Below are 225,693 nucleotides of genomic sequence, written 5' to 3' on the forward strand. Positions count from 1 at the left end.
ACATTAGGTATTAATCTGGACACAGAACAAAAACTGACATTTATTTCTGACAGTCATTAGAGAAGACAAGCCAGACGCCCACACAAGGTTGCACAAATATTTAAAATCTTCCCATGTTCTTAAGCTGTTAAACTATCTTAACGAACAGCACATGGCGCACCAACTCCAACAAGCCAATCCACTGCCTGTGGCAAGGATGGGATTGGGAGGACACAATGACGATGCAGGTTAAAACCTGTAGTACACCCACACGGAGGAGATCAAATGAACATGTGTATGCCACGCAACATCTACACAAATCTCTTTCAGGATTTAAATTTCATCTCCCACGCCGAAATGTGACTCGGTTCCAGGTTCCAATCACTCAGTGGTAACGTATTTATCCAAAGTTGCATAAGCGTATATCATTAGTACGACCGCTCTTCTTGAAAACATGCACTCACTCTGCTGCGCCCCAAAACGAAATCGGCGCTAGTGCCAAATCGGTTTCCTGTTTATCATCATCAAAGCGAAAGTACGACCTGCAATTAAAGAAATATTGTTTGAAACGGACGTTTTGATGTGGGGTTTACATTATCCATTATTTGTATATATAACTTTGAACGTTGAAAGAACACGAACTTATACAAGGAACAGGAGCACGAAAGACAAGAGAGTGGGTCACACAAGCATGTGATTCGTGCGTCTGGGTCAAGCTGACCCTGGTGTCCGTTGTATGGTGATTAGGCCATCCGTACTTAGTATTTGTTTCTCATCTCCAAACTCAACCAGCAAAAGAGGGGACAGGCGAAGAAAATATAAAATGTATTTTCATTCATCATGTAAAGTATTTTATTGAATTTTAAAATCAAACTGACTTGGAGGTAGTTTAACAATGAATTTTTGATGAACCTCGAGTCGATTTGCGATTTTTATAAAAGTAGATGAAAATAGATCAAGCTGTCTTGTTTTTTATGAGTGTTCAAGGGAAGAGTAATCTTCTTCATCACACCAGGACATAACGTTTCACAGCGACGGGGAAAATTAAGATAAAAACACTTTTAATATTTAACGTGGGAGTGAATGTTCATTGCAGGCGGGAGATGAGGAAAACGTACGGGTTGCCTTAATACAATATGCTTAAATTGTGGTTGCTGTAAGTTGTGAATCATAGTATTTCTTGAATGTTCGGTGGTGTCATGTATACAATGTTAAGAGTTAGTGTCGTGTGCCACCTGTGTCGACAGTTATGCCGATTTTTGGGAACACCTGGTGTAATCATTATTTGATAGTGACTCATAAACACATGGTGTCATCACTATTTGACAGTGACTCATAAACACATGATGTCATCACTATTTGACAGTGACTCATGTACACCTGCTGTCATCACTATTTGATAGTGACTCATAAACACATGGTGTCATCACTATTTGATAGTGACTCATGTACACCTGCTGTCATCACTATTTGATAGTGACTCATAAACACCTGCTGTCATCACTATTTGATAGTGACTCATAAACACCTGCTGTCATCACTATTTGATAGTGACTCATATACACCTGCTGTCATCACTATTTGATAGTGACTCATATACACCTGCTGTCATCACTATTTGATAGTGACTCATGTACACCTGCTGTCATCACTATTTGATAGTGACTCATAAACACATGGTGTCATCACTATTTGATAGTGACCCATAAACACATGGTGTCATCACTATTTGATAGTGACCCATAAACACATGGTGTCATTACTATTTGACAGTGACTCATAAACACATGATGTCATCACTATTTGACAGTGACTCATGTACACCTGCTGTCATCACTATTTGATAGTGACTCATATACACCTGCTGTCATCACTATTTGACAGTGACTCATGTACACCTGCTGTCATCACTATTTGATAGTGACTCATAAATACATGGTGTCATACTAATAGTGACTGCTGTGTCATCACTATTTGATAGTGACTCATATACACCTGCTGTCATCACTATTTGATAGTGACTCATATACACCTGCTGTCATCACTATTTGATAGTGACTCATAAACACCTGCTGTCATCACTATTTGATAGTGACTCATATACACCTGCTGTCATCACTATTTGATAGTGACTCATAAACACATGGTGTCATCACTATTTGATAGTGACCCATAAACACATGGTGTCATCACTATTTGATAGTGACTCATAAACACCTGCTCTCATCACTATTTGACAGTGACTCATAAACACATGATCAAGTTGTAGTCGGAATCATACAATTAACTCCGCTATTGAAAACAATTCTTTATGAATATGGAACATTTTTGTCGTATTTATTTATTTGGTTTTAAAAACAAACAAAACGGTATTACTGTATGTCCCAACAAATTAAACTACAGAGACTTGGTTTCAATCACGACGAGGAATCTTTAAATTTTACAACTAGCTCTGATTTTATCAGAGATTTCTTACGATTATGCAAAGGAAGTGTTGCTTTTATTTAACTGTTTAAGCACATCCAGCATTTATGTCATTTTAAAGTTTAAAAAGTTGAAAGTATAACTGTCAGGATACCACTAATTATTTCACATATTATTTTGGGATACGCCCAGGTCACAAGTGGTTTTAAGTACTTTTCCACAAATACAATATTTTTTGGTCATATATAGCATTAATGTTGGAATAAAGTAGGTCAAGTTAGCTTGGCCTTTATGTCCGACATCACTTCAGTACCAAGTAGTTCAATCTTGGGTTGCGATCTGAAATCAGATTAGAAATTGTCACGGATCAAATAGCCCGTAGCCTAAACATCAACTTAACGACTTAATTGAGAAACTAAATATCTGGAAAAGAAATTTCAAATTTAGCCTTGACATTCGGAGATTTCCGTGACTTTCCGCCTCAAGGCCACGATCGTTGTCGTGAAAAACACATCCGTTATGCGTGACAACGTTGAGGTGTTTCCGGTCTCTTCGTGTCAATGTGTTCCCAACCTGTTTTCAGTCGAGTTAACTCGACTACAGCAGTATACTGACTGTATTAATATGACATAGTCAGCACATACGCCTGTCAATTAACTGTACATTAAGGCGTGCTCGCCAAAGCATTTGCCAGAGGCACCGTTACGTTCCTCACTTTACAGTCAGAGAATCTTCAGAGATTTTTTAAACTTCGTGGCATAAAACAGTTTTACCTGTTATGTCCGTGTTCGGGTTTCGAGCAAATTAACCAGTGTGAGGGTCAGTGACGCTGGTTCAAAATTACTCTAAATGAACTCGAAATTAACCCAGGTCCTTTAGTTGAATGGCTAACCGGATATGTATGTCAACGCTGTTGCAGGTTCACACACACACACACGCACACACACGCGCGCGCTCGCACACACGCACACACACACATTGTTATGTAATCCCATCCGCTACAGCGTCGCAGGGACGGTCATAAACCTCTGCCATTATGACTACAATCTAACACATGAGAATCAATCACATTATTGAGTAAGCAAATTGACTATCATTATTTTACGAAGGTGTACATTCTTCCGATGATTACTGTAACACAATATGCTGACATTCCAGTCCAACCATTGCCAATGCATTAAGTGAGCTGTTTCAAGCTCCATCGGTCAAATCAAATACGTCTTCCACTCGATGTATTGCCTCTTGGTTTCTACTTTTGTGGAGCCAATTACACAGAAAATACTACTTGCCAATTTCTGAGAGTAGGGTGTAGGAATGGATCGATGTTTTCCTGGCTCATGTCAGCCATATCGAAGGGAAGCAGAGTAGGCAGGTCGGTTTGATACTGAGATAGGCATCTATAGCGTTCTGTTCTTTAAAGGCTCTGTCTTCAGAATATCGTGTAATAGATGCATATATTCAACTGCATGTGTTTGATACTGCAGCGAGGACGCACGTACGGCGTCTCTCGCTATTTCTATCACTGGGTTGGTACATTTTTAAAGAAAAACGTTCGATCTGAGAGTTTGGTTGGGGACAGGAATCATTTCAGGGATTTCAGAATGCAATGGAATTTTGTGATGTCCATGCAAGTTGCTTTGTGGAGTTGCATTTCTCAGGCATGGAAGATTCATGTGATCTTAGGATTCAATGAAATTCTTTGATATTAGTACCCGACTTGTAAGCAACATATATACTGATGCTTGTTGATTTCACCAGTGATAAACGTTTGAGACCTGCATTACTTGGGGCTTTCCTCACTCACTCACTCACTCACACTGAATACATGAGACGATGCTTCTTGACGGTATAACCTCAGCTGATAAAGCTACTTGTGTCCGTTAAGGATAAATGTGAGGATGGGCTGGCTAACAGAGCAAAACAAGTAGGACATGTTCCCAAGTGACGAGCACAGTTCGTTGCCTTGACCCCAGTATTGATTGGTAAGGTTCGATGTTTGTGACGCTAAGATATTTCCCAAACCGACACACATAAGCTTTTCATGAATTAAGAATGTACTGTTTTGCCATTGCTTAGAGTTTACATTTTCCGGTCACCAATGCAAACTGTGAGACAAAAGAAAGTAATCGTTCATGATGGCTGAAAAGTATTTGTGGTGAATTTAATATGGTTATCGTTGTTGCGTGTTGGCAGTGGATGTTTGAACTGATTTGGCAACTGTTTTCAGCCTAGATTTGGATAACCTTTGTAAGCTATTGGGTCAAATCCGATTTTTCATTTGTCCCCTCTGTGAATGTTCGCGCTGGGCTAAACAAACTAGTGAGTGAAAGCATGAGCACAAAAAGCAATCCCCGAGAACACGTCATTAAGGCTGGCCACCTGATGCTCCTTAGTCGGCTGTCACGAGAAGCATGACGTACTTGGTGCCTCTGTATTTATGTTGGTGACCGGTGCTGCTATTTCTCAATTTCCAGATTTTCCCCCATAGTGCAGTATTTGTTTTGATTTATTTGTTGTTTTAGCCGCACTCAGCAATATTTCAGCTAAATGCACACTAAAGAATCCCATATAGTTCCCGAGCGAGAGCGAGGAATATACCGATATTTAGGCACGAGTGTCGTAAACATAGTATGATATGGGCACGAATATGAAATCTGTTTATTACCGAAGTCGTAAAATTGAGGAAAATGAACCCAAATCAAACACAGGCTGACTACCCGCCGTCGCCGCATGTAGAACGCAACGTCACAGAAGAAACGTGACGTCATAGCATAGTTCATGACGTCATGTCACCATGACAAAGTGATATTTTGCCCTAGGGCATCGTATGAAAAATATGAACCCCGATATGTTCGCCCTCGTAGGTAATAAAAATACTTAGTAGGGCAGATAATGGAAAAATCGTTCACTTTGTGATACAAGCAACATAATTGGCATACATGTTCACTTTAGTACACTTACTGAAAAAATAACGTTGGCCACTCAAAATTCCAAGATGGCCGCAATTGTTTCAAGATGGCCGCCATTTATAGTACACTATCTTTGTTTCAGCTCCTAAAACAGAATTTCTCTGAGATTTTCAACGTATTTGTGTCTCAGTATGTTAATTAAGACATTGTTTATGCTATGTAACAAATTATGATTGCTTCCAAAATCGAAGATGGCCGCCAATTTTCCAAAAACAGCAAAGTTTTTAAAATATCTCTTGCAATTTTGAACTCAAAACAAGACAGAATCAAAAGTAATCTCCAAATTTGCCTTTCATCATAACATCTCTAGATTGGATGATGTAATAGGCCAGAAAACATATTCATTTTGCTGAAGGACATCCAAGATGGCCGCCATAATATATTATAAGCAAATGTCAAATGAGGCAAAAATACGACAATTTTCAACCAGGTTTCGACTTTTTTGTCTCAGATATGGTTGGTGGTATTCATGTTGATCAAACAATAAGGCTGGCTACGCCAAGAGAAGAGAGATAATATTTCAAAGGCAAAATAATACCAAATTAAGATTTCATTCCACAACTTTGATTATCAGATCATGGTCACTTAATACAAGAAGATGATTTAGAAGACAATGAATGTTCAATGATAGTTTTTATAGCTTTCCAAAGAACAAAATTATTGTAAGGAAGTATGGACATCAAAATCATCTATATTGTAACTGTTTACTTTGGCCCATTTGTTTTATTTATAATTGCCTCTCTAAATGATCTCATCAGCGTTAGGATCAAGAGTTCCATGTCTAGTGCCAGATTAAAATAGTGGAATTGAGGGCTTTATTTCTCTGTTTTCAGAAAAGTGTAAGCGGGGTGACTTTGGAATAGGCTATGCTTGATGCAGCTATGATGTACTTTAAATTTCATCACATATTTCTTAGAATTTGTATAACGCAACTTGCTTTTGTTTACTAAAATCTGATTTTAGCATAGTGAACAATTTTACTTACCAGGAGATAAGATATCAATGTTTCAATATATTTTCGGAAAACATATTGTTTATACCATTTACATATTTACATCAAGTTTGATAACTATGAAAAAATATTTTTAAAAACAAAGATAAAGTTTGTTTGGGTCCAATGTTATCTAATTTTGAATCTATACTACTCAGAAAAAGAAACGCATAGATGAAAATAGTCATATATTTAAGCATGTAAGTTTAAGTGGTACAGGACAGTGATAGAGAAAACACTGTTGAACATGTATTATCCAGTGGAAGTAGAGGTGGGACGTAACAAATGACATTGCAGAAAGATCGAAGTCACCGAGCAGTCAATATCTTATGGGAACGCCATTAGCAACAATGGTTCCCTGGCATTGGCGTCCCATAGATTGAATCAGATTCCGGATGAACTGTCTAGGAATGACCAGATATTCTTCGTGCAAAATCCGAAACAAAGCAGCTAAGGGCTGCAGCTGAGGATCACACTGTCTCACACGTCGATCCAGTTCGTTCCACAAATGTTCAATTGGGTTCAGATCTGGTGATCGGAGGGTCATGCAAGAATCTGAACGTTGTGCTGAATCTTCCTGTATGTGGTCAAGTATTGTCATGTTGGAAAATGACGTTCTGAGATCATGGAATGACATGGGGCCTGATGATTTTATGGAACAGTAACGTGGAGATGTAAGATTACTTTGGACGTGAATAACAGCGGGTCTTCCACTGCCTGCCCATCCATAACACTCTCGCCACCGAATTTGTCCACTTCCTGTACGCAATTGGGAGCAAACCGTTCATGACGCCATCTGCACACAATGCTCTTTCGTCAGGCTGAGCATATACCAGCCCACGACTCATCACTGAACACGACGGTTCTCCACTTTGTAATGGTCACTGGAGATGGTTTCGACACCACTGTCTACGTTGTTGCCGATGATGTCGTGTAAGGATAGGTCCTAGCAAAGGTCTCCTAGGACGAATATCAGCCAAATGAAGGCGGTTCCTGCCAGTTTGGTCCGAGATTGTTCGGAGTCCTGGCACTACAGATGTTGTAGAGGATGCGGTCGTCAACCTGTTCCGTAAGTGTCGAAGCTTAAAACCTGTCCTGGGCGGATGTGGTCACCTGGGATCATCCTGACCGAGGACGATCACGTGTCGTTCCATGCTGCTGGTGCTGATGCCAAAACCTTCCTATGATACTCTTGGCCACATAAAAGTGCCTTGCAACCGTTGACTACGACTCACCAGCTTCCAAATGACCGATTGCATTATTGAGCTGAGCTTCGGTAAGTCTAGGCATGACTTCACTTTAAGATTTACGTTTGTCTGCCGCTAAAACAATCAGACACCCCAGATTTTGGTCTGTAATCCGCCCTACTATTATTGAATTAGTGCTTTTATCACCATCTTTGAACATACGCCAGACACAACAGTTGCATATACACAGCATGATATAAGCAGCATGATATACACGACATAATATACACAGCATGATATACACAACAGATCAGTGCTGTCATTTTGTCCTATCCAGTAACTACGATTTAGGACAATTCAAAGTGTCACTGCTGTCTATGGTCTTAAGGGGTAACTGAAACTATGAAATCCCTTTACATGGCGCCTAATGTTTACTACTCGAGAGCGCTATTTTTGAACTCAAGCTTACCTCCTCTGGTAAATGCAAAATTCTATCTCTAACTTTATAAACTTTTCAAACCAGACCCCCATAAACTTCACACGGAGGTAAGACGTAGTAGGCACTGGAAATGAGACCAGAATAATGTTATATTTGGAACACGTAAACATCTCTCACTGTTCTGTTTGCATAAATCCTAAAAATACATGCCGTCCTTTCTATTCTAGACGGCGATTCCTGAGAGGCAATTATATAAGAGGTTCCCCCTTACTGAGACACCGCCACCGGGACGCGTGTCTAGTCTCACGGGAACATCTGTTGACCCTGTAGGCATCATAGCACGCCCCCAGTTTGGTAAACGTTGACGAGAAACGTGCAAGTACGAGCATTAGCGGATTACGGTGTCTAATGTGATTGTCTCACTCTTAAGATACACCTGCTAGTTTTCACTGGTTAAAAAACTGAAGTTTGCAGTGATGGTTTAACTGATGAGGCCTGGCACATCACTTTCATGAGTGTCAGGCTGGTCATAAGCGTTCACTGCCGCTTACGTCAGGATAGGTCAAGGGGTCAAGGTCGTCGATAAACGCAGACGTTGGTAGACATGCACCGAAATGACTGACTCAGTACAAGGTTACCGACGTAAACAAGCCCTGAATTTGTATCGTTTTATGGGGATGTTAGGTTCCGCCATAATTACATGTTTACGTTTGTGTACATGGTATACCTGTGCTGGATGAAACCCGTGAAGATCCGGGTTAGAATTGGTCTTCAGCAAACCACGTTAGTCGTAAGAGGCGACTAACGGGATCGGGTGGTCAGGCTCGCTGACTTGGTTGACACATGTCATCGTATCCCAATTGCGTAGATCGATGCTCATGTTATGATCACTGGATTGTCTGGTCCAGATTCAATTATTAACAGACCGTCACCGTATAGCTGGAACATGCTGAGTGTGGCGTTAAACAACAAACCAACCAAGGAACCAACTGTGTTTGATGATTTCAGATGCCAAAGACATTGTTGACGCCGTTGTCCAAATACGTGTAGTTTAGACTTACGTCAAACATACGGTACAACGTCAACGGAAGGTTAGCCAAGTGGTTAAAGTGTTCGCTAGTCTGGTTTGCTTCCCTCACACTGTATGATGCCTTTTCCTCACTTTCATGGTGCGGTCCCAGTGCCGACCTGACGCTACTCGACCTTCTCGACCTGAAGGTCGAGTTGGGGGTCGAGTTGGTCGAGTTTCAGAACGAGTTAGGTCGAGTCAGGTCGAGTCAGATCGAATCAGGTCTACCAAGTTTTTGAAGATTTTTTGACATGTCAAAAATTTTCCCCGACTTCCTCCTCGACCTTCGGTCCGAGATGGGGTCGAGACCAGGTCGAAATAAGGTCGAGGTTAGGTCGACATTAGGTCGAGTTGGTCGAGTTGAAGGTCGAGGTGGCCTGACATGCCGATCTGTGTTCGTCTTAGAGTCGACCTGTACTCGGCCTCGACTCGACCTTGACTCGACCTTGAGTCGACCAACTCGAACTGGACTCGACTTGGACTCAACCTGGAGTCGACCGATTCGACCTGAAGTCAACCTATCTCGACCTCAACTCGACCTAATTGACTCCGCGCCGACCGAATAAATGGTCGCCATCTTCCCAGATGCTTCATAAAAGCTAAACGGCAGCCAGTGGTAGCACATCATCTCCACACCAACCTGCTGCCACCCAGAGGTCCACCCTGAGCACACCACCCTCTGTAACACGCCGGAAAGCAGCGGATCTGGCTGGTATCTTCCCCAACTTTGACTCCAGCGCTGCAGCAGGTATATCTCTGTACCTGCCAAGCGGTCTCTTGGACCCTACACACACCTCAGAGGATCAGTCACATGTTCAGGACTCTCAGCAAGGACAGTGAAACTGAGAAGTAGAACTTGATACTCATATATTGTCATTAGCACTTTATACTGATGTGAAATGTTACCTTCAGATTATTTAAATGAGTTTCCAATACAAGATTTATAAGCATTTTTATCTGATATTTTTTTGTAGTTTCCATCCATTGCTAGGTGTAAATGTAAATACATCTTGTACGATTGTAATAAAGTTTGTTTTATTCATCATGTATATAGTTAGTTTTCATTGTGTGGGTTTTTTTTTGCATTTACCAATTGTAAATAGTGTAAATAAAAAAACAAACAAGAGTTCCTTTGTAAATGAAGTAGTCCTAAATAATACACTTTAAAGTCATTTGGATATCATTTTCTCTTGCCAATGAACAGCTCCTGGGCCCATGAAATAGTCCTTCAAATAGTTTCTTTGGTTGGCGCCATCTAGTGGGGTAACGTTCCTCGCACCCCGGTTATCCCCATCAAGCAGCTGTGTGCAGGAGCGCCAGTCGCCAGGGGTGAGTGAACAGTCCTCATTCCCCTGGTCTATGAGGTTCATCTGACTGTTCCGGTTCCTCGTTCTCAGCATGTTGTGTAAAGTGACGCAGGCCTGGGTTATCTGTTCAGCTCTGTCTGCAGTGCTATTTAGGGAGCCGAGGAAGATCTGGAACCTCATAGCCAGAATCCCGAAGGTATTCTCCACCACTCGTCTGGCCCGAGACAGTCTGCAAAAGTCACAAATTAAACATGTTTAAGGCAAATGCATTCAAAATTCAAAACCTTTGATATAATATTGCATACACCCAAAGATACTAAGTTATAATTTGATTTAGGTATTTATGGAAAAGAATAATTACCTGCAGTTGAAGATCTGCTGATCGGGGTCCATCTGATGCATTGAAAAGGACTTCATCCAGGGGCGGAGTGGAAAGGCATCGTCGCCGATGATGAAGTATGGCACACCATACGGGGAATACAAGGTCATCGCCCTCGTGATCAGATCTCGTGAATGGTTGAAGACCATCAGCATCTGATACTGATACCTTGGCCCCGACGTTGACCCACGGGAACTTGTAGTCGGCATCCGCAAGTGCCAGCAAGACGATAGAGAAGAAGTTCTTGTAGTGGTAGAAGAGGGACCCGCTTTTGGGAGGCTTCTTGATGCGTATGTGCTTGCCATCAAACGCACCGGTGCAATATGGAAATTGCCACCTTTCCTTGAAAGCACGGGCTACAGTATTCCATCTACTCTGATCCCACTCATCTGACCGATACTCAGCTTTGAAGGCGTCAAGGATAGGATTGATGTGCTTACGGCTGAGGCTTTGGCTTTGGAGGAGGGTTGGCATTCTCCAGGTCATCCATCCGTTCAAGCAGGTGCCAGGCTATCTGCACCCAAAGGGTAAGCAGTCTTCGCTTCTCGGGGCTCACCAGGTTTACGTCAAGGTTCCTGATGGTGATGTTACTACTTTGCAGTCCTCTAACTGAATGGGTACCTGGTGAAAATGCACCCTGTAATTTATACAATTTGGAAACCAAGGGTTTAATCGGCAGAAAAATGGAATTTCCGTCGAGAACCAGTCGCTCCGGTTGAACACAGGTCGCGGTGGGGTCGGGCCGGTCGACTTAGGACAAAAATAATTCGAAATTAGGTCGATATACAGGTCTAGCTGGTCGAGCATAGGTCTTCTCAACTTAGCCGACCTAAGTCGAGATAGGTCGACTGAAGTCGAACTAAAATCGAACTAAGGTCGTAAAGGTCGTTACGAGGTCGTTATGAGGTCCTTACGAGGTCGTTGTGAGGTCGAGATACCTCCCAGGTCGAGACCGGTCGAGTAGTTTGCGAGGTCGAGTCGGTCGAGCTCCCGAGGTCGCCACTGGGACCGCACCATCATATCTTGATATATTAACATGTTTTGACACCCAACTGTCAGAAGGTGTGTAGATAGTTCTTTCGTGGGGAAGTCTACCTGCTAAAGCCTTCGCGCTGTACGTCGAAGTCCCTGGTTCGATTCTCCGCTTGAGTACACTGTGTGAAGTCCATTTTTGGTATACTGTGCTGTGACATTGCTGGAGTATTGTATTTATACGATCAGCAGCAAACTCCTAGTTGACGTCTGGTTAACTGGAACGATGTATAGTAGTACATAACACTGTGTTGACCCGTGAAGATCCGGGGTAGAACAGGTCTTCAGCAACCCATGTGCTTGCCATAAAAGGCGACTATGCTTGTCGTAAGAGGCGACTAACGGGATCGACTGGTCAGTTTCGCTGACTTGCTTGACACATGTCATCGGTTCCCAATTGCGCAGATCGATGCTCATGCTGTTGATCAGTGGATTGTCTGGTCCAGACTCGATTATTTACAGACCGCCGCCATATAGCTGGGATATTGCGGAGTGCGGCGTAAAACTAAACTCACTCACTCACTCACATAACACTGTTAGAATGTGTCAGACTGTTTATTAATGAGTCGGACACTGAGTCTGTGCCTGCATTTGAATACCGATAATAATAATAATAATAAAAATAGTTCATTTATAAAGCGCATATTTCCATGCACAATGCATGCTCAAAGCGCTGACGTCAGGACGGAAAGGCTTTTTGGAAAAGGTTGGTCTTTAGCGATGTTCGTAAGGTTGAAAGTTCTGTCATTTCTCTCAAATATTGTGGGAGATGATTCCATTCTGAGGCTACAGCATAAGAGAAAGTTCTTTGACCAAATTTAACTGTTCTGACTTTAGGAATACACAGAAGATTATGTTTCTCGGAGCGGAGGGATCTTGTTGGTTTGTATGGAGAAAGGAGGTCGGACAGATATTGAGGTGCACTTCCAGAGAGACATCTGAAGGCGAGAATGCAGAGTTTAAAAGTGATACACTATCCTAACATGTTACCTTGATATCTGGATCTAATACAAGACTTGCTTACACACAAATATTTCAAAACATTTCTCACACTCAACTAACCAACGTATCACATCTATCTTTGTAGTGCAACTATACGTCCAACCATTCCCATTTCCTGCAGCTGGAGATAGGGGCTGGACAAGACGCATCGTTGTGAACACCCCAGACCCCGTTGGTATAAACTGTCCGTGATAGCATCTCTTCTGTCCTGATAGTGCAATTATTTGTGCACGGTCCTGTACCATTAATGTGGGTCCACTAGATTTGGAAGCAAGTCGGAATACATATACAAGTGTGACAAGTCCCGACTCCCTAGGGATACACGTGATAGTATCGCTTGAGTCCTGATAGTGAACTTATTTGTGCACGGTACTGTACTTTCCATGAGGATCCACTAGATGTGGAAGCAAGTCGGAATACATATACCATCGCGACAAGCCCCGAATCCTTAGGGATACACGTGATCCTAACAGTGAAAACTACATGTGCACGGTACTGTACCACCCATGTGGATGTACCAGATTTGGAAACAACTTGGAATAGCATCATTGCGACCTCTGACTCCGGACGCAGTTGGATGGTAACAGCTGCAACATGAACGTATATATTTTTCATTCATGCAGCGCCCACCGTCTGCACATGGCGCAGTATGCACGTGGATCCTCACTAACCCGACACGGAGGTTGAGGACGTCTCGTGATCTTCCACACACCCTGCTTCTCTTCTTCCACCCCTCTCCTCGCTTTCACCCCAAAGTCATCAACATTATCTACACATATCGCGGATCAGTTTCCCAGTCTTATAACCCTACGTTCGAAGGAAGGGTTTACTGCATGGAATGACTGACATTTACATATTGACGCTGTGCAGGCATTTAATTGCTTCCACAGGGACTGATATTAAGAAAGTTATAATTTTTGAATGTAGATATAATTTCCGTTCCTATAAATAAGCACATGCAGCATAATGAATTAAAGGGATTCTGGCACCTTGTAGACTGATACTGCATAAACACCTCAATCTGGTTATGTTGCGCAATGGTTCTACTTGGACTATAGCAATATGGCTAAATAACAGCCCCAACCTGTCCCAACGTACGGATAACTCGACGTATAAGTTGGTCCCTGGGTGAGTGAGAGTGAGTGAGTGATACCCTGTCCCAAAAGCTTTCTGTAAACAAGGTTTAGTTGTATTTCAAGTTTTCTCGATTTTCACCTTTCAACTTTGTACAAACAAGCTTATATTCTGTTTTGTGGAAGCGTCGGCTCACAGATGACCAGGGCTCAGTTGCTCAAAGCGACCGTAGCTCTACGATGATCATAACTCACATACACATACATTAGTGCTAAGACATCTTTGTGCATAGATGAGGCACTGCTAGCCGGACTAAAGATAGCCTGTGCCTCCCGTGACCAAGATGGTCCCAGGTCGACTGTAGACGGGACTTGAAGATTAGCCAAGTCCCAAGTTTCGTATCAACAAGCACTGATCGAAACTAACTGTGGGGAAATGAAATTAACAGCTCAAACTGGTACAGAGACCATTACAAGTAATGAGGTCACATCCGGGCATCCCGGAACAGTTGTCGTCTGCTGGGACGAACTTCACGACTCTGTATGGAGGTAGATCAATAATGTACATTGACATGGTTAAAAGACAGATATTATGGTTGACAGTCCATTTACCAGGGAGCAGTACACGTATCTTGACGGTTAACAATATATTTAAATGCCTTTGCCATTTAACCAGATACATGTATAGATAATTACATATATTCATTTTTCCATCTTCACATACGCTTGTATCCTAACGTTTCAACATTTATGATTTTATTGAAATGACTTTGTCATTTAACCAGATTCATGTATATGTCATTGTATATATTCATTGCTCTGTTTTAACATATGCAGCGAGACTTACGTTTGAAAACGTGACCCTTTGTCTACAACAGACAGTTTGGTTAATATGAGGAAATACTTACATTGCATGCAATTTAAACGAAAGAAAACTGTTAGATGCGGTTGTATCATATTTACTGGTCATAACATCCGTGAGTATGTCGAGTATCTGTGATATATCTCCAGGAGACTGGAATTGAATCACAGAAATAGACAGCAACGTCAATTATAGCGGTAGTTTTGCAATCTGTCGCCTTTGCATCACTTCATCGTGTGATGCAATACCAGTATGGATTAAATTTTTATACTCGGTTACGCAATTTCACAAAATCAACTCAATTAATAATACAAACCCTTCCAGAAATTATTTTGTAATCAATAACCAAAAGTAAGAATAACTCCATTTCGTTCGCTTGGAAGAACCGGAAATCAAAACGAATGCGTGGTACTTGATACCGACATAAGAGTTACAAAAGGATTCTGACTCTTTTAGGAATAATGATTGTGGTGAAGCGTCAATAATTTTCCTCTTCAAATTCAAAACGACATGCTTTAGAGAGAGGATGTATTCTCTGATATTGGCGTGCGCTGTACATAATGGATTGTTGACAGTATTATAGCACAGACTTAAGTTCTACTCTCAATCTTTGTACAATTAACAGCGTGGATTATTCTATTCTAGATTGAAATTTGACGCTGTTGTTACCTTCAGCCCCAGACTTGCCTCGAGTGTTAATAACTTCCAGTACAACCCTTCAGGCATCGACTGGGTTTTGTCTATGTTCGCGAAGCCGGTACAATTTGAATATCATTGGCGTTGTATGAAGTCTGTTTTTGGTTCCTGATTAGGATTATTGGACTGTTTTTCGTTCATGGTCGGGATTATTGGTCTGCTTTTCGTTCATGGTCTGGATTATTGGTCTGCTTTTCGTTCATGATCAGGATTATTGGTCTGTTGGTTTTTCATGATCAGGATTATTGATCTGCTTTTGTTTCATGATCAGGATTATTGGTCTGTTGGTTTTTCATGATCAGGATTATTGATCTGCTTTCCGTTCATGATTAGGTTAATTGGTCTTTTTGTTTACGATTAGGATTATTAATCTGTTTTTCGTTCATAAATAGGATCATTGGTCGGATGACTGTATGATCTTTATGAAAATATATTTTATATAAAAACGGTATTTCGTGAAAAACAACCCACTGATGTTTTACAAAATTATTTAGGTTGACAGTTCATCATTTTAGAATATTGTTCACGGTGATATCACAGTACGAGTAAGGTTATGTTCTTTTGTCGGTACATTGGAGTTATCAAGGAGCCGTCTGAATGGCTGCCAGCAATCGGTTCCAGTCGTTTGGAACACTTTGATATCAAACAACAAAATGAAACTGATTTTCATTTTTCTATAAACTCATACATGGAAAGGTGAGATGGAATGGGTTCTTCCATTATATAGCGACGTGTGTTTGAGTGCGTGCGTGTGTGCGTTTGTGTGTGGCTGTTGGTTTCAAAGTGCCAGACAGCTGAGACACCAGGCCGCAGTTTAACATGGATACCCAACTTAAACACAGTACATCGACTCTGAGATGACCAGTTGTTGCTTTCCTTCCATAATTTATGGCTTAGGGGGTGATGATGATTTTTGTGGAGAAGCATGTACAATGTGAATGGCAATGCCCCCTAAAAATAAATGTACAAAAATAAGTGACCCCCACCCCCTACCCCCACCCACCAGTGCATGTCATGTACAAAATCAATGACAAAAATCCCTGTATCACTGTCACTGTCAGCGATATATGACTCTTCACCAGATTCATTAGTTGGCAGGATAGCACTGGCTTCCGATCGCCTTCAATTACAGTTTCGTGTTTGAGATTATTTAAAGGCGAAACTGACATTTCGCCTGTTTCTTGATTAATAAAAACTGGGCGTAAGGCTGTCGAACAAACTGCAGGGATTATCCGCAGAAGAGGAAGCGCAATGAAACTTCACGTCGTTCTAATCAAAATGGCAGACCATTCTAGGTTCCGGGTGTAAACTTAGGAAATTGTTCCATATAAGGCATGACTTCGGGACTCCATAACTCGACTACTCTGTGTATGAAAGTATATGTGTTCAAAGCCAGAGAATAACCAGTCTCGATTATTTGTCTATTCGACGTAAAAGGCACAACAGTGATGTAAAATATATGAATGGATCACAGACAATCAATGCTGACACCAGGTGTTCGGGAAAATGGTAACCATATTCTGTTCTCCCGGCACCTCGCCGCTCCAATTGTTGCCTGATGTACTATAATTCCTATGCATGCCCACTGTGCATGCCCATGGCTCCATTTCCGGGTGTCATGTTAACGTTTGCTGGAATATATCATACGATGTATATAAATATCAAGAGGTTAAGCTACTGAGGGTTCGAACCCGGATCTTCGGCGCACTTGGCCACCCCGCCGATAGGATTCACAGTAAACATTGTCACGTGAGGTCAATGCATATAGTTCGTATGATACGACCGCGTTGGTTGTTTTGTTATTCTGTGCTAGTGAATGAGTGAGTTTAGTTTTACGCCGCACTCATTCCACTCGCCGCATTATTCCAGCTATATGGCGGCGGTCTGTAAATGATTGAGTCTAGACCAGACAATCCAGTGATCAATATTTCTGTAGCGTTAAACACTAACCAACCAACCAATCATAGCTATGACACACATATATGTTAGACGTTTCGCCCAGTAACCAAGACAAACTGATATATAATGCCACATCAAAAGTAGTACATTTGATGCAAATTGTAAAACGTGATACTGAAAACTGAGAACAAAAGAGTTGGCTGTGTTATGTTGAGATACCGGATCCTTTATCAAAGAGCTACTGGAAGACGGATGTCTCTTGTGACAAATAGCACTTTAATGATAGGAAGGCCATTAGCAACACACTATGATCGTCACCACATACAGGCGGAATTGCTTTGAAAAAGAACCACATATGTCCTCTACATGTCAACCGCATTTATGGGAGTGTAGCTACAGTTTTATAGTCGGTTTCAACTTTTTTACAGATTTATTAATTAAAGGTTTTAGTACCAGGAATCATGTTCAGTCTACATGGTTCATAGTGTTCATTTTACTTCCAGGGACCGTATCATGATTTTCTGAGAGATAAATGATGATTTATCTGTTATTTATCTGTTAATATTTCTGGAAAAGTAACCACATACAAAATGCTTAAACCAAGTATCCAAAAATAGAAAGCAACATGATCTATCACGAAGAATCAGAGATCGTTTTTACTTTGAAAGATCTTATTTCAAAATCAAATCGGTCATGAAGGCGATGACGTACAGAACAACATCAGATTGGTTGACTTTGTCGCGTGGGTGGGCGCGTGTCGTGTGTCAGAAGGAGGGGTGGTAAAGGAACAGCCACGTGATGAATGGTCTCTACCAATGACAATGATAATTAAACAGTCGAGGCTGTCACTCCTCCAGGGCACACATTCATCACAAAACGATGGGGGACTGTTGTACAATGTGACGTACGTTGCTGAGTGGGACAGGGGCTTACGGAAATGACGTCAGCTCAGAACGAGATCCGCATCAGCCAGCTGGCAGGGACAGGTTTAGAAATATATTGTGTAATTTATAGATTATGATGCGGAAGAAAAGATCAAACGTCACACATCACTCTGAAATCACCAGATGGGGAAGTAATTAACGAAATGTATGAAAAGTATGGATTATATGAACAGTCCAAATGTCACATTTTCAGGTGGTCGAAGATCCAAGAAGGAACCGGCTCATCTCCGAGGAATTCTCGCCATATGCTTCTACACTATCTGATCGATCATACCAATCCTTGTCCAATATAATATAACCCATGTAAACGGAACTATGTCCAAATTTCCTATCAAATGAAAACTGCAGAAATCGATCAGTAAAATTTCAACCGCATCAGGTATACATGCACAAGGTTCATATGGGAAGGTTATCATTGGCAAAGTTAGCTTATCCGGAAGTGTAAACATCCTTAAATACAAGCGTTATCTGTCATTCAAATGTACTGATTTTACAACGGATGTACGTGCAGGACTATCCTGTAGTGATTTCGCAATATGTGCACAGACCAATAAAGATACACATTGTATACCGCCCAGAAGTACTTGAATAAACCACATACAAACCTGATTTCCTCTCACTGACTGACCACGTCCATCAACCGGGCGGGTCACTGTCTGGGAGTTTCCACGCGCCACACGCACGAGTTGATGACATAGAAGAGCGAGTTCAACTTGTTTGGGCGCTATATATTAAGACGGATTAGTGTGTCTAAACACACATCTTTAAGGGAGTGACATTTACCTTCAACCTGCAGTTGACCTTTGAAAGCTACGCGTGAGGTTAAGGGCGGAAGTTTTGGATGCGTATACCCACCCTTATTTACTTCCGGTGTGACACGGCTGGTTTGGTTGGTTGGAGGTGTAGGGTGGACGCTGTCATGTTTACTGTTACGGTTTATAGTGTGGGCCCTCCTAACTGTTCTCAAAATCATGGAGTATTTACATTGTTCTATTTCGTAAATAGGTCGCGCTGTCTTATCACGTTAGGAATACAACCGTATAATGACTGCACTTGAGAGAAAGTGCGAGAGAGAGTATGTACGTCTTGTGAGTTTAGTTTTACGCCGCTTTTAGCAATATTCCAGCAATATCGCTGTGGGGGGCACCAGAAATGGGCTTCACACATTGTATCCATGTGGGAATCGCACCCATGTCTTCGGCGTGACGAGCGAACGCTTTAGCCAATAGGCTATCCCATCGTCCCCTTATGAGAGAGAGGTGCTGATTAACACCGCACAAAGCAATATCCTTTTATGGTGGTCTGGAAAACATCGAGTCTGAACCAGGCAATGGGCAATTTGGATGCGATGGCACCCGATCCCAACAGACTCCTCTTCCGACAAGCCTTCAGGGGCGGACACAGCTTTGCGAGGAGGTGTGGGTGGAGGTGGGCGTGAGCGGGGATAGTAGTTACAGTTGTTATAATTGTCCTAGTATATATGCGACAAAAGTACGTATGCTGAAGTTTGGGTGGCAAATAAGGTAATGATAGCTGTCCCCACTCTCCCATCTAAATCCACCAGGGAGTATTGGATGCTGTAGATGCACCCTTACCCGAGTATCCACGACTAATATGCATGTCGGCATTGTCCACTTTAGTGAAATTAACAAGCATGGGTATGGTGCTGACAAATCAACAATCATAATCAAAATAGAGATTCGAACTCATGATCGTATTTTAGACGCTGGATCGACGAGGCCACGAAAGATGACAATGTAATATACTGACTGACTGACTGAGTTTGGTTTTACGCCGCTTTTAGCAATATTCCAGCAATATCACGGCGGGGGACACCAGAAATGGGCTTCACTCATTGTACCCATGTGGGGATTCGAACCCGGGTCTTCGGCGTGACGAGCCAACGCTTTAACCACTAGACTACCCCACCGCCCCGCAATGTAATATTCATGTATGTGAGGTCAAAGAGGTCAGTGATGACTGTCAAGATTCCTCCATTCTAGAATGGTTCATACCCTGGACCTGGGATTCTGGGTGAGAATATAAACCCAGCAACCCATGCTTGACCTAACGCTACCAAATGGAGCCGAAGGTCAGACTTTGTGACTGGGTAGATTGGCATTGATCTATGTTTATTGCGTCAATCACTTGATTGTCTGTCTCGGGTTCGATAATGTACACACCGCCGCCGTATAGCTGTAGCATTCCTGAGTGCGGCACCAAACAACATGCAGTCACACACCAGGGCTCCGTTTCACAAAGGTCTCGTAAGCCTAAGATCTCGTAACTTTTCTCGTAGCATTCGTACCTCCTACACTGTAACATAGGAGGTACGAAGGCTATGAGAAAAGTTACGAGATCTTAGGTTTGCGAGAGCTTTGTGAAACGGGCCTCTGATCAGTTGCCATCAATTTTGTGACAGAGGGTTTTTTTTCTCGCTCGTAAGATTTGAGATGTTACTAAGCAGTCCAGTGAATGTGTTAGACGAATTCCTCACTATAGGCTGGGGATATATTAGGATGGCCCTCGGAATACGCAGCAGTCGTCGTTATCTCCCGATTCATTTGTAAATCGCCTTTTCGGAAGAAGTTTAGAAACAGCGACTTATGTTATAATACACAAACACACTACCGGGCAAAATATACTTACCAAAACGCCAGGCCAGAAACAGACACCGAAACACTGCTATTATACCCTTATTTACAGTGAGTGAGTGAATGAGTTTAGCTTTACGCCGCTTTTAGCAATATTCCATGCAGCAACATCACGACACTCCAGCCAGATATGGGCTTCACATATTGTAACCATATGGGGAGTCGAACCCGGGTCTTCGGCGTGACGAGCGAACGCTTTAATCACAAGGCTACCCCACCGCCACCGTATTTAAAGGCATTAACATTCAATAACTATTTCATTGGGGACAAGTGTTCCTTTATTTATTTCCAGATTTTCACCCACAATGCAATATAAAGCATTAACAAAAAAACCGGAAAAGAGTAAAGGAACATTTGCACTTTCGTGAGTTCCTTTATTTATTTCCATGAGTATATATATGAAAGGAGGAGCCCAGAGACTTTCCTCATTTTGAGAAGCCGTGATAATCTAGACTTGCTATATATTCTAGACTTTCATGGGTTGCATTGCATTTGAGGTCACTTTGCAATGTTTAATCGCAACGTTGTCTCCAGGCTGACATTTGACATACAATACCAAATCTGTTTAACTCATATTAATGTAGTGTGATTGAATTTATGTGAGTGAATTTGAACTAATTCAAATACCAAACATCTACTCTACTAGCTTAAGAGTGGAACTGCTGTCGAGTCACATAATCAGCCTGAGATTGACCTTTAACGGTATACTCTTGGAGTACGGTAACTACACATCATGGCAATGTGTTTATCCACACTTCCCAGCTGGAGTGTCGCAACATACTGGCTGACTTAGGTATTGATGCGGTCGACGCAATTAATTTTATAATTATGTCAATAAATAAATAATAGTTCAAATCACAATTAAACGTTTTTGGCATGCTTTTAGGCCGCCGTTTCAAAATCATGTATTACAAAACTAAAAGAACTTCAAAGTCATTTGTCCCATTCAGCGTAAAACTTCTAACTCTTCTTCCAAAATTGTAATAGTGACATCAATGATGTGGCACGAGTGATTATTATATTATGTTCTTTGATTATGATTCATCATTATATTGTGATTAGCTTGACGTTGTGCATATATATATATATATATATATATACACATACTTTAAATTATTTGTTGTAATATGCTTTGTATTGGCTCTTTGAATGCAAGAGAAATTTCCCTTGCGGGACAATAAGTTTATCTTATCTTATCTTATCTAAATAATCCCAAAAATCTATGGCTAGCTGTCTTTAAACGACTAATGCTAATTTCATTCAGACGTACATTCAACATTACAGATATAAAATAGCAATAGTTTACACCTTGTTATTAAATATCCCCTGCGTCTTTTTATAGTATCTATGCATAGGGACGCACAGACAGACGCACAGGCAGGTAGATAGATTTGCATTCAAAAGGTTTTATCTGCCAAATATTAAAAGACAACAACCGCTGGTACAGAAAGGAGGTCAGGAAACAGGATACAAACTTGCCCGTTTTGACACACAAAACCATGTTAATACAACTTCGCCTAGAGTCGGGTTGGACTGACAAAATTATACTATTCTCCTGGGTGATGTCGTGTGCTGCTATCGACCTCCTCATTGACGACACTCCAACCCAACATCCTACTCAGGCGTTGACCACTCTCTTGACCAATAAAAACAACCAGAAACTGTTTGGACATTTTCAAAGCTCACAACACAAAGTTGTTATAGTAACATGAAACTAATTCCATTCCCTGTTCTGGATTGAAACCTTTACAATCCAATTTTGTCAGTAAAAGAATTAACCGAATGGATTGAAATACAACTGAGCTGAATATTTATATAATCATTTATATTAATCTTTCGTTATATATTTCTCTTGTTGTATAGTTGTGGTTGTTGTTGTTGTTGATGATGATGATGATGATGATGATGATGATGATGAAGAGGAGGAGGAGGACGACGACGTTCTTGTTCAGCCCAGTATAAAAGAACTCTTGACTGAAGGATGAGGACAGTTTTAATGGATATAACTCTTGCCTGGCTGCCCATTAACCAGACTCGCATGTCCAGCTGCTTGGCTGAATGTAATCTGAACCACAAACACTGTGTTCACACATATCGTTATGCCTCTTAACACCTTAGGTAAAGTCTAGGCTAGGTGCAGTCCCTCGATGGTTTACGCATTGTTTGGTTTTGTGTAGGAGGTTCGCATTCCTCACTCTGATCATGACGTGGCGTTGTGGCGTGTACCAATATTACAGTTTAAATAACCCACCATAAGTCACCGACTGAAACTGACAAGCAATGGGTCCGACACAGAGATATTTCAGAAGCTCAACACTAACATCGACTTTAAAGAATTCCAATGAAATACTATAAGATTCATGGTCAAATCTATGCAGTTTTATCTGACAATTTTCTTCAACAACATTGACATACTAGTGCGGTTATAACGAACGTAAAACCAATGCTCCCTTTCAGTTCGTTTTAACCGTAGTAGTTAATTGTACTTTGGTGATGTAAGGTATTTGCAGCTGAAAATGAACATGTGATAAAATCATCTGGCAGATACAGTTTCTTAGAGCCTAAGCATAGTTTGCATTATGATGTTTTTGTAGTATCGGTGGCAGTGTTGAAGTAAATCTCAAATCGGGACATGTGGGCGGTTGTGGGCCGTTATGTACTCGCAGATACAAACTGGTCCAAGCACGTGGAGAGCGGTCTATCCCTATGTTAAATATGTCAAACGGGCTGATTATTATCATTATAGATTATGGCTGTCAATCATGATCTTTTGTCAATATCCCCTGACGCCATTATATGAGATTAACAATGCATGCGGGAGTTCTCGCCTTAACCAGCTGAACGTTTCCTGTGTTCTTTAGCAAACGAATCTCGCTGTAACAAATCTTTTTTATTCAAGATAAGTTTTCAAGGGAGGGGTTGGGGTTTATTTTAAAATGAACTGGTTCTGCAACTCCCTAACATGTTCTGGCTAGCTATTCTCGAAACTTCGTAAGTCCTACGAACTTCTTAAGCCCATTCTTAACACATTGGCTACGATCAAAGTTAAGAATTCTTAGGGCTACGAACGTTTCGAGAATAAGGGCCCAGGTTCGCCGGTCGCGGGTTCGAATCCGGACTCTATCATTTTACGAACAGGTAATCCACAGGCGTTCATGTGCTTCACCAAAGTGGACAGCGTCTTAGACGTGCGTGACGCCGGGCACTTAGTAACCCGTGAAGGTCCGGGTTAGAATTGATTTTCAGCAACCCATGTTTGTCGTAAGACGCGACTAACGGGATCGGGTGGTCAGTCTCGCTGACTTGGTTGACACATGTCATCGTATCCCAATTGCGCAGATCGATGTTGATCACTGGATTGTCTGATCCAGACTCGATTACTTACAGATCTCCGCCATATACCTAGAATACTATGCGGCGTTAAACAACAAACAAACACGATACAAGCCAAAATAAGTAGCTACACCAAATAAAATGTCTTCCCTGATGCATCATATTTGAAATTATCCTCCTCGTGTCTGCCATAAAACGTTTCAAACCCTTAATTGATGTAATCTGGATAAAACTTCCTCATCAAAGGCCTGCAGTAGCGAGAAGCACTTGTGATGTTGTCATGTGTACAAACTTGAAGTAAAGTCACTACAATAATATGTAATGTATTTACCACACATTTGAGTTTGAAAAAGACACTGGTATCTGCAGACAATTAAACCAATTAGCAAATATGTTATAGTATTTCACTGTTGACTGTAATTATGTTGTTTATCATTGTCTTTTGAAACAACTTATAGTGTTGCATCACGGCTATTGATGTTTCAATTCGTTGTCGTTGTGGTTGCATGGGCAGAACCACGATAATTGGTATAATAATATGATAATTGGTATGATAATATGATAATTGATATGTTAATTGGAGATGATGGTTGAAATGAAAATAAGATAAATGATTTGACAAGATGATAATTGATCAATCATTACACTTTCACCCGTGAAGATCCTGGTCTGAATTGGTCTTCAGGAACCAACATGAAGAAGCTGAGTTGTGTTTATGCTTTTCAATGTATGATTACGGTTAGGGAAGAATAGTAACCTGCCAGTCAAGCTCACAATAGAAGTCCCAAGTTCAATTTTCCGTATCAATACAATAATGTAAATTGTGAGTGTGAATATTGCCAAAATAAACCTTTAATCACTCTCTTACACTCTCTCAAGAACATATAAGAGAACTTGATTAAAGCTGACACTGTCCTCATTCTCCGTTAAGATCCGGCCGGTTAGAATCGGTGTTCAGTAACCCATGCTTGTCGTAAGAGGTGAAACGGGATCGGATGGTCAGGTTCGCTGACTTGGTTGACACATGTCATCGTATCCCAATTGCGTGGATCGATGCTCATGCCATTGATCACTGGAGTCGATTGTTTACAAACAACAACCATCCAATCAACATTTAATTATTTATAGTTTTTAATACAATCACCGACATAAAAATTTTACTTTACATTCAAGCGTAGAGATGAAGTCCATCATCCCTTTACGTTTCTTAATCCAAAATAACAAAATAATCTGAGACAGAATAGCATGTGTTTACAGTTTATCTGCGCCTTGACCCCCTGGTCCTGTACCAGGTGTGCATACGTGTCCTCTTAAGCGCCGGTGAGCCCCGGGTCAGTCACGTGATGCTGATTACACCACTGTCTGTCACGATACATGCCGCAGGCGAGGAAGTTGTCGTCGTTAGCAGGGACGAAGAGAGAACTGCACTGTACCTCGTGCAAATCGCCTCGACGGTGAATACTGTTGTAAGCGTTTTTAAGAAAATCACGAGTGTCACTGAAGATTATCTTAAATCTCCTGATAAGCAGTTTAAAAAACGAGTTGACGCTATGGGCGATATATAACATAGTATTTTATCATGGTGAACCTATCCCGCGCTTTTCACTGGATGCGTGGGTGGTCGAAACCATTATGTTTAAAGATTCATTCACGTCCGTTCACTGTGAAATAGTTTAAACGCCAACGTAAGAGAATTAAGAGTGTCGATAATCGGGGAAAACAGATTCCAATGGGCCTAAAAGGCAATGTTTAGATCCTTAATTACTAGACATAATGATGAATTGTTATTTAAGTTAGTTCTTTTTGAGAAAAAAATGTTTTAGTTTACAAATTCTATAAACCGCTAAGCGATCTGTTAATTGGTGTCATTATAAATGTTATGACCTCTCAACTATTGGTTGCATGCCCAACCATATCTAATAAACTCTGTTCTGTTCTGTTCTGTTCTGTAAAAGGCAGAAGAGTGACACAAGTTATGTAAATTTATTGGTGACAATCAGTAATGACACAAGTTCGCGAATGAGGTATTTCGATCACGATAGCAAGTTTACTTTAAGGCAATATTTTGTTTGTTTGTTTGTTTGTCGTTTAAGACCGCACAATGTTCCAGCTATATGGCGGCGGTCTGTAAATAATAGAGTCTGGACCAAACAATCTAGTGATTGTGCAAGTGGACCTTTCCTGTACAATCCTGTGTTTCCCGGATGTTGGAGGTGTAACTGAATGTGTAAAATGGGTGTTTGCTAACGTGGCAAAGGCATAGTGTCGTCTTATGTACGGCACATACACTAGCCACAAAATTAAGGGACCTGGTGAAATGGTATTAAAGACGTAATAACGATATGTGTCTGTTAAAGTATCTAGTGTGTACATCAATCAATATGCCTCTCGGAGCTACGTCACTATCAAGGTTTTCTGCCATCTGAGAAACGGATGAAAACATCTATTTACCTGTAAACAAGGTGTAACGCTAATGTCGGACTGCTGTCCCGGATGTGCCATAGCACATCTCCCCAGTAACACCCTTCACAGGACGTGTTCATTAGGGCTGTGCAGAGCTGACGAGGCATAAACCTTATCTACAAGTCTCTTGTTGATCTATTTGACACCAAAACAAACGTGATATATTCTAAATATGTTGGATGAGTTAGTTTAATTTAATTAGTTAATTTAATACGACTGTTTATCGACTTGTTTAATTTGTTACTACCTGAAAAGTAATTACGACCTTACTTTTTTTCAAATGAAAACGTTTTATTTTTGAAATGTTTATATTCTCAGTTCAAAAATAATCATATATTAATACTTTCTTGTAACATGTATTCTTACCAATGTGCTTATTTATCACTAAATCATGGGGCTATGCATTATATACAAGTACTTCACACAATCTATGTTGCCAGCCATACAGCCATAATCTGCTATATTGAAATTCGCTTTTCTGTTTTTGTCCGGAATTCTCTATGAATGATAGACAACAGGATTTGAATTTATAGCAATTGATGTAATGGGGCAATCTTGTGTGTTTGTGTTGCTACACGGACACAACTATACCCTACATAATAACCTCCAACTCGAAACTGAACCATCACGTCATGGAGACGACTTTCTCGACAATGTGTAACCCCAACTCGTAAACTGAACCATCACGTCATGGAGACGACTTTCTCGACAATATGTAACCTCAACTCGTAAACTGAACCATCACGTCATGGAGACGACTTTCTCGACAGTATGTAACCTCAACTCGTAAACTGAACCATCACGTCATGGAGACGACTTTCTCGACAATCGTAAACTGAACCATGTGTAACCTCAACTCGTAAACTGAACCATCACGTCATGGAGACGACTTTCTCGACAATATGTAACCTCAACTCGTAAACTGAACCATCACGTCATGGAGACGACTTTCTCGACAATATGTAACTTAAACTCGTAGTCTGACCAGACCTTTTGAAAACGAGGGAGCTCCTTCTGTTATCGGCGTACCAAGCATCAAAATGTAAAAACTGCACCAAATACATTCAGTGAGTGAGTGATTTGGGTTTTACGCCGCTTGTAGCAAAATTCAAGCAATATCACGGCGGGGAACATCAGAGATGGGCTTCACACATTGTACCCATTTGGGGAATCGAACCCGGGTCTTCGGCGTGACGAGCGAACGCTTTAACCACTGGGCTACCCCACCGACCCCTCATTTTAGAGATAGAGATAACACTGACTGAAAGTCAAAACAGATCCCCAATTGTTGCCAGACACAATTTACAGGGATTTACAGGACGTGAATTCCTGCATCCTGTACCCATAAAGCTGACAATGGACGCAACGAAAATTATTAGCTCGTCCACAGGGACTCAGATAAAGGCCAAATACATTTTTTGTAAAAAATCCAATCAAGTGACAATAAGTTATCACTGAGTTTGCTACTAGCTGGGTTATAGTATTATTTGCAATTAAATTACTTTAACAATGTGATGATCATGATACACAATACAATAACAGTGTTAATAATATTTAAGTGTCTCGGCCCCCATTTTGTTTTCCATGACCCCTGAAAATTATGAGTATGAGTCCCAGGGACCCTCAAATACAAGACTCCATGTAAACCCCTGCACACATAACTTGGGGTTCGTCTCAAAATACTTCATGTATTGATGGAAAATCTTCACATGAAATATCTATGCTTTAAAACTCGTACGGATATCCACAGGTGTTGAATCGTGCATCTACACGTGTGATTGTTTAAATGCAAATTTTCGCCATGCCGTTCGTGAAGCACGTGCAGGTGACGTCCCAGTACGACGACATGCATGTCTAATCGATTACGTCTTGGTCGTCCACGCACGTTCCATACACAGACACCTAATCCTCCAGGCAATCTCAGCTAATTTCAAGATGAAAGGGGATGTGTTATGCTGAGTGATGGTGCATAAAGCCATTTGTTTCAGACTGTTTATCGCGGAATGGTGTTAAGCCAGGTCGTGACTTGACCGGTCAGAAGGGAGGATACATCAGCGAATCTTAGTAAACTCATGTCAATACGTTCTTTAAGCTCAGACAAACCAGGTCCTTGAGGAACACAAGTTAGTAAAGTTATCTCCCCTTAGACGGCCTCTGTAAGGTTCAGTGACCTTTTGAACGTTTTTTCCCCATAACGTTAGTCTTTGAATGACATTCTCTAACCCTGCTGTAGATTTTCTTATAACAATGTAATTTCGCGCGATGTCCCTTACTAATGTGTTATGTTCATGAAGCTACACTTTCAGGCAAGAGACCAAACACGTGACAGCTGGATTTGACCAAAAGATATCAACGCCGTTATAGCGTTAATAGGCTGAAAACAGTCGCCAAAATACGGCAAAGTTCAGGTCTAAAACAGAACTGCCCATATAACATTAATCACCATTGAACAATCTTTTCTTCTTTATTTCGGTTTCATTCAGCATCTTGCAAAACGTTGTTTTGTTTTTGTTTTAATTTTGTATTTGTTGTTGTTTTGTTTTTTTTATGTTTGTTGTTGCTTTCGTCTTTTAGGTTTTTGGTTTTTGTTTTTTGTTGAAGTTGTTTGTTTTATTTCTTTTAGTTTTATTTATTTTATGTTTTGTTTCGTTTTGTTTTGGTTTTGTTTGTTTTTCGTTGTTTTTGTTTTGTATTGTTTTTGGGGATTTGTTTGTTTTGTTTTTGTTTTTGTTGGTTCTTTTGGGGGGTGAGGGTGGAGGGGGAGTATAATATGTAACCAGTGGATAGCTGAGTGGGTCGGTGAGCAGAGGGCTAGCCTCTGGATAGGTGGGTTATAAGATCAATTCGTGTTAGGTTAATGTAGGTGTAGCAGGTCCTCCACTACACTGAAAACAAACAAAAGAATGATAATTATTATCTTGGGATTCGAACCCACTTCCACTGGATTCTAGGTCAAATTCCGAGCTCAATTTAATACCTGGATCACCTCCGCCACTCTACTCACACCTTGGCGACGAACACAACTTTATTCTATGCATAGATGTGGTGAAGTGGGAAAGTATGCTACACTAATCCACAACCCAATCTCCTCGCCCACAACCAATGTCCCTAAGCACCCAACCCAGTCTTCACGCTACATTTTCAGCGTACGTTAGCGTGTTCAGCGAACGTGTATCAAGATCATTACCCTAGTCAACAGGAACAAGTTCCTCGGCAAGGTTAAACTCAAGAGTGAGCACGCCTGCACAATACATGTCTACTGGAATGTCACCAGTTAGTCTTACATAATTAAACAGGCCAATAATAGACATGCTATTACTATACCAAGGACACAGGAGGTATTCATACACGATTTCCTGTAAAATGAATCCCGCCTCCATCCTTCAATAGAATTTCCACAAGCAGCATCTGGCGTGTACAAAACGCTGACTCAAGGATTCAATCATCGTAGCATTTCTTTGGACAATCAAAGTGTATAATGTACGCAGAACCGACCTCTACTGCCAGATGATCCATGGTCTATGTTATACTGCTGGGGTTTCTCCACAAATCTGCAGTCTCAAAAGAGGATTCCTGTTGCTATGGTAATTCAGAAACGAAGATTATTTTTGTGAGCTAATATTATGTATCGTTTACATTGTTTCGAAAGCGGAAAGTCCAATTTCGTGCGTTTGTATTTAACATCTACCGGTAGGATGAATCGAAACGAAAACAAAAGAAAATGCAAAAATAGGTCAGGTAGGTCTCCACTTTCAACGTCTATAAACCAATATGGCGTCGTTATATTATCATAATGCATTAAACACAAGTACTACACACAAGACTGTTGATGGCAGATTTGTCTCCATCTGATAGTCTGGATGTGGTAAAACACGGTGAATCATCCATCTAGATTTACCATTCAAGGCAACGATGGCTCATCACTTCCTCTTGTTTACTTCAACTAATATATAATTTGATGATAGGTAGGAAGTGTAGAATAGACAACAAATCTCCAGATCAGTGTTCCAAACATGTAAAACATCCATCCAGATTTAGATTCGGCTGTTATTGTGACAAACCGATAGTCGTTTAAACGTATCTTGCAAAACAAGCCCAAGATACAAGCGCTGTCTTTAGGTTGTAAAGGTGGGGAGTCGAACCTAAGAAAAAGGAAACAAAAGGACTGACTGCCTGAGTTTGGTTTTACGCCGCTTTTAGCAATATTCCAGCTATATCACGGCGGGGGACACCAGAAATGGGCTTCACTCATTGTGCCCATGTGGGGATTCGAACCCGGGTCTTCGGCGTGACGATCCAACGCTTTAACCACTAGACTACCCCACCGCCCCATAAAACAAAAGGAACACATTGTACAAAAAAATCCGGAATTGCATCAGACATGCGTCAAATTTGCAATTGCGTCCGCATGACAACTATATTTGTCTATATCTGAAAGTTTTACCGAGGCCTTTTATAATCCCGTTCAAATAATGTTTGAGCAAGAGGTGTGTGACGCCGTTTGAAATTCAGGTAGAAAATTCATAGTCGATTGTAGTGTATCAGTTTTGAAACGAAGACATCAAAGAATTGAGATGCTGGAATATTGTTATAATGTGAAGTGCCGGTCAATAACATTGCATGTGTCAGTCTAGAGCTTTGTTCTGGCAGAAATAGAATAGAATCAGGGGATTCAAACATGGGATCACCCATAGGATTCCATTATACTTAAGAGACAGACAATTAAAGTTCAGGTTTGGTTTCAGGGATGACGTCTTGCGAGCTTCACATCTCAGTGGTTAAGGGGCGGTTGGGTAGCCTAGTGGTTAAAGCGTCGGCTCGTCACGCTGACGATCCGGGTTCGAATCCCCACATGGGCACAATGTGTGAAGCCCATTTATGGTGTCCCCCGCCGTGATATTGCTGGAATATTGCTAAAAGCGGCGTAAAACCCAACTCACTCACTCACTCACTCTCAGTGGTTAAAATATTGATTGAACGTTCCATTTGCATTAACACGTTTCTTAAAAGCGTCTTCTATCAGACACAAAACTCCATATGCACTTAATTCCAGAAATGCAACTGAACCAAACTGTAAAAGTCAAGCTATTATTGTAATTGAAATGAACAAATCGATTTTGAATTCAACATTCTTTCCGATATTGTTTGAGAATTGATTTTGGAAAGTTGTCAATAATTTTAACTACATCAGAAAGAATGCATCCCTTTTACCAAGATTATTGTAAACATGGTACAATAGTACATTCAGCTGTCTCACTCTATTGGACGGCCACCTGCAATAACCTGTGTGTCACCGACAGTTGTCTGAGACGCCAACCCCATTAGTGCCAAGGCATTCTGTAGCCATCTCATGGATTACCAAAGACCCATAGTTTGCCGATCACTGTCAGTCTAAATCCGTTCCAGCATAAACATGATTTTGTTGGTCTGAACACGTTGACAAAGACGGAAGTGAAGACGTTGTGGGCGGAGGTTACGTGCGTCACGTGAGATAAGAGTGGTCGCATCTTGGGTCTCTGCTGCTAATCCTGCGACGAATATTTCAGTTCAAGAACGCAGTGGCTCATAACGTCTCTTTGTCCTAGGTATCAATAGTACTGAGCTCCAGTAAGCGGCAGGGTGATCGAACCCGCCTTTCACCACCTCATCGATATGGTAATCAAACTGACGATTGGTCTGTTTTGTAATTTATCGACCGATAATTGTTAGGCAGGTGCTTTCAAAAGAAGAACGCAATTAGATTACGTGAATATGTTCGTTCGATCATCTATTGAAGGCGGCCCTTTGATACTTGACTTGCTATTTCTCATTCTTCAGCAAGGTATTCTGTATCGTCTTAATCTTTAAATGTATCACATACACTCATGTTTATTACATTCATATCAGCGTCTAAATGCGAGTCCACCTGATACAAAGTTCGGGTTAATATTACAGAAATACAGTACACATCAGAAGAATTGGGTTTGTCATGAATCATTTCTAGCAAGAGCAATGAAGGAAGTTCAAACCACAATAATCCCTAATAGGTATGATATTTCAAACCGCTGACTTATTGGTAAGAACTCCAAAGCAAAATTCAAAATTAGTATTGATTTTCAGAAATAAATGACCACAAAAACTTGACATTATTACTTAAAACGATTCTATCCATTATGTGTGTGTGGTGTGTGTTATTATTTCTTTGTTACTTCCAAATTATTTCTTTGATGGGCATTTTAGAAGTTGAGGTGATGACGACAGATGATAATTTTATGGCTATACAACTTCTTTATCCTGTGAAAGACGACGTTTCCAGTATATTCTAATGTCGTTGCCATGTAGCGTAACCACCGCCAACAACGTCTTCACTTCCGTCTCTGTCAACGTGTTACAACGACATTAGAATATATGTCGAAACGTCGCCTTTCACAGAATAAAGAAGTAGTATAGCCATAAAATTATCATTATTCTTCCAAATTATTCTGCCAGTACATAATAATGACGATTTCCAGGATCAGCATCATTTAAAGATTAAAATAAATACATGCAACAAACATGGTTCGGGTGACGGTTCAGGCTGGTCAAGCCAATCGTGAGCTCAGGGCCTTGCCCCTTCTACACCCTGCCCATACAACGAATGTGACTTCTAGCGCGGCCTAGTCGAACCACAAACACATTTAGGAAAAATTGTATGCTGCCAAACACTACAAGCTACTGTATTACCAAGAGTGTCAGAAGGGCTGTGTTCCTGGCAGCCAACCCCGGTACTCTCCCAATGTCAGTCCAGAGATTAGGAGGTGCAGTACCTAAGACCACCTAAAGAATGCGCAGTTCCAAATTGTTGTTTGTTTTTTTGTGTGGTTTTTTTTGGCAGTTCCAAATTGGTTCCTAGGATGTAAGCGTCATATTTCGTCATCGAGGTCTGCATACTTACTATGTTTTGCTTGAATCTTGTCAATCACATTTGAGTCAAAAGGGAGAGAAAACTCTATGCTGAAAATAATTTCACTTTAAAAGGTCATGTTTCTTGGTTTTAATTGTTCCGAGGCTGGCATATTTCAAAGTATCTCATTTTCTATAACGCCCTGTAGATATTCTGCTACATTATTATTCATATTTGTACATAGCTGCATGATTAACTGCTGGTCCACCATCAACATCTCTATCGAGCCCTCATGAGTCAAATTGATTTTCTTAGCCATGGGTGGGGTTTCAATAGTATATCTCTTGTGGTCCTAACGCCGCCAATTGAATAGTCTGTAATTCATATTTATGACTTGGTGAAGGGGACTAAATGTCACTGGAATGTGTCTATGATATGAAGGAAAGGAAATGAGGAACCTCATTTCATTTAAGTCTACAATATCCTTCATTTGTTCATGTGATGTCCCCGGGAATGCCTGTACCATTGTTGACGCGACGTTCTACAATATTCACTCACTGTTAAACTGATGGAAGAGAGGATCTTTTAACTATATCAGTTCTCGCGTCCCAATACAAGAGAATATCGGCAAACATATCGTCAGCTTATGTCTCAATAGTTGTATTTATGGCCGACATAAACATTTCATTTCAAAACAGTAATTAAATAAAAAAACACATTTTTTCACGAATCCATTTCTGTTAGATTGTGATGCATAAAAAACATGTTCATGATAAGAATCAGTTTCGTCCAGTCTACTCTATTTTTAACAGAGATTTCTTGCGAATGTGGAAAGGGCAGTATGGCTTTGATATATTTAAAGAAACGTGTCAGATCTTGTATTCTATGATGTTGTTGTATTCTATGATGCTGTTGTATTCTATGATGTTGTTGTATTCTATGATGTTGTTGTATTCTATGATGTTCTTAAAACTGTCGCGAATGGAACAAACGCAGTGAGTCCATCGCTATGACTGATGTAGACATTTCTTTCAGTATTTACATACAGTTGATTTATGGGCGTTATTTCAGCTTCGTAAGGGTTATTGTCATCTCGGTTGTAACACTAACGTCCTTTGCATGTATGAAAGGGACATAAAAGGTACAGTACAATCAGAGTAATGTTTGCCCTATTCCCAGATAAGATACTCACTCATATATTGACGTATTTGAAAGCTTGATAATGCTTCTGAAACTCAACACTTTTCCAAGTTCCAGAAATTTCATTCAGTTTGAAAACTGTATTACGTGAAATGATTTGAACGAGTGTGAACAAGTTTTCTCATCTTTTTAAGAAGAGTCGAAAGATGAAAAACAAGAGCGATGTTATGTTTTCAAACTCTTCTTTCACAAAGATGACAGCGATGCTAATCATCCGGTCTTTCCAAATTGCCTAGACCCGTGAAGATCCGGCTTAGAATTGGTCTTCAGCAACCCATGCTTGTCGTAAGAGGCGACTATCGGGACCAGTTCATCGTATCCCAATTACGTAGATCGATGCTCATGATGATAACTGGATTGTCTGGTCCAAACTCGATATTTACAGATCGCCGCCATATAGTTGGAATATTGCTGGGTGTGGCTTTAAACAACAAACAAACAAACAAACTTCAAATTGTCTAACAAAAGAATTACACAAACTGCATCACCTTTGGCCATTTGTACTTGTGCAGCCAAGAGATTTTGGGTACAAGACGATAAATGTCAAAAGCAAACTTTTGTTGCAGCGTATACCGTCTTTATGTCTCCGGTTGCTCCGAAAGCCCATTAAGCTGAGGCTTTATACTATTGAAGGCCATTGATAGCTTTCTTAAATATTTGATTATAAAAGGTCCCCGTTGATTGTGTCTTGGCGTAAGGGACGAATATAGTAAGATGCCCCACTAAGTCTCAAACAAGGTGATAATTGTCCTACATGGTCACCTTTTTTCTTCAAAGACGGTGCCGGTCAGCTTGCAGTTCAATCATGGAGACACCTAGTCACATGACTATATACCAACAGTAAATGGAGATCGCTGTTTGGCTACCTCACAATGCGCGAACATTCGGATCAATGCGACGGATAGATTCACGGAAACTGTCGATGATTGATGACTCCACGTAAGAGTATATTCTTCATAAATAACTGAACGCACTCTGCAACGTGTGTCAATGTGTTCTTTAAAATAAGTAGACTGTTGTAGATTCATTGACAATATTGACTTAACGAGGTGGTAGGGTTTGACCAAAGGATGGAGAAGTTTCTTCTCGATTTATCAATGAATGTTTTGGAGGCTCTTGTTGACCTTATTGAACGGTTGAACGCTGAAAGATGGCACGGTGGAATCTCCGAGTATTGATACAGTGTATATAAGCCTGTTGTATCAGCGAGCACACGTTGCAAGGTCGTGGTTGAACTTATGGAAGTGAGTGAGTGAAATTAGTTTTACGCCGCTTTTGCAATATTCCTGCAATATCACGGCAGGGACACCGTAAATGGGCTTCACACATTGTACTCATGTGGGGAATCGAACCCGGGTCTTCAGCGTGACGAGCGAACACATTAACCACTAGGTAGGCTACGCCCGACCGCCCCTGACATTACTGCGATGACGATGAATGCTAACTGAGTCCAACAACATCGAGCTCTGTTAGCATCCTTTGTTTTACACGCACGACGATAAACCCAATTTCACCTCACCTCACCTCACCTCACCTTTGTTTTACACATAACCCTCAAATGGTAGAATGGAAATAGTATTAAGGTCACGTGTTATTTTCGGGGCTCGGGTCGTTGGGTGTCGATGGTTCCTTTAAGGATGTCTGATGCAACCGATGGATCACGTCAAGGTCGCCAAGACCGATAACTGCACCTTGTAGACCGAATCGTGTCAGACGCGCCCGAACGCTTTTCCTCGGGATTTCAGTCGTAAAGGGGTGATTTTATCAGGATATTTGTCTTCCTGAATATTTCTTCCTTACCTTCTGTAAAAGAAACGAAACAAAGGGTATAATATACCTCAATTATCTAGTAGTCGTGGTAGGATCCGCTTATAATGGTTTGAATCTTGATTGGCCTTCCTGAGGAAAATGTTACTAAACAACTGAAGAAATAATGATTTCGCCTGTCCCCGTCGGGATACCATTTTTCACAGTCTACCAGGTTTTCGTCACCATATCTGTTCTTAGAACATGGGTATCTGCAACAGAATACCAACGGGTTGATAATTTCGAACTGAAGATTAAGTAACATCGTTTCAGAAGGTGTTTCCTGTAATACCTCTGCTGTCCTATAACTCTATGCATTCCAGAGCGTGTGAGAGGGTAGGCGCTGGACGCGAGGTGCACAACGAACCGCCCAAACCATCTTAAAGCATACTTAACAGTTTCAAACATTCGGTTCTTGTGAACAAACTGTACAACATTACGACTTCCATTTGGTCATGACATGTTCACGGTAGGACAGTAGCCTAGTTGATTAAGTGTTTGCTCGTCACCCTGAAGACCCTGGTTCGATTCCCTTCGTGGGCACAATGTGTGAAGCCCATGCTAGTGTCCCCAGAGGTAATTTTGCTTGAACAATGCTAAAATGCTTTTGTGGAAGCCCGATGGCTGAGTGGGTTAGACGTTTGACTTTATGTGCTGGGGATAAGGTGCCTGAGAGTCTGGGTTCGAATCCCGCATGGGGACTCCACCCAAGAAAAGTACTAGAATGTGTGCTTCATTTAGAAAGTGTAATCCCAAATATAACAGGTGTTACAATGCTAAAAAAAGGCGGAAAACCACACAAAAATCACTCTTTCCTTCACACTCAGTAACTGTAGTGTAAAAAAAGTACTCTTTCACAGAAATGATCATAAAATACATCCATGCTTGGACAGAGTACTGTGTCCCTGCTTGTGTCAAAAATTCAGAGACCGTCTCCGTGGTGTAGTGGTTAGAGCGTCCGCTCGGAGAGCGGAAGGTCGCGGGTTCGATCCCCGATCGCGTCAAACCAAAAGACGTTAAAATATGGTACTTGTTGGTTCCTGCCTGGCGCTCGGCATTAATTGGTACATCAAGGACTGGTCGGCTCGGAGTCAGTATAATGTGTCTGAGCGGGGTATCCATGCTTCACTGCCGCATGGTATCTCAGTGGGCTAGCACTATAAAACCAGCTTCAGTCTGGGTTAGTACAAGCAGCCGCACATACACATACACATGCATGCACGTCGTCATATGAGTGAAATATTCTCAAGCACGAGGTTAAACCCAATTTCACCTCACCTCACCTCAAAAATGCAGATCGTGTTTCCTTACATATTGCGTATAATCTACCGTTTTAATCATTCCGGGGAATGTCGGTAAATAAAGTGTATGCTGTCAGTCTAGAGGATTATTGTATCTACTGGTAGTTATTTTACCAATAATCGTAAGATTTATGTGATATATTCATTTCATACTTGCCGCAAGTAGAGAGCATATCGAGTGTCGTCTGCTTCATAGCTTTGTGATGCCTCGTAACTTCCACAAATCTTACTTACATGTATTATTCAGTCCACTGTTCCTGGTTTCAACTCTGATGACCTCGCCAATGCTGATGGGTCGTCGCTACTTGTATTGTATGTGTATAGTTCACCCTTAAGCAGATTTTGATTTAATCCATCAGATTAACTGTAAGACAAATCAACTCCACAACAGCTCATCGTGTTCTGTTGTGTATTTCGCAATTTCAACATTGAGAACTACGCATTAAGAAATATGGACTGCATAAAAATTCGGGATATGTGAGCACTGAATTGAAGAAATTAAAGCCAATAAAATCAGGTCCCGGTGAATATACAAGAATGGTTTGAAAGATGTATTGTCGGAAACCATTAGATCTTGAATAAAATCAATAAATGGTAGCTCCGAGATATGTTTGCCTTGCGCGGTGTAGCGCAGCTTGTGGTTGGTGTGTCCTGCCCGACATTCAACGGAGAGGCAACTGCCATCCTGAACGACTACGTCAGCCTGTCACGTCGTCGGTGATGTTTACTGGTCACCAAACCAGTCCACGTGTCGACCGAGAACCGTGTCAGTTGGAACTCTTTTGAATACCAGTTGTCAGGAATGTAGCATTGTGGAAGCGGGAATACTTCATTACAATGGGCGACAGTTCGAGTGGAATTGACGATATACGTATTGAGGTTCTCGATCCACGTAAGTGTTGTGTTCTTCGCTGATGCACATATTTGTTAAACATGACTAGACGTTAAACCGTCGCTTGATTCCCGAACCGGTGTTGATATCACGTTTAAAAGTCAGATGTCGTTTGTGGTCGATCAGAAAGGTGGGAAGTTTAAAAAAAAGAATGTTGTTAGCTGGCATTCAAGCAGCTTCCATTGTAATAAATGTTTTCTAAATATTTATGTTAACACTTGACAGATTCTTTATAGAACTGAAAAAAATTAAATGTTTAAGGGAGTCATGAAAGTAATGCTAGTAATATAGGCGGATTCAGAGGGGGAGTGCAGGGGTGCGCACCCCACCCCACCCTTTTTGTGCTGAAAGTTTGTTAAATGACCATTGAAACTCGGGTGAAAATGAAATGTGCACCCCTCCTTTTCTCAGTAGTAGTGCACCCCTCCTTTCTAAAAATGCTGTATCCGCCCCTGAGTAAAACAACAGTCAAATGATGTCGAATGTTCCTTTTATGTGCTGATCGAAAATTGAAAAACTCTATATTTCTGTTAATTACATATAATTGACATTCTAATCCTATTACGGTATCGTTTCTGGTATTTAAGAGAATAAATAAAACACTTGCAAAATTCACCCCATGGTATTAGTAAACGATGCATTTGTTCTTTAAACATGATGTTGCAATACTTAAGTACTTAACGGAGTTGGCTGTTCTAAGCACAGGTATCGATCGCCATGTCTATGATGTTCAAATCGCAGAATGCCGTCAAGTAGTTATTCAAATGCACTGCAGACTGCTAGCCACTTAATGACATTAAGCAATCTTTACAAGCTGCCAATATCCCAATAACAGTCGACAACATGTGCTTTTGAGATTGCATGTGCATGTATGTTTCTTTTGCGCCAACAACTCCCATAGTTTCAAAATGTTTCACTTACTGATTGAAACATACATTTCCTTCAGTTTCCACATTGTTTGTTTGGTTTTTAACAGAATTGTGTATTATCCCAAACTGGCATTCAAATGAGATATCGCTTGGATGAGATCACGTGATCTCTCCTAATATATATGTCAGCCTCAAAATGTTTTGTTGTGACGCCATCGTGACGTCATCATTATCAAATGACATCACTATTGTGTCTGCGGCTGAAGCTGTATAGCAGTACGTTTAAAGTTTAAACTGGTTTCCTGTCTAGTCCCAAATCAAAGATAATAATACTGATATCAATCACGTGAAAAAAAAGTTCGTGAAAGTACGAAGAAGCATAAGAACAGAAAATGTAAGCAGCAGGACGGATTGGTCGTGTGTATTTTCATTCATAACCTCGCCTCAATGAAAATACCAAATATGTATAACAATGTTGACGTCCGTATGACATCACTATCGGGAAGCGACTTTTGCAAAATGGCGTGTTCACTGACACGAGTTTTCAAAGGACCTTTTCGTTGTTTCAGAAGCAACGTATATGCATAAATGTGACATGTAAGTAGTCCGAAACTTCTGACAGTCTGCTGGTTGTTATTTTCTTTTTGTTTTCATTGTGACCAAGGGAAATAGTCAGAAATTAAGAGAAGTACCGTCATCGTTGTGCGTGAGTTTGCGTCAGTTATGGCGTCATGCTTTCAAAAAATATTAATATGTTTTGATGAATCTAGAAAATCATTGGCATACACCTATTTTATTTAACTATCGCTTGCTACGATACCTTTCCCATGCATGTTCTAAAACTAATGAGCAATTGTATGCAACAAGTAGGCGAACGGATACACAGTGTAAAATCTGAGATTGGCTTTGTATACATTTCAAACAAGTATTCTTTCACAGCGCGGCAACTCATATCTTCGATATATTTCGTTAGATTTCACTGAAACACTTCGTATTGGTGACAAAGTCCATTTGTCAGTTTATTTTTAACTGTATGAGAATTCAGGGATTCATGTAAGGAAGATGGTGTTGAATTTTACGGACGAAACGTAACCGACATACATGTGACGTGATTTTATAAACACTATGTAATATGGCTGAAACTTCACTTTGACGTTTGCGTATTTTCCAAAACATTCTCAGCGATTCTCGGTTCATTGATAATGTTTCAGAACGAGCATTGGTGATTCGATCATACAACAACAAAACTACTGCTGATCACAATGATACATCTTTTTCTTTTAAATTGCGCTAATTTGAGAAATAGTGAGTGAGTGAGTGAGTGTGTGAGTGAGTATTGTTTCCATTTAGCAATATTCCAGCAATACCACAGCGGAGGACACATGAAATGGGCTTCACACGTTATAGACCCGTGAAGATCCGGGTAGAATAGGTCTTCAGCAACTCATGCTTGCCACAAAAGGCGACTATGCTTGTCGTAAGAGCGACGAACGGGATCGCTTGGCTCGTAGTGAGAGGCGACTAACGTCACATCGGCATCAGCCATATCGGGTCAGGCTCGCTAACTTGGTTGACATATGTATGTATATAGCTAGAATATTGCTGAGTGCGGCGTAAAACTAAAGTCACTCACTCACACATTATATCCATGTGGGGAATCGAACTGGGGTCTTCTGCGTGACGAGCGAACGCTTTAACCACAAGGCTGTTGAGAAAAAGACGGCGAGGGTAGTTATCTATATATTTCTAAAAAACCTTACTTGGAGAATGCAGCTGCACCTCGAGTGGGTTATTCTCTGTGTAGGGGGGCGGTGGGGTAGCGTAGTGGTTAAAGCGTTCGTTCGTCACGCCGAACCCGGGTTCGATTCCCCACATGGGTACAATATGTGAAGCTCATTTCTGGTGTCCCACGCCGTGATATTGCTGGAATATTGCTAAAAGCGGCGTAAAACTAAACTCATTCACTCACTCACTCTGTGTAGGTTGCATTGTACGTTAAACAACTACCACGTGTACAGGGTTCTTCTCATATGAGATATCAACGTTATGCACGGCGTCTACATGGTGTTAATAAATTCGCTGGCCGTTAATAAATATTTACTCGCTTTTAATAACGACGACCTTTGAAAACAATCCGATCTCGGCAATGCCGAAAAAGTCCGGTTTCTGAACATTATTAATTTTTTGTTTCCTGAATATTCTCGGTTACATCAAACATTGAAACATCTGATATGGCTATAATATTCTTCGCTCACTCACTGGTCCTAAACCCGTAAGATTTAAAACCCGGTTAGAATTGGTCCCCAGTAACCCATGCTTGTCGTAAAAGGCGACTAACGGGATCGGGTGGTCAGGTTCGCTGACTTGGTTGACACATGTCATCGTATCCCAATTTCTTAGATCGATGCTCATGATGTTGATCACTAGATTGTCTGGTCCAGACTCGGTTATTTACAGACCGCCGCCATATACCTGGAATATTGCGGTGTAAAACAAAAACTCACTCACTCACTCTTGTCTCATGCTAACATGTTAATTTCCATATCACCAATATTGATTCGTCTGAAGTAAATCACAATTTTCAAATTCTTTCAATCAAGAGAGTAAGTTTTAATCAACAATGTAGCTCAGTATTTGCAAACAGCCGAATCTGATATTTAGATTCCAGGGTCTTTGTTGTCTGGTATTTTATTGATACAATATCACAGACATAGTCTATCCTCCTCAGCGACATCAAATGCCTTTTAAATACTCTCCAGAATAAATAATGTACAGAAAGAAATCACCTTCTAAAAACAATCAATCGTTGATTTGCTTAAGGGGAAGCGTGCAATTTAAACAATTTGTGATCGTTGAAGTTAATTGATTTAAGCTCTGTGTCCGGTTTTTGACACAGAGCATATGTCGTTTACGACATGCCCTCGGGGTGTATCAAATATCAATACAAATCTGTTAACTTTGAGAGAAAATGAAATAAATTCATTTTCACAATTGCATGTTAGATGCCATGAATGAACCGGTGTGGTCGAGCTGTTAAGACAGAGAAAGAGACATGATTTCCTTAAGTCAGGAAACTATGGTCACTCGGTAGATTGTCAGCCGATGTACCATCATCTCGCGCCATATATGGATAGAACAAGGAAGACATTCTGGGAGGAATTCTGACTCTAATATTATCAGGGATATCGATGAAACCGACAGTCAGATCCACATACGACAGTGGTAGCCATATGTTTAGAAGACACGCATCGTTTAACACAAGAAACAAATGGTGATTTTACAAAAAATAATACAATTTGTAAATATCACATTTACAAAATTGCAAAAATATCTTGTAAACTTCATCTTTACAAAAATGTAAATGTCTTGTAAATCTCATCTTTACAAGAGATTTACAAGCCTTTTTTTGCAGTGTAACTGTGGGAAACGAACAGGGACACTTACAGACACAAACAGACAGAGAATGTTAAACGGAGGATCCAGGGGCATTGAGCTACTGATAGGCAGTTGACAGACACCAGCAGACTAATCTGCAAAGTTACACGAAGAACATCTTATTTGACAGAGTTTAAACCGTTCAGGAAAAATCATGGCGAAACGTTCTGCGTCTCATTCTGCCGAAAGGTGAATGTTGTTCTTTAAAGATAAGCTACGCTTTTAAATTCCGTATTTCCTGACGAATTTATTACCTGTAAGACGCTTAAGATCTTTCATTACCCTTAAGATCTTTTGACTTAGCTTATCTTTAAACAACAACATTCAATTATCGGCAGAAAGAGACGCAAAACGTTTCGCCATGATTTTTTCCCGAACTGTCAGAAAGGGAGATAACTCGGGATTGCTTAGTTTATGATAAAAATTATCGAATTTGAGGTTTTGTTAAACCACAAGTGAAATACAGAAACATTTTATATTTTAATATATTTATTGACACAAACAAATAAGTAATTATGACAACAATTATATTATTCTGTTTATACTCATAATTGTATACGCCAACTCTGGCAAATCCTACATGGTTTGGTATGCTTTGGCTATCGACAAATCAGAAATTTTTATCTTAAAGGTAATAAAGTCCCGTACACCCTTTCAAAACACCAAGTAACTAATAGCATTAATTTTGAGGCCCTGACTCTGACACAGACGGTCTGACAGACACAAGCCAATATACAATATCACATGGATGACATTTACAGTAGGGTCTTGACACAGACACAGACAGTTTTACTGACACAAGCTGCTGTATGATATAGTGAATAAGCGAGTTTAGTTTTACGCCACCCTCAGCAATAATCCAGCTGTATCACGGGGGTCTGTAAATAATCGAGTCTGGACCAGACAATTCAGTGATCAACAGCATGAGCATCGATCTAAGCAATTGGGATACGACGACATGTGTCAACCAGGTCAGCGAACCTGACCACCCGATCCCGTTAGTCGCCTTTTACGACAACCAGGGGTTGCTGAAGATCATTTGTAACCTTGATCTTCACGGGACAATGTACTATAGCATATAACAAGGGAGACATATAGTTCATAATTCATAGTTATCGATTTTGTGTCTCAACACCTTTTGTCGATGCAAGTCACACTGATGTTATAACAGTGAACACCATTAGCATGTTTCCATTCCACCAACACTGACATGTAGCCCCCGACTTGATGAATTGTTTTAATCTATGGATCATCCTCATGTGCGAAGTACCGTCATCTCGCGGTCTCTTCTTGAGAAATCATTATCGTCGTCACAGAACACCACATTAGCCGAAGTCGTTAAAGCCACCGCGATTTCAACACGTCAACAACGCCTTAATGATTGTCAATACATAAATATATTCCAATTAATTTCACGAACACTCTCCATCACGTATGTCTTGGAAACCTCGTTTGATGAAATATCTTGTCAATAATATTGCCCCTCGTTAAGACTGGCTAATCTCCACCTGATGGCTGTGAGATGTCTGGCTGTGAGAATATACGTGTGGCATATAGACCTAGTGCTGTCGCACCGACATTGAATGTCCAAACACTAACTTATCAGGCGAAGATGTTGCTCGGTAGATGTAGTAGCAGCATCATGAGTGATGTTAGTGTCGGCAATATTGTGGAGGACGCCGAGTCTCCACAAGCAAATGCGATTGTGCGTACACGAATATATACGAATGTTATGCTTCTAGTGCATATCACACTGCTTCGTGAAGGTAATACCTACTTTAATGCTTCTAGTGCATATCACACTGCTTCGTGAAGGTAATACCTACTTTAATGCTTCTAGTGCATATCACACTGCCTCGTGAAGGTAATACCTACTTTAATGCTTCTAATGCATCCCACACTGCCTCGTGAAGGTAATACCTACTTTAATGCTTCTAGTGCATATCACACTGCCTCGTGAAGGTAATACCTACTTTAATGCTTCTAATGCATCTTAAACTGCCTCGTGAAGGTAATACCTAGTTTAATGCTTCTAATGCATCCCACACTGCCTCGTGAAGGTAATACCTAGTTTAATGCTTCTAATGCATCCCACACTGCCTCGTGAAGGTATTACCAAATTCAATGCCCCTAATGCATCCCACACTGCCTCGTGAAGGTATTACCGACTTCAATGCCCCTAATGTTATACATCCAACACTGTCTCTTGGAGGTAATAACGACTCTTATGAAGGCATTAACGCTGCAGCTAATGCCCCTTCATGCATCAACCGCTCTCAACACCCTCATAGAGGTAATAACGACTTTATGCTTTCACCGCTCTCACTACTGCCTCATGGGCGTAATAACGACTTTTATACGTTCGCCGCTCTCAACACTGCTGCATGGAGGTAATAACGACTTTATACGTTCGCCGCTCTCAACACTGCCTCATGGAGGTAATAACGACTTTATACGTTCGCCGCATCCAACACTGTCTCATGGAGGTAATAACGACTCTTATGCTTGTATCGCACTTAACGCTGCAGTTAATGCAGAATTATTGCGTCAACCGCTCTCAACACTGCCTCATAGAGGTAATAACGACTTTTATACTTTCACCGCTCTCACTACTGCATCATGGGCGTTATAACGACTTTTATACGTTCGCCGCTCTCAACACTGCTGCATGGAGGTAATAACGACTTTTATACGTTCGCCGCTCTCAACACTGCCGCATGGAGGTGATAACGACTTTTATACGTTCGCCGCTCTCACTACTGCCGCATGGAGGTGATAACGACTTTTATACGTTCGCCGCTCTCAACACTGCTGCATGGAGGTGATAACGACTTTTATACGTTCGCCGCTCTCAACACTGCCGCATGCTTCCATAGCTCTCAACACTGCCTCATGGAGGAAAAAACGACTTTTACACTTCCACCGCTTCACTACTGCCTCATGGAGGTAATATCGACTGTAGTACTTCCACCACTCTCGCCACTGCTTTCAGAAAGCTTTCAAAAGGACACTCGGTGTATATTTACTGGGGCGTGCGTTACTGTAATATGTCTTCTACATAATACATAACGAACCCAGTGCCAAGATAGGTGAGGTGAGGTGAAATCGGGTTTAACGTCGTGCTCGAGAATATTTCGCTCATATGACGACGTGCATGCGTGTGTATGTGTATGTGCAGCTGCTTGTACTAGCCCAGACTTAAGCTGGTTTTATAGTGCTAGCCCACTGAGATACCATGCCGCAGTGAAGCATGAATATCCCACTCAGCCACATTATACTGACTCCGAGCCGACCAGTCCTTGTTGTACCCATGAATGCCAAGCGCCAGGCAGGGACCAACAAGTACCATATTTTAACGTCTTTTGGTATGACGCGGTCGGGGATTGAACCCGCGACCTTCCGCTCTCCGGGCGGACGCTCTAACCACTACACCACGGAGGCGGTCAGTGCCAAGGTAGACAGGACGTTGTTACAATATTCCTGAAAGAGCTTATTGGTGAAACAACAGAACTAATATGAAGTTTAAACATTTCCACATTTCCACATTTGTAAGAGTGTAGGATACACACACGCGCGCGCAAATGACACAGGTAAGTAATCCATACGTATGCCGAATTGGGGCCCTTGTAATGTATGGGGAATTTATAGTAATACTATACTAGTATTACTAGCAATACCATATAGCTAACTATACATCACAAGGGCCCCAATTGGTGGAAGCATATGTAAATGAAGCAGACATAGAAAATGGCTAATGTAGTGTATGACAGCTTGGGAGCTCCGATTGTACTTCTTTCGGTTAAACGGTTCTTGGTTTCAATGCAAATATACCGACTCTCCTGGGTGCCTTGTATCCCAACTGTTGTATGTGCTGATCTATTGACGGTGGTGTGTATGTTCAGGTGTGAAGAAACGGCAATTCAGCAAACCGGTTCTCACACAGACTGTCAGCGTAAGCTACGGGAGTATGGCGTTAATCATTAATGGGAACCTTATTGATTTTGTACTTGATTTGAGTACTTGGAGGGAAATGTTTGCAGCCTCACATGTGAATGAAAACTAAAACCAATCGAAACCACTGTACCTGCAAAACACATACACACCTGGACAAAATGACAACCATAGTTTATCATACACTACCGGTCAAAAGAAAGTGTCCATGTTTGATGGTCCCTAAAAATGAAACAACCTGACTGACTGGTTTTACGCCGCTTTAGCAATATCCCAGCAATATCACGGCGGGCTTCACACATTGTACCCATGTTGGGAATCAAACCGGGGCCTTCGGCTTGACGAGCGAACGCTTTAACCACTAGGCTACCCCACCGCCCCACAAATGACACAAAGAGGATATGGTTAGATGTATATGTAATATGTAAACACAGTTGTGTTTTTATCTTAATCAAGCATGGTAACGTGTGTGCATCTGATTCAGGTTTATAGTGGATGTTTTCTTTTGCACGGCGTTTCATATTGAAATAACCAACAGAAGACACCTACTGATATGGATTACTTCGTGACAAGGCCATATCACGGAAACAGAGATCGATAACATTCAGATTCGTAAGTGTGCCTTGACAGTATGTATCTGACAACCCTATTGACAACTACCTCTGGACCTGTCTTTCACATGAAACGACCTTCAACTTGCAACCACCTGGAAAAACATGCTGTGTCCTTGTAAGACTTTTACAGAGGGAACCGTGGGATGTGTCTCTTAACTCTAAATGAGGCTTATGTTGTAGGTAGACATTTCAAGTGAGGTGCTTATATACTACCCATCATAAGCTTAGATGCACTTAAAGCATTCACTATATGTTATGCATATATATGGTTACATAGAAGATGAATTCTCCACTAACTTGGGGGAACCAACTACAAACTTTATTCTGATGTACTGCAAGAGGATCATGCATCAAATTGCTGAAAGCATGTGCAAATATCGTGCATGTGAACAGCTGCGTTTTTGTGTAATGCTTTGTTAATAATTCGCCAATTTTCACTCAAGTTCATCATTTAATGAACTCATGACAGTAATCTTTTCAACGTTACGAATTTGTTTTACAATACATCAGTTCATGTGTAAACAGTATGGAATATTTTGCAAAATCTAGCTAGCTTAAAACAATTGACAAAAGTAAGTGGCTACATTTACACTAGTGAGTCTAAACTTTTGATGGGCAGTTTATACATATACTATGTATCTGTTTAGAATCACTGTTATCAAGCAAATGACACATCTCTGATGCAAGTCTCACTTTACTGCTTTGGTGAAAACCACCAGCTGAAAAACATAGTAACAAAAATCGCTTCGAACCTGCGAACACACAATCGGAAGTTTCTGGCCTGCACAAGGGACGTAACTCTGCACAGCTAATTGCGCCGCCATTGATGACTGAACCACCCGTCCCCGTATTTCCATGTATAGAGGGCACAAGGGACGTAGCTCTGCACAGCTAATTGCGCCGCCTTTGCTGATTGAACTATCCGTCCCCGCTATTTCCATGTATAGGAATACCTTTTCTGGCTGGGTTGGTGGTGGGTGGGCATAATTTGATATGATTGAAACCCTCGTGAAATTCACTTCACCCACTTGCCTTTCAACAATGGACCCGTGAAGATCCGGATTAGAATTGGTCTTCAGTAGTTGAGTTGAGTTGGGTTTTGCGTCACATCGGCATTATTCCAGCCATATAGTGACGAGAACAAGTTTGCATTAATAAACATTGTAAGTACATACTCGGAATGAGTTTTATTTCAAAAACATATATTCATTACATTGTCATTTAAAAGCAGAAAAGTCATAGCATCAAATTTAAAGGCAGGCAATTTGTTTGTCACATTTCACAGTTACAATTTATGATAGTTACATTTCACAGTTATAATTTATGATACAGATCAACTTCTCTCAGGTAGTTCACTATCAGATGAGCGCTCACGCGGGAGAACAGATCTTTTAGGTTTGTTGCATCATAATGTGAGTCCCTTGCAGACGATAAGTCCACGCATTCAAGCAGAATATGCTTGATGGTGAAAACCTCATCGCAAGAGACACACATTGGGGGTCCATCCCCAACCGTTTTCAGCAGATAGTCATGAGTAAATCGACTGTGGCCAATACGACATCGTCGCAGAATTACCTCATCACGTCTTGACTGACAACCCAAGAAGGTATAACCAATTGTTGGTTTCAATTCATACAGTTTATTCTTCTTACTTGAGTGTCCCATCGTTTTGGTCTTCAGTAACTCATGCTTGTAAAATACGACTAACGGGATCGGGTGGTCAGGCTCGCTGACTTGGTTATCACATATACCGATCGATGCTCATGCTGTTGATCACTGGATTGGCTGGTCCTGATTATTTACAGACCGCCGCCATATAACTGGAATATTGCTGAGTGCGGCGTCAATCAACCAACCAACCAACAAACCAACCAACCAACCTTTCAACAATACTGTAGCTCGTGTGAAGTCGAAACAAAGAAGTGCGTTTCGTATGGATCCATGGTATATATTGGACCACGTGGGTAATATACGGGTATATATAATAGTGTATAATACCTCCAGGATACAGTGAGACATTCCCCAGTATCCGGGTAGTAACGATGCAGATATCAATCCCCCAAGTTACAACCTACGTATACCTCACGCCTCAGCAGTTTGTTTGACCCTGGATTATCCATTCACAGCGCGACATTCCGTGGCAAGCCAACTATTGTGGGGGTGGTCTATTTTTTGACAGAATTTATACAATGTCATTTGAACCCATGTTTTCGTGCATACGCTACATGTAGATGTGCCTACGCATAAAGCAGAATTATACATGAATGACAATAGGTTAAAAATAGACTGCATTCCTTCCTGTCCGGTTAACCATAAATATTTTTGTGGGCGATCTTTTTTCGGGACAAAGGTTTAAAAATGCAAATCTGAACTTAACTGAAAGGAATTCAGGGTGGGGTTTTTGTCATTGAAACTAAAAATACACATTATCTCCTCAGAACTGCTAAAATCAGCTCATAACATGCACGGAAATACCTCCGTGTGTGTCGGTCACTCCTGTACGTATACAATACAATTAGCACATATCTCTTTAATGCAATCGGACCTTTAATCTGACAGTCCTTGTCACTGCTTAGTTTTTTGTTCTAAAACTAGAATGCTTGGTATGTCAAATGTATGTTAAGAGCGCGAGCCGTGGTCACAGCTGAGATCGACCATCACGTGACTAGGTGGGGTGCTGTGTTGCAAGGTGAGCGCGCCTGTGACGTCATTGTTCATCGTGTCTGGTTGAAAGATCCGGTCAGCATTAGACGTCATAACTAGGCGATATGCAATGTACATTACCATGCGTAAATGTTAATTAATTATTATGTATATAATGTGTTCTGACAAATGTGTTACTACCTTGTGTGTTGTGTTAAACTTCCGCCTTCCTGAATCTATGTCAGAAGATGAATTTCTTTGGAGTGAGTGAGTGAGCCTGACCACCCGATCCCGTTAGTCGCCTTTTACGACAAGCATAGTCGCCTTTTATGACAAGAATGGGTTGCTGAAGACCTGTTCTACCCCGGATCTTCACGGGTCTCTTTGGAAGATTTGTATGACTGAAAACTGATGACATGAGGTCTTTGCATGCAATCCAAATATACAGCAGCATCATTAAACCGACATTTTGAAAGTTTCAAACGTTTTACCACTTTATCCTTGCTAGGATTGTATGTTCGTTTTAACGGTACATGCAACGTTATTCCTGCAAGGGGAAATGGGGTAGCCTAGTGGGCAAAGCGTTCGGTCGTCATGCCGAAGTCCCAGGTTTGATTCCCCACCTGGGTACAACGTGAAGCCCGTTTCTGGTGTGCCCCTCTGTGATATTACTGGAATATTGCTAAAAGCGGCGTAAAATTAAACTCACTCACTCACTCATAATTCCTGCTATATGTATGTGACCTCGGTCTGCAAGTAATCGACACTTGATCAGACAATCTAGTGATAGATATCATGAGCATCGATATACTTCTTCCTTGAAGAAGAAGACCGCCTCCGTGGTGTAGTGGTTAGAGCGTCCGCCCGGAGAGCGGAAGGTCGCGGGTTCGATCCCCGACCGCGTCATACCAAAAGACGTTAAAATATGGTACTTGTTGGTCCCTGCCTGGCGCTCGGCATTAATGGGTACAACAAGGACTGGTCGGCATGCACGTCGTCATATGAGCGAAATATTCTCAAGCACGACGTTAAACCCTATTTCACCTCACCTCACCTCATTGAAGAAGAAAACCTTCCGGGTGTGCTTTGGGTTTATAAAAAACCTACAAGTTACCTATGTGTTATAAATGATATTTTCACTACGAATTAAACTTGTAGCTGATGTTGAACGCTGAAATGTTTAAACAGCGTATAACCAAACTCACAAAGTCCCATAATATGCCTTAAGGAGTTGCGAAATACAAGAAACATGTTGAATTCGGATGAATCACCGATTATGGAATCTCTTCTCAAATGCCAATCAAAAGAAAATGTAAACTTAGATTTGACCAGACTATTACAAACGTTATCAAAATATCAGTACCCTGAAAATAGATGTCCACACATTAAGTTTCAGGTCCAACACACAACTATGAAATCCACATATAAACATCATCGAAAAACATTTCGTTTTTGTTTCATTTCCATCAACCAGCATGTATGAATAGTTTCACAGAAGAAACATTTCCATTTTATCGTATTTGTTTCCGTTGTATTTTGTTATTCTCATCAAACGTTCCATCATTTTAACTTTTACAGTGTTATCAAACTGGTACATTTATATATACTCTCATATTCCTTATGTAGATCAATGTGTTTCTTTTAGAACAAAGCAGGCTGTCACTGGCTACAAATATAACCACAAATTGTTAAGTATAGCTTGTGTTGTACGTCAAGCACTGTAACCTGAATGTCTTGTAACGGAAGCAACTAACGCTAGTGTCTTGTAGATTATTGCTGGGGAATCGCACCGCGGGAAGCCGTTGAAATAATTGAAATTTGAACTAATTTGATTTCGGAAAACTGATACGAATAACCTTCAGTCTGGAAAAAGAAATTGGACGGAATGAATCATCAGTTCTGGCTGTGTGGGGCTCCTGTGACAAGAAGACATCGCTTCCTCTCACTTTTCTTTAGCTCGCCACAGGGTAGCTTCAAACCGCTGCCTGCTAGTACAGTGAAGGAAAACTGATGAGAAAACGTATTTATTTATTTATTTATTTATTCGTGGGGTGGGGGAGCATAGGCGGATCCATGCACACACATGCATCCCTCCTTTTCTCCTTTTCTCAATAGTGTGACCACCCCGTCCCCCTTCTCAAAAAGCTGTATCCGCCCCTGGGTAGGTAGGTAGGTACCTACTTATTTATGGTTCATACCGTTTGGGAAGTCAACCTTTTTGCACTGTAGGATTAACTGTATCACTGTATCATTCACCAAGACTTTAGTATTGAAAGTGAACTTTGAATAAGGGCTCTCTGGAAGACAAAACTCGAAACGAAATATTATATGGCGAGCGCCACAGATGTATTTTCCATCTGATATCCACATTGAAAGTTGAATTTGGACGTGATATATGCCACAACCTGACCGTACGTTTTCTATGTTCAGTTTAAGAATTTGAGAATGAGTGTTGCTTTACGCCGCTGCGCACAAAATCGCAGCAATATCGAGGCTAGGGACAGGTATGTGCTGGGTCAGCTACCTACATGTAGGCCTACTTCCGACCCAACACAGGCTAAACGATGGCGCTAATTATTGCACTTGTATATACACTTGCGTGACTGACTTCTTGAACTGCAGTAGTTCACTGAGCTAGCCCACTGAGATCCCACGCCGCAGATTAACACTCAGACACAGTATACTAAATTCGAGAGGATCAGTCCGTGTTTATCCCCTAGTGCTGGACGCCAGACAGGGCAACAACAAGTACCACTTTTTAACGTCTTTTGGTCGAACCATGGCCTTCCTCCTTCCTATCTGACACATTATCCACAAGGCCACTAAGTCTAACGCCATGAATATACTGTAAATACAATGATAACAGATCCAACATGTTCACCAATCGTGGCCCATGACTTAAAACAATGGCGGGCTTCTAATCTGCGATAGTTTGTTTAATTTTTATATAATATACGGTATAATAAAGATGCCATAAGCCATTACGATAAACCTGGTACCACCATGCAATAAACATGCTTATGAGCTTCCCTGGCACGTACTTTATAATAAGCTGCTTACATCAATGTGATGACTATTTGTTCTACACACCGTTGCACGGAGTGTTGGTATTAGCTTAGACGTTGTTTCTCGATTAGACTAACATCTAGTCTCTGAAATGAACATATTTTACAGAAAAAAACTGTTCATAAAAAATATCATAAAATATAATGAAAAGGAGCCCAGAGACTTTCTTCGTTTTCAGAAACTGTGGTAATCAAGACGTGCCACATTTTCTAGACTTGCATGGGCTTTCTTGGATATAACTGTTTTTTCCTGATGTGTGGGTGAACAAACGTATCTGCAAACACTGCACTACGTCATAAACAGGTGGTTGCTATTAATTATTGCGATTCCGAAAGATAATTCATTGAATGACAACACCTACAAACTTTGTTTTAAGAATGCATTATTTGACCTGACATATAAAAGAATAATATCTCTGAGTGTATAAATATATCGAAAATGCCACCAGGAATAAAAATAAATGTCATTTTCGCCATAGGCCTGAAATAACCTCGGCTACATGACGTCACTCCCGCTATGACGTCATGTAAAGCGATACTGTCGATATTTCCATACGGTTCATTATTATTTCATTTTTTACCACCCGGTGTCACTGTGGTCCGGTTATACATCGTATTTGATGTAATGATTGTGGTGTTTGATGTGTGTTATTCATAGCAACTGTGGGCGTGCATTAGGAAGACCAATGAAAAGTATTTTAAGTCTCATTACCCTGTGCCACTGTCATCCTTCTGTCTATCATCGAGAACCATAAACATCATCAGTCTCATTAAATCTGCTACATACAGGTAAATAATTGATGACCTGTCAATTCAGGACAATCGGACAGGCAATGCTGAAAGGTCACTTCATGCCTGAATGAATTTTTAATGGATTAACAGTTTTGCGTCTTGCCAGTTCTCTACAATGTTCAAACAGTGACATTTGAGAGGTCTAAAGGACAAATATTATTTCTAACTTTTTTCCTCAGTTCCAATGTCTGTTACTTCGAACAACTAATTTAAAGAAAAAAATACAACACAACATATTTATTGATTACTTCTTAAGCTTTCAGGATACAATTCAGTGGAGTGATAAATTAAACAATTTTTAACAGCCAAACCTTATCCCAAATGCAATATATATCCAGTGTGTGAGTGAGTGAGTGAATTGGGTTGAATACTATTCCAGTTATATCAAGGGTGTCAGCTTCATGGCAGGTGATCTAGAAGAGATGCGGGTCTATAAAACGTTTACCAGTAGCAGGTGCAGATCCTTGCGTGTCTAAGGGACGTTACTGCATGCCCAAGAACCCGCGAAATAAAAAAAATGTATTCTTAATCTTCTCATACATGAAAACCATTTTGTAGACGTAGTAAATAATTTATGCGTGTCTATTTTGGTTGTTCGTTTTATAAACCATTTCGATTGTTTGCTTCTTATAATCCTTACACAGGTACATTCATTCATTCGTACAGCCAAACTGACAATTTGTCGCTAGTACTATTTGACCTAGTCTGTCTCGCAGTCCCTGAACCACATTATTTTCCTTACTGCCAAGCCCTATTTGCAGTGCAAAAGCCCTAAATAAAGCAAGTCTAGATTTCCTCTGAATCTCTGGTCTCCCCTGGGGCTCCTTTTCAATTTATAATAGGTTTGTTTGTTACTATCAAAATTATATATTATCTATTCAGAGACTAAGCATTAGTCTACATTTGACCTTGAGATAAACTCTACATGTTAGATATGACAGCTGGATTATTTAAATCTAGTTTTAAATATTACAGAAGTGGAGGCTTCCACACGGGCATGTTTGTTTGGTCTAAGTCTGTATAAATGTGCCCACATACAACAGGGCTGCAAGGTGCTCGTTCGAGTCGCCCAACGTGCCTGGGGTTTGACCCTAAGAGATGGCGTAACCTGGATTTTAGAAATTTATTGGGGTGAAGATCCTATCAAGTTTTCAGCCGGCTCTAAATAGATAGTGTTTATGTTCTTTTTCAGCTTATTTTAATTGCCGATTTGTTTCCAAGATTTAAACCCGACACAGCCAGCGTTACTTTATTTATACCTGGAGAGTCGAAATAATGAATGGACCGCAGGTATTCCGTAATCTATTAAGGTGCTTAATAGATCCATTACAAACGTACTTGTCTATCTACCCCTGGGGAACAAGGTATGGGTTAGTGCTGAGCTATTCTATCCAGGAATACACACGGTGAGATAAGTATTGGGCAGTTGAGAGCTGTTTTGTGCTGAAGTATGAATGGGGAAAGTCGAGGTTCAATGAATCCCAGGTAACAACCTCCTCTCTCTCTCTCTCTCTCTCTCTCTCTCTCTCTCTCTCTCTCTCTCTCTCTCTCTCTCTCTCTCTCTCTCTCTCTCTCTCTCTCTCTCTCTCTCTCACACACACACACACACACACACACACACACACACCACCGCCGACAGTCACCCACGTTTTCAGACTATAGGGTGAGTTTAGTTTTACGCCGCTTTTAGCAATATTTCAGCGTACCCATGTGGGGAATCGAACCCGGGTCTTCGGCGTGACGAGCGAACGCTTTGACCACTATGCTACCCCACCACCCCTATGAGTATGAATGTAGATGTTCTCTGATAGACTCGTCCAGAAGGAGAGGTGTCAGACTGAAAGAGTCCGGCCTCACAAGGTTTTTGCTGTATGGAAGCTCATATCAAGATTAGCTTACTGTTTGGCTTTTGAACATCGACCGGGTGAAATGCACTCTCTGTTCATATTACAAAATGACATTGACCCAAGGGAGACAACTTAGACCAATGAACTTAACCAAAATGTTTTGATTACTGACAAAATGTAAACAAACATGTTCGTATTCTCGTCCTCTTAAGACCTCCCACAGATTTAAGTAGGCTGTATGTTGTATGTAAATATATGTTGTATAAATATGAAAGAGGAGCTCTTTAACAAAACAAAACATTTCCTAGAATATTAGAACCTGAAAAACCTAACAATATCGGGTATTGAAACATGGTTTCCTGTCTTGAGGGTACAAGATATTTCAAAGAGTGCTCCAGAAAACCCTGAAAACGCAGCCCCTAGCGGATCTGGGTTGAAATAGGTCTTCAACGAGCCATGTTTGTCTCCCATGCAGAGTCGGTTAGAATTGTCCTTTCATAACCCACATTTCTCCACTATGAAGATCCTGGTTGGAACTGGCCTGAAGCCACCCATGCTTGTCACCAGTGAAGTTCGGGGTTAGAATCGTTTAGAATCGCCAACAACCCACGTTTCTCCTCTATGAAGATCCTGGTTGGAACTGGCCTGAAGCCACCCATGCTTGTCCCCAGTGAAGTTCGGGGTTAGAATCGTTCGCCAACAACCCACGTTTCTTCTCTATGAAGATCCTGGTTGGAACTGGCCTTAAGCCACCCATGCTTGTCACCAGTGAAGTTCGGGGTTAGAATCGTTCGCCAACAACCCACGTTTCTTCTCTATGAAGATCCTGGTTGGAACTGGCCTTAAGCCACCCATGCTTGTCACCAGTGAAGTTCGGGGTTAGAATCGTTCGCCAAACAACCCACGTTTTTACTCTATGAAGATCCTGGTTGGAACTGGCCTTAAGCCACCCATGCTTGTCACCAGTGAAGTTCGGGGTTAGAATCGTTCGCCAACAACCCACATTTCTCTACTATGAAGATCCTGGTTGGAACTGGCCTGAAGCCACCCATGCTTGTCACCAGTGAAGTTCGGGGTTAGAATCGTTCGCCAACAACCCACGTTTCTTCTCTATGAAGATCCTGGTCAGAACTGACCTTCAGCAGTCCATGCTTGTCGACTAACGTGATCGGTTGGTCAAGCTCACTTACTTGGTTGATGAATGTCTACGTATCCTAATTGCACAGATGGATGCTCATAATATCAATCACTAGATCATCCAGTCCAGACTCGAGTATACACCCACCGTCGTGACATAGCTGGAGCACTGAGGCAGGCTGTTAACAACTGACATTGTGTGACCTGCAATGCTAAACCAGCACCACTCCACAAAGGCACCAACCATAAAAGCCGCGATCCTTCTGTCATAGACACAATTTAAAACACCACAGCCAAAAAGGTTCGTGTTCAGCCTTGGTCCCTAATTATAGAGTTTCTATTCCGGCTTACAATTAACACGTTGTCCGGATCCGTCAACGGCAACATCAATTCAAGTCGCGTTGACTTACACTCGGTCTTCCTTTGAGGCCGTCATTTGGGCGGGATGCTTGTTATTTTCACTAACTATACATAGACCGTACGTCCAAGGTTTATCGTGGAGATGTGTCGCCCTTCGGTTCATGTGTTTATTTGTTGAGGAAATGTGGTTTTAGCGTTACAAAGTGTAAACTACTTCGTGCGTGGGTATTTATTTCCTTTTGATGACTTCATGATAATTAACAGTTAATGATCGCATGTGTTTGTAGGTTTCTTTTAAGCCATTTATTTTAGTGTATAGGTAGCTCTTGTAAATAGCCTAATTAGTCCCACAGTTTTATAACGAATTTGTTTGTCTAAGTACATTTATATGAGCTTTTAAGGATTAAAAACCAGTAAATTGATTTCGTGAATGGTCGCAATTTTTCCCGGGGCTTATTTTGGCAGTAATTTTTCCGGGGATTCCACTTATTACAATTTCGTAATACCTATATCATTGGGGTGGCCTATTCGTTGTTATCACTTATGTCTTTGACAAAGAAGTCGACATTGCGTCCTCTGTTGAACCAGAGATAACGATAGACCTTTTTCATCTCTGAATAATTTAGCTGAAGACAGTTTATTCAAGGTCGAGATGAACAGTAGTTTTAGTTTTATCACCTCGTGGCAGCGTAATGGTGAACGGAGGTGAAACAGACAAATGAAGGGTAAACTTTCATGATATAAACCGGAAGGGTATGTTCGATATAAACCGTATGTTCACAGGTAATAAACCGGAAGGACGATATCTTGGAAGGGTATGTTCGATATAAAACCGGAAGGTATGTTCGATATAAACCGTTCTATAAAACCGGAAGGGTATGTTCACCAACTAAACGGGACGTCTTGATACGTTGGCTGTTCTATAATATACCAACTCGAGTCGTGAGTTGGTAATAGTACGTTTATGAATAGTTAATAAAATCGATTTGCACTTTTGTCAAGACATTGACACATTGATATCAAATATTGTACCGGTACCTATTTTCATTTATTCATACAACAGCGGCATTGAAGACTGCCTAGGGGCTTGCAGTAGAATGTCATGAGGTATAGCGGCATTGGTACAGATGATAAACGTACTATCATGTTATATCAGTAGGTCAATGGTTAAATTATTGTGTTTGTTTGTTGTTTAAAGCAACGTTCAGCAACATTAATGCTGTTTGACGCCGACCTGTAAATCGCCGACCAGACAGACCAGTTATATATATTAAGTGCATTACATCTCGCAATCTACCAGTTAAGATCCAGGTTAGAATTTGGTCTTCAGCAACCCATGCTTGTAAGAGGCGACTAACGGGATTTATCAAGATTGCGTAGATCGATGTTTATGATGTTAATCACTGGAATGTCTGGTCCAGACTAGATTATTCACAGACCGCCCTCATATAACTGGAAAACTGCCGAGTTAAGCAACAGCGACATACCATCAAATACCGACTGGCCGACTGTGACCATTTTCTCCAACTGGAAGCCCCATATTCTGACCCGGAATCGTCACTGGAGCAACTATTCAAAGCAGTGGAAAGCACAGGCCCTCGTGTCTTTCCGAGGATTAATGATTTAAAAAATATTGTTTTTGAGATGACCCCCGACTCGAAATGCTTCTCAGTACTATACATAATGTATTATACAGTGAAGCATTTCGAGTCGTGGGCCATCTCAAATTTTTGTATATATTTAAAAAAATCTCTAATCCTCGCAAAGACACGAGGGCCTGTGGTGGAAAGGGGGTATGATGACGCAATCAACCACAGGTCTGACCATTACACTGTCTGGCAACGACCAGCATGATTGCTAGAAACCCCGGTTAAAGTACCGCGCCTCTAGTAGCGTATTTTGTTAATTTGTTGTTTAACGCCGCTCTCGACAATGTTTCAGTCATATGTAAGCGGTCGATTTATGAAATACAACTCACGCAGTGACTTTACAACAGAACTGATACGCACTGGGGCCATGTCCAATCACTGTCGGTCAATTCGGCTAAATATAAAATCACGTATCGTGCTATTTTGATTAAAAACAGGATAATAATGATGTTTAGAGAAAGCTGAGTTTTACCATTACCTAATCCCTCATTATCTACTGTTTTATGAGTTCAATCTTTATGAAAAATACTGGAATGGGGAGTGTGAGGTATCGGCTATTTGATGATGCCGCGTTTCATTGTGAGTACCTGTATTGAGGTGAGGTGAAGTGAAATTGGGTTTAACGTCGTGCTTGAGAATATTTCGCTCATATGACGAAGTGCATGCGTGTGTATGTGTATGTGCGGCTGCTTGTACTAGCCCAGACTTAAGCTGGTTTTATAGTGCCAGCTCACTGAGATACCATGCCGCAGTGAAGCATGAATACCCCACTCAGACACAGTATACTGACTCCGAGCCGACCAGTCCTTGTTGTACCCATTAATGCCGAGCGCCAGGCAGGGACCAACAAGTACCATATTTTACCGTCTTTTGGTATGACGCGGTCGGGGATGGAACCTGCGACCTTCCGCTCTCTGGGCGGACGCTCTAACCACTACACCACGGAGGCGGTCGAGTACCTGTATTGAGAGATGTAGATCGTTCAGTTCTCTCGGTGCGTTAAATCTGGCCTGTACCATTAGGTTGATAGACAGGTAGGTGAGAGATCGGGTTCAAGGTCTCAAACCCATTGGTTTTATAGGAGAGGAAACCCGATGTGAATAATCTTTGATTGTTTTACCACCAAACTAACGATCTGATAGACTAAGGGTCATGAACTGGGTAAGCCTCAGTGTCGAATCCAGGATAAGCGTTTCCTTGTTTAGCTAAGGGACGTTACTCTTCATGACGAACGATGCCTGAAGAATTATGAAAGGACGTCGTTGGACCTGTGGTCACTTCCCTTGAACAGACCGAAAGCTCGGCAACAATTTTTCTTTTGGATTTCTTACATGAAAATCTCTGATACTAAGGAGCGGGTTTCGTATCAGAGTAAACTATGTATTTTAATGAACTTGCTGGTTTGAAAAATAATGTCAGCATGTTTAGATCGCAGTATCAAGAACCAATCACAGGCATGGTTAAAACAACGGAACGTTTGTAGAACAGAAATACACTCCGAGAAGTTAGGACACTTCTTTGTCGCTATGGCTAACTGGTAATCAATTCATAACACATTTTTCGTCCGTTCAAACGATTTATCAAGAAGGACCTTCAAAGATAGTACTGACACAAAGAGTGCTGTTTGACATGTGGAGAGATAGTGTGTCATTTTTATTGTTTACCAGGACCGATCACAACAAATTCGCGCAGATAACACCTCCATTTGTTGTGACATCTACAGTATGCTAGATATTGATCAGCGCGTGACATATATTGACAGCAATCAATCATCGTTATTGATCCGGTCGCAACGACTGGGTCAAGGGAGATAACTCTGTTGGAGATAGTACCTGTTCAGGTCTTCTCAGTATGGTGACATTGAGTTGACATTTTCAGTTTGAGTTAGGAGCTTTGTGTGAAGTGTTTACCCCGCTGGTGAGAATGCATTGCTGTACACAGTCTTATGTGGATTGAAAGAGTTGAGCAGCCTTTAAAAGGACTTGCTGTTGGGTCACAAAAACGCAATGTATTTAATTGTGAGTACAATGTACATGCCGTCGGGGAGCTAGAGAATTCCAGCCCTGGCTTCACCTATCCTCGGATATTCTTAATGCAAAAACGTTTTTATAAATTTCAGTTTATGTAAATAAACTTTGATTACTCTTTGAAAAACTATCAACATTGTGACTTTCCTCACACTAATCAGGTTATATTTCTGTTTAAAGTATTCAATTCTGGAGACAGGCGATTATAGTTTTAAGATGTTAAGCAGTAATAATCCTCCACAGTGTTGAATCTGTAGTAATCTCTTAGGCGATCCACCACCCTGAAATGTGGTCATTTGGATGGGTGGTAGTTAGATCTCGTCGACTTGGTTGCATGTCGTCACATCCCCATTGACGTAGATCGATGCTCATGACATCAATCACTAGTTTGTCAGATCCAGATTTGATTATTTACAGATCGATGTCACATGGCTGGAGAAAAGCTAGGGTGTGGCGTATAACAGCAAATCCAGTAAAATAGCAAGACAGTGAGGGTGTTTAAATTGAAATAAACGTCATGTATCCATGTGACACATGTTAAACGGGGCGGGGCTTATAGAACGTCGGGGCAATGGGGTAGCTTAGTGGCTAAAGCGTTCGCTTGTCACGCCGAGGACCCGGGTTCGATTACGCCCATGGGTGCAATGTGTGGTGTCCATTCCTGGCGTCACCCGCCGTGATATGGCCGGAATATTGCGAAAAGCGGCGTAAAACTAAACTCACTCATTCACAGCACGTTCTCGTCATATCATTGATCATTGCTCATGCTTCAGAAACAGGTTTAACTTATTTCTGGCTGGCGTCAACCAAAGAAAAGCACCTAGAATACGAACGCCACTGCGGTTTGATTAATTTCATGGTAAGAAAAAAAAAGTTAGATCAAACTTCCATTCTCGTCGATAAAGCAATGGCTGAAATTATGCAAGATTCCTGATCTCGTCCTTTCACAAGAGACTTGGGGAACTGATTCATTCACGTCGCAGATAAGTCCTCATTCATGCGTTCATGTACACGAACAGACAGCATGTCTTACCATTGCTGAATGGACTTTCAAATGTAGGTCAGGGATAGGATATTAAATGTGCACCGCCTACTGATGTAAGGGATTTAGTGTGGACTGTTGTATGTATGTAACGTATATGGGAACACGGACAAATATTACTGTTACTAAAATTTCAGGATTGAATTTCATTCTCAGCTGCAGCTAGCTTTGAGAGGAACGAGTGAGTGAATGTAATTTTACGTCAACACCAGTAATATAACTATCAGGTTTGCTGGGTGCTGTTGTTCGGGCTTGTAAACTTGTGGTTGATAGCCTAAGCGACATCACATGCGTTCGGGTCACAGGATTAGCTATGGCGTTCATTTCAACCACCCTGTTCCAATGTTTAATGGACCCCTGCATCCTACTGGGGGCGGTGGGTAGTCTGGTGGTTAAACCGGGTTCGATCCCCACGTGGGTTCAGTGTCTGAAGCCCATTTCTGGCGTCCCTCGTCGTGATATTGATGGAATATTGCTTAAGGCGGCGTAAAACTAAACTCACTCACTCTTCCGTAATACTGTCGTGTAAGTTATCGTCGTGGTATTGCACCTATCTTGGCTGCCTGTACGAGTTCGGACGAATGCTGGGTGAATATTGCTAGCCCACCTATCTTCTCATTTGAATATGGACAGCCCATTCAGGCACATTATACATACTCCGGGTTGACCAGTGCTTGTTTTATCCGTTTTGTGTCGAACGCCAGGCAGGGCAACATCAAATAGCACGCAGTAACGTATTTTGGTCTGACGCGGCCGGGCATCGAACCATCGACATTCCGCTCTCCCGGTAGACGATCTGTGCGTTGTTCCTTCACCTTCGATCTTGTTGCAGACAACTACCTCATTTTATAGATTAAAAATGGATATGAATATAAATCCATATGACGGAGTGCGAATAAAGTTAATGATTTGTAAGTAATATCGGCTTAATAAAAATAGTTTATTAAATTAATAGTTAATGCACCGACAAATATAGCGCAGTTAATGAACGGCAACTTACCTTCACATCTACACCGTTGATTTAAACATGGCTGTGTCGGCAGCTGAATATAGGGACCGTGTCAAATATATTGCCATGTTGCCCGGACGGCAGTGCGCATGCCCGAAATTGACTGAAGCGCCTATCAAGAAAATTGTCTGCGAGGAGATATTACAAGCGGTTCTTGGTGTCCTCAGCGATGACAGTAATTCGCTGCTAAACAGGCCATACTAATGCTGAGTCTGCGAGATTCCCCAGTGTAATGCGGAGACAGATGCAAGGTACAATCTATAATGACCGGCGGGTTGTAGCTCAACATGATACAGGGGGAATTTTCGACTTATAAAACATGGGAGTGGGCGATACGGCGGTCATTGACGATCTGGTGATACGACGTATAAGGAACTAATGGTTACATATCTGAATGATATGAATTACAATGTAATAAGAGCATGCATTTAAAATGTATGTCCACGTAAGAATTTAGTATTGGTAAAATGGTTACAATAATGATCCTTGGTAAAATGGACGTCTTGCTTCTGGAGATATTCAGTCAAGAGATTGATGATGGCCCATGTGAATACGTGTTTGCAAATCCCGCCGGAGACGCTAGATCGATTCCTAATATGGTACAATTATTAGAATTGTTGCATAATTGTGAGAATGAAGCAAAATTACATACATCGAAGAGCGAAATTCATCCATCCATTCAAACTATCGTCACATATTCATCAACCTCGACGTATAAGAAGAGCTGTGGGGTAGCCTAGTGGTTAAAGCGTTCGCCAAAGACCCATGTTCGATTCCCCAGATCGGTACAATGTGTGAAGGGCATGTCTGGTGTCCTCAGCCCTGATATTGCTGGAATATTGCTAAAAGCGGCGTATAATTGAACTCACTCATTCGACGTATTAGACTGTCATAGATCCGGTCCATTAATTGAGTGTCATTGGTCATACAATTGTAAGTTGAATTTACACCTCAGTCTTATTCGGTCGTAGGTGTTCATTTCTAAATAGACGTCAATAAAATAGCGTGAAATTCACACCACCAGTTAATTCAGCAAAGTACTCGATGAATGATTATCGTTTAATTGAAAAGCAAATCTCGCTTTGAAATTTATAACTTATTCAAATGTTTACAAATCCATTTCTTTAACAATGTGCCGGGGTTCTTGAATGACTGATCACGGCAGAACCTCCGAGACTTAACAGTAATGATTTTACAACTAGAAAACGATCGTTTGAAAATCAACATATTTAATTGACATAACTTGTATAGTCGTAAAGCCAGCACTGAGTATAAAATCAATTACGTTTAATTATGTATTGGCACGAGATATACCATTATAGTGTTGCAACGTACTCCCACGGAAAATGTCAGGTTTTTTCATCGGAAAGTGACTCTCATGAAATGAATGACTGATTTCCTCCAACTGTAGTGATGTTTCGGTCTAATAATAGTCTAGCACGGTGCGCGCGTGCTCAACACGCATCACGTCAAGGGAGAATCTCGTGCTGAATGCGTTTAGCATTGATTCTGAATCAGCTGGAGAAGTTTATCGTGGTTGCCAAGAGGCTGGTTTGGGGCTATGAGAGACGTGTTCTGATTGGTCAATTTTAGTTATAGTCTCATCTAAATATCGCAGCAGATACGCTTCCGGGATTTCCACATTTACTTGCGTATTTGACTTGGTGCTGATCACCTGTGAATATGTGTGATCCTGTTATGACGCGCTGCCTGTTTACGGTAAAGACTGTTGAAGTACGTTGTTGTCATTGAGGAGCGTAACTGATTGTGAAGGAGTTTGGGGATTGATAGTCTTTAAAATGAACAAAGGCCTTTTACTGGTCTTCAACAATAAGAGCACCGTTTCATGCAATGACATAACAGACCTTGAGGATATGTAGGGTTGTCGTTTACTTCGAACGGGTATACGTTTGGAATGGCAAAACGCATTCAGGACCGTCTTGTTCTGGCTTCATATTCAAAGCATATAAGCCAACTTATTTCATAAAAGCGGGTTCATTTGAGTAAGTGAGTTTAGTTTTACGCCGCACTCAGCAATATTACAGCTATATGGCGTCGGTCTGTAAATAACCGAGTCTGGACCATACAATCTAGTGATCAACAGCATGAGCATCGATCTGCGCAATTGGAAACCGATGACATGTGTCAACCAAGTCAGCGAGCATGACCACCCGATCCCGTTAGTTGCCTCTTAGACAAGCATGGGTTACTGAAGATCAATTCTAACCCGGATCTTCACGGGTGGGTTCATTTGAGACCCGGTATAACCGGAGTTGCGCACCTTACCTGTGTCAGAATCCGCTTTGGGGTTCTAATCTAAAATTTGAACTATTATTCTTAGGCAACCTGTTCCTTGTTACTATGGGTTCAAGTGAATGGTGAAGCCTACCGCTGGCGTCATGTCGATTGGACTTTACCCCACATTTGACTGAGACGCTGTGATATATAATAGTCCTACTGATATTAAAAACCAACGGAATCAGTTCTAGTAATCTATCAATTTCACTGTGTTGTCTTCATAAGGTGACGGGTGGGGTGGGGTGTGTGTGTGGTTTGTGACGACCATTATTGGCATGAGTATATAAGAATTTAAATATCTTGTTTTTCCCAAGTGACCTAAAAAGAACAGAAACCCGGGTCTTGTCTGTGGGACTAGCAACGGTTTTATTAGGCTCCCGTCTAAACAGTTTAGACCTCCTCGCCACTATGTTTACAATAGGGTTGTTTATTTGGTATTGATGTAAACAAAGATGGTAGTTTTGGGTCATGGTCATAGTGATCCGTAATCTGGACTAACGTTGCTAGAAATTTCGTAAATATTTATGCGCCATTTTCAATATTTAGCAGCCATATTTATACGGTTACGTTTAACTGATCATAGTTTGTGCATATGGTCCCCAGTGATATCTGGAACATAAAATAAACCTAATAATTTGCACGCATGGGGAAATTATCATGTATTAATTATGAATACATAAAGGTTGCAACAGGGTCGCGCATATATATACATTACATGTATATGTAATTATCTATACATGTATCTGGTTAAATGGCAAATGCATTTCGATAACATTATAACGGTTAACTGATCACTTTACCATCCGCGCCAAAAACCTTTAAAATTGTCATCTCGTTAATCCAAACAGTTTGAAAATATGGACAACACAGTCACCATAGAGACGCTTCTCAGGCAATGCATGGCTGATAGCATATTGTCAGGGTTAATTTTCATCAAGATAAGATATCCATAGTAACGCTGAGTCCGTTGGGAAACTATTGAACGGATTCATTCATATTGGTACATACTTATCTGACCCTGACAGTCATGTTTGTTTGTTGTTAAAATCAGCAGTATTCCAGCTATCTGACGGTTTTCTGTAAATAATCGAGTCTGAACCCGACAACCCAGTGATTGACATCCGGAGCATCCATCTACGTACAGATGTGTATCAACTAAGTCAGCGAGCCTGACCACCCGATCCCGTTAGCCTGGACCAGACAACCCAGTGATGACATCCGGCATCCTGAGCTTCCATCTACGTACCACCCGATCCCGTTAGCCTGGGCCAGACAACCCAGTGACTGGCACCCTGAGCTTCCATCTAGGTACAGATATGCATCAACTAAGAGCCTGACCACCCGATCCCGTTAGTCACCTGTTACAAGCGTGCGTTGCTAAAGACCGGTTCTAACCCGTATGATAATCCTAATGATAAGTAGAACATGGGTATATTCCCACTGTTGTTACGTAAATAACCCGTTCACCCAAATACAACCGGCAAACAAGAGTGTATGACGAAAGTAACACTAACATCTCCCTACTCTCAACCCCAACCTTATATTTCCTGGTTGTATTGTTGCTACAAACTTGATATAATCGTCCTGATATTCAGATTGACAGGCCTGATATGTACCTGTCAAGTTTAAACTGTTACCAAACAGCGATTTTTCTAAAACCCAACCTCGTTAGTCCACGCTCACTGAGGTAATCCCATTCTAAATCGACACATGCTCGGCTCGACAAGATGAGATTAAGAGTCGCTCGGCGAACGCTACCGGTATGCCATCCTGCCTGTCTGTACGTCGATGGCTTTCCGTCAGGCCTGTAGGGGAGGGATCATTCACGTCCATGGTCGGTCAACATCTTCGGAAGTCACGAAAGGGAGGCGCACATTTATGAAACGCACTATAGTCGAAGCCGGTTTCTGAGCGAGTGGCTCTACAACCGTACGCAAGTGGTCCAGTTGACTATCGTACAGGAACATGTGAGCAACAGTGTAGGGGACCGTGTTGTGTGCGTCTTGTGTATTTGACAAGATGAGGCGAATTTTGAGTCGTCTGATCACTTTAGGTTTACTGTTGTGTGTGGTCCATGTTTGGTCCGAACGGACTTGTGGAACGGAATTCACAGACCCAGGATCAAGTGCATTGTTAGCGGATATTATTGTGGAGGGTCGTGTGCGAAGAGTACCCGGAGGATCAGACCGGTACAATGTGACAATCAATGTTCGCAAGCTCAAGAAAGGTGAAACATTACTGAACGGTGGAAAGAAGCCCAAGTCCATCAGTATAGGGCCATTTGGGAAAGAAAATAAACAAGATTGTGTCGGTCAGGTTGTTCAGAAGAAAATATATTTATTTTTCCTAAGGAAACCTCCCAACGGTGGAAAATATTTGGAAATATCAGCCTTGCCAGTTAAAGCTAAAAAAAGGACTACGAGACTTATCCAGAAAATAATATGCCAGGATTGTGGTGAGTAAGAAAATTAGCATTTACATCAGTTCAGTGTCATATACCTGACACACCTGAGTCTGATTGCCGAGGTGGCCTACCTGTAATGTACCTGTTGTCAAGACAGGTGTATGTCCTTGTCATGTATAATCAGTGGTGAAGTTGTGTAACGTACCTACCTGCCCGTTGGACGAGCAGCCTCTAAGTGACATACTGCACATGGTGTTAATTGTCATACATTGTTCTTGATTGCGTCTCGTACGTTATTGCAACGGGTTTCAACGTTGGGACCTGGGTGTATTGATTTCTCTTCTTCGAGTCATCTCGTATATAAAAATAGGCCAGTTTAAATAGCTCACGCATTTACACCCACATCCACCTCTATTTCGAGCCTGTCACTATAACGGTAAATCAATTTTGTCACCAAGGCGGAATGGACAGTGTTTTAGATAGTCCAGATGGCTTAGTCCGATGAAATGTATACACCGCTGAAATTGATCTCCGACAGGTTGTTCTTCCACTGTGTGACATTGACCTTCACTCAGTCTCACTGAGAGAGCGTTTTCTTGCGTTATAGTAACTCCCAAACACGGTAATGCTGTAAGATGTAGATTAACCGTAAGAGGTTGGAGTGTACCATGGAGTTAAGGTACCGTGAACGCCTGTCGGTTTCAATGAGCCATAATCGCCTTTCGGGCAAGTTGTTACCTAATCCAAGCTTTAACCCCATTCGGTTGTTCTTTACAGCTGGTGTGGGTGGTGTGTGTAACTGACAATCTATTATGTGTGGGTAACTACCCAGTGCCAAGTCAAACATATTGTCACCAACAAATGATTGTTAGAGGTAAGGTGTTACCTAACCTAAGATCTTAACCCTTTTCGGTTGTTCTATATATTTAGTGTAGGCGTGGGGATCTTATTTGAGAAAATTCTGGTTGATTAAGTTCTTGATAACAAGTCAAATATATTATCATTATAACATTTGGTTCTTTATAGAACTTGATCCGCTGTTGAAAACGTATTATTTGTAATTTGAGAGGTGGTTGAAAATAGTAAGGAAGGCACTCGACTTGAATGTGACACTGGTCTAATAGGTTTCAATGCTATGTTGTGCCAAGCTTGCTCATATATGACAGTGATTTTTGGACAGTTGCTAAAATGTATTAATGAATAGTGAGTGAGTGAGTTTAGTTTTATGCCACTTTTAGCAATATTCCAGCATTATCACGGAGGGGACACCAGAAATGGGCTTCACACATTGTACCCATGGGGGCAATCGAACCAGTATGTCATAATGGTTTTTTTATCTTTAAATAATGAACTGTATTGTACTTATGGAAGACGCACCTAAGGCTGAACAGCCAGCCTGCAGTGTCCCAGGATGTCGGATGTTTCATTGGGTTTTAAGCCAAGGAGTCACAGCTAAAGCTGTCAGTGTGGGTGTATTGAGTGAGACGAAACCATGACACCTAAAGGGGAAATATCATTGGTGCTTGATAAACGGGTGGAATTCTAGAAATCTAATTCATACTCCCACACAACCTGGGGTCTCAGTCTAACATGGGTAAGGCCCTGGTCTAAACCTGCTTTCAGGATTACCTAAATCAACACTGTGATTTTAAGCAAATATGCTCACACATTCATTAGATTCACACAGGGTTCGAGAGTTTAACACAAAACAGATATTTCTGGAAAACGCATACCATCGATGCGGCCATCGTATGTTTTATTGATAGTCATGAATTTCTGACTGACATTTTTATGACTGTATTATGGGGCTTGCATTAGATTTCCATACTAAAAGTGACACATCAGGGAAATATCATAACAAGGCACTGAAAAATGTGTAATGTTATGAGAAAATGTACTAACCTTAAATGAGTCACTATATTGTTATTTCATGAACTTGTTAGATACCTGATGTCCACAATGGCCAGGTAGCATACAATTGACACCAGCCAGGTAGCATGACATTAACACTGACCAGGTAGCATGACATTAACACTGACCAGGTAGCATGACATTAACACTGACCAGGTAGTGTTACATTAACACTGACCAGGTAGCATGACATTAACACTGACCAGGTAGGTAGCACCAGGTAGCATGACATTAACACTGACCAGGTAGCATGACATTAACACTGACCAGGTAGCATGACATTAACACTGACCAGGTAGCATTACATTAACACTGACCAGGTAGCATGACATTAACACTGACCAGGTAGCATGACATTAACACTGACCAGGTAGCATGACATTAACACTGACCAGGTAGCATGACATTAACATTGACCAGGTAGCATGACATTACATTAACATTAACATTGACCAGGTAGCATGACATTAACACTGACCAGGTAGTGTTACATTAACACTGACCAGGTAGCATGACATTAACAGTGTCCAGGTAGCATGACATTAACACTGACCAGGTAGCATGACATTAACACATGACATTAACATTGACCAGGTAGCATGACATTAACACTGACCAGGTAGCATGACATTAACACATGACATTAACATTGACCAGGTAGCATGACATTAACACTGACCAGGTAGCATGACATTAACACATGACATTAACATTGACCAGGTAGCATGACATTAACACTGACCAGGTAGCATGACATTAACACTGACCAGGTAGTGTTACATTAACACTGTTATATTGCTTAACTCACTAAAACTAAACTCACTCACTCACTCAGTGTCGGCTGTGTACCATGACACTAACACTGGCCATTGAGCATGAATCTAGTTTCATATACTCATGTCATGAAATTAAGGTACCAGTGCTTTCATCTCTGAATGCATATTTCATAAGAAGGCTACATCCTATGCATTGATTTCAAGACATATTACTTTATTCAATACCTGGTGCAGAATATCATAATCAACTCCAATTAGCCGTTACAGCATGTTTCAAACCACTGCTCTTATTGATTCTAACCTGTAGGTGGCTCATGCTGGAAGCTGTGCCTTCAGTTTAGACCATTTATGGCATCGCAGACTGTGATTACATTTCAATAATGGCAGATGTCTTTTCACAAAGAATCCAGGAACCCATAGAAGTTAGAGATTTAAGGTTACTTCGCGACAGGGCTGCTTCTTAGGCTTTGTCGGTACCACATGTGCCACAGTTTGGCAAATTGCGAATGGGAATTTTGTCGGCAGACGGCAATTCCCCATGTCTTTGATGTCTGTGAGTGGTTCCATGGCGGTGTGATTGTTTGTTCTCTAAGTGATAGGTAATTATGTATAGACTATTCATGCTCAGACTCTTATGTAGGACGGTTTGCATCCACTTACAAAAAACATCATCGCAGGTACTTACTCTCTTGTTAAGATATTTAAAGGTGCAGTGCTCATTTAGGATGAAACAAGAAAAACATATTATTTAATTTTTCAGTCGTTTAGATTTTAGTGTGTCTTGTCATGAAGCAGAAATTATGATTTAAAAGTTCCACTTAACTGCATCAAACTAATGTTAACGCAGCAGAGAGTGGTACAGGAGTGAAATGCCCATTGTCCATGGTTAGATCCTGGTGTAGGAAAACCGTCCTTGAAAGAGATTATATTTGCGATGAACTGCAGACAAGAAGACCACATGGCTGAAATTATGAACCTCTTAATGTTGCCACCAAATATGCTTTCATAACGGGTCCTTAAGCGTCCTCATAGTACCAGTGATGTTATTGGTCAGGATAAGTTCCAAGCGGAGTGTGCTTGTCTTCAGAGGCAACTCTATGGATCAGATGTTTGTGTCATCACAGCGGTCAGGGTTGAAATTTGGCCATAATATCAACCACTGGTTTAGCCTGTATGGACTTGATTATCTCAAGAAAGAAAACTGTAGCACCTAGAACAGTTCTCAGATTAACAACATATATACATATTTACATCGTATTGACAGTATTTCATGTTTTCTGGTATTTCAATCAATGAATGAGTCCTAATGTTAAAAGGGTTTTGTAGTCTAGTGGTTAAAGTGTCACTTGTCATATGAGAAGGCACAGGTTTGACTCCCCACATGGGTACAGCGTGTGATGACCGTTTGGTTTCCCTGTGTAACGTTGCTGGAATGCTGCTAGAAACGGTGTAAAACAATACTCACTCACTTAATGCTGACTCAGACTCGGTGTATTTGTAAACGTATTAAAAAAGTGAAACCAGACTTATTATCATGCCATATTTCTAAAGTTTATCGGGTAGTCACTCCTGCTTCTGACCTAACCACCTGCAGGTGCTTGAAGGCGGTATGGTCTACTGAAGCCGATAGCCTCTTTATCTGAACACCGTCACGTTTCATCAGTCTTACAGGCGAAGGCAAAAATGAAACTTCCTCCTGTCTGACTTAAACATGTTCACAGATTGAATTCAGATTATTTTGTACACTAATTCAAGTTGAACATTCCTGGTTTGTTTTGAGGAGGAAGGGTATTTATGCAGGAAAAGATTTATTAGATTACATACTTGTTTGACTAAGGCTATGGCTTTGTTGAATAGGTTGTGTGTAAGATAGGTTGTGTGTAAGATGGGTTGTGTGTAAGACAGGTTGTGTGTATAGGTTGTGTGAAAGATGGGTTGTGTGTAAGATGGGTTGTGTGTAAGATAGGTTGTGTGTATATAGGTTGTGTGTAAGGATAGGTTGTGTGTAAAGATGGGTTGTGTGTAAGATGGGTTGTGTAGTATAGGTTGTGTGTAAGATGGGTTGTGTGTAGGATAGGTTGTGTGTAGGATCGGTTGTGTTAGTAAGATGGGTTGTGTGTAAGATAGGTTGTGTGTAAGATGGGTTGTGTGTAAGATCGGTTGTGTGTAAGATGGGTTGTGTGTAGGATAGGTTGTGTGTAAGATGGGTTGTGTGTAAGATGGGTTGTGGGTTGTGTGTAAGATGGGTTGTGTGTAGGATGGGGTTGTGTGTAAGATGGGTTGTGTAGGATAGGTTGTGTGTAAGATGGGTTGTGTGTAGGATGGGTTGTGTGTAGGATAGGTTGTGTGCAAGATGGGTTGTGTGTAAGATGGGTTGTGTGTAGGATAGGTTGTGTGTAAGATGGGTTGTGCAGGATGGGTTGTGTGTAAGATGGGTTGTGTGTAGATCCCGGTTGTGTGTAAGATAGGTTGTGTGTAAGATGGGTTGTGTGTATAGGTTATGTGTAAGATGGGTTGTGTGTAAGATATTCGGATCCGTCATTTGTATGTTTGCATATTAATATGATATGATATGCATTTAATATGATAACCTATCGCTTAATTTTGCTTTTACGCAAACAGTTCTTGTTAAGAGTAAGTGAGTAAGTCGAGTTTTACACGCTTTTAGCACTATTCCAGCAACATCACGGCAGGGGACATCTGAAAAGGACTTCACACAATGAACCCATGTGGGGAAGTCCTCGGTGTGACAAGAGAACGTCTTGTTAGAAATGTCCAGTAGCAGCTGTGCAAGAGTTGTCTCAATGGATGGGTGGTTTGGCTGATGACTGGTCAGTTCAACCATGGACAAATATGTTTACTCTTTTCCCTCCTCAAATGGTGATATTTTGTGTGACATACTGTAAGGCATACAGTTACGTAACTTTGGAAACGTGTGACAATTACCGCCATAGCATTATATTGGTAATTTATGCTATTGTATTGTGTACAATGAAACCTTGTTAATCTGGACACAACCATGCTCCATGATGGACAGATTTCAAGATTAACAGATCATGGATATATTTTTTAGACTAGAAAGGAATTGTTAACAAGTTTATTTGGGTGGAAGTTTCCTTAGTAACATGGTGTCACTGTGTACAACAGAATGTCATCTTTAGCATCTAGCTTCATCATCAGTTACAATAGAATCATCATAGTCACCATGACATCAAGCATCTGACAGAGCAGTAGTCATCTTGTGGGTGAGTTCAATGAGTTTTGATACTGCCTTGGCCAGTTGTTCAGTATAATTTGTCAGCTGAAAATGGATGGAGAGGTTTAGCAATGAAGTTCTTGGCAGTTTTCCACTTTGGTGAAACCACAAGCATGGCTATAGTGCTGACAAACATGACTGGGACAAACATGGATTGGAACCCACAATCATAGGATTCTGGTATGCCAAAGGGAGGTAACTATACACACATTTGCACCACATTAGACAATGGGCCATCTGTCCGGGGCACAGTTTCACAAAGAGTGTTTGCTTTCCACACCCTTTATCATGCTCTCCAGATTCATGATAAGGTTAGCTACAGTTCATCAGCCCAGTGTGTGTTCAGCTCTTGATGGTCATACGTTCGTTTACCACAAGACGAAGAAATAAAGCCCTTTATTTTATTACAGCAGCCAAACTGCTCCACTTATGTGGTAAAATGAATATGATTAATCACTGGTAGGTTATGGGCAATCTGTTAATTGAAATAATTCTGTTCATAGCATAGTTGTATTTACACGCGGGACCAGATTATGGAACCGCTAGAGGTCACAGGGCCGTTATCTGTAATTATGCAGGTAGGTATATTACAGGTTGTGTGCAGTTGTTGATGAGGCTAGGGGTCCCTCGGCTACTTTGTACAACCAACACGGCGGAAGTTGTGACAGTGGTGATCGGGCGGACGCTCTAACCACTACACCACAGAGGTGGTCCTTAGGTTTATTGAAAAAGCTTTTTACAGTGAAGACAACTGAAGTTGTGACAGTTTAAGATGTGTCAGATATGGCATAATCAAATCTAATTTTTTCGAGGTGTTTAATTTGCATCAAATTTTTCAGATAACTTTGTACCTGTAAAAATTGTGACAGTGTAAAGTGTCAAGAAGTTTGCCATATTGTTCATCATTTCTTTGTGCTGTCTTGTAATATTTGTTCAAGATAACTTTGTAAAAGCTGTTGGTGCTAAAAATTATTATTTATTTAGAATACATATATTAACAAAGAAACGCTAAAATGGTCAACCAATGAAGATCCTGGTTAGAATTGGTCTTCAGTAACCCATGCTTGTCGTAAGAGACAATAGGGTGGTCAGGCTCACTAACTTGGTTGACATGTCATCGTATCCCAGTTGCGTAGATCGATGCTCATGCTGTTGATCACTGTATTGTCAGGTCCAGCGTCAATTATTTACAGACTGCCGCCATATAGCTGGAATATTTCTAAGTGAGGCGTTAAATAACAAACCAACCAACCATCTAGAATGGTCACCTATCCAAACTGTGCAACCAGCAGCCAACAGAAGCTAGTATTCCAAGATGGTTGCCCTTCCAAGCACTTTCCACTCAAAAGGCATTTTGTCCACTCAATACCCATTTTGTGCCCTTTCAATAAACAAGGAAGGGATCAACTCTGCTCAGAAGTCTCTAGATTTCCAACGCCTCCACCTGTCTGTCTTCATCCGTTTAGCGTTGCATGAGCAAAGGTGGAAATAATCAAGATATTATTTTGGTACCATAATTCCACTAAACCCAGCTTCCTGTGCGGCTACTACAGAACACGTCTTTGAAGTATTAGCAATAACACTCGTTAAGTGTAAGCAGAGGTATTATGGCTATTGCTGAGGTCAGAAGGACTTATGGCCAGACTTTCATGACGACTGACCACTATGAAAATAGCTCTACTTGTCTCTTCTTGACAGCCGTGTAAACTGATTTCGGGCTCGATATTGGGTGGCAAAGAGACCCTGTTGAATGATTTGGTTGGATATTTACAAGATGAAACGTTATCATGGTAATTAAAAAAATTTTATTCATACTTTATTATACAGTTGACCCTGCACAGAAGTTAAATGAATTTTGTTTTTTATTTAAGTAATTGTTTATGGGGCCTTTTATATCTTTGATTATTGATCATCTCACCAAACAAACCCATGAAGATCAGGTTAGGATTGATCTTCAGCAAGTTTGTCATAAGATGCGACAAATGGGCTAGGATTGATCTAAGGGGGGGGTTAGGGTAGCCTAGTGGTTAAAGTGGCCACTTGCCGAAGACCCGGTGTAACAGGCCAAAATATTCCCCTGGCTAAACCTTCCACGGGTAAACTTTGGCCTAGGACAAACTTTTCCCAGGTAAACTTTGGCCGAGGACCAACTTTTCCCAGGTAAGAATATCCTAGGACAAAACTTCCCCAGGGAAAGTTTAGCCTAGAAATGGCCTGCTACACCGGTTTAAGATTTCCCACATGGGTACATTGTGTGAAGCCCATTTCTGGTGTCCCCTGCCGTGATATTGTTGGAATATTGCTATAAGCTGTGTAAAACGAAATTTACTCACTCACTCACTCTTCATAAATCTGCTTGTCATAAGAAAAAGGAACAACCAGGTTGTGAGACCGACTGACTTGGTTGGTGCATGCCATTGTATTAATGCTTGTGATGTCAATCACGGGATTGTCTCATTCAGATTCAGAGTCAATTACTTAGTGGCAGTCATCATATAGCTGGAATATTGCTGAATGCAGTATTGAACAACAAACAAATGATACTGACTAACCATTTCATAGATGTTGAATGAATGTCTATTTTTGGTGGAAATTGGTTTTAATTAAAATCAAAATGATGATGCTAATTTATTATTGTGTTTAACAGATGAGCTTAACCCAATTTTCAAATAAGTAAAACTAAAAACCTCGGAAAACGCTGATTGAAAGAATCTAACAAGTATTTTAAACAAGATAGTTATTTGCTGAAAGAATTACACATGACAGTACTTTTGGCTTAACTAAAGAACAGAGAAACAAAACATGTGCCCCTATAATCACCAGGAAATCTGATGTTATCTATGGAACTGCCTGCAGTCATTCATGACGAGTTTTATGCCTGCAGTATGACCGGCGTGCAGATAATCTATACAGTTAGGAAAATAGATTGGCCTGTGCTAAACCCTAAATCACTAAGTTGAAAAAATACTGTAAAATGCTCACTCACTCACTCACTCACTCACTCACTCACTCACTCACTTTTAATTTCTAATCCAGCTTTACTGTTTCTTTGAAGGAACTTACCTCTCAAGCATGGAGATATATTGCATGTGTGATAAGGTTTGGCTGTTAACAAATTATTTAATTTGTCTCTCCAATGAATTGTATCCTGAAAAGGTAAGAGGTAATTGAGAAATATGTTCTGTTGTAGTTTTTATCCTTTAAATTAGTTGATCGAAGTAACAGACATTGGAACTGAAGAACAAAGTTAGAAATAATATTTGTCCTTTAAACCTCACAAATATCACTGTTTGAACATTGTAGAGAACTGGCAAGACGCAAAACTGTTAATCCATTAAAAATTCAGTCAGGCATGAAGTGACCTTTCAGCATTGCCTGTCCGATTGTCCTGAATTGACAGGTCATCAATTAATTACATGTATGTAACAGATTTAATGAGACTGAAGATGTTTATGGTTCCCGATGATAGACAGAAGCAGTGTTGCGCTGTGGCTGTCAACGGTGGAGTGTCTTTATCTAAGTGATGTGATTGGAATACTGGGACTGAAATGGCTGACAGATGGGGAAATAGCATTGTCAGCGTATTGATGGTGCTTGTTGTACAACTGATTGCAGTAGTGGAAAGTTTGATCTGCTTTGAAACAACAAGAAATGATTATTATTTCATGCAACCTGCTCTTCTGTACTTTAGATGCCTCATTTAGAGAAGTAGGATATCAGGTAGAATAATAGATACTTTAGAAAGTGTTTTTATGTTTTTTTTAAGAACTGTGGGTTGGTGTACCATGGGAAACAAGGCAGTATAAAGTTCACAAATAATTATTGTTGTGTGGAACATTTCATACTAGAAACAGTTCCAACAGACAATACTGTTTCTCAGTCAGTTACAAGCACTCACTCACTCACTCAAGCACTCAAGCACTCGCTTGCTCACTCACTCACTCACTCACTCACTCACTCAGGAAGTAGACTATGTTTTGATAAGTGTAAAGATAGCAGCTCTGATTTAGGAATACCAGATTAAGGTTGCAGATATGGCTTGATAGCAAGGGTGAATGTCAGCTGTTTGTGGCTATTGGTTAGAATGGAATGGGACAATTCATGAATTTTCAGATCTTCAGAGGTATGTCTTTGATGTTAAAGACAAGTGACAGTAGGAGTGTTTCAAATGTGAAAATCACCCACATCATTGATTATAACGAGAGCCAGGAAAGGTATCAGAAAATGTGCTTCCTCCAGTTTCCACATATAGGATTGGGATCCTCTCCTTCAACAGAGAGGAAGAGCTGCTTAGCACTCTTTGAACTGAAAATGAGGAAAACCCGAAAGACACTGTCCCCAAAGAGAGACATATGTATCAAAGACACTCCTAGCTTATCTGTAGCATATCAAGTGATCATTTGAAAAAATACTAAGTGTTTGTTAAATGAGGTTCTTATACAAGAAGATTATTCTTATTTCCATACATTTCGGCTGATGACTTAAAACTGATTTAATTAATCTGAGGCCATATAGTTTTTGTAACTAAACGATTGGCCTATGCCATGCCTGTTACCACTAATGAGGGTATTTTTGACGGGCTATCTTACTTGTTGATTAACATACTGTGCGCCTTTGGTTTGTTTTCCTTTGATGTTGATGATGAAATGTACGATATGTTTTATGGGCGGTTCCAGACTCCTCGCTTTTGTAATAGGCTGCATGGATTCACATGTGAAAATTTGTGGTTCAACTTTATCGCTCTTTTCGTAAGAATAGTTGATTGATGATACTGATACTCAAATGATGAATTCTGTATCAGATCCGTGAAAGTGATACCTTTTCATAATGTATTCAAACAGCAGTGTGAATGCTCTGATGTTATTGTGTATTTTTGAAACGCGTTTTCTGTTCTCTGTGAAAGTGTACCTTACTACTATAGAAGTCTGTTCAAATACTGGTATTTCATACTTTTTACATTTGGATAATGCAAGTGTTCCAATGTCTCATGGAGTGAGAGATATATTCCTACCAAAAATAACTATCTTAAGGTTCAAAAGAGAAATCACGGAAATTAATCTGAACAGTGAGTGAGTGAGTTGGGTTTTACACAGTGAGTTGCTTTTCGCAATATTCCATCAGTATTAACAGGGACACCAGGGAAAGAAACCTTTCAAATTTTCCCACAAGACCACACTACCAGTGAGTGGCCAATAAGTAGTGGTCCTGTCTGTACTTCACTGGTCCAAAATAACAATCAATAAATAATCAATACAAAATTCACTGGCCACCAGGACCATTGCAAACTTATCATTTAGTGGTCCTGATGAATTTTTACTAGCCAGAGACCACAGGACCAGCGTACATTTTGCACACTGGACACCAGAAAAGGCCTTCACACATAATACATGTGGGGACTCGAACCTGAGTCTTCGCTTTGACTGCAATATTCCAGCAACATCATGGCGGGGGACACCAGAAATGTGCTACACACATTGTACCCATGTGGGGAATCGAACCCAGGCCTTCAGCGTGACAGGCAAACACTTTAACCACTAGGCTACCCCACCATCCCCTTTAACTGTCAGGCTACCCTACTGCCTCTAGTCCAGACATAAAAATGATACAATTTATTAACTAGTTTCTACAGTGTTAAACAAGTGGTTAAAGTGTTGGCTTGTCACACAGAAGGTCCAGGTTCACCATTTCTGATGATCCCATGCAATCCCTACATCCCCAACTGAGATTCCCCAGTTATTCACTGGTTAGCTTGTGTTTTGATGACCGATACCAGAGCTGGAGGATCGTCTTTCGCAGAGATTCGTTGGTGTTATGTTGTCAGACAATAGCATACATAAGTGATCCCAATTCAGTGGTATGTTATTGTACTCTGTGGGGGCTAGACGGTGGATACCATCTCACCATGACTCACTCGATTTCACCCATGAATGATTTCCTGGGGGTCATCTCAAAACGATGTTTGGATAGTTTATATACACCTCGTTTTCTAATCATGTATTTTACAAATATTGCCTGAAACAACCCCATGACTTAACTTTTACTCAGCTGAGATATATATGACAGTGTATAAATTTGTATGCTTATTTATCCTCAAGAAGTCATGAAATGTTTGAGCTGGTTTGAATGATGACAAAATCCATTAACCAGTTAACCATCTGCAGGGTATACTTAGCAATCTATTTGTGATTTGTGTAGTGTACAGTTTCTTTTCAGTGTGTGAGAAACTAGTTTTTATTGGTGACATAGGCTACTTACGATACTGTAGAGTCCCAAATAGTTTCAAGAAAAATGAAACATAGAATGACTATCATCTCATAATAGCCTCTTTGACTATTTTGAATAGTTGCCAGGAAAGTAGTACACTCCTCTTTCAAAAAATATCTTGACTTCCTGCTCCCTAACAGGAGTGTGAACATCTTTGTTTTAAATATCAGTAACGTGTGACTCTATTAATAGGTTAAGTACAATCCACGATAAGGAAATATAATAATGAGTTGGAAAAAATGTTCAGTATTTTGAGCAATGGTTAATCAACTACGGCGTCAGCCACACAACCTCTTAATAAGTGTTCAAGGAGGAAAAATTGACCTGACACTGTCCTTGTTGTAACTTTATAATTAAAAAGGGATTTAGGAATTTCTAACCCCAAAATCCCGATTACTGAACCCCCTATGGTGATTCAGGGTGAGCAGAGACTTCAGACACCCCATGCTTATTATCAGAGAGAGATGAAGATCTCCATGTGTGACTTATTGATTGTGTGTCATGTCGTGGTTGGAATGGTTGCCCATGTGCTTGTTGTTTGTTTAATTCCGCATTCAGCAATATCTCAGATAAATAATGACAGTCTGTAAATAATGGTGTCTGGACCACACAATGCAGTGATTAATATTATGAGGATCATTTGGATCATTTAGACAGTATGGCATGCAGAGAAGTAAGTCACCAAGCCTGACCACCTGATTGACTTTCTTGCCTTAAGGTTGTGTATTCATATTTAGATTGCCACAAGATTGTGTCATTGTTTTTCCTAAGTTTGTCTGCATCCTCAATTATTTACAAAATGAAGTGATATAAATGAGAATATTGCAAACAGTTGAAACACTCATTCATGCACTGAAACAACATCACTTTCTTACAAATTTAAACCCTTTCCCAAAACTCAAACAACCCAATCCCTCAATCTCTCAGTCTCTCACCACAAACCCTATTCTCCAACGTCCCTGTCTTAAACCCTCAATAATTACCCCCCAGTGCCCCAAACAGTCACCTACATTCCCCAACCCACATCCCCTAACAAACCCCCAAACAACATCCCCGGCTCACATGTCCATCCCTCTCCACCCCCAACCCCCAACCCCAACCCACCTTCTCTCAAACACTGCTCTTCCCACCCACATCAACCAACCCACATTCCAACTCAGATCCCATTAACCCTTGCCTTCACAAACCATCCCCTGCAACCTACATCCTAACTCTTGTCCAACAACCCACATTATCCCAAACCTTGCCTCACCACCAACACACACACTGTCCCCTACCCAAGTTCCCCAAACCCTTGCCTCACCACCACCCCCTCCCTAGGACACCCCTAAACTTGTCCCCAACCCAAGTTCGTTCCCAAACCCTTGCCTCACCACCAACACACACACACCCCTAACACATGTCCCCAACCCAAGTTCCCCCAAACCCTTGCCTCACCACCACCCCCAGGGAAACCCCTAACACTTGTCCCCAACCCAAGTTCCCCCAAACCCTTGCCTCACCACCACCCCCAGGGAAACCCAGTGTGATACATAAAGTTGACACAGTACACAATAGGTGCCTGGATTTGAGATGGTAAAGATTAAATCCTCCTAATCACTTTATAATGCCCTATTACATACATTTTGAACATGTCAGTGAGTAAGTTATGACTGATATTCTCGTGATGCCACCTCGTGACGTGCCATTGATTACAATAACCATCATCTCCCATGATGACGCAGCCTCATCATTTAGGTCAGGGGGACTATTATCTTCATATGATTTTCTTCTCATTATAAGTCTAAATGTCAAGTTCTGTGTGTCAAACAAACCCCATCAACATCCAGGTTTGGATCTGTATTCAGCAACCATGATTGTCCTAATGAATCGGGTGTTCCAAAGGCTCACTGACTTGGTTGAGGCTCATGATGTCAATCACTGGATTGTTGGGTCCAAGCTCTGCTGTCTTAGCTGACTACCACTGAGTGCGGCATTAACAAACAAAAAATGGATGAGGCATGTTTTAAAAAGTCTAAGCCTCTATCCCCCGGAGACCACCCAGCAGTTTTACATGTTGGTGGATATTTACAATTATGTATAAACTTTTCATCAGTTTGACACCATGCTGGGATGAAATGTTTGGGAGATTGTAGGATATTTTCCTGGAATTGCTAGCTTTTTCAGTGCAATCGTTTGTGCTTGAATAAATTCTAGGTCAGTATTTATGAATTTTTTTGTAAACATATGTGATGTTCTGTATCATTATCATATCAGTAGGTTTTTTTCCAAAGGTATGCAACAATACGGAAAAAAATTATCTGTAAATGCCAACCCTGACAGTTCACAAACCCTGTAAACACAGACCCTGAGAGTTAACAAGCCATGGTAATTCATGACGTGAGAGTCCACACTCCCTATTAATACAGACTCTTGAAATCAACAAACCCATTTATTAAAGTCTGTGGGAGCCCAGAAACCTTGATAATACACACCTTGAGAGTCCAGAAACCTTGTAAATACAGACCCTGCTGGCCCAGAAACCAAGTTATTATAGACTCCTAGTAACCACAAGCATTGTCAGTAGCTTGAGAGTCCATAAACCCAAACAAAGATTCTGAAAGTCTTCAAACCCCAACAGTCCATAAGCCCTGTTAATACAGACCCCAATAATCCACAAACTTTGTTAATACAAGTCTCAATAGTCCACAAACCTTGTTAATACAGACTCTTAAAATTCAGAAACGCTACTTTCTTGAAACATACTCTTCAATACTTTTCCCCTGATAGTTTTATTTAAGTTTCAGTAATGTCAGTGTAAGCCTAGTACAGGTCCATACCGAAGTTTCCAATGGCTGGTTCCCAGTCAGCCAAGTGTGAGTCTGAGTACACGGTATCCGCTTCAGAACCATGTGTAGTCCCAGAGTTGCTCCTCTCTCCTGGAACCTGTTGATTCTGACTCAGTCCACTGACTATTTCAAGCATGGGGAACAGTGGGTCTGGTTTACCCATTACCGGTCTTGGTGGCCATGACTGCTGAACACTCTGGTTCTCCATGTACTATACTCCAAGCAATCGTCTCCCAGAGAGCTGTACCAGCAGCAGCAGAGCTCGTATTGCCGCCACCTAAAGACTTGATAAGCATTGGGACCGCTGAAGTTAGTAAAAGATTTGGTGGGTGACACTTTAAGATTTAAGCTTTGGAACTGCCGAAGTTAATAAAACATTTGGAGGGTGAAACAGATTTTTTAAAATCAGGGGGCATAATTGTAATGTAACTGTGTACCTTGGTGTATTTCAACAAAGTAAATGTGTACTTAGGATACCACTCAACTTGGATAGAGACATACTCTAGAGGCATACTTTCGTATGCAGATATCCTTATTAAATGGTGTGTAGTATGAACTCAACACAACTCTCATAATTCATTACAACACATGTCATGTTCACCTTCAGCAACTTTGCTGCTACATTTACAGTTGATCAAATTTCTCTCTCCTACTTTCGATTTTATTTTTTTATGATCCTGACCATCGAAAGGGAAACAACTGGCTCAGGGATAAAGTTTGATTGTAATATCATCAGATGAACATCTATGAATGGAAACGTTGACCAAAATGCTGAAAGGCTGATCTTATCGGTCAAGAGACCTAAAAACATAAAATGCAAATTGTTACAAATATTCCCAGTTGGGCTTGATGGCCTATGATATGATTCAGAATTGATAAGTCTGTGAGATGCTGTATTCTGAACCTAGTATGGCTTGGTGGCCTGGAGGCCGTTATATTGCAGTGTTTACGACCAAAGCATGGATTGCTAATCTTAAGCACTCCGTATAGCTCAAATTATCCCACAAAAGCCATCACCCTTGAAGCTGGCGTCTAGTAGGGAATATAGAAGTTTGGTAATAACAGAACGTCTGGAATCAGTTCCACTGCCAATTGATACTCTCTTCGTGTTATTACTTTAATTATCATTCATGAATGGTATTTTGTGAGGAGTAATATACACTTGTGATAAATGTGAGAAATTGTCAGTATGTTTAAAGAAGCAGAACTGAACAGATGTGCAGAGTGAATTCCATATTTTGCAGTTGCATGATTAATGAAGTGTTTCTGTACAAATGATGTCTAGAGGGGAGAGGATCAATAGCTTAGGTTTGGGGGTTTTATTTTTTTTTATTCTAGCAATATAATAGAACGCTAAAATTGTGCTGGAGATATTACATGTTACTAGTTGAGTGCAACGACCCTTAGTGTGGATGGGCAACCATCAGGGATGGATGGACAATCAGCTGTTGGCTGGGTATGGATAACAGATGGATGGGTGACCATTTGGAGTTCATCCTGATTTTGCAGCGGTCTGCAGACAGTGCTTGGATGGGTGACCATCTTGGATACAACCTGCTTTTGGCTGTGGAGGGTGGACAGTGCTTGGGTGACCATCTCGGATCTTGGAGTACAACCTGCTTTTGACAGTACTTGGATGGGTGATCATCTTGGATACAACCTGATTTTGCCCGCAGTGCTGTTTGACAGTCTTGGAGTACAACCTGCTCTTGGCTGCAGGGTGTGGACAGTGCTTGGATGGGTGACCATCTTGGAGTATAACTCATCAAACACTCAAAACTGTTGAGCTGATAGGACTACAGGGAGTTATGTTTGCAATGTATCATGGTATTTTAGCAATAAATGGGAGTGTGAGGTTATCACCAGCACCTGGTATCACCACTGTTTGATACTGATTCATAAACATATGCTCACGATATTGAGTCCGAATCATAAGACTGCCTCAACTTTTATCAGTTTATTTTTTAATAAATAGGCTTTTTAGGGCTTTTTCATTGTTATTATCACTATCACCATAGATACGACAAATTTTGATCAGAAAATGTTGATTTGATATGCATTTAGTTATTTGTTAATCTTTCAGAACAGTTGGATGTGCTTGCTGATTGAGTCATCTGACTAAGAAAGGCAGTGTTTACTCATGTACTATCTATGCACAACTTTGTTAAGGACTAAAACACAATTGCCATGTTTGTAGGTATGTTTGTATATACCGGTAGTTGTGTGGAAAATGTATTTCGACACTGACATGATGTAATTTTGTGGCATAGATCTAAAATTAGATGCCAATGATATTGGTTCATTGAACTACCGTATATGACCGACTATAAGTCGGAAATTTGATACCAGAAAATGAAGGTAAAAAATCAGACCCGACTTATACTTGAGTTCATTAATCTACCCAAAAAAATCCCGAGGTCAGGTGTGTTAATCTGCCAGCCCTGCGAACTCAACTGGCAATGTTTACACCGGAAGCAGGACGCATATACGTACTGACAACGTTTCCAAAGGTAAATGACATCGTTGGACAAATAAAACATAAAATATAAAACTTTTTTGTTTGTCTTTTGTAAAATAAATTTCATAGTATAAACAATAAATTAAATTTAATCAGATATTTTTATCACAGCTATGCACTTACCGGTACTTTGTTATCGCGCGATAAAGTTGGGCCACGTGACACGACTTGTTTCACGTAAAGTAAACTCATTTGTATTCTGTGGCAGTTTTGTGTGGTGGTTTTGAAAAATACTGTTAATGATGAAAATGCAAGTTTACATTTATATCCAGATAAACCACGAAAGAAGCAAAAACTAGAGCGATTTTTTTCCATTTGTGACATGTCATAAAATGCCCGTGACCTCTTCTTTTATATTTTCATTTTTACGTGATCAGAAAATTATTATAAAAAGATTTCTTAAATAATATGTATGGTCGCCTATTTCCCGATATCAGTGGCTTTTCGCTCGGTAACATGACACAACAACGGAAAATACCTCCGTTTTCGAAGCTTCGTATGAATAACATGCGAGGCGAATCGTTTGATGTCGAAAGCATCGCTCGAAAGCTCTGAACATCAACAATATCACTGTACCCTTGCCGAGAGTATTTTTCACACTTGTAAGAAGCAATTTTATTGGATAAAAATTGGTTTCTAATGACGCTTTTTCGCCAGTCTGCTATAAGGGTCGTGATTGGTCAAAACCAGACACGTGACCTAAGGCAGCCAATCATATTACGGCAATGGATACCGTCCTCGTAAACGAAAACTTAAGATGTAGACGAAAGTTTTGGGTAAAATAATGCTATTCTGAACATATTAAGCAAGAAATCGCTACCTATACGTAAATTATGGGATTTATTTGACGTATCGTGCTCGGTTATGACCTGTGACAAAAATGATTCATGCATATATTTTCGCATTAAACATCGTGTCCGAGCGTGAAGATTGAGGCGGCGATACCGATTCGTACGGGGAAAGTGACCGACTTATACTTGAGTTACATGGTTTTGGCAAGAATTTAGAGGGTTGAGAAAGAGGCCCGACTTATAGTCGGATCCGACTTATAGTCGGTCATATACGGTAACTAGTTTTTTATTTGCAGTCCAAATGTTTTTGTCATATCTGTAAGTAGTTGTGTGGAAAATGTATTTCAACACTTATAATCAATTGGGAATTAAGGTAATTTACTGACATGATTCTAAATCAATAGATGCTTATGATATGATGTGAACAAAATGGCTTCTTGAAAACTCAGAAAGTTGTTATCAGCGTGGGTGTTGTCAAGGACAGATTTAACTGAAACATGGGGCTGAAGATTGGTGCATGTTTATTCCATCCCGTTTTCTGCATATTAAATCTTTAAAAATTGTTGAATAATAAATCTGCAATAGAAGAAACTCCTGCGATGACTTGCAGGCAATCATATACCTTTACAGATAAGCAGATTGAATACCACAGAAATGTTTTTGATGTAACAGTAGTAATAAAGATATGTTTAGCGACAGCTAACAGGTGTTCGAGTGAGAGAGTTTTCAAAGAAACCATGAAAATGCCTACGTGTCTGTTCATTGAATCAGAAGATACATCAACAGATTCATTTCTGAAAACTTGGCTTCAAAATGCAACTTCAGGGCCTCATTCAACTTAGAGATCTTAGCTCTACGATGACCGTAACACCCGTACTCTAACATAGACTTAAGATAGCGGTAGTGCTAAGACAGCATTGTGGAAGTGGGCCCACGTCTGTTGGTCAATACGTCAACAGTATAGTTCGTAAAAACGTGTCTGCCATCTCCACGGTCCCACTGCAGGCCAAAACACTGTAGCATCATCGTCATATCACTTATGTTCTCTAGGCAGAAGTCTCCTGCCTTCGCTTAGCAGTGGGTGTATAATCACCTATGCCGCCAAATCTTGTGTACATTACTCTTTCAAAATGCCTTTGAAATCACTTTCAGAAATATTCACGCTTCATCATTCTTGGGTTTACTGACTCTGCGATGAAAAGAATGATTGTCTTCTTGCAGGTTGTATGTGGAGATACAATCTTTTACAGTAAATATGGCAACACAGTCTACAATCATTTGAAGACATCAATCTTCTGTGACATGAAGGAAGTCAGTGATGTCTAAGTCCATATATTAGTACGCAGACATGATGTCATGTTGCTAAGGCCCATAGTGTCAGCAGTAAAGGAAATATACAAATTGTCAAGATGCGGCCATTAATCAAGAGCAAAAGCTTTGTTTCTCCATGAATAGTTTCCACTCAGGAGTCCCAGTGGGATATATATGGCTCGTAGATTCAGCTGCAGGAAATTAATATTCTTGATATGCTTAAAACATTGTCAGACTTTTAAAGGTCAAGTGGATACGTTCTGTTAAAGAGAGCCCAAGAAGAATTTTATTGCCAATAGTCATTGATAATTCATACTTTTTCTGGTAACTTCTGCTCCATTATCGTGCCACTGAGGAGATGCATTTTTGCATCTGAAGCAGGAACTGGTCATGGTGTGTCAACCGCGATAGCGATAGTCTATTGCAAAGATACTATTGTGATAGCGATAGTCTATTGTGACCAACAATTGCAATACTATTGCAATAGTTTATTTCTCCTTGAATTGTGTCATTTGAAGTCATCTCCCAAATGAATGTGTAGTTTATATGAAATAAAAACAAGTTAAAGTAGCTTCAGTCTCTTTAATAACTGACAAGAAACTTGAAACCCAGATAAAGTAAACAGTTAAAACATAAACTCAATGAAGCTGCATGTCTGCAACCAAACATCCTGTATTTTGTGCTGGCACTTATCAACGGAAGTCAATTACTAAACTATTGATGCATTGATAGTTTTTCGTTTCTACTATCGATAATTGTTATTGGAGATTCAACAACTGCAATCCATTGATAGTCCGTGCATCGTTTAAGCCCTATCAGCTGGTGTGTCAGCTGTAAAGCAAGACCCCAGTTTAGGTGAAGCTTCATCATTTGATCTGTCAGATTGTCAATCTCAATGTAGAGTCGTAAAGGGGTTGTTGCCATATATAGGTACTTAGCATATATGCCCCTAAGTCACTTCCATGTACCCTTGCACTGTATCCTTGGATGTGCTGATTCTTCATTGTGTGATTACGAAGTCTAAGAACTGCAAATCTGCAGAAGAAAATGTTTGCATTGTAGGAAAGACCCACCATGGCCCATGTGCCCTACACGGCTAAGGCGTGATCTAATATTCACATTTTGCGGAGTGTACATTTGTGTTGTACCTTGACTACTACAACCATAGGCTGATGTTCAGTCTCTGAAAATAAATGTCTTTGACAGAAACAAGCAACTATATATGTATTGAAAAGGTGCCTGGTGAGATGGGAGATTCTGAATTGGTGGAACATTTTAATTGCTGCATTTGAGTTATCACATTATAGTTAAGTGATAAGGGAATATAGTGTGGTTCAGGGACTGTGAGACACACTGCTTCTCCTTCAGCCATTGTACCCCTGGTCATAGATCTACATCATAGACAATGTTATTTCTTGGTTTTAATCCAGGATTTGTTCTGATTCACCCACTAACACCTTTATCGCTCTTGATGAAAGATGACAAAATGGCTGCCGAGTGTGAATAATCCTTCGATCAGTGACCATAGCAATTACTTAGTTGATTGAATATCATTGTATACTGATGGTGAAATCATGCCCACTGTCACTGTCCATTGTGTTGACTGCTCTGAGGTGAAGTGACACATCATATTGCTGATTATTAGACACCAATGTAGTTCCGTAGGAACGTTGACAAGGCTTAGTTTCTCTGCCAAAGCAGACGCCAACCACCACTTACTTATCAATGGAAGCGTAAACCTTTGCCATTCTGCCAGCTAACACATATTCCTGGAATTGATCAATAGTACTGAGAGCATGTGTGACTTAAACACACTATCACGGCTTGTCATGCGTGAAAATATTGCAGTATCAGCCATTGTATACTTGTTGAATTATTTATGTAAAAAGACCTATTGGAGAATGAAAAGCAATGTTGATATGTTTTGTCGATCATTTCAATGTAATGGTGATGCATAGTTTTGAACCTGCCGTTGTCATTGGAATAAATAATAAATTTCATCTGTTTTCTCTTACTGCATGATGGTGAATGTCAGAGGTCCGCTGCATCTGGTAATGGTAGTTTATGGCTTAAGCAGTGCCTCATACCTCTGCTTCCCTGTACTTATTGATTCCATCAATGTTCTAGTTGTTGTGGGCTGGTAGAGACATGTCTCTTTGATGTGGGCTCATCTGTTGTAAGGGGTGGTTGGGTAGGCAGTGGTTAAAGCATTGACTCTTCATGCAAAATTCAAGGTGTTTCTTTAACAGGGTCAGTGGTAGCAGAGTCGTCTTAGGTGCCACAGTTCATTGTGCAGAGATACCTTAGGAACACCGACCGCCTCCATGGCATAGTGGTTAGAGCGTCCCCACCGAGAGTGGAAGGTCGCAGGTTCGATCCCCGACCGCATCATACCAAAAGACGTTAAAATATGGTACTTGTTGGTCCCTGCCTGGCACTTTCGGCATTAATGGGTACATCAAGGACTGGTCGGCTCGAGTCAGTATAATGTGTCTGAGTGGGGTATTCATACTTTACTTGGGATAATGATGACATGTCAACCACATCCACAAACCTGACCACCTGTCAATTAGTCACCTTCTACGACAAGCATGACTTGCTGAAGACCAATTCTAACCTGGATCTTCACGGGTATTGTGGTTTGGATCCACACTGCACTGATTTGTTTATGGGTTTGGCACCACCATGCCACTGCTCATGGGTTTAATCAGCGGTAAATCTCTAAAACCTCAGCATCACTTCAGGATTTCCTCCCATTAGAAGGTGAAACTGTGGTATAAGTGGACTGCTGTTAAGAGCGGCATCAAACTCACTTGCTCAAAGAACCTGCAGTGTGAGCTGTTTTCCACTTTTCACACATTTTGTATGATAAATCCTTAAACATTATACAATGCAGAAATAGTTTCAGTTTGAAAGACATAATAAAATCTTTCATTTACCAATATTCTAGCGTAACTGTTTTGTAGGTGACATTTTGATGTACAAGTATTCTTGGTTTGGTTCATATCTCATTCTTGCAGGGGAGGGAGGGGGCAGTAGGGTAGCCTGATGGTTAAAGCGTTCGCACGTCACACTGAAGACCCGGGTTCGATTCCCCACATGGGTACAATGTGTGAAGCCCATTTCTGGTGTCACCCGCCGTCATATTGCTGGAATATTGCTAAAAGCGGCGTTGAAGCTCACTCACTCACTCATTCACTCACTCTTGCAGGGTAAAAAAGTGGTAATCCACAATTGTATTTGTACCAAAGACTGTATACAAGGGGTGTAATAAGTCCTTCATATTGCCTGTTTGTCATACCGGATTAAAAACCTGAGATTCAGGTGGCTACAACGTGTAAATAATTGACAGCATGACAATATATTATGATGCAGTGCTGTGACATTGTGGGTTAATGGCGACACCATCAACCACTGTTTAGTCTGGTGAGAATCTGACTGCTTACAATTCCAATCTCTTAACTGCTATGTATCTGACTATGGCCTAAAACTACATTCACACGGTGTGTGCCATCAGATAATAGCTTTAAAACCTTTTAGACTTCGTTTGCAGATATTTCCTGCTTTAGATTAACTCCTAAAAACCAAAATAGGGTTACAGATATGGAAACAAGATAAGAAAAATGGCAACTAAATGGAACTTATTGACAATTAATGCAATGCAAGCATTTAAAAATGCTACTCATTCTAAAATATAAATGGCAATGTGAGTTTTATTTGTTTTAGTTCATTATTATGAATTTATTAATTTTTTGTGATTGAATAAAAAATTTAAATTAAAAGTATTAACTTTTGACATTTCCGGCTATAAAATCTAATTAAAAAGCTTAGCCACGTAAATAGTGTTTGCGGGATCAGTGCAGTAAGTTTAAAAATGTGCTCAGGAGAATAAGCTAATATCTATCTAAATGACGTCCCAGAGGACCCCACTGGTTGGAGAAGTAGAAGACGCTTCTATTTGCTGTGGTGTGATAGCTGTAATCTTACTGATATGTTCTTGAAACACAGTCACCTGTTGAGTTTGTTATTAAACCTGCCTGGAGACGTCTTGCTTGTCCAAGCCAGGGGGAACGAGTAGAAAGATGAATGAATGAACTACAGCTCCCAGTCATGAACGATCAGAGTGAACTTGACATTCACATTCAGACAGATATGTGGCAAAGCTAGTGGTAAAATGCATTTATATACTGTACGTAAGATTTAAGATCATGAAAGTGTTTGGTGATGGTTTTATGAAATTGTGCGCTCTCTTTACTATTAAAACTATTACCAAAATAATAATGACTACTATCTTTTTTCGTTCAGTACATTTTACAATTCATGATTTGTAAAATCTGCCCTAAAGAATATTACCCAAGATAATCATAACACACTTTTTGTTCTGTATGATATTTTACAATTCATGATTTGTAAAATCTGCCCTGCCCAAGATAATCATAACACACTTTTTTGTTCAGTATGTAAATAACACACTTTTTTGTTCAGTATGATTTGTAAAATCTGCCCCTAAAGAATATTACCCAAGATAATCATAAAACTTTTTTGTATTACCAAAATAATCATGATGAACAAATGTTTGGGTCAGTAAATATATTTTTAATTCGTGAGTCATTTCTAAAAATATATTACCCAAATAATCCCAATCCTTTAGTGTTTTGGTTCAATATATCTTTTTACATCTGTGAGTTTAAAGTATGCTACAAGACTTATGTAGAGGTCATGTTTGCAGTGAAATATGTAATTACCTGTGACCTACTTTCTTCCTCATGGAGATGCGTCAAAACCAGGTACCTGTCGCTGAGGTAGTTATTGGTGATTAAGTCGTATTCATACCTATTATGTAGACTTATGCTACTTATAGATTGCTGGAGGATGAGGCAGAGTATTACATCAATTAGCCGCTGACCTCTACAGGCTGTATTGACCACACGTAGAAGGGCATACTTAGACAGTATGTACATGTATACTGAGTAGCAGATTAGGGATATATACTACTCAACAGAAGCCAAGGAACACCTCATTATTTTATATATTACTAGTTAATCTTTCTTGCTGTTCTTAACTTATTTTGAGTGGTATACTTCAGTCACAGGGCTCTTTTATTTAGACTTAACCAGAGAGATATTGGCAGTAGATGACTATCATTTTAACATTAGGTAGGTCAGAATTACAGTTATGAAAATAATGTTCACCAATAATAGTCACATCCATAATTATGAAAAATTATGTTGAGAATAAATTCCTCTGTGAATGAATTGTAGGAACAGATACTCTACTGTTTATGCAACTTGAAAGACATTCTCAATGAGATTAAATGTTACTTAATAAAGAACACCTAATTCTTTTGTATTAAGATAGTCAATTAGCCGTGACGTATTAACTGTAGTAAGTGAAGCCCATTTCTGGTATCCCATGATATTGCTGGAATATTGCTAAAAGTGGCGTAATATCATGCTCACTCACTCACTCACTAACCTTAGTATTATGAGAGCATTACATGTTCTTTAATAAGTAGCATTTTATCACATGTAGAAGTTTCTATGAGAGAAATCAAGGTTTCTGTTTCAGCAGTTATGAGCACTAGTTATGTTCCTTACTGACATAAACAATATATGCTACTCAACATTAGACAGGGATCATCAGCTATGTCAGACTATTTAGATATGTATTTATTTGTCAGTGTTGATTATCGTAGAAGAAAAGAACTATCAATTTGAAAAATGAAGGATATTTATAGATGTAGTTTCTTGACATGTTTTCCATACTACTTTGCTTTGCAGATACACTAAACCATAATTTCATGCATAATCATTTCCCTTCCTGCTGTGTGTGTTCAGATTTCTTTCTTTATAAGAACATTAAGCAAATTGAGAAGACTGTCAACTCTCTGACGTGTCATTCAAAGAAATATTTCTTTTCTATTTGGGGTTGATGCTGTCTTGATTAGTTTTGAAAAAATATGCGGTAATTATTTTGATTTGTTTTCATCAAAGTACCTGTGGTTTGAAAAATGGGCACAAAACAACATAAAAGAACATTCCTTGTATCTATGACAACCAACAAGGAATAGATGTGCAAGCTAGTAGAGTATGAATTATTGTCATTCAAAACAACAGACTTTGTTTAATGGGAGTCAGAGTTAGGTTGAACACTGCTTTTGGCAGAATTCCAGAAATATTGCACACTTTGTATGCTGCAATAAGTGAGTACCTGGTAGCATGAGATGTTGATATCACTGTTGTATACTCCCCAAGGAGCTGAGAATGAAAATAAATGTACACTGATACATCACTGTCCAAGTAATAATGTGAGTGGTTTTACACCACTTTTAGCAATATTCCAGCAATATCATGGCAGGAGACTCCAGAAATTGGCTTCAGATAGGGGAATCAAACCCAGGCCTTCGGTTGAGACAAGCAAATGCATTAAACACTAGGCTAACCTACTGCCTTTGGTATTAATGTAGCATTTGAGCATGCTTAAGAGCACTGACAGCATAACATAGATCTGTATTGTTGTTGTTGTTGTTGTTGTTGTTGTTGTTGTTGTTGTTGTTGTCCATGTGAGGAATGAAACCTAATTCTTCAGCATGACCGGCAAATGCTCTGACCACAAGGCGACCACCTGACCTAATTCAGAATATAAAGGTTTACGAAGTCTGCAATGCAATCCCGGCAGAAAACTGCCGCATCAGCAATGTTTAATGTAACCTCTTTACGTGGAACCATACCACATGAAATATTGATGATGACTTGTAATCCACGGTCTATTGTCTGTCCATTTACGGTGCCAAAGTTAGATTCTGGGAATGTCACAGCGTCGGACGTGTAGAGTTTAGTAGTATTTCATCCTACATGATGGACACAGGTTCGTTGCGAGTATTGATAATTCATACTGCAGCCATCATGGTTCGTCCTAGCTTGTATCTCTACAAATCAATCTGGTCGCACAATGAATATTTCAGTATAATTGAAATGATTGGATTCTTACATGCCGCCTTCTTGCTGTCTGCGAGATAGTTAAAAGATAATAGACACTGACCTGACCACAGGACGATCAACAAACTAGACCTCAATTATCTCCCTTTGTTATTGCAATATGTGAGTGAGTTTGGCATCGTTATTCTTTCAACACTATTTAGGCATCTTGTGGTGATGAACACCAATTGTTCCCATTTGAGAACTGAACCCATTTTTTCAGCTTTCACATGGAAATTGTGAGGGAGTGAGTTTAGTTTCAATGACATGTATCAACCAAGTCAGCGAGCCTGAACACCCGATCCAATTAGTCGCCTCTTACGACAAGCATGGGTTACTGAAGATCAATACTAACCCGGATCTTCACCCGTCTCCCCATAATTGAATCTGGATAAACCAGTGATTGATATTATGAGCAATGACCTTTGTGACCTGTGTATGTGTTGCTTCTTACCATATGCACTATGAGATGTTGCTGGGGACACAAGTGATGCAACCTTTGTGTTTATGTACGACAGACGATAAAGGAGAATGATTTTCCATGTTTCATCAACTTCCATACAACTGCTGCCATGACTCTTTAGTGCCTTTTCCCATCTAAGAATTGGAAGGGTTGGGTTTCAACTTGCACTATTCTCTTAGTAGGCTTTGCAACCAGTTCTGACAAAAAATAATTATCTAAAACATATTTGAGAAATAAATTCTCTAATGCAAAAAAAATCAAAGTTAACCACCCTAATAATCTTTACTTTGAATGGCATCAATCAGACAAGCATAGGGTGACAGCAATGTAAAAAGACATCTTGTGTAACTGCCTAATTACAGAACATTTGGCTTTGCACTCAAACTGAAATGCTCAAATAAATCCCTTCATCGGTGCACATTTTATTACCAACTGTCACTTCAGGAATGAGTGGAACTGACGTCTGCTCATGTCTGACGTTCATAACCTCCTGATCTATAGAACCATGTAATTTGAGAAATTAGAAATGTCACACATTGGATGATGCTCTGGGTGTACAGTGATCATAAATCCGCAGTCAATTTAATGTGGGGACGTAAAGTCGTGGATTTAGTCGACCAGCGCCTGATGAAGGAATCCCCTGATGCAGCGTCTGCCTGGCAGGAAGAACTCAACACCGAGTACATATGTAATCAAGCAGGGTAGATTCAGCCAATCAATTAGCATTGGAATGTTCATTGCAGACTTTTGCAAATCAAATCTTTCAAAGTCCTCAGAGATGATTTCAGTGAAAAAAGTTACAGAAAATTAAATAAAACAAATTAAATCTCATCAATATCAGAACAACATGGTACCAGCTGTGCCCTGTGCATGACTAGTAAACAATTTACCACTAGGCAACCTAACTGCCCTGATTATCAAATGGTTTTCCGGAATATTGTTGACAAATGCATATGTAGTGAGCATCATTACTTACTGCTATACATCTGTTTGGCATTTAAAAAACAATTCCTCAACTCCTTTTGAGTAATATATATTATATACTCCTCAGGGAGTTGAGCATACCCTCACAAATATAAGGTATGCTAACTTCAGTTATGTTCAGAGGCAATGATGATGTTACTGCAATATGTTATACATCACAACACAATTCAGTCATTTGGGACTGTGTAGTATAGTGTTTGTTTTTCTATTTCCATGTCTCGTATCCCAATTGCGTAGTTCGATGCTCATGCTGTTGATCACTGGATTGTCTGGTCCAGACTTGATTTTTTACAGACAGACGCCATATTGCTGGAATATTGCTGAGTGCGGCGTAAAACGCACTCACTCACTCACTCACTCACTCAATTATATGGGGGCTGGAATATTGCTCAGTGTGGCGTAAAACGCACTCACTCACTCACTCACTCAATTATATGGGGGCTGGAATATTGCTCAGTGCATTGATAAACAACATGCAAGCACCACATGTATGTGTACAATCTTAAAATAACCCTGTAGGTGTATCTATTAAAAAGTCATTAAACCTCAACGGAAAGTTGAAAAATTTAAGGAATGTGGTTCACGTGATCATTTTGTGAGCATGACCTTGTTATTCAATCACACCCAAGATCCTCATGCCGGGTCTGTCAATGGTGGGTGTGTCCAATCATCCTCTACGCCCACCCTGTACCGTTATTGTACTGGGTGGTGGTCATGTGACTCATAGCTGAATGATTTTATCAGTGACTATCTCATTGAGAACTATGGCCATTCAGTGTGCTAAATTGCTTGTGGCGTTCACAATCTTCAAATACATGTCCTGATATTCCTGTATGGTGCATACCTGTCAGGTAATTCAGCATAGTTAACATAGTGAGCGTAGGTGTTTCTAAGACCTCAAGGACATAGACTCTTTAACAGGGTACTTGACGAGAAGAAAGGTTTGTCGTTGGCAGGACTTTCTAATCCCAAGTGTGGTGACAATTTGTGTTTGTTCAACATTTAAAGAATGTCTTTCTTGAGTTTTATCTTTGTGTAGTGACACTTTATTTCTGGATTTGCTAGTCTATATTTATCACCATTAATGAAAAGAATTAGAACATGATCTGTAGTCAAACATTAGACATTTTTCAAATATTTAATTTTTTAGATAACACCGAATTTAGAGTGTTAAAGAGTGGGAAAAAATCTTATCAGAATATATGACCATTGCATCAGGCACATTCTTTGCATGTCGTCATACATCCGACATACTTTTAATCAGTTTTATTTGATAAGAGATTCAATTTAGAATGTTAACAATGTCACATAAAACTTAAGAATGAGAAAAAAAAACGCTTGATGTTGTTATATTTATGGCAATCATGATAAACAAATATTGATCTTAGGTTTTTTAACATTCTTAAAAATGTTTAAATTCTTTTTGATAAGGGGCTTTCATTGTGGGTATAGGTTAGTCAAGACAAACCTCTTTGTTACACTTTGATGACTCCGGTGTGGCCTTATATTGAGGAAGTTACGATGTTCGTGTCATTGGTCAGATTTGGCTTTTTAAAGTGTGTCGTCATTAGTGAAGTACCAGGATGAGTCGGCAAATATTCACAATTGGAAATGGTGGTGTTGAGTATGTGTAGGTATTCAACATTTGGTGATGGTCAGATGGCAAGAATTATATTCACTCACTCACTCACTCACTCACTCACTCACTCACTCTGCTTCTGGTGGATAAAGAGTATCAACATTTGTTCTTATGAAAGAGGGGGCGGTGGGGTAGTCTAGTGGTTAAAGCCGTTCGCTCGTTGCTCTGAAGACACAGGTTTGATTCCCCCATGGGTACAATGTATGAAGCCCATTTCTGGTGTCACCTGCCATAATATTGCTGGAATATTGCTAAAAGCGGCATAAAACTTTACTCACTCTTATGAAAGACTGGCACTATTGTCAACCTAGACATGTTCTTAGCCAGAATGACAGAGATGTTTTCATCAGGCAGGCCTTGCAGCAAGATTTTTACAGCGACTGCAGCTTGCGTTAGTTTAATCCAACAGTTCCACCATTTCTCAGAAGTGTTGTTGCAGTACCTTGGTAGCCTCCGCTTTTCCTCCCAGACCAGGCGTTCCTGCTGTTTCTCAGAAACCATATCAGCCAATCTTATCAAGGGTTAAGTGTTGGCCCAACTTGCTGGCAACCATCTTGATCTTGGAATTGATATACTTTGTGTGTACAATACTAGCAACAGGCTGCATAGTGTTTGTTTGTGTTTGTCGGTTGCTTTTCATCAAACCAGAGGGTGGCAAATGGTTGCAAAAGTAGCTGCACCGGTTGATGGGTTTTAATTTGTTGACACATGATTCATGTTGATGGACGGACATGTATTTCGCATTGGGAGACATCGTTTGGTATTTAATGTTTTGTTATTTTGTCGTAAACATCTCTTACAAGTCAGTAAGTAGTTACAGAAGTGTGATAAATGGTTTCCATCTAAATGATCTTCAGATGTTTTGACATTTTAATTTTTTGCAACCATCTTTTTTTTCACAAGTTCTGGAAATTCTCATCAGATTTAAAATGGCAGGCGCCCCAAATGTATTCATGAAATTTATTCAGACCGTCAGTTCCTGAATATCATTCAGTTTAATTGAATTGAATATTGCAATTTTAAAGAGATGCTCCTGTTTGTTTTCATTCAGTGAAACATTACTCTCAGGTGAAAAACTGCATTCCTTGCACCCACTTGTTGATTACAATAGCGAAGGTGTGAAAGCTCTTTGGATTTTAACAAGAAAAATGTTTCCGTAATGGAGGAGAGCTATTATGTATATCAGAAAGGTTCACAGTTGCTTAACTGTCTTAAATGTTTGCAAGACACTTCAGCGATTGTGCTACAGTTACAACCCTTGAAGTACAACAGGAAGGGTTTAATGGATATACAACTTCTTTATAATTAATATGAGCGATGTTTCGGTGTAGCTACTAACACCGTTATCAAGCAAATGATGCAAGAGTTAGTAGCTCATATGCTAATAAGAAGTTGTATATCCATAGCACTTTCTGTGTTGTTCATGGCGCCAAGTTCTAATGTCACTCAAAGAAGGAAACCCTTGACGTGGTAAGAAATTTTGAATTTATGAATTTTGTCCCCCAAAAAAAGGATGATTGAACAGACAATTTATTTTTTATGGTCATAAATGTGGCTCTTGGGTTTATTTGTATGTGACTTTGTGAGATGTTTCTTGGACCATTTATTTGAATTTTGAAGCCTGACTTTGAGAAGTAATTTCCCATACTTTAGTTTTGTTAGCTTTACCAACTGGATGTGGATCCACTGAGATTACTAGTACAACCGACCAGCAGTTTTTGCTAGCATTTCCTGTTTAATATGACATTTGATTTGTTGCTGTCCTTTCTAAATCTTTCGAATCTTGTCAAGTAGGTTTGTGTTTGATAAATTCGGATAGTTTAAAATCCTCGTCTATCAGTCCGTTTAGACACATGTTTCTTCAACAAAAGCTTGGATTTGTACCTTGGTTTCAATAAACATTTGGGGTGATGGGGTAGCCAATTGTTTAAAGCGGTCGCTCGTCATGTCGAAGACCCAGGTTCGTTGGGTACAATGTGTGAAGCATGTTTCTGGTTTCCCCTGCCATGATATTGCTAAAATATTGCTAAGAGCGGCATAAAACCTCACTCACTCACTAAGCATTTAGTTTGTTTTTATCATGCTACTTTGTTTTTAGGTTCTGAAATGAAATAGTTTCAGTCAGGTCTGTTTAAGGAATGATTGTGATATTTTCAAGACAATAAATTGTCGCCAGTAGGGAAATTAAAATTTACAAAAAAATTTACCTGGCTTAGACAGGTGCTGTTTGTGTGCCGACTCTATGAAGGTTATTTGGAAATAACCAGATGTTATTAAGTCGCTTTTATATACCCTTGAATCCATTAAGTCAAGGCTAAACAAAACTAGGCTTTCAAACAAAAGGATAAACATACTTCCCCACCAAACAAAACAAAAATAACACTATTGTAATCTTCATAAAAGAATATTAGGAAATAATATTAGCAACTCTTTTGCAAATTCTATTTTAAGGTCTTTATAAAAGTAGGTTTGTTTTCAAGCAATAAATAGATGAAACGTTCTCAAAAAACATTACATGGTAACAAAACATCAAAACTGTAATTATGCCATTATTTTCATCCATGTGAAGTTTAGGTCCATTTAGAGACCTTGTTGCAATTGAGGATGCAGTATGTAGGATGGGTATCCCGTGCTCAAGTGTTGACGAGTTATCACAGGTAAGGGAAAAAGTGACAGGTAAATTGCATATTACCTGCAGCTAAATGAGCAACTCCCAACCGGATTGACAAGAAGAGGAGTGGAAGCATTGAAACATGTCAAGTCAGTTTCAAGGTTGTCAACAGCAGGGGTTGTTTTGAAGTCTGTGCACATGTACAAGTGTATTTGTAAACATGGTGTTAGACCATTCTGAAGACTTGTTGCATTTTATTGGGCAATATCTGAGTTCCACTTCTCATCAGTGATTCAGATGAAAACAAGACAATTGTTGCTGAAGCAGGGTTGTATTTTGTGTGTCCTTGGAATGTGATGTGAATTAAATTTGTAGATGTGTTGATTGTTGTCTCGACATACAAGGCACTGTACATGGACAAAGTCGCAACAAGTCCCTGGTCAAAATGGGAAAGAAATGTGAGTTGGATGGAAAAAAGGCTAACGCTTAGTCTCTGAATATATATAATTTTGATAGTATCAAATAAACCAATTTATATTGAAAAGGAGCCCCAGTGAGATGGGAGATTCAGAGCCTGAACCTGAGGAAGTCTAGACTTGCTTCATTTAGGGCTTCAGCATGGGGAGGGCCAGGCTATAGGGGAAATAATATGGTTCAGGGACTGAGAGACAGACTAGATGAAAAAGTGCAATCAGATTTTGTTCAGATTTTAAACGTAGGCGTGCCAAAGACTGTGTAGGCAGTGCTGAGAATAGTCTTCCTCATCCAACCTAGAGTCATCTTGTCTGCATCATTTAATGTCAGTATCAAATGTTTCAGATGACATGACGTGCTTATTTCAAATTAATTGTTATATGTATTAAAAATAGAATCATCATTCCTAAATGATGAGGATATACTAGGTACACAAGTGTGATATGTCTTGTTATGAGCCGTGGTTATTTGAGATAGCCTGCTATCTGTGGAAAAACGTCAATGTTACACACGGAAAGTATCTCTTGCTGTTACCTCATGTCAAAACGTGTTATAAATTATATATAACATATGAGTATGTCATTCTACCTATATGATACAAGTGTCTGACATCTGAATTGACACCATACACAGCCCTAGGGATTCTTCATAGTCTGGAAACTCGCCTTCTCTTTCAGTATCATACTGTGATTACGACATGATTAGTTCTGATAGAAGAGTATCATATGCCATTGATTTAGATTTATGTCATAAACAATCCATCAGAATTACCCTCCCGACCCCACATTAGAGAACGACCTTCATGCAAAGCTTGGCCGTCATAGTAACATTAAGTGATCGGCCTATCAAGAACGTCATCGGACCAATCTCAAATATAATCTTCAGAATCAAAAGTTGTCCAAGCATTAAGAAAGAGACTTGCAAAACGGTCGAGATGGATTCCTGGCATGAATAATTCAGAGTTTTAAACTTTGTCTGCCGTAATGCTCAGTCATGCAGAACATTATTCTTGCATCTGTCCTCGATATGGCAGAATGAATGGCTGCCATTGATTAATTCAACTTGCTCTTCATGACCCATCACCTCCCTCTTCAACAAGGGCCAGTTTTACCCAAAACAGTTGCTCATGAAAATCTGATTTCCTACTGAAAGATGAACAGCATCAGTGAGATTTCTTTGATAATTTTTTTCAATATTTTTATTGAAGGAATTTTTGAATATTCACTTATTATATATTTTTTATAGTTATGGCCTTGCAAGAAAGCTAATCATGTTTTCATAAAATTGACATGGTAATTTCATGCATTAAGAAATTTCTCCTTCTCTTTTTTTTCTCTCTCTGTGCATATTTTATATTCAGTGTATTCATATGCCAGTTTGTTGTGGTAAGGGGAAAAAAATGTAAAATAATATTCACATGAAATATGTTTTTGCTAAAAATGATTTTAAAATGTTACTGTATAATTTTGTATGTACATTTAATTACCTATATGGTTTATATGCATGAAATCGTTGATGCAGAACTGTGTTAGATCCAAGGGGTAGGGTGATATTGTGTGCATGTTTGTGAAGGTTTGTGGTTGGTCTAGGACAATGGTATAGACCATGTTGGTTTCTAGTGTCCTCCAGTCTGTGTCAACTTGTATACAAGTTCATTCATGCTGGGTGTCGCAGTATAGTCTGTATCAGAATATGGCCCAGGTGTACTCACGGAACACTTTCATTCGGCCCTTGGGCATGGACTAGGCTGTGAGTGGGTGGAGAGGTTTAAAGTAGATCTCAGAAAATCTGTAACCTGTCGCGTGATTAACGTAAATTAATCATTACTGCCCAGGAGATGTATTAGTACATTTGATTGGCTAATCTGCCCTGAAGATGCACAAGTACATTGATTGGCTAATCTTTATCTGTAGCTGCAAATAAGAGATTAGACTAACAACTAGTCTCTGAAATGAACATATTTTACTGAAAAAAGTTCATAGTAAAACAAAAATGAAATATAATGAAAAGGAGCCCTGAGACTTTCTTCATTTTCAGAAGCTGAGGAAATCTAGACTTGCCACATTTTCTAGACTTGCGTGGGCTTTCTTGGATATATTTGCTTCAGGGTCGGTACGACAGACTAATAGGGGATCAGAACATATTTTTATTCTTGCTTCAAAGAATGACTCAATTTTAGTAAGACCAAGTCATGTAAATTCATGTTGTCTTTTCCTCATGCTGTGGGCGGGGCAGGACATGCTTGACCTTTAGTGACCTGGTATGTCATCGCGACTGTTTTGTCTTCTGTTGTTTTTGTGGTCGATCAAGACTGGTTGTGTGTTGGTGTTGTGGTGTCATATCATACAAAAAACATAATTAAGTTTGTCATAAAATTAATTCATTTATTATAAAGTTATAGACAAATACTATCAGTGTAGGAGACATTTTTAATCTTCATGCGCACTACATATAATTGTGAAACTGAGGACTTTCTTCCATGTAGAGAAAACTTTACATGTACTAATCATAGATTTCTTTGATTAGTCAATTTAAAAAACCTTTCTGAACTACTTGAGGTCTATTTTAGTTACTGAAGAAATGAATGATTTGACCCGAAGAGAAGAACAAGTAGCTACTGATAATAAATACATGAAATATATTTGGAATAGTGTAAATGCACTGCTCACAAGAGAAAGACTTAAAGGCTAGGAATTTTTAAAAGAAATTTGCAAAACTATTTTTTCAATTAAGAAGTATGTGTCTGCACTTTTCCTTTGAGTACAAATAATATAATTGTCTGTACAACATTGTCAAAGTAATTTGGAGCTGGCTTCATTGTGATCACAAACTGAAAGTCTCACACAGCTTTCCTTGCGAAGGCTGTTGGTACGGAACATTGCCACATATAGTCACGACATGGAGATGTGCACATATATGTGTATATCTGTGTGTGAGTATGTACACAGAGGGGAGCATGTTCTGAGACCCTGTCTGTCCTATTTAACCAGGTATGTCAACACAAGCTCTATCTGAAGAGAGTCTGCTTGATGTGTCATTCAATGAGATCTGCATGGGTGGCCTATTTTAGTAGTCATACATAACCAAGTTGCTGAATTCTGGGGTTATTATGTATATTTATATATTATTTTGGATTTGCATGGATGCAAGTTAGGGTTTATGCATCGGAAGCAAAATCATGTCTAGTATTTTTATGCATTCTTTTATCATATCTATGGCTGCCTGAAATATCACAGGTTTTATTGAAGGAATTCGTTTATTTGAACAGCACTTGGTGCTTTGCATGTGTTTGATTGATGCTCTGTCAGTTTTAGATTCAATATGTTTTTGTAATAAATATCATGCATATAGATTCTCTGTTTACTTTGTAATGAATGCCATGCAGTGCTTTTCTAAACTAAGTATCAACTGTTCTGTCTAGCCTGTCCTGTCTAAGATATAGTGTCAGCTCAACTGGGGATTCAGGTTACAGCCATTTATATAAAACTACAGATGTCTGTAGGTAAAAAAACAGGATGGTAATCGTTTTATTTGCTTTACCTTTAGAAATGTCTGCCCTTCACAAGAGGCTATAGCAGGTGGAATGTTGCATTGGATGTAGGCTCTTCATGGACTGGGCGATGGTTAGGTTATTAAAACATAAATAATTGATGCACAAAATATGCAATTAGTATTGAAATGTTGGTTACAGCTGCATCTGCATTACAAATGTTGTTAGCAATGAATATAGTTTATTATGTAATGGTTAATATGAAATACACTACCATGCGATTATCATAGGGAGATCAAATTGGATCAGCCATTGCTGTTTACTTAACCCAAATTACGAAGATTGATTTTAGGTCACTGTGGGCGATGATAATCCAGTCCAATGGTCCACAGCGTTTTGTATTCATTGATTTGATAGCACAGGTTGGCAGAGCTTTGGTCTATCAATCATCAATGAAATGTGTTTTACTGCTTGCAGTGAATGAGACAGTGAATATATGTAGGGCGGACCGGTGTCTGCGTCCACCGAGCTGTGGTACAGAGAGCGTCTTATGACCTGCTTGAACTACCTGTGCGTTGGTCATTGACCTGTATTTGTTGCAGCTAATTGAAAGTGCTTAATTGCAAAAGTTTTTGTGGTGAATGTGACTTCTGAATGTATGTACATTGACTGTAGGTCACTCTGACATGAATATGTTTAGACAAACTTTGCTTGATTAGTTTTCTTGTTGGTTGGCTGGTTGGCAGGTAGGCTGACTGGTTCTTTGGTTGGTTAGTTGGTTGGTGGTTGGTTGGTAGGTACACATGTTGGTTAGTAGGTTGGTTGGGTAGAAGGATGGTTGATTGGTTGGTTAGTTGGTTAGTGATTGGTTAGTAGGTAGGCTTGGTTAGTTGGCTTGTAGACATGTTGGCTGGTTGGTTAGTAGGTTGATTGGTTGGCTTGTTGATTGGTTGGTTGGCTGGTAGACATGTTGGTTGGTTGGTTAGTAGGTTGATTGGTTGGCTTGTTGATTGGTTGGTTGGCTGGTAGACATGTTGGTTGGTTGGTTGGTTAGTAGGTTGGTTGGATGGAAGGCTGGTTGATTGGTTGGCTTGTTGGTAAGTGATTGGTTGGTAGGTAGGCTTGGTTAGTTGGCTGGTAGACGTGTTGGCTGGTTGGTTAGTAGGTTGGTTGGGTGGAAGACTGGTTGATTGGTTGGCTTGTTGGTTGGCTGGTAGATAGGTTGGTTGGTTGGTTAGTAGGTTGGTTGGATGGAAGGCTGGTTGATTGGTTGGCTTGTTGGTTGGTTGGCTGGTAGACATGTTGGTTGGTTGGTTAGTAGGTTGGTTGTGTGGAAGGGTGGTTGGTTGGTTGGTTGGCTGGTAGATGGTTGGTTGGTTGGTTAGTAGGTTGGTTGTGTGGAAGGCTGGTTGGTTGGTTGGCTTGTTGGTTGGTTGGTTGGCTGGTAGACATGTTGGTTGGTTGGTTAGTAGGTTGGTTGGATGGAAGGCTGGTTGGTTGGTTGGCTTGTTGGTTGGTTGGCTTGTTGGTTGGTTGGCAAGTTAGTTGGTTGGGTGGCTTGTTGGTTATTTGAATACACACTTCCTTATAGTTTTCTCTGGATGTCATTGTCAGTTTTTGCCAGTGTGCCATATTTTAATAAAGAGCAATATTGTTGTCAATGTAGTCCTACAAACTTTGGTTATTGTGTTTGTACATTTTCTTTTGTGGTGCAATAGCACTTGTTTTTGGGTGTGTGCCAATACTGACAACTTGCACAAACTGATTAATCAACATGATCAAAGACAACTTGTTAATTTCTCTGAATTATCAATGAAATGGAAGAGACAGCGGCATCATTTAGAAATTAATTACGATCGAATGATCACTAATTCACAGCTCCTTTTGTCTAGTTTCTCAAATTGATCTGCTTCACCTGTGTTGACATAGTGGATAAGAAGAAAAACCTACCACCAAAGAAAAACTTAATTTGTTTAATTGAAGTTGTCTTTTCTGGTATCTTTCGTTGTGTAATGACTGATTTTATCCCCATACACGATACAGCCAAAAGCTTTGCCATGTTCATTTCCTGAATACAAGACACTAATAGTTTGGGATGCATCAACATTGTCTAGCAATCACAATTGATTCCAAACTGTTCGTTAATTATTTGAAACAAGGTCGAAATGGTTCTGACATGCACAGTTGGTAGTTTATTGGGTCCTGATGACGTTTTCTAAAGTAGCAAGTCTGTTGTGAGCTAGTGAGTTCTGCTTGATTACTTAGATAGAATCACTTGTTTCGTGAGGTAGACCGTATGTTTGGAATTATATGTTGTGTATTCAGATGTTTAGATTCAAAATAATTGTTTTGGAATTGCTTTGGATATTGGTTTTAATTTGGAAAATAGATGCACTATGACTTTTCACTGTTCATTTTTAGAAACTGGTCCTGATTTTGTGATCATTGAGGATGTTTACCAAAGGTGGATTACGCATATATTTAGGTCCGTTGAAGAGCAAATATGTTAATATGTACTCTTATTTTTAGTTTTATCTTTGAGGCTTATCAGTGCAAGTCTCAGTAACTCCAGGCTGTATAAACACCCAAATACCTGCTCCCTCAAATACAAGCCCATCACCCACAGATACACTGCTCCAAGACCCACAGATACACCGCTCCAAGACCCACAGATACACCGCTCCAAGACCCACAGATACACTGCTCCAAGACCCACAGATACACCGCTCCAAGACCCACAGATACACTGCTCCAAGACCCACAGATACACTGCTCCAAGACCAGGCTGTACACCACTCCCAGACCTACAGATACACTGCTCCCAGTCCAATAAATACTCTACTCCCAGCCCCACAGATACACCACTCCTAGCCCCACAAATAAAAAAAACCAAAAAACCCCAAACACCCCAACCCCCCAACCCACAGACACACCGCTCGCAGTCCCATAAATACACCACTCCCAGACCCACAGATACACCACTCCTAGCTCTACAAATTCACCGGCCCCCCTCAAATACACCCCTCACTGATACCCATAAAAATGCCACTTCAAGCACCACAAATACACCGCTCTCAACAGATACACCACTCCCAGCCCTACAAATTCACCACTCCCAGCCCTACAAATTCACCACTCCCAGCCCTACAAATTCACCACTTCCAGCCCCCTCAAATACACCCCTCACTGATCCCATAAATACATCACTCCAAGCCACACAAATACACCACTTCAAGCCCCCTCAAGTACACCCCTCGCAGCCCTACGGATACAGCACTCCAAGCCCCATAGGTAAACCACTCTCAGCCCTAGAAATTCACCACTTCCATCCCCCTCAAATACACCACTCCCTGCCCCACAAATACACCACTCCCTGCCCCACAAATACACACTCCCTCCCACAAATACACACCCCCCAAGCCCCCACAAACATCCTGCACCCAGTAACACCTGTCTGTACCCCCACACGTCTGTGTCGTAATGACAATGGGGACCAGAAAGCCAATCAACCAATCCCAGCATGGATTACTTCACAGGATCTTAGGTAGCCCACCACACAATTGCAATGTTCTTTTTAACCAGTTATCATCAGTGATCTGTAAATGTGTTACGACAATCCTGATTGTGTTTAAGGTGATGTGAGGAGTCTTGATAGCACCATCTCGTGATGGTAGCAGCGCTATCTCTCGTATCAGTCCTGCTGATCAACAAGAGGAGTGTTTCGTACATACAAAACATGACATGCTTGACAAAATATTTTGAAAAGAACACATTTATCACATATTCGTCAAAACCACTGTAATGATAGTCATGGATGGCGTAGACCGGAGCATTCTAACTGTGGTTCATCCGGGTCTATAAAAAGTACAAGGTTGATTAACCTACAGGCACTCTTTGATGATGGTGATATCAGTTTTGACATATTGTTGGCAAAGTTGTGAAAGGGAATGAAAATGAGTTTTTTTACTCCACAAACACAAATATAGTGTAGTAAAACGTATTGGCCAATTAGGGAAAGTGTTGGCAGTCGACCTCACCATCATTTCGAGTGATGCTTCTGTTCAATCACGTATCACGTAGTCAGACATGAATGCAAGATATAATACCCCTTGTCTGGATGTGAGTAGATGCAGATGAGAGGGGCTGATGAAGAAAGGGAGACATGTTTGAGGGGAAATGAGCGACAGGTTGATTGAGAAATGTGCAGATGAGAGCATCTCTGTGTCACCATGTCATGCTTGATGGAAAGATGAAGCAAGGGAATGGAGGGGGTGAGCACATGTCCTTGTTCCTCATCAACATCTTAGTGCAGCAACTGTCGTTATTCTTATACTTGAAATATAGACCTCTGATAACGGTGCACTGAGATCAGTTCGTTGAACGTGGTCCAGGTAGACCCGGCGAGGAAGAGGGATTGGTTTTGACCATCAGGGCCTAGACTGACATTTCATCCCAGAAGTGTAGTATCTTGTTAAGACTTGTCTTATCCTTCTAGACTTGAGTCAAACACATATTTAATTTATTCTCTTGTGTCTGGGTGACAGACTCGTCAAGGCTCACTTCAATGATGTGTGGGGCAGTGGGGTAGCCTAGTGGTTAAAGCTTTCACTCATCATGCCAAAGACTTGGGTTCGATTCCCCTATGGGTACAATGTGTGAAGCCTATTTCTGGTGTCCCCAACCAACGGCGTAAAACAAAACTCACTCACTCTCTCCATGATGTGATGTTAGCACTACACTTATTCCAGGTCAATGTTAAACTATCAGTGATTAAATAATCTCAGTGCCATGATCACTTTGTGAACATATTGCTCGAGATCTTCCAAAATTACATAGATTGATGCTCATGCTGTTAGTAATAATATTACTAATAAAACTAAACTCACTCACTCGCTCACTCACTCACTCAGCAAGAGGGAATACTTTGAACTGTATGATGTCATGCTGTTGCCGTTGCTGCTGCCATTGCTGTTGCTGTTGATTCTTGGCCAGCAATTCTCTGGCTGTAGTGAACGTGCATTTTAAAGGGTAAAACTGAAACAATTATTGGTTGTAATTTAGAATTACACAAAAGTTATACCTCAACCATAAAGTTGTTTCAAGTCAGATATATCACTCAAATCTGTTAGTTCTGAGACAGGAATTCACTGGCAATTCTGGTCATGCAGTTTGCATCAGTTAAAACTGGGGCTACTATAGTCCATTATGAAAAAATATACAGAAATTATATATCGACTATAACAAGGTTTTATGTCGAAGAGGGGCGGTGGGGTAGCCTAGTGGTTAAAGCGTTCGCTCGTCACGCCGAAAACCCGGGTTCGATTCCCCACGTGGGTACAATGTGTTAAGCCCATTTCTGGTGTCCCCCGCCGTGATATTGCTGGAATATTGCTAAAAGCGGCGTAAAACTAAACTCACTCACTCACTCACTATGTCGAAGAAATCAATAAAATCTATTGATGACAGAAGTAGAACCAACTAGCCACTTCAGGGCTTATTGATCCTGTTACTTCCCGGAATCAACCGATTATCACGAATTTTCTACTACATATCTGAGACATAGTTAATAGTTTTGCTTTGGTTTGCAGATATTGAGTTACCCATGTATAAAATAAACAGCCCAATTCAGTGCCAGTAAACTCTTTCATGAAAGGAGACTATCTCAGTCTTCATGTGCCTAGCCAATGTTATATTGAAAATGTGATGTCTTTATAGGAAAAAGGATAAGAGAAACTTTAGGAGGTGATTTGGTTTGTCTGATTCTGCAGGGTTTTATTTTCACTCAGTCGTCAACAAGGAAATAAAGCATTTATATAGAAATGAGTACTTATTGCTGAACTATGGCAACGCCCAAACTATAAAACATACATGATTTTCTTTCATAGTAATGAGAAATGTTGCTAGGTTTCTAAGTTTTGTTGAGGAACAAATTCCAGCCAGTGTTTTATGTTTCCTGTGTGTTTATAACACCTGTCTTCTCACCTGGTTGCCCAATCACCTGCTGTCTGATAGGGCAGGACATGTTCTGAGAGTCATGACCAGTGTCTAAGGAAGGTTATCAAGTAACATGTCTCAACCAATCAGACTCTTCAATATAACACAGTGCATTTGGAACAATGGAGGGCAACAGTGCATGTGGAACAATGCAAGTTTAACAATGCAGGAGAACATTGCATGTAGAAAATTGCAGGGAACAATGAAAGGCAACAATACAAGTGGAACAATGAAAGGCAACAATACATGTGAAACAATGAAAGGCAACAATGCATGTGAAACAATGAAAGGCAACAATGCATGCGGAACAATGAAAGCCAACAATACATGTGAAACAATGAAAGGCAACAATGCATGTGAAACAATGAAAGGCAACAATACATGTGGAACAATGAAAGGCAACAATGCATGTGGAAACAATGAAAGGCAACAATGCATGTGGAACAATACAAGTGGAACAATGAAAGGCAACAATGCATGTGGAACAATGAAAGGCAACAATACAAGTGGAACAATGAAAGGCAACAATGCATGTGGAACAATGAAAGGCAACAATACAAGTGAAACAATGAAAGGCAACAATGCATGTGGAACAATGAAAGGCAGCAATACAAGTGGAACAATGAAAGGCAACAATACATGTGAAACAATGAAAGGCAACAATACATGTGAAACAATGAAAGGCAACAATACATGTGAAACAATGAAAGGCAACAATGCATGTGAAACAATGAAAGCCAACAATGCATGTGGAACAGTGAAAGGCAACAATGCATTCAGAACAATGCAGCACAATGTAAAACAATTCTTCTTTGAGAAATCATAAAAATGTGTAAATCAAGCGATTTCTCCTAATTAAACCACGTTATCGTTGCTATATGACATCTCTATTACTTTGCATAACAACCAATAGCTGGTCAGATTTACTTGTTTCAGAATGCCCAGTGAATTCCTAGGTCTGATTAGACCGCAACAAAAATAGCATTATGTAATCATTGTTTTTTAAGTTATGAAAATTCATGAGAAAAACTGACTGATGGCAGCATTATGTGAATGAAGTAAATGGATGCATATTGTGAATGCAAATGACGTGTTTTATGAGTTTGCAAATGACTCTTTCTGTATAATGAGTGGTTCCATTAGTGAAAACCGATTCTCCACATTGGACACAGTAGTCAGTAGGTGTGAAAGCATCTTTAAATATGTATGATTCTGTTTGCAAATGTTCATTATCTTTAAAATCATTTTCAAAATAATGTCACTGGACCCTCCTAACCAGTTCAATCAGACTTTTGTTGGTGACAGAAACTTGACGTAACCTTTAGAAAGTGTTGCAAGAAAGAGATCCATTCTAATTATCCAAAATCTTTAGACAGTCAGAAACTTTAAGGCCAGCTCACGCGTAGGTGCCACTTTGAATGCAAAAAAACATTGATTTTACACACAACTGAACAATTTTAGTTTAGCTAGGCAGTTTTAGAGGTCATTTCTGTCTTTGATGAGACAGTTATATAAATTAAATTGTAATGAAACTGTCAACAGCATTATGTGCTTGTCGTCATTATAGGGTTGAATAAACAGGTGCATTTCCAGCATGCTTACATTGTGCAGATAGCGGTGCTGAGCTGATGGAATTGTCATCATGGTGACTTGGTGATAATGGGAATAATCAACAGACGTCTCAGCCAGGGATATTGTGTTGATTGATAGTGCACAGGTTAATAGTATCTGTGACAGACAGGCACAATGTCAGAAGTGCAGTTACATTATCAGTATTTTGGTCAACTTCTCAACTTTTTTAATGTTTTATCACTGCATATTCATTGTTTCTGTGATTTATTTGTGACTAAATGACAAGATTAAACTTGTTCTGGATTGATCCGATATGATCTGAAACAAATGTGTTTACCAGAGAACTTATCATATGATTTCTGGTGTTTCTAATTGTCAACTGATCCTTTCATAGTTTTCACCTTTATTTTGTGTTTTACACCCATGGAATTTGTTTCGGCCCGTGGTCAAAACCGCTTAGTCGGAAGGGGAAATGTTCACATGATAATTAAAAATAGTTGAATTGATCTTTGTAACAAAACCAGTACAATCTATCAAACTTGTCACTGCAAGCATTGGAATACTCAGTTATGATATCCAGAAGTTAAAATCAAACAACAATAAATTCTGTGGAAATTTGTTAAATCAACTTTATTAAAAAGAATTAAACTCTTTTCTTGCTTGATAAATTGCACAGGCTGGTGTTTTCCAACATTTTTCTGACCTTTCGTGTCATCAATGGATATTTGAACAAATATAAAACCTAACAATTTGCTTTAGGACATATAATTGTAAACACTGAGAAGATAACAGACTACAACAGGGAGTAGAATGTTGACATTTTGCCCATCAGCTATACATACTTGTCTATTTTAACGTGGAATTAATGCAAAATGTCACATTGGTAGAAAACAGTGAACAGGTGCACAGCCTGTAGTGAGAATGTTTACACACAATTTATGAAGTGCAAATTAGTCTATAGAAATGTTTTTCTAAGATAATCAACGGATATGCAATATTTGTCCTGAGTTCGCACATTTAGATAAACTGTTCGTTAAAAAGTAAAGAAAATGTTCATTAGCGACACCTGTTTGCTCTTCATGAGAAATCCTTCAAGGTTTATGATCATTTGAGCAGATTTTTACAACAAGACTTTTCTGTTTTGTACATGTTGATGAAATGCTAATTACACCCATGCTTAAATTTAACTTAAATGTTAGCATCATGACATTGCTGATGTATATTGTTTCAACATGAAAGAAAAATGTAGAATTTATTTATTTTAAATTGTCTTGGTCAAAATACAAATATTTTTATATATTTCCGTAATGTTAAAACATACTCTTAAATAAGATGACAGTAACACAACCCAAAAGATTAAACAAGACCTAAAAATACAGTGGCTTCATTATTTATTTTGTTTATCATGTGTTTTCATGTTTACTGGGATGGAGTGTAGTGACGGTAAAGATCTCACAACTATTTTTTCAGTAGTTCTTAATTAAACATTGACAGAGAGTACTCATTGGCCATGTTTTGGAAACCCAGAGTGGGAGACTTGACTTTCATCCGGTACTTTCATCACATTATCTTTCAGCGATTACATCTTAAAGAAACACCATGCACCTCAAGTCAACAGACAGACCTGCATTCTGAAATATCTTATAAGTCATTTGGTTAGAGACCTCTCCTACACCAGTTCACAAGTTACCAATTCCCCTTTCTGGTTTCTTGAATTTACGAAGTTTATCACAACACAGCATGACAACTTGAATTCCTCTAATTTATCTAATTATCTTGGTTTAGCTGGTACATTGATAACGAACAAGTTCTTAATTTCCATGCGGAGTCGTCCCATGGGTGACTTTCCTCATGTTTCAGTCAAACAGTTGCAGCATGTACATGACTTGCTATGTTCCAATCTTTTCTTTTTCTTTTTCTATGCCAGAACTTTATCATTTCATGGTTTATCTGTGCTCGCATTGAGTTACAGCGTCTCTGATTTGTTATTTTTGGATTTAGAGGATTACCGTTTCTGTTTGTACTCGCAGAAAGGTTTTAATGCTGAGAGTCCATCCACATGCTTATGATGGTTCTCCTTGTCCTTCGACCATTAGTGTTGGCAGGAAAGTAGCATTGTGATATATTTGAACTTTTATGCATCTGTCATATTTTTTTTAACGACTTATGTACTTTAACAGTTGACGATCAGTCGTTAGAAGGGTATCTAAGGAAAGATCTTTCGACCATTAGTGTTGGCAGGAAAATAGCATTGTGATATATTTGAACTTTTATTCACGTGTCATGTTTTTTTTTAATGACTTATTTACCTTAACAGTTGACAATCAGTCGTTAAAAGTGTATCGCTGGAAAGCAAATTGTATAATTCAAATTATACTTGACGAATCATGTCAACTTCTTGTAAATATGGCTCCCCTATTTAACAGATATGACTTTATCAGGTATTCTAAACCTGTTAGTATAAAAAATAGGCAATAAATTAAGGGTTATTTTGTGATGGTTTTATCATTTAATGGGTTGTGGTTGTATTTTTACTTAATTTTCCCAATTTATTTTTGTCACCCTGGATCAAGGTGTCGAGAAAAACTACTGCTATCATAGGCGAGTGTGGGTTCGGTTGGGTTTTTTAAAGCATGTGTGAAAATATCAACAGATAGGTCATGATATCATGCAAGCATGTGATATCAATGGCATCATCACGTGGCACCCACTATCACACCACTGGCAGCAGCAGTAGATAGGATATGTATTTGTACAGACCCTAGCTCTGCCTACAAAGCAGAAGTCTCCACAACTCTTGCAAAGCAGTCAGTTTCACTAAGCATCTTTCTTTCACAAGGCCAGGCCATTTTTGTATTTGCGAAATTTGTTTTTTGCTTTTAGTTATTTTCAAGAGATTTGTTAAAGAAATTAACATCAAACTGATCCATTACAAACATTTATCTTTTATTTTAATGCCTACCTGTTTGTAAGAAATACTTTGTATAAATAATTCAAACATCTGTAAGACGAAATTTAAAATTAGTCTTCACTTAAAATCTGATGCGCAAGTCAGGTGTGGTTAAGTGGGTAATTTGATGTCATAGGATTACATATCTTGACGTTCTTGGCAGTATCCTGGTTGTTCCGATGCACATCGGAACACACGAAGGGATGTCTGAATTCTCAGACGAAGAAAATGAGCACCAGGAAGTGGAGGAATAAAGGGATTATGATTGTCGTAAATAGTTGCTGAATGTGTTATGACGGCTGCACTCAAACAGATCGTTGACAGGTTTCCTTTGATTGGGTGGATATTGACATGAATTACAACAATATTTACCCAGATGCAGCAGGGTTGTTGGTGTCTAAATAAAGATGGCTGCTTCAGCCATGATGTTATTGAGTTATTGATAGGAGGGAAACATCTGTGGAGATCATGATAACTTATTGTTTGCCAATCTGGAAATAGAAATTCTTATGGGAAGATAAATAATTACTGAAAGTGATAGGGTTTGATGGGTTGAGGGTGACAGATATGCTCTGACAAGTTAAAGATGGCTGGTCTGAGATGGGATTATGTTGTAGGGAAAAATATTTGATTTGGGAAAATGTCTACGTAACGATGGATTGTCTGTCATGTTTAGAAATTGGATGTTTATGAGTTAGTGATATTGTCTGAAGTCAGATTCTGAAGTGTGCACTTTCTGTGGATTATCAGTGTCGGAGATCTCAATATTGTATGCATTACTTTCAGGAAATGAGTGAGTGAGTTAAGTTTTACGCTGCACTCAGCAATATTCCAGCTATATTGCAGTGGTCTGAAAATAGTCGAGTCTGGACCAGACAATCCAGTGAGCAACAGCATGAGCATCAATCTGCTCAATTGGGATACGATGTGTGAACCAAGTCAGCAAGCCTGACCACCCGATCCCATTAGTTGCCTCTTACAACAAGTAACTGAAGATTAGTTCTAACCTGGGTCTACTTTCATGAAAAGATATGAAGTCAAATGTGAGCTACAATTATAAAAGCAGATTTACATTTATGAAGGTTATGTAAGCACCAATAATGTTATTTTACACTTAATTCCATTTTACTTCATTTTGGAATGTGATAAATCATTAATCCTAATCTGCACTAAGTCCCAATCACTCCACCATGTTGAAGTGATGTGTCAGTTGTATTATGTATAATAGTAGGTGTTCAAAATCAGATTAAGTACATTTATGGCTTGCCATTGTTTTGATGCAAGTCATTGTGAGTGCTAATTTTGTTGACAAATAATACTACACAATCAAGAATATTGATACATTTTGCTTTGCTTGATAATTATGTTTCAGCTCTAAATATCTGATATATGTATATATGAAGTTAGCAAACGTGAGCAATGATTGTGGAATATGAGAAGTAGTGCGTTGGGTTTTACTCCACGTTTAACAATATTCCAGCAATATCACAGCGGGGATACACGAAATGGGCTTCACACATTGTACCCATGTGGGGAATCGAACCCGGGCCTTCGGCGTGATGAGTGAACGCTTTAACCATGAGGCTACCCCATCGACCCAGTATGAAAAATAGGCTTGAGTGGTACAGACTGGGACCTTCAGGAATCTTTGTGTGGCCTGCCTCTGAGGCTCCTAGCAGGCTCCACATCAGGCTCCACCTCAGGCTCCACCACGATTCCCCACCCCCAAGCTCCACCACCATGCCTGGCTGACAGGAGTAGTTGTACAGAGCTGTAGAAGTATAGCTGTTTGTGAACGACCAGTGCCAGCAGTAGGTGTACCTGGCTGGCTCCAGCACCAGGCACCCTACCTGACTGTATAGGGTCAGCATCATCATTATCTGGAACTACGTGTGGCCACCTGTCGAGGTCATCCAGGTTAATACAGCACTTCCAGATCTTGTGTAAGGGTTATTAGCACCTCCAGTTCTTCCCCTCGACATCTTGTCTGCTACCACCCACCCAATTCACTGATAGTGCTGCACATCAACACTACTATCACCACTTAAATGCTGAAATATGTCGTTGCATCAAAGCAATGGCACAAAATACTCATGATCACTTAAGTTAACGCGTACATGTCAAAGTGCACTAATGATGTTGCAGCCATGTTTACTGCGCCAATGATGTTTCAATGTTCATTGCACCAAAGATGTTTCAATGTTCAATGCACCAATGCTGTTTCAATCAAAGTTCAATGCACTAATGATGTTTCAAAGTTCAATGCACTAATTATGTTTCAATCAAAGTTCAATGCACCAATGATGTTTCAATCAAAGTTCAATGCACTAATGATGTTTCAATGTTCAATGCACCAATGATGTTTCAATCAAAGTTCATTGCACTAATGATGTTTCACTCAATGATTATTGCACCAATGACATTACGATCAATGTTCTATGCACGGCAAAACGACGCTACAAATCCTTTTTCTGTCAATTGAATTACGTGTTTGTGTTGCCAGCAGTTAGTTCTCTCTTTTGTTTCAACTGTGTATTCAGTTTGAAAATTGACATTTTGTCCTCGAGAGTTAAACTTGTTATTGTATCCATTTCGGGAGTTCTCGTGTAATGTTTCAGACCGGTGATGCATGACCTTCTTCTTGGATAAAGCTGTTGGAAAGTTGAATCTTTATCAATGTCCTTTGGAGACATAAGACACTTTACTGATTATTAAAGTAATATCTTCTGCATTTAAATGTTTTTCAAATGTATATTTTGTAATCCATCTTGTCATCATTATTAGCACTAGTTTCTATTCCAGTGTGTGATATGATTTTGTGAAAATAATGAAGAAACATTTATTCAGAAAAGTATCATGAAATTTAATGAAAGCTTAAGAAAAGTCTGATAGGCAACATTTCTGATATTCTTTATTAGGATGAAGTCAATTTTGAAGCCATTATTCATCACTCTGCATGAACAAATGGTTAGCAATGGTTTGATGTGATTATGGTTTTGCAACGGTTTTAGCAAAATTTAGCAATATTCAAGTAGTATCTTGTCAAAACCAGAACGTGGCTTTTCATATTATACCCAGATAGGGAATCAAACTCAGATCTGTTGCTTAATAAGCAGATGCTTTAACCTCTAGGCTATCATGCTGTGACACATCTAGATAAGCTTTATTTAAATGATTTTACTTAATAGGATTCAACAGAATTTTAAATTGTTTGCAGTTACAGATGAATATAAAAACAGAACTGTGTCTCTAATATTGTAATTTCATCTTCAAACCACTTGATAAACTCATTGATAGCGTCATTGGGAAATACTAATGAACGATATCATTGCTTAGCATCTACAAATTTCTCCTTCTATTTACATTTTCTATATGTTTTTGGGATAGTAGTATGACACTCTGGTGGCCATTAATTCAAATCAAGTTTAGGAAAATACTCATTTTGCTGAGATTATGAGATATTTCACTCAAATTATGTAATATTCATGAAGCCCAGACATTAAGTTAAAATCTTTTAAATCTTAGGAGTAGACATCAATTTAGTTGATGGTTTATATCAACTGTATTCAGAATCGTTGCATAGCAAATACTGCATAACATTTGTAGAAGAGTTTGACATGGTATTCATTTTAACAATTGCATTGACCTTATGTTAAAAGATGTCATGATACAATGCATTAAGGAATTTTAACTCCAGTACTTTAATATGGGCTTACGACAGCGTAACGCTAATGGTTTGTAGAACTGCACCAAGGGGCTTTGTACAAATGATATGGATGGCAACTTCTTTACAGGAGTTTCAGAGTATTTGCTTCATTACTTCAAACCACTCCAATCTTAACATAGATCTATATAGTCGTAAAGCTAAGTTTGTTTAATACAACTGTTCCCATAAGAATTTACAAATGATACAAAATACAAGGGAGAGAACTTGTGGATGGGACTTTATTATGAGGAACATAATTTTTCGAAGTCAATGTTTAAACCTCCATTGACCCATAGTAGCGTGTTCCTTGCATTACTGACTGCTGACTGAGTTGGCTTTACGCCACTTTTAGCAATATTCCAGCAACATCACGGCGGGGAACACCAGAAATGGGCTTCACACGTTGTACCCATGTGGGGATTCGAACCCGGGTCTTCGGCGTGATGAGTCAACGCTTTAACCACTAGACTACCCCACCACCCCTCCTTGCATTAAAGACATTGACATCGACATAGTCTCCCTCATGTGTATCATGTCTAAATGCCATTCAAAAACTTGATATAAGATGTATTTAAGAAATTCTTGAAAGATGAATTGTAATATTTATTGAACCTTAAATAAAATAAACCCAAATGTCAGTGTTTCCATTTAGAATTTAATTTTTTTTCAGTTACTTGTTGAGAACAAATAATAAGATTGCTGCAAGATTCAATGAACCTACTAAGAAGAAGTTTGTCCTTGGTAATATGATAATGATGAATATGTCACCTGATAGTGTTAAGGTGTAGGAATCCACGCCCTCAACTCAGCCTCAGCTAAGTCACCTATCGGCTTCCCGCTTCATGGAAAAGGCTTCACGCTGTGTTTTTATTGGTAAATCAACACCATGTGTTTCACCACTGCGAGTTGTATCATCTTCAGAGAAACCGTGGTCGGCAGACTGATTCAGGGAAGCCTCACAGGTGGTTTTTGTTAGGGACTTCTGTGGAGATGGTTGTGGTGGCGTGCAGATGGACCCTCGTTGGGGAATTGTCGCTGATTAAGATAACATTTTGATACACTGCTGTGAATTGGCACCGGGTCCGAGGCGACGAGTTCTTCATTAGATATGTGAATTTACACAGATTTTTGCTATTAGTGATTTTGGTAATATCGGATAAAAAAATATGTAGTTCAAAGTACTGAATGAAAATTTATTTATGTAGAGAAGCGAGTGTTTATGGGATCAGGGGCTACTTGTTCCAAGATGTCCACGGAACCGGATTTTATTTGGATGACAAAAAATGTGATTACATCTGTAATAGATGTTAGTTATGATTATGTCAGCTCTGAAACGTTTGATCAAGATTACATCTTAAATAAATGTTGACTTATAAATATTTCCAAGAATTAAAAATGTTCTTCCTGCCCCCTGGTGGTTAAAAAAATGTCCCACGTTTCATGTTCAGTTTAATATAGCTTCTACAGACTGCTGTATTTTACATAGGCAAGAACTGACACATTTTCAAAATTTGGGTGATATGATTTTTATACCTTGTCAGATAAATCCATCGCATAATACATGATAAAAATGTGAAGTGATGTCTAGATGACTGTCGGAAAATGTATCAAATGTTTCGAAATATCTGCACTTTGATCCCATTTTTTGAAGGGAAAGAGTCATACAGCACTCCATTATTTGCTTTATCCGTCTGATGATCGAGTGATAAACCCTTGTTTCACCCAAATTTTGTTCATAAGTTTGTGAACACAATACCCATAGTTTCACTGCAATATTAACAGTCTAAGACCAGTATCACTTTTGGATTTCCTTCCACATTAAGTTGGCAAGCTTTGTTATGGCGGGAATTCTCACTCACTCACTCACTCACTCACGTCCATTTGTGTTCACCTGAAACACAGTCTCAGTAAACTTAGGCTCAGTATTATTCGTTATACTGCTATACTGAGTCTAACAAGGTCGCGTCTGCTAACCTTTGAGCGAGCTATGAACGTCCAATCAAACACGAGACAGTCAAACGGAATTAAGCAATCAGACAACGACTACTTGTTTGGGTTCGGCAGGACTTACAAAACGTTTTTTGGATTTTCTCTCCCCTGGTCGCTGACACTGATCTATCAACAAATGAAAATCCTCATAAAACACATATATTTGACCTGCAGTATATACTCTTATGGGTTTCTAATGACATGGTTACTATTTGCGTATATTTCGCAAGATGACAAAAATATTGACAAAAACACTTTTTTCAGCGACTGTTTACTCATTGTGTGTATCACGTGGAAGCGATCGTGCAGATAATAGCATTTGGAATCGTTCGAGTTTTTAGGTATAGGTTTAAACGGTATGTGCTAATGTTAACTTTCACGATTTGGTAAGCTGTGTTCTGATTGGTCAGTCCAAAAGGTTAGCTGACAACTCCTTCTACTAGGTTTTGTTAGACTCAGTATAGCAGTGTCACGAATAATACTGAGCTTAAGTTTACTTAGACTGCCTGAAACATAATTATAACAGTATGAAACCTGTGATTGTGTCTTCCAACTTCACATTCGCCCTGATTGTGTTCCTGGGTTTGTCAGTGTGATGTCTGTGATTGTAGGTTTCATGCTGTCATGAGTCATGGAATTAAAACTGAAGTACTGTTAACAGGGTATGAAACTCAAAAAAAATTCAGCCAGACCCAAGGGCTGGTTAAATATATAACTTGCCAGCTCTGACCAAAACTTTCATCCCTCAAAATATCATCATATACATGTCTAAATTTTAACCTGACCCATCGGGCAGGTGAATTTGAGAATCTGGCAGTTGCTGTTGAAAATAACCCGTCCCAGGCGGTTAGGTAGGCAGGTATTTCAACTGCTGCAGTTAAAGGACGGCTGTGTTGAAACCAAAGTCACACTCACTCATTCATTCGACTAAAGTCTCAGAACTTCCTACGCTTTTATCTGAGAAGTCATCTTTCTACAACTTGCTGCTATATATAAACTGCTAGACTTATCGTCCAGTTCACAAATAGAGCCGAAAAATATTTATCTCATCTCTAACTTCTGAGTTAAGTTGTTCGGAATATAGCATCTTCAAGGTCAGACTGAGATGTGAAAATATCAGTCCATATGTAATGAACGATGTGCATGTTTTTATAAAGATGCATAAACATTTCTTTTTTAAGAACTTTTATCATTTTAGCACCCCAGATAGAACCAAGTTGTCTTTGAAGACCGACACAATTTTTATCTCCCAGCTAATCTATGTTTTAACATTCAGAAGGTAAAGGTCACAAGAGCCTCACTGATGTGTGAGTTTATCAAATACATGTGTGATAAATCACTTCATAACCACAAGTATGTCAAGAAACGATATAAATATTCCATAACATGTTACAAGTTGTTTTATATAGTAGAGTTCAACCAATGGCCTTATGCGAAAATATTTCAAAACTATGTGATATCGTCCTGAGGACTCATCCCAATTTGAGAAAATGTGACCAAAACATAAATTTTGACATAATCCATTTTATCAACATGCATAAACACACTCATATTTTGTTTTATTGACTCGTTTATTTAAATGGTGAGCACAAAGGATATGTACATGAGTGGAAACCACAAAATATGGATGTTGAATGTTCTTGTCCTGAATGTCTGTTGCCCTTGTGATGTTCTATTGAACACTGCTGTCTCACAATACTGAATATCTTTGTGATGATTCAATCATCCCCAAGTTATTGGTTTCTCAGGCATTATTGGCTGGTCCCATCATCTGACGTCAAGTTATCGTAACAGAAAATTTCATCATCATCAAAATGTCAGTAGAGAATTCTCGGATGATATTTCAAATCAATAGCATACAGATAACAGACTGGGTGAAGTATAAAATACACGAGACGATTGAGAGTCATAAATAAATGTCTGTCATTCTTGTAAACAGAATAAAATGCTATTGGTCAAACCATTCCTGATGTGCACAGACGGTTTCAAAGATGAACAAACAGGCTGATTTCACTGCCAGATTTCTTGCCCAAAATGACCTTTCGTTCATTATTTAAATAACACATGGGAAATAAAATAAAATGTCAACAAAAGTAAAACTTGGAACAAAAACTATTTTCTAAACCAAGAATTCTTGAAATAAATTGGCAGTATTTCTTGAATTATAACTCACAATGATAACGCACGCCTTGACTGCAACGTTAACGGATCTGGCAGATATAGAATACATCCGCAATCTATCAGGCCATGTTCCTGTAATGCTCTGTCAGTTTGAATGGAGGCCACGTTACTAATCCACAAGCCTACTGTACAGCAGTGTCCACTGATGCTGAAAATCGTTTATTTCACTAGAACAGTTTTGAATAGATTGGGAATGAAGCTATCATGATAATCTCCGATTATATTATCACCCTAACAGACTTAAGAAAGACAATCAACATCTATCATTATTACCCTGTCCTGAGTTGAGATGAGTCCCATGGGGCTGACAGGTCAGAACTGTTCCTAGCAACCTGTGGTGGTCGTAAGATGCAAATTAATGGATTGGGTGGAAAGGTTTGAGTGAGTGTGAGTTTTGTTTTACATTAGTTTAGTTTTTCATTAAGGTTGCCTAATGGTTAAAGTGTCTGCTCGTCACACTGAAGACCCAGGTTTGTTTCCTCACATGGGTACAATTGTGTGAAGCCCATTCCTGGTGTCCCCTGTCGTGATATTGTTGCAATATTTCTGAAAGAGCGGTGTAAAACAATACTCACTCACTCACTCACCCCACTTCATTTCACCTCACCTAACCGCACCTTGCTTCACCCTGCCTCACCTCACATTTCACAATAATGCCAGATAAAGTTTTTTCTTTGCTCATTCTACTGACTATGTGCTTGTCCATGCTAGAAGAAAAATATTTGCAAACAAGCTGAAAATACAAAAGCCTTAGTAAAGAAAATGCATTATTATATGTCAAGGACCACATATAGTGTCATGAATTCTTGTTGGCATCAAACTGATGAACTTACAAACAGTGAGTGAGTGAGTATGTAAAGCAATATTCCAGCAATATCAACACCAGACCACTTCATACATTGTGCCCTCATGAATTCTTCGGCGTGACGAGTCGGCATCAAACTGATGAACTTCCAAACAGAACACATGATTGTCTTCAATGCAAATAAAGCACTATAATATTTTGTACAGTTATTTCTAATCACCATATTTCTCGAGCACTGTGTGAAAGTAGCATAAGTCTGATGGTGTCCTCAAATAATCCTCGGAGGAGCAAGATTAGCAAATAGAATCAGTATATATTTGTTTTAGATGAGAAGCTGAGGACAGATTACCATTAAGATATCATGTTTATTCATGACCTTTCGATCAAGAGATTCATGTGGTAAGAAACAAATAAATATCAGTAATATATGAAGCGATGACTCTGGCAGCCTTCACAGTGTGAGCCTTAGGTCCATGAGAGAAACCATTCAGGGTTGAGGATTCCTTGTATTTTAGTGCCGATGGTACTGTTAAAATGGCTTTAGTTCTTTGAGCCCTAAAGCTCCATGGGCTCCTTTCACGAAGCATCCTTTACTAAGGTTAACCTTAACTCCCATTCTTTAACATTGCACTAAGGTTACCTTAGTGGCTTACGATCACCTTAGTGCTTTGTGAAAGGAGGCCCAGGTCATGAACATAAGAATGGAAAACTATCAAAATCACAACTGCTTATATATCCTTGTTGAATTAACATTCTCCCTGTTCAGGGCTTGACCAAAATAATATATTGCCAGTCAGAAGAAATTCTGTCTCCATGTTTGATGTTGGGTAATGAAGCATACAAGATTTGGTTATTCAATAGTTACGTATTAGGTATGGTATTATAGTTGTGTACATCTTAAGTTTATGATGTTGCGGAGACTGTATGAAATCATGTAACATTATACAATTATAGACTGGTGATGAGGTCAATACCTGTTTTTATGGACCCGCGAAAAGCAATATTGACCAAGGACGAAGAAGTCCTCGGTCAATATTGCTTTTCACGGGTCCATAAAAACAGGTATTGACCGAATTCGCCAGCCTATAATTGTTTTATTATGTAATTACCGAAAAAAAGCTTCTAAAATCCAAAACATGTCGATTTAGTCAAGAAAAGTAATTTTATTTTCACTAGAAACCAATAACGTAATGTCAACAATACAGTGACATGTAAACAATAAAATGACATCATAACTTGACGTGAATGACATCATAGTTTGACGTCATAGTAACTCAGGTCAATATGACTTTTGGTCGGACCTGGGTTGGAGTCAATATGCTTTTCTGTCGACGGTCACGTGACCACCTCTAGACCAATCAGGTAGCCGGAAAAATATGCTTGCATAATAATTTGTAATATTTTTTGCAATCTATTTTACAAATTCATGTATACTTTCTTACTACTAGCAATATAGTTTGGCATGATCTAATTTCCATGGGCACATACACATCTATATTTGTGCTTTGTGACTCAATGGTAAATATATGTTTCAATGCCATATATGGAACACTTTAGGTGCCAATATAAATGGAAATATATTACAGTTGCCCTACAAAAGGAAACACTCCATCGATGTTAGGAAGTGCCAAGGAGTCAAATACCGAAGTTCGCCTTATCTTAAAGGATTTTGAATTTAGAAGTCATGTTTATAGTCTCTATGTTGAAGATGGCCGGATTAACCTTAGCAGACGTCCTTGACATTGAAGGGGGTAGAAGGAAGCTGGATGGTGACCAGGGAATCACAACTAGTGGTCAAGATTGGCTACTGACCATTGAACTGATATCAACAATATTGGGGTCTGAGTAATGTGGTGATTGAAGAGTTGGAGTGGTCAATAGATGAGGTCAAGTCGTCAATAGCACAGGTCACGCTGTGGGTAGCTCAGAGGCCACTTATTACACATGGAGGAATTTGATTTGGCGATAAAATAAAATGGAGGTACCATAAAAGATATTTTGTTTTGACAATCAGGGATATCAAAAAATGACATTGGACATGAAAAATGATTGGCAAGGAAGGATATGGAATTTTGACATCAATGATAATTCACTTCGTCGATGAGCAGTATGGTTCAATGGAATGAACTGCTTTTACCAGCATTGAGTCAGAGAAGTACTGACACTCAAAAGAAAGGTGCCATGATTAATCATATAACATATTCATTGAATATTTTTCAAATAATGGATAATCAATGATGCAGGCGAACTGACACTAGACAGATCCATAAAGGAATAAACAAATGAGCATTTTGTAAGTCATAATGATGTATAGTTTTATAAAATAGTTCACTTCAGAGGTATAGATTGACAATTTCTAGCAATTACCATGAAAAATAGTTTCCCCAAGGCGCCATTGGAATATTTGATCTTAAGGCTGATCAATCATAAATGATGGTATTATTATACCTTTAGTAGCTAATGATATTGTAATGAGGACATTTGCAAACTGATGGAAATGGAAAAATATGTTCCGTGATTCTGAAACACATGGAATCACCCGAATCTATGTCTCCTGTTCTGACTCATGCATGTGAGACAGAAATATTTATCACTGGCAATTTCCTCAAACACAACCATCCATTTGTGTCACTTTGGTGATAATTGCTTGCTGATATGGTTAATGTCTTTGTGTCCTTATCGTGTAGCGGATGCTCATGATGTCAATCACTGGATTGTCTGCTCCAGATTTGACTTTGTACAGATAGCTGAACTATCTGGAATGGAATTGATCTGGAGTGGTATAATGACAACAAACAAGCAGCAACGGATATTATAGTCTGTTTGCGGTGAAAACTATGCAATCTTAAAAAAATAAAAATCTAAGATTTAATTTGTAAATTGGCAAAGTAAAATTATGAGGATTCGCAATCTTAATTTCACTGTATTCGATTTACATTTTTGTTTAAAGTGAAATTCACCGGTACGTTTTCACTGCAAAGAGACTATAATATGTCTCGACATAAATTGCTAACACCACTGTGAATTTGACAGTGGTTTTCAACAACCCATGTGTGAGCATTTTGTAAGTCATAATGATGTAGAGTTTTATGAAATAGTTTAATTCAGAGGTAAATATATATATTTAATAAATACATTTTTGGTCGTAGTTTTGTATTTACCAATGCAACATTTTGCCATTGTCAGTGTAGAAGTAAAATGAGTCACTTGAGACATTGTCTACCTGTTTGACAGAGAGATGTTATGACAAATATAACAGTCAGTCAAGTATATTGAACGTCACATCTAGATCTACCAAAATAACTTGACTGTTCGTTATTGATTCACAGACAGATGATTTTCCAGAATGACTTTTCAGGCTCCTTGAAGATTTCTTCAATTACTCATTCTTTTTTCAAAGGTTTTTGCAAGAGGCAAAAAATAGAATACATCTGCATTAACTCTTTGAACAAATATGCCATAGAAAAGATAAACGTTATGTCGTGTTATTCTTTGTCTTTTTTTTATCGGAATGTCTTTGATGTGAGTACCAAGAGGCACCTATGGACATCTTGGAAATAGCCACTGGCCATGATCATTGTGAGTGTACCTGACCAAGCTTGTCCCTTGTCAGTTGACCTACATTCTTACATTGACCAAGTTACCATGATTGTGTGGCGTGGTTTGAAGAAGTGATGGATAGTTACCATGTCAATATTTCTTCTGAGTGTTTTAAGAATTATCGAAGTGGCAGGGTTAAAGTCTTGTCCAAGATTTGTTCAGTGGAGAGGGGGTTTGAGTGTGAGTGAAGGTATTTTACACCATTTTAAGGTTTCACACAATTTTCCCACTGGGAAATCAAACCCAGGCCTTTCGGTGTGAACAGGAAACCCTTTAACCACTAGGCCATCCACCATATCATTTAGGTTAGAAAGTACTTCCAAAACATGTCCCTAGTGAAATATTACCATATATTGAACCTTTTATTCTTATTTTTTTGGACTTGGGTCATGGCATTGTGCCATTAATTATTGAGCTTTAAGGTTGTACTAGAAAATTATCATGGGATATAACAAAGAGGATTATGTGCAGCAGAGCACATGTAACATTAAGTTATGACTTTTGAGAAAACAATATACAAGAAACGATTTTTACATGCTTTACTAGCGATGCCCTTTGATCTGTGAGATTTTACGGCTTGCAAGAAAAATGTTTGAGTTCACACGGCAAATAAATTCCTTTGTTCACATTGATCAGAATCACAAGGTCATGGACCTGATTTAATATCCGGGTGAGTTAAAAAGTTTATCGGGCATTGATTACAATCTTTAACAAGATATTCCAATTAGGGATATTTTTATTTTACCAAAAATCTTTAAAAATCTGTGGCTAATTATTCATTTGATGAAATTATTTCATATAACCTTGACAACATTTTATTACATTTTGCAATCAAATTGGGTCAGATGGGTTTTCCTACCACAAGTCAGAAACAAAATGGAGGCAAACCAGATAAAGGTTAAGTTTGACATTGACCAAGTTCAGGATACTAATGTAGGTCCGTTGGGAGATGCACATGTTCTACTACACGATGCCACTGATTAACTTGAACCCGATGGGGATAGACGGCTAATTTGTCCTTGAAAGATCGTATTGAGCAATGTATTTTAGTCATGTATGTAATGACTGATGTTACCACATTTCAATAGCCTGAGTTGACCACAGGGGATCACGGAGCTGACTTTACCATGCTGGATCTCACTAAGCCGCTGTGCTCTTGTCGACTGGGAAAAGACGATAAGAAGCAGATCCCGCTTATCAAACTTGACCAAATGGACCAAGGCTAATTTTGCCGTATTGAATCATACGCACACATATCGGAAAGCTGGCTATGGGGAATTGACAGTAAGACATGCTGGAGACTTTGAAAGTATGTTCGGTAAACTGTACTCAATATGGCTGAACGCATTTTTGCGAGAAAAAGGAAATGTTTTTCTATAGATAAGACTTTTTCTTATTCTAGGGGATTTCTTCTGCAGGGGTATGTCACCCAGCATCATTGATTCCCATTGACGGTTAATCATGTAAATAGTGAGATGCAGATGATGTAGATGCCATTTGATGGGCTGTTTCAGAAGAGGGGTAGTTCCATTACATGAAGGATATTGATCGTCTGGCAATTTACTTGTTGAAGTGTCTGTAGGAGGTTGAGGAAGATGGGGTACGATGTGGTAAGGTTACACAGTGGATGAGGCTTTTTTGCTTGCTCTTCATAATCTGGATGAAGATCTTGGGTTCAGTTCCAGAAATGGTACACGTTTTGATGCCCTTTCCTGTGTCCTTTGGAATTGATGTTTCTGGGACTTTCCTGCCGAAAGAACATAGGAACATTTTTCAATTTCAGTGTATTTTCGTGCCTTTTATTTGGCAACTGAATGAATATGTGTTTATACCAATTGGATTTTGGGGGATTATTTGAGCATTGGATTAGAATATTGATCTTCAGTAACCCATGCCTGTCGTAAGAGGCGACTAACGGGATCGGGTGGTCAGGCTCGCTGACTTGGTTGACACATGTCATCGGTTCCCAATTGCGCAGATCGATGCTCATGCTATTGATCACTGGATTGTCTGGTCCAGACTTGATTATTTACAGACCGCCGTTATATAGCTGGAATATTGCCGAGTGCATGTAAAACTAAACTCACTCACTCACTCTTAAAGACTAACAGTTTCCATGTTTGCTGATTCCACAGAGCCAGTGTGGGTGAACATCAAAATGGCCTAAAATCACACAATCACTTTAGGAGTTGAAATGCAATTAATCTTTTGAGTTAAGATCGTGTGTGTGTGAGGTTGTTGTTCAAATTTGTTCTCAAGACAAAGTGTTCCAAACGATGTGGTTTTTCTTTTCCTTCAACTTGATTGAGTAAGCTTTTTTTCTTGGGATGATCAATGTGGTCATTTGATGCCCAAACTTTTTAGAGTCCACTGAGGTTTTCTTTGTTTACTGACCAAAAAGTCATATATCACAGTTGAACAATACTTTTGTGTTCACAAGTTCTGGTGAAGGGATGCTAAGACAAGGAACTAATAGAACAGTACCAACACCCCACTCAGAGAATTGAGACATGGTGCATGAAATCAAGCACTCAGTATGAACACATCTCCTGTGGCAAGTCTCTGATAGCAAATGTCTACACATGTTATCTGCCAAGAGTTCCAGTAGTGATCAGAATATGGATACAGTTACGTCTTGATCCAGTCAGATTGTACATCAATACTGTAATCGTGTATGACATATGGCTTGAGCTCTTGATAAGCCAGGATAACAATGCTGAAAGATTAATGTTCCTTTCAACAAAATGTTAAGAAATGTCTTCATATCAGATTGCGAAATAAAAAACCCTGCTGACCTTGTAAGGATTTATTTCTAGGATTAGACTTGAAATGGTTATATTGATCTAATAACATGGCTGTACATTTCCTGTCATTAGGCAAGCTGTTTTTGTAATTGTATTTGTTCTCTGAATTTGGTTGACTCCTAAGTCCCGATAAATCATTAAAGACGTGATTTGGTAATTGGACTGTCAACACATTTTTTCCTCGCTTCTTGCATAAGAATCCTTGATATTGAGCTCAGTGTTAGGAGACCAGTGACCTCCTTGAAGGACAGTTGCTGTCTGCTTCCATTAGAATCTGTGGGATTGAGATCTGTGTTAGGAGATTGATGACCTCCTTAAAGAACAGTTGGCTTTTTTGTTGGAGTTGCAAGGTTTGAGATCTGTGTTAGGATACCGGTGACCTCCTTGAAGAACAGCTGTCCTCTTTGTCTATAGGAATCCCAGGGTTTGAGATCTGTTAGAAGATCAATAACCTCCTTGAAGAAAAGCTGGCCTCTTTGTCTATAGGAATCCCAGGGTTTGAGATCTGTTAGGAGATCAATAACCTCCTTGAAGAACAGCTGGCCTCTTTGTCTATAGGAATCCCAGGGTTTGAGATCTTTTAGGAGATCAATAACCTCCTTGAAGAAAGCTGGCCTCTTTGGCTATAGGAATCCCAGGGTTTGAGATCTGTTAGGAGATCAATAACCTCCTTGAAGAACAGCTTGCCTCTTCTTCTATAGGAATCCCAGGGTTTGAGATCTGTTAGAAGATCAATAACCTCCTTGAAGAACAGCTGGCCTCTTCTTCTGTAGGAATCCCAGGGTTTGAGATCTGTTAGGAGATCAATGGCCTCCTTGAAGAACAGCCGACCTCTTCTTCTATAGGAATCCCAGGGTTTTGAGATCTTTTAGAAGATCAATAACCCCCTTGAAGAACAGCTTGCCTCTTCTTCTATAGGAATCCCAGGGTTTGAGATCTGTTAGGAGATCAATAACCTCCTTGAAGAACAGCTGGCCTCTTCTTCTGTAGGAATCCCAGGGTTTGAGATCTGTTATGAGATCAATAACCTACTTGAAGAACAGCTGGCCTCTTTGTCTATAGGAATCCCAGGGTTTGAGATCTTTTAGAAGATCAATAACCTCCTTGAAGAACAGCTTGCCTCTTCTTCTATAGGAATCCCAGGGTTTGAGATCTTTTAAGAGATCAATGACCTCCTTGAAGAACAGCTTGCCTCTTCTTTTATAGGAATCCCAGGGTTTGAGATCTGTTAGGAGATCAATGACCTACTTGAAGAATATAGGAATCCCAGGGTTTGAGATCTGTTAGGAGATCAATAACCTCCTTGAAGAATATAGAAATCCCAGGGTTTGAGATCTGTTAGGAGATCAATGACCTCCATGAAGAATATAGGAATCCCAGGGTTTGAGATCTGTTAGGAGATCAATCACCTCCTTGAAGAACAGTTGCTCATTTGTTCCTTATGATTCCTGGAGATTCAGGTCTGTTAGTAGACATTGATCTCATAGAGAACAGTGCAGAAGGGTGAACAGTCAATGCCACCCAAAGAATGTATCATAACTGATATTGATTTAGCCTGTGACCTGATTGTTGGCTTGGCGTTTCTTATTGCATGAGTGACACTGGAAGCCAGCAAAAGGTTTTTATCGATTATTTGCAAATGCTTCTCCTTTGGTAAAAAATGGTGTCAATTTGAGTCGGATGATGAGCCAGAGAAATGTATTATCACTTGTAACAATGGTTGTCAGTTTCAATTATAGAACACATGGATGTTGCCGATTAACTATGTACAGCAGAATTATATGTTAGTACAATGTACTTCATTCTTAAAAATTACATCTTATATATATATATATATATATAATGTGATATATAAGTAGCTTAACAGTTAGTGTGGTAGTTTGTAAATCAGAACAATGGGACTCTATCCACACAAGGGTGTTATACGTAAAGCACCTGTTTGGTTTTTCATGCTGTGAACTGCATGTGTTAGTGCTGTGTATAGTGTGTAATACTACTTAGCAATCTTGTCACAGGTGTCTGCAGATGGCCATTTCTATAATGTGCAGTCAGCTATGCATCAAGCGGGCAAATATGTTTTTACACCGCTTTTAACAATATTCCAGCAATATCACAGCAAGGGACACCAAAAATGGGCTTCAGACATTGACACTTTTAACCATTAGTCCACCCCACCGCTCCAATGATCTATGCAAAAAGGAAAAAGAGTAATATCAAATTTTCTTGTGTAAAGATACAGCTAAACAACTATTTGATTGAATTGGTAACATTTTGGTAAAGGTTTTCGGGCTGTTCTGATGCAAGAGTTTGTTCCACCTCGAGAATGGTGTAAGAATCTCCACGGAAATGTATCCGCTGCCATAAACAGTTTATTAGCTGTAAACTTTTATGTTTTCCAATCCACTTACTAACTTCTAGAATGCCATTCAATCAAGAAATATTCTTGTTTCAAATTAAATAATTATATATATTCAGAGTAACCTGTAGACCCTTGACACTGCTTCTGTGTATTCAGCAATATTGCCAACTGTTGCTACAACTTGTAGGTTATCAACGGAGGCTACCTTAACCCATGGTTGATATGATATGCAATTATCTCTGCCACTGGGATGCATTGACACACAACCAGGTCACGCAATGCAATCTCACCCATTCTCCTCCAAGCTGTCTTTTCAACAAAAACAGATTGCTGGGGACTGATTTACCCATGAACATTATATGCCTGCTACGAAAGAATTTCTGGGTCACTTAGATTTACTCTAATACCTGTATGTCAACAACCAGTAGCAACTTACTTTGTTCAACTCAGGTTGACTCCATCAGAGTTAGGAGCGGTGGAGTAGCCCAGTGGTTAAAGTGTTCTCTCGTCACGCCGAAGGCCCGGGTTCGATTCCCCACATGGGTATAATGTGTGAAGCCCATTTGTGGTGTCCCCCGCCGTGATGTTGCTGGATTATTGCTAAAAGCAGTGTAATACCATACTCACTCACTCCTCACTCCATCAGAGTTATGGCCCTCTAAAGATCTTCTGACATTTTAGGCAAGAAAATTATGACCTTTTGTTTGAGACAATGACCATCATTATTAAATATTTGATAGATATATATTTTACAATTTTCATTAATTCTATGTCTCTTTATTTGCAGCAAAAGCACCTGCAATAAGAAAAATAAGAAATCGACGTATTGAAGAAGGAGACACATTACGGTTAAAATGTTCAGCAAAAGCAAAGCCAAACCCCAAATTTCAGTGGTTCAAAGATGGACATCCTTTAAAAGAAAAATCAGGAACGTTACGAATACAGGATAAAAGGTAAGTTTTATTAAAACCTTTCTGGATATGTTTCCTTTTATATTAATGTAGAACCAAATGTATTCAGGTGTTATGTAAAACAAAATATATCAGGTTATCAAGGTTTGTAGAAGTGAGGAGTTCTGCTATCCAGGTTGGAGACAAGGGGAGTGCCAGTATTAGACCATAGTGCCTGTTACTTTGGGTTATCCAGGTTGGAGACAAGGGGAGTGCCAGTATTAGACCATAGTGCCTGTTACTTTGGGTTATCCAGGTTGGAGACAAGGGGGGTGCCAGTATTAGACCATTTGGTGCCTGTATCCAGTGCCTATCCCAGTTTGGGTTATCCAGACAAGGGGAGTGCCAGTATTATCCAGGTTGGGTTATCCAGAGACAAGGGGAGTGCCAGTATTAGACCATAGTGCCTGTTACTTTAGGTTATCCAGGTTGGAGACAAGGGGAGTGCTGGTATTAAACCATAGCGCCACTGGGTCCTTAGGGTTATCCAATTGACATGACAACTTTGTTCATGCTTTGAATTCTTTGACAAAACATCATATTTAGATTATAAGAAATTGATAATGTTTATTCATTGATAAGAATTATAAGAAATTGATAATTCTAATGCAAAGTCCATATAGATGTCTGTAACCAACATCTGCTTCATTCATATCACTATGGTAAATCCATCAGTTGGCCTGTTCTTCACTATGTCATCGTACTAGGAAATCAGGTGTTCTTCAACTTCATGATTTTATCACAAGGTACAAATTGTTTTTTATGCTGCTAGTTGACCTGACTGACAGGTTAGACTTCATACCACCTGTCACATGAAGACAAGGCCCTAATCTGTCAGATCTCTTTGTCCTATTTTCATGCTTGATAACCAATGAATATGTTGTACACTCCAACTAATGTGTTGATTGTCATCAGGTACAGCTTTTTACCCCAATCCTAATCTCTTTTCTACCCTTGTATAATCCCCCAAACTCTACTTATACTGTGTTCTTTATCGAAGCAACAATGTAGATAAATCGGACATATTGTATGCTACTAAAGTCTCAAGTAATTGCTGATGAATTTAGATGCAATATTTGGTTGCAGCAAAAGATTAGAGGTGTAATATACTTATTTCAAATAATTTCGTTTTTTGCTAATATAAAACAGAAAAATGAAGGTAACCGATGGAACCCTATACCCCTTTATGTTTTTAAGGATGAATTTGTCTACAAGATTACTCTTGACCAGAACGAACAAGAAATAAATTTGTCTTAGTGATAAACTAGTCCCAAGCAGTTCAGAATAAAATTCGGGCGGTGGGGTAGCCTAGTGGTTAAAGCGTTGGCTCGTCACGCCGAAGACCCGGGTTCGAATCCCCACATGGGTACAATGTGTGATGCCCATTTCTGGTGTCCCCCTTGATGATGTTGCTGGAATATTGCTAAAAGCGCATTAGAACCAAACTCAGTCAGTCAGTCAGAATACAATTCAGTAGTGAGTGAGTATGGTTTTACATAACTTTTAGCAATATTCCGGCAATATCATGGCGCGGGACACCAGAAATTAAAATTCAGTAACAATTTGAGAGAGCCTGCATCGTATACAGACACAATCTTATTTGAAATCTAAAAATTGTCCTCAAAACTGTTACATTTCCAAATTTCAAACCAATTGAATAATAAAATTCCAGTATGGAATACATAAGTGTTTTATGTATCTCTGTGTTTTTTGTTTGATCATTTTTCTCTGTTTGCTGTTTGTTTTTTGCTTCCAAGATGCATGATTACAGAATAGTATTTAGAAGTGATAGGGCTGATATCCATGAATAATATCCCCGTTTTCTTGTCAGATTAATCCATGTGGATAAACTTAACTTCCTGGGGCTGTTGTAAAACAAATCAAAGTTGCATATGTGATGACTACTTTGTTAAAAGAGATTCTTAGATATAAAGTGATACCTTTGAAGTTTATACGGCCATTGTTAGATTATATCAAGAGAATCAATGTAAATTTTACAAAAAATGTCAGCCTAGAGCGCAAGTAATTATACAACGTTGAAGACAAGCATCCCTTGAGGGAATTGTCCCGGTGGTGATGGAGTTTGTCCAAGATACATTAAAACAGCGTTTACTTTATTGTTCTTTTGCATGCAACTTGCATCGTGTTGAAATTTTTAAGAGGATATTTACAAATAACAAATTCCAGTCTGTTGTGAAGATAAAATCAAAGGCAATAAAATCATGTGTTCCAACAGTGGTGAAAGCTCTACAGATAAGATCTTATCACAAGTGTATTTTTTCCACATTGGAATACAGCCAGAATCAAGCTCTGATGGTTCAGACAAATCACGTAAGGATGAATGATATGTCTTGCATATGCGTAAAGGGGAAGGCACACTGGGAAAGAGCAAGGTCTGTAGTCTAAACACACATGGTCAATTGACATGATACAATGTTGCTCGCACATGGCGAAGGGGAAGAGCATGTTGTTTTGTGTTGAATAGTAATATGGTCGTTGCAATAAATTGCGCTTCAAGTTCCAAAGTTTATGTCATGGCATTCGCTGGGGGTATATATTTTCAAACGGTGGAAATATCTTGGTTGTAGGATAGCAGCAAATGGGAGTTGAGTTTTGAAACGGCTCCTTTACATTTACTATTTAGGTACGATAGTATATTTAAGAATGTTTGTATGTACGTATCTTAAGTAAGCTATAAAGAGTGTATGCTTTATCTATTAAAAAGAAAAAAAAATTCCTAACAGCATATACTTTTGTTCCTGAAAATGCCAAAGTATATCTTTGAAAGATCTAAATTATGTTAAATGTATTTTTACAAAATACCCAAAGGTTCTTTACTTAAATTCATGTATTTTTTAAGCTGGTATTTTTTGTAATAGATTTATATAAAGTTTTAGTTAAACATGATTCTACATCAAAGTGTGTCCACCCATCTGAATTATCTGTTGTTTTATCATGTAACACCTTCTGAATTTGTTCTCAGGAGATCATCACGCTTACAAATTTTCAAAGCATCAGAGAAAGACCAAGGAAACTATGTCTGTCAGGCTTCCAATGCAAAGGGTTCTCATAATATTACAGTGCGGGTTGAAGGTAAGTTCCCCTCATAACATTAAACACATAATCGTATGTATTTGTCTTTCAAAAGTGTTTCCGTTATACTCGACCAGACAGAACCTGAGAAGGACCTGTTTGTTAGCACTATACCGATGCTGATGGGTTTCAAACCCATGATGCCAGATTTGTACTGGTAATGGTTCTTGGTGTCTCGACACCACACATGAGCTTTTGGTTTCCATAATTGGTAAATGTCTCAGACATTCATCATGTGGGGCTTTCCTCCTACGAAGCGGTGGGGGTAGCCTAGTTGTTAAAGCGTTCGCACGCTTGTCACGCTGAAGACCCGGGTTTGATTCCCCACATGGGTACAGTGTGTGAAGCCCATTTCTGGTGTCCCCAGTTGTGATATTGCTGGAATATTGCTGATAGCGGCGTTAAACCCAACTCACTCACTCACTCCTCCTACATGAGACAGATATGCGCTGAAGTGTTGAAATAACATTTAAAGAGTCGTTAAACCAACGTAGAATTGGTCCGTAGTATTATATTATATCAAGGGACAACTAATATGGATCTGATGATTCGGTCAGATGCTTGTGTATCTCCATTGTACCCTGAGGGGGATCAAACTGTCAATGACCGTCTTTTCAGACCAAGATTTGATTATTTACAAACCACCTTGATGTATCTGGAATATAGCTGGCTGAAGCATAACACAAACAAACGAACACAAGCATGTTGGGATTCCAGACTAGGACAGATAGCAGACACCCGCTGCTTGTTGCAAGACGTGATTGTTATCGCAATGCATAGCTAGTCTGACTGTGATGTACTGTACCCAGACACGATATTGTTGGGGAATCTATTTTTTGTTGGTTTATAGATTTTGAAAGTAGAAAATTTGCTTGGTACAATGGAAAAATGGATGAATTTTACAGGATTTTAATTGCCTTATATATGTTTGATTTGGAAAAAATATGGAGTTAAAAAATTATTTTACCTTATTTGAATGTTAATATTTTGGATATTAAAATAATGAATAATCTGTGTAGTTTTTGTCAAATCACTTAAAAATGTGTTAAAATTATTTATTGCCCAAGTGAGCTTCAATGTCATCTTCACTATCCGAAGGCCTTTTTTTTTTTTTCGTATCTGTTTTTCTGAATACTAGAATTTTTACGGTCAGCATGTTTTTATACCAAGCAAAAACATGTAAGGCTTAATATATCTCTGAAGCTGATGATTCTGATTAAAAATAACATTCACTTATTTACAAAGAGTACCTTCACACAAAAATTTAAGTTAGTGATTCAGATAAGGAGCATGTCTAATAAACATGTCATCATATTAAACAGTTTTAGGATATTTGTCCAAGAAATTCTAGATCTTCATGTTCCATTAAGAGAATTATTTAATTAAAATTGAACTAAGTTTTGAGAAAAACAAAAAACTGGAAAACTGTATATTGATGTTCTTTTCCTTTCATCATATTGAAAGTTCTTCTCTAAACTTAATTTAGGGAAATGAATGATTTGAATTGTGGCAATGAATGAACGGACTCTGTACATGATGCAACATTCATGTTGGTTGGCGGCACCCCATCAGCAGAGTGCAGGATTAGAAGGGGAGGGAGGCACTCGGTTAGGGTGAGGAAGCAGGCCAGTTCCCTGCAGGGTTGCATGATGTGAGTGGTTGTTTGAAGATAATGACATAAAAGTCATGCTGTCTCTGGAGACACTGCCGAAGCTCTGTGTTACATTTTTCTTTTCAGGCTTTTTTCAGCCACGTTCGCTTGACTGATCTTGCATTATATGGTTTACTGGTAAAAAATTGGATTGCTGCAATAAAATGATTATTTTGATTTACCAATGTGTTGGACTTGAATGAAATCATGACATTTTATTCATTTAGCAGCTTTCAAAAATACTTGTTCCAGAAATACCATGTCTGGTTTTATATATATATAATGTACTTCAGTTTGCAGTCTGTTTGTTCAAGGTGAACCCAATCTCCTGCACTTAACATGACAAGGTGCCATTATCTAGTTTTTATGTTTCTTGTATATGTTTGTGGAACCTTAGCAACCACTTTGTAATTGGATACTAGGAATATTATGACCTACAAGAGATTCTAGTATCTTCGTGTTGCCTCCTCCCGAACCCGTTTCAAAATGATACTGTGTTGGAATTTGTGTTTGTTTAATACATAGTGTTATTAAGGTAAGAGCCATATCATGGGATTCAATTTCTAGCTATAGATAAAACTGAAATCTCAACAAATTTAAAGGCCTTGCATCTTTAGAGAACTAGAATGATGTATCACAATGTCTCAGTTCAATGTGGAAGAAAATCACCATTTGAAACCTGGGACAAACCAAGGATTATCACCTGGGACTCCAACTAGGGCTGGGACGGGTAACCCGGATACCCAGGACGGGTGGGTATTGAGTTGGACCCGGGTACCTGTTTCAATACCCAGGCCTGTTATGATCATGTGACTAATAGATTAAACAATTTAATATGTTATTTCATGATTAAAAGGTTGTATTGTCTTGGAAGATTTAGACATAATTACAGTCACCTCTTTTGAATATAATACATGATTAAGATATTGAAAAACTAAAAATTTTAGCCTCCTCTGAAGAATATATTGCCATCTCTTACAAATTTGATGTCATAACGGGTTTCCAGGTAGGGTAGGGTAATAGGGGGTGGGGTACCTGGGTAGAAACTTTGGACCCGTCCCAGCCCTAATTCCAACCCACATCAGCTGATCCTAGCACATCTAAGGATGTTACTCTGTGCAGTCATTTCCAGTTTGTTTGGTTGAATGCCCCTGAACCCTGTTGAATGGTACATCAACAAATGTCCAAAATGTCCACTGTGCTAAATGGACCGTGTTGACAAGCTGACTGACTTGGTACATTACATGTCATCATGCCCTGTTGATGTTGGTTCATGACATCAATCATTTGTTTGTCTGGTCAAGAGTGAGTGAGTGAGTTTAGTTTTATGCTGCACTCAGCAATATTCCAGCTATATGGCGTCGGTCTGTAAATAATCGAGTCTGAACCAGACAATCCAGTGAGCAAAAATATGAGCATAGATCTGCGCAATTGGGAACTGATGACATGTGTCAACCAAGTCAGCGAGCCTGACCACCCGATCCCGTGCGTTGCCTTTTACGACAAGCATGGGTTACTGAAGATCAATTCTAACCCGCACCTTCAGGGGTCTGTCTGGTCAAGTCTTGATTATACACAGACCATATAGATTGAGAGGGATTATGGCTTTATGCCACTTTTGGCAGTATTCCAGCAGAGGCGACTAACGGGATCCGGTGGTCAGGCTCACTGACTTTCTTATCATCATATCCCCATTGTGTAGATCGATGCTCATGCTGTTGATCACTGGATTGCCTGGTCCAGACTCGATTATTTACAGACCACTGCCATATAGCTGGAATATTGCTGAGTGCGGTGTTAAACAACAAACCAAACCAAAACCAATATTGCAGCAGTATCGCGGCGGGGACACCAGAAATGGCTTCACGCATTGTACCCATCTGGGGAATCGAACCCGGGTCTTCGGTGTGATAGGCAAATGCACCACAGTGCAGAGGTAAACAACAAACAACATCCAGATCTAAGGTGCCGTGGGGTAGCCTAGTGGTTAAAGCATTCACTCATCATGCAAATACCCGGGTTAGATTCCCAACATGGGTACAATGTGTGAAACCCATTTCTGGTGCCGTGATATTGGAATATTGCTGAAAGCTGCATAAAACTAAACTCACTATCTCACTTTGATCGAAGTTTATCAGTCACTGGCAGCCAACAGATATATATTGACAGATATATATGCTAGACTGGATCATGTGGTGGTGGTCCATGCGTTATGTTCATGACGGGACCGAGGGCTGACGGTACCAGGTGGTATCAGTCTTGGGGGTGGGACTGTAAGCTCATCTTATTGATGACTTGCTACTCAGCGCTAAGTCCTATTTGTCTGAGCTGTTCTACAACATATTAGACCCTCCTGACATCAATGCCGAAACGATGTTGACACACTTCGCATCTCGTCCAATTTGCCTCGGCACTCCTGGAGCATGGCGTCACGTCAGACTCATTTGAATCTCAAGGATAAGCAAGGTCTTAGAATAGTCGGTGATAGTATCTGTAGTCTATGTATACATTGTTCAGAAGACTAATAGCTGGGTAATTGGCAGCTACAAAAATTGAGAGTGTCATCTCCTCAGAACTAAGCCTTTGACTGTATCTACGTTGGAACTAGACCGTATCGCTGTAGTTGTAGTGGTAGATGCTGCAGTTGTTACACCTTCCTCATGGCATGAAGAGCATGTGTTTGGAGGGTGCTGATGGGTGTACTATTTTCCATAAAACAATTTTTTGAAAAATCCATCGAAAGTGAAAAATGAAAAATAATTGTACTTGAAATAGTTGTGTGAAAAAAATGTATAATGTCAAAAAAGTAACTGTTAAGTATACATAATAACTTTATTAAACTTGTGCTAAAATCTCATAAAAGTTTATCACTAGATCTAACAGCCATGCAAGACCTGTTATTGTTTGATATTTGCATTTACCGTCATGAACAAAAGCTGAACACTTGTCCAAATGTTTTCACACAGATTGATTATCCACATTCACATAAATGTAATTTCAGATTTTAGATTCAACTTGACAATTTGTCCGCTAGTTTGTTTTTCACTGAAAAAGGCTGATGTTATTCACATTCAATGATGCTATTTGTGTGTATCGTGCATTTTCACATATTCTTTCCAAATTTCACTAGAAGTGTCACAAAGAAAATATACCTTCTAAGAACTCTACCCAGAAATTCAAACCATTTTCTGTAAATGAAGTAAAGTTCAAACATTTTAGTCATATCCCCATATGAGTTGATGGTTTTGTCTCCATATTGAAACAAATAGACTGGCCCCTTTAACACAGTGTTTTAGGAAATGGTTATAAAGTTATGTCGGAGTTGCTTCCCTTAGCTCTATCAGGATCCACTGATCATTGTTTTTCATCCCACTGATTACAGTCTTTCAGGTCCTTCATGTTCATGTTTTACATGTGTATGTTTCACTTTAATTGTTCCACTGCACTGTGGGTGCGGTGAAATTGGGTTTAACATCGTGCTTGAGAATATTTCGCTCATATGAAGACGTGCATGCGTGTGTATGTGTATGTACAGGCTGCTTGTACTAGCCCAGACTGAAGCTGGTTTTATAGTGCTAGCCCACTGAGATACCATGCCACAGTGAAGCATGAATACCCCACTCAGACACATTATACTGACTCCGAGCCGACCAGTCCTTGTTGTACCCATTATTGCCGAGCGCCAGGCGGGGACCAACAAGTACCATATTTTAACGTCTTTTGGTATGACGCGGTCGGGGATCGAACCACTACCTTCCGGCTCTCTCGGACACTCTAACCACTACACCACGGAGGCAGTCCACTGCACTGTGGGGCATTGGGGTAGCCTAGTAGTTAAAACGGTCGCTCATCACACTGAAGACCCGGGTTTGATTCCCCACATGGGTACAATTTGTGAAGCCCATTTCTGGTGCCCCACCATGATATTGCTGGAATATTGCTAAAAGCTGTGTAAAACCAAACTCACTCACTCCACCGCATTGAGCAGACATACAGTGGCATACAGAAATATTGTTCAAAGAGGCGCTAAACCCAGATAGTGCCACCAGTCATGTCTGCCGTCGGTAACGCTAAACAGGATCAGTACACATGTTGTAATTGGTTCTGACTCCACCTGTCTGCGAGTCTTGGAGGGAGGTGGGTGTAACAGTGCCATCTACACCATGCACTTGATCCGCTGATGAAGGCAAGCACGGAGTCTGTTTCCTGCATGTTGTGATGAGTCTCCTGATTATGTCTTGTGTGTTCAGGAAAAGATACCATCACAACGCTATTGTAGCTGTTTTGTGCTTAACACGATATGTGTAACTGATGACAAACGTGAAATTGTTATGGGAGTACCAAAAATAGAAGTGGACATGCGTCATTTCTGCTTTAAAGTTGTGTATGTTTTATATTTTTGGAAACGGAATGAGAATGACCGGAAATGTCTTTGTAGATAAGAACCAAAATATGTTGTGATGGTGTGTCATATTTTGAAAGTGGTTGAAACCCTGACATTGACAACGAGATAAGGATTAACTGCTAATGCTGTAAAATGATATTGAAGATTTTGGGGCTTGAGGAGACAAACTTTTATTTCTAGAAATGAAGTTATGTTAATTTATAAAATGAATCTACACAAGAAAAGGTAACATTCAAAAGGATACCAGATCATTATGATACTGTCTTAGTGATGAGGCAGTCCTGACAACTATTCCAAACTTCAGTTGTATTCTAATTCATATTAGGCCCTGGGAGGCAAACAAAGAGTTTTATACAGCGTTTAGTCAGAGAAATATTGTTATCTTACTTTGATGAATCTACACACTGAAAAATACAGTCCAATAAGATCTTAGACCAATGTGTCATTTCTGGAACTGTAGAACTGAGGCAGTCAAGACTTGCCAAATAATTCCAAACTTTAGCGGGATTGAATTTTATTGTATCTTCCAAAGGGACACGGAATGAGGGTGTTTATTTGTGGTCACTTTTTTATCAGCAGAGAAAACAAGTATCTCTTATAATCAGTGAGATGACTATTGATGCAGTAATAAGTTAAAGCTAAGAGTTGGCTCGTGAACTCAATGCTGATATTAGGAAGGATATACTGGAAACGTATTGACAACAGTATTTTGATCCCTTAAAGTACAAACCCTTGTTCACTAAAACTTGTAGCACTGCTAAAAAAGAAGTCTGATTATTTTCAGAATGCTTGAATTTTAATATGTCTTTATTTGGCATTGAGGCTGAGTGTTAATATGTCTTTATTTGCCACAGAGGCTGAATGTTAATATATTTTACTTTAAAGCAGACAGTCAAATGAGTGAAGCCAAGTCAAATTGGATTTTACTAGTCTGGTTACATCTATGAAGGAGAACCAATCTCTCGTCAGGACATCTGAAGTGAAATGTAGAGACGGTTACCCTGGTGGGCGGCAGAATGGTTTACAAGTATCCAAGTCTTTGATCAGAGTTGAAATGCATGATGGGAGCTTGCAGGGCTGGGAAGGTGAAGGAGACGGTAGACAAAATTGCAATTTCATGTGTTTAGACAACTGGTACATGCATTTCGCTGTGCCGACATCTGGTTGGGTAAGTGAGGCTACTTGATCGTAGAAGTTTCACACTCTCTGAGCCTTTGATCACCATACTGTACATCTCCACACTGCTTGAGAATTGGGGGTCATCTCATAAACTCTACACTCATTTAGTACATTATGTTTTACCAATTTTTGTTTCATTATCAATTAATTAATCATAAACAAAATATCAAACATTTAGACTTGTGTCCTTTGTAAGAACTGCTTCTTTGCATCCAATTCAGAAACTGTTTTAGTAGTAGTCCAGTTCTGGTTACAACATGCTCATAAGATGGTTTGAGACTTTCCCTAATTACTGACGCTAGACGGCTTGTCTACCAATGGCTGATGGAAAACAAATTCATGATAATTTGGATTTGATAGGCAAGTTGAATTGAGAATAGGATTGTCACATTGAGACTGTACTTAGTGACCTTAGTTTCAAGTGCGTATGTCTGCAAGATCTATTAAAACTTGTCATAAATTTTTCTTACGATGACACTGATTTCATCTGCAGCACCACCATAGTCATTGGCGGAGAAACCTGCTTCAATTTGGATTCTTATTGGCTGGATAATCGCAGTTAGATTTCCGGTAATTAATATGCCAAGTTTTGTTTAGATTAATGATTTGGAGAACCTGAAACAGGTCAATTCACTTATCCACACCAAGAACTCTCAAGGTTTGCCTTATGTTAACCCTGAGCAGTTGTGTGGAAAGTATTATCTGAAAACCATATGGTCAGTCCAGGTATTCAGCAAGTGCTGTAATAAATCTCAGGGAATATGTCTCTTCATAAGTAGTAGAAAATGTATTACTGGGATTCCGTTGTTGGTCTAACTGACTAAGTGCTGATTTATGTTTTTGTTGGTTGGTTGGTTGGCTGGCTGGCTGGCTGGCTGGTTGGATGGTTGGCTGGTGTTTAACGCTGCACTCAACAATATCTCAGCTATATGATGGTGGTCTGTAAATAATCAAGTCTGGACAAGACAATCCAGTGGTCAACAGCATGAGCATTGATCTACGAAATTGGTACTGATTTATGTAACTCTGTGATGGTGTACGTGGATCTGATCAAAAGAGGTGATACCTATGACAACCATCCATCAAATCTTTAAGACCATTAAACCCTAAATTCTTCAATAAAACTCTTTACATTTACAATCATAAATATATCTGAATATATCTAGTTTTGAAAAAAATTACTCCATTTTAATTTAAAAGGGGTCCCAGCCAGCTGGGAGATTCATGAACCTGAAGAAAATCTAAGCCATTTCAGAAAATTCAGGGCATTTGCATTGCATGAGGGTTGGGTGGAAGGGAAAATATCTACAAGACAGACTATAGTCTATTTGCAGTGAAAACATACTTATGAATTTCACTTTAAACACAAAAGTAAATAAAATAAAGTGAAATTATGATTGTGAATCCTCATGATTTTACTTTGTCAACTAAACATTTAAATCTCAGAATTTTATTCAACTTAGAATAAAAGTTGTTTAACAAACGATCATAGATTCAAATCGCTATTATTGGTTTGTATTACAAGGGGGTAAGTGTAGTAGTTGGAACAGTGGAACAAATGCATGTGCTGTACGTGATGAGTGTTAACTTAGACCAACCCTACTTGTTCTCAGTGTTTCATTTAATGTGCATACCCCCTTGTAATACAAACCAATAATAGCGATTTGAAACGATGATCGTTAAAGTGAAATTCATCGGTACATTTTCACTGCAAACAGAATATATGACTTCTGAATGAGGAGGGAAGGAGAGGGAATGCTGGTAGCTGGATTCAGAGGTATTGTGGAAGATCATATAATGTAATGCGTTTGTTTGCCCCTGTCAAGGTCACCTGGCCGAAGTGACCCGAGGACAAGATGATCCTGGCATTACTGCTTAATGCTTGATCTCCAGTGTTCAAGTAATTGAGCATGAAATTCAACCTTTCTGGAAGAGTGGTCCCCACTCTTAGAAGCTGGTGGGGGATTTTCAAGGGCTTCTGTGAAGCCTGTGATTTGATTACGGAATCTTGGTAAATCTGGAATGAATTTAGGCTGATTCGTGTGATGCTGAGAAGGTCACCAAGTACATTGGTCATCTAAATTGAAATAATTTCACACGATTTAAATATTTTAAGATATGCAAACTATATTTCTTCACCTCAGTTGTCTTTAATGCCAGATTATACAGATTATATTCTGTTTATTTTATGGTTGCGCTTTGTGTGTCAAATCCTCTTCAAATGTTATTTAGGAAAAAGACAGATATGTTTGATCAGCAGTGAAAATATCAAAATCGGTTTTACATAGCTGCAAAGGGCAAGTCCCCAATGAATGAAGTGTAGTGTAAATATTAGGCTATGATATTGTTTATTTTACTCAAACAAATTAGCCATTTGGATACTGCTTCAATACTTTTTATGGTATCACCTACCTAGAAATGTTGCAGTCTGTTCACAGAGTTTCGTGAACAACTATTGACATGAATAAGTTGGCACCATAACAGTCTTGACATTGAAATTGTCATCAATATCGGATTAGGCAAACGGTCTGTCAAAAATTAACTGCAGGAGCTTTTATATTCGGTTTTTGACTGTTGTCGTAATTAGTTCCGAGACCCAGTTCCACTGACTGATCTTAGCACTACGACAATACATGAAAAGTACTGTGGGACTGATTGCTTATTGGAAGATGACCTTCATCAAGCTGTTTCTCTTGATGTTTCTGGGACTAGTGAAGATCCGGGTTAGAATTGGTCGTTACAAACCCATGCTTGTCATAAGAGGCATCTAACGGGATTGGGTGGTGAGGTTTGCTGACTTAGTTGAAAAATGTCATTGTATCCCAGTTGCAGAGAACGATGTTCATGCTGTTGATCACTGGATTGTCTGGTCAGACTTTTTTATTTATAGGCTGCTGTCATATAGCATTAATACTGCATAGTGAGGCATTACACATCAGACAAACTAATTATGTCACATGACAATCGGATGAATAAATAAGATCAGATGACCACACAATAAACAGTCAATAAATGGGGATTGGCTGGCCAGTATGTTGTTTCAGTATGGACTGTCAACATGTTTAAACCAGTTGCTTGCACAGTTTGAACTTCTCTGTTTCATCATGTGAGTGTATCACTGATATCTGTGTACTCAGTGCTCATGAAGTTTTTCCAGAACATTTATCAACTGAGGTTATTCACTCTGGTATTCCATGCCATTTCTCCACTTACATGTGATTTAATAGTTTTGTAAAAAAAAATCTGTCCATCATCACTGATTATATATAACTTTTATGTGAAATTCAACAGCTAAGCCACCAGTTAACTGCAGATTGTGACCAATCAAGCAAATCTTAAAAGGACATATATTAAAGCAAGAGATTGGTGAATGGTAAGTGTGTTATTTATGTTTAATATCAGGGTTGGAATTTGTATAACCGTTTCTTAAATGTGTGGTGTAGTTGATAATGATGATTAAATCGAAGAGTGAGAAGTGATAAGCTACCATTTACTTGACGATCAATTACCATAACTTGTAGGAATTAACTAAGTGGTCCTTTTAAGAAACATCTTCATTATATTCAAATAACACAGTGCAGCTATCATATTTTTTTTTCACATAGGTATCGATACGTGGCTCATGCCTGTCTTCCCATAGGTACTGCCAAGTACTTATGCTTGTCTTCCAAAGAGTTATTGCCAACACTTTTGTCTTCCAAAGGGGTATTGCCAACATGCTTGTCTTCCAAAGAGTTATTGCCAACATGCTTGTTTTCCAAAGGGGTATTGCCAACATGTTTGTCTTCCAAAGGGTATTGTCATAGCGTGCTTGTCAACAACATGCTTGTCTTCCAAAGGGTATTGCCAACATGCTTGTCTTCCAAAGGGGTATTGCCAACATGCTTGTCTTCCAAAGAGTTTTTGCCAACATGCTTGTCTTCCAAAGGGGTATTGCCAACATGCTTGTCTTCCAAAATGGTTATTGCCAACATGCTTGTCTTCCAAAGGGGTATTGCCAACATGTTTGTCTTTCCATGGGTACTGTGGAGTAATTTTGCTTGTCTTCCAAAGGGGTATTGCCAACATGCTTGTCTTCCAAAGAGTTATTGCCAACATGTTTGTCTTCCAAAGGGGTATTGCCAACATGCTTGTCTTCCAAAGGGGTATTGCCAACATGCTTGTCTTCCAAAGGGTATTGCCAACATGCATGTCTTCCAAAGGGGTATTGCCAACATGTTTGTCTTCAAAGGGGAGTATTGCCAACATGCTTGTCTTCCAAAGGGGTATTGCCAACATGTTTGTCTTCCAAAGAGTTATTGCCAACATGCTTGTCTTCCCATGGATACTGAGCAGTATGTTATGTCTATCTAGCCATACTTCACTCTTCATCAGAATTCCTACCTAATGCTCATCTTCCAGTTCACATTACAAGATGTTACTTCTTGTTCCCCTGCATGGTACTAGGCATTATGGGATCAAACAACACCGTCCAAACAGTCTATCTAGCCAATGTACAGCCCATGTAAATCTACAAAATTTGGCAGAGTAGTCTTAATTTGAAGAACGTCTCTTGGCTACTTTTTGTTACACTTCATGGAGCTAATTTGACAACAGTTACTATTCTGTGAAATGTGTTCATTGCAGAGCAAGATGTAAACACTGTTCGACTCAGATATATTATTTGCCTGACTGTGTATATCTACTTGCAACATGACATCACAGCAGGGTAGCACTATAGATCCAGTGTATGTCTAGACTATTACAGGCAGGGTAGCACTATAGATCCAGTGTATGTCTAGACTATTACAGGCAGGGTAGCACTATAGATCCAGTGTATGTCTAGACTATTACAGGCAGGGTAGCACTATAGATCCAGTGTATGTCTAGACTATTACAGGCAGGGTAGCACTATAGATCCAGTGTATGTCTAGACTATTACAGGCAGGGTAGCACTATAGATCCAGTGTATGTCTAGACTATTACAGGCAGGGTAGCACTATAGATCCAGTGTATGTCTAGACTATTACAAGCAGCAAAGCACTTGCAAGCATGTCGTATTACTCCAAATATATTGAAGGCAGGACAGACTTGACTTTATTTGGTAGAGTTCTGTTTGGTTTGACATATTCTCCTTAAACTGTCACCATTACACATGTTGTTCACAAGATGGCTGCGCAAATGTCAAGGTTTCTGTTCTAGATGGTCAGCCGCAATCCATGTCCAACGTTTGGTGCAAATGCACAAATTAACGCATTGAAGGCTTGAAAGCAGATAAACCTGCCACATAAAATAGCGTAACATGCGTTCTAATTTGTGGGTCCTGTCTAATCAGGAAGTTATCATGGAAATTAGACTTGATTGTGAAAGGGTGTTATTCTGTGGCAGCTGCCTGTTTGTGATGGAACCGTTGCCAATATCGGGAAGAAACTCCGGAAATTGCGTAAAGATTTTACCTTTTTGATTTTTTTATGTTGTGGGATGTAGATGCTTGATGTAGGTGTTACTGGAATAGAATATTCTTTGTCAATAATTCAGGTTTTTTTTCTGTTTAAGAGTTAAAAACTGATTTTTGCATATTTTGTATGTCTCTTCGATGTGTGGACAGCTGCACCTGTATTGTCATGCTATGCTTGGTTATCACACAAGATGACCATAATATTAGTTTTCAATATTACTTTATACATTGTATAACAAAAGAAAGCCATGAGCCACTAATTTGTTTCAACAGATTGTTCACAGGTGCCGGTCGAAGAAATTGGTTAGAGTTGGTCTTCAGTAAGCTATGAAATAAGACCTGGTGGTCTGGCTTGCAAACTTGGTTGAAGCATGTCATCTTATCCCTCTTGTGTAGATCGATGCTCAGAATGTCAACCACTGGATTGTTCAAGGTTTGATTATATCCATGTGCCGTTATGTGGATGGGATATTGCTGAGTGCAGCTTTGAACAACAGCATATTTTCCCCTGCAACGCGTTTTGCAGGGGGTATGAAAATGGACTCCGTCCATGCGTGCGTCCGTCCGTCCATCCGTGCACTTTTGTCTTTTCCGGAGCACAACTCTAAAACCGTTAACTATTTCTTCACCAAACCTGGCACATAGATAGATCTGGTGGTGTACTGGTGCCTTTTGGTAGTTTTGGAATTCTGAATAATACATTTTGGGCATTTCCATGGCAACAAGCTTGACTAAAACTGAAATTGGTGGTAGTGCTCTTTTCCGGAGCAGAACTCTAAAACCGTTCAATGTTTCTTTACCAAACTTGGCACATACATAGATCTGGTGGTGTACTGGTGCCTTTTGGTAGTTTTGGAATTCTGAATACATTTTTTTGGCATTTCCATTGCAACAAGTTTCACTTTGACTGAAATTGGTTATAGTGCTATTTTCTGGAGCAGAACTTTAAAAACCTTTCAATACTCTCCTTCCACTTTTCTATATACACAACTAAATATTTGACATAATCATAACTCGTAGACATAATCATGAAGAGCATTTTGCCATTGCGGGGGATATTGATGACTTTGTCTTATTGTTAGGACATGATATGGTTCTGGTTTACACACTATACACGTGCCACAATGCAAATACTGTAAGGAAGTTCAGTTGAGGATTTACTTTATTTAGTTTCAGATTGTGTTGGCAGGGCATCAGGTGTCCCTTCATGTAGGTAAGCAAAAGCTATATGAGTGTCTTTCATCATATGAAACATATCTTGGCATTGCAAAGATGTCTTCGAAAAAGTGTAAACAAATTATGTCCCTCAGAGTTCAAAGAAAACAGTGAGTTTAGTTTTAACGCCACATTTAGCAATATTCCAGCAATATTCCAGCAATATCACGACACAGGAATAAGAGAAAAGGGCTTCACACAATGTACCTATGTGGGGAATAGAACTCGGATCTTCAGCATGACAAGCAAATGCTTAACCACTAGGCCACCCCACTGCCCCTTAATAATGATGAAATGGAAAACAATTATTGAATGCTTTGAAGCAAGTAAAAGTGATCATGTTTTAAATTTCTGATTTCTCTATGATGAATTGGTTTTGTAATCTTGGATCATTCAGTGCAGTGGCAACCATGCACTTTGCTGTGGTAGTTCCAGAACCAGCGTTTTAAGTGCTTCATTGTTTCATAGCCTTTACCCATGTTCCCTGTCATTGAACTCTTTGAAACAGTTCACTAGATGTATTTTATCCCAACAATTGGTTGACATTACATGACATGCTTTTACTTGTCAATTTCATGTTGATGTAAAATATATTTCAGTGTCACTTTCATGTTAAGTCCAGAACAAGTAAGAGCAAGAACATCTCTTTAATTAATGTACTCTTCAAACTCAGGGGTTTTAGCCTACAAATCAATTTGTCATCAAAAAAATGTTTGAAAAAACACTGATGCACTTAAATTTGCCAGTATGGGAATTACCCTGATGGCTGAGTCTAAGTGCTGTTACATTGTACAAATTGAATTAGACTATAGAAAAGCAGTATCCCCAGTGTTATTGACATTTTGCTTGTTAATTACACTGAAAGTTAAATTGACAACTAATGACACACCATGAACTTATAACATTTCATGTGAGGAGAAGATTGCAAAGTTAGGGTCAGGGTTAACGAACATATAGTTTGTTATTTATAGAAAGGATGCTAAATATGAGAACTCATTTGGATAACTTGTGTAATTATGTCACAAGTTCAGATTCAGGGAAAAAGGCTCTCCAAAAAAATTGACATTGGATATATGTTATGAAAGGTCATTTGAAAAGGATTGGCATAATGGGTTATTTTACACCAAGTGACCTTTTGATTTAAAGCTAAGGATCTGAGAAAATATTGGTGCAAGCATGAGGCTCAATGTGTGAACACATGTTGGCACTTCAGGCCTTAGGTTTCTATTTTTGGGTTTACAGATCTGCTTAGATTTGAAAAGAAGCACCAAGTACAAACTCTTCACAATGTCATCCTAGCTCTATAATATGGTTGATAGTTTAATTATATTTAAACTTATTCTATCGATTCAAAGGTAATAGGGGCGGTGGGGTAGCCTAATGGTTAAAGCGTTGGCTCGTCACGCCAAAGACCCAGGTTCGAATCCCCACATGGGCACAATGTGTGAAGCCCATTTCTGGTGTCCCCCGCCGTGATGTTGCTGGAATATTGCTAAAAGCGGCGTAAAACCAAAACTCAGTCAGTCATTCATTCAAAGGTAATAAGTAATAACAAACAATTATTTATAGGTTTATTTTGTCCCTCAACAAGACAACACCATCATGTTAATTATTTAATATCCCTAATTTTCTTGAAAGGGATCAACAGAATATTTTTCCAGAATAATAGATTATTCAAAACTACAAACAATGTTTAGTCATGTATTAGTGGATGTCTGTGTGTTTTCTTAATTCTTTTAAAAATTCCGGATCAATATAATGAGACATTATGCTATGAGGCGTCCTTTGGAAACCTGGGCACAGACCTCTAAATGTAACAGGTCTTTATCTGGAATAAAAAAATGAATAAACAAATAAATAGATGAAATTTATTTAATATCCATACCCATGTGTTTTTGGCCTGACATTATTATTTCTAACTCTTGTACACTATTACATTGATAGCTTGTAAACAATCTTAACCTGACTTGTTGCATTCATATAGTCTGGAAAATGTTATTTTTAGGTTGAAGTTTTTTTCACTTGTGTGTAAAATATATGTTTACAGTGCTTTCTTGTGATGAATACAGCTTCCAGCGCTGGCAAACCTCATTAGTCGAGACAGGCCTACTTTGCAAGCAGACTGGATTTAGAAACAAAATTACTTATTTTTTCAAAACAGGAACTGAATCTATTAAGCACAGAATGCTTATACAAGATAAGATTAGGTCTTCAGCTTTCCTTTGCTGTCAACACATTCGTCATGTCTTCATAAGTTAAGAAACATGTTATTCTACAAGCTTTGATTCATATTATGTTCTTTCTACCTAGTGCTGTAATGCCTTATCCCTTACAGTAATGCCTTAGTGATTACTGTAATGCCTTATCCATTACTGTAATGCCTTATCCATTACTGTAGTACCTTATCCCTTACTGTAATGCCTTATCAATTACTGTAATGCCTTATGTAATACCTTACCATGTAGTGTATCCCTGTAATGCCTTATCCCTTACTGTAATGCCTTATCCCTTACTGTAATGCCTTATCCATTACTGTAATGCCTTATCCATTACTGTAATGCCTTATCCCTTACTGTAATGCCTTATCCCATACTGTAATGCCTTATCCATTACTGTAATGCCTTATCCCTTACTGTAATGCCTTATCCATTACTGTAATACCTTATCCCTTACTGTAATGCCTTATCCATTACTGTAATGCCTTATCCATTACTGTAATGCCTTATCCCATACTGTAATGCCTTATCCCTTACTGTAATGCCTTATCCCATACTATAATGCCTTATCCCTTACTGTAATGCCTTAACCATTATTGTAATTGCATTGAAAGCAATATTAAAAATTCAATGTTATTACATGTAAAATGTTAGAATTTATTAAAATAATAGCATTATATAAAAATCCCTGTTTTGAACAAAGTAAAGATTTTTTACAACTTTCCTGCCAAGAACTCTTAATTTGAAATCTCATAGTCTACAATTTAATGTCCATCAATACTTTTCATGGTACCGTATACGATTAATGAAATAAAAACCATTCCAGTATTAATGTCACCTTTGAAAATAATCTTCAAAAACAAGCCCTAAAATTACCATGGGTGAGAAAAATGACAATTTTGTTTCAGGTTCATGGTTTTCTTAAAGACATTTTGGAAACTGCTGTCATGCGATAGCTCCTCGTGCTGATATATATCCTCATTATAATGAAACAAAGATCAGAATTGGATAACCTTAGATGATTAATGCTCTCAACACAGCCACCCAAATTAAACCATATGGTCTAACTGATGCTGTATGTCAGCGATATCGTCACCTAGTGACAGATATTTTCTAATTAGTTGAAAAGTTGTTGCCGAAGGTTACGTACGATCCAGTAAAAATGATGTTCTTTCACATTTAGAGGTAAATACACCTATTATTCTTCATCAAAACTCTAGGTTTAACTCTCTTTTGTGTATTAACTTGAAGTGATTTTTAAATTGCTTATGAAAGATAAATAAAAGTGCTGAAAAGGTCTCAGAGATCATTAGAAATCTCTGCTGAGGCAGTATTTCAAGTTCATGTTTTATGATTAACTGGCTGTCACAAACATGTTTAATCAAATCTTTAACTAATGCCAATGCCATGAATAAACAGTCTCAATCATCCTCCAAACAGATTCAATTGGTATAATAGGTGAAAAATACTGATCACTGAAACTTGGTGTTGACACCAGGTGTTCACCAAAGGTTGAAGCATGTTCTGCTCTGCCAGAAGTGGGGTAGTCTAGTGGTTAAAGCATTTGCTTGTCACACTGAAGACCCGGGTTTGATTCCCCACATTGGTACAATGTGTGAAACCCATTTCTGGTGTCCCCGTGTGATGTTGCTGGAATATTGCTAAAAGCGGCGTAAAACCAAACTCAGTCAGTCAGTCAGTCAGTCAGTCAGTCAGTAGTAGTGGTGTTCCGATTAATTGAAATAATCGAAGATTGGTCGCAGTGACCAAACGACCAAGCAATCGATCACATTTTCTCATAATCGAACATAAACGATTTTGGAACTACTGTTTTAGTCTTTGAAATACATTTTGTACTTGACAATGGAACGTATCTTAGAAGTTGTCAGGGCCTGAAAACGTGTTTCATTCACTTCACTATCTGAAAATATTTCTCTAAGACTCCAGGAAGTTTATGTTCATGATATATCAGTCATCACTTTAAAGTAGCAAGTTGCATCATGTTATACATATCTGCAATAACAACCCGGATAGAAAAATCTGAAAAATGACGCTAACCAATTTTTTTCGATGATTGTTCGTTGGTAATGAAGCAATCATCAATTGTGAGATTTCAACCAATTCCCAACACTAGTCAGTAGTCCTTGTAAGTGAGTAGATATACTGTGTGTTATATCCAACCACATTGCTAGTTGCCACATAGTTGAAACTGGCTCAAGGTTGTCTTCTGGTGGCAGTCAACTATGGTGCTTCAAGCTATCCAAGCACACAGCAGGGTAAGATGAAACACTGCCTACATCCACCAGACTCTTCCAGACATGGGATGAGTTTATTATTCCTAGGGCTTGACCCAATTTCAGTCAATCTGGATCATCGTGGGTATGTTCTCAAAGGAAATTGAGGCTCCTATCTCTATGTTATAGAACCAATTTAGCCCAAACCCTTTTCAAACAGATTTTTGATGAGGTGTATTCATATTGATGTTTGTACAGCTCCTGATTAATTACGTCTTTAATACCTTTTCAGAACTTGCACAGTGTTTCCCTATATTTTTCTGGTTTATAGATTTAGGAGTATCAAGACGATGATCAGAACAACAAAAATATCCTGTAGCTGAATAATATTAAATCAATTTATTTTGATTTTTTATAGATCCAAAATGACACTTTTATTGCTAGTTCTTTTATTGAGAATAATAGCATAAGAGTATTTAGCAATAAAATCAACCCTTTAGAATGTTATTACAAAATAAAAAAACATGAAAACATTTTTATGGAGATTATGTCAAATGACACCAATAGCATGATCAAAAGTGTCCCAAAGATTCAACATGTAATGCTTTCCTGGGCACTGTGTATAACCAGAAAAAGGTACTGAGCTGTCAGCTGGATATATCAAGCAGAATTAATGGTCCGTGTAGGTCGATGGACCAAGCATAACACCTCTGGAAGCAGTTGTTAAAGATTGGGATGGACAGTTTGAAGGTAAAACAAATAAGATGAAGTGACAAGCATATTAGGCCACCATGTTGGCCCCAATGAAGATGTGAGAGTGGTGAGGTTATGCGGTGCCAGCTACTTCCAGAAGTTCTCCTACAAACAGACCTTGACTCACCACCCAACATATGTTCCCTTCTGATGAGATTACACACAGTCTACAGCATCATATACCTTGACAGTTGCCGCCAGTGGTGTTGAGCTCGCTATATCTACCTACAAGGGCTCTTAATCCTGCTTGATATGTCGTGACAGACAGCTCGGTTCCATTTTCTGCTTATACGCAGTAGTCAGGGAAGTAGTATATGCTGAAGTCGCTGGAACATTTTGATACTGCTTCAGGTGTTATTGACTTAGAGGGTAAACAGTCCACAGTTTCTGTTAAGTTGGTTAATTTACTGGGTCCCAATCCTCAAAGCGTTCATATTGCTATGGCATTCGTAAGCCTATGATGAACTGTAAAGTTACAACAGTTACGTAACATTACGAAGGCTTTGTGGATTGGGACCCTGTAGAGCAAGTCAAGTATTATGTTGCTGTAAGAAAATAGCATTTGGAATGTTTAATTGAAGTTCTTTATGCATATCAAACCTTGATCACTTAAAGATGAAACAGAGTTATTATGACTGTGTGGATCAGAATGAGGTATATAAAAAACATACTTTTTTAATCTTTCATAAGTATTTACAGATTCGAATTATTAACAAAAGAAGAAACTAAAGTATCATCACTTCATCATATTATGTATTGCCGAAACATATTAAATGCACTACATTTTCCAAGGTTATAGTGTCCATATCTTTTACATCTTTGCCAAATAGGTTTTATATTTCCACTGTTTGTGTTGTCTTCATAACAACAATAACACAATTTACCTGAACAAACTGAATAAGATGAACTCTTTACCCCATGCAAACACAAGGCCACCATGTTTGCTATGGCTGCCTGTGGTATACAAGGATGAGTATTACCGGACAACTTATTATCAATTATTATGATTAAGTCTCACAGATGGTGTAGAAGTTAAGACAAGGGTAAGGAGGGTGGCTATTAACACGGTGTTTATATTAACCAATTTGTAAAGACATGCATCAAGTTACAGTGTTATTGACTGAGTTTGTTTGGAGATGACTAAGATGGGTAATGGCCAATTTGTGGTTAGGAGAACGTTATCAAGTACAGATCTGGCATAAAGGTCTAGACAAAAGCAGGATGATGGTACTGGGTGGGCTTGGAAGTATGTTATGAAGGATTATGAGAGTTTTGCATGTAGAACTGCTGTTTAATTAGATTTGATTATCTATTCATCGTTACATACCATATGTGTTACCGTTCAGTGTTGCCTTATACACATGAACGTTTAATAACTGCATAGCCAGGCTGATCTAAAGAGATACTGCTATCTGAGTATATAAGTCCCCTATGCTTGTTAAGTATGTGATGCAGGTTTAGTGTATGTGTAATTATAAGGTGAGAAGGGATTATTTTAATACTTTCATTTTGCTTTTGTAAATGAGACGAATGACAAAAACGTGATTTATTTCATAACTTCTATTACACTTCTTTGGGCGCAGCTTCAGAAGCAAAACATCAATTTGTAATTTATGTATATCTATGAAGAAAACTGGTAACTAATGGAAACATGTTATTTATTTTCTTTCTAATTACAGCAAGCATATCATTTTACAGGAATCATAGGTTAAGTTTGAAATTATGTCATAATTCTAGATTTTGATAGACTACACATGTTTTCCGAGAGATGTTCTCTTACACTTATGTTTTTTCCTCTAACAAGTCAATTAGGTTTTATTAGAAAATAATTGATTAATGATTCATTTAGGATGTAAAGGTTATGGCTTGGATACTTCAACTGGACACTGTTTACAAATTCTGAGAGATTTAATGCTTATCTATCATCTTGAATCTTTTCATCATCATTGCAATGTGATTAGATATAATTAATGAATGTTTCAATCGTTATAACATTTTCCATCAACTAATGAACTTGTCATTCAATTTACTTTTTTTGCAGTCATGTGTAATATGTAATTTTGTAATTGGTTACGCAAAGTTAAAATTGATATTTCTACATCTGTAACAGGAACACTCACAGATGAATGTAATTACGTTTTTACTTCTTCAGCACACATTCATAAAATGGAGATTTGAAATTAAAAGCAGTTCCTGAAGAGTCACAGATAACAGGAAATCTTCATGGTCCCTTTTCATTTGTTCATAACTTTATTCTGGAAAGCTTGTAGACGGTCCAAGGAACGTTATGTCATTATCCCCCGCCGTGCGTTTAGCGCGAAGTGGGGGATATAGTATTAGGCTCCATCCGTCTGTCTGTACATACATACGAATTGGAATATCTTAAGAGCCGTTGACTGGATTCTTTTCATATTTGGTACCTAGGTTCATCACAGTAAGTGAAAGGTCCCAGTCAGGTTTGGTGACCTTGACCTTGATTTCAAGGTCACAAGGGGACTTTAACGTGTTAGCCTTGTCAGCGAGATATCTCAAGAACCGTTCATTGGATTTTCTTCATATTCAACACCAAGCTTTATATAGGAAAGGCGCAGGGCCCAGTCGATTTTGATGACCTTCACCTAATTTTCAAGGTCATGGCGACACTTTGAAGATTTCAGCATGTTAAGCTTGTCAGTGAGATACCTCAAGAAGCGTTCTCTGGATTTTCTTCATATTCGACATCAAGCTTCATTGAGGGAAGGCGCAGGGCCCAGCTGATTTTGGTGACCTTCACTTAACTGTCAAGGTCACGGCGACACTTTAATCCTTGGTCTGTCGGTGCTACACCAATGCTGCATTGCAATATGATAAGCATACAATGTTTTAGGCTCTTCTGATACTTGAAACTTGTACCTCTCCCTCCTTCACACAGTCCAGCAGAACCAAGGATTCTTCTTTCTTCTCTCAATTCAACCACCTGTTGACATAGTTCTCCTTCCTTCTCTCTATCCAACCACCTACAGAGCCAGTCATACTTTTGTCTTCTCTCTATCACCCACCTGCAGTGCCATTCATACATTTTTTCTTCTCTCTATCCAACCTCTCGCAAAGCCACAACCACCTGCAAAGCCAGTCATTCTCCTTCCTTCTCTCTATCCAATCACCTGCAGACAGACCCCGATGTTGATCTCGAGTCTCCACACCTTGTCCATCTCTCCATCCTCTACAAACAGCAAATGTGAGTGAAGGTTGCAGGAGGTATCAAATTTGTGGAGATGTCAGTCATCATGTAGCTCCAGTTTGTAAGCCAATCCAGTTCCACAGTGCCTCATGATGTCAAGCTTGTTCAGATTCCCTTTGAGCCGCCATCCTAAACCTGTAAACAGAGCGGCAAGTCCAACGTCAGCACTGCCACCTGTTGGACACTACGCACCATTCCCAGACAAAACATACAAGTACTTGAAAGCCTTCCACTTCAATAGCCTAATTGTTTTCTGTATCGTCTCCTGAAGGGAAATGTGTTATTCTGAAGCCCTTGTATTTTGATATTTGTATTTAAAGCCATTCTGCGCCATAGCGTCAGTTATTGTTCAGATGGTGAGAGGTGAGGGCTGGTGGTCGTAGGAGATTGTTAACTTCACGGAGGGACCATGTGAAGTACTGTCCTGGTATCAGGGTGCAAGTGTGCTACAAGTCATGTAGAGATTCTCTCCCTCACTTGGCCCCCAAACACTAAGTCATCATTGTTGTGGGAACCCTTCCATACACTATGGTTACTCCCATACCATTAAAGTCTTAATGCTGGGGCTGGATAGTGGGATAGCCTAGCAGTAGGGCACTTGCTCATCACACCAAACAGCTGGGTTTGATTCCCAAGTCATGTACAGTGTGTTGTCCGGAGCAGTGATACTCAATGGCATATTACTTAAAATGACAGAGAAAACTTACTCACTCACTCACTCACTCACTCACTCACTCACTCACTCACTCACTCACTCACTCACTCACTCACTCACTCACTCACTCACTCACTCACTCACTCACTCACTCACTCACTCTTTAGAACAGTCCAGACCATAGTCTAAAACTGGATATGATTGACTAAATATACCATTAAAACCAAGTTATTCCAGACGTAATTGATGGTTTCCAGACTAATTGTCTGGGTAATCAGAGCAGGTGATAAATTTTTCAGCAGTGTCTGATATAGTCATACACAATATCGAACTATGTCAGCACTAATGAGCTGTCCAGGCTGATGACGTTCCACTGTACCAGAGCTAAGTAGACAGTATTGAACTGCATGAAGGAACCTTTACTGCCTAATGTCACTCACTCACTCACTCACTCACTCCACCCATCACATGCTCAGTCAGTCTTCAGGTAAAAAGTAAGATACTCGGTTCATCAAAACATATAAAACAGTGATTTTATGCCTTGCACAGCCAGGTAAAGGGAGATAACTTTTATTTCCTTTCAAGATAAAGCTTCAGCCCACCTGAGCCAGTTCATACTGATGAAAGCAGGGATGTTTTTGCAAAGTAATTATATGGCTGTTGCAGAATGACAACAATATAACATAGCATCCAGCTAAAGACAATAAAAGCTAAGATGCTGCACATTCTGCACATGGTTCTGGGAAATACTCAAAGTGTTCATGGACAAAAAGTCTCTGGAACACTCAGCACTGCATGATTTCTTTGCAGGAACGTAAATGGTCCATGATTTATTGCTTTCCTGAACAAGCACCTGATATTTTCAAGACATCTACTGATAGATTTCAGGGCGAGGCTTGCTTCATCATAACTCAACTGATAAATTTATCAAAAATATTTGTTCATTTTGTGTCATTTTCTGAGTAGAAAAGGCTGAACCTGATCAATGTTTTCTTTTTATCTGGAAATAGACCCATATTTTATGTAATGTCACCCTAACCAGGGAAAATGCCATATATGTTTGAAGATGTTTTCCCTATATACACAGATATTTAATAATATCAAGGTAAAACTGATAATTATGTCAGTTGGTCTAGAAACCCATGTATAAATAAGGGGCGGTGTGGTAGCCCAGTGGTTAAAGCGTTCGCTAGTCACGCCGAAGACCTGGGTTAGATTCCTCATATGGGTTCAATGTCTGAAGCCTATTTCTGGTGTCCCCCGCTAAACTACACTCACTCACTCACTCACTCATGTATAAATAAATCACGGAGACGTTTTTTGTGCAAGGTGAAGAGACATTATTCTTTCATATGAAACCACTGAGAACCAGTGTATACATAATACAAAATAATCAGCCTCCAAGTCTGTAACTGTAGAAAGAAAGTAAATCAGTAAAAAGTAAACATTTGCGGAAAATATTAAACAAGTATCAAATTCACACAATCGAGTATTGAACAAAAAATACTTGCAGTGTTAATGCACTGTATCTTTGGTGCCTATGACCTTACAAATGGCATTGGTACTTGTGGAAAAAATCATTTGTATAGTTTGAGCTGCCTTATGCATAAAGAAGGCTTCTGCCAGGGGGACAGGGGTGGCGCAGATGCTGCAGTTCGCTGTGCAGAGTTGGCTCCCTTGGGTATGTCAAAAACCTCCGAAGTGGTACGGTCTGCTTCATAATGGGCTTTTCTTCCATCTTCAGCTGCCATGCTATGACATAGCTGGAGTCTTGGCACTAATATTGGCAGCAGCGCTAAACTGTACTCACTCACACTGTGATCTTGCTTTTGTCAGTGTAAGCTTGACTGGAAAGCATTGAGTTTAAGAATGCTTGACATGTTCAAGATGTTAACTTCACAAGCGATTCTCGAGATTGTGATCCTAGCACCAGGTGTCATTGTATCCTAATTGAGTTGATTGATGCTCATGATGTCAATCACTGGATTGTCTGGTCCATCATACGGGGTGGTAGGGTAACCTAGTGGTTAAAGCATTGGCTCGTCATGCCGAAGACCCAGGTTTGATTCCCCACATGGGTACAATGTGTGAAGCCCATTTCTGGTGTACCCTCTGTGATATTGCTGGAATATTGCTGAAAGTGGCATAAAACCAAACTCACTAACTCACTGGTCCATCATACATGTTGATGAGTTTGAGTTACACAACAAACAAACAAGTGTTAGCAAGATGGGGTGTGTTTTGGTCATTCCATTACCTGCATGTACCGTTTCCATTATCAACAAACAAGATTTTAAGCAAAACTTAAATCTCTGTGGCACAACCAGCAGATCTTAGAATTAGGGTCACAATACTCCAGGTAGGCCATTATCGTCGTTCTTGAAGGATTTACAACCTGTTTATTCCTTATACTTGACAGTGATTGGCTGAGCTCACATCAGGGTACTTGGCAGCATGAAAGCAAGGCAAATGTCAAATAGCCATCGGTAGTTGTTTATAAAGGAGCTATTGAAATATATCACAAAAATAGAATTTAATCTGTTGGGATGTGATGGAATTAATACATGCTTGATTTACATTAATGTACAAAAAGACTTTTGTTGGAAATAGTTTTGCGCAATTTGTAAGCTTGAAATATACATTGGAATCAATTTGGCACCAGCTTGCAGTATCGCAGACCACGTTTGTTCTGTAATAGCCAGGAACGAATGCCAGTATGCTAATTGGACCCTTGCTTCCATCATTTGAACAGGGTACTCCTGCAATTAAATTCTGTGATGGTGCTATGTGAAGTCAGTTCACCGATTTATGGCTAAGTGTATGTCCGAGACGCGCGACAATGTAGACATAATCTCGTTGTGGTGTGAGAGGGTCAATGTTGGCCAGGGAGCACGGCAAGGGTGTGAAATCAGGGCACGTCTCAAAATTATTATGTTCAGGTGGCAATATCTCTTTCATATAAGTTCATCAAGGACCACCACCTTAGTCTAATGGATTATGCAAATGCAGTAATCTTTGCTTTGAAGCCTTTTTCACCCTACCCAACAAGAACTGGTAAGGAACACAAGCACTGTCACTCTCACTTCTTATAGTTTTTCCATAGTCTTCATAGGGGTCTATTACAATCATGAAATGTCCCCTCTGTCTTAGTGCCAATGTCCAGTCTTAATATCGATGTCCAGCTGATGAAAACAGGATGATGTGGGATTTGTTAAATGGTTGTCTGGGTAATTAACGTACTAAATATGGTGTGAATGTTGTAACCAGATTCCAAAGTACGTACTCGGCCCGCTATTATCGTGATTCATGTAGCATGGTTTCACTTCCAGGTCAGTAATGTCCAGGTTTGTATGCATGACGGGCTTCTCTTTGGCATGTCGCTGTGTCCAATGGTGATTGAATTGACTCTGGTTTGTCGTGAATATAGGATTATGTTGAAACATGGCTAGTTATGTGTACAAAGTAAGGACTTTAAACACCTTGACGTGTATGAATAGCATTCAGGGTGAGTGAGATTAGTTTTATGCGGCTTTTAGCAATATTCCAGCAATATCACGGCAGGGGACACCAAACATGGGCTTCACACATTGTACCCATGTGGGGAATCGAACCCGGGTTTTTGGCATGATGAGCAAACACTTTAACCACTAGGCTACCCCACCGCCCGAATAGCATTCAGAAGTGATGGTCATGAGGGGGAAATTTATGGATGTGAACTACTGTAATATAACGTTTTGGAGTATATTCTCACTCTTCATCGACCGCCTAATACATGTTCGATAACCTTTAAAATATGGTACTTGTTGGTGCCATATTCTCAAGGACTGGTCCTTCATATAATGTGTCTGATATTCTGCTTCACTGCGGCGTGGTATCTCAACATTAAAACCACCTTCAGTCTGGGCTTACCTCATATTGCATATATGAGCGTATGCACATCCATCAAATCTTATTCAAACATTGTGTTCCCTCATATTGCATACGTTGACATCCATAAATTTTGCTTTTATTCTAACACCTTATTTCTGGCATGTGTTGAAGGTGAATAGATTTGATATAGATCTTGAGTGGTGTTCCCTTTTCCTGTATAAAATGGTTTGAACCTCCATGATCCGCTCAGTGTTAATACACCCACTCACTCACTCAACCACTTATTCAATTATTGAGCTAACCGCCCACCCATTTACCCATTCAACCACCCATCCATCTACTCACTCAACATTCAACCATCCACCCGCTCACTCACTCAAGCATTCAACTGTCCACCAACCCACTCATCCATTCAACCAGCTGCCCACCAACTCAATCATTTAACTATCCTGCCACTCACTCTACTATTCAACCAACCAACCAGCTACTCACTCAACCATATATTCAATTATCCAGCCACCCATTCAACCACCCACTCACACACTCATTGATTCACCAGCCACTCATCGATTCAACCAGCCACCTTCCCACCATTCATCAATTCAAACCAGCCACCCATTCACCCCCTTCAACCACCCACTCCAACACACTCATCAACAACTAACCACCCATCCACTCATTCAACCATTCAAACAGCCAAAATTCACTCGCTCAACCACTTATTCAATTATCCTACCACCCAGTCATACAACCACTTGCTCACCACTCATTCTCACAAAGTGCTAAAAACATAAAAAGCCCAAACTGCGTCACGAGGCAAGCCTGCCACTTCCAAGGCATATCTGATGTCTGAAGCTTATTGACTTGGTGCTTGTAAATACATTCTTTACAGCCGGCAGCCGTTTCCAATGGAACAACCAGACACAAGTGACACTTGTGTTGTAGAAAAGCCTCATATTGAAGTTTGGTGTGTATCAGCCCTAGTTTTTCCAAATTTACTACAGCAAGTCTTTGTTTATGTACATCTGGTCTAGGGACAAGGACTGATGGTGGAGTTGTAGACTTCAAGAAGTGTTGTCAGTATTGGACACTGTAGAATGTGTGGTATATACAGATCTCAGCATGTCTTACACATAGTTCACTGATGGTGGAGGAGTTGTAGACATCAAGAAGTGTTGTCAGTATTGGACACTGTAGAATGTGTGGTATATACAGATCTCAGCATGTCTTACACATAGTTCACTGATGGTGGAGTTGTAGACTTCAAGAAGTGTTGTCAGTATTGGACACTGTAGAATGTGTGGTATATACAGATCTCAGCATGTCTTACACATAGTTCACTGATGGTGGAGTTGTAGACTTCAAGAAGTGTTGTCAGTATTGGACACTGTAGAATGTGTGGTATATACAGATCTCAGCATGTCTTACACATAGTTCACTGATGGTGAACATGGAGTTGTAGACTTCAAGAAGTGTTGTCAGTATTGGACACTGTAGAATGTGTGGTATATACAGATCTCAGCATGTCTTACACATAGTTCACTGATGGTGGAGTTGTAGACTTCAAGAAGTGTTGTCAGTATTGGACACTGTAGAATGTGTGGTATATACAGATCTCAGCATGTCTTACACATAGTTCAATATACAGATCTCAGCATGTCTTACACATAGTTCACTGATGGTGGAGTTGTAGACTTCAAGAAGTGTTGTCAGTATTGGACACTGTAGAGTGTGTGGTATATACAGATCTCAGCATGTCTTACACATAGTTCAGATCAAGTCATGTTTTAATCAACATTCAGATTGGTTCCCGCCTCGAGTCTTTATGTTATGTCATCATTCAGATTATCTGCTGTAAATATCTCGTCAAGAGAGCCATGTGTTCTGAGAATGGAATGGCATGTTGAACGTCAGCCATCATGTTATGTTGTTGGTGCAAGCTAGCATCATTAATGTATCTGTGCATCACTCTTGGATGAGCATAACGGCAGTTCCTTCACTCATACTTTTATCTCCAAAGATTTATTTTTTTAAAATTCAAAGCTGTGAGCGAGCCCCCTAGTGTTACACGAGGTTTGGGATTGGTAGAGTTGTGTTCCGTAGAGACTGATGCCTCCAGTCTGATTGTATTTTCTCGAACCTGGAGGGGGGTGGGAGGTGCATACTCTATTTTTTAGACACATTACATGTTAGCTGCACCTTTGTCCTAGTCACTTTATGACTTGGATGTTACGTGCACTGAGCACTGCACCTTTTTGAAAACCGTGGGTCTGCCCCACACATCTTTTTCTTGTTTCTGTTAAAGTGAATGTTATGACTGAGTCCCAGTGTTAGCAATTAACCTATTAAACTTCAAAAGAGTATACAGAAGTGTTTTTCATGAAAAAAAAAAATATCTGTTGACTATGAGCTCTTCATAGACATTAAACTATGTGCTGGCAAGACTGAAAGTGATTTATATGCTACTCAAAAGAGTTAAGAACACCAGATCCTGTCAGGACAGATTGATGTAGTAATATGAATTACAGATGTATCTTAGTGATATGAGTGTGTGAATGAGTTTAGTTTTTGACTCAATAAGCCCAGCCTTGCTTTAAAAAATGATACATGGGTAATGAGTGAGTAAGTTGACTTTTACTCCGCTTTTAGCAATATTCCAGCAATATCACAGCATGGGACACCAGAAATGCGTTTCACACATTGTACCCATGTAGGGAATCGAACCTGGGTCTTCAGCGTGACAAGCCAATGCTTTAACCACTAGGCTACCCCACCGCCCCCTTAGTGTTCTTTAACATGTTTTGAGTAGTATGTATCAGTTTGAGATATATTAATTTTTGCTGATGTATATTACCACTAATTTTATCATATTCTTTGATGTATGGGTTGGGTGGTGGGGTAGCCTAGTGGTTAAAGCATTTGCTTGTCACATCGAATACCCAGGTTCGATTTCCCACATCATGGGTACAATGTCTGAAGCCCATTTCTGGTGTCCCCTGCCGTGATATTGCTGGAATATTGCTAAAAGCGGAGTAAAACCATACTGACTCACTCACTGATGTACGAGTAGCACCATGGTCTATGATGATATGCAGGGTTATGTCCCTTCCCATACCAGAATATTTGATTCTAACACAGTAAATAATTGGATCTGTGAAGATCCGGGTTAGAATTGATCATCAGTAACCCATGCTTGTCGTAGAAGGTGACTAACGGGACCAGGTGGTCAGGGTTGCTGACTTGGTTGACACATGTCATATCCCAATTGCGTAGATCGATGCTCATGTTGTTGATCACTGTATTGTCTGGTCCAGACTCGATTGTCTACAGAACACTGCCATATAGCTGGAATATTGCTGAGTGCAGTGTAAAACTAAACTAAATCAGTAAATAATGGAGTCTCCTTCAGATAATCAAGTGATTGATACCATGAACATCATTATGTGCAGATAGGATACAACATGCATCAATCAAATTAGCATGCCTGACCATCCAATGCCATCAGTCTCTTTTTTAACAAGCATTGGTTGATGAAGACCAACCGTTATTTGTCAGAATTATCACAGTAGACTCAATTAATATGAGCAGCATGTATGTAAATGAACTCCTTAAGTACCATTGATCTGAACTTAATGGGCAGAATAAGGCAGCAAGTGCTTCATATATTGCAAAACATCAGCAAATGGATTCTTCTCAGATGTAAAAACATTCTACATCACCTGTTTACTTAAAATACCAAATTGATTTTCTTAGAAACATAAGGATCTATATAATGTTTTTAATGATTGAAACCAGCATGTAATATGCCTGCTGAAAAAGGACACAACTTTTGACTTGGTTTGATCCATACATGAATATGGAAGAACAAAATGTGGTATATTGATCAAGACAAGAATAGGCATTAAGTTGAGATGCCTGACAATGAATTTAAGTCACTTACTACAGAAAGGAGATGGGATTTGTACTGCAGATTGATACCCAATCAATGCTCGTGTTTGCAATGCACTATGGGACAAGTTTGTCTTCTGTGTACAGCAAACATGGCTAGGTATGGCTTGTGTGTTGATGTGGAAACAGCCTGAAACACCAGCTGTGTCCATGGGCATTAATGTTGATGGCTATTATCTTATGTATGCTGGACAGTCCAGCTGAGACAATATTAGTTGTAAGGAAAGCAGAGTACTGTTTTCCTACCACTGTTGTTTAAGTTCCTGATATGACCAGTGAAGATCTGGGTTGGAATTGATCTTCAGCAAACCAGGCTTGCTGTGAGAGGTAACAGACGTGAGTTGGTGGTCATATTCGCATAGATCGTTGCTCCTGATGTCAATCACTGGATTGTCTGGTCCAGATTGATTACTTAAAGACCACCTATAGCTTCAAAATTGATGCTACACAGACAGGCGAAAATAGTTTTATGTGTTTTTGGCTTTATCTGATACAGTCACTGATGCAAGAAAATCTTGAATAAGCAAGCTTCCCAAGGCATCAGTAATAGTAATAGTCCGCTTATATGGTGCTCATATCCATTGCCTGCTCACTGCGCTACGTACATTACTATCCCTGGTCATAGGACACAATCATATTTTCCGATACTTTTTCAACTCCCTGGTGATCATACAGCAATGCTGCCTATTAGGCGCAATGAATTAAACACTCACATTGCCAGCACATCCTCACAGGTACCCATTTTACAGCTGGGTGAACTGAGACAATGTTGATCTAAGTATCTTGTCCAAGAGTACTACGCAAATGTGCCCACCTCGGGACCTGAATCTAGGTGCCTCCACTGGGGATCGAACCCGGGCCTTGATAGGCAGACACCTTACCACAGCATTAACTGCCCATGGGTGTGAACAGTTGATTTGCCTTTGCATGTGTTTGTGACAGCCTTCAGTGGGGCAGGATTTTGAGGGCAGAGTGGGCAAGCCTTCTAGTGGGTTGGTTGGTAGTAAGGTGTGATGTTGTCTAAGTTTACTTATCGTACCTTGGGTTGAACCAAACTCACTCACTCTGTATCAAAGGAGTCCTCTGAAAAGATGTGGATGAATGGCACAGTGGTTCTACTGAGTTTAACTAACAGTAACACCGTGTAAACACATTCCCTCAGTGAATGAGAAAACCTCATAACTTGTTTAAAACTAGAGTTTTCTTTATGTGATTGAGTGTTTGTAAGCAGGTACACCATTTGGAAGTCATCATCTGACGATGATGTGTTACTAAGTAGGTATTGTTTTTTGACTCGGCAAGTATTTCACACTAAAAACAGATTATCAATATATCTGTTAGATCTTTTTACATTAGAAAGACTCATAGGGTGCAATTTCTCTTTGGTTCCAGATATGCATCTGAGAAGAATTTTAGTTCTTTTTAGACGAAAATGCACAGTTTACATTCCATGTTTCTAATCAGGTGAATGCTGACATCTTTCATAGGCAGTTACAAGAACATGAAGACTCAGCACTTGTGATGGATGTAGCTCATATACACTTTCTCAACAGTTATCTGATGACAGGACAACTTGTAGCCATGAATCACTGTTACAGACAATAAAGATGCTATTGAAAAAATGTGTGATATATGCAGGTGATAGATTTGTGCCATACAAATTCATGCTTCCATCCTTTTCAGTCTGTAGATAGTGTTAACTTGTGTCTTGAGTGTAAAAAATACCACTATCTGGCTTCAGTCACAAAGAGTAGAATGATGTCATCTGATTGTGATTGCACTGTGATCAATGATGTCATCACAATGGTCTGCCCCCAAGCATTGTCATGCAATGTCATCACTGTGACATAACCAAAGAGATACTGCTGATGGTGACCTTACTGATATCTATTTGCCGGATCTCACCCAAGTGACACTGGATGCTTGTTATCTCTGGGTTAAAACTGGTCTTCAGTAACCCATGCTTGTCGTATGAGGCGACTAACAGGATCTGGTGGTCAGGCGTGCTGACTTGGTTGACACATGTGATCATATCCCAATTTCATGGACTGATGCTCATGCTGTTGATCACTGGATTATTTATGGACTGCCTCTATATACTGGCAAACAAGGATATGTTGGACGGGCGCAGAAAACTCGTTTACAAAAGTAGGCGGTGCAGGGCAATGAGCAAACCCATTTGTTTGTGAAAGGTAGAGCAGATGTAGGCTAGTGCACGTGCATTGCATGACGATGAAATTGTTTCCGCACGTAGCTGCACACGCCTTGCTCGTAAGACTCTCACGTCGGTGTAGCAAGTCGCACTACACTTGATCAAGGACAACCTGGGGCCCCTTCGCTAACAATGGCAAGCGCCAGTGGGCGGCACTCGTACATGCTAATACGGGTCAATTGTCAGGTAATGCTCAACTTCTTGTTTGCCAGTAGCTGGAACATTGTTGAGTGTGGCGTAAACAACAACCAACCAACCAATCCCAGCAAAATAATATTCACTGGAAGCCTATTTGTTTGGGATGGTAAGTTGCAGATGAAAGAATGGACTGATGAATGGAAAGATAGATGATAGACAGAAAGATATACACATCTGCAGAAATACTTTTGATTTGGGGATACTATTCTTCTGGAGAATAATGCTGTTTTCTAAAGTGATTGTTTATGTTTTTCAGTTAAGGCTTCAACATACAAGCATCAGCGATGTCCACGGCAGACATATTGCCTTAATGGAGGCACTTGCAGATACATGGAGAGCTTGCAGAAAGAATTTTGCGAGTAAGTAAATTAATAGAGGTGTGGGCCAACGATGAAGAGATAATGTATACTTCTTTTCTTTGTTGACCATTTATTCTCATGAACTTAAGTGTATATTTCCTCAGATGTGTTGTTTCAATGTGCATCAAATGTTATAACTGTTTAAATTTGATTTTAATTATGATGTTCACTACTTTGGAAGAAAATATAAATTGATATACACAGTTGTTTTTTTAATTGAAAAATACATGTATTTTGTCAATACAATTTATTGATGATGATGATTTGCCATCGCGGTTTCATTAATTCAGATTCATTCTGCCTTGTACATGGTATTCCAGGGTTTATTAACCTTCATGATAGACTGGTTAGATTAATATTGGGTGAAGGGACAAACTAACAACATGTGTGTTTTTCAAAATGCTGCACATTTTCACATTTAGTGATTCAAAATGTAAGATTATAATTTTGAACCTGTTGTAATGTATTTTCTTCTTTAACCAGTCTTTGTTATGTAAAATAGATACTACATAAAGTTGTCTACGGGTGTTAATGTACGCAGGTGTATTAGTGTACTCTAATCATCTATTTCAGTAACTTTTTTAGACTTTTTCATGAACTCTCTTCCCTGTGCATGTTAAAATACTTTCTTCAACTTCAGCTATCTTAGTGTAATATGAGTATTATATTTCCTTTTCTTCATAATTTTAGTTCTTTTAGTGGATATGAGTTATGTATGTTTTAATTTAAGAATGCATTTTCATACTTGTATCTATGAACAATTTACTGGTTGAGTTCATCTGGACAAAGCAAGGGGGCACAGGTGACAAATCTGAGCAGCCACATTTTGCTCTGCTGATTGGTAACCCATAGTCTGGTCTGGATTGTCTGGTCATGGGTTTGAATCCCAGTTATGTCTGGATTGCCATCTCTACTCAAGTTGGTGGATCGAGCTGACATGTTGTGTGAAGTGGTCACACATTGACCTCTTGTAAACAGAAAACAAAACTGATTGGAATCTCTTGGAATCTCTTGCAAAGTCAGAACTCCCATCTTTGATAGTTTAGACTGACTGGTGGGGTTGTCAGTCTATGATGTCATCCAATGGGCAGACATGTGGGTATGTCAGTCTATAGTATTATCCAATGGGCAGATAGGTGGGTATGTCAGTCTATAATGTCATCCAATGGGCAGACATGTGGGCTTGTCAGGCTATAGTATTATCCAATGGGCAGATAGGTGGGCTTGACAGACTATAATGTCATCCAATGGGCAGACATGTGGGCTTGACAGGCTATAGTATTATCCAATGGGCAGATAGGTGGATATGTCAGTCTATAATGTCATCCAATGGGCAGACAGGTGGGCTTGACAGGCTATAGTATTATCCAATGAGCAGATAGGTGGATATGTCAGTCTATAATGTCATCCAATGGGCAGACATGTGGGTATGTCAGTCTATAATGTCATCCAATGGGCAGACAGGTGGGCTTGACAGGCTGTAGTATTATCCAATGGGCAGATAGGTGGATATGTCAGTCTATAATGTCATCCAATGGGCAGACAGGTGGGCTTGACAGGCTATGGGCAGATAGTGGATATGTCAGTCTATAATGTCATCCAATGGGCAGACAGGTGGGCTTGACAGACTGTAGTATTATCCAATGGGCAGATAGGTGGATATGTCAGTCTATGATGTCATCCAATGGGCAGACAGGTGGGCTTGACAGACTGTAGTATTATCCAATGGGCAGATAGGTGGATATGTCAGTCTATAATGTCATCCAATGGGCAGACAGGTGGGCTTGACAGACTGTAGTATTATCCAATGAGCAGATAGGTGGATATGTCAGTCTATGATGTCATCCAATGGGCAGACATGTGGGTATGTCAGTCTATAGTATTATCCAATGGGCAGATAGGTGGGTATGTCAGTCTATAATGTCATCCAATGGGCAGACATGTGGGCTTGACAGGCTATGTATTATCCAATGGGCAGATAGGTGGATATGTCAGTCTATAATGTCATCCAATGGGCAGACAGGTGGGCTTGACAGGCTATAGTATTATCCAATGGGCAGATAGGTGGATATGTCAGTCTATAATGTCATCCAATGGGCAGACATGTGGGCTTGACAGGCTATAGTATTATCCAATGGGCAGATAGGTGGGTATGTCAGTCTATAATGTCATCCAATGGGCAGACAGGTGGGCTTGACAGACTGTAGTATTATCCAATGGGCAGATAGGTGGGTGTGTCAACCTGTTGCATAAGTCAATGGGCAGAGTATGGGATATGTCAATCTATAGTGTTAGCCAATTGGAAGATAGGTGGGTTGACAATCTATGGTTTTATCCAATGGGCATACAGGTGGGTGGGACAATTTATGGTGTTAACCAATGGGTAGACAGGTATATGTGTCAATCTGTGGAGTTATCCAATGGGTAGACAGATGGGTGTGCCAACCTATGGTGTTAGCTAATGGACAGAAGGTTCCTGTGTCAACCTTAAGTGTTAGGCAACTGGAAGATAGGTATGTGTGCAAACTACGGTGTTATCCAATGGGCAGACAGGAGGGTGTGTCAATCTGTTGTGTCAGCCAATGGGTAGACAGGTGGGTGTGCCAACCTATGGTGTTATCCAATGGGCAGACAGGTGGGTGTGTCAGTCTGTTGTGTCATCCAATGGGTAGACAGGTGGGTGTGCCAACCTATGGTGTTAGCCAATGGGCAGACAGGTGGGTGTGCCAACCTATGGTGTTAGCCAATTGGCAGACAGGTGGGTGTGCCAACCTATGGTGTTAGCCAATGGGCAGACAGGTGGGTGTGTCAGTCTGTTGTGTCAGCCAATGGGTAGACAGGTGGGTGTGCCAACCTATGGTGTTAGCCAATGGGCAGACAGGAGGGTGTGTCAATCTGTTGTGTCAGCCAATGGGTAGACAGGTGGGTGTGCCAACCTATGGTGTTAGCCAATGGGCAGACAGGTGGGTGTGCCAACCTATGGTGTTAGCAAATGGGCAGACAGGTGGGTGTGTTGGTGTATGGTGGACACCTCTAACATGTCCAATTCTAACACAGATGCCCAGAGTCTTACAAGGGTGAGCGCTGTCAAGAACTTGAATCATCCAGTGTTATTGGGACTGGTAGGCATGACAAATACTTCTACGGACCAGGTTCGGAGGCCAAGTTGATCTTTAGCATGGCCTGTGATAGACATAGTTCAAATAATTTGAACTAAAAATAATGATAAATGTTTACTTTTGCTTTAATTTTTAAACTTTGCATGGTTCCCTGTAGTTAATTGCATGGAAAAAGTGACAATATTTGTTTACTAATTATACTGAAATAGTCTAAACTTTGTATTCTGCATGGAAATGTTTCATTTTCAAAATTATTTTGTGAAGATTTTGTTTTGAATATTTGACTTTGTCAGAGCAGATTTGTGATTAAAGATCAACTTACCTTGGACGGGAAGAATGACCTCCCCTAGTTTTGAACTCCTCATTTATATATGTGTATTTAATCAACTACTAACAGCTGTAGCACTGACAATGTGGTGTTCATAACAAAGTAGATCAACAACTGTACTTCTAAAGTTGAGTTTCAAGTTGACCAAATGTGAAACTAACCTAGGCCTGCAGATGAATGCAAATTTATTTGAACTGAAAAGGTTCTTGCATGAGCTTCAAAATTGTGAAATGTTTTTAATGTTTGTGAAATGAGCATGCGCTTTTATGATTCATCAGCAATACTTCATGATAAATGAGTTGTTTGTTTTATTGAAAAACAACAAGAAGTAAATTTACTTTTTAGTAAATAAGAATTATATGTCAGTATTGATTTAGCTGGTACAATGTTTTGATACACTTTGTTATATATACCATTACATTCAGCAGTCTCACGGTGTTATTTGGTGTAATATTCTTTCCGGCAATATTATGGAACCTTATAGCATTGCCAGGCTGTTGGCGTCATGCTTACTCATCCAACCAGTGTCCAGCTTGCAAGCAGATCATGTGACTTAGCCAGAGGTCAAGGTCATTTGCGTGCCGTGTTGCTTGTGGTTTCACATCCATGCTGTCATTATTTCAACAATTTGCTAAAATCACAAAATCTTACTTGAACACTTTTAAATTAATTGTTTTCATATAAATAAAAAATAAAAACTTCTTTTAAATCAAAAATATATATGAAAGGGTAAGGTATATTTTATTATTCTTCATTTTCTCGGCTTTAAAACACATTCTCTTATGTTGGCAAGAAACTTGTTTTGAACGTTTCTCAACATGATTTTGCTTACTTGTTGGAAAAATGACAGTTTCATTTTTTTCTCCTGTAACATGGCATTCATCACTCCATCTGTCCATATGTTCATCCTGTCACTCCAAACTCACTTTGTTGCCCTTGCTGCTTTCACAAATCAGGTGTCCAGAAAATTGGGCGGGGCGCCGCTGTGAGCTCCAGGATATCTTCAGCTTAGGGCCAGACTATAACAGTATGTATTCAAATGTAACTTCTTGCTTGATATCGGTTGGCACCATTTTGTGCCAACGATCAATTTTGTTCTACAGGCATGATGTCAAACATTTTGGTTTCAATTTTATTTGAAGATTTCAGTTCTGTATGTACTGTGCTGCATGGTTGGAAATAGTAATTTTTTGGTTTAAGTTTCAATTTGTTGATTAGGTGTTTTGTTTTATTTTGCATGACATTTTGCAAATATTTTTGTTTTTTGGGGTCATTGTAAATAATTTTGTGCATGACCTTTCAAATTATTTTTGATATATGACACCATATACTTATTAATGTGTCATTCTGTAAATTTCAGTTGTAACGGGTATGTTTGAGTTCTCAGTCCAAAGACTTCTCCCTTATAAGAGGGGATGTTCTTACAGGAATATTACTTTCATATTAATAAGCTAGCTTTTTTCTGCACTATTAACAGCTGGTTATTTTTAATCAATTATTTATTATACAGGATTCAAACTAGTTGGCTTTTAAGGCCATGAAACATCAGTTGCTATAAGGAAGACATTTCAAGGTGTTGGTGAATTTTTCAGGAATGAACTGAATCTTTGCCATCTCAAAACTCCTCTCCAGCATGATGACAAACCTGTCTTCAAATCGTCATAATTGCAATGAATCACTAAACATTCTGGAATGTCACTTAAAATTATTCTAAACTTGTTTCATTTTCAATCATTTCTCATGGATGCACGGCTTATGAAATATATATTTGCAATTAGCATATTCTTCACTTATAAGATATAGAAAAGTTAGAAGCTTGAAATATGACTGCCACTTAGCCTGCAAACTGGTATCCAAATAGGAATAATGTATGGAGAATGTAGAAGGGCTGTTATAGAACTGAAGCTGAATCTTGCACATCTTTAAACTTTCTCACTTCACATGGTCATGCTTCGGGGGTTTAAGCTTGCACTGTTACTTGTCTCGTTTCTTCACTTCATTTACACAGAGTCATTTCATGTGTCTTTGTCACGCTTTCTTCGATGCATGTGTTTGCCATTTTCAATATTCAATTATAGTTATTACATTTATGCGTAACGTTTTCTTGACTGAATTTGTCAGCTGAATACAAGAACTGATAACTGAATAATTTTGTTGCAATTGAATAAGAATGTGCACATAAGCATTAAGTATGAATTTGATATATGTGTTTTTGTAATTGAAATGTTAATGATAATGTGCTGGATCAATATTTTGGATATTTTGTTAATTCCTGTATTACTGTATTAAGTTTGCCACAAGTACCATTTGCATGAGTAATCTCCCCTGTGTCCTACACCATGGTAACCATGCTGTCGCTATGGAGGAATGTGTTTACAATGACAATTCCTTTCAAGTGTAAATATGATTAATTGTTTTGCAAAGCAACTAATACCATTCCAAAGCTAATTGAGTTAGTTAGCTAAATATCAATAGTTTTATGTCAAGTGACCTGGTTTGACACCTGGTGTTTAGATAAAATGAGTTGTCTTGAATTACTGATACATTTGTTTCGCTTCATTCAGGTAGAGAGGCATTTAATGTCTGGCTAGATTTGGGTTAAGAGGCATTTCAGGTTGCACCAGATTCAGATAGAGATGTATTTCATGTTTGGCTAGATTTGGGTAGAGAGGCATTTAATGTCTGGCTAGATTCAGGATGGGTGTCATTTCATGTTTGGCTAGATTGAGGTAGACAGGCATTTCGTATTAGACTAAATTTGGGTAAAGAGGCATTTCATGTTTGGCTAGATTTGGCTAGAGAGACCTTTAATGTTTGGGTAGAGAGGCATTTCTCGTTTGGTTCTTGGGTTCTCAAGTAATCAGTCTGGCATGTCTGTGATACCTGCCTGGGTATTATCTATAAATGTTTATCGCTCAGTTATGAAGTCTTTATCACCTTGTGGAATTGTCCTGATTATCCATTTGGCGTAAGGGGCAAAATGGCTTGGGTCTAAAAAGACCAGGGTTGGGTCAGTTATATGCAAGTTACATTTAATCAAATGGTGGTCAGGCTGAGTGACCTCACTGATGTCATTGTACCCAAAATGCGTTGTTCACAATATCAATCACAGGATTGTCTGATCACTGTAACCCGTGAAGATCTGGGTGAGAATTGGCCTTCAGTAACCCATGCTTGTCTCCACCCGTGAAGGTCCGGGTTAGAATTGGCCTTCAGTAACCCAAGCTTGTCTCCACCCATGAAGATCTGGGTTAGAATTGGCCTTCAGTAACCCATGCTTGTCTCCACCCGTGAAGATCCAGGTTAGAATTGGCCTTCAGTAACCCATGCTTGTCTCCACCCGTGAAGATCTGGGTTAGAATTGGCCTTCAGTAACCCATGCTTGTCTCCACCCGTGAAGGTCCGGGTTAGAATTGGCCTTCAGTAACCCATGCTTGTCTCCACCCGTGAAGATCTGGGTTAGAATTGGCCTTCAGTAACCCATGCTTGTCTCTACCCGTGAAGATCCGGGTTAGAATTGGCCTTCAGTAACTCATGCTTATCTCTACCCGTGAAGATCCGGGTTAGAATTGGCCTTCAGTAACCCAAGCTTGTCTCCACCTGTGAAGATCCGGGTTAGAATTGGCCTTCAGTAACTCATGCTTGTCTCCACCCATGAAGGTCCAGGTTAGAATTGGCCTTCAGTAACCCAAGCTTGTCTCCACCTGTGAAGATCCGGGTTAGAATTGGCCTTCAGTAACCCATGCTTGTCTCCACCCGTGAAGGTCCAGGTTAGAATTGGCCTTCAGTAACCCATGCTTGTTTCTACCCGTGAAGGTCCGGGTTAGAATTGGCCTTCAGTAACCCATGCATGTCTCCACCCGTGAAGATCCAGGTTAGAATTGGCCTTCAGTAACCCATGCTTGTCTCCACCCGTGAAGATCCGGGTTAGAATTGACCTTCAGTAACCCATGCTTGTTGGAAGAAGCAACTCACGGCATCGGGTGGTCAGGCTCGCTGTCATCGGTTCGCAATTGCGTAGATGGATGCTCATGCTGTTGATCACTGGATTATCTGGTCCAGACTCGATTATGTACAGAACGCCGCAATTAAGCTGGAATATTGCTGAGTGCGGCGTTAAGCTAAAGTCACTCACTCACTCTGATCACTGTCATACAACAGGAATAATGATGTAGCATTAAACAATGAACAAACGACAATGACAAAAAGACTTGGACTCAAGACAGTAATTACAAGATCTAGATATGAACTTATGATGGCCATCACCGAGAACACTCCTCCATATCAAGAGTCAGAGTAAGAAACTGGGCCGCATTCCAAAATGTTTCAGTATACATTATTCTATTGCAAAGGTTGCAAACATTAAACTTGACCATTTCTATGTATATAAACAAAAAACAATATTTCCCAGTTATATTCAGTGTTATATAAAACAGTTATACTTTGTATATTGAAGAAGAAAGTTTTCTGAAGTACTGGTGTTTGACCTTGAATGACCTTCTGGAGTGTTTCCTCAAATTGAAGTAGGTCCTCTTGAAGACCAACGGTCGTACTTCATTTACTGGTCCACTTTTCCTCACACAATAAGCTCCTCGAACACTGATTGTTATCAACTAATTTGAACATTTTAGACATTCATCTGATATGTAGTGTTTAACCAAAATATTGTACATTCAGAGAGGTGGCAGTAAGAAAATTAGGCTGTCTGTGATGAGTATTTGCAGTGTATGGTCAGCTAGGATTGAAGACTGACATACTTGATAATTGCATCTCGCACATGAGACAGTCTAGGCTCCAGTGACACTAAGCAGTTGATGCAGACTAGTGTTAAGAGGTTTTTGATGACAAAACGAAATAAGAGGTAATTGAATTTCGGAGAGATTTGTACCGACTTTGTGACTAGGGTGGTTTTCGTTGTATAAGTGTGGGCAGTTGGATCCTGATAGTGTCAAATTTGAACTTATTGAGGCATCAGCTTTCTGTGTACTGAGACGTGACTTTGTCTTGAGATGTTGTTAACCCTTGTGCTGAGTGTGCAAGTGTCAGTCAGATTAGACTGGGCCAGGTTAACCGTTCTGAGACTTTAACACTCAACAATACCAAATGAAGTAGAACTCTTAGCATTTTAAGTTGGTTAAATATTGGTTTTATCAATAGATACGACACAGAGGCTTTATGTGTCTTGAGTAGCAACTAAGCCATTAAATATATTCATTGCTTTCCAAGAAAATATCCGTTGGAAAGAAGAAGAACATAATGTTGAGATTTTACTAGCGATTATTGACAAATTTACAAAGAAAATTTACAAGTATTTTACTTTGTTACTAAAGAAGAAATTTCAGATGCATGGATGTAAAGCGACATTCACTTTTTCAATTTTCTGCTATTTTTTTTTCAATCATTTTCAATCATCATTCAATCCTAGCCCTACAGTTCAGGTTCGAATGTTGCAAATGTGTCTGAATATCTGCCAGGTATTTGTTGTTAACCTGTAGGTATCGGATAAGATCTAGTTTATTTTCCACCAGGTGGTGAACTAGTTTCTTCTGCCCTGACCTCTAGGAGGCATTGCTATAACCTTCCTTCCACCATTGATCAGATTTGGTGCAATCAGGTCCATGCCATTAATTTGCTGCGGATCTAGACTAACAATTTTATATTCTGTGTTATATACAAACTTTATAATACATCTGTTTCATGAAAAGGTTATTTTTCTTTCTGGAATTGGCATTGGTTTCTGTATAATCATAGGATTTGAAGCAAAAGGATATTTGTGACATGCTGAGGTTATGATAATTCAAGTAGCTGAGTTTGGTGTGAAATCAACGTTTGTGCTTAATGTTGAAGAGCTCAAATCTATTTTCTAACAAACTATTATTACTTTTATGAAATCAAAAGATGGCTCCATATTTCACCACACACCATATGCAAGAAAAGAGCAAATATTTCTGTTCCTGCATTCCCAGCATTTTCAATGTCTTTTCGCTTAAACAGGGTTTTAACATTTTGTTTTGAAAAAATCCCTTCCCACAATCCTGATAATCACATGGTTACTTAAAGAAGCCTGAACAGCTCATGCATCTGTTTTAGGTTCCCAGAGTTACATGCTTAAATCTGCAAATGGTACTTGATAAGAGCAAATATTATTCAAGAGAGTTGTTTTCAATTGTGGTACTAACATATTGTTTCTTTTGTTTAGGACAAGCAAAACTTTTACATGATCGTACTATCATCTTCATTAGCATCGTCATTGCAACCTTGGTCTTCATTGCAATATGCATTGTGTCATACTTCATGGCCAGGTAAGTTACTTCCCTTTGTGAGAGTTATCTCCCTTTCTGATATATCTCTTCATTATAGTATCTAGGAATGTAGCAAAGAAGCTAATGGCTGTGTTTGGTCTGATCTGTGATACATCTATAATTTTTACTGATAAAACTGTTTCTGCAACAGTTACCTACCCTTATATATTAACACTTGCAAAATTGATATCAGATGAACTACACTGCTGGAAATTAGTATTCAGATAGTGTCAGCCATTCAGATACGATCTACAATAGATTACCAGTTTATCACATTTTCAGTTGTATACAACCATAATTTTAAAGTTTTAATGTTTCTGTTGATGACATATTCTCAGGCTCCGTTTCTCTCTCAGCTGTAAACGTTCGTGCGTTTATGTAAGTGTTTAAACTGTTTTTATCCACATTCATGACAATGTTAAATTTTCTTTTCAGACGGCAACGCAAAAAGTGGGAAAAAAGGAGGGATAAAAAAAATAAAAGAAACATTCCAGTAGAAACTCAATATCGTCCTCTCCTTGATGATGTAGATGCACCACACCCACCTGTAAATAGGGTAAAAGAGACTGTAAGTATTCAAGTCTATAGTATGTGGACTGTTGAAGAACCATATTCTGCATTGACATCAATTTTTGCATACATCATTGTACCTTAAGGGACTCTGTGTGTGTGTGTGATATGATAATGATGATAATTGTTATAGGGAGGAATGTACAATGTGAATGACCCTCCTAAATTGTATGTACAAACTGAGTTCTTCCTCCCCCCCTTGCATGTCATGTACAATATCAATGACAATCCCTCCCTCCCCCATCCCGTAATTTCTAAGCATGATGTTATGTACAAAATTGCTTATCTCTTTTCCCTCCCTCTCTTCTCTCCCCACCCCACCCCCACCCCCCCTCCCTCCCGTGCAGGTGTTTTGAAATAGCCTTGATCTTATGTTCAGGATATGTTACTATGTTACTTCATAGTTTTTAATTTTTAATGTCACATAGTTTTGTTATGCCATCAAAAATAAGATATCATTATCATTTGATAATTGTTCTTAAAAGTACTGTAATCTACGGTTATAATTAGCACAAAAGGGCCTTCTCCTTGATGGTGGGTAAGCTCATAGTTTTAGATCATTATGAACATAGTTATAGCCATATGCTTATGTTATCATTTCTACTGAAATATACATCAACTGACAGGGGTAAAAAATATGTTCTATCTATCAGTTTGTGAAAAAACATAATATACTGTATATCATTTTGAAGAGACTTTGCCTCATTTTCAGCATACACAGACAGATTACTACGTGAATAACGACAACTTGCCCCCGCACAATGACCCTAATATCTACCCTGTCATCAACCCCTATGGGGTACACAACAGACACGAGGACCCTCCAGTAGAGATGAGACGTCAGGCTCACCCCCTAGGAGCTGCACCCAACCCTGGTTCTAACCACGGTATTGAAGGACCAGACAGAAGGTCAAGGGCATCATCACGAGGGTCAAGGACACGGCTGAAGGCTGTATCTTTGGATGAAGGTCGTGATAATGAGGAAGACTTTGATCAACCTGGAATGAACGACCTGACTGCATCCAGATGCAAAAGATGCCCCGCAACTGTTATTCTGATGGTAACATTAAGGGTGGAACCAGGCCTACCAATAGACGACTGCCCATAACTATGCATGACATGGACATTCCTGAAGGAGAACTTGACAGTATAGAGCCCCTGAATGCTGAGGATCCTGTAGTGGTTGACTTAGAGTCTCCTGCACTTGAACCTTCCCCTGACAATGAGGATGGACACAGACCTATGGATGAACCTGATGATGTGGAAATGCCAGCAGATGATCAAAGCCATCCAAGACATTATATGTATCCCCCAAGTAAGTCTTTGGACTTTGAGTCAGATAGTGAAGAAGAACCAACAGAGGAAAGCCCACTGACACGATTATATATCAGCGAGGAGGAGGAAGAGCACACCATCTCGGGACAAGAGTTTTGACTCTCTGGACCTTGATAAATCAGATTCACAACCAACAGTGGAAAGTGTTGTGCTCGACAGTGGTCCTCAGGATTCTAGAACCAGTAATGAGCCATTGTACAAAGACAATCCTGACAGCTTAAGCAGCAGCGTCACCGGCAGTCCAGATACCCACCCCAGCTCCTCCATGGAAAACTTTGAGTTCCCTGTCCTCCCGAACGGGACAGAGACTGGAATGTCATGGGATGAACATGGTATGCCTGTGTCTCCTGGTCACTATGCATATTCTCCTCCTAACACAGACTCTCAGAACCTGGAGGACCAGTTCATTCATCCACACCCACCCAATGAGCTGCCTCTCAGCCCCACCAAGAACAGTACTGTGTATCAAAAGCTGCTGAAGGACATTCGAGAAGACCAGGATCCCATCCCTATATGAATGTCTTGTATCAACAGAATTCTCCTCCGTGTTTCCTGGACAGTTCCTGATATTCTTTCCGATATCTATGATGATGTGAACGGACCACAAAAGATGGATCTCAACATCAAACAACCACATCATCTGGATCGTCCATGAAGGATTGGCTACAGTATCATGTTCTGCAACATCCGCATCATCTGGATCTGTGATGATGTGGCTGGACCACGATGGGTGGATTCTTAGTAACAACACCCTGCCGTCTGGATCTATAATGACAGACGTGGACCACACACGATGGGCCATGATACCAGTGTCCACCTTCTTTAGGTCTACGATGATATTTATGAGCCATTGTAGATAGGTCCTCAATGTCCATTTCCTCAGCCACTGTGAAGAGTATCCTGCTCTTACATCCAAGGACCTAGGATCTTTCCTGATTTGATTCTCTCAATCCTCTGCATGTTTTGAGACAGTATATATGCTCATGCATCATGTAAGTTCAGTGTCAAACAAGTGTTCCCACCTCCCTTGATATGGTCTCCGAACTGTATGAATAACATGAGACTAAGAACAACTGCACCATTTTGTGTTCTAACAATGCAACAATGAATATGTGTGGCCCAAGTGTTGAATATCTCTCTGTGCATTATCTTGGCCCCAGTGCTTTGAGGACAGAAATAATGGCATTGAAAGATACTGTTCCATGGCAAACCCGAGGACCAAGATGAGTGACTAGGCAACTGCTTTTATGTATATTCTGTGAGCATCTTCTAGAAAGACCTTACATGGTGCCCTGTACTTAAGCATTTAATGACATCACCACTGCCATCCACTATAAGAGTTGAACAAATTGACATAAAGCACCATTTTATTTGAAGGCTATCTGTTATTGGAGGCATCTGTAGAATCAGTGAAAACAGACATTTACACTGAAGTGTAATGTTTTGTAAATTGCAGGTTATATATAAATAAATATTTAATTCTGCTTCTGAATAAATTACATAAGTAAAAATTACATAAGCCATTTACAGTTCATGATTCAAAGATTAATTTGGTATTATTTATTTATTTTTTTAGTTAGATGTCATTGAAATTCATGTTAATTAATTCTTTGTTTTGTATTGTTCACATTTTGACAAAACTGTATCGTCTTATTTATATTCATTTGTGATTTGTGATTAACCTTACTGATGCAAAATTTAGTCAAATTCTTCAAGGAATTATACGCATTGCACATCTGTAGAACGTTGTATGTATATTGAACAAAACAAGTTAGGGAACATGAATATTTTCAGGTGTATTTTTATTAAATTGTGTACTTAGCCTTCACTTAAAAAATTCCCAAAATATATTCATGATCTGTTTCTTTGTTTGTTGAGTATATGAATATCTTGATGAAGCTGCAGGAAACAGTTTGTATCAACTATGCCTTAGTGAACAGTATCTTGTTGTGATCCATTTTTTAATGACAAGGGTAATAATGTCAGTGGTATTGACCAATGAGAAGACTGAACAATGATTTGTTGTCATTGTTGTTGAAGCACCCATGCTATAGCAGTCATCGTTGATACATCGTAGTAACGTATTTCCAGTTTCATCTCTGTGTATATAATGTTCATGCTGTGTTATTTAATTTCTTGTGTTGTGTGAAATCAATTTAAATTAAATCCTTTTATAGACATGTGTTGTATAAAGTTATGCCATATAATGTTATGATTCTCAACTGTGATTCATTCAACATACTTGAATGCACCTATATGTTTATTTTTTTGCCATTGTAAATTATCATTTGAATTGATGACATCATTTTGTTGTATATTTCATCTTATGTTCTGTAAACAGTTTAAATTGTTCTTTATATGTACAAGTGTGTATATACTGAAATAGGACTGTTGCAAGTTCACAAAGTTAAACTATGATACATATTAACACAATGAGAGTTAACACAATATTGGAGTTGGTTGTTATGCTTCAGCAAAACGTGTGTACAAATACCAACAAATGCATCCTAACAATATAAGATAATTCGTAGGTAGAAATACTTTTAAGTAATCATTACTTAAAAATTAGAACTTAACTGAGTCCTAAATAATATTTAATGCATGCATAAACTGCCAACATGATCGAATAATCATAATTATATTGATTATATGTCGAAACACTCTGATAAAAGGGCAAAATAGTAGCAGTAAAAGTTGTAGGAGTGAGTGAGTATGGTTTTATGTCGCTTGTAGCAATATTCTAGCAATATCGCGGCAGGGGACACCAGAAATGGGCTTCACACATTGTACCCACGTGGGGAATCGAACCCGGGTCTTCAGCGTGATGAGCGGGCGCCTTAACCACTGGGCTACCCCACCACCCCAAAAAAGTTGTGGATAAAGGTCACCAAAAATCAATAACGATATCTATATGCATGTCAGATTAGAAATATGTAAAATGTAGCACCTTGTTTATGCATTACAGGTATTCACAGCTGCTCACATTGCATCATGCTAGCATTCAATCAGTATATAAAGATCTGTAGAGAAACATTGATAGACGGGGATACACATTATGTAGTTGCACAGCATGCACCTTTATACACAAGCAACTCAAAACTGACTGGGTAATGGTGAGTTTTGTGTATTTATTTATCTGGAGTTCTGACTGAAAGATGTTTCTTCAAAGAAAAAGTTCATTTGACAAAATTGTGAAACTACTAACTCTTATTCTATTGGTTGGGACAATGCTAACTCAAATTTAATTTAGTTTAAAAAGGAGATTTTCTTATGAGTCTGTTTTCAAGGACATGGCAGGGGATGACGTTGGGATAGCCTTGTAGATTAGTGTTCACTTGTCATGCCACTGACCCAGGTTCGATTCCCCATATGGGTACAATGTGTGAAGCCCATTTCTTGTCTCCTCTTCCGTGATTTTGCTGAATTATTGCTAAAAGCTGTGTAAAATCCAACTCACTTCATTGAGTTGGGACTGCTTGCATTGGACAAGAACAGAAGGTAATCGGTGAGACTCAGATTGCTTGACTTAAAGAACATAAAACATATCTGATTGAATGCTGCATGTATTCACTAACAATGAAATAGCAAATAGATTGCCCGTGAAAATATGAGAATGAAACATATTATGTACATTTCAGTTCAAGAACATCAGTACCAATATTTAGTTTCAATTATCTGTTGAAACATATTTCATGGGGCATGAAAGGTAGAATGGTGATGGACATAATATGAATGGATAACTGTCATCAGCGATGACACATGTGTCAAAGAAATGCACTGATGAAGAAAGCTGGAAGTTTTTGTTGTTAGGAGAACAAAATATGTTAACCTATTATTTATAAAAGTGTATATTTTTGTCTCTTTGTTGTATTTGTGCTAGTTGTCAGTGTTCAAAAGGTTGATTGATGGTGGCATGAATGGACGGATGTCTTGGTTAACACTGTAAGTATTTTTCATGACAAATCTACTCCCAGGAAGCAACAATGGTCTTACAGCATTTTACAGTGATTATGTAAATTTATGCAAGCACTGATGTGTCAATCTCCTATTGATGGAAGTAGTGTAGATTTTTAAAGTTCAATTCACATTTTTATTGGAGTGAGTTTTTGTCTAATCATCAAAACTTTATGTTAATGTTACCGTGGTGATGCTGTGCAAAGATTCCAAAGACATTTTTATTTATATTCACATCTTCACGCTGAATTTTACAATTTAACCATTACAGTAAAACATTTATTGGGGTATTTAGAAGTTTATGCTTTGAGTAAAATGCTATGGCTTTGCTTTTTAGAAGCACACCAATTATTTTTTAGAATATGTGATTGACATTTATGATGAATCTCCCTTTGGAGTCTGATTAGGGTATTCTGCATATTTTAAATCTCATCAATATATTTTATGTTTGAATTTTAGAAAACAAGGTAGGAGAGCAGCATGGTTATTTTGAGATGAACATGCACACCAGTTACCTTTAACTATCAAAGAAAACCTTTTATATTTGTGAATATTAATTGTCAAAGAAAAATACTAGGAATTAAAAAAAACAGTAGTAGTGATTGTAGACCGCTTTGAAAAATAAGGACTTAATAGTTGTTTTTGATTAATGATGAAAATGTCATGAAAAGTCACATATTTCAGTAGCCAGCACTTAAAGAAACTGAAGCTTGGTGGAACTATGATATGTTACGCATATGTTTAGATAACAGCAATGAAAGATTCAAAGTCTTTAGAAGAGTTTATGACCTGGAATCTATTTTAATGATATTGTATACATTATTTCAGTTGTAGGGCTGATGTAGGTGTAGTTTGTTGGACTTGTTAAATGATGTTTGGTTACTGTTATCTGTAGTGACCTCTGAACTATTGTACATAGAATGATAGTCAGATATTATTTAAAGCTGGTACTGCAAGAATATTCCAGCCTGTTTACATCAGATAACATCATGTTGAAATGCATTAACACTGCCCTTAAGGTAAAGAAATAATTGGATATTTGTTGAACAGATTCAGATGTGATTTCTTGATCACTTTCAGATGAGGTAAAAATGGTTCTATTTGAAATTATACGACTTGGATAACCAATACAGAAGTATGGAACAGTATACAAGGAAGTTAGTTCATTTCATTTGGGCTGTGGACATATTCCTCGCAAGTCAGATTTGAAGTGCCATATGATCTTTAAATTATAAGATAATATTCTTCATCAAATGATATTGATATGGAAATGTTGTATTGGTTTGAATCTCTGTCATAGAATTGTACAGACATCATGTTAAAATAGACATAATATCAAAGCATACTTCTGATCCAGCATAATATTTCATCGGGGCATTTATCTTGAAGTGAGCTAAATGCAATTGTTTGAAATTCTTAACAATATTAGAGTCGTGCAGAACTCATATTGCTAATTTTACAGGATTTGATTGTAAAGTTTCAATTGTACTTCTCTGCACTGAAATTGTTTTCCTGAACAAACGTTTGTGGCCGATTCATGGAATGCTTGCTTTGCTCTGTGGTATTTGAAGTCTTTTCTTGAAGTCTTTTTATGCTTGTTATTAATGCATACCAGTTTTTATCATGTATGTTGACTATTCCGAACAAATCCTTTTCACCTTAAACATCATTCATTATCTACGAGTGTTGCCTAAATTAGAATAAAAACCAAAAAGTGATATTTCATATCCAGACAAATATCAAGTTGTCTCGACATTATCCAGACAAATATCAAGTTGTCTCGACATTTTCTCATCTTGGATTAAAAAAATTTCAATCATCTTCATACTTTGTGTGATTTTATCCAGAAAATGAAAAGTTATAACTGTGGTAACATCACATTTTTAAAATTTAAAATTCCATGCATTCCCATAGGAAAAATAACATTAACCGTTTCATAGTGTCTATAAAGTGCTTTGAAAACCTGATAAGAGAAACATATTGGCTAAAATAGATTTGTGATATGTCAGTTTTTCTAACATTTGGCATTTCTGCCAAATGATTGAGCATTTCTTGCATACTGGCACAGCAAGCTACAGCAGCAGTAAATTAATGTGCAGACATTAGGTTTATGTATTTTAATGTTGTACTCTGAAAAGGTAGAATCTTTGGCGAGTTACCTTCCCTGATGCACTTAAGAGGGCAGTGCCTTTGTTTGAAAAGTGCCTCAGTCCATATAGTTTATCTGTTAAGTTTTAAAGCATAGTGTTTTATTAGAAAGCCATTGTTCTGATGCACTGTTTAAGAGATATATTGACCCAAATGATATATGTTCTTTTATATTAGGTGTTAGTTGACTATGTCAAAATGCATTTAGTACCAGCTTAAAAATTACATGTTGTTGTTGCATATGAATTTTATATGATAGATTAATGTTTGTTAATTAGTATTAATGCTAGATGATATATAATTGTTAAAAGTGCTTGCTTTCTTTCATTAAATCAATTTCTTGTAACTTTATCTCAATTTGCCTAAATAGTCCTTGAGAAGTGTCTTTTAAGCGTACTTCATTCTGTCTGTTTTGAGCTTTTGATTATCACAGAAAATATTGAAAGCTTGTCTTTTGACTGTTTTATGAAGTGTAATATCTCACTTAGCAGATACTATCTTGACTACAACTTATTACATGACAGATGATGTTGGCGGTTTGACAACTTGTTCAGGTGCAGCAGAAGCAAGAGTGTGTTCAGATGAATTCACCTGAAGTGAAATCATGTTTGTTATGTCTACAAAATAGATTTTCATTTTAATATTTAAGAGATTTTAAGACGATTAGAATTTGATGTTATTTTTGTAAATCTTAGATGATGTTTATTTCATTTATAAAACATGACCTTAGTTCCTTCTGATCTTGATTCTATGCACAGTAAATTGTTGGATCTTATGAATGAATAAATAAGTTGATAGTATCTTGACTTGAAGGAAAACTGTTTATAGATAAATTATTTCTTGCTGGTTTGCCCTGTGTAAAACAGACTTTTTGTTGAGTTTGACTGTCAGTATGATTCATGCCTGGTTCAAGGATTCCCTGGTTCAAGGATTCCCTGTCGATGAGTGAAAGTTTTATGTCTGGCATCAACAAGGAACCCGTATTGTCATGTTAGTGTATTTTTGTAAATTATTAAAAATTTAAAACATTTGTTTGTATGTTTTCTTTATCTATTTTATCATAATTATTATATATAAGCATGCATACTACTCTAGTTTGTATAGTGTGTATTGTTTTACGCCGCTTTTAGCAATATTCCAGTAATATCACAGTAATCGGACTCACACATTGTGCCCATGTGGGCAATCGAACCCATGCCTACAGGGGCGGTGGGGTAGCCTAGTGGTTACAGTGTTTGTTTGTCATGCTGAAGACTCGGGTTCGAGTTCCCACATGGGTACTGTGTGTGAAGCCTATTTCTGGTGTTTTCCTGCCATGATATTGCTGGAATTTTGCTAAAAGCAGTTGAAAAGCCATACTCACTCACTCACTCACCCATGCCTACAATATTACAAGCAAACACTTTAATGACTAGACTATACCCAATGCCCACCACAGAGAAAATCATAAGGTTCATATATGAGAATCATTGTTTATCATGGAGACTGATGTCCCTAACACAACTGGAGTAATATATCTGATCAAGGATTACATTTATGAATGGTATGGTATCTCACTGGGACAGCATGATATAGCAGTCATTATAGTCCATTTGGCTCAAACTCCGACCGACTACAAAATATATAATACTGGATGAAACACTGATCATGATCAAAACATCAGCTCTGTGATTTTATCGCAGAATTTATGTCCCACAAATAAAAAAAGTTGTTTAACAAACTATCATTAACATTTTGACAAAATTCACTATTTGTTATGAGGGAGGACTGCAAAGAGAGGAACAGCCAGGTGTACGCGGAGAACGTGCACAAGTGCCGACACAGTTATTGAACCTGTGCTGTGTTGTCACCATCCTTTCTCGCACTGTGCACAACAAATCGCAGCACTTTCACACACACACACACACACACACCTATGGGTGTAAGTACCGTAAGTATGTATTAAGATATTCCCCTTGCTAAAGCGTGAACTCGGAATATATACACCTGGAACTTAATTAAGCACCCCCTGATATATTTCATGATAGTAGAGCAACTGTTAACCATCGTTAAACATGAATGATATCTCTGTATTACAACACATCTCTAGTAGTCTAAAAAAGGTGTTTCAGTTCCTTTGCACTCGTCACAACGCATCCCTTGTGCACGTGAAGCATACAACCCACACTTTTCCCAAAATTCAGTTTCTCTGATATGCAATTTATGGGTATAAAAGCAGACAAATTTGTAACTCTCTCCATAAATAAATACTGAAATGGCGAGGAGATGACTTTCTGAAGCACTCAGGTGGCAAATTGTAGGCATACATGCAACAAGCATGTCCTTCAAAGCTATTGGACGACAACTGGGCTTCAGTCACTCGGTCATCAGCCGACTTGTCCGAAACATCAGATGACAGGAGATGTGAGAGATCGTTCAAGGCCTGGACAACCCAGGAAGACAACGGCCCGTGATGATCGCAGCCTGGCACGTCTGGTAAGGCGAGAACCCTTTGCCACAAGTTCGGGTTTGAAGCGCCTGTGGTTACCCTACAGACAATTATTCACCAGAACCGTCAGAAATCGCCTTAGGGCACTTGGTATGAGGTTCAGAACAGTCATCAAACGTCCTGCTCTGTCTGATCTTAAGAGACGACGTCTGGAGTGGTGTATGGCCCGTCGGCAGTGGAACCTGAGGACATGGAGGAGGGTCCACTGGTCAGATGAGAGCAGGTTCCTTCTCCATGTTACAGATGGTCGAATGGGAGTGTGGGGCATAAAACACTGCTTACGTGCCCAGGAATATCCACCCTACTGTTCCTCATGGTGGAGGATCGGTTATGATCTGGGTTTGTCTTTCACACTACTGTAAACTTCAAATGGTGACTGTCCGAGGACATCTTAATGGTCAGCAGTACATCCGGGATATTCTCCATCCAGTTGTCGTGCCTCACTTTGACAACCATCCGTTGGCTACTCACCCGATATTCATGGACGACAACGCCAGGCCGAATCGTTCACGTGCTGTGACCGCACATCTCCAGAATGAGGCTATCATGGCATTACCTTGGCCAGCAATGAGCCTCGATTTGAATCCTTTGGAGCACATCTGGGACTTTCTTGGACGCCGTGTGAGGTTGAGAGAACCCCCTCTCCAGAATCTTGCACAGCTGGAAGTTGCTTTGCATGAAGAATGGCGGCAATTGCCACTTGATCGTATCAGAAGGTTTACCAGTAGCATGAGGAGAAGGATTCAAGCTGTCATCCAAGCACGTGGGAGACACACCTGCTATTGATGCCAGACCCATCAGATGTTAACATGTGACATTCCTTGTGCATCATTTCTTGTAATAGTCAGCCATTGACAATGCTACGGCCATACTTGTTCAGTGACTATTTTCATCAAAAATCAATAGTGACCAAATCACATTGGTTACGCTATTAAAACAACACGAATTGGAATCATTGTCTTGTTTTTCATTTGCCAATAGATCGTATGTTTCACAATAGCTAAGGTTCCACTATCTTTGCAATAGTGAGAAAGTTACAGCAAGTTTTGTTTCTCATCATCCAGAAAATAGGGGGGGGGTGCTTAATTAAGTTCCAGGTGTATATATATTTCAATGAGACTATTTTGAAGTACAGGGCTGAGGTTAATGCCAAGGTCAGGAAGCCCTGATACTGGGTGTAACTCCCACCTACCTTGCCACAATCTTGGTTAGCGTCACGTAAGTGTGAGAATAACATCTAATCACTGAAATGAGCATATTTTACAGAGAAACAGTTCTTAAATATAGTTGATAAGATAAATCTAGACTTGGCACATATTATTGACGTGCACGAGCTTTCTTGGATATATTTGTTGCAGGGTCTGTATGGCAGACGTCACGATGTAAGTGCAGACTCCTACTTTAAGCCAGCATCCCGTGAAGCCTTTTTTATGGTGTTTCTAGTATTTGTGGCCAGGAGTTTTAAGACTGATTACAGATGTTCTATGTGGACATAGTGGGAGAGGATACGTGTACCGCTTAAAACACCCGGTGTCCTCACTAAATGGTAGGGATTCATAAACACATGTTCAGGATATAATCAGAATCGGACTATCGACTCTGTTTTCAGCAGTTAGTTCTTGTACATTTTTTAAAACTTCTTGTTGCAGCGGCAATAACGCCGATGATTGGTTGGATGATTGAGTTTAGATTTACACGGCTTTTAGCAAAGTTCCAGCAATATCACAGCGAGGGACGCAAGAAATGGACTTCACACATTTGTCGGGAATAGAACCCGGGTCTTCGGCGTGACGAGCGGACGCTTTAACCACTGGACTACCCCATCGCCTGGATGTGATGAGAACGCAGGTGTATTGCGTTGTACATGGTATATATCTCACTATACGGGGAGTCTGCTTGGGCAGGACAATCGGGGAATGCGTTTGGATGTTTTAGCGTTGAAAAAAAACACTAGTCGCGATCGGTGATGATCGATGTAGGAGTGTAAAAACAACATGTCTGTATCGAACTAAGCTATTCAAAATGAAACTTGGCTCTTTGTCTTTGGGGTTTACTTTTAAAGGGCAAACTAGCACAACACACTGGTAATGCTTCACGAAAGGCAGTCAATCCCAGAGCGTAGGTACATGTATATCCAGAGTTAGTTTCGACATTCTCTGTGTTACATTTTCGTGGATTATAATCACATTGAAGTTACAAAACAGTGGCGAATGACGCCCATCTTGTGAAACAAGTTTTCAGACAATCGTTTTTGAAATCCCGATTTTTCTTATTCGAATGTCTTCTTCTTTTTTTTTTTTTTGAATATCAGGACGGTTCCATCAGAAAAATCACGTGATGGGAACCATTGCCACATGGCGAGTGTGGTTAATTGTGTTTACAGCTATGCAGAAAAGAATATGAACCTCAATACACTCAAGAACGAGCGAGCGAAAAAACAACGAATGAAGAGACGGACGGACGAACGAAAGAGTCCTGGGCCAAGTTTTCGAAGCTCTCTTAGCGCTAACATAGTCGTAAGTTAATGCTAAGGTATGGCACTTACGACTATCTTAGCGCTAAGAGAGCTTCGAAAATGTAGGTCCACGGTGCTGTTGCACAGAATGATCTTAGCGCTAAGGTAATCGTTACTCCCATACCTAACAAAGACTTATAATTACTACAGTCTTAGCGCTAAGGTAATCGTTACTCCCATACCTAACAAAGACTTATAATTACTACAGTCTTAGCGCTAAGGTAATCGTTAGTCCCACACCTAACAAAGACTTACGACAGTATTAGCGCTAAGGTTGTTTTGCACAACCGCCCCCTCTATGCAGTGAAAACTAAACACCACCAACCTTGAATGTGTTTATTAAGTAATAACGAGGTGTGTGTTTACCAACAGAGGCTCTAAACAATATAGAAACAACAGGCAGAGCTCATACCTGAATATATCATTTCCCTTTTAGCTTTGGCAGTTGTAATATACAATTAGAAATTAGATAAGCTCATCAAAAATCCGATTACAAGTATTTCTTCGTTTGGGCCAACTAGCTGTTATCTTAGATATTTTATCAGCTTGCTTATATTGTATCATGTGTATGAATCTATAAGTTAATTACTGTCCTACAATGTAACACATGACAATGTATCACCGTCTAGATCCACACAGACTATGGGAAGATGCGTAGTCAAAATTATCTCGTATGAAAACGATTTATATAGGGTGTTCCTAACATCGTATCCACGCAATAGCTCAAGCTAGTCAAAGTGACGAGAAGATTAGAATATTTACATGATCATATCAAGTATATACAAGGGGTTACACACATGAACATAAACTGTACAATGAATGGGAATGCATGCTACATTCTGGTTGGTTGAAAAACATCGTTGAATGGATCGTTCAGACTTTTTACTGTAATTGAATTCTTTTCTTTACAAACTGACCAAAACTTTCAAAACCAAACACTTTTTGTAATATATATATAGTAATATATATATACATACATCAATTTTTCTGTCATGAAATAGTTAATTGTAAAAGCACAAAATAATTACATGTACTTCCCATATGTAACACATGTGTGAGAATGGATCAGTACTCAAGCTCTCTATTTAGGTAACGTCATTTCCAGCTATTGCGACGGAATAAGGTCCGCTGCGCATGATGAATTTCAGAACAGTTTATGATTGGCTGGCAGTCACCGTGTGTTTCCAGCTGATCAGTTAGCTGCTAGGCAACAACACAGAACCGTCCAACAGCAGGCCAAGAGGCAACAATCGGCAGCAACCTCTTCCTCATGACGATGGTGATCGTGGTGGTCGTGGTGATGATGGTGGTGGTCGTCGCGCACAACGTACCTAAAATACAATCAATAAGATCTACTTTAAACGTAGTTTGAGGTATATCTATGATCTTTCGTAATGTTCGGAGCTGTATCTACATGTATTTTATGACACCTCGTTATGTTACTATTCTTGCAACATCGAACCAACGTTAATGGGGTCACCAGGATTCAGACCAAACAATGGTCTCAGACAGACAGACAGACAGACAGGGACAGACAGGGAAGACAGACAGGCGGAGCCAGACAAAGGCGGATAAAGAAAGAAAGAGCGACAGAGACAGACAGGTAGACAGAGATGGGAAGAGAAAGACAGACAGACCGACAGAGACAGTCAGACAGAAAAGATAAAAATAGACATACAGACAGACAAAGACAGGGCACAGAAAGACAGACTGACAGAGACAGAGAAAAAGTGAGTGAGTGAGTATGGTTTTACGCCGCTTTTAGCACTATTCCAACAATATCACGGCGGGGAACACCAGAAATGGGCTCCACACATTGTACCAATGTGGAGAATGAAACCGGGTCTTCGGCGTGACGAGGGAACGCTTTACCACTAGGCTAACCCACCACACCCCAGATAAAAAGAGACAGACAGACAGAGACAGACAGGTAGGGGAACAGAAAGACCGACCGACAGAGACACACAGACAGACAGGGGAAGAGAAAGACAGGGATAAAGAATGACAAACAGACAGGGGCAAAGAGACAGACAGAAAGGCAGACAAACAGGGACAACGAAAGACAGACACGCCGGAGCAGAGAAAGACAGACAGGGGCAGAGAAAGACAGACAGGGGAAGAGAAAGACAGGCAGGGGAAGAGAAAGACAGACAGGGGCAAAGATAGACAGACAGGGGCAAAGATAGACAGACAGGGGCAAAGATAGACAGACAGGGGAAGAGAAAGACAGACAGACAGGGACAACGAAAGACAGAAAGACAGGGCCAGAGAAAGAGAGTTGCTTGAATTGATATATGCAATGTGTGATGTACTCTCGTCATTGACTACACTCTCTGATACTGCTGTGTGCTACTGTCCACAACTACTGTCAATTGCGACACGGTCTCAGTTAGACTAACAACTACCCTCTGAAATGAACATATTTTGCAGAAAAACAGTTCATAATTTAAAAAAAAAATTATAACGAAAAGGAGCCCAGATGCCTTCTCCATTTTCAGAAACTGACCAACTTGCATGGGCTTTCTTGGATATATTTGTTTCAGGGTCTGTATGACAGACTAGGTATCAGTCTTCATAGGTTCATAGGTCCCTGTATCACGGCACCAACAAAAGAGGCTGACTTCTAGAGATGTACTTACACAGTGTTAGTTTGAGGCTGGGGTTGTTGGTAGTAGACCCCAGGGGGAGGTGCTCCTCCGGAGCCGTAGTTGTTGGGGAGGTTCTGGTAGCTCATGCTGAAAAAAAATCATATCTCTAATCTCTGAGGGTATATTTAGGAATGAGTGAGTGAGTATTGATTTACAGCGCTTTTAGCACTATTGCAATAACATCACGGCGCGTGTGCGTGCGAGTGTCTGTGCGTTCGCGCGCGTGTTTTGTGTGCGTGTGCGCGTGTGTGATTCGAAATCATGTCTTCAGTATGTCCAGCGAACGTTTTAACCACTGGGGTACCACAGCGCCCCGAAACCTATTGGACTCAAGAGTTATGTTTTTTTCCTGATTTCTTTTGGGTATGTTTTCAATATACTACTTTGAAAATGTAATATACATGTCTCTGACACCATGCTGAATGTGTTTAGAAACGGCTGGCTACATGCAAGTAACAGTGTAAGGGAAGTAACTCTATTTGTATAGTGACATTTAAGCCCGTAAGAGTTATGCACCCAGGTAACGCCCCCAATCGAGGAAATAGATAGTTGGGTAGAGCGGTAGAAAATTACAATATTTACTTTATCAATAATATAATTTGTCGACACAATGAACAAGGATATAAGTTAATGTCACCAGAAAAGATGTCAAACTTGAATCATATATACAGCAGGGTTACATCGGATTAATATAATCAATAATCAATATTTTGCATTTCTTTTCAAAATCAAAACACAACTACGCTTCGTGTGGTTAATAAAAACATCGATATATGGAATCCTTTCTCTTAGGCCTTACCTTTGATTAATGGAACCGTTAAAAGTTACCAATCACCGTGTCTCTTTCTTGTCGGCTTTTGTACCTCGCTCAGTTGTGACGGTGTCTCCTTGTCACGTGGTCACAGTCATGGGACCGATGTATCAGGTTATCGTCATGTGATAAAGAAGTCCCATCTACTTTCGGTTTATCAGATTAGATAGTATTGTGAAATACTCAACTGTACACTGCTCGTGGTGCAATGGTAGTTGACATTTCAGATGGAGTGCGTATGTTCTCTCTGTCTGTTATTCTCGCTTCTCTCTCTGTGTGTCTCTGTCTCTCTCACTCACACACACACATACACACTCACTCACATACACTCGCACACACAAGCTCATACCTAGACACACACTCGCACACTATAACACACTCACTCACTCACACACTCGCTCACACTCACTCACTCACACTCACTCACACTCACTCACTCACTCACTTACTCACACAGGCACACTCTCAGACAGACATCAATATATGTCATATCATCGATTTTCCGCCGTATATCAATATATGTCATACGCCTCCACTATCGATTTTCCGCCGTATATTATGTCAGTCATGTAACGATAAATGACCTGGACAAAAAATCATATTGTTGTGTTGTGTGGCGTGTTTATCACTGAAATGACTCGGCATGTACAAGTAGTGTTGTGTTGTGTGGCGTGTTTATCACTGAAATGACTCGGCATGTACAAGTATTGTGTTGTGTGGCGTGTTTATCACTGAAATGACTCGGCATGTACAAGTATTGTTGTGTTGTGTGGCGTGTTTATCACTGAAATGACTCGGCATGTACAAGTATTGTTGTGTTGTGTGGCGTGTTTATCACTGAAATGACTCGGCATGTACAAGTATTGTTGTGTTGTGTGGCGTGTTTATCACTGAAATGACTCGGCATGTACAAGTATTGTTGTGTTGTGTGGCGTGTTTATCACTGAAATGACTCGGCATGTACAAGTATTGTTGTGTTGTGTGGCGTGTTTATCACTGAAATGACTCGGCATGTACAAGTATTGTTGTGTGTGTGGCGTGTTTATCACTGAAATGACTCGGCATGTACAAGTATTGTTGTGTTGTGTGGCGTGTTTATCACTGAAATGACTCATGTACAAGCATTGTACATCAGAAATGATTGTTGTGTGTGTGTGGCGTGTTTATCACTGAAATGACTCGGCATGTACAAGTATTGTTGTGTTGTGTGGCGTGTTTATCACTGAAATGACTCCGGCATGTATTGTTGTGTTGTGTGGCGTGTTTATCACTGAAATGACTCGGCATGTACAAGTATTGTTGTGTTGTGTGGCGTGTTTATCACTCTCGGCATGTACAAGTATTGTTGTGTTGTGTGTCGGTTTATCACCGGAAATGATGCATGTACAAGGCATGTACAAGTATTGTTGTGTTGTGTGGCGTGTTTTACGTCTCTGAAATGATGTACACTCGAACTGAAATGACTCGGCATGTACAAGTATTGTTGTGTTGTGTGGCGTGTTTATCACTGAAATGACTCGGCATGTACAAGTATTGTTGTGTTGTGTGGAAACCGGTTTTGGTTTGAAACCATAAAAATAATCAAAAATACGCCATTTGTCAATTTAATGCATGTAAGACGTGGGTAATAAATAAATACTGACACTCGGTCTTCATTACATACGAATTATACGAAACTCGTGACTTTCCTATGGTATCTGACCTCGCGGGTCAGATACCATAGGAAGGTCACGAGTTTCGTATAATTCGTATGTAATGAGACCGAGTGTAGTATTCTCTATGAAATGACTCGGCATGTACAAGTATTGTTCCGTCCAGACCTGCGGGGCCAGGAAGGTCAAGCCATCTTATTTCGCGGTCATTTTCACTTTTCATTTCCTGCACGGATGTTCTCATTCTATCTGTCCTCGCCATAGTGTCCCTCCAAACTAACCTAGATATTATTTCCGACCCACTCGAGGTTTACAGTCAGCTGGATCAAATTTCACTGTATATGTGATTCAATGTGTCATTAGGATACTGCCGTATTTGTACTCCGATACATACATTAATCATTAGAAATTCTCTGGGCTAGTACAAGCAGCCGCACAAACACATACACACGCATGCACGTCGTCATATGAGCGAAATATTCTCAAGCACGACGTTAAACCCAAATTCACCTCACCTCATTAGAAATTCAATATTTTAAAAATTATTATAATAAACCTGTTATGGCAGGTTGGTTTCCAGCTTGCCCATTGCGGATGTACTTTAACTTATTTTGAGTAATTTTCTATAAACCTGAACAAGTTAAGCACCATTCCTTCCCTATTTGCATACATTGCGAACTATATAGCGTCTTTTTGTTAAATGGCAAACACGCCACCAGTACCTGATGAAAACTGAACATGAGAGCTGTTAGGCTGGAATACTGACAAGTGATGTCGCAACGAGGTCTCCAGTCGATGTTGGTTGTTTGGGTATGTTCGGACAGACGTGCACGTGCTTGTAGGATATATATCGCCCGTTAAGATCCGGGTTAGAATTGGTCTCCACCAACCAATGCTTGTCGCAAGAGGCGACTAACGGGATCGGGTGGTCAGGCTCGCTGACTTGGTTGATACATGTCATTGTATACCAACTGTGTGATTGCCAATCACTGGATTGTCTGGTCCAGTCTCGATTATTTACAGTTCGCCGCCATATAGCTGGAATATTGCTGAGTCAGGCGTTAAACAAACAAACAAACAAACAGAAACAACAAAAACAAAAACACCCTACCAACTTAAACATTTGGTTAGTTTCTTGCACTATTTCATTACCCGTTACCCGTCTGTAACACAAAATTCCATCCTCCATTTAAATTTGACCCAACTCCACCCATCCCACCACTGCTTTCATCTGTATTAGGAACATCTTACCTTATCAAATTCGGTATATGATATGGTGGGAGCTTCAGTGAGTGACTGTTTTAATCTTGAGAAAACTTCTCTCACCCTGCAGTCAATTCAAACTTCCTTTTTGAAAGGTTATATAAGGGTGCCACAGTGGAAGCGAAATTCTTCACCAGTCGAGAAGGAGCACATCCCAGAAATAATCTCAGCTCAGTTATATTTGGAGCTTGCCCTCCGAACACCTTCCGTCTTTGCAGTGTCTGTTCAAACACCTTGAGGAAAACCCAAGGTGTAAGGCAATTCACTTCCCTTGATATTTCCTTGGTTTAAACGTCCGCTCTGCCTTTGTCAGAGGACTGGGTTATTGTGAGAGAGTATCAAGGTGATTACTGAAATCTTTGTTCTGAACAGTCAGATCGCTTACAATATTCAAACAAGAGTCACAAAGTCCAGGTGTTATTGTCGTATCAAGCCAAGAGAAATGTGTAAGGACAATTCGTGCCCGCAAATGACATACAATTGGTGTAAACTAAATGGTGTAAAATATATCTGTTTTTCCTTATCTTCAAACTGACCTTAATCTGCCAATTGCCGGAAGCACAATCAAGGCAACTTAACAGGTTAGAGCTGTTCTCTCAGTCGCAAAACTAATCCGAGGTATCGGCATGCTGTAAAGTGAAACTTTCAACAGCGAAGGGAGATGGGATAGCCTAGTGGTTAAAGCATTCGCTCGTCACACAGAAGACACGGGTTCGAGGTTCCCACGCTGGTACAATGTGTGAATCCCATTTCCGGTGTCCTCTGTCGTGATATTGCTGGAATATTGCTAAAAGCGGCGTAAAACCACACTCACTCACTCAAACAGCGACAAATATTCAAAGTCTTGTTTCTCCATTTTTCTTGGGTACCAACACAATTGCTGGTGACCAATGGTGGTAGATGTTTCAGTAATCCCAGGAGCTTGCATTTCGTAAACCACTTTCAAACGTTCTTTCGTTCCAGGATGCTGAAAAGACTTCCCAGAACCGATCTACAAATATGACCAAGTACACCTTAGATTGTGAAAAAACCACAGAATATTTCAGAAGACATCCTCCAGATGGATCCAACGACCGGGTCATATTTCCTGTTGCGAAAAGGCAGAGCAAGAAAGCGAACCTCAAACAATAATACAGGAAAGGCCACTGAGTGTGTCATTACTTAAACGCTTATGGTTTCATTCTTTCAAATTTCGTAAACAAAGACAAATATTTCGTCAGGCAACAAATCCAGGATAAGAATATTTAAATGGAAATAAATAGTTATGACGTATTTAATATTTGCGATAAAGAGGTGAGGTGAACTAACGTCGTGCTTGAGAATATTTCGCTCATATGACGACGTGCTTATGTGCGGCTGCTTGTACTAGCCCAGACTGAAGCTGGTTTTATAGTGCTAGCCCACTGAGAGATACCATGCCGCAGTGAAGCATGAATACCCCACTAGACACATTATACTGACTCCAAGCCGACCAGCCCTTGTACTATTAATGCCGAGCGCCAGGCAGGGACCAACAAGTCCATATTTTAACGTCTTTATATGACGGGTGTCGGGGATCGAACCCGCGACCTTCCGGTGTAAATTACTAGAAATATGGAAAACTAAGTTGAAATGTACTTCACATGGGAAGAAGTATAGTTCCATAGGTCATAATCTTTTTATAAGGGATTTCATTATGATAAATGTACCCGTGAAAGTCCGGGTTAGAATACTTCAGTAACCCATGGCCATGCTTGTCATCCAGAAACTACGAAGACATTCAACCAAACGGCGTATCTCGAAAGTTATGGTTTGTGGAGAATATTTTGAAACAAATGCTGCATATTATGTGTAAGATATAGGGGAAATGATTTTGAACCAAAACCTTTAATGTATGTCCGTGTAATATTTGACTTAATGACTAAACGTAACACATGCTCTCAGGTTCTCAAAGACCAATCAGATTATGCATTCATTAAAGATATAACGAATGTGATTACAGTGTCTCGAATAAATATAAATACAACAGTTGGTTAGTTGCTTTGTTGTTTAATGCCGCACTCAGCAATATTCCAGATATATGGGGGGCGGTGGGGTAGCCTAATGGTTAAAGCGTTGGCTCGTCACGCCGAAGACCCGGGTTCGAATCCCCACATGGGTACAATGTGTGAAGCCCATTTCTGGTGTCCCCCGCCGTGATGTTGCTGGAATATTGCTAAAAGCGGTGTAAAACCAAAACTCAGTCAGTCAGTCCAGCTATAAGGCGGCGGTCTGTAAATAATCGTGTCTGGACCAGACAATCCAATGATTAACAGCAAAGGCATCATCTACGCATATGGGATACGGAGACATGTGTCAACCAAGTCAGCGAGTCTGACCACCCGGTCCTCTTACGACAAGCATGGGCTGCTGAAGACCAATTCTAACCCGGATCTTCTCGGGTCTACATACAAGGGACAAAACGCTTTCCTTGTTAGTAAGGGGTATCTGTTAAAAGCAGAGTGCAATGTGCCATTATAACTGTATGGTCAGCAGGTGTTTGCGTGAAGGATCAAACAGTGATGATGCGAGGTGTTTGCGAACAGATGGTATCCTGTGCCGCCAATCACAAATATATCCATGCAAACACAAGTCAAGTACCTGTTGTCAAGAAACATTTACTGATTGGAGTGAGTGAGTGAGTTTAGTTTTACGCCGCTTTTAGCAATATTCCAGCAATATCTCGGCGGGGACACCAGAAATGAGCTCCACATAGTACCCATGTGGGGAATCGAACCCGGGTTTTCAGCGTGACGAGCGAACGCTTTAACAACCAGACTACCCTACTGATTGATCCCAAAAGCATCTCCATGATATTTGCATTTTGGATCCAATGGTATTTTATTAGCATTTTTTTCCATTATCTTCCTTTATTGGTGATGTTGATAGAGTAGCTTGACAGCAATGTCAGTTACTGATATCTTGAAGTGGTGTTCAGGGGGTTCGACGGGTATCATGACGGGGTCACCAGGAATGGGCATACCACATTGCATCCCTATGGGGAATCGAACCCGTGTATTTGGCGTCACGAGCCAACGCTTTAACCACTAAGCTACTCCACCGCCCCAGAATAATCAGGAGCGTTACAGAGCAGAGATAATTATAAATTCAGAAGCAAAAAGTGTACTTTAAACCTTTGGAGGATAGCATTATTCGGCTTCTCAGTTACTGTAAGTCGGCTGCCCAAGCAAAAGTATGTACTTGTATCGTCCTCTGAACAAGTATTCCTGTCATCGGCTACACTTACTCCACAGTGTTGGTTTGTTGTTTGACGCCGCACTCAGCAATATTCCGAGTCTTTGGGCTGTGAATAATCGTGTCTGGACCAGACAATCCAGTGATCAACATCACGAGCATCGATCTAGACAAGCAATTTGAAACTACAATCACTTGTTAAAGTGACTCCCCCTTCATGTTTACTGAGTGAGTGAGTTTAGTTTTACGCAGCACTCAGCAATATTCCAGCTATATGGCGGCGGTCTGCAAATAATCGAGTCTGGACCAGACAATCCAGTGATCAGCAGCATGAGCATCGATTTGCGCAATTGGGAACCGATGACATGTGTCAACCAAGCCAGCGAGTCTGACCACCCGATCCCGTTAGTCGCCTCTTACGACAAGCATGGGTTACTGAAGGCCAATTCTAACCAGGACCTTCACGGGTCTCATGTTTACTGAAAACGCTTGTTTTGAGACACTACCCACCCGACTTTCATATGACGTAATCATAAGGACATATTATGTGTTCACTGATTAATACATGATGCCAAGGGTTCAAACTAAATACTGAATTGTCACGTAAGTGTTCGCTCTCAATATATTGTAAACAGTGCCAGCTTGAATATCTGGACACAATGGTTCAGAAAGATTAAAATGGGGGTGTCCTTAAAAACAGCCCCCGTCCGGGGATGTGGTGGCGTGTGGTCCTGTGCACAGAGCGCAGGTCACCAATCAGTTGAAGTTAAGCAACGTCGAGCACGTCGTCCTTGGATGGGTGTCCGTGTTTGACAGCTTGACTCCTGAGAGTTTCTAGGACTTCCGTCCTGCCCCACAACGAAGCACATGTGATACATGTGGTCTCACCTTAGGCAAGTGAGTTTGTTCAAAATTGCCTCTGTTCACCCAGCAGAAAATGGGTACCCGGTTGGATAAAGTCATGTGACTATAACCTTCTAGCGCCTAACAGGCAGCTTGGGTTATCCGGGGTAATAATAATCAGGGTGTTAGCGCTTTGAGCATGCTTTGTTGTGTGGAGATTAGCGCATTATAAGACTTCTCATTATTATTATTATTAAATATAAATAAAGCAATCCAAATCTTTGAATGTTGATTATGACGGGAAGTCAACCAAAACTATACTGAACATATTTTAGAATATATTATCTGAGGGCATACCATTATCCAAGAGGTACTAAATGACAGATCAGTTTTTACTTTCTGCAATTTTTTAAAGAAATATTATGCCCCAATGTGTTGTGATGACTAATAACTTGTTAAACCACATTACCCACAAATGTGAAATTTTGGATATAGCTTTGCTAATGATTCCTTCAAAATAAAATGGAAGCTTTTGAAACATTGGACATAGTTAGGCATGAATATACTTATAGTTAGGCTGAGTACTTTTTGAACGCCCTTGTACACATACTCTACAGTACAAGTATAAAGTGGGTTGTAGGTACAAATGACAGGACAGTCAAGGTCTATACTATTCTGTTCAGTGATACCTACATCAGGATGAAACGACAAATCCTGTCAAGTAGTTGCACGTGTCAACAGCTGTGATATCGGTTGTTACATTGCACCTGAAAAACATGACCAGGGTGACGTTGTACAAAACCTTAGTACTAAGGCTGTCTTAAGTCTATGTTAAGGAACAGAAGATACAATCATCTTAGTGCTAAGGCTGTCTTAAGTCTATGTTAAGGAACAGAAGATACAATCATCCTAGTCTTAAGTCTATGTTAAGGAACGGAAGATACAATCATCTTAGTGCTAAGGCTGTCTTAAGTCTATGTTAAGGAACAGAAGATACAATCATCTTAGTGCTAAGGCTGTCTTAAGTCTATGTTAAGGAACGGAAGATACAATCATCTTAGTGCTAAGGCTGTCTTAAGTCTATGTTAAGGAACGGAAGATACAATCATCTTAGTGCTAAGGCTGTCTTAAGTCTATGTTAAGGAACGGAACATACAATCATCTTAGTGCTAAGGCTGTCTTAAGTCTATGTTAAGGAACGGAAGATACAATCATCCTAGTGCTAAAGGGCTGTCTTAAGTCTATGTTAAGGAACGGAAGATACAATCATCTTAGTGCTAAGGCTGTCTTAAGTCTATGTTAAGGAACGGAAGATACAATCATCCTAGTGCTAAGGCTGTCTTAAGTCTATGTTAAGGAACGGAACATACAATCATCTTAGTGCTAAGGCTGTCTTAAGTCTATGTTAAGGAACGGAAGATACAATCATCCTAGTGCTAAGGCTGTCTTAAGTCTATGTTAAGGAACGGAAGATACAATCATCTTAGTGCTAAGGCTGTCTTAAGTCTATGGGAACGGAAGATACAATCATCCTAGTGCTAAGGCTGTCTTAAGTCTATGTTAAGGAACGGAAGATACAATCATCTTAGTGCTAAGGCTGTCTTTAAAGTCTATGTTAAGGAACGGAAGATACAATCATCCTAGTGCTAAGGCTGTCTTAAGTCTATGTTAAGGAACGGAAGATACAATCATCCTAGTGCTAAGGCTGTGTCTATAAGTCTATGTTAAAGGAAGGAACGAAGATACAATCATCCTAGTGCTAAGGCTGTCTTAAGTCTATGTTAAGGAACGGAAGATACAATCATCCCCTAGTGCTAAGGCTGTCTTAAGTCTATGTTAAGGAACGGAACATACAATCATCCTAGTGCTAAGGCTGTCTTAAGTCTATGTTAAGGAACGGAAGATACAATCATCCTAGTGCTAAGGCTGTCTTAAGTCTATGTTAAGGAACGGAACATACAATCATCTTAGTGCTAAGGCTGTCTTAAGTCTATGTTAAGGAACGGAAGATACAATCATCCTAGTGCTAAGGCTGTCTTAAGTCTATCTTAAGGAACGGAAGATACAAATCATCCTAGTGCTAAAGGCTGTCTTAAGTCTATGTTAAGGAACGGAACATACAATCATCTTAGTGCTAAGGCTGTCTTAAGTCTATGTTAAGGAACGGAACATACAATCATCTTAGTGCTAAGGCTGTCTTAAGTCTATGTTAAGGAACGGAAGATACAATCATCCTAGTGCTAAGGCTGTCTTAAAGTCTATCTTAAGGAACGGAAGATACAATCATCCTAGTGCTAAAAGGCTGTCTTAAGTCTATGTTAAGGAACGGAACATACAATCATCCTAGTGCTAAGGCTGTCTTAAGTCTATGTTAAGGAACGGAACATACAATCATCCTAGTGCTAAGGCTGTCTTAAGTCTATGTTAAGGAACGGAAGATACAATCATCCTAGTGCTAAAGGCTGTCTTAAGTCTATCTTAAGGAACGGAAGATACAATCATCTTAGTGCTAAGGCTGTCTTAAGTCTATGTTAAGGAACAGAAGATACAATCATCTTAGTGCTAAGGCTGTCTTAAGTCTATGTTAAGGAACGGAAGATACAATCATCTTAGTGCTAAGGCTGTCTTAAGTCTATGTTAAGGAACGGAAGATACAATCATCTTAGTGCTAAGGCTGTCTTAAGTCTATCTTAAGGAACGGAAGATACTAAATCATCCTAGTGCTAAGGCTGTCTTAAGTCTATGTTAAGGAACGGAAGATACAATCATCTTAGTGCTAAGGCTGTCTTAAGTCTATGTTAAGGAACGGAAGATACAATCATCTTAGTGCTAAGGCTGTCTTAAAGTCTATCTTAAGGAACGGAAGATACAATCATCCTAGTGCTAAGGCTGTCTTAAGTCTATCTTAAGGAACGGAAGATACAATCATCCTAGTGCTAAGGCTGTCTTAAGTCTATCTTAAGGAACGGAAGATACAATCATCTTAGTGCTAAGGCTGTCTTAAGTCTATGTTAAGGAACGGAAGATACAATCATCTTAGTGCTAAGGCTGTCTTAAGTCTATCTTAAGGAACGGAAGATACAATCATCTTAGTGCTAAGGCTGTCTTAAGTCTATCTTAAGGAACGGAAGATACAATCATCCTAGTGCTAAGGCTGTCTTAAGTCTATCTTAAGGAACGGAAGATACAATCATCTTAGTGCTAAGGCTGTCTTAAGTCTATCTTAAGGAACGGAAGATACAATCATCTTAGTACTAAGGCTGTCTTAAGTCTATGTTAAGGAACGGAAGATACAATCATCTTAGTGCTAAGGCTGTCTTAAGTCTATGTTAAGGAACAGAAGATACAATCATCTTAGTACTAAGGCTGTCTTAAGTCTATGTTAAGGAACGGAAGATACAATCATCTTAGTGCTAAGGCTGTCTTAAGTCTATGTTAAGGAACGGAAGATACAATCATCTTAGTACTAAGGCTGTCTTAAGTCTATGTTAAGGAACCCGAAGATAAAATCATCTTAGTACTAAGGCTGTCTTAAGTCTATGTTAAGGAACGGAAGATACAATCATCTTAGTGCTAAGGCTGTCTTAAGTAACGGAAGATACTATGTTAAGGAACGGAAGATACAATCATCTTAGTGCTAAGATGGCTTTTTACAACAGCATCCAGGTAAACTGAAGTAATAAGTAAATACAGACTGTATTTGTCTTTCCTGTTGTCATAATTCTTCTACACACGTTGGTCTGAGTCATAAACGTGTTGATTTGTGTATCCTGATTAAACGCAATGCATGCAAACATATCCCTGGCAACCTTTGTCACCTGTCGTTCATTATCAGCTATCAGGTATCTTTGTGAACTTGGACATGCCATTCATGTGACTCAGCTACTGTATATTTACACCTTAGTAATGAATGACGTGGGACTTGTTTACACACGTCTCCTTGGTGTTACTCTCCTTGGTGTTACCGGTCTATCATATACTGTCATACTGGAATATTTCCCAGGAACAGGATAATTTGTTAGAAACATATACACCAAATAATATTATAGAATTTGTAAATATATATTATTTGTAAAAATCAACCCTGATCCTAGCCAATATTCCATTATGACATTGCTCCATATCAACACAATAAATCCAGTGATTGACATCATGAGCAACAAGCTATGCTGTAGTGGAACCAAGTCAACGAGCATCAAGCCCCCACCCCCAACCACGATCCTGTGAAGCATCTTTACATCGGCCCAAGCCCCGAATTTAACTAACAACATTACTCAGTTAAAAAGGGTGCGGTGGGGTAGCCTAGTGGTTAAAGCGTTTGCTCGCTTCGTCGCGCCCGAAGGCCTGGTTCGATTCCCCACATGGGTACAATGTGTGAAGCCCATTTCTGGTGTCGCCCGCCTTGATATTGCTGGAATATTGCTAAAAGCGGTGTAAAACTATATTCACTCACTCACTCACTCAGTTAAAAAATCAAGTCAGTTAATAAACAGTAGTTGTAGCACAGCCCGTGATATAAAACTAAATTATAATGATTCCTGCTTTGTCTGTTATTTAAGGTTCATACATCTCATGACCTGATATTGTAACCCATGCTTGTCGCAAGAGGTGACTAAAGGGATCGGGTGGTCAGGCTCGCTGACTTGGTTGACACATGTCAACCCAATTGCGTGAGTTGAGATTTACGCGGCACTCAGCAATATTCCAGCTATATGGCGGCAGTCTGTAAATAATCGAGTCTGGACCAGATAATCCAGTGATCAACAACATGACATCGATCTGCGCAATTGGGAACCGATGACATGGGTCAACCAAGTCAACCACCCTGACCACCCGATCCCGTTAGTCTCTTACGACAAGCATGGGTTACTGAAGATCAATTCTAACCTGGATCTTTGCGGGTAGTATCCAGTAAGATAACCTGACACTTCATGAATTTGAAATAAACACACAACACCAATAGCAAAACGCTTAATAATGTGTTTATTCAATCAGTGACATAGTTGTACATGGACCACCAGTCTATGTGAAAGTCAGTGACTACATGAAAGATAAAACACAAGGTCCTACCACTCTGTCCATTTTAAAGATGCAACATCAGACTGCCATTTTGTTTTACTTCAACACAATAGTGACAGCAAATGACAAAATATATTCAGTCTTTTAAAAAACCTGTGCTAGATATCCATCATTTAGGGGACCTCTTAATGTGGTTATCAGATAAAATAGCTTCATCAAATAAAAGCAAAGAGAAACATATTTACATGTACCACTGGTGCTAAGAATCATGAGCTCATGATGAGTGGTGCACCTCAGTGAACGTTGGTTGTGTTTATTGCTAAATAAAACATATTTGTTGAATGTCCATACAAAACATTCCATTCAACCATTCAAAGCTCACAAAGGACTGGCACAAAATGCAAATATGATGTTGTACCTTTAACCTCTCGTACACACACAGAACATCCTGACACCAGATTACATAATCAGCAGCCATAATGTTCAAGTATGTGAGTCACATGGAGGTGTCGACACCTGCCCTAAAACACCCAGAGCTGAGGATGGCACTAACTGTACTGGGTGCCGTTGTACAAAACAACCATAGCTCTAAGACTAACTTGGGAGTTACCGTCACCTTAGCGCTAAGACTAAGACTAACTTGGGAGTTACCGCTAAGACGAACTTGGGACTTGGGAGTTACCTAAGACTAACTTGGGAGTTACCACACACCTTAACTAACTTGGGAGCTACCATCACCTTAAGCTAAGACTAACTTGGGAGTTACCGTCACCTTAGCTAAGACTAACTTGGGAGTTACAACCTTAGCTACTCAAGATGGGCACCCTGTACTCACAATATAATCATGGTCAAAAATAAGGCAACAACACCAACAGGAAGCATTAGTCTGAAATGAGTTTCTGTGTTTGTTAGGTGTTCCCATATTCTTGGTCATCAATATACATGCAGTACAATAATAGTGACAAGACCATTGTCAATTTCCATAATCCTGAGAACATTCTGCCAAAATCAGAGTCAACGGCACAATTCTAACTTTATCATAAGCATGAGTGTATGTATCACTATAACAGAGTGAAGACACCAGGTGTTCGGACATAGGTGAGCGCATTCCACCCCAATGGAGATACCTGTCACAAACACATGCAAAGACATGTTATTTACCTTTGAAAAAAACCCAAGGAAACATGCAGCACAGGTTAAAATAGGGGTTTCCAACGCATCATTTTTGGTCACTGGTGTGTCAAATTTCCTACACCTTGAGAAGGTTTGACAAAAATCACTGAGAACTGCTTCATATAAATGATATTCTCATTATATCTCAACCAAGGAGAGTCTTTTCTTCATAATCATAACATAACAGAAGCTGATTTGTCACTTGGAAGGTTCCAATGACATGAAAGAAAAGCTTCATGGATAAATGACATGCTGAAAGTTTCAAAATCTCTTTGTTCTGACTATTCTGTAAGCAATTTCTAGGAACACTTTAGAAACATCTGATACTGCCCTTCTAATTAGAACATACCAAATTTGATTTTAGTATTTCATTTAAGCACTGGACTGAGCACTGGTTGGCTGAAAACAGAATTGTGTTTCCGGACACATGTCCGTAACAGAATTGCAGGGACTCTGGAAATATAAGAAAACCAAATTGGTTTCTATTTCTTTTACCAGGAAGTCATTAGTGCCATGCAAATAATCATAGCACAGTTGGAATGGTGTTTAAGTCCTGTTCCTGGAAACAGACATTCCTTCTGGACTTCAAGCATGATTCATTGTACATACACCCTACATGAGACCCAAATACTTATTATCATGGAATATTCTGATTAAGTGTATATTCTGGAACAACAATTTCATACCATCAAATAATATTAGAAGGTTGATCATCGCTTGTAAATAAATCATTACAGTGTACATATATGACAAAGGAAATACTATACTGTCCCTGAAATCTTAAGCATTATACATATATTACTCAAAATTAAGAAAAGAATAAATGATAATTTCACATGACTTGGGTTCACAGTCATTTGAAAACATAGTGTTCTTAACACTTTTTGAGTAGTATACATAATGTAAAATAACCAGCTCTTTAATTAGTACTTAGTACTAACTTAGTACTAACTAAATGACTATTTTTATTATACTCAGTACTTATACTTGAGTGCATATACATTTAAAAGCATTTCAGGAGCTATTTTCATTGAGGATGTGACTTTTAATTATATGAAAATATTCATATACACAGGATTTTAATAAATTCAAACACCATATTCAATTTTAAATATAGTTAAATATTAATAGTAACATTTCTAATACACAAATTTATTTCTTCAAATCTGTTTAATATTATCAAACAATAATCTTTATAGTGTTGCTCTGAAATGGAAAATAAATATTTTATGTACCATTTTATTCATATACTGCTCTCAAGAAGTTAAGGACCATCCTATTACAGTAGATAATTGGTCATGGCACAAACCTTAACTTCTTTTGAGCAGTATATGACCTCCAAATGTGTAGAAACACAGAGATCCAAAAGCTATATTTGAAATTTGTTGTGCTATATTCTGTTAATTAAATATTCATAAAAGTTAATTAAATTTGGTGAAAACAAACATGCGCTTGCTTAACAAAGCATTAATAACTGCTATAACATATTTACATGCTAAAACTGCTGCGTCTACTACTTAAAAGAAGTCAAAAAAGGCTGCTTCTTTCACATCACGATAGTTAAATCAGTCTTGGCATGGTGAATAAACTATAGTATCATGAAAGAATTGGGTGTTCTTAACTTCGTTTGAGTAGTATATATTTCAGTTCTGTACTGGCATAGTCTTGAAACAAAATTGCATAACAAGCAAACTCACTATTGCAAAATCATTCATATCTTCAACACCATAACATTTCACGCATCTCCAATAATAAACTGTTTACATTATAATAATGTCATGGCTCATAATATAATGTCAAGAATATTCCACTGATGACTCCAAGAGACAACGACAAAGACCGACCATTGCTTTATCTGAATTCTAAAACCTTTAAGGGCTGGGGTAATTGATTTAGACTAATTATTCCTGCACCATTCTTTTGAACAATCATAATTTTCAAAATGACAAAAGGGACAGAATTTTACTTTAAATATTTGTTTTTGCACAAAAAGGGGATATATAATTATCCATGGGTATAGTTTTTGGTGTAGAAGATAATCAGTGTCCCCATTTACCCTTAAAGGTAGAATGGCCGGTCACATGATAAAACACTTAGACTATGGTGGTAAATATTTTTATCATGACTAAGAATGTCAGGTCAATAAGTAGAAATATTTTAGTAAGGGATTATGAGAATTATAGAAGGTAACAGTTTGTAGTTATGTACTGCATATCAGAAAAAGAAATGTTAAAATACTTTTTAAGATACATGGGCAAGTTTCATGCAAAATTTGATTGAAAAAAGGAACATGGCTGAATATCTGTGGCCATATGCATATGTCGGACGTAAATTCTAGTCCGGGCGTAAGTAAAATCTGTGCCTGGGTGTAACATTAAACCGGTATGCAGATCTTCAACGTAGCTAAAGTTACGCAAGGTGTAGCGCTCTATATTTACGCCACCTACCCAGCAGGCATAAGCCAGGCGTAACCCTGTAATGGTGGCAGTCGTATACCGATATCGCAGATGATAGTTCTACAGAAACCGTATATTTAGAGAAAGGTCAAACCCTTTAGAAATATCCAACGACCTTGATCTGTACAGAAGATTTAGAATCAGGAGAATTGACATTTTCAAGATAGTGAATACAATCAGAGGTGATATTGGTTATGGCTCCAACCGCAATTCCACCATTAACTTGAATTCATACTCATTTCACACAAAACGTGACTGTAAAGTAAGGTTTAAATGCACTTGAAACACATCAGATTAAAGTCATTACAGTTTAGAATACACATATTAATAATTAATAAATTAAATTTGCTTTTCCCGGTTTTCTTTGGCTTTCCGTGATTACGGCTGAAACGGACGTGCTGCGAAGATGTTTTGCACCGCTTCCCGTTGGTTTAAAAATGTTTGAAAATCCAAAAATAGCAAACGGTGCCAGGACGTAAATCCGTTAAGTAAGTCGGTCGTAGTAACGCCTAGGCTTAACCGACGTTGTGCATGACGTGTAAAAGCAGGCCGCTGCTAAGCCTGACGTAGTGTGTTACGCCTGATGTTAGCTACGCCCGACACGTGAATATGGCCACTGAAGTCTGGATACAATATGCTACACTTTTTTTTGCCCATAAAAAAATTGCATTATATTTCAAAAAATTATTTTTATTAAATATCTTTTATAGAGATCATTCAAGACACTGCCAAATAATCCAGGCAAAAATAGAACATATTTTCAATGTGAACTTCACACCATTTCTCATGAACTGTGTGAACCTAAATATTTCACATACATGGATTTGGGTTGGTTTACTCAGAAACATGTAATTGTGGTACTGTTCCATGAACTGTCAGATTGTCTGGCATCCCAAGGTTTGGTTTGTAGTGAGTGAGTGAGTTTAGTTTTATGCTGCTTTTTGCAATTTCCACCAATATCATGGTGGGGGACACCAGAAATGGGCTTCACACATTGTACCCATGTGGGGAATCAAACCCGGATCTTCGGCATAACGAGCTAACGCTTTAACCACTAGGCTACCCCACCAACCATTTCTAGATTGAGGTGTGTGTAATGGCTGCATTCTTAACTGACGGCAACAATTTGCATGTCAGAACTTTTAAGAAGCATATTCCTGTTTTGTACATTACATTGTTAACAATATCGGGTCAACATCAGACAATGGTGGAATATTGTCAGGATGGACACTCAACTTTACCCAAACCTGTAAAAATACCTTGGCCTGGAGGATGACAAGATGCTCCTTTAATGTCAATGAGCCCCTTTAACCACCAGTAGAAACAGTGGTTAAGAGTGAGTGAGTGAGTGAGTTGAGTTTTACGCTGCACTCAGCAATATTCCAGCTATATGGCAGCGGTCTGTAAATAATTGAGTCTGGACCAGACAACCCAGTGATCAACAGCATGAACATCGATCTACGTGTGTCAACCCAGTCAGCGAGTCTGACCACCCGATCCCGTTAGTCGCCTCTTATTACAAGCATGGGTTACTGAAGACCAATTCTAACCCTGATCTTCACGGTACGGTGGTTAAGAAAAGTTTTGTTTCATTTTTCTTTTGTCCAACCCAAAGGTCTCAGCTTAATACATATGAGGAACTGAACCTTGTGTTGATGCAAGTGAGCACTCTCCCCATTGACCTATTCCACCTGGTGTTTATGAGAAATGGTGTAATGCGACACAATCACCCTATCTTTCATGGAAATTATCAAAATATATGTGACTCTGACAAAACATGAAGGCAACGGTATGACGTGAGTATTTTGTGCGTATATGACAGAGTTGTAAGCTACCATGTGGGCAATAGGTTCGTCTTTTCACAAAGGTCAGAATTTTAATTCAGTATCAGATTTCAGAATATTGAATATTAATATTTATATTGAAAATAGATAGCAATACTTGCAATAGGCTTGATAACCAAGTGATTATCTGACTCAATAAAATGAAAAAGTTGTGTCTAGTTATTTAAACCACACTAGCAACCTGCTTTGTGAAGGGTTACAGTTCCAGAATGGAAATCTTACCATTGGCTGGTGCTTAAAAAGAGTTGGTTGGTTTGTTGTTTAACGCTGAACTCAGCAATATTCCAGCTATAAGGCGTCAGTCTGTAAATAAATAGTCTGGACCAGACAATCCAGTGGTCAACAGCATGAGCATCGATCTATGCAAATGGGATACGATGACATGTGTCAACCAAGTCAGCGAGCCTGACCACCCAATTCTGTCAGTCACCTCTTACGACAAGCATGAGTTACTGGAGACCAATTTTAACCTGGATCTTCACAGGTTTGAAAAGAGTGAATGAGTGAGATTGGGCAGTATTTCAGTCAACATGTTTGTTGCATCTCCTTAAAACCCAGGAGCATGTGTATCGAGCAGTTCTGACGAAGGATCATAATCAGCATGGATTTAAACCATGACCAGTGGATCCTTGTAGAGCTAAGGGTTGCAATTCTGAATGAAACACCATACTTCATTGGGGCACTTGTGAACCTGGTTTGAAGCAACTGTGATATGGCATGGTCCACAATCTGACCTTGGTAATACTTGTGTTGGAACTATATACCTTGTCAAAGGAACTGCTGAAGGTTTGATGTTTGGCGCTGAATGATACTGTTAGAGGACTGAAGTAGGGGTCACCAAGAATGGATCGAGAATCATAGCTGGGTTTTTAAGGGGAAAATCTAAAATCTGGGACAATTTAAACATATTTGTGTGATACAAAGATATCTAAATTTGAAAATACTGAAGAATTATCAAGAACACTTGGTTACAATGACTGGGTAAAATGAATGAAATACTGCAAACCTATGGGCCACATGGTACCTGCTGATATACAATCACACCCATACCATCACAAACACACACAACATCAGGGGAGACAAGGTCACAACTACAGATGCAAGGATCCTACAGCACAACACACACCTAGTCATCTGTAAAACAGGATGAAAGACTCTTGGTAAAGAATTTCATACACAGTACCACAGGTACAGAAGCTCACCTTTATATAACCTGACTTTTTGTCACAAAACTGTTATGCTCCCTTAACACTTAGACTGGCCCAATTTTGTAAAACAACCCCCAAAAGATCATATCATGTTGAATTATTAAATAGTTTGGATTATACAGTGGATGAAACCTTCCTTTGTTGGCTTAAAATGGTAATGAGTTCATTAACTGTTACATGGTGAAAATCCATGACGTTAAATTGCATTGATAATATTTCAGGGAGCAAAAGTGGCATTCAAATACTACAGGATAAGAATTTGTGGTTTTCATAACATATTCCATGCACAGATTCCTTTCCAGCTGACTTGAAAGACAACATAAATTTCAGGATAGTGGTTTAATAAACCTAGCTCCCCTTAGCTTGTGGGATCCTTGCATATCGCTAGAGTGAATATCAACACATCACAAACATGCACACACCATCCAAGGGCAATCTTCACATTAACACTTTGGTTACAACAGAGCTTCCCTTCATTATTCAATAAAACATCCATCCAATGATCAAGAATCATCAAATTCAAAAGAAATGAAACATGTGTATTAACAGTTTACGATTGGTAACTAGGACTAATAGTGTTTTTGTCAGTGCAGTAACAGTAGATATAGACACAAATTTCAAAAAGACACATTGTAATACAAGATTCATATTGTGTAACTCTACCACAGAAAAACAATGTCTCAGCCGGAAAGTCTCTCCGAGAATGTCAAGACTTCATTCAACAGACCTTAAACCGTTTCCAATATCTCATCATTCACAAATTTGCCAAGACACTTTGCTAGAAATATCCTAATTTTTCAGAAACACCACAAACCATATTTGTGGGGCAAAAAGAAGAAAAAAATTCCAATCCCAAAACAAGCTGGAAGTTATTAATCATTATCAACAAATAATTCACCCAACTTCAGGCAGGTCTTTCCTCCCATGATGTATACGTGCAAGTCATGTTTGTTATTTGGCGTTTCGTGAAACCTGCTTCAAATAATGACTTTAACACGTCAATGCATACAATATCTTTATTGTTTCATTGCATAACAAAAGAGTTAATGAGAACAGAATAATGTCGTATAGTACACGTAGAATGACTGGGTAATAGAGTAGATGAAACACGTGGAAGTGAACAGCTACTTTCACAGATATCACTGGTGACATCAAACTTGGAACTTCTGTTGAAGGATAATCGCACATGAACGTAGCCAATCGTCACCTTCCCAGAGTTTCTACCGTCAAATTTCAAATGAAATTACTGATGGTTCAGGTGTGAACATCACACTTCTAAATGACATGTGACACAATATGAGATGCACTAGGGTCTGTCTAGGATAAACAAACATTGTTTTGCAAAACACCATGCAAAATATCAAAAATCGTCAAATTTCTAAAATTCTAGCAATATACAACCACCCCTCTGACAAAATTATTTTCAAATTATTACGTTATGAAAGACACAACCACCAAACTCTCGTCTAGAATAGGTATTGCTGGGACCAGTATTTACTTCTTGTTTACAGATACACAAACCATATAAATTGGAAAAAATCCACACACTGTCAAATATAGCTGCAGAATAAGATGTTTCTATAAGATCTATCTTTGTAAATGTTCAGTGAAAAAGAGACATAGTTTTGTATGCTTTCATCTTCTTTTGACCATTCATTTTGGGGGAGTTAAGGTGAATGAAAAGTACCAATGTTGTGGTACTAGTTAAATTTGAAGAAAACATTAAACAAAGTTTGATTGGCTCTAAAGAAAGAGTGTATGTTTTATGTTAAACACAGACAACCAAACAGGTGAAGCTAGTACTCCATGATAGGCTCACTGCTCCAACTGTCTGGTGGAGTGAGTGAGTGAGTTTTATTCTGATGTCAGCCTCATTCCAGCTGTATGACAAGGGCTGAAGTCAAACGTCTACACTTTAACATAGACAAAAACCTGGAGCTTAATTGTTCAAACATGCCATTTATATAAGTAATATTATACCTAATCAAATTCTAATCGCTTAATAAAATATTCAACATCACTTTGCCAAACTGAAAGTTTTGACAGGATATGAAGACAGGTCATCAGTGAGCTGACGGTTTATACGAAACACCTTTTGTCCCAGGACAAGGACGAGGAAATATTTACATGAGTATTTTCAGATTCATTTTTCTGCTTGTTAATGTTCAGTTTAATTTTGAGTTCGTGTGAGAGGTTAACTCTGAATCCCCCTATGTTCTCAACAGCCTTAAGCCTGTCTCCACAAAGCAGTCTTAATACTACAACTGTTACGTCTATGAACACCCTTTACAAACATCTGGTGTCCCCACTGATTATCACTTATCCATTCATGTACATTTTCACTGTTATTTTGCCTTTTACATCAAATGGTAATTGTGTTAGATAATTGAAACTGGCTATTCCGGATGGTGTTGTTTTATATACAGATACATTCATCATACGTTAGTGAGTATTTAGTTGCACGCTGCTTTTAGCAATATTCCAGCAACATCACAGCAGGGGACACCAGAAATGGGCTTCACACATTGTACCCATGCATGGTATTGAACCCTGGTGTTCGGCGTGACAAGCGGACACTTTAACCAAGATGTTACCTCGCCTCTCCCACAGTGATAAGATTGCTGTGTGGAACATAGCCCTGGCGCTAAGGAGGAAACAAACCCAGTCATGAATGGTAACAGGGTTTCATGCCAAACAGGAAAGTGCCAACCACTACCCACGTCCTAATCATTTAGATGTACAACGTTACCAAATTTCAGAGGTATGGTTGCATACATGAAGCAGTTAACTCATCACAGATGTGCAACAGGCAATTGCAAGGCCAGGATATTAAAACATGTATGTACACACAGTATAGAAACAGCACATCTCTATAGGACATCCAATACACACAGAATGTACCGATGAACTTACTACCGATACACTACTTCAAATGAACATGCGTAGAACACAGACGGTGGAGAGAAAGACAAGCATGACTTGAAATACTGAAAAAACATTTAAGGAAAACCTTTACCTGAAAGTCTGTTGACTAACGACCTTGCCAATAACAGGTAAGCAGAATTAGGTGCTCAGCAATTAAAATGTTGGTTTGGGAACATCTTGAAAAGCAGGAGTATGTCTGATTCATGCACATGAGCGGAAAATGCTCCTGTTTTTAAGGATGATCTGTAACTAAGTATGATTCATAGCAAATTATGAATTCAAAATCCAGTGTTTTTATGTGGACACAGTCAGAATATAAGAATCATAAAATACATATACATTTATTAAAACTCTGCTTTAAAAATTATGATTGTTTAACACATGTAGTATAGACAAGAATACGTTTAAGAAATGTAGACATTTGATGATAAAAGACATTGTTTCAAATATTGATCATTTAAAAAATGTGTCATTTGATTTAGGAAGTGGAACATGTTTAGAAAGAAGAAAATATAAACTAGGGCAATTTCTGATTTTACATGCATGGGACTTAAGTAAAATTGACTTCAGTCAGTGAATCAAAATTTGATTTGGACAAAGAATGGTAATGACAATACCATAAATAAATGCTGCAATCTCTAGAAGTAAAACAAGTACAAAAATAAGCACTGATATATCAAAAGATATAGAGAAAAAGAAATAAAATTGAAACCAAGGCATATAAACAGAATAAAAGCAAATAAACTGCAAAAATGCATAAAAAATATGAACAATTACAGACCACAAAAATATTTTTGATGTGGAATGTGAGCATAGAAAACCCTAAATCCTCTACAATATAGGCATAAACATGAGCGAAGAAGAAAATGGTTTTACAATCAATATATCATGCACATGTGACTAGACAAAATATAAACTAACTAAATGAAAACGAAATACAAAAATCAAATAGAATTGATTGGGCTTAAAATAGATATATGTATATCTGGCTCAATTCAAAGAAGATTTTTTGTGTGTGTGAAATGAGCCTTTGATTTTTTCAGTTAACGTTGACTAGAATCCTGAAAATATGGCCGTGTTGGTATACCCAAATTACCATATTGCAAATATAAATGTCCTTGCGTGTATACCCAAATGGTCAAGTTTGTACATCAAGAAAGCCTTGTTTGTACCAGAGAGCATATAATAGACCCTCTATCATATGGTCTCTGTTTGTACAAACAAATGACCTAGTTATAACACCTAAACGGCCTTAAGCGTGGATTATGTGACTACAGAAACATTGGCAGATAATGGCGAGATCAGATCGTCAGGAAACTTCAACAAATAAACCTGAATAGCTGTAAAATCTATTTAAATTGACTTAGATTAATTTGACTAGAGTAAAATTCCAAGTACCATACAGGTATGTGGCATACATGGATTAGATAGTTAACTGAACATACAGTAGATGTGAAACACATGATACTTATGTACTGCTACTGTGTGGATGTCAAAGTCATGAAAACACGTCAAATAATCTTGTGGGTATAACCAATACAAATTCACTTGAAACGTTATAACTTATGCTTGAATGGTAAATCTTAGATGTTTCAGTCTTAAACACTTAAAACAATGAGTTTAGTCTTGATCAGATGAAACATTTAGTTATATATTTCACCTTGTACAGTTAGAAACAAAATGACACTTAACCAATGAATTTCCAGTTTTGAACACTATGTCATGGACTTCAACTAGTAATATTTTATGACATAGCCTTGAAGAAGTAAAATCAGATGTCTTACATATGAACACCTAAATAGATAGCAACATGAGATTAGTCCTACCCTTGAGCATGACAGTTAGTCAACTGGCTTTGACCAATTGAACCACACACTGTAGGGAAACAAAAACATCTGTTTCTGTCAGAACAGGAAAGGTAAGAACAAAACAACAGCATTTCTTCCTTAACCTCAAGAAAATAAAACATAAGATGCTTAGGATACACACAAACACAGCATATTTGAGAGTAAGAAAGCTAAGCATTTCCCGGTAATAAATAACAATTACCGTTCATGAAGAAAACAACTCTACCAGTCTCAGCAAGTTAATTCTATAAATTCTCATACATGTACGTCAATTAATTCTAAATGTGAATTGACATATACAGTGATTTATTATCAATTGAAAATTATTGAATCTCATCAAACAATGATACAGAATAAACCCACGTCTTCATCAGTGTAAAGCGTTACATATATCTCATAGATCCTGGTATGAATCCATGAAACCATGAAACTAATGTGAACTATCCACCGTGAGGAAGGTATTTTTGTTCAAATCTTGATTCATATTTCCTTGACATTCTCAGGAATCATTTTCAGTCCTTAATTTCGTATCCCTAACAAATTTCCTACTCACAGACACACATAATTCACTGAAAGCAGCCGGGAAGGGCTAAATAAGATCCAGCATCTACTGACTAATGTATAGTACTCAACCAATGCTAAGGATCACCCGATTCTGTCTGATTACTATAATTAATCCATCAAGATGTGAAGGATTAACTACAGTAACATGAAAGATTCAAGACTGAAGGAATCACGTGCCGACACAGATTAACTACAGTAACATGAAAGATTCAAGACTGAAGGAATCACGTGCCGACACAGATTAACTATAGTAACATGAAAGATTCAAGACTGAAGGAATCACGTGCCGACACAGATTAACTATAGTAACATGAAAGATTCAAGACTGAAGGAATCACGTGCCGACACAGATTAACTATAGTAACATGAAAGATTCAAGACTGAAGGAATCACGTGCCGACACAGATTAACTATAGTAACATGAAAGATTCAAGACTGAAGGAATCACGTGCCGACACAGATTAACTATAGTAACATGAAAGATTCAAGACTGAAGGAATCACGTGCCGACACAGATTAACTATAGTAACATGAAAGATTCAAGACTGAAGGAATCAACACAGATTAACTATAGAAACATGAAAGATTCAAGACTGAAGGAATCATCAGATTAACTATAGTAACATGAAAGATTCAAGACTGAAGGAATCAGGTGCCGACACAGATTAACTAGTATTGTGAAAGATTCAGGTGATCCTTAACTTTTTTTGAGCGGTATATGTATTTAATCTAATAAATATTAGATTGAATCTTTAACTGAAAATGACACCACTACAGATCACTTGTGAGAAGATAACAGCAATTCCATCAAATAAATAACAATGTTTCCAACAAGTAACGGTATAGTCAGTCTGACACTGATGACCACGCAATATAGACATTGCACAGGTCCAACACAGAAAACGAGGACATTTTGGCACTCAGTACTAACAATCTAGGAGGCAGTCGTAAAGCTACTAGAAATACATGTCAATAATTGAATCCTGTACAACTACCGGGCCACGAGACTGGCCGAAACAAGGGACATATTCTGAGAACTAGCACTAAGATGACAGGAGACAGGAACAGTACATGAATAGTTTATCTTAACATCTGTTGAATATTACTTGTGATAGCTGTACTTTTCAGGGATTCATTTGTAAGATTTTCACAGCTTTTTTCCTTTAAAATGAAAAGGTATGTTTCTGAAGATATTCGAGACTATTCCTTTGCACTAGCATTTTATATTATGTTAATTCAAAATCTATTCTTGATCATTCAGAGATCAACATGTATCAATAGATAGTTTTAAGATTTACATATATTTAAGACATCTTGAAAAGGGTTCGTAACAGGGCGTAATTTAAGGAAACCTACTTGCACCTGGTGTAACCTTGACAATAACCTTGTTGCACCAGACAAAAACAGGTTGCACCTGCTGCTCAATATCTGGGCCAGTTCATCTCACTTTATAACATGTCTTGACACGAACAGCAACGGTCATCAGAGTCACTGCCCCAGGACAGTTCCACATCATTCTGTTTCCCAGCTGGTCTGTGTTCTTGGAGCATGCCCTGGTTCAAGTTGGTATAAATATGTAGTTTCATTTTGCAGTTTATGTTACACCAGTGCAATGTCTAAATGTTTAAGTTAAGCTCTGCTTACTGTTTGACAGAAACATCCTTTTTTCTTCTTCTATATCAAAGGACACTCAAGATCATTTGTAAATTTCCAATATCTATGAATAGCTAGTCAACTTACTTTAATGGATAATTCCATCCCCTATTAATGGTTATAATTCCCGACTTTCCATGGTGTCCTTAACATGTATTGTTAAAAAGCATAAGCTCTTCATGTATAATTTATCAATATAGAACAAACTTTATGGATAACAACTTCTTTTTATTCGTGAGTGCGATTTCGTTACAGATTCTTGTACCGTTGTCATCCATAAAGCTTGTTCTATATTGTACTTCCCAACTTCTAAAATGCCACTCAAAGAAGTTATAATTTATCAGTTTATACCCTACATTTTTTAATGTATAATTCAGCAGTTGTCAATCTATTTCAAAGGTATTCTTTGAAGAACAGCAGGAAATGTTCAATGGATAATGTTGTAAAATTGACTGTAGGTCTTTCAATGTATATTACCAACATCTGTCAATGGTTGGTCAACAGAATATCTGAATGTAAATATGAACTACAACATCTACCAATGAATTTTAACAGATAGTCTAACATGGATAGTAAAAAAACACGAATAGTGTTAGAAACTGAGGTTCATGGTCCTGACGTTTTCTTTTTTTACAGTGTCAAAATTTATTAACCCTTCAGTAAACGTAAGACAAACATTGAGACAGTACGTCTTGCCTTTCAAGCTTAAATATGAACAACAGTTAAATAAAAGTGACAAAACCATTTCCATAATCATACAAAACCTGTGCACAAAGAAGGTCCTTTTATGATTCTGACTAATAAGCATACATTTATGAAACAGAAGTAGCAAACTTATGGCTAGTCAATATTTCTTGTTAAGAAACTACAAATGACAGGTTCACTGTCAGTTTCGTTGGTTGTATCGAGACCCACTACAGTTGCCTCCCCTGGAACTTCCTCCATTTTAGATATGTCAGGGTTTTTTTATTTAAAAAATATCATAACATTTGATTTTATTTGAATTCAATATATCATTAATTGAGCATGCATCTATATACACATGCATTGTCTTCATAACACATTTTGAAAGTACATTTTTTAAAAGAAATGTACAATATTGTATATCAATTATTTAATGGATTAATTGCAAAACTGAAACATTTTGATATGCTTATATACATTTATTGCTTTGTTATAATATACTCACTATCTGGTTTTCAAGGAACTTAAATTAAAAGTTTAACTTCTTGTTTTGACAAAATGATAAACATTTGAAGGCAAATATGTCTAAGACATGAACACTAATGATTTTATCAATAATCTACTAATTTGGATTTACAATATTTCTATCCATTGTTCAATATTTGAGATGAAATATGTTATTGGAGTAGTAGGTATATCTTATGGCTGATATGTTACAAGTACAGCAACAATATTATTTGAAGACGTGGAATCGAATGCCATCTTCTAAGGAATGTTCCTTGATCTTTGAGTACATTCTGAGTACAAGATTCCGTAGAATACCCTGTATACACCGAAATATAGTTTGCAAACATTTTCTGCGATGTTCTCTGCTTTAAAAGTCACTGAAAATAAGCAACTGATATGTTTGTAAGAATTACTATTATGAATTATTATGCTTCTTTGAACTGCATGACATGCAGAATATCGAAACTACTTTTGACTATAATGTATAAGTTATAATAAGATAGATTTTAAGATTTCCTGGGTTTTTTTAAATTATGCCCATTAAAACTAATTTTTCATCACAACGTAATGACTTGCAAACTGAATACTGACTACTTTACAAGTGTCTTTGAGATACTATTTCATATACAAGATGAAATATTTACAATAACAAAAATGGTGGAATTAATGATTAAAAAGGTTCAACAAAATAGCGACAGGTACACTACGCCCATGTCTGATTTGTACAATATCTTAATTGTCATCAAACACATTCCAAATTTTTAAAGTAAGTCAACATTTTTATATTGTTGATCAACATGAAACAGTCCTACACCGTGAATAAACTTGTTCATCAATTATTATGGAGCAGCATTATTTCGTTACTGTGTTTTGCTTTATAAAGACACATTTAAATAATAAAAAAAGATTAAAAAAGAAGAAGAAAAAGTAAGTTTATCAACATTTTTTTTTCACATTGTTATTGGTAAGACTGTAAACAGAAGCAAGGGAAAGCGGGTTAGCCTAGAGGTTAAAGTATTTGCTTGACACACCAAAGGACTTGGTTTGATTCCCCACATGGAAACAATGTGTGAAGCCTATTTCTGTGTCACTACTGTGATTCTGAAAATTGCTCAAAGCAGTGAAAAATATATACTTTCTTGCAGAAGCAGATGTCCTCATATAAAGATATAACTCTTATTTGATGGCTAAATCTTCCCTGAATGTATTTTTTTCTGGGTCAGATGGGACAAGCTCAAAACAGTAGCAAAATATACAACTGTTTCCACTTTTTGCTGGTTGGAAAAAAACTTCATCAGCAAAAACTGAGAAACTCAAACATTAAAAATTAAAAACAGTGCACTGAGTTATGTCTGTATAACAGATATGACTCATTCACACCCTAAAATGTTTCTCTAGAATAATACAAAAAATAATTTCCTAAAACCTACAGCGCAAATGCATAAAATGATGTTTATAATGACATCTTGCTTCTCTCGATATGCTATTTAATACAATGAAAACTGGTGACACACAAACATTTCCTGGTTATTAACGTGATCGGGAACAAGCAGTCCCTTTAATGATCAATGGAAACAGAAGCCGGTTAACCCATTAACAGTTATCATAAAGTAGCAAATTCCTCAAAGAAACACTGGAATTCTGCACGCAGAAACAGGAATGCTTAGACAAAGAAAATGCTCTTGTCAGTGAATATGTACATGTATAATATGCAAAAATTGATATAATGGTGATAATTAATACATAATAACAATAACAATCGCTACTAAACAAGCTCTCGCTATGGTCAGTTTCATCAGTTGGTCACGTATCATTGGGAGAATTCTTGATTTGACAAAATAGGGCAGGAATATAAGCCAGAAGTCATTCTGTTGGTCTTCAATTTGAGATAATATCACTTGCGTACAAGTTTAGAAATGGAAATATTCTGTGTACAAAATAGTAATTGCACATCCTCTTCAATGATATGAAAATGGACACGGTCTGAAAGACATTATTTTGCATTAACAAATTTATTAAAGAGGCTAGTTCTACTCCTTTCATAATGAACCAAACACACATGGTATCGTCCTGGTCATTCTACTAACCCCTGTGGAGCTAGAGGAACTAGCTTTAACCCTTTCAGCCAGAGCAGTTGCTGTATCTCAGTCGACATCTGTTTAACACTTCATGTGAACAAGTAAATTAAGGTGACAAGAAATTGACAAACTGAAATGTCAAATGTCATGTTATTTTAACAACACTCCCCATAATTCAGCCTGTTTATACTGATACAAAACGTGACATGACCCGAGTATATATCGTAAAGGTCATTCTTCCGTATGTTGGTAAGACAGTCCTTCTTTTCAACAAATATTGAAATGGTTATCTGATCATTTAAAAAACCCAATACTGTTATCTTGCTTATGTGTGGGTCTTCATCTTCCCCATCCTGAAATAATTTCTTCATGTACAGTGAGACTCCCGGATATCCGGACACATTCGTTTTTGCGTAATTTGTTCGGATAACTGAATATCCGGATATCTGGATTTCTGTCATCCAGGTTTAGGTGTTGAAACGGTAGCGAGCATACACTTTTGGTTTAGAATCACTTCCAAAACAGCATGGTCGTTTTGATTTGCCAATTACAGTTCACTCTATATCAGATAGGCCTACTATTCACCACCAATACCCTGCTGATCGGTCATTAATCCGGATTAGCAGACCTTGTCTCGTGTCAAGACACGTGGGACACTCGCACTTCACTTCACACAGTGAGCGGAAGATCAAAGCTTCATGCGGATAAGTGAGTAAATTTTGTGCTGATTCAGCCGGTTGGTTTGTGTGAAACCGCATATCCGTTATAGACAGTCACGTTAATAACGTAAGAG

The 225,693-nt window shown here is 39.2% G+C and overlaps 1 protein-coding gene and 2 long non-coding RNA genes across 7 annotated transcripts; 1 reads left to right on the plus strand and 2 right to left on the minus strand.

The window, feature by feature from the left end:
* The first annotated feature begins 38,545 nt into the window (after positions 1–38,545).
* Positions 38,546–183,881, plus strand: LOC124283410 (pro-neuregulin-2, membrane-bound isoform-like). Of its 5 annotated transcripts, none has more exons than XM_046719465.1 (9): positions 38,546–38,763; positions 132,946–133,111; positions 136,092–136,201; positions 169,651–169,753; positions 174,157–174,227; positions 174,561–174,569; positions 179,400–179,502; positions 179,938–180,070; positions 180,785–183,881. In XM_046719465.1, the coding sequence occupies exons 1-9, from the start codon at positions 38,709–38,711 to the stop codon at positions 181,178–181,180; spliced, it is 1,146 nt and encodes a 381-aa protein (XP_046575421.1). In that variant the 5' UTR covers positions 38,546–38,708; the 3' UTR covers positions 181,181–183,881. The 5 variants fall into 5 exon arrangements, with proteins under 5 accessions (XP_046575421.1, XP_046575417.1, XP_046575418.1 ...); XM_046719461.1 differs by lacking the exon at positions 38,546–38,763 and adding an exon at positions 67,176–67,956; XM_046719466.1 differs by lacking the exon at positions 38,546–38,763 and adding an exon at positions 100,405–100,692.
* Positions 183,882–192,621: 8,740 nt separating this feature from the next.
* Positions 192,622–196,116, minus strand: LOC124283411. Its single transcript, XR_006900338.1, has 4 exons — positions 195,960–196,116; positions 195,152–195,247; positions 192,695–193,843; positions 192,622–192,636 (listed from the first exon to the last, which is right to left on the minus strand). It is a non-coding gene; the product is annotated as an uncharacterized LOC124283411 (long non-coding RNA).
* Positions 196,117–207,908: 11,792 nt separating this feature from the next.
* Positions 207,909–213,010, minus strand: LOC124283412. Its single transcript, XR_006900339.1, has 2 exons — positions 208,694–213,010; positions 207,909–208,643 (listed from the first exon to the last, which is right to left on the minus strand). It is a non-coding gene; the product is annotated as an uncharacterized LOC124283412 (long non-coding RNA).
* Positions 213,011–225,693: the final 12,683 nt, after the last annotated feature.

Source organism: Haliotis rubra, unplaced genomic scaffold (genome assembly GCF_003918875.1).
Source record: "Haliotis rubra isolate DU_JTF1 unplaced genomic scaffold, ASM391887v1 Scf315, whole genome shotgun sequence".
Taxonomy (NCBI): Eukaryota; Metazoa; Mollusca; class Gastropoda; order Lepetellida; family Haliotidae; genus Haliotis; species Haliotis rubra.

What these genes read in the sequence shown, in the direction of transcription:
- LOC124283410 (XM_046719461.1), top strand. Translation starts at nt 67,521, where the DNA reads ATGAGGCGAATTTTGAGTCGTCTGATCACTTTAGGTTTACTGTTGTGT. An exon ending in AATAATATGCCAGGATTGTG is followed by an intron (nt 67,957 to 132,945) that starts GTGAGTAAGAAA and finishes CTTTATTTGCAG; the next exon opens with CAAAAGCACCTGCAATAAGA. An exon ending in GTGTCATACTTCATGGCCAG is followed by an intron (nt 179,503 to 179,937) that starts GTAAGTTACTTC and finishes TTTTCTTTTCAG; the next exon opens with ACGGCAACGCAAAAAGTGGG.